Source organism: Talpa europaea (genome assembly GCF_964194135.1).
Source record: "Talpa europaea genome assembly, chromosome: 13".
In the NCBI taxonomy this organism is placed as follows: domain Eukaryota; kingdom Metazoa; phylum Chordata; class Mammalia; order Eulipotyphla; family Talpidae; genus Talpa; species Talpa europaea.
Window position 1 is genome coordinate 7,805,034 of NC_140080.1, and position 266,581 is coordinate 8,071,614.

Genomic DNA, 266,581 nt, shown 5'->3' on the forward strand with positions numbered 1-266,581 from the left:
GACCTATTGATTACTAATTATAACTCATTTAAAGTTTGTAAGAAAAGGCAGAAATCAAGACTCATGTTGACCTCTTCATATATCTGTATGTGAGTAATGATGGATTTTCCAAATGTCTGTATTTCAGGAGAGTTATTAAATCTCTAGGTTGTAATTTACAAGAAAAATGTATTAACATTATGAGCATGAACTAAAAAATCTACATTAATTTTCTGCATTTGAGAAAGGTTTACTGTGTACCCTTTCAAGACATTTAGCAGCACTGGAGAGGGGTGTAGGGTCTGAGATTATAAAGAACAGGCAACATGCAAGAAAGCTGTTGACTAAAGTCATAAGTGGTATGTTCACGAGATTATCAACTACTTCTAAAGCTCCATACAAACAAATTTAGATTGGTTTTTAATTCTAATAACTTTGAGTTTGGTAAACAGTTGGCGTGACCTTAATTTTCTCACCTGCAAAATGACGAGGACCTGAGATCTCTTAGAAGTCTTTCTGTTCGTGTATAATTCACATTATCTGAGATTGTCTATTTCTGTATATGTGACGCAAGTCTTCTTTAATAAGCTTTGCATTTGTAAGCTCTTATCTGGCAGAAGAAGTAATGGAATGAAATAGTTCCTGTTGTGGTACTTAAAATTTTCTCTAAGTTGTTAAAGCAAGATATATAGAAAGTGAAGTAACCCTATGAAGCTGTGTGGTTTTCTTGGTTTTGTATATCAGATGCAGATTTGAGTCATTTCCCCAGAAATTTATTGTGGTTCCCTATTTCCTATTAATTCCTCTCTAGACTGATAACACTAGGACTGATAAACCCACAGAGAATTTACTCATGACATTGTGAGTCATTTTACAAAAATCCACAGGCAGTGATGGGGGCTCTCTTGCATCTGCAGGGAGCAAAGATGAATTCGAGCCTGCAGTACACACTTCAGGAACCCCCTGCATTTGCAAACCCTTCAACTGTGCTGCTCAGTGCAAACCAGACCTCTCCTGGGTTCTTCCAAGAGTAGGAGCACAAACTTCCTCCTCATTTACGGCTCCTGCCTCGAACTGGGCCAGAATGCTTAATTAAACCATGTCACATCCTCAAACCACTGAAAGCAATCAAGTGTAAGTGGAACAGGGAACCTGGAAACAGAAACTGCTTTGAGGATAGAGGTCACATAGGAAAGGAGGTGCTCTTGTTTAGGGGGTCACCTACAAAGCAGGGTCTTCTTAGGGGCAGGCATCAAAGATTGGGTGTAGGTGGGGGAGAAAAAGGCTTCTCTGAAAGCACAAGCTGCCATTATTGGGAGAAGGACCGAGTGAAAAATGCCAACCTTTCTGGACTCATCTGAAGGGCTTTGTGTATATGTGAAACACTCAGACCCGGCTTCAGACAAGAGGCAGACAGTGTCACACGACTTCAAAACTTTGGGCTTTTATACTAGAAAACAGCACTGGAAAGAGATAAGAATTTGTAGTGAACTAATATGAGGATCCTTTGGCCCTCGACGGAAACTTGGTACTGAGTTGTCTATACCTCTTTCATCTCTTCATTGGCCTGCACACATGAACCTTTTGTATTATTCTAGAGTTACTTTTTTTTGAAAACTTACAATTCAGTCACATCCAGTGATCTTTAATATTCTTTATCACTCAATCAAGAAACTGACTTATGCTTTCTAACTGTAATTACATTTTCCACTTAGAGTCACTGAAACCTCTTAGATTATTCTTTTTTTCTTTCTTGTATCAGGTAAAAATATCATGCTTGCCTTCTTATCAATCCCTATTTCCAAAGTGAGTTCAGATTTATGGAACACATATAACGTGAACATTGCAGTTTCTTGGATCAAAGTATTCAATAATATTAATGAAGTGCTGTGAGCTAAATTTTAAATTGAGAGTGATAATGATTTTTAACTGAGTGGAAAAGATATTTTCTCTCTAGCAATATCTCGCAATTTCTCTTCTAAATGGGTGTTTAAGGTCGATGTCAATGAGCAGGAAATGGGAGGACAGTGCTAGATTAGTTGTAATAGCTTTTCAATTTATAGTTTGTGGACTTCAAGCTGGGCCTTGGGAGGAGAACCTGCAGTGGACAGAGTATCTCAGTGCATGGACATGGGAGCTGGTGAACAGCTTGGTATCAGCAGAGTGCCAGGACCCATAGGGGTTGGTGGGGGGTTAAGGATAAATCTGAGTGCACAGGACAATCCTTCAGAGCAAGGAAGAGGCAACTGACTTGGAATTCAGAAACCCTGGAAAACTCTGTGAAGATATAAGATTATGGGGTAGAATTGGAATTAGTGAGTCCACCCAGGAGACTGTTTAATAATAATAATAATAATAATAATAATAATAATAATAATAATCCTACAGAGGAACAGGGCTTGGGTTAAAATAGTTGCCTAGGAAAATCAGTGGGAAGGGAGACAGGATAGATATTAGCACTTAACTAGAATGTGGAACAGAGGCGTGAACAAAAACAACCAGAAAAAGGTAATGTCATTGACAGAAACAAAAATTTCAAGTGCAATTCAGGAAGCAAATTAAAATGTATTACTTTATGAATGGTGAGTTTGAAAGGGTGGAAAAATGATGTTTATACAAAGTCAGAAGGCCAGCAAATAAAAAATGGTATCTCTTTTTCTGTTTTGGTATTAGTGGAGGAGCATGAGATTTTAATTTGGAAATCCCGCTCAGCTCTTCCATATTCTGGTAATCTCTCTGTCTTTTTTATTCCTTCTGTAAATCTTGCTTACTCATGACTAGTGATAATGTGCAGTGTCATCTCTCTTAACATTATGGATAGATTCTAGGAAACTGTGACTTATTGAAAGTATAAATGCAAAATACAATTGTTTGGATTTTTATTAGTTTTAAATGCATTTGGCAGATTCTTACATAAATTAATATTTAAAGAAATGGTCCATGCAATGAGTGTCTGTATAGTAGATCAAAGTTAGAACCAAAATCACCTACATGGTCTTTTCTTCATTATGGCGATATCTTCCAAGCATCGGAAGTTGGGCTTTATGAATCATAGCTCTGCTTTATACTAAATTGTATGCTTTTGACTTAGAAGATGTCATCATTCATGCATTGTTTTCTTATTTTTCCATTTTATTTCTGAACCCTTTTTGAGTAGAATGCAAGTTAGAAGATTGTTTTTTGGGGGAGGGTAATGGGTGGAAATGTGGACGTGTAACATTTGCTCATGATCTTAAATATATGCTATTTCAAATAACATTGGCATTCGTGGAACTTTTTTATGAATCCGTGAAGAAGCCTGTTTCACGTACTGTTTCTGTTCCCGTGGTTAGAACATCCAACTCTCCTTTCCCCCACTTTGGCCGTAAGAATCCACATTTTCTTTTATTTACCATCCTTGATTCTCTCATAATTTTCACAAGCAAACAACTGCTGTCATATGCCGAGAATACTCTCACAACGAAGGAATGTTCTGGTTCTTCCCCAAGTGTTCTTTATTTTCCTTCTGGTGAATGTGGTACAGGATGACCAAACTCCTGTAATCTTCCCTCTGCTTTCTCTGCCTTTAGTAATTCACTTGCCTACCACTGTCTAGCTTGTGTATGTAATGCTGGTTCCATCTGGAAATTAAATTCTCAGTTATAATCAAAGGTACCATGACATTGTACATTGAGCATCTATATTGTTTTAATTAAATTTAGTAATTTATTTTCTTACATTTTTGTTCATTTTTGCACAGTACTTGATTTCTTCTCTCAGGTGTAGTTCTCTCACCTCCATGGCCATCACCATAGACCCTAGGACTCTTCCCTCTCCTGTTTTGACCCCTCTCTCTTCCCCTTCCTTGCCTTTTGCCTCAGATCTGTGGTCAACTTGCAAGTTTTGTCTTTTTCCTGACCCTTTGATTGGTTTCTCTATATTCCACATGAAACCAATCTTTCTTCTGACTTACTTCACTTAACATAATTCCTCCCATCTCCATCCAGGTTGCTACACATAGCATGAGTTTATCTTTTTTGATTGCTGAGTAATATTTGATTGTGTGTACAGACCACATCTTCTTGATCCAGTCATCTGTTTGGGGATATTTAGGTTCCTATTGTAAATAGTGCTGCAGTAAACATAGAAGCGCAAGTTGCCTTTCGAAGTAGCGTTTTTGTGTCCTCTGGGTAGATGCCTAGAAGTAGAATCGATGGATCAGATGTTGGTGTTTTGAGGGCCCTCCACACAACTTTCCATAGTGGGTGGACCAGTTTGCATTCCTACCAGTGGTATTAAGAGGGTTCCTTTTCCTCTACATCCTCACCAGCATTTGTTGTTGCCAGATTCTTTAATATGGGCCACTCTCACCAGTGTGAAGTGGTATCTTATTGTGGCTTCCGTTTGCATTTCTCTGATAACAAGTGATGTTGAACATTTTTTCATATGCCCGTTGGTCATTTTGATCATATATATATATTTTAAAAGATTTATTTATTTATTTATTTATTTATTTATTTATTTATACAAGCACTAGGTACAGTCAGAAGCGCGGGAGGGTGAGAGAATTCACCAGAGCCAGAGCAGGGAACAGAACAGGCAGGCTGACGAAGAAATACACTGCTGAGGGGAGCAGCGGGCGTGGCAGGAGAGGTCTGCGCACCATGTGGGACCCTTGCCTGCTGCCGGGGATCGAACCGGCACTGCAGAGGCTGCGGGCAGCTTTGCAGCCCAGCATGCAACCACTGTGCCACAAGGAGAGGCCCATTGATCATATATTTTTAAACGGCCACCTCTAAAGAACGCAAGCACTAATTGGAGACCCACAAGCCTTCTGTTAGTGGGACATGCATGCTCTATGTGTAGATGAATGTATGGCAGAGTGACAACTAAGTATGTTTGCTAGGGCATCCCAGGTGCTATCCCTAGACCTCTCACTAAAGTTTGAATGAGCAAGACGAGAGCAGTGTCCTGCCTGCAGCAGCCTAATCCTCTTGAGATTTGATCAGCTGACCGTGCCCATTATGGCCACTGATTTTTTCCTAACATATCACCATTGCCTAAGACATAGTAGATACCCTAACAATTCTAAACATCTAGTTAATATTTTTGTACCATAAACTCAAATGTGTCATCCATTAATATTCTGAACCAAACCTCAAAAGAGAAGCTTGTTGATCAAACCAACCATTTGCAGAATGAAACAGAAGTAGAGTTTATAATGTTTTGTGAACAGCCATTCTCAAGAGTATGTATGAACCAGGAAATTAAAGATGCTATGAAGGATGAAACAAATAGTTTTCTGGAGAAATGCTTTGTATCTTCCTTTGTTGCATGATATAAATGTTGATGCACTGTGTCTGCATCTTGAAGTCACACTAATGTTTAAGGACAATTAAAACTGAATTAATATTTTGAAAACTATTAATTTTACTGTTTTCAATATGAAGTTCTTCATCTTTGTAGGACTTGAAACTTTCTACTAGGAGACATGAGGTCTCCCTACTACTATGGACTGGCCACACCCTCTCATAACTCCTATTTATAGTTTCTCCCCTTGACATTGATCTTTGTTCCTATTCACTGCATATTAAAAGGCTAGCTGCCCTAAAGTATCACCATACTCAGTATCTTTCCTGTCCTTTTCCTGCTCTACTTTGATGAATATCACTCGGGCTCCTCTGATGAGGTATATTCAGGCCAGTGACCTAGGCATGTAGGTTCTTAGGTCCATGCTGCAAGACTGAATTCTATCTTCATTCCTTGTGAGACACATCAGGCTTCCAGTGACTTCTTTTGAAGGACCCCTTTTCTGATTTCTGAAAAGGGCTAAAAAGTATGCATGTTATTGTCATGCAAAAGATAAATATGGACTAGAAGTGTGAAACCCATTTAGATTCTAAGGGTTTAGTGATGTTAGCTTGTTAGCATATTTCATAGACTCACAAGAGGGCACAACCTGTAGGAAGAGAATGCCAAAGGCACACTGTTGTTGCCACAAGCAGGACATTGTCACTGAGTTTAAAACCTCCTAACATTCCTGCACAAGAAAGCACAGTGGAGTTCAATGGGATCTTTGTGATTTCATATATCCTGAAGACCCACTTTTCTCTGTGTGAAACCACATGCATTTTCATGGAAGATTCAGGAATAAAAAACACGTCTGGGGAAGATATGAGTGAACTGCATAGACAAAAGATTTTAGGGTTCAAAGGAAGGGTCTTCCCCTTCCTCTTTGAGTTCAATTATCATTTAATACCGTGGAATGGCTAGGTCAAGAATGTGACCTGGCAGAGTAGTAAAGTCGATTAGGAAAATGTCTCTACCATATAAAAAAGGAAAAATAGAAGACTGTTCTGAGATGTCACAGTTCTCAGACCATGAACCCTAATGCAACTTGATTAGAGGTTTTCCCCCTAATTTATTAATTGTGGAGGTTTTTGTTTGAGAAAAATCCACCCTTGGAATTCTGCCCTCTTAAATATGTGTGTGTGTGTGCGTATATGTGCATATGTACATACTATGTATATATTCTAAATATGTGCAGTTCTCAAAAGTTTATTTGCAGTCTTATGTGTTTTAATTATATCTGTCTAGTTATCCTTTCCCCCTGAGTTTTCAGTGTACTGAAGTTCCAGGGTAGCAGTTTTACATTTGTCAAATGGAAAAAGTAGGGTTTAAATTGGAAGGAAGAGTCAAAATTCTGGGCAATTTGTTTCTGCCATTCTGCAACTTACTTTATAATGCCAGAAAGAGCTGTGATGTAGAATATGTCTCATTTTGAACAGCTCCATCCATGTTAGAGACACACAAAATTACAGTTCTAACATTTCAAGGAAAAAAGCACATGGAATGGGGTAACCTCTTAGGAATCATAATGGGATATGTTCTATAACAAGGTCTCTGATAACAAGATTATGGGACAGGTAGACTAACACATCTGATCATGTAGACACCACGGAACCACATCCCACTGGCTTCTGTAGCCATCAAACTCACGTCCACCCCCACAACTAAAGGCTGGGTGTATTCAGCATGAATGTCTTGTAGGAGTGGAGAAGAGATGAGTTAGGATGCACAGACCCAGCATGGCAAGTGCATGGGTACCTTGGAGTCAGTTTTTCCAAGTGTACATGAAGGCAGCTCTGAAATTTTCTTGAAAGTCAGTTTTTCGCTGTAACCACAGAGAGAACCCACAGGCATAAATGCAAGCAAAGTGAAAAGGAAATCACTGAGGTGCTGTTGATGACAAACACAGAAATGCTTGCTGAGCATTGAGGCCTAGGGTCTGTTAGGTCCCTTTATAACACAGGAAGATGGAGCTTGCCTTGTGTAAGTGTGGGTTAATCAAAAACTGAACTAGATCAGATTTCAGAACAAAGACAAGAAAACAGCTTATCAGAGGTGGTTTTTAACATCTGGTCCCAAAAAGCAGTTAAAATAGAATGTTATTAAAACAGAGCATATTTCATCACAATTGGCCTTTTCAAATGTCAGTGGTTACTGGAAGCTGCATTTATAGTTATTGATGATTCTTTTTTTAGGAAGAATTTGGTCTAAAATGAAATTATGATGGCATACTTCTTAGGCAATCAAATAGAACATGACCTATGATTTTTAGTAAAACTGGGCAAAATCTGATTGGAACTTTACCAGTAATCTAATGAGTTATTACAATAGGGAGTCAGAATTAAGTGTTACAACCAATGGTTTGAGAAATTGAAAATTGCTATTTCAACATTAACAGTGTCACATTAAAAAAAGAAGGCAAGACTAAGTTTTTCTGTAGATTGACGCTGGTGGGAAGTGTGTTTGCTTTTCATGAAGGTGCTGTATGCCTTGTTGTCTGCACAAGCTTGGCCTTTGCATGGAAGGGAAGACACATTAGATGTGACAGTACTGTTGAAGAAGTAAAGTGAGACAGTATTGAGAAGGAGAAGGAAGTGAGCATCACAGAGTAGAGGCAATGTAAGGGCAGTGCCTCTGTGTGTAGGGGATGGCTGTGAAGAACATTGGATGTGACAGGAAGGACAGGGGTCTATTGATGAGCTATCAGTGCGAAGAGAATTGAGCTGGTCATAATAAAAGAGCACAGAACAGCTCTGCAGTCTGAAAGAATAGAATGAGAGAGGTTCCCCTCACCTGTGATACCTTAGAGACATGGGACAGCCAAGCTACCAGCCACGTGTGTGCATGTGTATGTGTGTGTGTGTGTGAACATTCATCATGAAAGCACTCTGAGCCTTTAGAGAACAATCATTACCTTTCTCTGGAGTTAGGAGTGATTATTCCCCATAGGTGTTAGGCTTGGCTACAACATCCATGGTGTGTGATCAATAGTCCTGTGTTTACTCAATAAATGCTCTTTTAGCTTGTGGCTACTGTTGCCCTTGGGCCATTAGCATATTCCTTCTTTTCATGCCTCCTAATGTTCAGATGGTATCCAATAGGTTTATTTTTTTATTTGTTCCCCAATTTTCTTTATTGTGGTAAAATACACATAACATAAAACTCATTGTCTTGTCCCTTTTTAAGTGTACATTTTTTTTAATTTTTTTTTTTTTAAAGATTTATTTATTTATTCATACAAGCACTGGGTACAGTCAGAAGCGCGGGAGGGTGAGAGGATTCACCAGAGCCAGAGCGGGGAACAGAACAGGCAGATTGATGAAATACACTGCTGAGGGGAGCAGCGGGTGCGGCAGGAGAGGTCTGTGCGCCATGTGGGACCCTCGCCAGCCGGCCAGGATAGAACTGGCGCTGCAGAGGTGGTGGGCAGTTTCGCAGCCCAGCACTCAACCGCTGTGCCACCAGGGGAGGCCGTTAAGTATACTTTTGATGGTGTTAAGTACATTCATATTGTTATGCAATCATCACCATCATCCATCTACAGATCTCTTTCATCCTACAAAACTCTATACCTAACATTTCTATTAGATAACTCCCCATTCCTCTCTCTCTCTTCAGCCCTGACAACCCCTCTTCTACTTTCTGATTTCATTTTATATATATATATATTTTTTTTCATTGTTGTTACTCTCAGGTGTAGTCCCCATGGAATTCCCACCACCTAGTCATCTGTGAACCATCACTGTAGATACTTGTGCTCTTCCTCCCCCCTGTTCTGTTCCCTCTCCTGCTGAATGTCTCCAATAGGTTTAGTGTCTAGACTGTTTCCCAACAAAATCAAGCATCTGAAAAAATAATCATGTGAGAGCTGACAGAATAGTAATGTGGCCAAAACAAAGGAACGTTTGATGGTAATTGAATAAATCAGGGAAGGTTGCCTCTCTGAGAGATGTATGGAAGCACTTCCGTGTGTGCCTCAGGAGTGTTACACCTTTGCCTCTATGTAAATGTGGTGTTTGGGCCTGGCAAATAGGGCTGAGTAAATATTTATGGGATGAATGAAAAAAGTCTGTAAAAACCAATCCTATTTTAAATGCTCTGGGGGAAATGTTTACTGTGTGCTTATTCGGTGATCAATGGTGAGTGTCTGCTGCATGGGAGGCACTGCCAGGAGTGATAGGGACAAGCAGACCAATAAAATCTGACATCTGTCCACCACGAGCTCCTTGTCCCATGAAGGAGACGAGCATATAAGGTGATGATGACACAGAGTAGCGAGGACTGTCACCGCTCTGTCTTCACCAGTCTTACAAATATCGAGAGACATGTTCTAGACGAAGAACTGGTTCATAAAAGGCAAAGATCAGCTGGGGCAGGAGGGCAGGGGGATCGATCACTCAGGACTCTGTTGTCTGCCACATGAAAGATGTACTTTTTATGGTGGAGATTCCAGGAGGGGGCCTGAATGGGTCTGAGCCTGGGAAAGCTCATGCGGGCCGTGTGTGGAGACTGGCTTGGAACAGAACAAGGCAATAAACAGGAAGCTATCTAGGAGATAATTCTAGTAATACAGTCAGCTAATGGTAGATTCCTGATCTCGAATAGTGGCAAAAGGAGGGAGACAGGTAGATCCTCCACTCTGGGTATGGGAAAGGGAATGTCAAAAGTATCATAATTTGGAGTTGGAGCATTAAAACCTCAGAAAGTCAGTTGAACTGGAGTAGACAGTCCCAGGAGCAAGGTTGGGGAGAACTCTGCTGCAGGGAGAGACTCTTTATTGAAAGACTAGCTCTAAAGAATGGTGAGAAGGGCTGAAAAGCTATTAAAAATAATCTGAAATAACTGCTCTTTGAAGAAAAAAGTCCTAAGTTTTAGAAACATCTGTATTTTCTTATCATCTTTGCTTTCCTTCTTTTATTTCTTCCTTCCCTTCGTCCGTACTTCTATCTTTCTTTAGTGTTCTCCTGCAGAGAAGATAAGTCATGTGCGTGATTTATAAACCTCTGGCTCTAAACATTCACCCACACATGCAGACATTCGCGTAAGAGTCTATTTGCCGTAACTCATTGCCGGACAGACGGGAATACTCAAGTGCAAGATGACAATGTCCTGGCCGATATTTATTCTTTAGCAGCACGTAGGCAGTCTGTAGCTCAGAGGACCGAAGCCCAAATTGATGTCATTTTAGAGGAGATGAACTAAAGATTTTTGATCCTATAATATTTTTATTTTATATTCCTTGGGCTTTTGATTGTAAAATTAACATATCTTCAAAACACAACAGACATAGTTAAAAACTTATTCAGGAAGTTTTCCATTTTATAGGGGAAACAAATGATATGGGATCAGGAAGTCTATCCCAGTATGACCAGTAGGAGAAAGATTATAAATAATTGCTTATACTTTAATTTACTCTCAAGAGATCTTCAAATAGGACCCAAATTAATGATTATTTGGACAATGACATTTAGACTTTTTTTGGACATTCTGACTTTTCACAGTCTTTGAAATAAACTGAATGTAGTCTTTCATTCCATAATTTTCGTTAATTCTTTTTTAAAAAGATTTCTTAAATCTTTTTTAAAATTTATTTATGAGTAGAAGAACTGGGGTACAGGCCAGAGGTGTGGGAGGGGGCGTGAGAGGATTCACCAGAGACAGAGTGGGGAACAGAACAGGCAGACTGACTGAAATACTCTGCTGAGGGGAGCAGCCGGTGAGACAGGAGAGGTCTGCTGCACCATGTGGGTTAGCTCCCTGGCTGGGGATTGAACTCAGGCCTTAGCAGTGATAATGCTGAGACTTAACCCCTAGGCCACCAAGGAGGTCGTGGAGCAGGCTACATAATGCAAGATGATGCTGAAGAGCAAGATCCTGGTCCTTTTATTGACATACATAATTGATTATGAGGAGATTAAGGAGATTAAGGAAAGGTGAAGAGTGTAGAAGATTAGGGATTGAGAGTCTGCCCTCCAGGCACTTCTTATCTACTTGATGACACAACTTAATCCCCCCCACCCATGGTTCTAATTTTATCAACAAGGTGCTCCACAGATCAGCTTCTGGGGTCCCTTGTCATACATCAGTCCTCGGCCCCCCGGGCATTCCTGGTCATACCTCGTGATGTCTAAGTTGGGAGTATGTGTTATGCATCAGTCCTCAGCCCCCTGGACGTTCCGGACATACCTCCTGATGCACAACCTTCCCAGTGTGGTCCAGCTTGGTGCTCTTGTTTGATTTGAAGGGCTGAAGGGTTGGGCTCCTGTTCCTAACTGGCCACACCACTTTGACCTTGCTTAGGTGACAAAATGGCAGCCGAATAGGCTGCCTAGGAGTAGCAGACCCACATGTATGTTTGGAAATTATCATTTCAAAATACTTTGAGGCCAATAGATTAACATTTGAATATATGATTACATTGAACTGGCTCTGTTTTCCAATTGATAAAGTCTTTTAGTGATAACAAATGTATCAGACACTGAAATCTTAACATTATGTCAAAACCCAAAAAGTCGATGAAAAGTTACTTTTCTTTAGAAATTCTAGGGTGAGTGTGCCACTGAGAAAAGAGACGTATGTAGCTTAATGCTTGGGAAGTAGTGTCTGAATGCTAAGTGAACTAACAGTGAAGAAGTATGGAGGAGGGCCTCCCAGTGGTGGAGAGGGTTAAGCACAGCAATATGAAGTTATCTGCAGCCTCTGCAACCCGAGTTCAATCCCTGGCCAGCCAGGGAGCTACCCACATGACATGGCAGACCTCCCCTGTCTTACCTACTGTTCCCCTCAGCAGTGCCTTCAGTCCATCTGCCTGTTCTGCTCCCCACTCTGTCTCTGGTGAATCCTCTTACCCCCTGCACCTCTGGCCTGTACCCCAGTTCTTGTATGCATAAATAAATCTTTTTTAAAAAAAGAAGGATGGGGGACAAGTGGGTTTTTATTTGCAAGTCCCAGTCATGGATAATTGGAGCTCAGTGATGCAGTTTCCTATATGCTTCCTAATAGGACATTATCTGGAGGGGTGGGTTATAAATTCTCATTTCTCTTGTCTAACTGCTCAGACATCATGTTAACTACTGGGTGTATGAGACACCGAGACACCTGTGAGTGATCCCCTGGCAACTGTGACAGTAACATGTAGAGTGGAGCTGTCCGTCTTCTCCTGGCCACCCATGATGAATTACCTCTTCAGAAAGCATTGTTCCTTTGGGCACCACACTTTCCTTATGAACTTATCCACAGTGCAACATTCATTTTTAAATCCCCTTAACGAAGTACTTTTCAGATGACATGTGTCAGCTGTCTCCCTAGTTTACAGATGGAAAACGTACAAGAAATGTCAGGAAACTAAACACAGGCTTAGCTACTCAAGCCAGATGAATGGAGCGTCCTCCTGCTTTTTTGTTTTCATCACTTGTCTGAGTATTATGGACTCACATACTTTTCTTCAGGAAAAGGAGGCGTACACAATAGCTAAATTGTCTTATTTATGTTGTGTCTCAAAACTCAGGCCAGCGTGACAGAGCTGAGAATTAGTGAAATGTCCCTTTAGGCTCATATGGGATATCACACACTTCTTGCCTCGTTGTGTTTTTAATGTCAGTCGACGACATTTATCGAGTGCCCACTCTGTGCTGGGTGTAGCCTTTAGACACCGTCTCGAGCTGTTTGCACTGTTTATTAAAGAATGTCCTCCTTTATCTACCAGAAGTCAAGAGGCAGCGGTCCAGAAAGGGAATAATAGCTGGGAGGAATGTAAAATGAAATTGGTTAATTGATGTTTGCAGGCACATGAATGCTTTGGCAATATTCGTTTTAATGAATTTGTACACAACATCAGCAGTAAACCTCCTTTATCCTGACCTCAATTAGAGAAATTATACCACATGTTAATATAGGGACTCTGGGGCAGATCTATAAATTATGCAACAGTTTTCCTGATTTATCAATTATATAACAGATCCAGTTGGTGAAAATCATTATATGTTTAACTTTTAGCCAAAGAAAATATATTGAATGTGCCCAAACACAGGGGAAAACAGCATGCACTGAATGTTCCAGCTTTATTTCCATGGGTCACTGATTGCCAACGTTAGAATAACTTGTCCTTGGTTTTATGTGATTGGGCACGGAGAATTTTGCACACAATAGTGAAATATTAATCTAATCAGATTAATCCAATTAACCAAAACAACTTAACCAAAATAATTTGAATTATGGCTAGCACAGTTATTAAAAAAAATGAAGTGGGTGGTGTGAGGTGGATTGTAATCTAATAAGCAGATTTTTAAATCCAACAAAGTAACACTGAATTTACATTTTAAGGGACATCTACAAGATAAAGTCAAAGTGTTAACTGAGTATCCTGTTAGAAGTTTATTTTGCAAGTGATAGTTTAGATTGAGATGCTTTTTTGCATTTGTGTGATATTCTTGATTAGTCCTTACAACTTGGAGGAGAGAAAACATATTAAATTCCATGATCTTGAGTGAAACTTCCCAATTTGCCTCTGTAAAGACTTCTGGCAAAATATGTTCCTCAGTATTTTTAATGTGATGGCATTTGTCTTTTAGGAGCAAACGAATCAAAACATTTGAAGGAGAATAAAACCCCTACTAGTTTATGCATTAATATGCAACACTTTCCCATAAAGTCCTATAAAACAATCCTCCATCAGTTTCGGGGACTGAGACCATTTTAAGGTGAAACTTTACAATTGCTAGTTGTGTGTTCACATCTTAGCAAGGGCTGGTTCACTGACTCTAAGAACTGCAACACTGGAAGGGATCTGGCAGTCATCTAGTTGAACCCCCTTCTTTAAATAAGCAGAGTAAATTAAAAGCCAGATGTGGTCAAGGTTACAGCGAAATTCACATAAGGTAAGTTAGTGATAGAACCATAGTCTGAGATTAGTAACTCTGAGCTGCAAGATCTTTTCTCTGCATGGGATCTGTGATCTCTCCGTTTACATTAAATTATAAACACACAGCTCTTTCTCCTCCAAAGTGTTAGTTTTCTGATGATTCTGCAGTGGTTGGTTACTTCTCATTGAACAGGTGAAATTTAGAACTCCAGGGACTGGTTTTCAGACTTGTCCTGGGGGCTTGGATAGCTACTTTCAGATTATAGCTGAGAAGCTCTCCTTTGTTCTCCGTTCTTAATCGCTTTCCTCTTTTTGATGGATTTGAAACCCAGCAGTACAGATGAAATGATAATAGTAAAAGTGTCTGGGAACTTAAGGAGATATTGCAAACATGTCCTATCTTGGGGGCTTGAATTTCGCTTTCTAAATCACTCACCAAATTCAAGTATCCTGCTCACAGTGTGGCCAAACATGCAAATATTTGCTTTCTGAGTAATTTGCCCTGATGACTTTGAAGCATTTTTGCAAAACAGTAGTGATATTGTTCTGCTCTGGCAGAAAGTATATCCCTTGTCAGATGTCCACAGAGATCCCAGCAGCCTGCAGACACATTGTTAAGGCTTGGGCACTGCAGAGTGTTTGCTAACCTTTCGTTCGGGTGGACAGGATGGTAGCTAGATCAGTTGCACATGCACAGGGTTTCACCACACATTTGCCACTCTTAGTCAACCGCTGGGAACTAGAAGCAGACGTGCCTTGGCTTCTGAAGTAACATTCCCTTCTTCAAATACCTCTCACCCCTACTTGGCAGGAAGCATGAGCTCATTGGCAAGGTGTGAAGTGATCAGAAGAAGTTCTGTTTTCATATCTAAGATAGCTTCCAGGTTGATCATGTAAATCTGGTCAGTCAGAAAATGGAAGATTTCAGGGGCCTCCCCTGGTGGCGCAGCGGTTGAGCGCTGGGCTGCGAAGCTGCCCACAGCCTCTGCAGTGCCAGTTCGATCCCTGGCTGCAGGTGAGGGTCCCACATGGCATCGCAGACCTCTCCTGCCACGCCCACTGCTCCCCTCAGCAGTGTACTTCGTCAGTCTGCCTGTTCTATTCCCCCCTCTGGCTCTGGTGAATTCTCTCACCCTCCTGCGCTTCTGACTGTACCCAGTGCTTGTACAAACAAACAAACAAACAAACAAACAAACAAACAAATAAATCTTAAAAAAAAAAAAAAGAAAAAAAAGAAAATGGAAGATTTCAGCTATCACCGGTGCTCCAGCATTTGTCATTTGCCGTTTGTGATTTGGCTGTTCTAGCTTGGGGTTTAAATGTAAGCAGTGGGATTCCAGTGCCGCCATGGAGCTTGTTTTAGGCAACACTGATGCTGGGAGCCTGATGTTATACTCAACAAGTAGAACATTTCTCTACTGGAGAAACGATGGAAGATTTCCCTGGGATTTAAAAAAGAGAGAGGCATAGAAGTCTAATTGCTAGTGATTTAGAAAAAATATAAACTAGGAGCTGTCAACATTCCACTTTTGTGGTTCATAGTCTCAGTGCACTTTAAAAACATTCTCTTCTGGGAAAATTTACTCCAAACAATATTAATTTTTTCTCCAAATTCTAAGAAGGGAGTCTACTGCAAATCTGGAAATGAAATTATTGCTTAGTCGTCCTTAAATTTTTTAAAAAATCATCAAACCTGTTACTGTTTATGCATAAAAAGAAGAAGTATATTCCAGGTAACATTGTTGTGTTCCTATCTTGCCTGCCTTTTAATCCTTCTGTTAAGGAACATTTAACACTACTGGTTTTTTTAGGTCCATGAGAAGATCAGTGAGTGAGACAGGGCATTTTATGGAAAAACAGCAAGAGTTGATAATATTCCCAATCTCAAAAAAATAGAACAAATTAGGGGGTCAACATAGATATAAGTAACACTTTCAGGGCAAAATGAATGTTAAGGTCAGCTTTGAAGGAGAGAGCATACGTGGACTCATGGAGGGAGAGGGCTGTGTGCTTCGATGAAGGGATATTAAAGGGATAGAAGAATGCCAGGGAAGAATTCATGTTGTTAAAACATGCCAAAATCATTCATATAGCACCTAGTGGCTGTTTTCCCTAGCCTGGAGCCGTGAAATATTACTTCTACATGTGTCAGTACAAAGTTTCAGCTCACAGCTCTAGAATGAAGGGAGGTGGATAGAGAAATGTTTACGATCTGCTTCCTATCTTTAAGTTGCATGATTCTTCATGGAAGTCTGTGGGACCTTGAATTTTTCAAGCTTGAACCACTAATTCCAGCAGTGGAGAAAGCGCTTCTTTTTCAACAGCTGGCAAAAGCAGCGATTATATACTGAGTAAGAGTTGGTATATATTGAAGAAGAAGCACCCATTGTAAGATCATATTAGTATCTCAAGGTTCTAAGAATCTTGCAGAAGATAGGAGAGTTAAAAATGCTCCCTTTTAGAGAGTTTGTAAACTCACCATTAAACATCATAGAAACAGTGCATGACTCAAGTATGTGGAATGAAAAGTTACCATATAATGATGTGTCAGTAGGTGTATATAAAATAATTCAGGCAATAGAATAGGAAAGGCATTGCTTGGTACATCTCAGCCCTCAGCCTTCTCTTGTCATTCATGTTGGAACTTCACCTTTATGAATTCTTTCGTGTAAAGCTTACTCTTTGAAAATGTTTAGGCATTCTTTAACCCTGAATGGAGAAATTATGCTCCATCCTATTGCTGTTGTTTTATAATTGGTTTTACCTGAATACTGTTCATGCCTCTGAGAAATTGGGGTGTGATCTTCAGAATAAATCGCAAACGGTGGACCATGAACCCTGGAATACAATTACTCAAATCAGGATTAGTGAAAACAGCATGGAGACTCTTGTGGAAACCCATAACCGCAAATGGCATTTCAGATAGGAGTTTGTGGGACTTTGGAAACAATATAGAGTGACAGGCCTTTTCAGAGATGGTGTTTTCAGGTTTTTAAGAAGTAATACCATTACATTTTTAGTTTTCTTTTAATAGCAAATTGGAAAGGTGAGTTTCAGTTCTAGCTTTCACATCAAATTTCTACCAAATAGGTGCTTAAGTATTTAACATTTCATGTACATTTCATGTGGATGGTGGATCAGAAATCTAAGATTGGACCTTGTCATTGATTAGATTAAAACTTATTTGGAAGAGAAGATATATACATAAAAAAACAAATAGCAAATGAGAAAGGATATCAAAATAATTAGGAGGAGAATATCAAAATAATTATATAATATACATATACAGCCTTAAAGAAACTTGTGGGTAAAGAAAGTCAGATTGAGCCACCAGTGCTGCAGGAGGCAGCAGATGCCCAACCAAGGCTGCCCAAGGCCCCACTAGCACCAGCGACCCTAAATCCCCCACACCCTTGAACACCCAGGGCCAGCATGGGGATGCAGCCATTCCCATCAGAATCTCCACCCACAGCAGCAGCTTGGCCCTGAAAACAAAGAATGGAGAGACCCAAAAGCACTACAAACAGGGGATACACTGCTGCACCAGCAAGAGATCAGAACCCAGTCACAGAGACACGGAAGACATTTCTTCTATCAGGTGCAGGCTTACCATAGCCAAGAAATTCCAAGACCACAGAGAAAACACAGAAAAGCAGATCAAAGATATACAAGAAAATTCAGAAAGACAAATGAATACCCTGAGAAACAAAATCAATGAGCAGAAGATCGAAAGTGATTTCAATAAAGTAAAATCCATGACCGTCTATAACAAAAGCTTCAGTTTTATCATTATTGGCTTCATACATCCACATGTATTTGCTCATCTCCATGCAAACACTTTAAAAAGTCTGTGAAAAGGTTTCATAGATAACATTTTTGGTATGGAAAAGCATTCTTGGTTATTTTTTCTACAGCTGGAAAATTATTTTCAAAATATCAAAAAAGGTTATAAATGAAACAAAATGTTTGCTCTTATGTGGCCCAATCATGAATAATGGAAAACTGTGGGCAATTTAGAAAGTTCAAGAAATCCATACCAGTGTAAAATGAGCCATTTTGATTGATGTGTTTCCAATGAATTTAAAATGTGGAAAGGATGGCTAATTGTCTTCTCTAACTGATCATGAAGAAAATAATGCATGTAAGCTAAGTGGATGCCTCTTGGTTTAAGAAATTGCAAAAATATTTTTTCACCTGCTCTGTTGATAAAACACAGTGATTAACAGATTTAGTTTTCAGTGTGAGTAGCAAGACAGAAATCGTAGACTTCAAAGGCATTCATTGAGTCATGCAAAAATGCTCCAATGCAGAAACATTTTACACAGCAGGAACTTAAGTCCATGTGTCCAGCAGGCTGCTCACATGGTGAAAAACAAAACAACACCGCCCCCCTGCCCTGCTCTCCCCCGGCCTCCTCCCTGCTCCATTGACATGCATAGCTGGCCTGGTAGGTGTAAAAATAGACTGGCAGCGCCTGAATTGGAAGTAGCCACTGAATGCAGCCTGCAGTTGCTGGGGTTTTGAGTTCTCTCTGGCACCAGCAAGTCAGCCAGCAGATGGGGAGAACGGGTAAGGGGCATGGAGGGGAACTGATTGTCCACCTTAGTGTCCCCCTGGGAGTCCCGGACACGGCACAGAGGTCAACAACAGGACCGGGCCATCACCAGCGGGGCCAGGACATCTGAGATGGGCAATGCGGCTCTCTGCCCATCTTGCCATGCGGATAAGAGCGTAAGGGCACAAGGACAGTTGCTGGAATTGGATAAGACCCCGGATTACTATGGCTGTCACTGTGAGGACACCATCGAACCTGACAGGCGGGTGAGTTTGAAGCCACAGGCGTGGAGGGAGGGAGGGTGGTAGCCAAAGAATTAACAGTGGACCTCATTGGTCAAACCTTGAAACTTCCTGGAAGGAAGTTCACGGAATAAAACCAATGTGGCTAAACCACCTGATGCCCCTGATTCGGTGGCTGGTGTTTCTTCCTGGGCCATGCGGTGCCTGGTACTTGTTGCTTCTGAGTTGGTTTTAGCTATGAGCCCACATTTAGGAATAAACAGCGATGCCATCTCTGTAATTTGAAATTCTGTCCGGAGTGTCAAACATATATTGTGAGTGGCTTGCAGCAATATTGGAGAAATTCATTTACATTCAGGCTGTCAAATTCTTTTGCCTATTAATATATTCATTTTCCACTAAGTCACAGAACAGTACTTTTTTTTGTCTTCTTTTTTTTAAGAATATTTTTTATTGCGTTGATACTGGTTTACATCAGCATGTTTCCAAGCATGTGCTAACTTTGAATCCCAGCCTCATCCTGTAAAGGCATTTTACTTCTAACATTTGACTAACTTCATTGCAAAGGCCTTTAAATACTATTCCAAGTATGAGGCTATTTTGTGAAAAAGCTTAAAAGTAGAGCAATCAAATATTTAAGTTGACTTTCAGATCTTAATAATTCAGAGGGCTGGTATGTTACATAAAATGTTACTTAAAATGGTTACAAAGGCTTATTGTGATGAGGGAGCACTAGGAATCTCTTTCCGCAATAGTTTGATTTTCATTTTTACTGGAGAATAAAGTTTACCTTTGATCTGCCAGACCAGGAATTTGACCTTATTGCAAGATCATTATTTTCAAGTGAAACCATGGGAAGGAGATATGGAGGCTTCTAGGGGAAACAGGTTGCAGTTAGCACACGCCTGCTATCTCAGGCGCCAGAATAGCAAGTCCGGGAGGAGAGGGCTGCTATCCTGTTCACTTTGACTTTGCTCTGACCTGGATGAATTTCATAAATCTGGAGCATTGAAATTCTATCAGCCACTGTGAAATGGAACTTACGGAAAATGAAAATAAATTAGTTGCCATGTCAGTCTTTGTAGTGAACAGAAGTGAAGAGAAAGTGTCAGTCAGCATTAAGCAAAAAAGAGGACAGAGCTTCTGGAATGGGTCTGGAAGTCAGCTGAGGCAAGAGAATAAACAGGAAGGTGGGGAGGGAAACCTTCCCCCGGGAGAAGGGGCAGCACCTGCTCTAACAACGAGCACCCAGGCTGGTCCCCAGGAGCACTTGAATTTCTCCTTCTGTGTTAGGGCTTCAATTACCTCCATCTACCGGGAGGCTCACTCATATTTCCAAGCAGACACTTCCAGTGCGATTGGTGCCAAGAAATGCTTTCATAATGCATATACATTTAAATTCCCAACAAATAAAGTAACTGTACATTGTAGCATATCAGTGTATTCCTTGGCAAGTAAACACTTCTTTCAAAAGATAGTCCATGAATATTCTTTTATTCATTTAGAATTTAGACTTTAAGATATGGTTAAGTTACAGTATTTTTAAGTCACACCAGTGTGTTCCATTTTTTCAACTTTTAAAAATCATTAAGACAATGGATTAACATAAGGTAGAGGTCCCTTAAAAACTAAGCCTCAAAAAAAATGTATTTTAAATAGAGACCAGGTTGGTGGTATCTTGAGGCATGGATAGGTTCTTGTAGGGGAACATGATTTTGAGGTGTGAGGGCTGAAATGACAAATTCATTCAAAACTTCAGAGTTCAGAGAATCACTAAAAACTTTTTAAAACCATATTCAACAGCAATATCATTCCCTTGTTAACATCTTTCTGTCCCTGTTAATGTAGCTATTGGCCTTGAAAAAGTAAGTTCATTTTAATAAATATTTTAATACTTAAATATAACATTTACATTAATATATGCTATATTAATATATAATTTTTCTGAATTTAAAAGCATATTTCTAACCTGTTGATCACTGAGTAAACTCTTTTATGACAGAATGAATAGACTGTGAGGATTGTGTTGATGTAAAAGCTATGGTAGAAGAGTTGCCCTATCATTGACCATCTGAGTTAGATTCTACCCAGTGTTTCTCCACTGTGGTCCCAGCATTCACGAGAAGTTCATTTTTGATGCCACGCATAACTTAAGCAAGACAGGTAGTTCTTTCTAGTTTGATTCCCAAACCTAAGAAATCTGCCCTATTTCTTAACTTTTAAATGGATACAAAAAGACTGAAGTCGTTCCCTCCTTAAATCATCTAGAAAAACACATTCCTAAATTAATCACTTTTCGTCACTCATGTGTCACAAGTAATTATAAATAATTAAGAAATTCAGGACTGGGCCTTCCCTGGTGGCGCAGGCAGTTGAGTGCAGCACTGTGAAGCTATCCGCAGCCTCTGCAACACAGGTTCGATCCCGGCCAGCAAGGGTCCCATATGGCGTGCAGACCTCTCCTGTCTTGCCCGCTGCTCCCCTCAGCAGTGTGTTTCATCAGTCTGCCTGTTCTGTTCCCCGCTCTGTCTCTGGTGAATCCTCTCACCCTCCTGCGCATCTGTCCTGTGCCCCGGTTCTTGTATAAATAAATAAATAAAACTTAAAAAAAAAAAGAAATTCAAGACTTATAGTTTTGATAATATTTTTTTAGAAGGGACAGAAAGAAACACTTGCCACTTTCTTCCTTTGGAAATAAACTTAAAATATAAGAATAGTCCATCTTAGAAGATGATGTTGAGACTGGTAGACAATTCTGTAATTTACTTAAATATTTTAGTTATTTGGAAAGCAATCTGAAAATATATCACACAATCTAGTTATAATACCTGGTTTTCATTTTGCTAGTGCAGTGAGGACCCTGGCAGCAGGTTGATATTTGCGTGGAGGAAAGAAGAATAGTTTCCTTCCAACCCAGACACAGATAGGGGGCTGGACTACGCTTTGATTCATGCATCCATTCATCTTCAGGCCTTAAGGGCACAGGGAACCCTCCTACCTCCAGACAGCTTATTCCAGATCCTCAGGGAAATACCTGCCTTTCTACTGAAAACATCAGACTCACAGCTGGTGTTGGGGGCTTTCTCTAAAATGTGGTTGCTTCTCACATTGAGCCTTCCAGGACTCCAAGACCTGCTGTTATCACGATCAACTTGATTGCTCCCAAGAGAGGAAGCATGTGAGGGCAGGAGAGAATCAAGAACAAAATCAGCTGTTTTTACATTCTTATTCAGAATTATTCAAGAGTGGTTCTGATCTTTTCTGTTGACTTTATAAGGGGAAAAAGTCATCTGAGGGCCTCCCTGGTGGCGCAAGGGGTTATGCACCGCATAATGAAGCAATCCACAGCCTCTGCAGCACGAGTTCGATTCCTGGCTGGCCAGGGAGCAACCCACATGGCGAAGCAGATCTCTCCTGTCTGCGCACTGCTCCCCTCAGCAGTGTATTTCAGTCAGACTGCCTGTTTTGTTCCCTACTCTGTCTTTGGTGGATTCTCTCACCCCCCGCATCTCTGGACTGTACCCCAGCTCTTGTATGCATAAAAATAAATAAAATAAATCTTAAAAAAAAGATTTATTTATGCATTCAAGAGCTGGGGTACAGGTCAGCGGTGTGGGGGGTGAAAAGATTTACCAGACACAGAGCGGGGAACAGAACAGGGCGATTGACCGAAATACACAACTGAGGGGAGCAGCTGGCAAGATAGGAGCGGTCTGCTGCGCCACATGGGCAGCTTTCTGGCTGGCCAGGGAATTGAACTCGTGCTGCAGAGGCTGTGGACAGCTTCATAGGTTGCGTCTTAACCCCTTGCACCACCAGAGAGGCCCAAAGAACTTTTTGTTTCTTATATCAGCCTCTTCATTATTCTATATTATTTCCTTGTGATTTTAGAGCATGAGTGGTGCATTCTGGTGTTACTATGGAAAGTCAGCACTTTTGTACTAGACTGAACTGAAAGACAATAAACCAACTAGCAAATATGTATTGAGCTAGGTCCAATTCTAAGTGCTGTGGATATGATGATAAGACAGAGTTTCTGCGGTAGGACAGACACGCTTGAAACCGGCATGGAGCATAGGGAGCACCACCGAGCTGAGGGAGGAACTTGTGAGGTGTGTCCAAGGAGAGCCATCAAGGCTGAAGCATAGTGAATAAACAGTGAAGAGACAGGCATGGGCCACCTTGACAGAAGTTTGGATTTCTTTCTCCGTGTAGTAGGTCTTGGTAAAGAAGTTTGGATTTCATTTAAAGTATAGTACGATCTGGTTTATGCTTTGAAAGATTTCACCCCTCCCTCTCTCTCCTACTCCCTCCCCCTTCTTGGTGTAGGGTAGATTGTGAGTACAGCAGGAACGGAAGAAGGGAGGCCAATTTAAGTTGTTCTAGGAACCCCTGTGGTCAACCATGAGGGATGAGGGAGGATTGGATTAGTGTATTATTGGTGGAAGAGACAAGTGATCGAATTCAAGATGTGATTTTGTAATTTTGTTTTCACTGAAGGACTGAATGGGCATTATAAAAACAGAGAAGGGGTTTGGGGCTTAAGCAATTAGGATCAAAATAATGTTATTTACTGACATGGAGGTGTGTGGGTATGTGAGTGTGTGTGTGTGTGTGTGTGTGTGTGTGTGTGAGTAAGAGAGAGAGAGAGAGAGAGAGAAATGATCCTTATCTATGAAACATGCTGGTATGTCAAGAAAGATAAACTTTCTTCAGTTTTGAGTATTAAGAAGATAGAATCAACGACTTTAAATGTTATACTGAGCATTATTACTAGTAGCTGTTTTATATTTGCTATAAGGAAAATTTATTTATATGATTAGTTTTGATATTAATCTTAAAAAGGACCAACAACATGATAAAAATCACCTTGTTAAAGCATTTCAAAATATGAACTGATCTAGAACTTGAATGATATATTGAAAGATAAATAGTGAAAGAAGATAAGCAAGGTCTATGTCCTCGAGGAACTTAAAATCCTTCTTAGAAATCAGACTATCTACACGTAATTAATTAACTAGAAAAGGTTATAGGCAATTACATGCAATGAGTACCTGTGAAATGCCTAAAAGGGGGGCCAATGTAGGCCATGGTGTTTTGGAGATGCCTCTTGGACAGGCCTGCATTCAGCTACTATAGAACACAACAGCTATGCCAGTTGTTTAGTGGTTCGATATGATCCTGTATGGGCTAACTCAATAGTTGCTTCTATGAGCCCACACAATTACCCCTTCTATGAGGCTCCTTAGACCCTATCCCCAGGATCCTCTAGTCTACTTCCATCCTCCAAAATGAACAAACAAATAAATACTGCCTAGACCAGCAAAGGGCCTTCAGGATCACCATCCTCCAGCGTTACAGCCAGCATCAAGTGTGATTGGTCATTGCCTGAGCTGTACCTTTTGCTAAATATTTTGAATATCCCTGGATTGATGCAAAAGTTGGAGCCTGAAGTCGTTCTTGGAGGCAGAGTACACTCTGGTTCCTATTGGGAAGAGAGTACATTCAGTAAGGATTTATTGAGCATCTGCTAAGTGCCAGGTTCTGAGCCTACGAAGATTAATGACATGCCGTCTTGGCTTGAAGGAGGGTAATCCAGGAATGGAGCAAGCAGAAGTCCCCATATTGTGTTACATCTGCTGATTGCTCACCACGTGTTATTCTGGAATACCTAAGAGTGACCTGCTTTGTTTCAGAGGATCAGTAGTCAATGCTTAAGTAGTAGTCAATGCTTAAGTAGTCAATGCTTAAGTAGTAGTCAGTAGTCAATGCTTAAGTCTCTATGGCAGACTTTACATTTTAGTCTTGGAATTGGCAGTCATTAGAATGATAGAGCATCTGGGTATAAATCCCATAACTGGAACACCTTGTTTCTATGGAACCTATAAAATTTGGTTAATAAGCATGGGACTAGCTTAGCAAGAGCAAGTCAGCTTCATAAACTAATTTGGACTCTTTTGTACTGAAAGATCATTGATCAAATGCTTATTAAAGAGAATGAATTAGATTCTGTTTTGCATATCACATAAGCTCCATTCCCTTTGCAGTACCCAACACAGTGTCTAGCCTTTAATGCATGCACAATAAATATTTGTGAAAAATATGAGTAAGTGATGGGGAAATCACCTGCAGTAGCAAATCTAGCTGTGAGCATTTTGCAGCTGCAGTGGCAAGCCCCAGGATGAAACCACAGACTATGGGAATTGAACAGGCGATAGAGGACAGCAGACAGTTCTAAAAACATTTAAAGAATTTGGTGACTAAGAAGTTTTAATTATAACCTGCTCAAAAAAGGAATGTACTCATTGCAGGAGCCCACACGATACTGCTGGAAAATATTAATTGTGTACATTGTGTACATAATGTATTTTCTTGAATCATTAAGCATTTTCTATATCTAGTTGGGCATAAAAATCTATTCGTTTAAAGGAATTCAATGAAAGGTTTTATTGTGATTAGAGGGATAATTATCAGTCTAATAGAATATTTCTATGTTTTTCTTACAGTGAAGTTTATCCAAACCAAACATCATTATTCACTTGAGATGTGTAATATTTTTAGTAGTTTTCTTTTGCTATATTTAATGAAACTAGTTCCACTGTCAATGCAGTGGCTTTTTCAAGGTCACTTGTCCAATGAGCTTAGATACTGTGGAGAGAGCTCTCTTTAAACCATAGTTGACTTCCTTCCTGCACAGACATCTGCCAGACTTGTTCCCTGTGGGTTCATTTGCTATTTTGACTTTAATGCCCTTCTCATGGGTGAAAGTTAAGATGCATTACCACAAAGAATGTCAACTCATCTTCTCATTCGTTCATTTCATTTGAAGGGTTCTCTTTGAATGTTTACACATTTTATATCACACTTGACTATCACAATATTAAGTGCTTGGCTTTTCAAAGCATGTAATCATATAACATGTGCATGAGTACATGTGACTATAGTAAAACTTTCGTGTCTTAAAATTTTGCTTATAAGAATAAAAGTATGACAACCATCATCTGAAGTGTGATCGTTTCAGTGGTGTCTCTGAGGCAATGCACTGTAGCCAAAGCCTTATAATAGCTGGTAGTTTCACAGTAGAGGTTGGGAGTTGAAACTGTGCTTTTATTGAATCCTGAATGTTGCTGATGTCTCATTTATTTTAAATTTGGGATGTTTTTCTATTTTCTTCCCATATGTCAGTGATGGCAGGCTTGCAATATAACTTTAGGGTCTACCCAGTACTGTAGTAATTTCTATCGTCTAGTATAACAACTTGAAATAAGCATATCATACTTAAAATTTAATCTCTAGGGTTGTTAATTTGTCTACAAAAGAATTCTCACGATCAAGAGAAAACAGAAATCATGTTAAAACTGGAGTTGACTTGTCCCTTTGGTGTCATGTCTTTCTGTATCATTGACCATTAAAAGAAATATTAGTAAGACATCTAGTAAGACATCTGGTAGACCAGAAGCACATAGGAAAATGTGTGACCTTTTTGAAAACCACTGCTTGTGACATCAATTGCCTTTTGTTTTTACTAGAGTCACACAAGCAAGAGACCATTTTTCAGAAATAAGAAACATTCAACAGTGTTCAATTGCAAGTTTCACAAACTTGTCCATATAGCTATAATATATAATTATTTCTTTTTACAAATGGCTTATGTGATTCACCATCTTATGCACTCTTGCCTGATACATTTTGCCAGCTAAGTGACTGATGATGACATAAGGGATAAAGAGTATTTGGGTTGTGTAATCAACACATAGAATGAAAGGTGTAGTTAATCCTTTATGTCAGCAGCAACCAAAATGTGCTCTGCGAAACACCCACATCAGAAGGATCATCTGGGGTGTCTTGAAGTGATGCAGATCTCAGAACCCAACCTCAGACTTCCAAAATTAGAATCTCATAGGTGGGAGTCAAGAATATTTATTTAACAAGATTCTCTATGATCTATAGGGAACTATTAGGTGCACTAATGTCTGATGACCACGACTTCACATTGTACAGGTTGACTTTACTGAGGAGACTTTACTGAGGAGAATATGTGATGTCAGCATATCAGGACTTTGAAAACCCTTTAAATATGATGAACTTTTAATCCAGGATGATTCAACTGATCACCAAACTCTACTTAGTGGCAGTTAAAGAAACCAAGAACACCCAGGCACGTGGGGACAAAGCCTGGTCACCAGCACACAGGCCCTCCTGCACTTGTTATGTGTCCTCTTAAAGTAAGCAAGTGTCCACTCAGCATCACAGTGGAACTTGAAACCACAGCACTTGAAGTTAAGCTCCACTTCCAAAAGCTAATAGTTACTGTAAACCTCTACAGAATCCTTGTTCATTGTTTAACCTTGTAAACTCCCGTCAGAAATTTAGGCACTGAAGTAACCGGAAGACATTACTATGAAAATGTGTCCCCAGATTTTTAAAGAACCAGAATTTCGTTCCACGAATCGGGCAGCCAATTTGAACAGCAGGAGTGTTCTGAATGATCCGATCCTCCCTTGGAATGGAAGTCCAGTACAGTATCCTGGCTGAATCCCAGACTTCTGTCTAAAAAGTCGTGTAGCACATGAGAGATGATTCACAAAGTTTTTCTGGCCTATAATGTCTTGGTACATCAACTAATGTGAAGTGTCAAATGTTCACTTCATTTATTTTCCGTTTTTTACATGATAGATGCATTTCTAAAAGATCTGTAAAATGAAATATTAAATGAGTCTTCCCATGAAAGTAAATAAAGAATTTCTTAAGTCTATAAGTCCTACTTTCCTCCCTTTCTCCCTTCTACTTCCCTCCCTCCTTCCTTTTGTTAAATCTATAAACACAGAAGGAAATTCTGACCTATTCTTTGGTGTTAGAATTTTATTTTTTTTTTAAATGTGATTTTTTAAAAAAAGATTTATTTATTTATTAATACAAGCTCTGGGTACAGTCAGAAGCGCAGGAGGGTGAGCGAATTCACCAGAGCCAGAGTGGAGAGCAGAGCAGGCAGACTGACGAAGAAATATACTGCTGAGGGGAGCAGCGGGTGGCAGGAAAGGTCTGCGCGCCATGTGGGACCCTCACCCAGCGGCCAGGGATCGAACCAGCACTGCAGAGGCTGTGGGCAGCTTTGCAGCCCAGCGCTCGACTGCTGCGCCACCGGGGAGGCCCTGGTGTTAGAATTTTATATAGTGAACAGCTACTTCTTTAAGGAGTTAAGCACTGGTCCAGATGGACATGCCAGCTTCCATCCCTGTAACCCCCTTGCAGTCATTCACAGCTGTGTGTCAGCCACTGTCAGCCAAGGCACTCATTCTGTACTGCTTTCTTTTTTTTTACGATTTATTTATACAAGAACTGGGGTACATGCCAGAGGTGCAGAAAGATGAGGGAATTCACCAGAGACAGAGTGGGGAACAGAACAGGCAGAAGACCAAAAATACTGCTGAGGGGAGCAGCAGTTGAGACAGGAGAGGTCTGCCACGCCATGTGGGTATCTCCCCAGCTAGCCAGGAATCGAACTGGCACTGCAGAGGCTGCAGACAGCTTCACAGTGCTGCGCTCAACCCGCTGCGCCACCATGGAGGCCCTGGACCACTTTCTGATGCATCCTTCAATACCTGGGAATAGAGCTGTTATACCCAGGATCAAAAGACGATGCACATGAGGAGAATATCGGATGAAAAACAAATAAAATAAATATTTCATGTAACTTATTAATAATTACAGCTGTCATTTATTGGGTCCCTTTATTGGCCAGCTTCTGTAAGTGGTGTTCTGCGTTTACTCCTGGTGATAGCTCTGTGAGTCAAGTGATAAAATATACTCTTACCGTCTGGTATCCCCATACACTCTCCTTAGACATTTTATAAATGTTACCTAATTTCATCCATATAATCCTGTACATTTTATAGACTTCTAAACTGAGATTTATTTCAGTTTAGTAATTTGCTCAGGATCACACAGCTTATGATAAGTGGCAAAACCAGGACTGGACAGGTAGTTCTAAGTTCAGTATGTTATTTGTGTGCTACGCCGCCCCACCCCCTGGCCCAGAGAGAGAGCTTCCTCACTTTGTGATTTTGCTGTGTAGGTATCTGGTACTGTAGCAGGGTCTGGAAACTATTCGTGCTTACTTTTTACTCATAAAAGTAGAATTTTTGGTATTGTAACAAACCTGAGTATTTCATCGGTTAGAATGCAAAAGATAAAACCAGAGAGTTCAAACAAACTTTATGCTTGTAAATAACTGGGTTTAGAAGAGCTGTGTTAAAAAAAAAAAAAAGAAGAAGACATTAGAGAAAGTTAAACATAGCTTGAAAGAATTTCAATATTAGTGAAAATAGCCTACATGGAAAATTTCAAGTAAGATAGTGACTTATGTTCTATACCAAAATAAGTTTCAAGTAATTAGGAGTGAAGTGGAAAATGAAGAAAAATGTTTGTTTCTCTTTAAGCTTCTAGCTCAAAGATAGAAGAAAGTGCATTATTTCATTTCTAAGCATTGGAATCATGAAAGCGATAAAATAAAACTCTCTAACAATAGAGGTTTATACTTTTAACTTACAAAATTTAATGCTTCTAAAGGTCAAAAGATAGATTAAAAGGCAAATAATGAACTTGAAAACAATGGTAACAAAAATGACAAAATGTTCTCGCATTTAGAAGACATTTAAAAGGCAACGTACTTGTGAAACTCTGAAAGGGCCAAAAAATACTAACAGACAAATGAAAGAAGACAGAAAATGTAATACAAAATATACAGGTGACTAAATTTTCAAATTCCTCAAAAGTGAAAAAGGCAAATCAATGATCTTAAGCATATCTATCCAACAAAAGCAAATTTGAACTCATGACTGTGTTGAGTTTTTTCTACACAGTTATGGGGGTATTTTCTGACTCGACCACTATCCAGGACCAGTTCACAAGGTACACTAGGAAATAGAAAGCTACAGCTTTTGAAATTGCTGCCCCTTCTGTAGGAATTCAGTGGGCACAGGACAGGCTCAAAGACTTCTGTACAGAACTTTTTGTCATAGGTTGTTGACAGTAATGAAATGGAAAGCATTTGTTGTACAGTTGATGATGGAGAGCCGAAGATGTTGTTAATCTACTTGCGAACTGTTCTGTGAGATTTAATAATATCTTTCTAGACGTCCAAGTGGTGTAGGCAATATTATTTTGTAAGGTTAGCTCTTTCAAAGTTGAAAGGATTGTATCATTATTTCAACATTGTGAAACATCTATGCACACATAGACAGTACATATATAGAAAAATTCTAGAAGATACCTGAAAATGCACAGCCTTAGTTTTGGGTAATGAAATTTTGGCTGCCAACAGATTTTTAATTTATTTATCAAATGCACTACTATGAGAATATGTATGTGTTTTTATAATGACCCCTTTATATTTCTTAAGAGAAGGGAAATTGTAAGAAGGAGTTAAAGACCATGGAATATATTTGGGTTCACACAGATGTTCTCATGGAATATATATTTCTCTATTTGTTTAGGTTTCATTAACAGATTATTACCTTATTTAATATTGTATGTTTATCTAGCTTCCCAATTAATTTGGAGGAAAAACTTTTCCTGGTTACATTTTCACTTTCAATTTTTACTGATGTTGTAAGATGTGCTATTATTATTTCTTATAGGTGTAATCAACATTTTAACAGCAGGTATGGTGAGTAGTTAAGAACAGCTGAGTGAGGTTTCCTCCATCTTGGAGGTGGGCCAGGTTTAAGTCCCACTCAGGGAAATATGTCAGTATGAGCTCGTAAAAGCCTGCGTGCTGCTTTGAAACAGAGGAACAAATGTTGTCTTTGAATCCTATCATGCTGTGGAGCTGGAAAAAAATGTTTCACTGCATGAAAATAGTGACAATTGGGACATACAGACATTGCTCTAGATTTATTCATTGAGTATAATGTGCAATAATATTTTACAGTATTTGTGACCTTAAAGGTCTAACTCTTGGGTTAGCAGTGTTAAAGAAAAGAGTGCTTGGTATTCCAGAGGTGTCAGTGCCTAATGTTTCAAACTTTGGGCCCTGCCCCTCACACAAGCAGGAAATTGGATCTCAAGGAGATTCGAACATGGTCACTGGACCCGGTATGTGACTCTAGAAGTTTCCCTCAGACAGGAAACAGCTGCCGCCCCTATAAATAAGTCAACAGTGAAAGGTATTTGGCACTTTTGGGGGGAACTGGGAAGGTAGTAACACACTGTGGTTATGATTATAGTCGCTGGGGTAAGGTTGACTGGGTGGCTCTCTGAGCTTTGGCATTTGTTACCAAAAATCCATGGACAAGTGGTTTGACCTCAGTAAGCCTCAGTTTCCTAATTTGACTCATTTATGAGGATTAAATCATTTACAAGTGTGTCCAGCATACACCAGGATTGGCTGTTGATATTGCAGTAGGAAGGGTGAGGAAGAAACACGAAAAATCCAATGTATTATTCATTCCTTCAAGTTTAGTCTAGTTGAGTGGCCAGAGGCCATGCACCCAGAAGCAAAGGACATACTGTAGGGTCTCAGTGGTATTGATGCATTGTAAGATAGTGCATGTCAGTGCATGAGCTACAGGAAAATATTCAAAAATTTTTAAGAAGGAATCACTAAAACTGCATAAACATAAATCATGTAGAAATGAATAATGAGCTTGCTAGCTCATTGTGCTTTATAACAATTATTTACCTTAAACCAAAATATCATGGAAAAAATTGCTGTGAACCCAGTCAAAACATATACAATGATAACTCTTCTATAGAAATGCCCTAAGTTTAGTTTTTAAGGAGTTAAAGCTAGAATAACTTCTGTTTATACTACTTGTTGTCAGCTTTGCCAAACACTAAAATCTATGATAAAGTTCTTTGCAAAGTTCCACTGTAATTGTAATAGTCTTTATTGGCTAACATATTTTAGGCACTTGACTAGACTTTGGAAAGTCTCAGATATAAGACATGGTTTCTGCCTTCAAGTAAAAATAGTTTGTTCTGAAGATGGGTGTTCTCTCTCTGTCTCTCTCTGTCTCTGTCTCTCTCTGTCTCTCTCTCTCTCTCTCTCCACACACACATACACACACATCATGCACACATGACCGCTTATATGCCATATTAAGGTAGGTAAGTGTATAAGAACATAGAATTGGAATTAAGTCATTAATTTCCTATGACTGAAGTGAGGAATATTTTATATGCATAATAATTCTCAAAGAAAAGTATCTTCTCTCTATCTTGGTCAAAATAATTGAAACATTTGATAGTCTCTTATTTATTTTAGAAAGGTATTTAGTCTTACTGTAACTAGAAGGGATATTGAAATATATTACTGTATGTTGCTAAGTATCCAGGACTACTGTGTACTCAATAAGTCCCCTCTTCTTTGGATAAGTTTGGATAAGGTTACATTTTTTTTTTTATATATAAAGTCTTTTCTTCCAGAGAAGAATGTTAATATTGTTTCTTATTTACTGGAAACAGGACACTAATAGCTCTATATAGTTAGTATTAGCAAGATACTCTTTCTATATTTGATTTCTTTACTAACTTCACAGTTGCCAGTTTTCTATTAACCAAATTAAAATCAGAGACTATTGGGCACCAGAAACAGATGTCCATTGCTAAGGACAGTGCTTGAAGCACCTCTCAGGGAATAATAATACAACTGGAAGCTGTCCTTATCCATTGCTCTTTATTCATACACCTTTAGGACCAGTTGGACTTTTTTTTTGTTGTTGTTTTATTTTGATGTTTGATAAAATTAAAAAGGAAGCTGTAAAAAAATTGCTTAAATAGGGGCCTCCCCGGTGGCGCAGCGGTTGAGCGCTGGCTTGCGAAGCTGCCCGCGGCCTCTGTGGCGCCGGTTCGATCCCCGGCTGTTCCCCGGCCACCGGAGGAGGGTCCCACATGGCGACCAGACCTCTCCTGCCGCCCGCTGCTCCCCTCAGCAGTGTACTTCGGTCCTTCCGCCTGCTCTGTTCCCTGCTCTGGCTCTGGTGAATTCTCTCACCCTCCCGCGCTTCTGACTGTACCCAGTGCATGTATAAACGAAACAAACAAACAAACAAAACAAAAATAAATAAATAAAAAGCATGCCTCTAAAAAAAAAAAAAAAAAATTGCTTAAATCTTCAGTAATTTCAGTTGAATGAATACAACTGTAAATTTTGCTAAGCAATACTTGAAAAAAGTTTTAAAATATTGTAAGTCTGTAAAAATTTGCTTGCTCCATCAAGTAATACCTATGTACAAATTGAATTCATGTCCACAAAGGCTGTTTCACACCCTTGTTTGGTTTCAATCATATTAACCACTTTAATTCATGTTGACGAAGGTTGTTTCACACTCCTTTTGGGTCAACTTCATTTTGCTGATTGCCTTCCTTTGTTTTGCTTAATTTCCACAGTATTTCTGGATGTCTTCTATGTCAGGTTCTGTGCTGGGACAGTACAGACCCTGCCTACTTTGGAGCTAGGTTAGTTGGGGAGATGAACGTATAGATGGATGAACTGAGAGCTGCAAGACCCAAGTACAACATCTGGTGCAGTATTGTGTCTGGTTTAGTGCTCCATGGTGTTTTTGTGCAATTCAGTGCTCAGTGTGTTACGGGACCCCAGGATAAGGAACTTTTGAAACAGAGGGAAGAGGAACTTAGGAGGCTGTTCTGAATGAGCTATCTCCCAAGTCTCTGGGAAGCACCCCTGAAAACAATTTTTGTATAAGTCAAATGATAAAAGACCATCAGTGTAAACAAAAGTAGAGTATTTTCCATTATCTCATTAAATCTGGCTTGAGACTGACTTCTCTTTTATTTGTTTTGTTTTATTTTCATTGAGTTAACATTGGTTTACAACATTATATGTGACTTAGAGGTATAGGATCCCCCCTTCTGGTGTATGGCATCATACCTCACCACCACCAAGGCACCTGGAGTCCTCCACCAGAGTCTCTTGGGTTTTCTTCCTACTCTGTGGTCTCAATTCTAAAAGGACTGATTTCTCTTTCTAAAGGATCTTGGGTACCTGAAGCAAAGCTTAGTTTTATGAACTAAATTAACCTTGCTTTTGATTTTACTTCTGTTTAAATTAGCAGTATCCTTACTTTTCAAATTTTTCTTAAGAGTTGCTGTCACTGCTCTTATTCTAACAAACTAGGATTTTATTTTTGGAAAACTGTATCCAAAGTCTAGATATTTTTTGAAATACAGTAGTAACTAGAGGGGTTTTTATAGACTGATTTCCAAACATTGCTTATTTGATGCAATAAGCTACAATGTTTTTCTTCAGGCAGTGCAAGATACAGATACTTAATTTGCTAATCTTTTTTTTTCCATGGCCATGTGTTATATGCTATAATCTGTTATACACATTCCCTTTTAAGTCACTTTTCCACTCCATCTTTTATGTTTCATTGTAAAATTACATAAGCCCTATAGATTGCTTAGAATTAGAGCAAACCATTCTTGACAATTGTAGTTCATAGTGCAAGAATAAATTTAGAAAATTACTGCAGAGCACATCCGTTGAGGAGAGTGACTTCTCATTGTACCTCTCTCTTAATGGGAAGCATCAGCAATGTGTTAACAGTATTCTGAGCTCATATATTTATATATTCCTCACTTCATTATAAACTCTTGGCCACTTTATCATAAAGTAGTTGTCCACATATGTGTAATTTTATTTCTGGGCATTCCACCCTTTTCCATTGACCTGTGTGTCTTTTTATTCCAATACCATGCTGCTTAACCACTATTAATTTGTCATATAGTTTGAAGTTGGGGTGTATGACACCTCCATTTTTTGTTCTTTTTCTCAGGATGGATTTTTCTTACATGCACATTTTGCTGTGCACTCTTAGGCTAGCATGATGAGGACCAAAAATGAATGTGAACATGATTTATGTATTACACTTAGCATAATGCTTACTTCTTAGAATTGAAATTTTGCCTTCTGAAGTTTGCTGTTTACACTCTTTGTCTATGTAGATCATCACAAATGTGCAAAAGAGCATGAAAGCTGTGCATGCATGTCCCTTTGGAACCCACACACAGTGCAGAATGGGTAGACAAACAACTTCTCAAAAATCAGATGCACACTAGAAAGACAGAGTCGTGACATCTTACAGATGAGGGTAAACTTAATAGCAGTTTAATGAAAGGGACTAGAGACAAATTATTTCTAACAAACATTATAATTATCATGCTGGAATTCTTGACACCCTGTAATTGTATTAAAAATAATAGACACTCCAAGGGGGACACAGTTTTGGGGTTTATATTCCTAGAAAATTAAAACATTGTTTTGAGACAAGAAAGGATATTGAAAAGTAATAAATTTGAGTTTTTATGTTATTCCAGAGAAGATATTAATATTGCAGGACTTCTATAATCAAAAAATGAAAGAAATGAATTGAGTGACTGATACATTTACTCTAAGTTGGTCTTTTGGTGAAAGAGTGTAAATGAGTTCAGAATTGCTTCAAAGAAATCTCTGGTTGCCATAATGTATGATTGTTAAGCTGTAATTAAGTAATACCTCCTGGCAAAATCAATCCGATTAATCATCCTTGGATGTATACTAGAGGTTGTAACAACCACCATGTGCATCTTAGCTTAGCTCCCCTAAAGTCAACAGTGCAAGAAAATGTATTGTGATAGAAAGATATATGCAAGTTATTTTAAAATAATAGCCATGTAAGCCAGGCTTTGTGAAGATTTCCTTGCAGGAAAGTACATGCATTTTAAGTATTGTTTTCCTATCCTGAATAACTCAGTGCTAAAGAGGCAGCCTTCTTAGTGTGTACAGTGAGGGTGGGGGTGGGGTAGGCATCTCATCTGGGCTGTGTCACGAAACTGCTTCTGAATGAGGGCTGTCTGCTTTAGAGCAGATGGTCTGAAGATAAAGAATTATCAGACCAAGGATGCCATCCCTACCTCGAGGGGGCGATAGTAAATTAACACTGTAGGATGTCTGGCATAACAAAAAATTGATGAAAGATAGTTTCAGTTGGTTGGTTTTGGGTTTTCTTTCATATCCTCATAGTTCTAAAAGCCTTCAAAGGAGGCTCAAACCTTAAGGCTTGGGAGGGAGAATGGGAGCAAAGGGGTTGGGGCCCAGTGGACTACGGAGGAGAATTATTGGGGCTTTGGTGGTGTGTGTGCTGTGATAACATATGTTTGTAGAGGTGTGACCCTTTACCCTCAAAACACAGTAACGTGAACCTATGTTTCCTCATTAAACGTAATTTTAAAAAATAACAAAAAATAAAATACTTAAAAATATAATCAACAACAAAACATCTGAAGCTGCGTTTTGTCCTGATCCTTAAATACAGCAGTGGGATGAACTTGAATATGTTCCCCTCAAAAATCCTACAATTTTGACATGCTGATAAGTTGAGGAATGAAAAGAGTTTTGTCTAGAAATGATTCCTTGCAGAAAGACATAAACTGTCATTACTGAATTATATCAGAAGCTCTCTTGTTTTTTCTCTTGACCCTAATATAATAGTATTATACTTGGTTTTTAGTCCTTCATCAAACCAACTTTTATGACCAGTGAATGTCCAAAGGAGATGACTTTGGAAATTTGTGTACAGTACATAAAGCTAAGATCCCCCATGTTTTGGCCCTTATTTACTTGGGGGATGTTGAGTTTTTGATGCTGGCAGAAGCTTTTACAGAGCTGTCCAGCTTGTTGGAAGTTAAGAGGTAGATTAGGTCTGAGATACAGATTGTATTAAAAATATTTTCCATTATTTTATACATAATTAATATGAGTTGGAGATCCCAAAGCAATAATACAAAACTGTTTAGGAATCAATTATATATATAGATGCATTATGTATTATTAAACTTCCATTGCAGAGCTTTTACTTTTCATTATTATTTCTTGTTGACATGTCAAAGGCAGATTTCCATGATACCTTAGCGACTAAAAATATTAGGGAATATGGTGGAAAAACTGTAATAATCAGTTTAGAATTTGTAGAGTATTTTACTGGTCTTTCCATTGTCATCATTTGAACATAAAGGAAGCAGAACTTTGCAAATATATCAGTTCAAGCATCAGTGCTAGAGTTATATATGGAAACCAACCATAATGGTGTATGATACCAGGCCTCCCTGGTGGCGCAGCGGTTGAGCGCTGGATTGCGAAGCTGCCCGCAGCCTCTGCAGCACCGGTTCAATTCCTGGCTGCTCCCCGGCCACCGGAGGAGGGTCCCACATGGTGTGCAGACATCTCCTGCTGCCCGCTGCTACCCTCAGCAGTGTACTTTGGTCCTTCTGCCTGCTCTGCTCCCTGCTCTGGTTCTGGTAAATTCTCTCACCCTCCCACACTTCTGACTGTACCCAGTGCTTGTATAAATAAATAAATAAATAAATAAATAAATAAATCTTAAAAAAAAAAAAAAGGTATATGATACCACTATACCAAGAAGTACCACTGACAGGAATGGGGGTATCATAACTTTCTAGATAATCTGGAATTATGATAGACTCTGGGAAGAAATATTAACTCTTGTTAAATGCTTTAACAGCTAAAGCAATCATTATGGTACTAAGGGAAACAGTCCTGTTCATGTAACAGCCTCCCCAAATTATTTTATGCTTTGAAAGAATCTGAATCATTTAATTGCAGTTTTCTTTAAGTTATTCAATCTGACATCTGGCATATACCTACAGCAAAATGTTTCCCTTATTATTCTGATGTTCTTAGTACAGCTTTGTAAATGTTATGAAAGAAGTCACAAATATTTCCATCTACAAACTTACCATTTTGCCATTCAAGCAGAGAAAAGCTTGACATGCATTTAGTGATGGAATTTCTCAATTTTGTAGGGTTTGGGAGTCTTAGGCAGAATATCTGCCTAGAATACAAGTAATCAAAACCTGTTAATTTTCTGCCATGTGAGAAGTTAACGAAAATTGTCAGTTCATCATAAAGTTATAGGAAACTGATTGAATTATATGTTCCCATTTTAGAGAAGTTTCAGTGTGTCTCACTGTAATAACATCTTATGGAAACATTTGATGAAGCCAAACTAATGTCAGCAAAACAAAGTCTTTTTTTTCAGAAGATTTCTGTGTGGTGAAATGGTAACTGGGGAACTTATTTTCCTTCTGCTCTGTAATTCTTTTAAAATGAGCAGTTTTTAAAATTTTGAAATCACATGGGGAATTCGAACTATAAACTAGTTATCAGAAATATATCATAACAGTCTTTTTTTGGGGATTAGGGTTTTTATTTCTACTTATTTAGATTTTTTGTGTGTCCCTGTGGTGGTAATTCTAATTCTAATTCTAATTCATTAAAGAAGGATATTGTCACATTCACATTTTGATGCAGTTTTCAGAAAAGTGAGTGTCAAAGATAAATGAGTATATAGAAATTTTTTAAGGTATAAAATTTTCTCTACAACTAATTTTGCTTATGTTTATCCTAGAAAATTTAACGAGCTCTCTGAATTAGATCTGCTATTGAATTTGTAGTAAACATTTTGAATATTGGAGGAAGACTATTTGTGCTGTGTGTTTAAAGGATAGGCATAGTAGACCAGTGCTAAATAAAGTATGTACAATCAAATATAATCATGTAGTTTTTATATTACAAAGCCTCGATAGATTTCAGAACCACTTATGAAAAGATACTCTGGAATTTGACTTAGCTGACCTTTTGAGTTGAAGGACCAAATTGTGGGTTTTTAGTAGTTCATATTTTCTCTGAGACTATGTAGTACTTTCAATATATGAAAATATTATTTTCATTGAAGTTCTTGCATGATATAAATAGTGTGCATTAAAAAATGGCCTCCACGGTGAGGAAAAGACACTGAATTAGAATACTAATGCTCTTTGGTGATTTTGTCACCTTTGCATAAATTAGGAACACATGGCTGACTTCTCAGTGTTACCATCTTTTTAAAGTAAATATTTCATTTAATCATAACATGCATATACAGCAAAATACAATAGATTAGAATGTTCCTCTTGATCTTTCTCTCAAAGTTATACAAATGAACATTTTGAACAACATCCTTAACTAGAAAGTAAAACTTTAACATTCTGGATCTTTCTAGAAACTGCTATTCTGACCTTTATAGATTAGTTCCACTAGTTTTTGAACTTAAGTAAATGGCATTATAAAGATGTCTCTTTGGGTGTCTGACTTATTTTGCTTGACATTATTTTTTGTGAGCTTTCTTGATGCTGCATTTATAGATGGTTTGTTCATGTCTATTCCAGGTGTTATAAAATATTCCAGTTTTACTCCCCTTCCACGAGGAGGGAATTTAGTAACATCTTTGTCATGGAAGACAGACCACACACAGTTCTGGCTCCCTTTTTATTGTTGCTGTTCTGTTTCACCTGCACGCAAATGAATATCTTCAAATAATCTGCTTTGTATTTAAAGCGCCCTTTGTATCTAAAGCTCCCGTGTCTGCATCTATATTTGATTTACTGCTGGTAATTTCTCAGTTACAACAAAGCTGCAATAATAAGCTCATTAAGTGTCCTCTGTGCCTGCCATGGGGCTAAGCACTTCCAGCAACTCTTAAAGTATATTTGCTATTTGATAAAGAAATTGAGATACACGTTATAGAACTTGTCATTTGCTAGGGATGGATTTACCTTATCCAACCTTCCTTGGAAAAAATCCCAAGGAATTGCAGAAATGTTTCTTAGTGATGATATTTAAAATAAGGTTGTCCCCCTCCAGTTATTTTCTTTATTTTGGATTGCTCATCACATTTGACTCTCAGGTTAGGCAGGTAAAAGACTCTGTTATTAGAGTAACTGCGTCCTAGGAAAATAAGTCAGTTCCCCAGATTCCTCACGGATTGTGTGCTTTGCTTAAGGTTAATCAGTCTGCAAATATTTGTGGAGGGAATACTGTCAGCCAGAGGCTGTGAGACTGCCCCAGGCTGATGCTGACTTCCAGTGATTCATAGTACTACACCCCACCCGTGCTTCTCAAACTTGAATGTGTTAATCCCTTGGAAAGTATAAAAGAAATTAATGACCTCTCTGGTGTTATTTTTATTAGTGCTAATTTGTGTAAAGAAAAAAAGCTATATAAAACTCCTTAAATGATAGACCATTACTAAAAAGAAAGCTGTACAAATGAAACATACACACAACTAGTACTAGTCAAATAAACGACACCAATTTAATAGCATGAGCGGCTCTGTCCACAGATAATGGCTGAATAGTAAAAGATTAATCCTGAGATGTGTATAATTTAATATGCTCCCAAATTTGACATCAGTGAAAACAAAGAATACCTTTTTCTCTAGGCATCTTGTACGAATCATTACTAATGAATTTATGGTTTGTTTCCTACTTAGAGCATCAAAATGTCAAGGTCGCAGAGAAATTCGCTAATGCCCATTTGAATGGCTTGCACTTGATAATCATTGAAAACAGTCTTTATTTACTTGGGATGAAATTGGTGTCGTGGTGTAGATGTGTCCCTAAAGCAAAAAAAAAGCTGGAGTCGGGAACTGAAGAAAGCTTTGAGGTGGATTTTCTGATGGCCGGTCCAGATTGGGTCACTCACAGACGACCTCTGCGCTGCGTGCTTATTTGCAGCTTTAATGTGTGCTGATATTCTCAAGTTATTTTGATTCATCCTGTCTGCACCATGCTGCCATGTATGATGTTCTCTGGACACGGCAGAACTTTCTGCAAAGCGTGCCTTTATATGTTGTCTCTACTTGGCCTGTGATACACTGAAATTGCACAGTTGTAGCAGTTAAGGGAAGCCATCTGGTTGACTTGGAACTTGCTTATATTTTCCATATTATGTTTTTATTGTTATATAAGTAGCAGATTTAAAGAAACTATTGTAGCAAACTTATGGACCCCTGTGACTCTGCCCCTAGACCCTTTGGGCAGGCAGTCCTGAGTATATAGTGTGACTCTGTGGGTGCACACACTTCCTTGCCTTTCAGCCCTGCTGGGTGCTTTCTTTCCTATAGAATAAGAAAGTATTCTGTTTTTCTAACACTCAGATGCACAACCGTACAGAACTGTGTCAGGGAGAATTTTGGAGGAATTTTTCTTTCTCAGCTTGAGATGCCACATAGAGGTTACAAAGGGTGCAGGTTTTGATAACATCCATCTGTTGCAGATTAAATAAGTGGGACTCAGCCTTTGACTTCCTCATCTAGCATCAGATTTCACATGCATAAGTACAACTGTTTTTGGACTTTGAGAATCCTAGGCACATAAAACAGCAAAAGAGAAAGAGATTAGTGTGACATTTGTCTGAGATTCTCCACCAAGGGGGACTAATGCCTCATTTTCTTTTTATAGTGTTTTTATTTATTTGTTAGAAGTCGATGAAGATGGTATTCAGTTTATTTTTTATTGTGCTATTTTTTAATTTTCGTAACATTAGTTTACAGTGCTGTTTCAGAGGTATGGGATTTGTGTTTTTAATAGGTGAGATATCCTGGTGTTTTAAAATTCTTACTTTTTATCCAGAGGGAAACATAGGATGGTAAAAATTGCTGCCTCTCTCACCATGAGTCCCGAATCTTCTTTCGACCCTGTATGAATTGAAGGTAACAGGGCCGGCGACTGTTTCTCTTAAGCTCCTGTGTCAAGAGTTTTAATCACGGATTGACCTCATTGTAGTGTAGGGTGTGCGTGAGGTGAGTGTGTGTGGAAGGGGAAGGAGAAATCTATTTTTATGCAGGTGTATACTGTAACTTCAACAGGCTCAGTATGTAGACATAAGCTTTGAAGACTCATTTTAATTTTGTTTGAAACCCACATTCTGGGACCATTTAATAACACTTTTATTTAATGGGTTTTCCCACTTTGGGAAACCTAAATCCCTTAACGGGGTTCTAGAAGAATTCAGCTTGTAAGAAAGCATACTCTGACTCAACTGTCCATAGGTCCCTAGCAGGACAGCTCAGATCTTATCTTTCTACTGGGTTCAGGTCCGCCAGAACACTGGGAAAATTTTTTTTGGAAAAATTCCAGGAATTAGCTGAAAGCTTTTGATCTGCATCCACTTTTTTTTGGAAGCTTAACTCAGAAAACAGAAATGCATTTATGAAAATGGATTATTTAGCAATAAAAACCATCCTCCACAGCAAGCCCAGCCCCCTAGAGAAGGTTCTGAGAGGGTCTACTGGGTCCTCCCCAGTGATCCCCAGAGCCCCTCTCACACCAGCCTTTCTCTTCAAAGCTCTGGGGGTGTCTCTGGATGTTTCCTCATCCCTTCAGCATATGGTCCCCCCTCCTTACTCTACCTGTTCATGACATTGTTCTTTTACAGAAACACTAGAGCAGCCTGATCTTCCTGGGTTTAATCCTATTCGGTATGTATGGAGGATAGTCAATTGGGTCTTTAATGCAGCATGTACTTAGCCACCTCTTCCCTCCTTCCTAATGAAAATATTTAGTAGCTTGTGTCAGGCCAGCTTTTAATATTTTTTTAGGTGCATAGATGGCTGATAGCTAGGAAGCTGGGGGTATCAGCCAAGAATTCCTCTCCAATGGAGGTACTCTGTTTAGCAGCGCCTTTGATTACAGAGTGAATGTGTGATAGCTGTTATAGAGCAACCCCGATATTAAACGGGTTCCTGGCTGTGGGTCCTCACCCGCACGCTTTAAAGGGACTTATGAATACTCTACTACAGACACACACAAAAGGGTTAATAAAAGGTTTATTTACAAGAGAAAAAGAAATAAGGAAAATGTACAACTCAGGGAGAAAATAGGGAAATAAAGTCTTTAATGCGTCCTACCCGATCCGCCGACCTGGAAACCCAAAGTCACTCTCAGAGCTGGCCAGATGCTGCGAGCTGGTGGAGAGCCAAAATGGGGGGAGCCCCAAAGCCCACGTGTCTGCCTTTTGTATCCACCTGGCTGCTTAACCCCACCCTCAGGTCCCAGCCACCTTCCCTTGGGTGGTGATGGGATTTGGAGTTCCCAGTGTCTTTGGCTTTGACCTGGGGTGGGGGTGGAGTCCACAAAGCCTATATGGAATTTGCTTTGGGACATCCTTTTCCCCCTAACATTACCACAAAGGAAATAAGGCCACAGCCAACAGGTTGGGCATCTATAGTAACATCTACTTCTAGAAACATCTACTTCGGTGCTTTGGAGGGGAGAGGCAGAAGGGCATTTAAAAGGACCTTTGAGGGCCTCCCCGGTGGCGCAGCGGTTGAGCGCTGGGTTGCGAAGCTGCCCGCAGCCTCTGCAGCGCCGGTTCGATCCCTGGCTGCTCCCCGGCCACCAGAGGAGGGTCCCACATGGCGCGCAGACCTCTCCTGCCGCCCGCTGCTCCCCTCAGCAGTGTACTTCGGTCCTTCTGCCTGCTCTGCTGCCCGCTCTGGCTCTGGTGAATTCTCTCACCCTCCCGCGCTTCTGACTGTGCCCAGTGCATGTATAAACAAAACAAACAAACAAACAAATAAATAAATAAAATAAAACATGCCTCTATTAAAAAAAAAATAAAAGGACCTTTGAAGCTGGTAAAACCTGCATTAAATCTTCGCTCTGCCAGTAAATAATTGTGTGACCTTGGAAACTTTCTAGACCTCTCTCATTACCTGCTAAATGAGAATAATAGTAATATCTTCCTCGCAGTATTATTGTATTAATATCTTTAAATGAAATTTATTTTCTTACATGGTTGAGCATTAATGATTGAATGCATCTGACTCCTTTTAGCTCAATTCCCGGATCACAACAAACACTCACTAACTCTTACCTATGTTTTTTTTTTTGGACAAGACTTTTTTTATGTAAGACATGCATCCAGAGTACTCTGGACAGTGCCTGCCCATTCAAGTCGCAAATACTTTCTAGGCACAATCTTTAAGGTGATATCTAGCAGAGATTTCTTTTTAAAAGTGCCGTCTGGGGTGGGGTGAGGAAAGGTATCATCATCCTTTCTACCCGTGACCTATGATTACTTACATGTTATCATTTGATAGTAAATCGTCTTCTTGGGAGATGATGACATCACACAGTGCACAGCACTATCTTTCACTTGGTGGTGATGCGGGAACACACCTGAAGGTGGAAAGTCGCCCTGGAATTTAGAATTTGCTGCAAACAGCAAAATACTTGCATAGAATCGGCATTTTAAAATGAGTCACCAGCCAGTCACCGCAGCACTGCAGCTATTCCGCGGGCACCGTGCCAAGGGCACAGCTTTCAGGAAGCAATGAGGGGAGGCCACGCGCTGGGCGGGCAAAGGGAGAACCACGCACAGTCAATCAATCCAGGGAGCCCCAGTCAACCCTCCCCTGTTCCTCTGTGAGCGACCCGATGTGTAAACACAGCACTCCTTTGCTATTTGGGTGAAATGTGAAGTGGTTTAGTCCCTGGTTCCAGTTCCCCTGTGTGGATGATTCTAATAGGGCGCCGCGAATAATTCCAAATCGGAGAATCCCTGAGAAAAACCTGCCCTTGCTGCATCAACATCTGCATCGTGAGCAATAGGTCTGACTGCCAAGTACGTTCTTCCAGGCAGGGAGAGAGGGAGGGAGCCCGTGTCTCCTGCGGAGAGAATCCAGGCAGGGAGCCTCACACCTGGTCTCACTTCCTCTTAGGTCCATGAGGTCCCTTTTCACTCTCAGCTTTCTTTCTAGTCAGATTTTACATCACAAGAGGGATTATAATGTTATGCAAGGGCCTCGAATCCAACACCAGTTTATCATCCTCTTGTGTTAAGATTTGAAAGTCAAGCTGTTTGAGGCAGCCAGGGGGGCAGCAGGAAACCCGGGCCACTCTCCTTAGGACTTTTCCTGGAAAAAAAATCCCCCTCATTGTCCCAGGATCAGATGTGGAAAGGGGTTGGGGGGAAGGTGAGTTGGAAAGCAGACTCCATGGAGGTGAGCCTCTTGATCAAGAGATGTTGGTCTGGTGTTATACCAGCTGCCCTCAATTGAATGTTTTCCCCAAATCCCTAGAGTCACAGAATTTTCACTGGGCACAGCCCAGACTTGCCAACTAGTGCTACCCCCTTTCCTCGAAGCCCCTCATGCATGGATTGCTGCTCTTCCTTCATAATGAGGACAGGTGACTGCCTAGTGGCCCACACTAAGCTTTGTGCCTCACCCAGCTGATAACCAAACAGTAAAAGAGGCAAAAGATTTCTTCCCATTTACTAAGTCCTTTGAGCTTGACATGAGGCTCAGTATAAAGCCATTAGCATCTGCAAGAAGATGTGGTATAAAAACACAATGGAATACTATTCAGTGGTCAAAAAGATAAACTCATGCCATTCGCAGCAACATTGATGGAGCTAGAAGGAATTATATGCTCAGAAGGAAAAAGAAAAATATCGGCTGGTTTCACTTATAGGGGGAATATAGGGGAACCAAATAAGACATGGCGGTGGGGGGGGAATAGTAACAGTACAAAACAAAACACAAAGAAAACAAACAGACAATTATAAATCAGAGACATCCTACAGGGGAGGAGGAGGGAGAGGGGTCAGAGGGAAGGAGGGAGGGAGGAGCACAGGAGACTGAGGTGATGGTGCACAGGTGCATTGGTGGAACAATTCTTTGGGGACTACACCTGAAGGGAAAAAAAAAGCAAACATTGTTTAAAAATGAGCAATGATATAAAATATGTGTGTGTGTGTGTGTATAAATAATTTTTAAAAAAATAAAGTCATTGGCCTCCAAAGCTAAAATGAATCGTGCGACAGCAGATTTGGGGCTAGTAGGGCAAAGTCATCTCCAAATGTGGCCAAAGTCTTAGACAAAATCAGTAACAATTATTTTCATTGTATCGGTTCTTTTGTACTCTTTGGTATAGCAGAGCGTATTAAAGCATGACTTTCACATCCTCAAACCACTCTCTAGAAATACTATGACATGGCTACCTTGTACGCTGAATCATTACCTTATGTTTTAAACTCAGTATTGACATTTTTTGCCAAGCAAACTTTTCTGACTTGCTGCGTAAACGTTCTTGTCTCTCTAGGTTTGATCTGTTTTTATGCCATCCATCATTCACAAAAGGTCTTTCCTTTTTCTCACAGTCTGACAGCAATGCGAGCTTCCTCCGCGCTGCCAGAGCTGGGAACCTGGACAAAGTGGTGGAGTATCTGAAGGGGGGCATCGACATCAATACCTGCAATCAGGTGAGAGCATGCGGCTGGCTCAGTGTTACCCAAGGAAGAAGCTCTCATCGTCTTTGGGGGCAGCTCCAGAGTCCAAGAATAGTTGTTCTTCTTTATTGACTATATAAAAGTGATTCAGACTTAAAGTTCATTTTTATTCCCTTACCAACGTTTGAAGTCTCAGCCATTGCCATTTGGAGTTACTGTTGTTGGCAAAGTAGATAGATTAAAAATAATAGTGTCCATGTTGTATGAAATGATCTGGAATGTTCACCAAGAATGACATGTTACTTCTCATTTACCATCAACTAGTTACCTAGACTCCGGCTTCTTTTCTTGTTTGTGATGTGCCTTTTACTCGTGGGTGACTGATTGTTGCAATGTGAGATAGATAAGTAAGAGGATAAAATCAAATTAATTTCTCCGTTTTGATTTGCTTTAAAATAAACGTTTAGAATGAGAAGAGAATGCTGGTTTAAATGTCGTGTTTGTATTATTCATCCTTCACATTCATTCTGTAAGGACTGAGACAATATTATACATTCTTTTGGATATAAGGATATGGAGATTTTTGTGCAGCTTTTGACTAAGAATTTTATCCCATGAATTAAAGTGGCTACTGGATTGTAGTATACACTGTAGTGTGCTAAATGTTAGCTTTGAGTGTGTGTGTGTGTGTGTGTGTGTGTGTGAGAGAGAGAGAGAGAGAGAGAGAGAGAGAGAGCGCTTGCCAACTAAGAACTAAATAATCATGGCATATTTTAAATTGACTGGATTATTTCCTTGTGGGATTTGAAGCTGTCTGTAGATTCCCTGTTTCTATCCTGGCATGTGTTGAGCCCAGTTATGTCCAATCTACAGTCCCCTGAATTTAGCAGATGTTTCAAATACAGCTTCGGAAAATCTGACCCTGATATTTTGTCCTGCACTTTCCTCAAATTTCCACCCGCTGATATTCTCACCCATAGGTCACTTGCACCTTCCCCTGCACCCAGAACAGACTTGTTCTTCTGTCCTATCCTCTACATCCACATTTGCATTCCCTCTTACCACTTCACGCTGGCTTACCAGGGTTGCCACAGCAACTTTCTTACACAGTTTCTGTCTCAGTCTTGTCCACTCCGCTCTCTCTCTGCATGACGCCTTGTCTTCCTAAATTAAAGTCTCATTATGGCACTCCCCCCACCAAAGACAAGAAAAGCTTCCTGTGGCTCCCAGTGCCTTCACCGGTGACTCGCTTGTATCAGAACCTCCTGGAGACTCATGCAAAGGGTGTAGAATTCCCCTGGCCCTCCTGGAAGTCACCATCCTAACTGCATGACCAGTAATACGTTGTGCTGTACTTTAGAGGAGTGCAACTCTTGGCATCAAAAAATGTTGAGAGCTGCTTGCTGTTGGGAAAGACAGTCTCCTACATGCTGAGCTTTTCTGCATATTCTTTGGGGCATGACAAGAATGCAAGACCCTGATTGCTGTGATCTTGGGGTGGTGCTATAGTGTGCTACCATGAGAGGTTAGGTGACAGCTGCCCCAGACAGGAGATAGACTTGTTTCTGTTTATGAGAGAAGCTGTGAACTCTCCAAGTCAAGGGTCAGGGTGCTTCCTTTTTTTTTTTTTTTTTTTTTTAAAGATTTATTTATTTATGCATACAAGAGCTGGGGCACAGGCCAGAGGTGCAGAAGTGTGAGAGGATCCATCAGAGCCAGAGTGGGGAACAGAACAGACAGAATGACTGAAATACACTGCTGAGGGGAGCAGTGGGCAAGACAGGAGAGGTCTGCTGTGCCATGTGGGTATCTTCCTGGCCAGCTGGGGAGGTTGCAGATTGCTTCATAGTGTGGTGCTTAACCCCTTGCGCCACCAGGGAGGCACTCAGGGTGCTTCTTTAACAAAACCCACTGCATGTACAGATGTCTACCACTGCCCTTTGCTTCACTCCTCTGGGCTTGGGAGGTGGGCATAGGAAACTGGCACACTTGATCATCACTGTTTTTGCTGTGAGTTACAAAGTCCTTTGTCTCTGACCCAGGAGACTTGTATCTTCTACCAGAATAGGTAAGCGAGAATCCCATGTATTACATAGTCCTTGACACAGGCCTATGGAGTATGGCCAAATTCCTTTATCCTAATACACAGGAGCTTTTTATTCTGCACCTGCATTCTTTATCCATCTTAGGTTCCATTATGAATCTTTTTATCTGATGTGTTTTTAGTGCTCTCTTGAACATATAATTTGGATGTAAGTGAGGAAACACTCCCAAATTTCCATATGCGTATGTGAACCTTTTCCACAATACCTGCAAGATTAAATATAATATATAATTTTAGGTTTTTTAAAGTACAAGAAATACATTTCTTTCCCAAATTTTAATATCAGTTCATTATCTTTGTAAATTTGCAATATTCTAAGAAACAAGCAAGGAAACTATTCATTCATTTAGGTAAAGTTATAATAATGTCAAGAAAGGAATTCAAGAAAAATGACATTAATTCAGTCAAACCATGACCATTTCACTTGAAAGTGTAACAAATATGTCAACTTATGAAAGATCTTAGCATGTTTGTCTTTTTAGAAGAATCTCTTACTGGCAAATACTCCATTCTTAGCAACTTTAAAGATAGCATAGCTACTTGAGAAAACTTGAGTAGCCTAATAGATTTGTTCTTGTAGTGGCCAACTACTTGTTAACACATCACTGAAAGGAAGGGCACTTATTTCTGTGAGAAGGCAACTGAATATCATGAAACCACACAGGTGGCCACCTTGGTGGCCTGGGGGTTAAAGTCTCAGAGCTATCACAGTGCTGACCTGAGTTCGATCCCTGGCCAGGAAGCTGACCCACATGGCACAGCAGACCTCTCCTGTCTTGCTTGCTGCTCCCCTCAGCAGTGTATTTTAGACAATCTGCCTGTTCTGCTCGCCACTCTGTCTCTGGGGAATCCTCTCACCCTCTGCAACTCTGTTTTACACCCCAGTTCTTTTATAAAACAATAAATTAAAAAACAAAACAAATAAGTTAAAAAAAAAAACAGAACTAGACCCCAAAAGCTCACCTTTAAGTTCTATCTCCACTGTCATCAAGTCATTTTAATTCAGAAACTCACTTTTTTCTAGTCTCTGCAACAGGATAATAACAACACATTTGAGGCTGACATCACAGGATGAAATGTAAATTAAATTATGGCATATGAAAGGACTTTCTAAGGCACGCGAGTACTACTAGCAATTACTATATATAACTCACTAAGAATCAGAACAATTAACGTGGTCTACACACAAAATAGGATATTGATTCTCCTCAATCACCTGAACTTGTTAGGTATAAAGTAAACGTTTGGTATTGGTTCTTTATTATTATAATCAGGTATGTACATTAAATAGAAATTAAGCGAACATGACTACTGTCAACTAATTAGCTTCTGTGTCTGAGGCTTCATGCCCAGGCTTTCTATGTGACATTTCTTTCATCAGCAGAGACAAAATATTCTGAGATAGGCATTTGCCTGAGTTTGCAAATGCAGAAACTGCACCCACAGTGGCAAAGTGATGTTTCTTCTGGGATCACACATATCTTTGTGTCTCCCAGATCCAAGTGTTATCTCAGGAAGTCTCCCTGAGATGCTTGACTGCCCTTTGAAGTGTATATAGTGGAATCCTTTATATGCAAGCTCAAATCTTATCTTTACTCATCCTTAGATTAGCATGAGAAAGAGTGCCACCACCAGAATTACAATGAAAACCCAAAATATAGAACAGGAAGTAATTTCTGAACACCCAGGAGAGAGAGCTGTTCAGCCCAAGTATTGCTATTTCTAAACACGTCCAAGTTCAAAGCTAATATGGCATATGACAGAGAGAAGAAAAAGTATCCTCTATTTTGCTTGTAAGCCTGAGTTTCTAAGGAGCATTATGACATGCAACACAGAAACCAGGACTGGCTGTTCCCTGTTATATTTCTCAATGAAAGGCAATCTGGCTTCTCCAGCTTTCCAAAAATACAGTGTGTGTTGGCGTGCTAAGATTCCTTAAAATGAAATTTGGACGAAAAAATTTTTCTTTGTAAAATTGGTCTCATAACCACCAAGAGAATTTTGAAACTGAATCCAAAAATATCATTTGGCTTTTAATCATTTAAAGGATATGGGGGAAAAAAATCATACATTTGGCCCATGACAATATTCTTTTTTTAAAAAAGAAACCTTTGTTTTCAGTTTTCTTTCCCGCATCGTTACAAATCTGCTAGCTTTTCTTTAAAAAATGAAACTAGTAATTTATTTATCTTATCATATTTTGTAGGTTCAGAAAACAGAATAAATATTGGCATTTGTTCCCTGTTTTTAAAACTCAAATATCCTTGTGCTCCTCTTACTTATTCATACATTATTCATAATTTAATAATGTTATAGACAAGGTTAACATCCAGGCACTAAAAGTAGACTGTATAATCTTTTCATAAAAAATTTGTAGTCAACAAAAACCTCAGAAGGTCCAGATGCTTTCACCAAACATATAATTCATTCCATTACAATGTCTTCAAAATGAAGGGTTTCACTTGCTATTTATGACCCTGAAGTTGAACATTTCATCACCTGTCCTGATTTTTGGGTTTGACCTTTTAACACTAAGGGGTAAAGGTGGGAAGTTATTAGTTAGGTCCTGTATCTTTTCTCAAAAACAGAAGGCAAGGTCAGGTTCTATTTTCAACATAATATTAACGTTCCTAAAATATCAGGATTTTAGCAACACAAAGGTACACCCAACACTGGCTGTAGCATATGCTCACATAGTTATGACTCACATCAGAAAGCCATTTTTGAAGTCACATTAAAAATGTGGGTGCTGAAATCCAAATTCTCATTGTATCCACTCGTCAACTAAGTGACCTGTGCAACCAACTTCACCAGGGTTCATTTTCCTTACTGTAAAAAGAGAGGTTACGGTGATGCTGAAGTCATAGGGTTGTTGTGATGCTTTAGGACGACGGTTAGCAGGGCAAGCACTCAATAGTTATTAGCAATAATCATCCCATTTTAATATGGTAAACTTTTGCTCTTGATTCTGGACTTAAGCTTTAACAAGCTTAAGTTCTCATGGGCCGGACAGGTCATTAAAGACACTGTTGCAACTGTGTCATCAATAGCAAAGACCCTGATTACTAGTAAAGTGGTAACAGTGACTGATTATCTGGGTTATGTTAAACTAAACTCTTTTTTTCTGGATATGAAATCTTTTTTTTTACAAATGCCATTTGGGTCCATCTGGTCTGGAACTCTCTTTCAAAATGCCAAATGCCAAACACAATTCTCTTAGCCTGGAACTTTATTAAGGCAGCAAAGAGAATAGCAAAGAATTGAATTAATGGATTTATGAAATGCACTATTTAGAGTTTTTTTAATGAGTTAAATGAGGTACAAGTCTATGTATGAATAATAGAGTTCTCTAACTATGTGTTTATGATTGACCCCCCACCCCCCATTTAGAAGCAAAAAGTGGCACATCTGTGCAGTTTCGGATTCTGGATTCTTCTCCCATTGTCTGTCTTCAGTGCATTAATATCAGTCCATGCTCCGAGTGAGCAATGCTGATTCAGATTACATTTGATCAGCATCTGCCTGTAGTTTCAGCACTTATTTTTTCAATTTCAATGTTGCTAGTTTTCCTCTGAAGTTATCCCAGTAGAGGCTTTTCATCAATAACTCGCTCATAGATCTAAAAACTCTGTCTCTGTAACCACACAAAAATATGAAGATGTTTGAAATCCAACTCTTACTTTATTTAAGAAATGCCAGGGTAGATTTATGCAAACTATTTCTGTGACTTTCTTCACCAGCCCTCTGCTCCAGTGGTTTAAGATCAGAACAAGACAATTTATATTCTGGGAATTTTCTCAAATGTTCTCTTCCGGTGACTAAAAGACGTGGATTATAATACGTGACTAACTCCGGGCAGCTCCTCAGTTCCCCCTAACTCTGAGATATTATAATCACGGCGTGCTTTCTGTCCATCTGAACTCAGACTCACCATTCACCCATCCAGCTATTCAAACTTGTGTTCAGTGTTTACAGTGTGCCAGGTGCTGTCCCAGGTGCTAGGAGGGGCAAAGACCCTGTTTTCCTGGACCTCACAGAGTCTAGCCTACAGGAGTGGGAGAAATAGTCACCAAGGAATAAAGTAAAACCTGTGGAACGAGAGATGGCACTAAATGGAAGGGAGGAGAATACAGCAGGAACTCATTCATTTCACTGCAGTATCTTCAAAGTGAACAGCTTCACCCATCATTTCTGGGACATCATCCTAGTTAGGACCCTAAAAGATAGCAGTTCTGCAGCATCCTGGTATTTGGTCTTGGCCTTTGAACACTAAGCAGTAAAGCAAAATTATTAGCCTGATCTTACATCCTTTATTAAAAACAGAAGGGGAGGTCAGAGTAGCATTTTCAAAATTACATTTCTGAAATAGTCATAGTCATGTTAACTGTCACGTTGGTTCTGACATAACTGTGTGAGCATGTGCAGCAGAGGAGGCAAGGAGGCAGCGTGCCATTTGAGGGAGGACCTGGAGGAGTTGGACCAGGAAGCCACACGCTGGCTGGGATGGATTAGAAGGGAGACCTTGTAGAAGATTTGACAAGTGAGAGAGACCCCAAGGAGGAGTGTGCCTGGCATGTTGGAAGTCAGCAAGAAAGCCATTGTGGCTGGAGGAGATTGATGGAGGAGACAAGGGGGCAGTCAGGGAAAGCAGAATGTGGCACCAGATGTGTAAGACTGACAGGCTGTTTTAAGAACTTGGGCTTTAATGCTGAGTGAGAAGTGATTAAAGAGTTTTAGCAGAAAAGTTACATCAGCAGAGGTAAACTTTGATAACGACCCTCAGCCTGAATGGGAGCAAAAGGGGTGATCACTTTTGTAATAATTTAGGTGTGACATTACTTAGGGCAACGGGCAGGAGAGACAGTGAGAAGAGGTTGGATATGGAGATATGTTGAAGATAGAGCTCATAGGTTTTGTCGATGGATTTAGTGTAGGATGAGAGCGAAAGAGAGGAGTTAGGGAGACATTTGCAGTCACTATAAGAGTGAGGAGGGTAGACTTTCCATGAATGTAGATTGTGATGAAATGGTTGGAGGGACTGATCAAGAGGCCACATCTACACGCGTCAGCTTATTTGACCTATTGAATATCCAAGATATTGCGCAGGGAGTTGAATAGATGAATCTGGGCTTCAGAGGAGAGGTGTGGCCAGAAATGTATATTTTGAGCACAGAATCTAGACTATCTAAAAACATGAAACTGAGTAAGTTCACTAAAAGAGGGAAATTTAAAAAGTGAAGAGATACAAGGAGTGAGCCTTAGGGCACTGCCCTTTTAGAGATCAGGGAAATAAGGGGAGGCAGAAAGGAGAATGGAGGAAAGAAACTGGAGAAGCCAAAGGTGGAGAACTTGGTGGAAGTCAAGAGAAAAAAAACTGATTTTCAGATGGAGGACTGATGAGTTTTGTAAAGAACCATCGATGAAAGTAGCCACGGTACTGAGCAGTAGCTTTAATGATGTGGTAACTGGTGATGTGATTGTGTTCAGAGGAACCTGGCGGGAGTTCTCTCAACTGGGGATGGGAAGACCAAAAATTATGTGAGGGACTCTTTCTAAAAAGGAAGACTGTACAGGAGGGAGCTGAAAGGGGGGAGGGATCCAGAGAGGCTTTGTTGAAGCAGGTAGTCAATAATAAAATTTTGTTTCATTGATGGAAAAGAAATCAGCAGATGCCAAAGAGAGAGAAGCGAGAGACCCAGATGCTGCCCTGGAGTAGATGAGAGCAGGGGCCTGTGCACTGCAGGGGGATCATCTGCCTGAACACAGATAGCTCAGGAGCAGGGCAGGTGCATGGACATCCATGCAGGTTTATGGATAAAGTGCCTATGCGGTGCTGGGAACTGGGTGTAGAGTGAGGTGCTCTTGTATTTGCTTCTATTTTTTTTAGTGAAATATGAGTCAAGGTCATCCACTGAGAGTTAAGAGGAGGTAATGGAAATTGAGGAGAGAGGTGTGAAATAATCATCTGGGAGAGAGGGAGCCAGCATGGCTCAGGGTGACAGAGTATCATGGCCAGACAGCTCTAGGGACCAGGGTCACGACCAGCTGGCATGTTTCTGTGTCCTGTGCTCACGTCCAGGGATGGGGACAGAGGGACAGTTTCAAGCAGAAAGGTGGTTTAGCTATGTGTGCACACAATGCTTAGAGAAAGGCAAGCAACACATACCAGGCAGTGAATTCGGTGATTATTGTGTGTGCAATTTAGGCAGGTGAGGGTGAAGTGGGCCGTGTGGAAGACGAACAGACTGGGGGGGGTCAGGGGTGAGGGATGGTTGGAGTTGGCCAACAGCCTGATGGACAGTCATCGGTGGTCAAAGGGCTGTCCCAGGGCAAGTTAGGGTTACTTAGGCATCTTCAGGGACAGCACAGGCAGGGACTTTGGGAGAGATAAAGAGGCTCCTGAGATAAGGACAGTAAATCCTAAGATGTGCTAATCAAAACATACTTCAGAGATGAGCTCAGGAAGTCCAGGAGGACTAAAGAAAGGCTATAAAACTCGAGGGAATAAGACCATGGACAGGGGAGGTAAACTCTTAAGATAAGAGCGGGGAAAATGGGCACGTCTGTCTGGAGGAGTAAAGCCACTAGGAGAAAGAGAGAATCACAAAATAGGATGATGAGGGGTTAGAATAGAGAAAAAAGGGCTTCCATACCCCCTAGACATGGGCCCCTAATGGCATTTTCTGCCACTCCCTGGCATCGCTGCCTTGGAGACTTTGCTTTTGTTCTTTTTCCTCTAAATAAACTTTGCTTTGCTTTCTTGAACAAAGTTGTTTTTCTTTGCTAACTTATTTAAAATGTCTGCGAATTCCTTTTTGTGGCTTCATAGGACAAGAACCTGTGGTGGTTCAAGGGTTAAATGAACAGCCCACACTGGCATCAGCTGGACATTGAGATCCCGGAGGAGAGCGGTGTTTTGGGAACTGAGCAAGTCCTCAGCTTCTCCATGGAACCGAGTGTGTGAAGACAGGACAGACAGATCAAGGGCAGAGAGGACGTGGGGAACCTGAAATCTGAGATTTTTTGAAAAATCCCTAATGTGTATGTCAGAAAAAATGACTATGAACTAAAAGTTAAAATCATCAAGGGATGAGGGATAGGATCTGTAGGCTCAGGCTGATGCCATTGGAGATTTATTAAAAAGGAGGAGAGATAGTAATTTGGAAAAGCAAGGAGGGCAAGAAGCTTAAGTAGAGCTGCTCTTACTCTGGTGATTGGGGTCTGGGGGTAAATATCCACCACTTGGGTATCTTTAGGGAAGCAGTATTTGGGTTTCATTTAGAACCAGGGAATATTCAGAGGCGAGAGGTAGGATGTGGCGATGTTTCTCACGAGTCCATGCACATGTTCTGGGACATAGTGAAAGGGCGTCAGTAAATGGGGGGTAATCAGAGGCATGCGTACGGGGGTGGTGTTTGAAGGGATGAGGGTTGACCTGGTGGCTGGCACAAACAGGGATAAAGAGTATGATGAGTTTAGTTCATAAGACCCAAGAAGCTAGCGGTGGTGAGGTTGCAGGTGATATTTGGAGGATGATAGGAGAGGGTCTAGCCAGCATTACAAAGAGTTCTGGGGTTCCACCTCAATTTCTGCAGCTGGAGATCAACAGAGGAAAGATCACTTCTTTTTTTTTTAATTCAGATTTTATTCATTTTTGTATAGAAGAACTGGGGTGTAGGCCAGAGGTATGGGCGGTGAGAGGATTGACCAGAGACAGTGTGGGCAGCAGAACAATTGGATTAACTGAAATGCACTGCTAAGGGGAGCAGCGGGCAAGTCAGGAGAGGTCTGCTGCGCCCTATGGGTTGCTCCTTGGCTGGGGATCGAACTCAGGCTGCCACAGTGATACTGAGACTTAACCTCCAGGCCACCAGGGAGGCCCAACAGAGGGAAGATCTTAACCTAAATGCATATGTAGAACAGCCTTTCAGGTCACTACGAGCAAACACAGATCATGTGTGAGGCATGTCTGCTGGAATCATTTCTATGCCTGGTTATTTTCTTTGTGCCATTAAAAAATCCTGCAGTCCCTTTGCCATCACTGATGTTCCCCACTCATAGTCTAATATTATTTGGTTTTGTTGATCATTTATTCTAAACAGTATGACTTCCTCGCTTTTGTAGATGTTCCCCAGTCCTTTTCCATCCTCTCTGACCTCATGAATTTCTATCTTTTTTTGGTTTGTGTGTGTGTGCGTGTTGAGGGCAGTCTGTGATCTCTAGTCTTTTCAAAATCTTAGAATCTATTTGAGATGATAATGTCTTTGCACTTAGGAATGAAGAAAATAGATGTGTAGAATTGAATTCGGGTCCAATGCTAAATAGTCACCCATTGCTGGGGCTGCCATCAAGGGCTATCTGGCTATTAATGAACTTGTGTAAAAATAACTTGAGGGCCTCCCTGGTGGTGCCAGGGGAGTGACCCACATGGCGCAGCAGACCTCTCCTGACTGGACCGCTGCTCCCCTCAGCAGTGTATTTCAGAACATCTGCCTGTTCTGCTCCCCACTCTGTCTCAGGTGAATCCTCTCACCCCAGCACCTGTCGCCTGTAGCCCACTTCTTCTTTATGCATAAATAAATAAATCTTAAAAAAAGTAACTTGAAGTGGGCAAATAGTTCTATACTTGGTTTCTATTCAGCATCTTTCCTCAGAAATGAGAGGTCTTCAGGTTAGGATGAACAAGTCCAAAATGCAGATGAACAAAAGCTTCTGAGAACACACCTTGGAGCAGGGTGAGCCCTGGCTATCCCCACCTCTCATGAATAAGGAGAAGAAAATTCCATAATTCATAACTCAAAGAGCTGCTGTATTACTACTGAAACTTTTCCCTCTCCTCACTTCAATGTCAATTTTTGCAAGGCCTCATTTGTTTGGTTAAATTAATTTTTATAAGAAATGATATGTCAATTATTTCTTTAATATTTGAATTACCAAGCATTAAAGCAAAACACTATATGAACTTCAAAGACAGATAATTATTTGAGTTACTTATTATAGTCATCATGATTTAAATGCTAAAATTAAGAATTAGCAGCAAATTACTTAAATATCTGCTAAAACTCATTAAACATTATTAGTATGTGTCAGGCTCAATTCTAAGCTTTTAATTATATTAACTCATATAAGCATGAAGTAACCATTATGAGTTATGAACTACATGGTGATTCTAGGTCAGAAACTATACTTAATTCCCACAGTTGGAAAAAATTATAGACTCTACATTAATCCTATTTCACTTTCCTTAGACCCCCCAATTTCTCATGAATTGTAGTTTGTGTTCTGTGGAATAGGAAATAAGTCAGTCTCTGAGAGGTGCTACTTAAGGAGAAAAATTATTTCCTCTAGACCGCTAGATATATAATATCCAAAATGTGTCAAAGTTAGAAAAGAATTCTGTAATGAATTCTAGAATGTTATAGAATCATACCCATGCCAGGCTTGGCTCATTTCAACTTAAAGTAAAAACAGGAAAGGTTTGAGCTTGGTTGATCCCTTAAGTGTCTTACGGTAATACAATTCTGTGGTTCTGAGATGAGATGACAGATCATAAGAGCATTATTCGAAGAGGTTTTTCAAGAAAATATCCAGAGACTAAGTATTATCTTTTATACTTTTCACTGCCTCATTTATTGTCAGTCAACTCATTTTAAAATGGGGTGTTAAACCTGGATTTTTTCCATCTAACATAGAATTTGTCAACATTGGTATGAAAGGGAAGGAGACTGTGCAGAATTAAGAGGAAGTGCCCCTAGGGGCCAAGGGTGAGACTGGGGTGGGAGGGTCTCCAAGGAGAGGAAGCAAGAAGAGAGAATAGAACCCACCTGAGTTCTGCAGCCAATTCTGGTATCTTTTCCCCCTATTCCATTGAGAGTCCAGTGAGTAGCCAGTTTTGCACAAAATATTAAATTCCGATAGAAACAATGCAGAGTTAACAAAGTAGCATATACCAGAGAATGCCTATTTCATGCAGAATCACTTATCAGTTACTCACTCACATATGAGACTTTTTTTTTAAAAAAGATTTATTTATTTATTTACACAAGCACTGGGTACAGTCAGAAGCGCGGGAGGGTGAGAGAATTCACCAGAGCCAGAGCGGGGAGCAGAGCAGGCAGAAGGACCGAAGTACACTGCTGAGGGGAGCAGCGGGCGAGACAGGAGAGGTCTGCTGAACCATGTGGGTAGCTCCCTGGCTGGCCGGGATCGAACCCGCACTGCAGAGGCTGCAGACACCTTCACAGCACTGCGCTCAACTGCCTGCACTACCAGGGGAGGCCCTCTATGAAAAATTTTATTGGTTGTCTGTACTACCTGTTTTATGTGACCCTAGTTTTATATGGCAGTAGAAGAGCTGTCAGTAGGCAGAATATGTCATTAAATTCAGCAAGAGAAATGGCGAATGGAGCTTATTGTAAAACCTGATTGCAAACAAAATGTTATAATACCGCTTTATAAAAATTTAATAGAAGTGGTAAACAAACAAGAAAACCCATCCTTTAGGCGGGATTCATGTATACATAGTTGTTTCAAAGTAGCATTAAGATCTTTTTTAACTACTTGTAGTATTTCATGTTTTAATGGCTATTGTATAGAAATGGCATTATTCCAAAAGATGTAGAATGACAGGTGATACTAGCTCAGGGACTTACAGATCAACAAGCCCAATAGGTTGCTCCAGTACAAGCTCAGTGACAATTTGTTGATTATTTCCAAAGACTGAAGTTCATATGATTTTATCAATATCTAACTTACATACATAAAGCCATTATCAAGGATGTGTCAATAGTCATCTGCTTTGGTTGGTTTCCATTCATTGTCAGTGACCGTGATATCAGCACAGATGGTGGGCCAGGCCAGGCTGGCCTCAGGGCCATGAGCATGAAGGACATGCAGATGGACATGGCCCCATAAGGGGCAGGAAGTTTCGGGGGCTCCAGACACTGTGGTGCCCACGGACCCCCAAAGCAAAAGTGATGTTGCTCAAGAAGCTCCTGTGACCTACCCCTTGTCCAACATGCAGGGGGTCCAACAAGACCACTGACACCCGGGCCCTGTGGTCAGTCCCAGTGGGCTTTATTCCTGCTGATTGGATTTACGTGGACAGTCCAGGGGCTCGAGAAACCATGTTCTTGCAGGAGACAGCTGTGTGGTCCAGAGGACCCCATGACGTGTCAGGCCTTCATCCCCCTTGGGCTACAGAGTCATTCTGCTCCTTCTTCTTCAGCAGATGGTCCCTGCCCTATGGCCCTGAAGCCCCTCTGCCTGGGCTGTCTGGCCCCCCTGGTTGCCACTTACTGCTCAGGAAGTGCCTTGTTAAACTTGATCAAGGCTCAGAAGTGTGTCACTAATATGTGGACTATAGAGAAACCAAACTATGGGTGAGATCAAGACAAGCTGAAAAACTGACTCTTGAAAGCTGAGTGTGGAACTGCAGCCCAGGGGGTGGGTGGTGGGTGGGGTGGAGGAGTAGGGCAAAGAGGGAAGGAAGCACAGTGAACTGTGGTGGTGGAATGTGGATGACTCAGTGGTGGGTGGGGGGTCCTAATGGTGCCACAATTAAAAAAATAGATTTATAAAACAATTAATATTTAAGTAAAACAAACAACTGCATAGCCAGTGGGCTAAGAACAAAGAGGAAGCACAATGGTGGTGGGGTGTGGGTAACTCAGTGGTGGGTGCACTAAGGTGGTGATACCTGATGGGGGTGTCAGGATATTACATCAATTAAAGATAAAACAAATTAATAATAAAATGATAGTACAATCAAATCTCTACACTGCTTTCCTTCCTTTTCCATCTGAATTAGTTTCTGTTTGTGATGTAGATTATGTCTATTCAAATTAATTACTTCCTGTTTCCAAGGAGACCAGACTTTGAGTAAATGGATCAGAAAGCAACTTTACAAAATAATGTTTTCCTTGGTTTGGGAAAAGCAGTGCAAGTTTGTCTTTGTTGAATCGTTTGTGTACAGTTAACAAAGTTAACACCATTTCTATACTGGTAAAACCCAGAGATCTGAAACTCAAGTTTTTATTATATTGTTGATTCATTTGTGAGAAACCAGGAACCATGTTTTGCAGAGAAAAAAAAAAATATTACTTTATTTTTGAGTGAAATATGAAAACCCCAATGCTTTCATAACAAAGGCATTAAGTATAGTACAATAACCACAAACAGGACATTTGCTATGTAACAGTCGATTTTTTATATGTTGGTAAGATCTGCTCTCAAAGTTCATGTCACCATACTATATTTAGATACCATGTTTTGCAAAATTTTAAATGAATGTCTTCCGTGCTATGCTGGGTGATTTTTTTTTTAGGGATTTGGATATGAAGACCAGAAATTATAGTACTATCAGACATTATAAGATGGATTTTAACTTTTTGAAAAAACCCTCAAGACAAAGTAGGGTCATCTTGTAAAAAAATATCTTTTCAGTATAGTGTTATTGCAGTGATTTTATGAAATTATACTATGGCTTTTTAATCACTTGTTATGAAAAGGGTATTCCTTCTCCATTTGTTAAAAAGTAAGACAATTTCTTTAACAATCTCTGTGTTCCAGAAACTGGACATTTATTTATTTCTGGCTGGCATCAAAAATGGCACATAGGGCTTCCCCTGGTGGTGCAGGCTGTTGAGTGCTGCGCTGTGAAACTGTCTGCAGCCTCTGCAGCGCAGGTTTGATCCTGGCCAGCTGGTGAGAATCCCACATGGCATGGCAGACCTCTCCTGTCTCTCCCTCTGCTTCCCTCAGCAGTGTATTTCATCAGTCTGCCTGTTCTGTTCCCTGCTCTGTCTCTGGTGAATCCTCTTGCCCTCCCGCATATCTGGTCTGTACCCTGGTTCTTGTATAAGTAAATGATTAAATCTTTAAAAAAAAATAGCACATAGTTGCTCTTTACTTTCCTCATTAGAGAAGTTCTTAGATATTTGTTAGTGGGGAAAAAAAAAAACAAAAAACAAAAAACCTGTTGAAAAAGGTCCCAAATCCAGATTTCTAATAAATATTTACCTTTTTTGTCTCTGATTCACAACTGTTGAAAATGGTCTTTCTGACTGTATAAGCTTTGAGTTAATGCAAAAATACATCAGTGAGAGGTGAAGCCACTCTGTTCTGCGGGCTGATTTAGCACATGACATCTACAGTTTTGCTTTCCTCATTATTCCACCTCTTAAACCTTCTTTGTTTCTCCTCGCAGAATGGACTCAACGCTCTCCACCTGGCAGCCAAGGAGGGCCACGTGGGGCTGGTGCAGGAGCTGCTGGGAAGAGGGTCCGCAGTGGATTCCGCTACGAAGGTAAAGTCCATGCTGGTAAAACTTATTTTCCTTAAAAAGAACAAATGATTGAAAACTTCCTTTCCTTGGTTATACATATCAGAGGTTTGCTGCAACACCAGGTTTGTTACTGCAGAACTGAAATTGAAATGCTTTCATTAAAGTTTGTAGTGTTTGATTTGTTTCATTTAAAGAACTATCTGATATGGGACTGAAGAAATCTATAAACCCAGTTTCTAATAATTTATCTTTATTCCTTTGATTCACATAGAAACCAATTAACATTTTCTTGTACACAATAGCACCTTTAAAAAAAAAGGTTTAGGGACTCCTTTGGTGGCGCAGCAGTTGAGCACTGGGCTGTGAAGCTACCTGCAGCCTCTGCAGAGGCAATTCAATCCCTGGCCGCCAGCGAGGGTCCTGCATGGCGTGCAGACCAGTCCTGCCGCCCGCTGCTTCCCTCAGCAGTGTGTTTCGTCAGTCTGCCTGTTTTGTTCCCCGCTCTGGCTCTGGTGAATTCTCTCACCCTCAGGTGCTTCTGACTGTACCCAGTGCTTGTACAAACAAACAAACAAACAAACAAACAAACAAATAAATAAATAAAGCTTTAAAAAAATAAAATAAAAAAAGGCTTCCTCTTAAAAATAAATGGATGTGGTAAACTCAGTGGAAATGGAGTAATTTTCCTCCTTTAATTAAACTTATGTCTTTTAATTATTTAACTTGGCATGCGAATATACAGAGTCCTTTATAGTCTAATGCCATAGGCATTTTGGGTCAGGGATTGAATTGTTAGTGTAAAATTTGATCTTGTCACTCTAGTGTGTATGTGTAAAGAAATTAGACTTCTTTTTTTTAAAAAAAGATTTATTTATTTATTTATACAAGAAACGGGGTACAGGCCAGAGGTGTGGGAGGGTGAGAGGATTCACCAGAGACAGAGTAGGGAACAGAACAAGCAGACTGACAAAATACACTGCTGAGGGGAGCAGCGGGTGAGACAGGAGAGGTCTGCTGTGCCATGTGGGATTCTCGCCAGCTGGCCGGGATTGAACTGGCGCTGCAGAGGCTGTGGACAGCTTCACAGCACTGTGCTCAGCCGCCTGCGCCACCAGGGGAGGCCCTAGACTCCTTTTTAAAGACATAGACAAGGCATACCTGGCACAGTGTTGACGCTACTTTGGCTAAAGTATATTTCAGCCTCATCTTCAGGAATCATTTCAAAAGCAACAGAGATTTTAAAAAATATCAGTGTTGACAGATGTTTGTTTTTAAAGGTGAAATTTTAATTTGGAAAAAATATATAGGAGTCACATTTTAACTTGGAAGAAACGGACCAGGAGGGGATTGTGATAATTAACATGGTTGTGGGACACCAGGGTCTGCAGACAAGGTAGGAGAATCAGCCTCCCTAAGGAAACACAAACCAAAGCGGCAGTGAAGGCGGCCGGGGGCCAGCTAGCTGCCCTCATAGCACCTCACCCATGATTGCTGAGATGCAGGTGGGTCCTGCTCACAGCAGAGCATGCAGACATTCTGTTGCTAATTAAGAAACAAAAGCAAAAGCCACTGGCGGGTCCAAAGAAGTTAAAATGTAAGTTCACTGTATGCTATAAACGCCTTGCTCTGAACATAAACACAGCACAAGCTCATGTACCTGTCAACAACGCTTGTGACCACATCAGGTGAATGTTGAATGAGTCTTTAAAGAGCACTTTAGCTATCATATTATTTGCTTCCCCTGACTTGTTCATATTAATGTAGTATATTCATTTAAAAAGCCATTGATGGTGGCTGAAGGGTGTATTAGTGTCTTTTTCTTTTAAACGCTACTGATATTTTAAAATATTGGTTCACTTTTAATTAAAGATTTAATGGAACAATTTTAGATCCAGAAAAAAATAGTTAAATCTCCTCAGTTAAAGAAAAGGCACTAGAGCCTTTTAGGGTAGCATGTGAATTGCCAAAAGTTCCCATAGTAAGTTGGTGGCAAAAATTAAATGAGTGTCCAGAATGTACACAGCTGAATCCACAGCCTTCAGTGTGCTTCATTTTTTTGTTTTGTTATTCATTTCAATCACATCACAGGCACCTCTTAGTCTCTTAGCCTATATTTTATTTCATGAAAAGATTAAATGACTTTTCATTTGTGCTTGGTGCTATGGGTGTGAATTCTGATGCAGCAAATGGTAGAAATCACTGATAACTCTATGTAAAGTCTCTGATTTCATTCCCAAAATATTTTGAGCAACATCCATGTGCTCTAGTGTCTGAAAATATAGCTGAGTTAAGTTAGTTTTTTAACCACTGAAAATTCCTAGGTTTCTCTGCAAAATGAAATAAACCTAATGGTTCAGTAAATTTTTATTTTAAGCTAGCTTTTCCTTGAAGGAGTAATCTTTAGGTGTTGATTATATCCTACAAATAGTGACATTATTTCCCCTCTCTCTCTCTTTCTCTCTCTCTCTCTCTCTCACACACACACACACTCATCCCAAATTATTTGATTCAGTGAGAACTTAGCCTTCCTATGTTCTAACATGACACCAGAATTATGAACAGAAGAACAGAAAAGAAAGACACGGAATGGGGTGGCAGTAAAATGAACAGTAAAAATAACATCTTTTGGGCCTCTCCTGGTGGCGCAGCGGTTGAGCGCTGGGTAGCGAAGCTGCCCGCAACCTCTGCAGTGCTGGTTCGATCCCCGACTGCCGGCAAGGGTCCCTCATGGCACGCAGACCTCTCCTGCCATGCCACTGCTCCCCTCAGCAGTGTATTTCGTCTGTCTGCCTGTTCTGTTCCCCTCTCTGGCTCTGGTGAATTCTCTCACCCTCCCTCACTTCTGACTGTACCCAGTGCTTGTATACACAAAACAAAACAACAACATCCCTTTCCAATCATCCCTACCTTCATAGAAAGGCAAATTTTAAGCACACTCCTAGGAATCTGTCCAAAGGACACAAAAACACTAATTTGAAAAGAAACCTGCACTCCCACATTTTCTGCAGCTCTATTTACAATAACTAAGATATGGAAACAACCTAAACACCCCAAACAGATGACTAGATGAAGAAGATGTGGTCTTTATACACAATAGAATACTACTCACTGATCAAAAAAGACAAACTCATGCCATTTGTAGCAACATGGCCTGGAAGGGATTATGCTGAGCAAAATAAACCAGACGGAGAAAGATAAACACCGGATGGTCTCACTTATATGTGGAATAAAGAAAAAACAAAGGGTTAGGAAAAGAACAAAACTTGCAAGCTGACCACAGAGCTGAGGCCCACAGCAGCAGAGGGGCAGGAGAGGGGGTCAGAACAGGGGAGGGAAGAGCACTAGGGACTGTGGTGATGGATCATGGGTGCCATGTTGTGGGGGAAACTATGGGGAGGACCCCCGAGGGGGACCATCAAACACTGCTGAGAAATGAAAATGACATAAGAAAATTAATTAATTAAAGAGGAAAGGCTTAAACATATTTATTTCTATGCAGTTTGGAAACTTCTAATAATTCTTCCTTTGTTTGCTCCACACAGAAGGGAAACACTGCTCTGCATATTGCATCCTTGGCGGGACAAGCAGAAGTCGTCAAAGTTCTTGTTAAGGAAGGAGCCAATATTAACGCACAGTCTCAGGTATTACGTCCAGATTTTCTCTAATATAAATGAATTTGAACTGGCACAGTTTTGTGATATTCATTTAAAGGGGTCTGCCAACTGTCATGCACAGAAATTTACTATAAAGACATCTGTTATCTATGTTAGCCAAGTTATTTTATTAACCAATGTTATGATATTTTTTATTTCTGATTTTTTGATGCTACCCCTTTAATGTAACTGAAAATTAGACATATGCAAGTGTATCATTATCTTCAAGGGCATTTAAAAGAATATACAGTGTTTTTTTCCAGAATGACAGTGACATCTGTGAAATTTGAATTATTCATGCAAGTTCTGTGTTGTTCTATAAAAGTATTTTCTCTCCTTAAATTTTAACAATTCTCAAAAGATTAGCATTCCAGTGGGAAATCTGCTGTAAAGTGGGAATCACACTACTTTAGTTACTTCACACCCCAAATGTGGGCTTTACAGAACTCCGAGGGGAATAGGAAAATTCGAGACACGCAGCCTTATGATGCACATACTGTAATAGCAATTGTACAGGGAAGAAAGTGGAGCTGAAATTCTTAAAGTGAAATTGACACAAATTTTTAAGTAATCATCAAAATGCATCCTGCTGTAAAACTGATCTACGATCTCATAGAAAGGGGAGAAAATACTGCTCTACCTAAAGCTTAATTCTTGGTGTTCATTGTACAGTTATGAAGAAGTTGAGGTGCCTATCTTCATCTTTAATCCATTTCTGCTTGCTGATTTTCAAGGTTTTTCTTAATCTTTGTGGTAACACAGGCCATAGAGTCGGGGCTTGGTGTACTCTCATCAGCTTACCCTTCACCCGTGAATAGCAACATCTCTGACCTGTATTATTCATTCATCCATCATGTGGGCCGACTTTGATATAAATATCACAAGTTCTGGGCCCGTAAAATACAAAATGTAAAGTTGGAATATACTCTAATCTGTTTGAATTTTATCATAGGGGAAATCTGTTGTAGTAACAAGAGACAAGACATTGTCCATTTTTATCTCTAATATTAAACTGTTCCAGTTAACCGCGTTTTCCTTTGCAACCCAAACTTTTAGTTAAAATTAATATTTTAACACTTATCAAGACTTTGCTTTTTTCGACAATCCTCACTAAATGGATCATTTTTTAATGGGTATCATCCATCAAGAGTATTTGAATATTCTATAAAATATAATAGCATCTTAGGCTATAAAATCTCCAGCTCCAAAGCAAGGGCACTTTATAGTAAGAGAACACACACATTTTTTTGCTTTCGCACATAGCATCTCAAACTTTTGCTTTTATCATGATCACCCCTGTAGGATTTGTTGAAACATGTTTCTGGGCCCAACCCAGAGTTTCTAACACCTGGGGTTGTCAGAAAAGTCATGCTTGAAAAACAGAAAAAAATATATCGTGACTTTTCCAACAACCCAGTTGTTCTGAGGTAAGACCTGAGGATTTTCATTCCTCATAAATTCTCAGATAATGCTGGTGTTGCTGGCCCAGAGACCACCTTTGAGGACCAGTGCTTTACAGACTGTAAGAAAGCTTGGACATAAGAATGATGCCTAAGATTCACTAAATAAAGATTCAAATGTGTGCCTGGGTCAGAAGTTGTATATTTAAGAAGCATGGACATGAATGTTTACTTTGGGGTCCTTTGCTCACAGGAAGTTTGCTTTGGCGAGGTTCACACATGCATTTTGCTGTTAATATCGATAGAAAGAGCTTGGTTACTTTTTTCAAAATGATGAGCTGAACATAATAGTTTCAAAAACTTGGCAGTTCCATTAGTGTTTACACTGTGATTATTGGAAATTTATGTATTTTGGAGACTTTTCAAGGAGAGCAAGCAGAAACCATGGAGTGGGTCATTTTCTTTCAGAGTCAATGAGCTGTTTGTGATAACCATGATCACATTGGATTCAAACAGTTCTTAGCAGATTTATGTTATCATTAAGAGATTAAAATAATTTTTATTTGTACTGTGTGCATTTAGCTCCGTTTAAGATTTCTGTTGGAGGGTATCTTGTGAGGTAGCGTCAATATAATTTTTATATTGTGAGAAAGTTTTAGGGTGAGAGAAATTAGTAGTTAAAACTGATTGTTTTCAAATACCTAAGACATTTGATAGGGTCTATTACGTTATTTGCTTAAGATTGAATTAAGATAGTCACTACTGATTAAGAGAAGTTACCATGTAGAATACTTTATAGTATAATTAACATGGAGGAACTTACACTAAACAGATTGATTATTTTGGTCCTTTCTATGAGGTTTTAGGGCCATCGAGGGTAGACATTCTTTCTTCTCCATGTGTGTTTCTTGTTGGCCAGGCTCACTTAAGATACAGATTTTGTATGTGATGACAGTGGGATTCAGGTAAATGGTCACTGCATAGTCAGTTCCTTCTGAGAACTTGAGAAAGGGGAGAGAAATCCAAATGCACAACATAAATCCTAAATTTTGAACTCAGATTATATGTTCTCTTGCATCTTCCTAAGAACATAATGGAAAGCAAGAGCAGAATAGTCTGTTATTATGGGTACATTGGTGGCTGTGTAATATTTTACTTTCGGCAAAATGATGAGATTATCTTAACAAGATCTCAGTAAAAGTTGTTTGGATGGAATAACCGGGTAGAAGTCAAATTCACAAGATTTGAGAAATGTTATTTGCCTTGAGAATGGTGTCTTGCTTTCTGAAGATACACAGCCACTTTCAGAAAAGCTTTACGTAGGCATATGAACCTCTACACATTCCTAGGGAGTAAGGAGAGGCTTCCTGGCTATTTTTACAGGTACCTACTTGTCACTTTAACAACCTGTAAGCCTCTTAGGCTCAGAGGTATGTCTTCTTAAAAATTGTGCCAATTCCATCTTGTTATCAAAGAAGTGATACTTTCAAAAGTTTTTTTTTTTTTTTAAGATTTTTTATTTTTCTTTCTTTATGCATACAAGAGCTAGGGTGTAGACCAGAGGTGAGGCGGGTGAGAGGATTCACCAAAGACAGAGTGGGGAGCAGAACAGGCAGATCTACTGAAATACACTGCCGAGGGGAGCAGTGGGCATAGTCAGGAAAGGTCTGCTGTGCCATGTGGATCAGCTCCCTCGCCAGGGATCGGGATCGAAATCAGGCCACAGTGACTGGCGATAGTTTGATACCAGTGCACCACCAGGGAGGCCCTACTTTGAAAAAGTTTTAAAAATATTTAAATCATGAGTTCCTGTAACTTCCTGCAGCACGTTTTTGCTGTTCGTATTTGACCAGGTCAGAGTTTTGTTGTGTTTTTTGAACACATATCTGTGATATCTGCAGGATGGCAAACTTATTGGGAGTAAGTGCTTTTTCTCTTGTTTATACTTGTTTATACTTGCAGGCTGCCTCACACGTGTGGATTGGAGGCTAAGCTTATGCGTGTGTTCTTACCGTGTGTGAGAATTTTTGCTGTGCATTTACATTGATGTTTATAGTAGCACAAAAAGCAGTGTAGGCTGCCAGGCCCTCTCTCCAGGACACTGTGCACCTGATCTCTTTGAACCTTCATTTACCTGCCGTTACTGATCACAGACAGACTCAGAGTGTTCATTTCTCTGCCCCTAATCTTCCTCCCCAGGCAACACCACTTCTTACCAGCTTTGAAACTCCTTTTATTCTGGTCCAAACCCTGTGATGGTCCAAATAAATGATTTCTCTGGGGGTAGATGCCATGCAAAAGAATTAAGGCAGAAAAGTTTCACTTAGTGTTATTGGGTAACCCTAAAGTCTATATAGCTGTGGGGAATGATTAAAATGGGGAAGAGCAGTTGCTGTCCCCGCCAAGAAAATCTGGCCCAAGCAACATCCCTCATTTCCTTATTGAGAGGTCACATTTTATTGCTGTGTAAGAGGAGTTTTTCCTTTACATCTTTATTATATTTTCCATGTATAAACTCACAAGAATCAGAATGACTTATAATAAAGTGCTGTTTTAGAAATCCCCCCCCCCCCCCCCCCGCACAATACTTTCCTTCATGTTGTGTGTATTTTGTGATCATAAGCCAGAGGCATGGCCAGAGGCACGGCCGATGGTGAGCAGACACTGGGTGTGGTGAGATATAGGCAGTTGCTGAGGTGAGAAAACACACTCTGGGGACCTACATGGTGTTGTGAACTCAGGTTATCTCCAATCAAAAGAAAAGGGAAAACAAACAAACTGGATCCCAGAATAGATGATCTCTCTCTAGGCAGAAGCCAAGGTATAGTGTGGGCCTTGGGTACCATAAAACTTTTGGTCAACCGTAGCTTTCCTGCTATTACCCAATGGATCCTCTGGTGTTTGAGCTCTCTGATAGTTATGTTATAGTGAAGAAAGAATGAGCTGGAAGCTCCCACGAGGCTCCTTAAGGAACTGGTATCCAAGGAGCTGAGGTTGCATTGGCAGGGATCCAGATACCACCAATCTAGAACTTCCTAGTAATATTTGCAGTTGACTATGAAAGTGAATGGTCACGTGTGATTTAATCTCATTTGATTTTATAAGATGTGAATCACCAAGGATTTAGTGGCTCAGATGCTGGGGATAAGGGCTTGCGTTCTATGAGAGTTAGGCAGTTAGAAAAGACAGCGGCAATCTACCCTGGTTCGCCCTTGTGGCTTTGTCATTCAACCATCCTTCTTCCTTTTTTTTTTTTTTTTTAAAGATTTATTTATTTATGCATACAAGAACAGGGGTATAGGCCAGAGGTGTGAGGAGGTCAGAGGATTCACCAGAGACAGAGTGGGGAGCAGAACAGGCAGACTGATGAAATACACTGCTGAGGGAAGCAGCAGGCAAGTCAGGAGAGGTCTGCTGTGCAATGTGTATAGTTCCCTGGCTGGGGATTGAACTCGCGCTACAGTGGCTGTGGTTAGCTTCACAGTGCTGTGCTTAAACCCTTGCGCCACCAGGGAGGACTCTCAACCATCCTTCTTCTAATCGTGTTTGTTCTTTTACCAAATGCAACTTTAATACTTCAAAGATATAAATATACCTTCTCAAATATGGTTTGTGATCTCTTGTATGACTCCTCTTGTTGTATGTACTTCCCTTGGAATTTCTTGTGGAATTCCTTTGGTGAAGACTCCAGAAATACAGTTTTGTCTATTCATTTTATTTTTTTTTTTGAAGATTTATTCATCCATGCACACAAGAGCTGGGGTACAGGCCAGAGATGTCAGGGGAGAGAGGATTCACCAGGGACAGAGTGGGGAACAGAACAGGCAGACTGACTGAAATACACTGCTGAGGGGAGCAGCAAGAGAGACAGGAGAGGTCTGCTGCGCCATGTGGGTTTCTCCCTGGCTGTCCAGGGTTGGAACTCGTGCTGCAGAGCCTGTGGATTGCTTCATAGTACGGTACCTAACCCCTTGTGCCACCAGGGAGGCCCTATTCATCTTATTTTAATGGTGAGTTTAACTCAGATCTTCTATTTAAGTATTCTGGTACCCTATTTTACTGACAATTTCTGTTTTTCTTGTATCCTTTTGTCAGTTTTATGCTCACTTCTCTTTGTCCAGTCCTGGACATTTTATTCCAAAAGACTTTCTTCATTGGAACAGAGACGTGATTAGTCTGTTATTTTATTGGCATACACATTTTCAGACCATGACATTTCATGCCAGTTGCAAAATATCATGACCATTGATTACACCCCCAGAATTTTAAGAGTACACACCCCCAATATATGCAAAGAGAGTGTCTTTTCCAGGTGTAGCTTCCAATGCTTTTTCTTCATTGGCCCTCACCATTGTCACAAATAATTTGAATTAGGCGGTAAAGAGGAAGGAAACCTACACAGTTGGCCAGCCTGCCCATCACAGCAAATTGTTTCCATATGGCTGTAGAGCCATCCTTGGCTGTGGAGGCAGAAACTCATAATAATGGAACATTCCGTACACACTCACACACACACACACACACAAACACACGGCATATAAAATGGAAATTGTGATCCAGATTTAAAAAAAAATAGGTTTAGCTTTCAGCTTTTGTTTTGATCCACTTTTAGACATACAGTTCATTCTTTTTTTTTTTTTTTTAATAGAGGCATGTTTTATTTATTTATTTATTTGTTTGTTTGTTCGTTTGTTTTTGTTTATACATGCACTGGGCACAGTCAGGAGCACGGGAGGGTGAGAGAATTCACCAGAGCCAGAGCGGGGAGCAGAGCAGGCAGAAGGACCGAAGTACACTGCTGAGGGGAGCAGCGGGCGGCAGGAGAGGTCTGCGCGCCATGTGGGACCCTCCGCTGGTGGCCGGGGAGCAGCCGGGGATCGAACCGGCGCTGCAGAGGCTGCGGGCAGCTTCGCAACCCAGCGCTCAACCGCTGCACCACCGAGGAGGCCCACAGTTCATTCTTAATATGATTCTAGTCTTTTTTGATTGGGAAAAGTTATTGCTGTAAATCCTGTTCTCTCAAGTGAAGATGAAGGCGTGCACTTGCATTTGACAGGGCTGAGAAAAGTCAGTGCTCTGTGTTGTTGTTTTGACTGAAAATTCACTTTTCACGTGATCTCCACCTTATAAGTACATCTGTGTTCCTCAGCATTCTAAAACAGAGAACGTGTGCTTTCTCCAATGAGCCACTCTCTGAGTTCTTGGGAAAATGATGAGAATTGTTGTCTTTAAATTTTGGCAAAGAATGCAATCACTAGCCTATATTCTAACCCAACTCCATCATTCACACACACACACACACACACACACACACAGCTGCAAAGAAATGATAGTAGTTCATAATAAAATCAAGCACTTTTTTGATTTTTGAAGTAGAATTGATACACCTACATTCTGTCTTTATGCTCATTTATCTGGGAACAGCTGGCATGGAAAGGTTGAATATTGTCATTTTGTCCTGACACTTGAGGCAAATGTGGCATAGATGTCAACACTCTACCTCTTTAGCCAGTGTCCCTTATACTTATCACTTCACCAGCCTATTCAACTCTGGATTGCATTTTAAAAGAACTAAATTTGTAGTAAGTTAAACACAGGGAGAAAAGAAAAACTCAAATTTTGTCTCAATAGAAATAGAACTCCAATTGCACACAGGAGATGCTTCTTTTTCTCGAATTCTTCTGAGTTAAAAGAGAGGGTGAGATACTCTGGCAGCTGGTAGTCAAGAGGGCACTGGGCTCTGGCTCTCCCTTCAGGTCTCACAGCACAGCCCACAGTCAGCCACCAGGAGGACCTCAGAACAGGGATCCTCCCAGCACAACCACAAAACAAAGAAAAATGTAAAATCAAGACCCTGTGTGTCTGCTGCCTGGGGGTGATGCTGTGAGATGGGGGAGGGGCAGGAAGACCCAAGCCAGCAAGGATTGAACCACTCTCTTATTTTTTTAACTTGTAGATAAATTGTTTGATTTATTTTTCAGCTTTATTAAAGTGCAGCTGACAAAATTGTGAGATGTTTGCGGTACACAACTTGATGATTTGGTAAAAGATTGCCCCCATTCAGTTCACGCTTTAACACACCTGTCACCTCACAGATTTCTTAACCCCTTACTCCCTCCCTCTGTCTTTCCCTTCCTCCTTTTAAGTCCCACTCTTTGCAAAATTTTTATATAAAACAAGTTTTGTCAACTTTGGTCTCCATGTCACCACATGAGCTTATTCTTGTTAAAACTGAAAGTTTGTGTCCTTTTGCCCATTGCTCCCTATTTCCTCACTTTCACAGCCCTCTGGCTACCACTTTTTACTCCTTTTCTTTGAATTTGCCTTTTTTTTTTTAGAATTCCACATATAAGTGATTCATGAGGTATTTGTCTTTCTCTGTCTGGCTTCTTTCCCTTAGCATATTGCCCTTCTCCAAGCTGCTCTCTTAAAGAAAGGAATTGATTTGCAAATCAAGGGTAGCAGCAGATGAAGTCTGCTGCAGGGAAAATGAAATGGTACCTGCAGGGGCCTGAAAGGAATCTAGGAGCTGAGGTGTATGAGATGGAGCCTTAGAGAGAAAGTCAGGTCCTCTGGGGACTCTGTGTCCCATGTAAGGATTTTGTTTTAAGATGTTTATGCCCGGCCCAGCTCAGTAAGAGTTGCAGATGGATGGTAGGACAAGGTAATTTTTGGAGATTACCCTGGTGCGATTTGCAGAACAACTTGGAGGCAGGCCAGGGCATGTGAAACAAATTATTTGGAGACCATTGATTGCTGTTGACAGCTCTAGATAATAGGGAATGTTAGCTTGGAATGGGATCCTGCGGGTCAGGTGATGGAGGGAGGTGTAGGACTATTTCAGAGCCCTTTGGTGATGATGGCACAAGGGAAGTAAGGGGGAAGGTGATGACAAGGAAGACTTCTGGACACCCCCTTGTCAACAATGGAGGTGGTGATACAACCGCTGATGTTAAGAATGTGGAATAAGGACAAGATCTTGGACAAGATCTTGTTTGTAGTTTTGCTTTGGTCACGGAGGAAGGTGGAGCTCGTGAGTTGCATTTTAAGTGCTCGTTAGACACTTGAAGAGATTTTTGAGAGAAGTTAGGTCTACAGGTCGATAGCTCAGAGGGGACTTCTGGAATGAAATGAACACATTTAGGGGTCATCTAATGTAAATGGTTATAGAAGCTACAGAGTTGACTGAGACTGTCAGTGCAGTGAGGACAGGGAGAGGTGGGGACATAGGTTTTAGAGAAATAGTTCATATTAGAGAAAATAAAGTGATGAAGAAACTTTGGGATAGTTGGCCAAAAAAAAAAATTAATGATTGAAAAGGTTATAGTAATTATCCAGAGGACTCTGGATCCTTAGCATAAATGAATAGAAAATATCAGACTTATAATCATTACAACAAATGCCAATCAATTCCGGCTAAATAAGCATTTGACTTTAATTTGGGCCGGTTTCAGTTTAGATGATTAAGAGCCAGGAGGTACAGAGTCAGATAACCCAGATTTGAATTCTGCCTCTACTACCACCCACGAGCTCTGTAACCAGGAGCGAGCCACCAATCATCCCTGCGCCTGCATTTAGCTATCCATAAATCAGAACTCATTACAGTACATAAAATTTAGGGATCTTGTGAGGATTGCAGGAAATAACTAGGACAACTTGGCATACAGCCAGTTCTCTGTGTTGATCGCTGTTGTTATTTTTATTATTTTACTGTTAGCTTCAAGGGCGCTGGAAGACCATTAAGCTGTCTCTGTGGGAAGCACAAATTCAGTTGTGATTGATTCCTTAAGCCCTGAGTTCTTTTCCCACCCTCTTTAATACACATTGACTCTTAGGAGTAAGAGGAGAAAATAATCTTTGGCTGCATGAACAAGTCAGGAATATCAAAAAAGAAGCAGTAGCAAGCAGGGTGAGGAGCTCTCAAGCAACTTGGGAATTTAACTGTTGGAAAAGGCCAGGGGACTACCAAGAAGCATGCAACTGTATCAGAGCCTTTGAGCAGATCAGAAACGTTCAGCTCCTACTCATATGCTGTTTGATGACCGACCAGCAAAAAGATGCTGCCGTTAAGGTGCAGGTCACATAGGGGAGCAAATCTAAAGCATTCTGAAGTCATGGATTTGTTTATTGTTCTTTTTCATAACTCACGGACATTTGACAGTGGGAACAACTATGGAGACTTGAGCGGTAGTTTTTGTTTCCTTCTTTCTTCTAAGGTGTTGATTAATTATCAAACTGCTCTATATTTGGGGGCAAGATTCCACATACTATATCACCTTTGATGGATACTTTGGTATTCTTCCTATCTTCTGAAGTTCTTTGGAAAACTTTCACCTTCTAAATTAGTACTGTGCTCTGTGTCTTAAAAAAAAAAAATTTGCAGAGGCAGTAGGATGCGAAGTGCCTCTAGGTAGTTTAAGTCTTTTGAAAATAAGGCTCCCATAAATGAGTTGTTAAATATTCTGCTTCATTTGGGGGTGTGATTCCGTGTACCCTTCACACATTATGCACTTTATGAAATCACTAGTTTGGACTGAAAGGAGGGATGCGTATGCACTAACTCAGTCATCTGTAATCCAGACTCAGGTGTCTTTCCCAAAGTCATGTTGTTGGTCCTGTCTTCAGATACCTGGCTAAATACTTCATAAGTTTTTAATATTGGGTTGTTGGAAAAGTCATGACACATTATTTTGCATTGACTTTTCTGACAATCCAGTATCTGTGTATCAGTCTTTCTTCACTTCATAAGTAGCACAAGATATAGTCTTAGTTAAAATGATTAAAACATCCACCAGCCATGGCCTTTCAGAGACCAGGGGAAGCTGAAATTGAGATAACCAGTTGGTGACCCAAAGTGGTTCTATTATTACCCTAACACTGATTAACTGCTTAATGCCTTTTGAAACATGACAATTGGCATTGGCCAGAATGTGTTAAGTTTTTTAACTTTCATATTTGTTGTAATTCCTCAACATGCTTTTTCAGGGGTTATTTTCACCAAGATCTTGAATATGCATTGCCTTCTTAATTTGAAAGATTTGCAGTGCCCAATATGGGACTGAACTTGGTAAACATAAATTTGTATGCAAATAGGTTACATTGTTTGTATTATAGTGTACATAAATAGCTACTCATTTGTCTGTTAGAACTATAATCTGGTTATTTCCACTTGTTATTTCTACTCTTTTTAAAAAGGATTTATTTATTTATGCAAGCACTGGGTATAGTCAGAAGCGCAGGAGGGTGAGAGAATTCACCAGAGCCAGAGTGGGTTGCTGAACAGGCAGACTGACGAAGTACACTGCTGAGGGGAGCAGCAGGCACAGCAGGTGAGGTCTCCACGCCATGTGGGACCCTCATCGGTGGCCGGGGATCGAATCGGCGGTGCAGAGGCTGTGGGCAGCTTTGCAGATCAGCGCTCAACCACTGCACCACCAGGGAGGGCCTCGTTATTTCTATTCTTAATCCATGATAGAGAACAGAAGCTTTTAAGGTGTTCATATTGTCAGTGACCCCCATCAAACTCTGCTGCTTCCTTCTTTTCTGACTACCTTCAGTGTTTTCTGCTATCCAAGGACATCTCAGTTACTGAGTTGACATTATTTCCAGATTCAGGAAGGGTATGTCCCCGTAAGTTCACTCATTCTGGTAGACAGTGACCACCCAGGGGCACTCCCAACTCCAGACTAATGGAAACAAGAACAAGAATTCCCCTCTCTAAGTTTTATTCTAGATGAAAATCAAAGTATGACTAACAGGATGTAGTCTTAGTCGAATATGATTTTTGAAAATCATTTTTCAAAGGGTCATTCCAAATGTGGAAAATTTTATAAAGATTATCCAAAAAGGTAAAAAATGGGTTTTGCATCTTTATGGCACAATAGTAAAAAGATTCTTGAAGTATTTATAGTATTAACATACCTCCTTTACTTAGAACAAAGTATCAATGAGGCTAAATCCATAGATTGAAGGTGTAGAGAAACCACTTTCAAAAAATCTGTGTTGATTTACATGGATTGGTTTTCTTTAAGTGTAAAGTTTCCTGTTACACCTACTATTTGGGCAAATATGTGTCACTTTTCCAGACTAATTGGTGGTGATTTTGTAGGTCATGTTAATTCTTCACTACACATATTTTTGTACCTAAATTTTCAGTGTCATTTTAAATGGTGCATTTAATATGTGTTTAAAGAATGGATTTAATTTAAATTTTAATAACTACAAAAATCACCCAACTGGGAATATAAGGCTACTTTCAGAGGAAAAATGGCAAAGATCACTGCAAACATTACTCTCTAAATTACATGTATTCTCATGAACACCAGTCACAGGGAAAAAGATTCTTGTTGGTGAGCCTATTTGACATTGGCTTGAGCCCTAGCCAAAGCAATGAAGAGGGAAAAGGAATAGGAATATGAATGAAAAAGAAAAGACAAGAATATTCTTTTATATAGAAGATAGGATTAATTTGATAGTGTAAAAATTTCTACACATCAATTGTGAAAACATTTTTATATTTACAAACCAAGAACACACTGCCTGCAAAATTATACCCCATGCAACACAGAATTACCATTTTCTGGTGTTTGACTAAGATCTTCTTACACTCTGAATGTAATACATAAATGGTTTGGAGTATCAGTTGAGGACACTTTGTGGTATTTTGGCTAATTGTCCCATGGAGCTGGGGTCGTTATTTTCTGGAAGTGGAGACAGAGAAAAGATTATACAGGAATTTCGTTTTTAGGGATTAGCAACACTTAACTTTTTCTTGGCATAATATAGGTGTGGAACAAAGGGCGTGAGGCTGAACTGTTAGAGAATACACATGTTACAAATCGTGGGAAATAAGTGCCTGCATCCCCTGGACACCTACTGGCTGGAGATGCAATGAAACAGTCTCCAGTTCTTTAACCTTTGGTTGTTAAAACAACCAGACTTAAAAACATGACCTTTTCCCTTAAACTATAATAAATTTTTCGTATTTCTATTATTTTAACCTAACATGTATTTAACCCCAGTATTTATTTTTAAAATGTACTTGAATATGATTTAATAAAGAAATTAGCTGTCCTTCTTACACATGTGTAACACATTTTGAAAGCTGAAGATAAAAAGATTGCTTACTTAGAGAAGTCCATATTTTTCTCTTTCAGTGGGTAAACCAGGCTACTCTCCCTACATTTTCTTGGTATGTTTCTACTCTCAGCCTCTGAATCTATTACCTTGAAGTGCAAGCAATTTCTGGCAAAACTATCTCCGCACTAATATTTTTAGACTCTTTCAGTTTATTGAGAAAATGATTAAAACAGTAAATTTCCATAAACGCTTGCCAATTTTTTGTTACCTTCTCATTTTTGTAGCTAAGAACTATTTGGCACCAAACAACAGGAGGCCATCAGCAATCTCAGACAAAAAAAGCTTTCTCATCGCAGTTTATAACATCACAAAGGGGAAGCACTATTTATTGGCAAATCAAATTCTAATTTTAGACCTTTAAAGATACTAACATCTAAGTGTCCTAATTTTGCACTTACCTCAATGACTTAGTAGATATTCACTTATATCGCCAAGAAACATAGGGATCCTGCTCAATGTCAGTGACAATCCTGATAAACATTAACTAGGAGAAGTCCCTTTTGCAATTAGCCATGTAAAGGTTTCATCATCTGACAGCAAAGCAATAATTATCATCTCAGTGGTCATGCCAATTGTTGTTTGTCCAGGTATGCCGCAGGAATACCTGCAAGATCACACATCTGAGAGGGCAGCCTACTTGGTTGTTTATGGGCATGTTCTGAAGTCACCCAGGCAGGACTGTCGGTATATTCCTGTTTAAAAATCTGATTTGTAATGGGAAGATTAGCCATGTTGGAATTATTTATGTCTTTTTAGGAGTGATACTTCAGGGGTAACATCTTCCCTCAAAATTTGTCTTTCCTACTTTGACATCATGAACTTCGTGAATCTAGATTTTAAAGGCAGATCCAACATTCTTTTTGGAGGGAAGTTTTATGACAGGGAGCCGCCAGCCTGGAGGGAGGCGACCTCTGTTCTGGTATAGATGTGTCACACTTTCCAATTTCAGGAGCAGCATCAGCAACCTCACCCATTGCCAGTCAGAGCCTATTTCCCTGGCTGAAAACTCAGCCTACATTTGGCGATGATTTGTTTGTTTATTTGTTTTTGCATAGAAGATATAACTGGGGTACAGACCAGAGATGCAGGGGATGAGAGGATTCACTAGAGACAGAGTGGGGAGCAGAACAGGTGGATCTACTGAAATACATTGCTGAGGGGAACAGCGGGTGAGACAGGAGAGATCTGCTGAGCCATGTGGATAGCTCCCTGGCTGGGGATCGAACTTATACCGCAGTGGTGATAGCGCTGAGATTTAGCCCGTAGGCCAGCAGGGAGGACCCTATTCGGTGATGATTCTTCCTTGACAGAGGTTTATGTGTGAGAAGTCTCCCAAAGAACAGCCTCAGGCATCTATATAGACAACCAACTGCTGTGTCTTTTCCATCCCTTCTATGAAATCAACACCTAGAAGGTACATGGCAGGCTTCCTGTTCTCAGACTGTCCTTCATCTGAGGTTATGTCAAAGCGAATGTGTTAAATGCTGAAAAATACTGAGTATGTCACATGGAGATGATTATTTTAATGGATGTTTTTCCTGACTGATTGCATCATCTTAATTCTGGTCATACTTGAACTGGTCATTGTATCCAAGAGAATGGGATAGGCTTAAATCATCTGATGCCCTGTATGGAGCTAGAATGTGAGGAAAGAAGTTGAGTATCATTGGAACGACATCATCCACACAGGAAAGCAGAGATTCTCTAAGGAAAATCCAGGATGCTTTCAGAAAAAGGAAAGATCCTATATAGGCATCCACAAGTACTGCCTACTGTATTTTGGGCATTCTACTTTATTTTTTTAAAATTTTTTAAAAAAGATTTATTTTATCTATACCAGAACTGGGATACAGGACAGAGGTGCGAGAGTGTGAGAGGATTCACCAGAGACAGAGTGGGGAGCAGAACAGGCAGACGGACCGAAAGCACTGCCGAAGGGAGCAGCGGGCGAGGCAGGAGAGGTCTGTGCACCATGTGGGTATCTCCCTGGCTGGCCAGGAATCAAACTTTTGCTTCAGAGGCTGTGGAGAGTCTCAAAGCACTGTGCTCAACCTGCTATGCCACTAGGGAGGCCCGGGCATTCTTTTTCAAAAATCCACTTGCTTTCTTTACACAAAGCATTTCTTTACCTACACTTATTTAAACATTCCATTCACTTCTCCTTTTTGGTTACAAATTCAAATTTATAAACAGCTTAGTTATTCATTTGTAGCTTAACATCTTAATAAGGCATTTATTCATTTTTGCAAAGTGGCCCATGGTCATAAAGATCTTCAGTGTGTTGGAGTTTTCTATGAGTCAATGAAACATCCCCAGCCACTCAGCTCCATTGCAGAAGGAAGCAGTGGCAAGTCACCTGTTGCATTTAAACTTTAAGCTTGTATAAAGAAGAAAAACTCAAATCCAAGTTAGCTCTAACTGTCAGGAACAGAGTGCACCAGGCTGAGAGTAAACTCTTACCAGGATCTGTTTGCCTGGTGCTTACCATACTCAGCACAGTGCCAATTGCTACAGATGTCCCCAACAGGTATGAGACAGGAAGCTATTTTTAAAAGGTGAACAGGCTGTGCACAAGGCCAAGAGAAACAGCAAGAAACAGGCAAACAACAGAAAACAGTCTGTGATTTAGTCCTCACTCATATGGGGTAGGCTGTATCCTACAGAGGAAACCTGAAAATAGCTCAACTATGTTGATGAAAAATTCACAGGAGCCAAGCACTGAAAAGCAAGAAGGTCTCAGAAGGAAAAATGAAAAGGAAGCTTTCCAGATGAGATTAGTAATAGCTGTGTTAGGACATAGAGTTGACCTTGGTGTGTGTAGAAATACGATGAGACACAGGGATCCAGAACAACATCAGAATGTGTATCAGAGAATTATTCTTGATTTGACAAGTTCTTGGTCTTCAAAAGTCTATGCAAACTGGTCTCTAATAAAGGTAAGAGAGGAAAATAGTTTGTTGAAAATAGTTATGAGGAAGTTTAGTTCAGGTTGATGTACAGGATGCACAGGAGGGAGTAATTTGAACTATATAAAGTAATTTAAATGTTTTCTTGGTAATTTATCCAGGAGATGCTGAAAGCAGGGATAATGGTAGATTGATAAGAATACAATATTTGCAGTGGTGTTTCCGGTTGGTAGCAATAGTCAGACATGATAAAATGCCATCTGTCCAACTTGTGGCTCACACACATGGTAGACTAGGCTAGCAGAAAGAGCATGAACCTGGTGGCGCAGGTGGTTGAGCGCAGTGCTGAGAAAGCTCTCTGCAGCCCCTGCAGTGCTGGTTCGATTCCCGCCGGCCTCGGAGCAACCCACATGGCGAGCAGACCTCTCTTGTCTCGCCCGCTGCTCCCCTCAGCAGTGTATTTCGTCAGTCTGCCTGTTCTGTTCCCCGCTCTATCTCTGGTGAATCCTCTCGCCCTCACACTCATCTGAACTCATCATAGATATATGTGAGCTCAAGTCTCACTTCTATATGTTAAGTAGTGAGTAACTAAAGGGCTGACTGCTTGATCCCTGTGAGAATTAATTTCCTTCAGTCACTTAGGGACATACCAGTTATTTCATTGGGCTTTTAGGCAAAATAGCAAATATAAAGTGTGTATTATTCTCTCTTCTCACTGCCACTGCCCTGACATTTTTGATTAAGAAGGTCACGGCGATTCCAATACTGTCCCTGGCCAGAGCCGTCCTGCTGGTCTCCAGAGAATGGACTTAGGAGAAAATAGAAGGCTAATTGTCCAACTATTAGATAAAAACATCAGTGCTCTCTGAGGAAATTTGATCTCTGTCAACCGGGACAGCTGAGGGCAAAGGAAGGAGCACGATGTGCCCTTCGGGATTCAGATCCCAGCAGCACCTCTTGCTGGGGTGTCCTTGGGTGAATGACAGCCATATTTAGTGTCACCAGTAAAGGGAAGTCAGATCCTAGTTGTGTGGATGAAACATGATGACATAGTAAATACCCAATAAAGTTTAGCCTCCTTAGGCAGCTTTAAAACATTCACCCCACTAGTGTCATTCAATAGTTATCCTTTAAAGAGACCTTTGGAGAGGAGGCAGGTAAAAGAATGCAGCCTCTGCTAACTCTGCTAAAGAATTTTCAAGTTCAGATAACCTGAGACATTTGTATGACACTTTAATTAATAAAATGCCCACTTACCTGCCAAGCGGGCGTATAATCATATCTTCTGTTCTTTTGCCCGAAGTACACCCCCAGAGTACACAAAATTGTCTTTATTTCTGTGACTACAATTAGTACCCCTTGGTTTTTTACATCCTTTGCAGCTGTGTGTTCACGATATATTTGGGGAATAATTTGAATCATCCTGACCTTAAAACTGGGTGATCACTTCAGGATGCTTCCCAACATTCTCTCTCGTAATGCTAATTTAAAGGAAAAAGATGATATTTAATATCTGGAACAGTAACTGGAGTAGTCATTCAAAACTAGTGCCAACTGGTATGTGACAGGGCTGGTCACGGCTGTAGCTGCTGACAAGTCTTGCGCTGAGAAGAAACATAAACCTTGACACTCCTTTCTGCAGAGACAGGAGACTCCACTCAAAGGGAAAGTCTTTACCTTTGCTGAGTACAAACCCAGACCTGGTCTGTAACTGTTCCCACTTTTGCTGGTGGAGTCGGTTATATGATTTGTGGATGAGTTTTCCGGGAGAGATGGAGAACATTAGTAATACTCTTAGGAAATTGGCAGGTGGATTAGGGTATTATAAAGATCCAAATTGTGATTCTCAGACTCTATTTAGACTCTAGAACTGCTGTGTCTAACATACATCAGCTTCACTCACTCCTTGTTAAATAAAGCAAAGAGTCTCATTGTTTTTTGACTGTAAAGCACTGTAAGAAGGGAAGCATGTCAATGCCATATCAGGCTCTGTGTGGTGTTTTTTTTTTTTTTTTTTTTTTTTTTTTGGCTTTTTGTGTTCAAACAGTGAGCACTCTTCAAACTCACCATTCTACTAGAAAGATCCGTGGCATGTGTCCTTGGGACAAACAGGAGAGTTCAGAGGTGTGGTGGGCAAGGTCAGGGTCAGATGGTTTATGGCCTTGTAGGACATTGTGTGTTTTAGTTACCACTTTGTAGCAAAATAGCCCCTAACTTAGTGGCTTGAAACAGCAAGAAGCATCTGTTCTCATAGCAGTTTCTGTGGGTCAGGAATTTATTGGTTGCTTCACTGTGCAGTTTGGCTTAGAGGTTTTTACAAGGTTGTAGTGAAGATGCTAATCAGGGCTAGTGCCATGTAAAGCTTTCCTGGAGCTGGAAATTCCTTCCCAAGGTTATTTCTCACATCTTGGCAAGTTGGTGCTAGGGGTTGGCAAGAGGATCATTCCATTGTCTCAGAAGTCTTTCCACTCTCTCTTGAATGTCATCCTTTCCTCCAGAGCAGATGATCCAAAAGAGAACAGGGCAAGAGGGCAGTGACTTTAAAACCTAGCCTGCAAGGCCCATTAGAAGCATATTGCTAAGTGGGCCCCCACTCAAGGGGAGGAGAACTAAGCTCCACCTTTTAAAGGGGGGAGTGTCAAATGATTTGCAGATATATTTTAAAATCACCCCAGGCATAAGCAAGAGTTTGGATTCTATTCTACTTAATTCATTCATGATTTAACACATATTTATTGAACACCTACTATATGCTAAGCACCGTGATAGGTCTTGAATAAGGCCTCTAAGATAGAGTGACAGTAGTATCAGCCTGAAAGATGAGATGAAAGACTGAGTCTCCAAGATCTCTGTATCTGCTGTGTTCATTTACAGACTCTTCGCTCCTTGACTTCTGCAAATGACCTCTTTGACTGGCCAGTTGACCTGCTGGTCCTCTCAATTGCCCGGTTAAAATGCCCTCGTGTTAAATAATGAGTTCCCTTTGCTATAGCATTTTTATCTATACAAATAGGGCAATTTGTTTTAATCACTGAAATGATTAGCAGCATAGGACTGGAAGTAAGAAAAAACTCAAGTAACAATGAGTTGTTCACAGATATATTAATTTATATGCCGCTGGAAGTTTCCATAGTAACTGTCTACTCTTTAGCTTCTGCTCTTTCATTTTTTTAAAAAAGATTTATTTATTTATGCACACAAGAACTGGGGCACAGGCCAGAAGCGTGGGGGATGGGAGGATCCACCAGAGACAGAGCAGGGAGCAGAACAGGCAGACTTACGAAATGCACTGCTGAGGGGAGCAGCGGGGGAGACAGGAGAGGTCTCCTGCGCTGTGTGGGTTGCGTCATAGGTTGCGTCTTAACCCTTTGCACCACCAGGGAGGCCCTAGCTTCTGCTCTTTCAATGAAGTTACCTAAGGTGTTTATTTAGCTGATTGGTAATATGAAATGCGGTTTTCTATGTTATCAGCCAAAGAGATCTTTTTTTTTTTTTAATGTTTAGAACATAAGAATTCTTTTTAATGAATTCTTGCATTGACTTTTACTCATGTTTGGTAATTTTACTTTTTTTTTTTTTTAACTAATCACTAGACTCATTATTCAGCTTAGAAAACAGAATTCCCCCAGTGAAATATGCGCCCACAGCAAATATACTCAGACTTCCCATATAAACAGCACCTCTCTTGAGAGATGGGGAAAATGAAACAAAAGAGACTAGAGAAGGCCACTGTTTTTCTACATTTGCTATCTGGATTTCATGAAGGCCTTCTCGTTTTCTCAGGTCTGTCTCCTTGGGCAGAGGTACCTTTCTTTGTGGCCTGGGGCACCTGCTCTTAGCTCTCTGAGGGCATTTTATTCTGGCTTGTCTTTTGGCAATAATAGTAGGCATTCTGTGAAGATGGCTCTGTATGTATATATTCTGTAAATTTAGTTATCTTTCTGCTCCTGGGGGCAGGCTCAATGGTATATCTTATTTGCTACTCTCAGAAGGCCTCATCTGAGAGTAGAACTTTTTTAGAACAAAATTTGTGCTGTAAAAAAGAGCCTTCCAGTGTAATAATAACATGAACTCTTGTGTGTAGGTCAGAGGTACAGGGGGTGAGAGGATTCACCAGAGTGGGGAGCAGAACAGGTGGATTGACTGAAACACACTGCTGAGGGGAGCAGCGGGCGAGACAGAAGAGGTCTGCTGCACCATGTGGGTCAGCTCCCTGGTCTGGGATCGAACTCTTGCTGCAGTGGCTATGGATATAGCTCCATAGTGCTGACACTTAACCCCTTGTGCCACCAGGGAGGTGGTTGAGCGCAGTGCTGTGAAGATGTCCACAGCCTCTGCAGCACGGGTTCGATTCCTGGCTGGCCAGAGAGATACCCACATGGCACAGCAGACCCCTCCTGTCTCGCCTGCTGCTCCCCTCAGCAGTGTATTTCATCAGTCTGCCTATTCTGCTCCTCGCTCTGTCTCTGGTGAATCCTCTCACCCTCCCGCACATCTGGCCTGTACTCCAGTTCTTGTATAACTAAAGGAATCCTGTGCTGTTTGCCTATTTATGTGTGAAGATCAAGGCTTTGCTATAAAAAGTTACAACAGGGTCAAAGAGCTACTATACCCCATCCCGATAGCCAGAGGCGTGAGTCTCATTCTCTGGGACTGTGTCCTGTTAAGTAGCATCAGTAGGTTAAGGAAGGATAATTTCCCACCTCCTTAGGGCCTATAATAAATGTTGATTGCCTTTTTCCTTCACACATTTGGTAAGAGCAAAAAACTCTCTCCCTCTTCTAGCTAAGGTGCTGTCTTGGTCTTGTGTTTCCTTAATTTTTAAAGACAGCAGTGCAAATATTGCCAATACCAGTTAATCCTTTACTTCTATTCTGTGTCCTTCTGCCCCAAAGCAGGGCTTCTGTGGTCCCTGGAGTGAATGTTCTGAAAGGTCAAAGGGATTGCAGCACCCCCAACTTCATATTGTCCATTGCTCTGTTCCATGGCTCTGCATCACCTATGAAGAGTCCTGAAGGTCGTTTCAAAAATAGGACTTTTAGGCCTCCCCGGTGGTGGCGCAGCGGTTGAGCGCTGGGTTGCTAAGCTGCCCGCAGCCTCTGCAGTGACGGTTCGATCCCCGGCTGCTCCCCGGCCACCGGAGGAGGGTCCCACATGGCGCGCAGACCTCTCCTGCCGCCCGCTGCTCCCCTCAGCAGTGTACTTCGGTCCTTCTGCCTGCTCTGCTCCCCGCTCTGGCTCTGGTGAATTCTCTCACCCTCCCGTGCTTCTGACTGTACCCAGTGCTTGTATAAACAAAAACAAACAAATGAATGAATAAATAAAACATGCCTCTATTAAAAAAAAATTTAAAAAAAAAAAAAAAAACAAAAAAACAAAAATAGGACTTTTAAAAATAGTGCACGTGCTCTGTCTTTATACCAGGAGACTCAAGTTTCACGGGGGCAGCGCAGGCCCCAGGCATCTTCCTACTCTCCCCAGGAGAGGGTGCCTCACATTCACCCTGAGGACCTCACATCTGCAATGAAGGGGGTTCTTCATGACCTGGCTCCCCTCTGTCAACTCCCGGTCACATATTAGCTGTGAGATGTTGGCCTCACCTGCCTCTGTTCAAACAGGGCTAATCACACCACATTGCAGCACTGTTCTCCATGTTGGAGATCGCATTGGGCCATTTAATGTATTGTCTAAGCCGAAGCATCCAAGCTCCAGGACACTGCATGAATCTCGTCCCAGGTGAACTGAGCTGTGTGGTCAGGTAGTATGAGGCAAATGTGTTCAAAGTGTTTCTCACAGCGAAGAACATATAGCAGATGCTCATAAATCCATTACATCTTTATTGTTCTTTTTCTCTGCATCCCCTCTGTTGGAAGCCTTTGCACAGTGAGGCTGTGGGACAGGCTGTGGTACACACATATGTTCAGGGTGCATTCTAACCAAGGTTCTGCGCATGTGTCTGACACTGAAAGTCCCCCCTCTAGACGCCACATTGTCAGCCTTGATATTTTTTCCCGTCCATTTCGACCACTCTGGCTCACCAGTACCATTTGCAGAGCCCAGTACAAGAGTGCAAAAGGGATTCTCAATTTTTTTTTTAAATGAAAAACTATATCAAACCAACAAGCTATGAAATAAGTATCTCCCATCCTCGTACCTTGGCAAATACATCTCTACAACATCACAATACAAATTTAGACTTCTGAGCATTCTTGTTGTTTCATGCAGGATTGTGGCTCAGGGGAGTGCTTACTTGGGACCCTGGACCACAGCTGGCCCCTCTTTTCTCTGCTCCCCCACCCCGCCCAATCCCTGACTCCAATCTTACCCCGAAGCAGCACCTGCGCAGGTGTGCACACTCCAGACTGCACATTAAAGCTCTGGTCATCCTATACCTCCTGCTGCTGCTGTAACAAATCACCCCAGGTACTGTGGCTTAGAGCAATACATCTTTATTGGTTTAACATTCTAGAAGTCTGAAATCAGTCTCACAGGGTGAAAACCAAGGTTTTCACATTACTGGTTCCTTCTGGAGCTTCTGAGTGAGAATCTGTTTCTCAGTGATCTTGTCTTTGTTTTCTTGCATCTTCAAAGCCAACAAGGTAGCACCTTCTCTTCTCTCTGACCTCCTGCCTCTGATTTATAAAACCTTTGTGATTACATCAAACCTAGATAATCCAGAATAATCTCCCCATTTCAATATTTTAACTTAATGGCATCTGCAAAGTTCCTTTTGCTACATCCAGTAACATTAAAATAATTGCGGGCAATTATTTTAAGAAACACAAATGGACAAACCCCAGAAAGAAGTCTGAGCAGGGAGTAGAACCATATCTGGGGTCACTTAGGAAAGGGTTCTGGGTGGCTGCATGGCTCCTCAGGGAGCAGAGGAACGGCAGGATGCGGGGTTGGGGGGAGCCTGTCCTCTGAAGCCCTGAGCCCCCTGCCATGCTCGGCTAGAGGAGAACACTCTGAACTTCAACACTCAGGGCAGGCACCTGAGGATGGTGCTAGTCCCTTTTCTCTTGCTCTGTGTATAAGATCTGTCAGAGGAAAACATGTTAGCACATAGTTTTACTCTGTTACAAGTTCTTGTTCTCTCTCTTTCTCTTTTTTTTTTTTTTGGCCTTTTCTTGTCATGAAGGAGCCCATTCCACACCCACTCTTGTTTTTAACCATCCTCACTGGCTTTCCCTTCCCCTGAAGCTCTAATTCCATCCTTCCTCCACCTCTTCAGTGTGCTTAAAATACACAAGATTTCACCTGTTTGCTGTGTTTTAAGGAAGATGCTACCCAGCTAGCAAGTTATTCCCAAGTCCTATAAAAATTGCAAAATCATTCCTCTTGTAATTCTTTTTAGTTTTAAATTTTCTCCCACCATTTGAAGCCTCCAGATTTTCTTTTATCGTCAAATTTTAAATTACTTTTCTTGTTCTACTCAGACATTCTATATTCTATTTTGCTGGATCTTGGCCATTAGGAAGAATATTTCCACACTTATACAACATATACAGAATTTTCCCAAAAGCTGTTTTCATTTCCTTTAAAATTTTTGAAAATCCCCAAAGTTTCATCTTTGTTTTCACGTCTTCTCATTAATGCATGGATTTTTTTTTAAGGGAGTCAAATATGTGTAGGACTCTAATGTGGTTTTGAGAGAATTAATTGGGTTTTGAGAGTTTCTGAATTATTTTACAGAATTTTCTCTTTAAGAAAATTATTGGGGGCCTCCCCAGTGGTACAGGCGGTTGAGCGCAGTGCTGTGATGTCCACAGCCTCTGCAGCTCAGGTTCGATTCTCAGCCAGTCAGGGAGATGCACACATGGCACGGCAGACCCCTCCTGTCTTACCCGCTGCTCCCCTCAGCAGTGTATTTCAGTCAGTCTGCCTGTTCTGTTCCCCACTCTGTCTCTGGTGAGTCCTCTCACCTTCCTACATATCTGGCCTGTACCCCGGTTCTTGTATAAATAAAAATAAATCTTTAAAAAAAAGAATAGAAAATTATTGGATGATTTCACTTATAGGAGGAATATAGGTAAAGTGAACAAAGGGTGCAAGAAAAAAAAAAGACAAGACTAGCAGGCAAATTATAGATCTGAGGCATACAGCAGGGAGGGGGATAGAGGGATTAATACAGCGCAGGAGACTATGGTGATGGTCACGGATGCTGTGGTGGTGGGAGATTTAGGGGGACCTCAGCTGAGGGGAGAAATCAAGTATTGTAGAAAAATGAACAATGATGTAAGAAAATAAAAATAATTAAAAAGGGATACATAAAAAAGTAAATTTTAAGGAATGTTATGAGCCAATTAAGAAAAATCATTCAACATTAAATTATGTAAACTTATAATTAAGTAAATTAAGTAAAAACAAAGGAAAAGTTTTTCTTTTTAAAAATATTTTGAGAGTTATTCCTTAATGAGTCATTATATATTACAAAAGACCTAATGAGAGGAAAATTTGCCAATTTAAACTTAGTTTTAGACTTGTTATAGAATCAGTGATTTTTTTTTTCACTGGCTCCATGATGATATTATATTACAGTAATATATGTTTTTTTTTTTTTTTTTTTATAAATTTTATTGTTATATTCCCCATACAATTGCAGCTCCCCATTCTGACCCCAATCCCTCCCCTCCCGCCCCCGCCCCCCTACAAGTGTCTCTGGTTCATAGTTTTTTGTTGATTTTGATTTTCACTTTCTTATAGTTATTCATTTTCCTGGTCCCTTATTTAAGTTTTCTAGATTCCTGCTATGAGTGAGACCATCCGGTATTTTTCTTTTTCTTTTTGGCTTATTTCGCTGAGCATGATCCCTTCCAGTGCCATCCATGTTGCAGCAAATTGCATGTGTTTATCTTTTTTGAATGCTGAGTAATATTCCATGGTATATATGTACCACATCTTCTTGATCCAGTCATCTATTTTTGGGCATTTGGGTTGTTTCCAAAGCTTAGCTATTGTAAACAGTGCTGCTATAAACATAGGGGTGCAGGTGTTCTTTGGAATTGATGTTTCTGTGTCCTTTGGGTAAATACCTAGGAGTGGAATTGCTGGGTCATATGGAAGCTCTATGTTTAGTAGGTCCAGAAATCTCCACACAGCTTTCCACAGTGGTTGGACCAGTTTGCACTCCCACCAACAGTGCAGAAGAGTTCCTTTTTCTCCACACCCTCGCCAACATTTGTTGTTGCTAGTTTTTTTAATATGTGCCATTCTCACTGGTGTAAGATGGTATCTCATGGTAGTTTTGATTTGCATTTCTCTGATGACAAGTGATGTTGAACATTTTTTCATATGCCTGTTGGCCATTCGCATTTCCTCTTCAGAGAAGTTTCTTTTAAGCTCTTCTGCCCATTTTTTGACTGGATTATTTTCTTTGTTGTTGTTGAGTCTCATCAGCTCTTTGCAGATTTTTGTGATCAGTCCTTTATCATTAGTGTTGGGTGCAAAAATGTTCTCCCAGTTGGTGGGGTTTCTCTTTGTTTTTGTTATTGTCTCTTTTGCTGTGCAAAAGCTCTTTAATTTGATATAGTCCCAGCTGTTTATCTTTGCCTTCACTATCACTGCTTTGGGTGATGTGTCTGTAAAGATGTCTTTGATGTGCAAATCACGTAGTGTTTCGCCTATATTTCCTTCTATATATTTTATGGTTTCAGGTCTTATGTCTAGTTCTTTAATCCATTTTGAGTTGATTTTTGTGTATGGTGTGAGGTGGTGGTCAAGCTTCATTCTTTTGCATGTAGCGACCCAGTTTTCCCAGCACCATTTATTGAACAAACTTTCTTTGCTCCAATGCATAGTCTTTGCTCCTTTGTCAAAGATTAGTTGACCATAAATCTGTGGGTTTATTTCTGGATTTTCTATTCGATTCCATTGGTCTGTATGTCTGTTCTTGTTCCAATACCATGCAGTTTTGATGATTATGGCTTTGTAGTATAGTTTGAAGTCTGGGAGTCTGATGCCTCCATTCCCTTCTTTTTTTTTCAGGAGAGCTTTGGCTATTCGGGGTTTTTTGTGATTCCATATGAATTTCATCAATAATTGTTCTATTTCTTTGAAGAATGCCATTGAAATTTTGATTGGAATAGCATTGAATCTGTATATTGCTTTTGGAAGGATGGCCATTTTAATAATGTTTATTCTTCCAATCCATGAGCAGGGGATGTCTCTCCATTTCTTTGTGTCTTCTTCTATTTCTTTTAACAGTGTTTTATAGTTTTCTTTGTATAGGTCCTTTACCTCTTTTGTTAGATTTATTCCCAAATATTTGATTTTTTTTGTTTCAATAACAAAAGGGATGGTCTTTTTGATTTCTTCTTCTTCAGATTTATTGTTTGTGTATAGGAAGGCTACTGACTTTTGCGTGTTGATTTTGTATCCTGCCACTTTACTGAACTGATTGATGAGTTGAATTAGCTTTTCTGTGGAGTTTTTGGGGTTCTCTATGTATAATATCATATCGTCTGCAAATAGTGATAGTTTGACTTCTTCTTTTCCGATTTGGATTCCTTGGATGTCTTTCTCTTGTCTTATTGCCCTGGCTAGGACTTCCAGTATTATATTGAAAAGCAATGGTGAGAGTGGACATCCTTGTCTTGTTCCAGATCTTAATGGAATTGCTTTCAGCTTTTCACCATTGAGAATGATACTGGCTGTTGGCTTGTCATAGATGGCCTTTATGATGTTGAGGTATGTTCCTTGTATCCCAAGAATTTCAAGGGCTTTTATCATGAATGGGTGTTGCACTTTGTCGAAAGCTTTCTCAGCATCTATTGATATTATCATATGGTTTTTATATTTCTTTTTGTTGATGTGTTGGATAACGTTGATTGATTTTCGGATGTTAAACCATCCTTGTGCCCCTGGAATGAATCCAACTTGGTCGTGGTGAATTATCTTATGGATACATTGTTGGATTCTGATGGCTAAAATTTTATTGAGGATTTTTGCATCAGTGTTCATTAGGGAGATTGGCCTGTAGTTTTCCTTTTTTGTGTTGTCCTTGTTCGGTTTTGGTATTAGTGTAATGTTGGCTTCATAGAACGTGTTTGGTATTGTCCCTTCCTTCTCAATTTTTTGGAAGAGTTTGTGAAGGATAGGCACTAATTCGTCTCTGAATGTTTGGTAGAATTCATTTGTAAATCCATCAGGTCCTGGGCTTTTGTTTTTGGGGAGGTTTTTGATTACCATTTCAATTTCGCTAATTGTAATTGGTCTGTTTAGGTGTTCTATTTCTTCTTTATCTAGCTTTGGGTGATTGTAGAGTTGTAGGAATTTGTCCATCTCCTCTAGATTGTTGAACTTGTTTCCATATAACTGTTCATAGTAGTTACTGATTATTCTTTTGATTTCTGCTGTGTCCGTTGTGATTTCTCCTCTTTCATTGATGATCCTGTTTATTTGTGCTTTCTCCCTTTTTTCCTTTGTGAGCCTGGCTAGGGGTTTGTCTATTTTATTGATTTTTTCAAAGAACCAGCTCTTGGTTTCATTGATCTTTTGGATTGTTTTTTTAGTTTCAATTTCATTTATTTCTGCTTTGGTTTTTATTATTTCTTTTCTTCTACTGGTTTTGGGGTTTTTTTGTTGTTCTTTTTCTAGATCTTTGAGCTTCGAGATTAGGTTGTTTCTTTGTGTTCTTTCTTGTTTCTTGATGTGAGCTTCTATTGCTATATATTTTCCTCTTATTACTGCTTTTGCTGCATCCCATACATTTAGGATATTGGTGTCCTCCTTGTCGTTCAATTCAAAAAATTTTTTAATTTCTTCTTTGATCTCCTCATTAGTCCAATGGTCTTCCAGTAGTGTGGTTTTTAATCTCCATGAGGTAGGAAAGTTCCTTGCCTTCTTTTTATGGTTTATTTCTAGTTTGATGCCTTCATGGTCAGAAAAGATGGTTGATATGATTTCAGTCTTGGTGTATCTGTTGATGTTTGTCTTGTGCCCCAGTATGTGATCGATCCTGGAGAATGATCCGTGTGCGCTTGAGAAAAATGTGTACTCCGTTTTTTTGGGGTTTAGTGTTCTATAGATGTCTGTTAAGCCCAATTGCTCTAGGTCTTTATTTAGAGCTTTGGTTTCTTTACTTATTTTTTGTCTTGTTGATCTATCCATTGTTGATAGTGGTGTGTTGAAGTCTCCCACTACGTATGTGTTTTCTCTGATGTCTGTTTTCAGAGAGGACAACAGTTGTCTGATATATTTTGGTGCTCCTTCGTTTGGTGAGTATATGTTAATGAGTGTTATTTCTTCTTGAAGTATTGTCCCCTTGATCATAATGTAGTGACCATTGGGGTCTCTTTTTATCTTTTTGAGTTTGAAATCTGTTTTATCTGATATAAGTATAGCTGTTCCTGCTTTCTTTTTTGGTCCATTTGCTTGTAGGATTGTTTTCCATCCTTTAACTTTGAGCCTATTTTTATCTTTTGTAGCTAAATGTGTTTCCTGGAGACAGCAAAAGGTTGGGTTTTGTTTCTTAATCCAGGCTGCAACTCTGTGTCTTTTTATTGAAGAGTTTAGTCCATTTACATTTAGAGTTAATATTGATATGTTAACATCTGTATTTGCCATTGTGTTTGTCTTTCCTTTGATTTTATTTATTTATTCTTTTAATAACTTTTTTTTTTTTGGCCTTCTTTCATTGTTATTCGTCGCTCTGAGGTTCTGGCTTTAGGACTCCTTGTAGTATTTTTTGGAGTGGGGGTTTAGTTGCAATGAAATTCCGGAGTTTCTGTTTGTCTGGGAAGGTCCATATTCTTTCTTCAAAGAGGAAGGAGAGCTTTGCGGGATAGAGTATTCTTGGTTGGCATCTGTTTTCTTGGAGTCTGTTGACTATGTCCCTCCACTCTCTCCTTGCCCGAAGTGTTTCTTCGGAGAAGTCTGATGTCAGCCTGATTGGTTTTCCTTTGAATGTTATCTGTTTCTTCCCTCTTGCCAGCTTCATTATTTTTTCCTTGTCCTGGATTCTTGGGAGCTTTACTATTATGTGTCTTGCTGTATTTTTCCTTTCGTCGTGGAAGTTTGGTGTTCTTCTTGCTTCTTGTATATCAATTTTCAGCTCCTTCTTCACATTTGGGAAGTTCTCTTCAATTATCTCTTTGAATATTTTCTCTGTTCCTACATCTCTCTCCTCTCCTTCTGGTATTCCTATAACTCTTATATTTCCTTTCCTCATGGAGTCAGATAGTTCCCGAAGTCTTTCTTCGTTCTTTTTCCTTCGTACTTCTCTTTCCTTTTCTGTTTTGGTTCTTTTTATTTCTGTGTCTTCAAGATTACTTATTCGTTCTTCCATTTCATCTATTCTGCTTTCATTGCTTTTCCCAGAATTCTTTAGTTCTTCCATTAATTCTTTGATCTCCTGCATTTCTTTTACTTCCCTCTTTAGGGACTCAATTTCTTTCTTCTGACCATTGTTTTCCCTCTCTAGGGACTCAATTGCATTCTTCTGATCGTTGATTATTTTTCCCTTATCATTGTTTTCCTTTATGACTTCTGTCAGTTTTTTAATCACGGCAATTTTAAATTCTCTTTCTGGAAGGCTCAGAAATTCTTCCAAGTTATTGTCGTTGCAATCTGGGGGCTGGCTTTCTTTTTGTGGTGTGCTTTTTCTCTGGAGAGTTGCTAGGTTGCGTGTGGTTCTTCTCCTCCCTACTGTCTGTTTTCTAATTTGCCGTATGCGTTGGGACACTGTGTTGTTGGGACTGGCCGGCATCTTGGGTGGGCTTCTCTGTTCCCCTCTGGTTCTTCCAGGAGTCATCTGTCAGTTTCAAGCAGCCTTTACTGGAGAAAGGTCCCTGTTCTAAAATGCCGATGTGGGGACACACTCCCCTGTGCGCCTGGTCTGCCCCGGCGGTGGGTTCCTGCTCCCCTCTGGGCTTGGACTGCAGGCCAGAGGGGGTCTGGCGTGGGCGAACTTCCCCCGCTCACCTCTGGCTCCTGAGGAAGCCTTCTGCAGGTAGTCTTTACTGAAGAAATGTCCCTGTTCTAAAATGGTGATGTGGGACACACTCCCTGCGCTTCTGGTCTCAGGCACACTATTCTGCGCGCCTGGTCTGCCCCGGCTGTGGGTGCTCGCTCTCCCTGTGGGCTCAGACTACTTGTTCAGAAGGGGCCCGGTGTGGGCTAACTCCCCAGCTGGCCACTAGCTCCTTCAGTAGCCTGTGCTGGGGTCAAGTCGCTAGGTGGCACCAGAGATCTCTCCTAGAGCCCTTGGGGAGCTGATTTTCCACCCCGTGGGACAGGGAGCAGAGCGGGGATGGTAGGGTACACCTCAACGGCTTTGGGGTGCTGTGTCTGCCTTGTGCCCCACCGTCGTGGGGAACCCACGCCCCTAATTTCGTGCCCCGGGTCTCAGTTCCAAAGCCCTCAGTTCCAGGACGTGGGCTGTAGCCCAGATCAGTGGCGCGGGAATGGCGCCTTTTGAATCCAGCTCCCCTGCCTGGGCGCCTTGTTCCTGCTCACTCAGGGAGGGCCTCCGCCCCGGTCTCAGTTCCAAAGCCCTCAGTTCCAGGACGTGGGCTGTAGCCCAGATCAGTGGCGCGGGAATGGCGCCTTTTGAATCCCGCTCCCCTGCCTGGGCGCCTTGTTCCTGCTCACTCAGGGAGGGCCTCCGCCCGGGTCTCAGTTCCAAAGCCCTCAGTTCCAGGACGCGGTCTGTAGCCCAAATCAGTGGCGCGGGAATGGCGCCTTTTGAATCCCGCTCCCCTGCCTGGGCACCTTGTTCCTGCTCACTCAGGGAGGGCCTCCGCCGTCTCCCTGCAAGCCTAGGTCGCAGGCGCAGGGCCCTGGGCAGCTGCAATCCGAGCGCCGCTTTCGCGCAAGCTTACCGGGCGGCCGGGGCTGTGTGCTGGTGCTGGTCTCCTCCTGGGGGGCGGGGCTCTCTTTAATGGCGCGTGGAGCTCACCTCCGCGGCGGATCCTGCAGGGTTCGCCTCAGCTCCCGTTCACGGGGTGTGGTGGCTGAAATAGTTCCTTTCCACTCACAGTCCCGCCTGCTGCATCCGTTTTTCTTGTTGGGCGTTTTGGTTTGTTGTTTCCCTCGTCTCTGCCGGTCGGAGAGTGCCGCCTCTGTGGGCGGGGGAGGGGAGCAGGGTTCTGCGCTTCCCTCCCTTCTCGTCCTCTTTTATGGCAACTTTCTTCTTCGGGCAGTTTGCTGGAGTCGTCCGTTTATCTTCCGTGTCCCAGTTCTCACTGGGACCTGCCGCTTTTCCTCCCTATTAACTTTTTTTAATGGGAGATCTTACTCGCAGCGTCTCCTCGCCGCCATGTTGCTCCGCCCCCCCAGTAATATATGTTTTTGAGCCCAGATGTTTGTCTTGTTTATAACTGTGTCCTTGTGATGGCCCAGCTCCAGCGGTTGCATTTTAGTAAATAATTGAATACATGAATGTGGTAATGAATGTATGATAGAATTTCGGAATGTATTTTAATAATAATATAAAGGTGTTCAATATAAACCATGGTACCTCAGCCAGAAAGTTGAAATACTAATCTTTGAGAAATAACATAGATACAGAAATTTTTCATGTTTTACCTCTGTATAGTTCTTTTTAGAGTTCTTAATGAACTAAGATACTGATAAGTATAAGTAATTTTTAGTAGTTCATCTGTAATAGCCACTCCCTGATTTGTCACACCAATTAAGTAAAATAAAGAAATGGAAATTTTTAAAAATTTTAACAAGATTTGCAATCTGAGCAGTAATTTACAGAGTTAAGGGTGTTAACTAAAACTGTGTGCATTCAAGATAATGCTGGCTGTTGAAGTTGTTTATGAATTGAGAAGTTTGAATATATTATGTAAACATTACATGGGCTTTTATATTGTCGAATAACATAGCTATTAAGGTACTAAATATCTTTAGTTTTAACGTAGTGTTAAGTGATGAGAAATGTGAATCTCTGGTCCTGAAATAAAGACAGGAAATGAAGGAAACATTTTTCTTCATATCTTTTTTTATTCTTTTAGGAATTGTGTGTGGGAATTGGTTCCTTTGATTTTTTTTTAAATAATAAATTTTATTTTTATATTCCCCATACAATTGCAGACCCCCCATTCTGACCCCAATCCCTCCCCTCCCGCCCCCGCCCCCCTAAAAGTGTCTCTGGTTCATAGTTTTTTGTTGATTTTGATTTTCACTTTCTTATAGTTATTCATTACTCGTAGCAGGAATCTAGAAAACTTAAATAAGGGTCCTTTGATTTTTTTTTAGTGCTATAGTAATTAATTTGTATATGTGAAGGTCTATGTTTCTGCATTTCAAAGATTTTACTTCATTGGTATTTGCTCTTTTCCTGACTTGTATTTTCCCTGGTTTAATCTTCACACTGATGGAGGATAACTTTTTCATTGTTTGCCCTCAGAATGGCTTCACTCCCTTATACATGGCTGCCCAAGAGAACCACATCGATGTTGTGAAATATTTGTTGGAAAATGGAGCTAACCAGAGCACCGCCACTGAGGTAAGACTATCAATCCCAAATGCTCAAAATCTTTAATTGTAATGACCATCTTCTTTAAGCCAGCTGCAAAGGATCTCAGGTACCTCCTATCAAATACGCTGGAAACAATCATGTTGCTACTGAACTCTGCAATCTCAGCCATGAACCCAGTGCTAACAGCTCAATGAGTTGCCTTGATTTGGTACTAATACCAATTTATTCGCACATGCAATTGTGCTTCTGTCATTTTGCCATGTTCTGACTATGGGAGTTTTATATTATTCTGAAATTAGATTAGAGTAAATTCTACCTGTCTCTTTTTAACACTATTTGATCTTTATTAGGATCTATATCAGTCCCTTAAAGGAATCATTTCTGATCACCAGAAATTATCAGAGGTGTCTGTATTTACACACTTTCATGAGGAATGGGTCACTGAAAAGCTGCTCTGTTTGCTAGGCACATAGAATGACATATAGTTGTATGCTCACAGCTGCTAGAACGATGTGGCCACAGCTGCTAGAACCTTCAATCTATGTCGTTTTACTGGCAACTTCTTTCCTCCCCCAAAGTTAGGATTACCAAAGACTAAATGCAAACACTCCCACACACTAAGAGGGGGACCTGGATATGCTGGCCTAGTGCCGGTGTCTTGTTCAGCTCTAATGTCTTTACAATGAACCTGAAGACCAAAATTATTGCCCAGTTGTGAAGACCCAGAGCTGTTCATACAGGGAACATTACTGGCTTTCTGGTTTGGTTTCTCTCTCCTATTTATTTCCGTGCATATCCTGCCCCCAATAAGTGCCCTGGATAAGTAGCCTTTCCCCTGAGTTTTCTCTTTGGACGAGACCTCTTGGACCCAAAGGAAGGATTTAGAGGAAGGTATAGGTCTCCCATTATGTCACCAGCATTGCATTGCTCATTGAGGATAATCATAAAACACCTTTGGGCCCTGTGGAAAGAAGATGCATTTACAGACCTCAATTTATCTCGGTAACACAAAGAGGCTGAATTAGATTTGGTGGTTCTACAACTAAGCATCATACGAAGTAGCTAATTTAAAAAGTAAAATTCTAGAGAGATGAATACATTTTAGTGTAACAGTATGAAAACTTAAATGACTTCAGATTCCACATTATAATTACCCTTTAAGAAACTGTTAAGTTGTCCAGTTTTTGGTGAAAAAAAAAAATTCACAGTTAAAAAAACAACAACAAAGAAGAAATAAAAGTAATCCAACCTGAAAGCATTTGGGTCATCTAGACAGAAGAAGAGGCTGGAATGGACAACTTAGAACACGGCTTTCTCTTTCCTCTGAGTGTTCTCCAGTGAACCGACTTGTTTTCAATTTTCTTCTCATTTTTGCTTAGGCAGCTTGGAGAAGAAGTTCAGCGGTTGTGTAGAACAGTGATTTTTAAGTGATTCTCCAGAAACCCTTGAGCTTGGAGAGAAGGCCTCAGCAGCCATGGAAAGCTTGGGTGTGGGAAACTTTGGGGGGAGAGGAAGGAGGCTCCCCTCAGCTTTTTTTACCCACAGTATGCAGCTTTGTCGTCCCCTGCTTCCCGTTCTGCAGTCCCTCTGATAAATGTGTAAAAATCCTGGCCTCCAGTGAAAGATGGCAGAGAGGTTTGTCCTCCAGAAACTAGCTTGATAACTTTTAATATCTATTTGACTTCCTTTCTTGACAACTAAGTCTTTAGGTGAAATAAATACAAACTCCTTCTACTGTACATTTGGAGGAGAGGTCATAATAATGTTGTAAATGCATTTACACTCCCTTTGGGAGTAAACTGTTTGTGTTTTGTTTTGTTTTGTTTTTTGAGAAAATCTTCTATGGAGCCAGTAACATTCTGATAGTTTATTCTCATTAGTTAACAGAAATAACTACTAATGGGACTACATTTCCTGCTTGTCACTGGAAAATGCATCTGCCAAGGATGAAATGGTTTCAAGTTCTTTATTCTGCGTGCGCTGATTTTTTTTCTCCTACCCCCTGAGATCAGTGTGATTTGTATAACATGGGCCATTTTTTTCTGGACTAATTCTGTCAAAGAGTAGTGTGGATGTCTTTAGGCAAAGCTTGGATAACAATATGAGACTAAATCTCTGCTTCAGCCCTTCTGAGAAATGTGCCAATATAAGAAGGCTGCATTTATTTCATTTTATTTCCTTGAAAGCAGTGTCATGTATTTGATATTATTGTTTTCAACTATCATTTATTTAAAGAATCCTTTGTACTAGAGAGTGATTCTACTCACACAGTAGACTTAACATTTCTAGTGTGTGGTTTGGGAAACTCAGCTCACTGGCATTCCCAGCTGTCTCAAAGCGCCTTCAGTCTGTACCTCTGTAACATTTCATTCTGGATCCCAAAATATACCTTCATGTACACAGAAAATTTAATTCCTCTCTGTTTTCCATACTGAAATGTGACTCTTGCAAGTAAATCAGATGAGGTTTTGAATCCTAATTTAGATAAGTATATATCTGTTATTGGTCCTTTTCCAAAAACATGTTATTTACATGTTTTTAGATGTTATTTACTTGTTTTTAGAAAAGTACATGTTATTTACATATTTTTAGAAAAGTAATATAAGAAAATAATGAAAGAAAAAATGAAAATAAAATATTTTTAGAAAAGAACATGCTATTTACATGGTTTTAGAAAAGTAATAAAAATAATAAAAGAAAAAATAAAATGAAATAATAAAGTAAAATAAATAAAAACATGTAGATAACTAAATAATCAGTTTTTCCTGGTTGAATATTATAAACTCAAGTGGCTAAACCTCCATCTCTGGACCAAATGGAAGCTTCTCCCTTCATCTGTTTTGCAGGATGGTTTTACGCCCCTGGCTGTGGCTCTCCAGCAAGGACACAACCAGGCGGTAGCCATCCTGTTGGAAAATGACACCAAAGGGAAGGTGAGGCTGCCAGCCCTGCACATCGCAGCCAGGAAGGATGACACCAAGTCAGCTGCCCTCCTGCTTCAGAACGACCACAATGCGGATGTGCAGTCCAAGGTAAAAGCTGAGCCTGCGTGCAGGAAGGCGCTGCAGCCCAGCTTCCTCCTGGGGGGGCCACACAGACTTCGTAGGCCCTGGTGATCACGCCAATCACCGCTGGCCACCAGCAGAGATAAATGACCCAAGTGGGTATTTCAGGAAGAAGGGGACGAACTATGGAGCACAGGAACCAAAAAAGTTAAAGATCATTTTCTTTAAACGCTAAGGGCCTGCTTTGTAGAAATCTGCTCTTTTATCTATAGCCAAAAATAATAGAAACGAAGTTGGAGGCTAGTATTTTGTGGCCTGGTTTCAGGCTGGCTTTTCAGTAGGAGGCACTTGGGCAGGTGGGAGCAGTGTATTCGGTTGCATGGAGCAGACGGACTGTTTCCTTGACTTTCACTGTGTAATATTTTCCCTCTTCTTCCCACACCACACTGCTTCAGATGATGGTGAATAGGACAACCGAGGTACGGTATTGTTATACCAAAATATACCTTGTTTTTTTTTAACTTTTTTTTTTTTGCCCATATAGCATAAATACTCACTAATTCATACTAATGATTGGGACTTCCATTATTAGGACATTAATTTGGAAAGTTTTCCCATAAGTAAGACAAATGGATAATGCAAAGTTATTTAACGTAACATGTATATGAAGCATTATTTAATCAGTTAAACTGTTTGCATAGCTATTAGAATATAGCATGAAACGACTTTTTCATATATATTTCACTCACTGAGATTTGCTGTTAATTTTTGCCTGCAGGAGATAGATACCATCTCCATTAAATGACAATTCTCAGATCAGAGTTTTATAAAGCAAAAAGTGAGTGTGGTTTCTTGGACAGCCTTCTGTCCTTTTATTTAGTCATAGTGGTTCTTTATATTTTCTGTATTTTTCTTACCGCATTATATGTAATCAATAATGATATCAGACAGGCTGTAAATAAAGCAGGTGCTTTTGTCTGATTGTTTTATAGTTTTATATTAATTATCATGAAATCTATTTTTCAAACACCAAAGTTAGTGATATCAGTCAACAAAAACGTTCAATTCAGAAGGCTGTCAGTATGGGCTGTGTGGGGTGTATGTGGTGTGTGAGAGCGTGTGAATGTGTAGGGTGTGTGTGGTATGACTGCTGTGTGAGTGTGTGTAGTAAGTAGTCTCTCCTTGGCTGTTGTTGCAGAGAGACTGTCATTAACTCACATATTGTTGAAAGTGTATTATAAAAATTAACCTATATTCAAAAGCAAATAACTATTGATGGAGGGCCATTTTAGCTTTGCTTTTGTGATGACTGGGCTGTGAACCTGTGGATTTCTGGAGCATTCACATTTAGTATTTACTGACAGTAGTACATTTTAAAAATAAATCTCTTGTTTATTAACAAATTGACACCTTGAGAAGTGAACAGATTTGAATTATTTATATCTTTTCTTTGTTACTTATCTCTGCATGGAACCGATTTAGTCAGAAACTAAATTAAATTTTTTTTTAAAGGCCCAGCTGCTTGGCACATTATTCAAGACTGGATCATACAAATTGATATCTTCATGACTGATTTATTTTCTTTGATATTTTAGTGCTTTTTAGTGACTGCTTAAGATACATTTTTGATAGCAATATTGGCTCCAAACATTGCATTGAAAACAGCACTTTTGCAGCTATAGAATTGCAGATTCATGTAAGGTGGAAATATTTCTTGGGGGACACAAACAAGGGAATGTCCTCCATTGTAATCCTGGACAGTGATTAATTAATGTCCTCCATTGTAATCCCGGACAGTCCCCCCATGCTAACCAGGGGGACTTCTGCTGAGGGCTTTGTTTCTCGTCCCTCTGGTTGATCCAATAGCCACAGCCTGAGGCATCTCCATGGATGGCTGTGAGGCTGTGGCAGACAGTGAATTAGTTTATTTTTGCAAATGAGAAAGATAATAATATTACACATGAATAATTGGAAAATGATTCACCAGCAGTCACCCTGCCTTTTTGAAATTAAATTGTAACTTGAATAATAGATGCACACTCAGGATATGTCTCAGTGACAGGAAATACCAAGATAAAAATGAAAAAACATTCAGTCAATTATTTCCCAAAATATAAAAAATTGACATTTTATTAAATCACAGCCGCGTTGTAGATTGATGTTCCCCTCCATTTGACTTGAATATTTGGAAGCACGTAGGCACCAAACAAAAATATTTTCACCACATTTGGGTTTGGAAGGATAGTTACTATTCTGATTTTGTGTCTCACTCTCCACAGTCATAAATTATTTTCAGCTAGTTGTGCTGATAGCACAGAGGAGTTTTTGTTTCCTAAGGCACCTGAATGCTTATTTAGGGCACTTTTAAAAGAAAGTTAACAAAACACATACCAAATGAATTTAAAAAATCGTGGTTGTGATCTAGATACTATTTCTTGAAAACAAAGGTGTGTTTTTTTTTCCCAAATGCAAGAGACCAATGCAAAATAATTTCAAAATTGAAAGATATGGTGGTCACTGAAGAGCCTTTATTGGTTCTATTATCTGATAAATTTTTAAAATTGTGGAAAGCAAAGATAGTACATCTTTGCATATGCTAATAAGAAAAGAGTGGATGATGCTTCTGTTGCGAAAACAACCAAAATTTCTAAATTTTTACCTAAAAGAAAATGAAATATACTTTTCTTTCAATTAAAATTGTTGGAATTCTTAAGCTAAACAAGTTTTGCTGCCCGTATGGTTAACTGCTTGTTTTAATCACATTCTGTTCTATCTATAAAATTATGTTTAGTTAGCATTTAAAATTAGGGGCAGCTGACTTTTTTCCTTTATGTTCACAGTGATGCCAAGTATGTTACTTCATTTTAATTTTTTTTTCATTGTAGTGACAAAGTCTGACGGAATGCACAGAGGATGGAAATATCCTGATTGTATAAACTATGTAAAATAAACTGTACAGCCTGTGCACGAGTCTCTCACAATATTTTCATAGTTCCAAAGACAAAATGCCAGCCAAGTGCTGTTTTACATTAAAAGAAAAAAAAAAAAAAAACAGTGGTTTTGAATCAATCTACAGAGAAAACACTTTTTTTTTCTAATGCTATTAATCCTATGGGTGAAACCTTGTGTTGTTAAATACTATTTCCTTTTTCTCTAAAACTTAACCATTTCTAGAAACATAGTATTGTATAAACAACGGGTCCCCTGAATAGATAAATTGTTGATGACATTAGAAATAATATTACCAAGAAGTATAGGCTATTTAGTTACCTCTTTATATATGTATTTACTACCTTATTGCCATATGATAGATATATAAGGAGTCTTATTTGCAGCATTTATCATCTGAATGGCATTGCTTGTACATTAGCTTGACAATCACCATGTGATTTCTTCACTCATCTAGTGACTGTGGCATGGAGGGAAGGTAATTTACTGACTCCCCTTTTCTTTGCTTCCCATAGAGTGGTTTCACCCCTTTGCACATAGCAGCCCACTATGGAAATGTCAATGTGGCGACGCTTCTTCTAAACCGAGGAGCTGCTGTGGACTTCACAGCCAGGGTATGGATTAAAATTGCTTCTCATTTTAGATGGCAGTACGTGGGCAATTTACTAAAGAACAAGTAAGCTCCAGTAAAGGTTTCCCTTTTTTGCTTACCTAGATCTGTGCTGAAGATAGAGGATTTTCCATTTTTTTTAAAAACGCAGGAAATCATCACTACCCAAGAGAAAATTCAGAATGTTGTAAATTCACACACATAGGAATCATTTACAGTAGTTAAGGAGGCTATTCATTCTGACATAACTATGAGCTGTTATGTGTAATCATGCCATGAATCATGAATGAGCAGCTACAAATCAATAAATAATTAAACTGTTCAAATGTTAAGTATAAAATGTACAAGCACATTTATACAATGTCTCAACAGTGATTATAAGGCATACAATTTGACAGGGAATTTTCTTTTAATGAATTGGGAATTAGTTGGTGAAAAGAAGTCTTGCCAAAATACCTAAAGAAAACATTGAGTTAGATGTTTAATAGTTTGATTTTATTGGAAGAATTCACTTACATGATAATTATAAAACTCAGTATACTTAAAAAGAATCAGTTAATGCAATGCTTGAGTATTTCCAAGATGATGACATTCAAAAAATCACGGACATAGCCTTGCCCTACTGATGATGGCTAATAAAATAAATTGAATCCACATATTTTGATTTTTTTTCTCTGAAGTCTTCTAAACTGCAGCTATGTTATTTCTGTACAGCACTATTCTGAAGACAGTTTCTTTAAGATCATTTTTCCATTTTCCAATGGAAAATGTTTTGTATATATGTATTCTGTTTTTAAGCTTCAGAATGCATGGTGTTGTAGAAAGAAGTAAGAATTTGAACTACAGCCCTAGCTTAGGTAGCATCCGAAGTTCCCTTTCTATGACCCCAAAGTGCTCCCTCTGTCTGTGGACGTACTGTGTACATCACTACCTGTGTTGTAGCTTTGGACTAACTTAGTTATGCAGTTTCATTCCGTTTTCCATTCTCTAACTCTAGTGCTTTGTGGTTCGTGTGCTGTTTTGTTCCTTAAAATTCAAAGGCACTGAAACCATAGAAACCCTGGATGAGGGGACCACATAGGTCTCCACCTCCTTTGTGCCCCTCTGAGCCATCACTGCCATGCCCTGTCATACCCAACTTGCTCTTGTTTGGTCTTTCCATGGTGTAGAATGGAATCACTCCTCTGCATGTGGCTTCCAAAAGGGGAAACACAAACATGGTGAAGCTCTTACTGGATCGTGGTGGTCAGATCGATGCCAAAACTAGGGTGAGTGTCTCTGTTCTTTCAATTTCCTACCATTATTGTTTTTTGTCTTCTTTTAGAAAGCACCTGTTTTAGCAGTCCTTCAACACAGGCCATGCATTTTCAAGGAAATTATTTTCTTGGGTTGGATGTAAACCTCATGCAATATTTAAAGGCTCCATATCATATAGTAGAGATAATATTTGCTCATAAATGCCCAGAGAAACAGAATGGTGGCCCCTCTGTGGCAGGTTTGCAAGTTACCACTGATTGTTTTTCTGGGAGCAAAGATCAAAGACTGGATTTATGCATCTCTGATTTGATTAGTTGTAATTATCAAGAACCCAAACTCAGTAGGATATAGAAAACTATGAAATGGTAACAGAAAATACTTTAATCCATTTGAAAATCTTTTGCTCCTAACTTCTATATTCCTAAACCATCTTCTTAATCGGCTGTGCTGTGCTACATAGCAGGAGAATTGCTGTTGTCTTTTTGAAGAAAAGGACAGTTGTTATGTTGCACTTTTACTCCTGTCATCTTGGGAAGAAGTGGTGCCTTTCATTCATTTCAAACTTGTTGAGCGGAATAGCATACTGAATTTCTATATACTCTAATTTCTGTAATTAGACAGTAAGATGGGCAGAGAGTACAACAGACTCTGAAGGCCCACCGATTTCAAATCCTGCTTCTTCTACTTGCCAGTTAGCTGTATGATATGGGCAGTGTGCTTCTCTGTCTGAACTTACATTAATAATCATACCTATGTCCAGAATTAATTCCTGGGTGTCATTATTTATCCACTTTTAAGTGGGGAAAATTGCTTAGTTACGCTTAACTTTTGATAATTTTACTGAAATAACATATGGTTACTTGGTTAAACATTAAGCTAGTACTTCAATATTGCCATTCTCTGGGTTGATTTGGATGATCATAGATTTCAGCACAACATTAAACATTTCCGTAATATAAAATTTGTTGTATAAGAAGTCCGTGGATGGTAGACAACGTCCTTTGGGGGTATTTTATCTTCTCTCTGTTTAATTCTGGGGTTTTATATTTTTATAGTACAGGAATAAAGATCAAATCTAGTTCCCTTGCAACTCTTGAGGTCAGCAAATGATTTTTCATAAGCTTTATCATCTTTGAGCTTCGAGAAACTATAGCAGTCCCAGACTACACGTTCTGGGTTTTGATGGCCTTAGGAATCCTTGCTTTCTTAATCTTGGTTCTCCAAGATGTTTGGCCTGAGTGCCGTGTCGTTGGGCATGTGGGAGTTCTGGGGTGGCATGCTTTGTCTGTGAGGTCCTTGCTGTGGTGTCTTGCGTCTTTGCATCTGAGTTTCTGTGGGTCCTGACCTCTGCTTTGCAGCATGCCTCTCCCCTCACTGTCCTGTAGGTGTGCATTGTTTGGAACAACTATGTGTGGTACTGCATTCTTTATTTCCATACTTCCTTCTCTAAGTACCTAACTAAAAAAAGTCTCCCTTTACCATAACTGTTTCTGTTGAAACTCTCTAATAATTGAGAGTGCCAGTGGAGAGACGGCACTTTGTAAATGCAAGATGATTTTATCTTGGTCAGTCTCCTAAGGATTCGCATTCGTCTTCTTAATTCTTTGCTGGAGTATTCACTGATCATCAAGGCAATTTATTTTTGTCTTATTGATCATTACAATATCTGCTTCATCATCTAAAGGTGCTCTAATTTGCATGGCCTCTGTACATTTGCACATACAGTATGACGGTCTAACTCCAACTAGGCAGTGCATTTTCATAAAAAGTTCTAAGAAATGAATTCTTCTTGTCCTCCAGCAAGTTAATGAGTGTACCCTACCTTGGTTTCTTCCTCTGTAAAAGAACTATTTGTATTGTATTTCATCCAGGGTAGCCCTTAGAGACAGCAAAAAATGAATTTTTGAATTTCATTTTAGAATTTGGTGAATCCTCTCACCCCCTGCACCTCTGGCCTATATACCCCGGTTCTTGTATGCATAAATAAATAAAAATAAATCTTAAAAAAAAAGCTAGTGCCATGGGCTCCCCCACGAGATAAATGGTCTTTCTGTAATGTTCTTCGAACTTCCCTTATAAGAATTTTATTATAGCTTTTCATTGCATACATTGCAAGGATGTTCTGTTCATAACTTAAACAAAAAGGCTTTGAGTTCCTAGTTGGTATATTGTTCTGTAGAGATAACAATAGTTAAGGAACAGACCAGGTCCCTGCACTGACAGAGAAGTCAGTCTACAGAACCCAAGGATTTAAGTTGTTAGGGTGCTGGCAATAGTTCAGCAATTAGCTCTCAAAAACAAACAAACAGGAAAACTCATTTGTAGTCTTTTCTTTTCCTGGTCTTCAGATGTAAATATCTCCATGCTCCCATCATGTTGAATTTGAGCTATCCGCCTGCTGCTCTCTCTGGACACAGATTTTGGGAGAGATATGCAGAAAATCACCACTCACCAGTTTGTGCATGCTGGCTCCAGCACACCCAGGATTGGGTCCGACATTGAATGGTTTTCCCATAAGTTGAAATACTTCCAGGTTTCTAAAGAGTTGGGCTTTCAAAGCAATTCGTGTCTTTCAATTATGGCTATAACTAAAAGACTATATTCTTCTCACTCAACACAAAATCAAGTGGAAAGCAAATACTGAAATCAAGGACTCTAGTCTGGGAGGCCAATTCTGGAACTATTATTTTTGGTTACTAAACCAAAGGAAAATGGTTTGTTTTTTCTTTTGTCCTTTGAAGATATTTTAAAAGAAAATTTTTTTTAACTTTTTTGAAAGCTAAAATGATAGCGCTTCTATCCATGGCATTTTTAAAAATATAAATATTATTCATTTACTTTTTATCATAGAGATCTCCGTTTCCACTAGCAATTAAATTAGCCCTAAACATTACTAATGTGTATATTTTGTCAAGAAACTTCTCTTGATCTTTTATTACTTTTCTCATCAATGTGGTTTTCATTATCTGAAGAAAAGCAAGATGTATATAGAGGCTTTCGGATAGTTAAAAAAAAATCCTACCCACAGCTTCTCCCCAACTTTCCCCAGCTCTCAGTCAATCCCTGAGGTTGTTCGCACCTCGTGGATATTCTCATTAATTAGGCATTTTATCAACGTTCTGGGTTTTTTTTTTTTTTTTTGGTATCTGAAAGCCTCATTTTAATGTTACAACAGGAACTTTAGAGCTAGTTAAAGTGATATTTATTCAGACTTTATTAAGGACATTATTCTTTCTTATTTTAAAACCTATTTATTTTTTAAATATGGTGAAACTATGTAGGGATTATGGTTAAAATACTGAAATACATACTTCAGTGCAAACATTAAAAGTGCACAAAGGATGATGAAAACAAAACAATATATGAGAAAAAGGGATCACCTCTGCTTGCTCCTTGTTATTAAACATAATAATTAGAGTAATAACAGTAGTGGGTCCCCAATGCCATAGGCAGCAGATGCTCTAGGCACCCTGCTAAGTATTCTAGAAATATCATCCCATTTCATCTTCCTAACTACTTATTAAGTATTATTTTCTTGTGGAGAAAATACGGAGTTGTTTGTTTGAGAAATGAAACAACCAAAGGAAAAGGGAGTTTCAGAGCAGATCTGGCATACACGGGACACACAGGTCAGTAAGGAGACACTGTAGGAATGCAGACTGCAGGGTGCACGGCTGGGAGAAGCCTCAAGCAGAGAGGAGAGGAAAAGCTAAGGAAAGAAATGGTTGTAAAATCTAGTGCTGTGGGGCCTTCCTGGTGGCTCAGGGGTTAAAGTCTTAGTACTATCAAGCTATTGACAGCCAAATGGTATGAGGTATGAGTTCCATCCTGGGCCAGGGAGCAATCCACATGGCACAGCAGACCTCTCCTGGCTTGCGCGCTGCTCCCCTTAGCAGTGTATTTTGGTCAGTCTGCCTGTTCTGCTTCCCACTCTGTCTCTGGTGAATCCTCTCACCCCCTGCACCTCTGGCCTATATGCCCCAGTTCTTGTATGCACAAATAAATAAAAATAAATCTTAAAAAAAAAAGCTAGTGCTATGGGCTCCCCCACGACATAAATGGTCTTTCTATAATGTTCTTTGAACTTCCCTTATAAGAATTTTTCACCCAAGACAAATACCAGATGATTGTACTCATATGTGGAATATAGAGAAAAGAAGGAACAGAGAAAACTCAAACAAAACAAACACTAGAAATATGAATTCTCAAAGTGGGTTGGGGAGGAGGGGGCCCGATGGCCTAGGGTGAAGGACTATGGGTGCTGGTGGTGGGTGTGGTGGGTAACATCCACTGGAGGAGGTGTGAACCTGTTCCCCTAAATCTTTTGCAGTGTTGTAAAGCAAGCCCAGATAAAATAAATAAATACGCATATAGACGTATGTGTACATATATTTAAAAAGACATAAAGAGAACACGGGGAAAGGAACTCTTGAGGTAAAAAAAGTCTTTCAGCTTCAAATGCAGTCTTAAGAATATAAGTAAATTGTCCTGCCCCTCCTGGGTTGGGGGGTTGGGCAATAAAGAGATGCTGGACTCTGTAGGAAGTGTCCAAAGCTTTATTGAGATTGACCATGTCGGGCGATTGAATTTGAGGTGATTCACATTCCTCTAGGCAGTTAGATAAATTGCATCAGTAAATGTAAGATTTAGAGCCGATTTAATTCTTATTGTTCCTTGATATTCTTGTGGGTTTACTGAGTATTCGCCATCATTTTCCTTTTGTGATTCTGAGAGTGTTTTTGGAGGCCTTAACCTGATCACAGAATTTTTATCCCCTCATTGTTCAGTCAGGCTGCAAGTTAGATAAGATGAGAAAAGTCATCCCCACCTGCTGGACGATGGCGTGTGGTGCCTTCACTTGCTCTGTGGATTTCTCAAACTCTAGATGTCAGCAAAACCCCCACCAAGAGGATGTTTGAGAAACCAGCTGTCTCGGATTCTTTTATAACTTATGCGGCAGCTCATGCCCTGTGTTCGCTGCAGGTGCTGTTACCAAGGTGTGCAGAAGCCTAATTCTTTCTGTGGCTTTGCCCGCCCAGTTTCTTTTGAGGCTCCTCTTTGGCAGACTTGAAAATAACCTGGCATCCTACTACATTTTTTTTCTTCTGGAAAAACAACCTTTTAATGCTAATTTCCAGAAACCCATTGCTGTGAGATCTGTTTTGGTTATTTGCCTGTCTGAATGCTGGCTACATAGAGTCACCAAAAAAACTATCATTTGCAGTCAAGGTCCTAGCTCAAAATAGAAGCATACTCCAATTTGATAGATATATATTTTTAAAGATTTATTTATTTATTTATACAAGCACTGGGTATAGTCAGAAGCGTGGGAGGGTGAGAGGATTCACCAAAGCAGGGAACAGAACAGGCAGACTGATGAAATACACTGCTGAGGGGAGCAGCGGGTGAGACAGGAGAGGTCTGCTGAGCCATGTGGGACCCTCGCTGGTGGCCTGGGATTGAACCAGTGCTGCAGAGGCTGCAGGCAGCTTCGCAGCCTAGCGCTCAACCGCTGCGCCACCAGGGGAGGCCCCATACTCCAATTTGATCATTTGAGTAGAGATTGTTAAAGCACCTGTTTATAACAGTGTGGATGGACTGTAGGGAAGACACAGGGGGTGCCAGAGTACCCCTGGGGATAGAAACAGTAGGTAGAGATACTTACCATCCCTGCCCCAGAACGGTGAGAAGTAGAGGAGGTCTCCAGAACTTCAAATGAGAGAATTGTGTGAGAAAGCTGTTTTGGCAGGAGAGATACAACCATACTTAGGACCTTCAGGCAGTTGTCTTCCACATTTTGATGCATTTCTCATTGACTGAGGCCAGCCAGAAGCCAGTGGGCAAGTGAGCCCACTGATACAATCTGGAGAGCTCATCGCACATGGACAGGGAAGGGAAGAGCTTGCAACTGGAAGGCTAAATGGAAAATGTCTAGCATAGAGATTCCAGAATGCTGGATCAGCAGAGTGTTATAAATAGATGAATTACACTTTGAGGAGGAAAGTGTACCCTGGAGATATGGCCCTGGAGGCAGAGACACAGAAGATAGACCATTGGCCTTCTAGATAAGTCAGATGCTCTGGAGTTCTCTTTATCACTCTCTCAACCTCACTTTCTTAACTGCTACCTACCTTCCCAACCTCTTTCTGTGTGACAGTCTTCATTTCCACCCCCCCTTAATCTTGAGACCACCAGTTAATTTATGTAATCAGGACTTCATTTTCTCTCACTTAGTCTTGTTCTTACATTTTGCCTCCTATTTCCCACTCACTGTGTTTCTTGGCCATGTCACCCTCAAGAGAAACAAAACCTAAAAGCCAAAAGGTATTTGTGGATGGGGTGGGGGTCACTCTAGAATCAGAAACTGCCAGAGAACTATCAAGTTTAGAAGGTTCTATAAATAACACAATATCTAGTTGTGCTATAAATTTATTGGATGCTCTTTATTTGTAATAAACTTGGCCTTTGAAAACATAATTATGTAGTTTTAAAATGCTGAAAAATATGCGTGGAAATTATTAGACGAATCTGGAAATGGCCCTTATACAGGGGCCTCAGGGAGCTTTTTAGGAGAAAGTATGAAGTGACAATTCTAGACAGAACATGAATGGACAAATCAGTAAGATGAAAACAGTCTAGCAATATCCTCCCAGGTGTGGTACTGTAAGTGGGTTCTCAAGGTCAGTAAATGGGACATAGTCTGCGTTCCTGTTATCTTGAGTCTACCAACAGCACCAAGTTTCATTACATTGAACCTCCACTTGCAGGATCTCTTGCGTGCTCCCTTTCTCGGTTTTGTCTCAGTCTTTCTCATGCTCTCCATCAAGATTTCTCTGTGTTATTTTCTCTCTTACTCTTCTTCTTCTCTATCAGTTAACTAGTAGCAATTCTGGTTCTGCTCTATAGAGTGGCTAAGGCTGAGTTCAGGAAACCCTCCCTTCCCGGAGGCATTAGATGCAATCTTGGTTTGGGTTTTTTTGTGTGCGTGAAATCAAGCCTAATTTTTGAATTCTCTTGTCAGGATGGGCTGACCCCACTCCACTGCGCTGCACGAAGTGGGCATGACCAAGTGGTAGAGCTTCTGCTGGAGCGGGGTGCCCCCTTGCTGGCAAGGACCAAGGTGAGTTGTGGTGAGCAACACGGGATCCCCAGAACTCTCTTGTCCCCTTCGGTGCTATTCTCTGTTCTTGAATTGAAGCATCAGCCAAGCTAGTTTTTCTAGTTCCTCAGTATTTATGTGCTAGGAATGAGCTATGCATATCAAACTTTCCAAACTCTTTAAAATTAACAAATACATGTGTTAGGATGAATATGTGCCTTGGAGTTCTTTCTACTTTTTTTATCTGTTATTCTTACGGCTGAAGGAATCTTGAATGTGACTCTATTATATATCAACAAGACTATTATATATACATATAAGTGACAATATCACTTACATTCTATGAGTCTACATTTTCATGATTCCACAGGGCTGTGTAAATACCTATAAAATTATCTTTTAAGGCAGCACAATTAGTAATGCAAGATGAATCCTTAAGGTCCCCCATCTTTACTTCTTAGGTAATACTAGTAAAAAAGAATCACTCACCAGTAGCTGGTTGGTTATCATTGGAATTAGCAGGGTTATGTGGGAGGCACTACTTAGGACAAGCCAGCCACGGGCCACCATTTTGCAAGCATATTGTCCAGCAGTGCATTTGGTATTTTCTGTCTCATTTCATCAATATGCTCAACCATGAGCACACACTTATCTATATAAATAAAAACCCAGTGATGAGCTGACTGGTTGGAGGTTTTCATGATGCTGTGTATTACATCCTGAATGGTAATGGGTATCCACAGATGCTGTTGGTGGGATGTTATTAAGTTGTCAAGTCATCAATTACCTTGACAATTAAGGCAGCCAATGCAAGCAAATCGTTTTCAACTTACATTGTATTTTTAAGTGAATGTTTCATTGAAATCATTTACAGCAAAAACCTCCCCACATTTAAAGTAGGTGTAGAATGAACTTGCTCTTTAAAGATGTGCCCCACCAGCCAAGGAAGGGGGACTTCAAATCAGAAACACATGATAAAGAGAAATAAAGCATCTGCATTGTTTGATTCTCATCCTGTACTGTGAGTGTTGTAGACATCTGTCTTTAAAATGCAACCGTTTGATCTGGGTGGTGGCAAAGATAATTATGAAAAAATTTGTTGAGGAAACAGAAATTTAAATGGAAATAACAACATTTCAAATAGGACATGTGAAAACCATTAAAAAGTTCAGAGCAAGCTGAGGATGGTATGTTGTTCTTTAAACTATAAATTAATCTTGTCTACAGAGTTTGCCTGTAATTGTCAGATCACTAATGAAGACCTTGAAGTACTCTATTGTAAATGTTTTAATGATCTTCTTATAAAACAAGTAGCCTTCATATGTTAGGATCCAGCATAAGGCTCCTGTGAGTGTGTGCTTGTGTGCACTTCTCTGCAACCTTCCATCTCTCCTTGTGCCTCAAATCACTAGGCAGTGTCCTGGTCACTAAGGGACTCTTGAGATAAATAATGTGCAGTCTGATTTTGAAAAAGTTCAGAGTTTAAGTGGCTAAAATAGACAAGAAGATAATCACAAAATTAGAGCTGCGTGCAGGGTAAGGAACATGATGGAAATGATCAGCTAAGCTGAAGTGAGGTGATACCAGTAGCTTGGAAATGAAAAGGGACTATTCTCCCATCCCCTCCATGAGACTCCCAGTCTTGAGACATCCATTATTCATCCTTTGAGCAAATATTCATCTATGTAGTTGCCACTCCCTTTAAACTTTAAAAATTCTGGTTCTCAGCAAATTGAGTCTTCTCTGCCACCCCTGTTCTCGTTCCTGATGATTTCTTTGATCTGGGAAGGAACAGTAGCTCCAAGCTGGCCTCTCCCTATAGTGACTGTGAAGCTCTGTGCCTAACCTCCCACTCTCCAACCAGCCCCTTCCATGTTCCAGCAAACTCTCTGCAACCCAGCTCCAGAAATGTGGTTATTCTGCTGTCCCAATTGTGTGGACAATATTAAGAGTCATTGCTTTACTGTACCCCGCCTGGGGGCTCATGCTCTCTGACTCTCCCCTGACTGCTTCCTCCAGGTCCAGTTCATGTCCTAGAATGGGATATGAAGGAGGAATTAAAATTTCAGTACCATGGGTCTAAGAAATGAATAGTCTCCCCTCCCTGACCCACCCACTTCCCCAACTTCATTCTCTTTCCCCATCATTTAGAAGTAAAGAAATTAATGCAGGGCCTCCCTGGTGGTGCAAGGGGTTATGTCTTAGCACTATGGAGCTATCGGCAGCCACTGCAGCACGAGTTCAATCCCCGCCAGGGAGGTGACCCACATGGCACAGCCGACCTCTCTTCTCTTGTGTACTGCTTCCCTTGGTAGTGGATTTCAGTAGATCCGCCTGTTCTGCTCCCCACTCTGTCTCTGATGAATCCTCTCCCTCCCCGCCCTGCACTTCTGGCTGGTACCCCAGTTCTTGTATGCATAAATAAATAAATCTTTAAAAATATTTCATGCAGCAGATTTAATAGATTGCTGTGTGTGCAACTAGGTACAGCTAAATGAAGCATCGGTTCTCGCTTGCTTTCATAATTTAATATCGCCCTCGTCCTGGTAAATCCCCACTGAATTGCCACACGTACTACATGTTCATTCCTGAAAGACATATTAATTTGTGTTTCTGCCAAAGATACTTTGCTTGATTCTGAAATGATTCTCTTAGCTTCCTTCACCACCAGACATCATCTGCTATATATTCACATGTCAAACAGAAGTTATTCTCCTCTTGCTACCTGTTGTGTTGGCGATCAGGAGTTGGCTCTGTTGTGTTTCAGAACCTGGAAGTAATGGCTAACATGTGGCGGGGGTTGCTTTTCTTCTCATGCGCAGAACGGGCTGTCTCCACTGCACATGGCTGCCCAGGGGGACCACGTGGAGTGTGTGAAGCATCTGCTACAGCACAAGGCGCCGGTGGACGATGTCACCCTGGACTACCTGACGGCCCTCCACGTTGCTGCACACTGCGGCCACTACCGTGTCACCAAGCTCCTGCTGGACAAGAGGGCCAACCCCAACGCCAGAGCCCTGGTAAACCTGGCCCAGCCCACATTCACTGAGTACAGGTCGAGACAAGCCGGCCACGCCGGTTGACAGGGGCCGCCACCAACAACACACGGTGCAGACAGATGGGCACTTAGCTCTGCTCGGGCGTCACCTGCACCGCTGCCTGCTCACCTCACAGCTTGCTAGCAAATGCTGGCGCTGAACAAGCACAGATTTAGGAGAACCCCAAGGGAACACCCCTCAAAGTAGCGAGTTGCGGAGAGACAGGAAACCTCTGGAGTGAAAAGCCATTGTCCCTGGAAGGTGGAAGTTGAGAAGTAGGATTTTTTAAAGTAAGTTCTAGAGGCCTCAATATAGAGGGAGGATAAGACTGAGAAAAGTTGAACTCCATTAACCTCTTTTGGCAAGAAAAGTTTTTAACTGGTGGATGGATCTGACCTTGATGAGAGTGGGAGGTGTCAGCCTAGGAAGAATTCACTTGGAGGTCCTCCTTAAAGCCTGCTTACACAGTGCTGGGCTAACAGAACAGAGAGGCAGCAGCTCACTGCTTCTGAAAGTGTTTCATAAAAAGCCTTACAGGCCTCGTGCAAGGGAAACCTGTAAGGCTGCCCTGGAGTAACCTCTGTGTCTCCCCAGGAATCCCGCGTGTTGAATAAATCTTCCTTGCCTCCCTTATCTCCTAACCTTGATCACCAGAAATATTAGGCATGCACTAATTTATACCTGCTGTTTCCTCATTATCAAACTAAAAGCAAATCCTTTCTTCCCTATATGTTTATCTGGTTGATGTCAGTTAAATTGGTCTTCAGACAAGCAACATTTAGAATGAGAGAATGTCAGCAGAAAGATCAAATCTTGAAGCTATTTTTATTAGAAGTTTTCCATTGGAATCATTTCTTTAAAAAATAATTTACCAGGGATACAACTATACTTTTTGGATTATGTGCAATTATGGGAGGGTATTTATTTTCTCATACTGAGAAAAATTCTTATTTTCAATTGTATGGTGGTCAGTAAACTTATGAAGTATCACAATGTAATCGCTGCAGACTTTTAAGCACTGCCTGTATATGTGGTTATTTATGGCTTATTCCATCAATAGAATATAACAGACATTGTGAAAATAATTGTTCATTAGGTTAAGCAACATCTTAGAATGGCCAGTGTAGAAGAATATTGACTGCTAATTAGTCCGCACTAGGACAGGTAAAACTGTTAACAGAACTGGTAGAATAATGCAAGATAGATATGGCTTTCTATATAGGAGATATGATTCAAATAAAAATATGCTTTAGTATAGCCTATAAAGAGTAAGTATGGGGCTGGTTAACCTATTTTTAGATAATTTCCCCCAAATTCAGCACATTAGCCTAGTTTTTGGAAAGTTAGTTTCTTAAAGACTTCTCTACAATCCTTTATCTCTGAGAAGTATCTCCCTCCAGTGATTCCAGAAATTCTCCATACCTTTCTTGAAAAGTATTCGGGCACTGAAATAGTAATTTATCAAATTAATCGTATCTGATTGCAACAGGTTATAAAAAGCTTTAAATATAAGATGTAACATCGGAATAGCAAGTTTTATGGAGATAATGACCTGCTAATACCCAACACCTCATAAAAACATTTAAACATAAGAAATGTAACTCTTAGTAGACATAAAAAAATTGTCAACATAAATAAAGAGTTCGGCTCATTTGCAACACCTCTGCCTTGAAGAAAATGGTAACAGAACCAAAAAAATTATTACAGGGGCAGTCATGTTCGATTTTGGAAGCAAAAGAATTGAAAATTTTTCATGTGCTCAGAAATGACCCTTTGTCAGAAAATAGCATGCTTAACTTTTTGTATTTTCAAGACATTTCCAAATGCAAACCCATCATGGAACTTCCACAGTATGATTGCCCCTCTGTTTTTGCTTCTTTGAAGAGTAGGTCCATGTGCTTTGCTTTCCTTTTGTTTTCTCTGTAACCACACACCCAGAATGACATCCAGGCCACCACATTCTAAGTCAAGCTCAGGGCTTACAGAACACACCACCTCTTTTCTTAGCTCCTAGCAGCACCTGCGGCTTGAAGAAATGGTAACGTTATTGTGACGATGTAACATGATTGCTTGCAATGTGCCAGCATGGAGTTGTGTGAAAATCGTTTCTGCATGTTTCCAACTAACCTGATTGTCTTTTGCACAGAATGGTTTTACTCCACTGCACATTGCCTGCAAGAAAAACCGCATCAAAGTCATGGAACTGCTGGTGAAATATGGGGCTTCAATCCAAGCTATCACAGAGGTAGAACAATGTTTCAGCCTGTCACCAAACATTCCTTCTCTTACTTCTTTCCCCCTTCCTTTCATCCATCTTCTGTCCTCTTCACTCGAGTTTCCATTGATCTGAAGAAGCCCCACAGCCCCCACCGGTGCAGAGGAGTAAAATTTGCTGTTGCTTTGTTTCGCAGTCTGGCCTCACACCAATACATGTGGCTGCCTTCATGGGCCACTTGAACATTGTCCTCCTTCTGCTGCAGAACGGAGCCTCTCCAGATGTCACTAACATTGTGAGTATGGTTTGGGTCAGAATAACCCCAGGGAGAAAGTGCGAAAGGAAAAGGCGCGTGTGGGTGTGTGTAGGGATGCGTGTTGTGTGTGTGTCTTTGAAGCCAGCGGCCCAGCTGGGAGAAGACCCGTGACAACATACCATTAAGGAATGGCTGGAACTTGACGGAGAAGAGTCTCAAAGGAAAAGCAATGAGTTAGACAATGAAATGGGAGCTGTGGCGGATGACCCGTGTCAGCTTCCGGGAGCAGATGGATGAACCATGGCTCTTTTTTACATTGATTCAAACAAAACACATTTTAGAAGCTCCTCTGAATATCCTGAGTGATTGGTTGCAACATGCTTTTCAAGGCTCATTCTAGATGCTTGAGTAAATTGTGCTCTGGATAATTTCAACTAGTCATATGGAAGACTGATCATAGATGCACCATTTAGGGCTTTTGACTTGATAGGAAATTCTTCCTCCAGCAATTACATAGATATTCCAATTTTTCAGCCTGTCTTGATTTGATTTTGTTTGCTGGACTGGTGTCCTTTCTTCCTTGAAAGGAGTTAAATTATTGCAACTTTCCTGTGTCTCCCAAAATGAAAGTTGATCTCCAGACAACTTTCATTTGGCCGGTAAATTTACTGGATACCTCAGAATCGCTCCACCTACTGCGAGTGAGGATTGGCACTTCTCAGTTCTTTATATTTCTCTCGCTTTCTTGGACTGTGCCTCTTTAAATGTTGATCATTCACTGCAAGTTTTCTCCCAAGCAAGAGAACTTGCTGTACACAAGATACAGTTGTGTATTTGAAGCTGACAGGGGCCATGAGAATAGTGAGATTATTTCAAAGTGGGTAACAGAATTAACTCTCCCAAATAAATATTAGTGCTAATTCTTAAAATGAATCATATTCTCCAAGGCCATTGGTTGTCCACTGCTGCCAGTTTTGGGTTTCTCGTCAATTTGAGTTGTGAAACAGAATGTTCCATTCACTTTTTATTTGTATTCCCTCTCACATTCTTATTCCTTTGTAATTTGCACATTGTTTCTGTGCTGAAGTTTCAGATGCATGGGCAAGATCCATGTGAAACAATTTGAATCTGAATGCTATTTATAACATTCATAGTGGAGCATAAAATCAGTTAAGAATTTAAACGTAAAATCTTTGTCTACAAATTTCCCTAGTTATAATCCATTGCTCCTAAAATAATAATATTAAATGCTAACTTTTAATTACTCCAATAAGGGTAAGAGTAATTTCACAACGTGCCAAGCTGAATTTAATTTGAGTCACTTCCTAGAATTTCAAAGAAATCAACATCCTTCTTTTTTTTTATTGTTCAGAAATAACCATCTCCCTTTTTAAAACTGAGATCTATATAAACCAGTAACTTTCAAGAACAAATACTCAATAATTTCCCACTTTACTATTTTTTCCCTGTTTGCATCCTGGTGCCTACAAGATCACAGGCAATGAAGACATAGGCTGAATTAGATTATTGTGTTATAATAATAACATATACATGTATATTCTACATGGTGCTTGATTGAAATCTCCTAAGTTAATCTCTTGAGGAGAGATTTTTGCAAAAGCATCAAGAAAATCTGCGTGGAATGATTGTGTGATTCTGTGGTCATTCTTAATTTATTTCTTACCAGCTCCAAATCATTTCACAGTGATGCTTTTAATCCGTATTGATATGCTCCACTCAGAAAAAAATGTTATGTAGGTTACAAGTAGCTGTACAGATAAAAATTACTAAAAAATTAATTGATAGCCTTTAGATTCTTTAAGTTTCCCAAATTTAGAAATTGCTATATTAAATTTTAGCTTCCAATTGTTGGTCATCATTAGGGTCTTCATTTTATTTCATTTTCTCATGTGTTCATTGCATTCCTTTTCGTCCCTTCAGCCCCATAAAACAAATACTTGAGAGACACCAACCAACATAATCATCTCCTCCACACATTTCTTACTCCTTTTTCTGGTTGTTAATTTCCATTTTTGTGCCATGTGTTCTTCAGGGAGCAAATGCCATATAGACATGGTTGCCAGATAAAATATAGGACTGCCAGTTAAATTTAAATGTCAGATAAACAATGGATAATTATTTTAGTATGTATGTCCCATGCAATGTTTGAAATAATGATGCTAAAATAATCATTCTCTGTTTGTCATTGTTAATGAAAGTTTACTGGCCAATCCTGTATTTTGATTCGCTCATCTGGCAACCCTGCACTGGAGGAATATGACTTTCTCTAGCAGTGGGATGCCTGTGAACTTGCGTGTTCTCACAACGTGGGGTTCTGGCTGCTGGATCGAAAACTCTTTGCAGGTTGATGAAGAGCTCTGTGGTCACTGACTGCCTGCTTGCTCTGTCAGAACCAGTCACCTCCTGAACCCAAAGTCCCTGCCTTTGGAGCCTTTGTGTGTTGCCTGAAATCTTGTTGCATTGTTGAATGCAATGCTGTCTGTTGTGCTTTGATGCTTCCCAACTTGATGCGGCCAACGTGGAAGTCAACTTCGCTGTCAGTGGCATTGGTTCTAACAACTGGAAGAGGGCATGACAGTCACTACCAGCTTTGGATGTGAGCTTATGTTCTCTGGCCAGTCTTGTTTTTGTCTCAGAATCCAGTCCAAGTGTGACGTGTACCAGTAACTCCATCATGCAGCTAGTGTTACTGCAAAGCTCCTTTTCCAGAAAGCTGACAAATAAATGCACTCTAAGACCTAGACAGCTGAACTGCCAGCTATAATACATCCATCATCCGAACTCTTCACTGTCAACCCTGGGTGTAGAAGATACCCGTCCCCCTTGGGAGGAGAAAAGCAAACACTTGTGGGGGGTATGCAGAGCACAGTTCAGAGCGTGGCTAAGTTTTCTCCTCTTCCTATAACCAATAAAGGGATTCCTGGCAAAGGTCACACTTTATATTCTATTGAAGAATTTCCCATAATTCTTAAAGACAATTAGTTTATCTTTATAAAGAAAACAATGGCATTGAATAAGATGAGATGCCCAACAAAAATATGAAGCTGTTGATTAAAACTATGTTTATCCTCTCATTTCTCTATGGATACTTATGTATAAATAAGGGTAATATAAAAATAAAAGGATACAGGTAATTCATAATGAAAGTCAGCTACCTCAGTGTCATTAAATAAGACTTGAACAAGACCATACCCACCTACACCTTTCCTTTGGATATGATGTCTAATAGTTTAGATTAGGTTTTTAATCTAACTCATCAATTTCATATATGGAAACATCATAAAAGTAAGTTATTTTAAGTATAAAATCAGAGTATTAGAAATACTAGGGCTACCATAGGAAACATTTTATAAACCCTTTATTTATAAAGCTTGGCTTGTAATGTACATATGCATTCGTCATTGAGAAGGGCCTCCTAGGGCCTCTGTGACTTTACTTCTTATGAGGAAATTTGTCCTTGTCTTTTCATACCTACTAAAATAAAGTAAAATTGCTATACTTTTATAAGACTTAGAGTAGGGTAAAGATTTGAGGGTTTTTATTTTTGCTAGTTAGAAGATCTTACCTTTGTCTATTTAGGGATAGTAGTAAGTGATATGGAAAGCAAATTAGAAATCATGTTCATCCGAAGAGGAAAAAATCTTACCATCTACCCACAAAGTCTGAAGATGAATTATTACTATTATAAAAATATGTCATTTTATAAAGCAGCACACTCCTGCTACACTCACTTTACAAAAGTCCAAATGTACCATCAGAAAATAAGAGGTTAAACAAATCACGAACAAAAAAGAAAATTCAAGTAGATGTCCAGGTTAGTGCGTTCAAAATCAAATCTTTTAAAATCACTTATGATATTGTAAGGAATGGGCCTCTGAATAAAGGGTAAAACGGAACTGTGAGCTATGACACAAATGGCATATTAGTTCTTGTAGACTTACGGATTTATTGTGCAAGGAATCAGAAAATATTATTCTGTGGATTTTTAAGAAATATCCAATTACCAAAGTCAGTAGCGATTGTTCTTTGGAATAGTCAACTTGACTTGGTTGAAATCATCTTTCGTTGCTAGAATAGTTGCGATGACTACGAGTGAAGACTTGTCTCCCAGCACCCTGTTCCTTTAACACTGCCAGATGGTTTCAGTGAATCAATACCTGCCTTCTTCAGAGCTACCTGTGGTTCGAAAACATTTTGATTTTAAAAGCACCTCTGTCTTTGAGGCAATAATTAACAAGCTTCCCAAAGAGAAAACCCCTGACATCTAACTCCCATCTTTTTTAACACCCTTTCCTGATGAGTGTGTCATGCCTTGATTTGGTGCTGGGGAGACTTGGGGAATGGCCAGTGCTCAGAGTGACTGTCATCACCAGGTAGGACTGTCCCCACTCTGTAGTTCTTTTAAGTACCTGCCTATCATTATGCTCATGGGTGACAAATTAGGGACCTCCTGGGAAAGTCAAATTTGTCTGATCACTTATAGGGCAGTCTCATAACACAAAGACAAATCTGTAGTAAAATAATAGTTCATTTCAGCAATCAATGTGGAATTTTGGAAAGGGACAACTTCTACATGGTACCAGTGGCGTGATTGTTTGCAACACGCTCCCTTCACCTTCAGTATGTAGACGTGCTCATAAAAAGGAGATCAAGTTGTCATCACATAGTGAAGTGCCACGATGACAGATTTGAGGCTCGAAGGGTAAAAGACCACTTCATGTCACCAAAACGATGTAAGTGGCCAGGCTGATGGTGAAGTTTCGACTCAGGGTAGCCTGGACATTGGGGTAAGTTTGCTGCTTTGTCGTAGGCTGAAAAAAAGAATAGGCTTAGGTGTTTGCTTTATCCTCATGAAGATGGAGAACATACAAACCTGTGTTTTTCCAGACTAATTACGAAATCACCATGTCTTTTCAGAGATTGCTTAAACCTTTGGATGTATTGCTGAATTTCACAAAGAGGCACACCTTTATTGTCCTCATCCAGATTGGTCAGTTCACTCATCATTCCATGGTTCTTGTTTCCTGACAGCGGGGGGAGACCGCACTGCACATGGCGGCCCGTGCCGGGCAGGTGGAGGTGGTCCGGTGCCTGCTGAGGAACGGCGCCCTTGTGGATGCCAGAGCCAGGGTAGGTGCGGCCCCCTCTACCTCCTCCCTTCCGTGATATGCCTGAGTCCTGTCTCCAAAGCAGGCTGCTCTTCTCCATTTCCTTGTTTTGAAAATGTTTTAGAAACCTTAATGCCATCTTTGTTTCGGAAAAGGCTTAATTCAGTTGCATGTCTATTCAGGTAATAAAGAAGCTACCGGAAATACATATGCAAAATGCACCCCGATCTCAGAAACATTTGTATTTAAAAAGCACAATTTAGTGTTTCTGGGAAATACAGTATTGTCTTACATGATATTTTTGTTTACCTATGAAAGCAATTTTATTTTTTAAAAATTAAAAAAAAAATTTATTTATACAAGCACTGGTGTACAGGCCAGAGGTGTGGGGGGTGAGAGGGTTCACCAGAGACAGAGCGGGGAGCAGAACAGGCAGATGGACAGAAGATACTGCTGAAGGGAGCAGTTGGGCAAGGTAGGAGAGGTCTGCTGCACCCTGTGGGTAGCTCCCTGGCCAGGGATCAAACTCATACTGCAGTGGCTGCAGACAGCTTCATATGTTGCGTCTTAACCCCTTGTGCCACAGGGAGGCTCAACACAGATGATCTTACCTGATGTGCAGAGTGTCCCTGTGGACCAGGGTGATTCAGGGCCCTAATAGTCAAGATTTTTAGGTCACACACTGGGAAGGATAAGGAAGAGGGTTTCTCCTCTGCTTGTGTATCTTGCTTCTACCTCTTTGCTGAGATCACTTCTCACCCATTTCATATGTAAAGAGAAACTTTTTCTCTTCCAGCACAGACAACCCATTAGATTCTAATTAGGTTCTTTCCTTACCTGAGCTTATCTGGCCCACTCATGAAGGGGGTGAGGCGAGTGGCAGTCCCTCTAGAACTGCATGCAGTCTGGGGTGCCCTCCTCACTCAAAGGAGGGCGGAGCTGTTCCCAAAAGAAGGTTGGAGGGAGTGCCGGGCAGGAAAATGGACACATCTCTGATCTGTTTACCCCTTGGCTTCCTAATACACACACACACACGCACACACACATGTGTGCCTGCACGCGCGTGCCTGCGCACACATGTATATGCCCGTCTGAAAACTCTTACCCTAACTTCATCACTCTACAATTCCCATTATGCTCAGTTTTTACACTAGCTACAAGGTCAGGGGCTCTGTGCTAGGCAGTCTGAATTCTCAATTGAATTTAGAAACAATGCCTTATGATTAAATAATAATAGGTGATAAGGCATATTTTTTGCCTACTCCCAATACACAGCAGGTTTTCCATAAAGTTATTTTGTTCAACTTCATTTCATTATTATGCAGAAGAGAATAAAGACAGTCCATCCCGGTCTATCCCTGGGACCACAGTCAGTGGGGAGCTGGCACGTGTGCCCCACATCTGAGCGGTTTTTCTCCTGGATACCAGTGTTCTCCCAGGCCCCGAAGAAGTGCACGAGAGGATGACTGGCATCTCAGTTGTCCTAGCCGGAGGGAGCATGGTGTGTTGTGCCCTGCAATGGAGGGGTGCCCTCCAGGGTCATGGCCCACTATACTCTGAGCTGCCAGGATCATCTCTGGCTGCCCATGACCCTGAACTGGAATAAGTGGTTGAAAAAGGAGTGAATGAAACAGACAACTGATTGTGTAATACTAGAAATGGGGTCTTTACTTAAAAGACCCCTAGGGTCTTTACTTAAAACTTCCCGATAGAATGACCTGAAATTTGCTGTAGGAATGTAACTCTAGTTTATGTCAATTAGCCTATGGTCAGATTGGTTACCTTTTTTTTCCCTAAAAAATGCAATTCCTAAGAACCTCTTTCCCCTCTGTACATGAGAGAAAGCTGTATCTTCTAAAGAATTATCAGGTTTTTTTACTGGCCATCTTACTTTATCTATTTCTGTAGCCTGTATAGACAAAGAAATGTCTTTAGATTTCAATGCCTGAATTCAAGTCTTATTTTAATAATTAGAAAATCCTACAGGGCCTCCCCTGATGGTGCAGTGGTTAGGCTCTGGGCTGCGAAACTGCCCGTGGCCTCTGCAGCGCTGGTTCGATCCCTGGCTACCAGCGAGGGTCCCACATGGCACGACAGACCTTTCCTGCCACGCCCGCTGCTCCCCTCAGCAGTGTATTTTGTCGGTCTGCCTGTTCTGTTCCCCGCTCTGGCTCTGGTGAATTATCTCACCCTCCCATGCTTCTGACTGTACTCAGTGCTTGTATAAATAAATAAATAAATCTTAAAAAAAAAAAAAAAGAAGAAAATCCTACAGAACTCATTTACCCCTTAATCTCCTATTTGTGAATAATAGTATAATATACATATGTCATCCCTTCCTTTTAGATCTATTATAAGGACAGGAACAAGTATGTATTGTGCAGGAAGAAAGCTTATAAGTTGCACATTTTAAAAAAAAATTCAATACTATTGCCAAAATGATTGTGTTATTATTTCTCTCTATTCTGAAACTCATGCAATGGAATTTCATCTTTCTCTTCCTTCTTCATATGTCTTTTCTTGTAACTGCATTTACTTGAAAAGCCCCTTCCTGCTCTATTATATCTGTTCTCCATTCATTCTTAGCCCTGGAAAGCTGGCCCAGCTTTCCTTCCTCACTTTTGCTATGACATGTCCTTGGGCGGATTGTAAGATATACCTCTTTTCACCACTAAGGTTACACACGCTTTTCTTTTAACAAGAAAATGATTTGACCTGGTTCTCTTAACGCTGAAAAAATTTCTCTGCACACTCAGTCAGGTGGTTTCCTGCCCCTTATACCAGCTATACCGTCGCTCTGCTTTCAAATGAAAAGCACTTGGCAACAGCCGCATTTGGTTCTTGCCAGAGAGTTGCATTTCATCTTTGACACCCCGCAGGCAAATCCCAAACTCATCTGCAACACTTCCAGGAACAACTTTTTAAATCACATCACAATATCTTCTTTATCCACAGTGTCTCCTTGAAGAAAAGAGTCAGCATTTGTGTCCTTGGCTTGCTGAGTGGAGGAAAGAACAAAGTTTTCCAGCAGCCTTGGTTCTTTTTCTCTTGGTGCAGTTCCCAGAGTAAATACTGTCTCTTAGTGAAAGCTTTTGGATGGGACTCCACATCTCAGGACTCCTGAGCTAGATTTCTTTCTTACTCAGAATCATGAGTTGGTTTATGCATAAACCTCAGTGAGGGCTGAAGCCTTCATGAGTGGAGAAACATTCTGATGTGCCCAGAAAACAACATCCAGTTTCCTGGAAGTACCTACATTTTAAAAATCTAAGGAAGGTTTTGTGGTCAAGCAGGTCAGCTCCACAGTGAAAGATAAAATAAGTCGTGGTTGGAATAGTAATCATTTCACTTTGGGTAGGAGCTCTTAGAGAGTCCATGAAGGCCTCAGAAAACATGTGAGTGAAATCAGTTGGCAGTAAAGCTGGGTCTGGCCCGGCACTGACTTTCCACTTGACTTGAGTTGTAGGAGGAACAGACGCCTTTGCACATCGCCTCTCGCCTGGGTAAGACCGAGATCGTGCAGCTGCTCCTGCAGCACATGGCCCATCCCGACGCGGCCACGACCAACGGCTACACGCCACTGCACATCTCCGCCAGGGAGGGCCAGGTGGACGTGGCGTCGGTGCTCTTGGAAGCAGGTGCAGCCCACTCCTTAGCCACCAAGGTAAGGCGGGTGGTTGCCTGATGGTGTGGTTGAGACGTCCCGCAGGTGGTGGTTCTGCTCAGCTACACAGAGTCGGGAAAGGTGGTTCTAAGCCAGGCCTCTGCCTGACTGCTTTCTTTTGGACTATTCTAGATTCCTTTTCTAAGTGACCAGTAGGGATTGTCCACACCGACGCAGTATCTTCAGTAAAGAACGCTGGCTTCCTCCCCTCTGGCTAACATCAGTGTTGTTTCTCATGCAGGTCTTGTTGTTTAAGATGATATCTGTGGAGTAAGGGTTCCTTTTGCTTCCCTTTCTGTTATAAAATGACAATGTCTTCCCAAGAGGATGAAGAATAAGATTTGCAAATATGTTGAGCTTATCTTACTCAGGAGGAAAACACAAACTTGCACTAGGCTGGATACTAGATTTGTTAAGCGCTTTAGTCCTCTCTAGAACCCTGTATCAGCAAGCCTGTTCTTTCATCTTTACCAGCTACTCTGTTGTCTGGGGAAGAACAGTGTCAAAATAAAACTGAGTTGGAGAAACACACTTTTTGAGTTGCTATTATCATCTAAGAAAGAATATACACCAGCCTGAATTTTACGCCAGTTCAAAGTTGCATGTGATGGCAGAATCTTTTTTTCTTAACTTGATACATTCAAGGTGAAATCCAGCATTTGGATGTGTCTTAGGAGAAAGCATGCACACACTAACTGGAGCAAAAGAAATCTAACAGGCACAAGAATAGGAAAATCAAACAAGTGAAGGGCTAAGATGAGTCAGTTGATTGTGGAGCAAAATAATTCCCAGAAATATGAAGTCATTTAGAAGATTTAAAAGACATTTTCAAGCAAAAATACCACATCTGTGGGAAAAGGACACTCACAGGTAGGAACTGCCCTCATCCTGGGGCGATGCCCTCCTTGCCTTCCTGCTGGCTGTGGCTGTAAGCTGTTTTAATGCACTACGCTGGCAATTTATTCAAATGCTGAAATCTAAGGATTCACAAGTATTTTAAGATGCATTTAAAGCACAAACATCTAGTAGTAACAGTAACAAACAATAGTAGTAATAACAATATGTATTAGTAATAACAATAACAATCAAAAAATATATAGCTGTAATAACAAACAAATACTATAATAATTAAGGAGCACTGGCAATCATAGCGCAAGAGAGACTGGGTGATTGTCTCATCAGATGATAAATAAATGAAATTAAGATAAGAACATTTCAGAAAGAGAGAATAAAACCTAGTCCAGTTACTCCCGAAGATTCTGAGGATTTAAGAAATATATCTAAAGCCAGAGTAAAGTAGGGCAGATAAGTGGAAGAAGACATTAAACAGTTCACTTCCACAGTGGAGCAGACTGGACTTCTGCAAGAAGTTGACTCATCATCATTAAAGTTACTTAAGTGTTTATAAATATCAGGGGTAATGAAATCCTGATGAGATTAACATAGTGGAGAAGGGAGTTGTATGACTCAAGAGAAGCTTCCCAACCCCTATTTTGTGATTTTACAGTAAAGATTCTCTGTCGGTTTGTCTAATAATAGCTTCCCAGTTTACAAACGGGCTGGGTCTACTCCAGCAGAACCTTACGGGTAAGAAGTGTATTGTTCCTTCTCGGCTACTTGGCTTGTCTCAAGGAACTCTGTCCAGCCGAGTCACCCCATTCTTCGTGGGCACTGACTGGAGGGTGGAGAGCTTTAACGAGAGTTGGCTTCAGTAGCTTAATGCAGGAATCAGGAAACACTTCCTATATTTGTCCCACACTTGGGAAAAGCAGAAGACTCAAGCTCTTCCAAGGACTTATTAGTACCAAATGTTCAAAAAGAAACAAAAGGAAAAACAACTCCATGAACAATAATTTGTGTGGTGATCCCGTGAAAAGGCCAGAGTGCTTCTCCAGGGATTCTGTATTAGGACGAGGCTGTGAATGGACCCCAGGATAAGCCATAGCACAGACCCCCTAACAGGCAAAATTGCTGTGTGTCTCACAGGCCTGCAGGAGTGGGTAGTCCCCAACTCCCGCGGTAGTGCCAGAAAGCATGTGGCTAGGCTGTCTGGTCTGGAGGATGGGTTTGAGATCATGGCCTAGGAACTGGGCCAGGCTTGAGATCTGAGGCCAGGCACTGGACTGTCTTTGTAACACCCCACAAATTAGAGACTGTGGAATTGGTTAGGTACTGGAGACTCTGAATGTATAAACGTGCAGGAGAGAAGTCTTTTAAAAAAGCCTTAAAGCTGCCATGTGTTTAAAAGTCTGGTGTTAATCAGCACAACATCTTGCCTGAAGTAGAGGGTATTTTACAGACGGAATTGGTGGGGTCAGCTGGGGAAGGGGAGAGCAGATGGGAGGCGCTTTAGGATGGTGACTACCTTTTTGTTCCGTCAACCATTTTATCTTGCTATTTCTGCAAAAAAAAAAAAATACTGAATCACAATGATTTGTGAAATTTTCACCATGGCTGTTGAAATAGCCTAAATTTTAAGTGACGAAAATTTGGATTTCAGGTTTTATGAAAAGGATAGAAAGAGACGGAGTGGAGCAAAGACAGTCCTTGTCTCAGCCCTGTTGATTTTGAGGCAAGAAAAATACAAGCCTTTATTTCACCACTGGCACCTTGGAGCCATTGTACCGACACCAGTGGTTTTTAAGAAGCCCAACGCTGTAAAGTTAAATTTTAGTCTCTAAGGCGTTAATATAAAATTTCTACATTCGTTCGATGCAGCTCAACATTTTTATATTACATTTTCATCTTTTGCCTCCTTCCTCCCTGTTTATGACCAACAGATTGAACAGTCAGTAATTTTCAACAGTTTGTTTCATATATTAACAGGAAACATAGTATTATAGCTAATACTATATTCTACTTCTGTTCTTCCTGTTTCTAGAAAGGCTTCACTCCCCTGCACGTCGCGGCCAAGTACGGAAGCCTGGACGTGGCGAAGCTCCTCCTGCAGCGTCGGGCAGCCGCAGATTCAGCGGGAAAGGTAAGGTGTTCCGGGATGCAGGTCACATGACCCAGTCACGTGGGAAAGCTCTGGGCTTGGATTTCAAGATGGCGGCGTCCATGCTTTTCCATAGGCGCTGGTTAAGCGGGCAGGTGGAGCCGGGCTCCTTGTGTTCTCACAACAGGACCCAGAGCTTCTCTCTTAAGAATCCCCGTGATGTTAATGTAATGTTTCTTATGTAGTATTTTTATTTATTTTATTTGTTTTTATTATTTATTTATTATTTATTTTTAAATATTTTATATTATTCTTACATCATTTTTCATTTTTGCACAATGTATGCATTTTCATTTTGTTTATATTCCCCATATAATTGCACCCACCCTTATTTTGACCCTAATCCTTCCTCTCCCTGTCCCCCCCCCATTTATTATTTATTGAGTTTTTTTTTTAATTTTCTTACATAATGGTTAACTTTTGGACAGTATTTGGTTTTCCCTCAGATGTAGTCCTGTAGCTCTCCCACCACCATAGGACCCGTGATCTTTCACCACAGTACCTTGAGCTCTTCCGGCCCCTGTTCTGCTGTAAGCCTCAGATCTATAGTCAGCTTGCAAATTTTGGCTTTTTCCTGACTCTTTGTTCCGTTTTCCTATGTTCCCTCTATAAGTGAGACCATCCGATATTTTTCTCTTTCTTAGGACTCATTTGCTTAGCATAATCCCTTCCAGCTCCATCCATGTTGCCACAAATGGCATGAGTTTGTCTTTTTTGATCACTGAGTAGTATTCCATTGTGTATATATATACCACATCCTCTTGATCCAGTCGTCTGTTTTGGGGCATTTAGGTTGTCTCCCTATCTTATATACCATTTTTCGACTCTTGTTTATGGTGCATGAAAATGCCGGGTCACTTAACCTATCATTTCCAGTTTTTGTTAAGTTTCTCATGTGAAAATAGGTAGGTATTTGTTCATTTTTATTCTTTCCCCCCACCATTGAATATATTAATTAATTAACATGGAATTAATCGAGATATCCGTTTTCAGGCATCCTAGTAGGTTCAGGGCAGCTAACTCTCATTTATTAATGCTGACACTTAAACACACCCTTTACAGAATGGCCTTACCCCGCTCCATGTTGCTGCTCATTATGACAACCAGAAGGTGGCGCTGCTGTTACTGGAGAAGGGTGCTTCCCCTCACGCCACTGCCAAGGTGAGGACCCCAGAAAGGAGTCGCGACAAAAGGGGTAACTGTGAGCTGAGCTCACAGGTCTGAGTAATAGTAGCTTTTGGTATCAACACTTTTTCAAAATTTATTTTTACCACTTGCTTCCACAAGGCCTTTTCATATTTTTAAGAGCCAGCGATTATTAAGGGTATGTGCTTCTTGAACCCAGAGAGATCATGCTTCCTGCTGACACTCCGTGTCTTGGACACTGAACTATGAATTTGAGAAATAATAATGAATAATAATATAATAAACGTGGTGCAAGTTTTTCCTTCCTCCACCCCCCCCTTTTTTTTTCTTTTGGTTCATTCTGAGTTCAAAAGTTTCCTCATGCTAGACAAGGTTCTCTGTCTTTTCAGTGTTTCATCTGTGTTGACTTGTATGACTCGTACATGCACCCTTTTTGTTTCCTAGGCTAGGAATGCATTTGGGCTGTGTATGGACCCAACTTCTCAAGCACCCCAACATGGACTCCCTAGCCAGGGCATTTCCACCATTTCACTTGCCCCTTGGTTACTCTGACACTATGTGTGGTTGGCAAAACATGCATCCAGCCATCACTCCTGCTTTTGTTGATTCATTCTGGAAACGGCAGTGTTTATTTCAAATAGAGGTATTTCAGTGGGATGCGTTTCTCGCTCTGTCGGTTGACACAGTAGCTGCTCTCTGTGTAGCGGCCGCTGACCTAGCACATTCCATGTGTGTCTCACTTCATCTCATAGTAATTCCATGAAATGGGCATGCTAAAGGTATGCCAAGATTTCTGTTTTACAGATGAGGAAGTGAGATTTTGTTTTTAAGATTTATTTATGTATACAAGAATCGGGGTATAGACCAGAGGTGTGGGGGTGAGAGGATTCACCAGAGACAGAGTAGGGAGCAGAACAGGCAGATCAACTGAAATACACTGCTGAGGGGAGCAGCGGGCGAGTCAGGAGAGGTCTGCTGCACCATGTGGGTCACTTCCCTGGCGGGGGATCGACCTGGTGCTTCAATGGCTGCGGACAGCTTCATAGGTTGTGTCTTAATCCCTTGCGACACCAGGGAGCCCCGGAAGTGAGATTTAAATGATAATTTGTCCAAAGTCACATGACTAGTCAATGCTAGCGCTCAGATTTGACCCAGACCCAGGAAATCTGACTTCAGAACTAATATTCTTAAGCAGGAGTCCACTGTGTCCCAAGGCAGTGGGAAGGGAGCATTCCACTTGTATTATATGAATATGTACCTATCTACACACTCGCATGTCTGTTTAAATTATATATATAGTGAGAGGGTATGCTTTACATAAAACTGTCTTCTGAGTATTTTGTGTATAAACACACTGTACTAATAAAATACATATATGACTTTGTACACATACCTACTTATACATCTATACACATGTGCGTGTACACATACACAGGTTTTATTGACACAAATAAACCAGCTTACCACAACATTTTTATTTATTTATTTATTTTTAAAGATTTATTTATTTATACAAGCACTGGGTACAGTCAGAAGCATGGGAGGGTGAGAGGATTCACCAGAGCCAGAGTGGGGAACAGACCAGGCAGACGGACGAAATACACTGCTGAGGGGAGCAGTGGGCGTAGCAGGAGAGGTCTGTCGTGCCATGTGGGACCCTCGCTGGTGGCCAGAGATTGAACCGGCTCTGCAGAGGCTGTGGGCAGCTTCGCAGCCCAGCGCTCAACCGCTGCTCCACCAGGGAAGGCCCAATGCCACAAAATTTTTAAACTTTCAAAAGAGAAGAGCCAACTTGTATCATTGTACACACTGTTAGGACTCCTTTTACCCTTTTCTCTGTAATCTCCTCAATTCTGCACTTATTTTCTGTCTTTCCTTCTGTGAGGTTATGTTACTTGAAGAGAGTAATCATGTCATTCACTTGCATGTCCCTGTGATGACTCCTCAGTAGGTAGGTTTTCACTTAGTTTGCAGGAAGAAATGCAGAGCAAGTATTTCAAGGAAATAAAAATTACTCCCTGATTAACTTTCCAGGTTGACCATTCCCAACACGGATAGAGAGAGTCTATTAGTACTTGACACAACACTTTATTTGAGCTTTTGCTGTGAAATAGGACTGGGCTGTAGTAAAACTATAAAGCCCATGTCTCCTCCAAAGAGACCTCCCACCTACTTAGGAGGACTTTAATTATGAAATTGTGTATATAGTTTTCCTTGACCTCCTGCTCCACAGCCCCCCTCCCTCTCAGGCACGCCAGAGTCCAGAAGATGAGCTACCCCAGTCCTCTGCTCCACAGCCCACAGTAGGGCCATGTGTAGGTGACTCTGGTGTCCCACTCACTGCCCAGCCTGTCAGTGAGCAGAAGCCCCTCAGCTTGTGTCCACTTCAAGGGGCTTCCACCTCTACCCCCACTTTCCACTTCCTATTCGCTGCAGTTGCCCCCAGCCCACCCCCAAGCTGTCAAACACATAATACCTTGGACACTGGAACCTCTTTGCTGCTTTCTGCCAGGGTCCAGAACCTTCTTTTAGACTTCACTGGGGGTAGTTCCAAAAAGTTTCACTCTTGATGGAATAAGGATTCCCCTCTTCACAGACCTCTCCTATTATCAAAATCGTCACCCTCTTTGATGATCCTGTGTCTTAGCAAAACCTCCTTATCATTCTCCTCATAAGTCTTTTACTTTATCTAAATTTGCGGGTTCACGCTGACACTTTCCTAAGCCCATTATGTCCACCCTGACACTAACTGATCTTGGTATTGAGCCCGTGCTGCAGAAATTGGTGAAATTGGGCTAAGAAAAACACATGGTAGCAAAAGGAAATGCCTAAACTTATGAGCTCCATGGAAATCCATGTGCTTTCTAATCATCAGTGCCCATGGGGCCAAGTGCAGTGTCCTAGAGCACCTGGAGCACGGAGATCTATGTCAGACCTAACCAAAGCTCCCAAGGAGAGTGGCTGAATTTCTCAGCAGAAGGAGAAATATCACTTATCTAAACTGAGATGTCCTTATTTTTGCTTAGTGAAAGGGAATAGAGTAGAGAGATAATGTAGGGCCTTTTGAGGATCAGGGTCTCTTGACAACACATAAGGACATTTAAATTCTTAAAACTCCTTCTTAGTATTTGATACACTTTGCAGTTAGACTTAAGGAAATGACATGACCTAAAGTTGCCTCTTACTGTGGCTTCACAAAGCCTGTTGATTAATACGCTGTCATTCCCTTCAGCATGTCACCATTAATAACAAAGCTCCTGTTTTTGATTTCTCTCACATCTTTTCATGGAAAATTCTACCAGACTTGATGAAAGGAAAGAAAACACTATAGGTTCCAGACTTAGACATGTTCCAGAATTCTGTTTGCCTATTTGATTTTTCTTTCAATATAGGGTTTGGGTTTTGTTCTTTTAAGCAAAGTGAGTTTCTCTTGTCCTCTTCCGAGCTCCCACAGAAAACTGTAGCCTCAGATACTTACTTTGGAGCCAAACAGGCTGTAGAGATGAAGGGCTACCAGGCTGTGCACTGACCATTTGCTTTATGGCTGTGCCGATTATGAACCGCTATGACCATAACATAAACCAGTTTTGTCGTTCACTGCCTTTTCCATCAGAATATGACCTCTGAAAGCCAGGGATCAGCAAGAGTTTAAGTCTGGAGGCTTTTAATGATACCCTGAGTGCCTTGTGACATTGGTCACAAAGATTTGGGTTCTGCTGGTTGGAAACTTGTGATGGGTGAGAGTTTGGACTCACTGTAAAGTCACTTCTGACTTTTCTGTTGACTTGAAACTCTTATTTCCTTCAGTTTTGTATTAGGGTCTTTGCTAAACCTACAGGCATATGGTAAAGCTATACTGCTTGTCTAGATGGCACAGACTTTTTAGATTAATTGATTTGTTGATTTCCAGAATGGTTATACTCCTCTACATATTGCTGCCAAGAAGAATCAAATGCAGATCGCTTCCACACTCCTGAACTATGGAGCAGAGACGAACATCATGACCAAGCAAGGGGTGACCCCACTCCATCTGGCCTCACAGGAGGGCCACGCCGACATGGTCACCCTGCTTCTGGATAAAGGAGCCAACATCCACATGTCCACAAAGGTATTCTTTCTGTGCTTCTTGTTTTCATTTAGTCTAGAGACTTCTGGATGAGTGAGGCAGAAACCAACGGGGATGTATTTAACGAAATGTGTATTTTAGGGAAGTGTCGGACAGCAGTGGAGCCAGGCTAATGAGGGATTGGAACTCCAGGATGCCAGACCCACAGGCTCCCTGCCTGGATGGCTGCATTTTGGCTTTCTCATCCTGGCTTTCCTCTGCCATTAGTTTCATTCACTGATAAGTGGAGATGTGCGGCTTCTCCTTCTCCATGCACATAACTAAGGAAGCTACCTTGTAACTCCCAAGAGTTAGTATGTCTGTAGTTCAAGTAGTCAGCCTGGATCGCCTTAGCGCCTGCTGGCCCTAATTCCAAATTCCAGAGAAAGGCAGTGGAGGAGCCTAAAAGACACTTGTCAGACATAACAATGACTTGTATTTCAATTTTACTCCCTGGAGGCTGCTTGCACACATATTCAGGCTGCCAGACTGTGGCCGGAACTGAACCGACCAGTTCCTCCTCCTTTTTCTGTTCTTTCATGTTTTATTAATTCATAATGCACTTTAATGGCATGTTCAGATAAGCAGAGTAATTACTTGATGTCTGGGTGCCATACATTTTATATCAAATGGGGCAATTTGTGGTGCTACCTAAAAGGTGGGGTTATTTTTTATTTAACATGTAGGGGAAGCCCCCATGCAGTAAACTGTCTCGGAGACAATGACTCTGGCTCAACTCCTGTGACTCTACATTTTTTACTTTGATAGGAGATGGTATTTGTGACAACATAGATGACTGTCGTGGTTATACAGTGGTCAGCCTGCCGTTGGGTAACTAGTTATTCAACAGGAACCCCAGATGGGTTTGGAATGAATGTTGTTTGGAAGCTTCTCAGCTGAGTTTTTTTAAGGACTCCAATATAGAAAATGTGATTTGCTGAATGTGTTGATTATCTGAGAGAAGAGGTCTGGGCTGAAAAGTCAGATGAATTTGTAGTTTGTCTTAGATACCAAAAGGTGCAGTCTCTGCAAGCGAGCCATGAATTTTCCATGTTTTTTTTTTTTTTTAAATAGTATAGCTGATGTGGTGTGTTTTCTTCAAATGCACCCCCTTTGTTACAATTCTCTCTGTAGAGTGGGCTGACACCCCTCCACCTGGCAGCCCAGGAAGACAAGGTGAACGTTGCCGGTATTCTCACCAAGCACAAGGCTGGCCTGGATGCGCATACGAAGGTAAAGCAAGTTGCTGTCAGTGCTGTGATGGCCCCTGGCCTGGACCCCATTCAGGTTGCCCAAGTCCCTCCTCCTCCAGAGTGCATTCTGAATTCATGACGATCTACTCCTTCTCACAAATATAAAATGGCTCCATCTCTGCTGGGGTCAAGTCCAAGTGAGCAGCAAAAAGATTCCAGTTTTGCAGGAAATTTCAGCCATTTCTCTGTTATTGCTTTAGCTCATCAAGATGACTTGCTGTTTCTTCCAGTGCTTACCTCCATGTCCTTGGTCTTGAGAAAGTATTTTCCTCTCTACACCATTCTATTTTTCAAGCCCATCTTTTTTTTTTTTTAAAGATTTATTTTTATTTATACAAGAACTGGGGTACAGGCCAGAGATGCCGGAGGGTAAGAGGATTCACCAGAGACAGAGCGGGGAACAGAACAGGCAGACTGACTGAAATACACTGCTGAGGGGAGCAGCGGGCGAGACAGGAGAGATCTGCCACACTATGAGGGTAGCTCCCTGGCCAGCCCAGAATCGAACTGGCACTGCAGAAGCTGTGGACAGCTCCACAGCGCTGTGCTCAACCACCTGCACCACCAGGGAGGCCCTCAAGCCCATCTAAGCCACATTTTTCATGCCTCTAGATCTTCCTTCCAGACTCAGTTTCTGTTTGGTGTTTTCCAATCATATTACTTGTGCCTTTCTTCTAGCTTCTTGTCACATTAAATCACACGTCTCATCTCCTAGCTGGGGTTAAGTGCCTCGTGATCAGGGTTGTGTTTGTGTCCATGGGCTACATCTATAAGCTGCTAAATAATATTTGTACAATCACATAGAATTTCTGCCCATCCTGTCATAACTGAAATTCTCCTTAACACTTCTCCCTGGAATATTAATCACTAAAGTAGTAATTAACTTGTTCATTTTATTTTTTTAATTACGTATAGCTTGGTTACACTCCTTTAATTGTGGCCTGTCACTATGGAAATGTGAAAATGGTCAACTTTCTTCTGAAGCAGGGAGCAAATGTCAACGCCAAAACCAAGGTAAACTATTTGTACTCATTTTCATTTTCCATAAGCGAAAAGGGTCAGCCAGATGGAACGTCACTAGCTCACCATAGCAGCTGGTGCGGATTTTTCATGAATGAGTAGCTCATTTAAGACTTTTCTTGGCAATAACCTTTGACACCCATGTAAGTCAGCTGCAGAATCACTTCTATTACAATGTTAAAGTAACTAACACAGATTTAACAATTTGCCATAGGGAACCATAGATGCCTTGCAGAACAGCTTGATGTTCTGGCCAATTTCCTTTACATTATTTCAGTTCCTTGGCCCCCTCCCCAATGTCTGTCCCTCTTGGGAGGAAGTACAGACAGGCTCCCAGACCATATGCCTTTCATTCTTAGGGAACTCTCTCACATTCAGAATATCACCTGGCCATGCTCAGAGAGACTATCTTGTGTAAGGCCTGATCGCAAGTTCTCAAGGACAATGCAGAAACAACTGGATTCTGTCTCTTTTCTAGTGGTCCCTGAGGGTCCTATCGAGTGAAGCAAATCAGATAGTTCATGGGGAAGTGTGCACTCCAGCTGTTTCATGGGAAAGAGAAATGCCTAACATAACTCTGCGTAATATAACTTGAAGCTCCAGATTCCTTGATCTAAAGAAATCAGTATCTGCATATTGCTGTTTTCTAACAATATATAAACATATATATATATAAATACTTATGTAGACACACCTATACACATATATGATAGATATTTCAGAAACCTGTAATTAGAGATATAGAACTATGTAGCTAACTCTATACACACACACATATATATTTAATATATATATATGTGTGTATATGATACAGGTATTTCTAACTGCAGTTAAATAGCTATATGACTTGGCTGATATAAATTAATATGAACTCATTCAGGAGTTTTTGGTCTTCGTTCAAGATGCTGCTAATTAGAGACAAAAGAAGTTTTGGAAGCCGTTTTTTTTATATCCTCTTAGAAGCAGAAATAAATCATGTCTCTATATATTTATAAATGAAGTAAAAATAAGGTCATTTAATAATTATAAAGGGGGTATCTGGCCTACTTGGAAGACTGTGGATGCCTTGGTGGTAGATGTGTTCTGTTGACATATACCAGAGGGGGATGATCCTGTACCTCTAAATCATAGCAGTGTTGCAAGCCAATGTTACCTCAGTAAAGAAGAATTAGTTAATTACATCAGTAAAGGGGAATTAATTCAATATGGTACTAATTAGAATTATTAGGCACTAACCTCTAACTGCACTTTTGCTGAGTCATCTCACCATATGCAGGAAAGGTGGTCTCTTTGGGATGCCAGGATCCTCCCGAGAAGCAGAAAGGCAGACGTGGCAGACATGGCAGGAGACTTGGGCTGAACTTGAAAATGTTTACCATATATTTTTTGTTGTGTTTGACAGTTTAAAGGAGTCTACTATTTAGAAGCTACATGTACTGTCTAAATAACTCCAGTGCCTCTCTGGTGTTTGATCTGCATCCAAATGGACATTGGGTTGAGACAAAAATGTCATTTTAACTGTTCAGGTGTTTTCTAAATGAATTGCGTAGGTTTTGGTTGCTTTTTGGAACTCTGTGTTTTAGGGGGTGGGTAGATACAATACCTCCAATTATGTTCTTTTCATAAACACTGCAGAATCCTTTCACATAGAGTGACATTTTTGGAGAAGGAATTATGTTTTCCTCCTCACATCTCATGTGTAACCATAGTGACTTAAAACTTGTTTTGTTGCTATGAAAATGCATTGCCTTTCCTCCTCAATCAGTCATGACTTGGTGTAAAAATATGGAAAAGTGATTTTATATCATGGTACTATTAGTTGCTTAAAATTAGAATGAAACTTTGACATTAGCTTGAGGGAAAATAGGTTTGGCTAATTATATGTTTAATTTGCAAAGAAGGTATAGAACTTCAATGTGAATAAAGTACATTTTAAAATAAAATATAGTACAAAGATCCAAGAGCTCTTTGATGGGGATTAGAAGGCAGGAACCAAAACAATGTTTGCTAGCATTTTTCCTGCAAGTTTTTTTTTTTTAAAGATTGATTGATTGATTGGTTGATTGATTGATTTATACAAGCACTGGGTACAGTCAGAAGCACAGGAGGGTGAGAGAATTCACCAGAGCCAGAGAGGGGAGCAGAACAGGCAGACTGACGAAATACACTGCTGAGGGGAGCAGCGGGCGGCAGGAGAGGTCTGCGTGCCATGTGGGACCCTCACCCGGTGGCTGGGGATAGAACTGGAGCTGCAGATGCTGTGGGCAGCTTCACAGCCCAGTGCTCAACCACTGCGCCACCAGGGAGGCCCTCCTGCAAGTTTTGATAAACTAAGAAGAATTTCTGGAGAACATAGTTCTTCACCACACTTAAAATCTTGGACATTTCCATTTTATAAATGAGAAAAGTAAAGTCTATAGAGGCTTAGGGGTTTGCTAGCAGTTGGTAGAAGAGCTAGTTCTAGCCAGTGGATTAAGCTTCAACCTAGTGTTCTTGTGAAAGTTTGGGGTTGCTCCAGCCTCTATGGTAAATATCCGCATGCCCCAGAAGCTTCAGGTAAATGTCAGATTCGGTCAGGCGTGGGGCATTTTTTTTTGGCCACAGTATCCACTCAGGATTCAGTGTAATGTGAGTAATTAAGGCAAGAGTCTTGCATTGGCATTATTAATTAATGGAAGCATGGCACCTCCTCTTTGGCACAGACAGCGTTATTAGTAAATGCTTACTGAATGTTTTAACTTAGCTGATACCAAAGAACTGAACTACAATAAATGTGGTCGGTACTTGTAAACACCACGGAAAGGAGGAATTTCTAGGAAAAGTAATATCCCTTAATCTCCACTCCTTCAGTGTCCCTTCATTACCTGATGGAGAGCAGAGTCCCTGCAATAGGTCTGACTTTCTCAGAGTCCCTGTAATTGATTCACGTTTGTGGGGATTCCAGGGTCATTTCCTCATTGGGATGTGTAGTGGTCAGGGCAGAGGGGATGCTGTTCCACATCGAGGGATGCTCAGACAGACTGATGGACTCTCACGCATGCTACACCCCCACGGATGGAAAGGCCGCCATGAAAGCCAGAGTGACTCTCGTGGCACCCCCGTGTAGACACAGACACTCCATGTGGACAGGAGATGCAAACAGAGCTGTTTTCTCCATTTTAGCCCATTTCTTTGATCCTGCTGTTAGCATCCTTTTCCCTTTTCCATTTTATTCCTCTTTTTTTTTTTTTTTTTCTTTTTTGGTCTAGTAGTGTGTGAGAAAAGTGAAATTTGCATATGCTAAAGCCACCAAACTCATAGATAAGAATTTTTCCAGTTTATGTGATTTGACCAAAAAGATGCCTTCAGATGTACCAGACCAACAGATTCTCACTTGCGCCTCCAGGTAGATAATAAAAGAAGCAGTCTGACAGCTGGTTTTCACAGGTTTGGAACCTAGGATGACTGTAAAGAAATAACACTTGTCATTTTCAGTTTCATCATCTCTGAAATGGGGGAAAATGCATTCATTTACGCAGTCATTTGTTCCATCACCCGGTCACCCATTATTTTTTGAAGCAGCTACTATATATCAAGGACGCTTATTTTCAAAATGATAGAAAAAATTGAGAGACAAAAGGTGCAGGGTCTGGCACACAATTGCTCACTAATGATGGGCGTGTTCCTGCCTCCACGGGTCCTGTGCCATTTAATTAATGTCACCGTGTCCCTCCAAGTGGACTTCCTTGAGCAAGGCTGGCCTCACACCCACCTCCTCTGCAATTCCTCACAAATCAAGGATCCCAGGGCTTTCATTTGAGTGAAAAGTACAGACCAGAACGTGAAAAAAGAACCTGTTTTGAAAGACCTTATTTACTGAAACTGGGTCACTCAGTTCCAGTGAAATCTCCTTTTGACAAAGAAATTCTCTCTTTTGACCAAGTCTGCTCTCCAGAAGGAGTTGACCAAACATCTCTCAAGCTAACCCTAAGGTTAATTGCTGGCCAAGTCCTGAGGACCCAGCAGTGGTTTGGGGGATCCCAGCAGCTCTGCTTACACCCCTCTTGCGCTTTCCACCCGCCCGGGAATCCCTCCCTGTGATAATGCTTCCCCACTGAAACCTTCTCTCCCCTGTCCCTTTTTTGATGCTAATTGATTAAACACTATTAATCCTTATGGTCTGGCGTCTGATAGCTCCCCCTTTCATAAGCAAGACTCCTGTCTTTGTGTAGCGAAGCAGAAGGTGTGAGGGAGTGTGCGGCCAAGGATTGGGGCCTCGGTGACAGCGCGCTCCCCAGAAACCAAGCCTGCTACCCAGACGATCAAAGTCAAGGCTAACCTAGTTTTCCTTCTCCCTCTGCTCTGGCTGCCGGCGCCCCGCCACGCTCACGCACAGAACGGCTACACGCCCCTGCACCAGGCGGCCCAGCAGGGCCACACGCACATCATCAACGTCCTGCTGCAGCACGGGGCCAAGCCCAACGCCACCACCGCGGTAAGCGCGCCCCGCGCGGCCCCGGCCCGGCCCCACCCAGCGCGCCCCTGCACCGCGCATCTGGGAAGCCCGCGATTTCTGGAAAACCTTTGCAGAAACCAGGGTGACTCCGCCCGCGGTGCTCGCCCAGGAAAGGGGGGGGGGGGCGGAGGCCCGACACGGGAAGTGGGGGCTCTGCATTTGGCGGCTGGGACGCGCGGGGCTTCCAGCTGGCGCTCAGCTGTGAGCGCCTGGCACCCCACCCTCCCGGCCTGCTTAAGGGCGCTTCGTTTCCGACGCTGCTGGCTGGGACCGAGCTCTTTGAGCCGTGGAGCCATTGAGATGTAAACTACCCGGTGCAATTAAGCCCTCCGGGGTCCCCCCCGCGTGGCCGGGGCTGGATGGCGCCCGCAGGCAGGCTGGTGTGGTTTGCAGCACGGCGAGCTTCTGCACAGCTGCAGCGCAGTGTGTTACTGGCCTCCCCGTGGAGACGTTTTACCTGCAGCAGGTGGGCTGACCTCTGCGGAGGGTTAAGTGGTACTTGCTGCTCGCAAAGGAGCTGGTGGAGGCATCCTCATCCACGCAGAGGGACTTCCCCAAGCACAAGCAAGTACTTGTAGAGCTATTTGACAACCTTGGGGTGAAAGCTTCGAGGGCTTCTTATTAGAAAGAGCAGACAGCGGCAAGCTTGTTGTGTTGCCATGGTGACTGGGGCTATAGTCTAAAGAAGTTACAAAGACAGACTCAGATGTCATGGTAAAAACTAGTGATTTTCCTAAGCCATGCCTTGTTTTGGAAGGAAGTGCTGGCTCATGCGGAGCTGCGGGTGAGCTCATTGGCTCCCCCAGCCGCCCTCCCTCCCGGTTCTCACTCTTTTTCTCTTTCCCTCCCTCCTCAGAATGGTAACACTGCCTTGGCGATCGCTAAGCGTCTGGGCTACATCTCCGTGGTCGACACCCTGAAGGTGGTGACCGAGGAGGTCACGACCACCACCACGGTGAGTACAGGAGCCTCTCTGCCTCTGGGCTGTGGAGACACACGCTTCTTCACTTACCAGATGTTTTGCCCTTTTCCTTCTGAACTTCTGGACAGCTGTGCAAGTTGCAGCAGATGTACGTGCCTTCCCACGGGCGCGTGGGGGTTTCGCTTCTTTGGTCAACATGGATCTGTGCAAAAGTGTGAGTGCAGTGCTGGAGTCACTGACTTTTCCTGCCATGGGCTTGTGGTTTGCTGGCTCCTCTGTCCTTTTGCTGGAGTTGGGTGTGACACCTCCTGCTGACTGAGTGCCAGGACGTGCAGGTTCCCATAGCCTGGGGGTCCTGCCAGCCCTGGGAGGGGACCCACACTGCACTGACCCTGGGCCCCGTTATTTCCACCGAGCACAGTCCATCCTCACTTTCTTCTGATTTCTGATTCTTGTTGTTGCTGTTTCTTTATTTACAAAGAAAGTGAAATGTGCTTAGTAGGTAAAAGGACTCTATATTTAAAATGTTTTATTTTTGCTGCTTTGTACATGGCAAAAAAGCCTCATTGGTTGTTGCCAGAAAACTCAGGTGTGAAGAATGGTGATAGTGAGTCTTGGGCCATTTGGTCAGGACAAAATTTAAAGGGGTCTCCAAAGAGGGAGTGTCTTAGGTGAAAACTCAAGAGCAACACTCTGAGTTGTTGACATTTTCCCTAAAGAAGGGACTCTAAGACAACAGCTCTTTAATTTCTCTCTGTGAAGTAGAAAAGGAAAGCAACAGTAGAACTGCAGAAGTTCTTTACAGACAAAAAGATCATAAGTCAACAAATAAATTCTGAATGAGCTTCTAGTAAATGCCCCCGGTGAAGAACGATGCAGACAGTGTTTTAGAACACTGGGTTCTTGTGATAGATGTGAGAAGAAGGAAGGAATTTTGTTCTTGAGGTTGGCAGGAAGTCCCTGTTGACATACTTGGCGGTAAATGGAATACAGTTGATTTGATGTGAAGTTTTAAATAGAATGGGGGATGATTTATTAATGAACTGCAGGACACAGCCCGAGTGTCGATGGGAAAGAATAGAACCGCCTGTTTTAACAAGCAGAATTTGAAAACCATTGACCAGTCCTCAGAATATTTTTGAAGATTGTCAAGTGTGGCTTTAATGAATTACACAGGAGAAAAACCAAGTCTAGTTACTGCCTAGAGCTATACTCCTGAGGAACTCATCTGGATGATCCTAGTGACTTTTTTCGTATTAAGTGATTTCTTCTACCAGGAAAATCCTCACATCAAGGGCATGTACATATATGTCTTCTTGTGGCATCTTTGAAACAGTGTATATCACAGAAAAGTGACTCACTCAGTGGCAGTATTGGCCAAGAACATCTCTCTGTTCTTAGAAATCCTGTTTTCTATCAACTGATTCATTACCTTTCCAAGCCTCAGTAATCAGCATGAGCATTTTGATCAAGTTACCACTAGGTGGCGATCTCGAGTCCCTGGCTTTTTTTTTTTTGTCTTGACCTGTTTTTCTTACTTTCATCTCATTAACTAATTCATTCCTTCACTAGTTATTGGATATTAAATGCATATTGAACCTGCGCAGAGCGCTGATCAATTCGCTGATAAGTTGATCAGTGGTTAAAAGATTACTACTCTCCACCGGCAATTTTTGGACGGTGAGTGTGGAGAGAGAGACGTTTTGTAAGAAAGTCAGTCCTAGAACATCAAAACTTTAGAATTTATGTGTTCAATCTCACAGAGAGCGCAGGCTCATAAATAGTACAAGGAGTAAATGATTTTACAATACAGATCTATGTTTTAAAAGAGGAGCAATTAGCTTTCTTAAACAAGTTCTCAAATTTGTCAGAAATTTTGACTCCGGCACCTCTAGCTCTAGGGGTATAAAAAAGACCCCTTATAATGCTCTGTAAACACCTTTCTTTTCAGATGATGGTTATTCTCTATGCTGTCTAGCTGAGCAGTGGTCTAGCAAAAGCCTCTGAACCTAGAAATGAAGTTTCTAGGTGAGAATCCAGCAAACACATGTACAACATAATCACATTTCTGCTTTCCTTTGGCATACTAAGAAATTTTCACCTCTGTTAGTTAAATAAGTAACCTCTTTTTCTAAGGGGGTAGTTTTCTTAGTTAGATGTTTTCAAGCTGTCCTGGGTTTACTTTTTATGCATCTCTTAGAATTAGAACTTTTTCTTAGAATTGTGAGTTTTGTTGTTTTATGAAATGGAATTTGGGGTGAAGGATGGGAAATATGGGATTATTCCTATCCACAGTGAGTCATCTGGCTTTACACTGTCTCCCTTTGGGGAAAGGACTTTTATTCATTTTTCTCACATGATGATTTTATTAATGACATTTTAAGTAATAACTAATCAGAATTAGTAATCTTTAATTATGATATGCCAGGCACTGTGGACAAATCTGGGATTCAAATTTAGGTTGTCAGATTCCAAAGTGTATGCTTTTCACCACTGATCATGGCTGTGCTTGGAAGTACTTTAACAGAAATTTTATGAAAGAAATGTTTCCTGCTGATTTTTCATTTAAAACGCCCAGTAAAACAGTACCTTTTATTGGTTTTTCAGGGAAGCCTTATATTGCAGTTATATCATTTTCTGGCCTACAGATTCACTAGAGATAATTTGCAGTTACTCACTGAAGGTAGACAAATAGCACAAGAGGTGATTTAAATGTTATGTGAAATGAATAAGATTCATGTTAGTGCCATGGAAAGGTAGTGACATACAAACCGCTTTCCCATCTTTGGCTCCATAGTTGGTACCATGTGAATAGCCATACGACTCTTCCATCAAGAGACTGTTTCCTTTGCTCATCCTCCTTACAGTGGTCTGACAATATGAATAGAATCAGTGTGTAGAGAGAAGAGGAAAGCAGAAGTTTGTAAAGGAAAAGCCACCCCGGCAGAAATTTCTGGGACATTTTGGAATCGCGGTTTGTTTCCTGAGCCCTGGCTTTACTCACTTTATTTTGTAAGACACAGGAGGGACTGAGGCAGTTGAACATTCTCCTGGGATTCTATCCTGATGTGTTTGCCAGAGTGACAGGGACACATTTTTAGCAGCAGAAACCAACGGGCTCCATCTCCTACTGCAGTTCTGAAGACACTGAGATGTTTCAGCCTCCTGCTGAGGAGCACCCGTCATCAATTACTTGTATTATTTGCACCATTTTGGAGTGACGGTGTTGGGTTTTGCCTATCGTCATCGGCATGTAGGAGCATAAATAGCTGAACAGGGTACTAAAGTAAAAATAATAGATTCATACTATCCTCTAAACATTGGGCTGTTCTTTGACAGCAGTTAAAAAAATGTGAACATTCAAGCCCTAAATCTCACCTGATGTCATCGGTGAGTTAAAATGTGAATCATCAATCAGCAAGTCCTTTGATACGTTTTGAAGGGAAGTCAGTAGCTTTTCTTTGACAAAAGGCCCATTCACCAAAAGGTTACATTGTTCTTAAACAAAGAACGTCACTTCTACCTGGTGTAGTGTGTGGGAATCCTATGCACCTCTCTCTCTATAGCATTTTTTTCATCCTGTGTATTATCCTAGAGACATTATACCAAGTATAGAAACTTTTGCATTTTTTATTTTTATTTTTTTGTGTAGAAGAACGGGGGTGCAGGCCAGAGATGCAGGGGGTGAGAAGATTTACCACAGACAGAGTGGGGAGCAGAACAGGCAGATCTACTGAAACACACTGCTGAGGGGAGCAGCGGGGAGTCAGGAGTAGTCTGCTGTGCCATGTGGGTAGCTCCCTGGCCGGGGATGCCATTGCGGTGATAGTGCTGAGACTTAACTCCGAAGCCACCAGCGAGGCCCCCTTTTGACATTTTTGATGGATGTTTTCCATCTGCTGTTCTTGTTCCAACCACACCTAACTAACTGGATAGCAGTTACTTATAGTGACTCATCTGGGTTGACTCTGTACACTCATCTCTGTTTCCAAACTATTTACCTTAATTTTTATAAAAAAGCATATTTATGTAATATTTCCTTTATCCAAAAAATTGTATTAAGAGCATTTGGGTGTAAATAGAACAAGTTTAGCTGTGACTCTGTGGGTCGCTGCTGCTGTGCGTGGGCTCAGGAGGTGGCATCCTGGCCAAGATCAGCCGCTGTGTTAGTGGCGTAGAGAACTTGCCCTACAAAGGCAAGAGCGGGGGCAGAGGCCGCGAGAAGGTGGTGAGGCACCCTTTTTCCTTTGCATTGTATAAACAAGATATTACTATTTATAAAATAGCAGGTTCAAGACCCATTTTCTTTTCTCTTTTACATCCCCCTAAATATTAAAAACGCATTACTCATTATTCAGTTACGTCTGTCATATCCTATTTGCTTTGCCAGATGATCTGATTTAATTACATCCTATTTAACTTGCCCACAGTACACTACTCATTTTTACTTTTAAAGTCAGTTCTAATCTTGACCTTAGAATCTTGCATTCTATAGCAAGGGACGGCCCTGATCATCTAATTATAACCTTGTTTTCTCTGTTCTATGGAGATACAGTAGCATAAGCATATTTATGTTTCAACAACCAAGTTTTCAAAGGACATTCCACTTAAAGGGACAACATGTTTTCAATTCTTACAACATTGCTCATGAGTAGGAAGTCTTATTTATTATCCATTTAACAAATATTTACTGACGATCTTCTAAAGGTCGAGTGCTGGGTCATGTGCCGTGGGTACTATCTTACAACAGTGCATAGTGAGGACATTTTTAACATCCATCCAGAAAAACAGAGATATCTACCTGATGACTGTGTTACTTCTTGTGGGGCTGCACACAGTTGTTGATAGTAACTTTGATCGTATTTGGTGACCAAATTGAAGCACAATTATTTCCTTTTGTATGAGTGCAATGAAAGTACAGACCCATTTTTAGCATCTGAACAAAGAAACTGAGAATGTCAAGCAATAAAAAAGCATCATTTAAAGAATATGGCTGTCAGTTTTCAAATGAAGACATAGCTATTGTGGAAATGTTACGTATAAGGACAAATATTTGAGAATGTTTCTGTAAAAATGATGTGTGATGGGGTTGTCGCTCTTCAGACAAGCCTGGATCATCTACGCAGCAAAACCTAAGCACCTAGACCACCTATTTGTTGTGTCTCAGTGGCTTAAGTTGAACATTTCACTCTTATGTTGATTCATTTTTTTGAGTTCCCATAGAAATACTAAGTGAGGCACTTACTACACTTTTCCGTGCAGAAACTGAAGAGATGGCTTGGAGACTCAGCTGTCCTTTGGTGGTATTTAAAGTCATGAGAGTTGAATATTTGTCAGTTTTTTTTTTTTTTTTTCCCACTGTGGTGTCCTGGTATATAAAACAGTGCCTGGCGCTTACGAGGCATGCACACTGTGCCTGGGTACCTACATCATTCCAAAGTCACAGGCCCTTCATTTTTAAGATTAAATATTCAGTGATGATGATGGTGATGATAGTGTTAGGCCTGGTGATATTTATTGAGTACTAACAGGAGCCAAGCCCTGTTCTTAGAGTTTTTATCTGTTTTATTTCATTTAATCATCATAATTTTATGAAGTAGTTTCAGAACCTCTATTACGGATGAGGAAACTGAGGCCCAGAGAAATAGGGAATTTGCTAAGCCTTCACAACTAGTAAGTGATAGAGAACCCAACCCCAGGCTGGTAGTCAGGCTCCCGGGCTGGGCTCTCAGGCTCACCCAAGCTTCAGGAGCGGAAGGTGACCTCCGACACCTGGGGAACTCTTGGGGAAGGCAGAGAAGCAACAAACCAGCATTGCAGTCCAGTGAAATGCTATCAGGATGATTGAGGGTCTACAGTGGATCATCAGATCCCAAAAGAGATACATTATTTTCTGCCCCAAGAGTTAATGTCTTTCGAATTGCTTACACTTCTCTTCCAAGGCTTTGTTTTTAGTAAGCTGTGTGTGTATAAGTTGTGTGTTTATAAGTTGTGTATATTCATTGCTTCTTTTTAGAACTCTTAAGGAGACATTATGGAGACATTTTATGGAAGCCTTGAAAACGTTAATCCAGTTTCTTACTATGACTAAATTATTGACTAATTATTAGCCATGGCTACAGCGTATGTTTTTCAAATGGGAACTCAAAATAACTGACTTTCTTTTGTGCAACCTCACAGGAGTAAATGCCCATTTTTTTTCAGATGGAACAAGTGAGTTTCATGAAAGAGAGAAAGAGAATAAGCTTCTGGGATACTCCTATGGAAAGGGGTGCTTCCTAGTGGCCTGGCTGCTCCCCTATACTTTTGAGTGGGACCTCCTCAATTCTGATGAGCTTTTGTTTGGTTTTTGTTTCTCACTTTAGTATCCCTGATTTTTGTCTTTTCAGACTATCACCGAAAAACACAAGCTAAATGTTCCTGAGACAATGACTGAGGTTCTTGATGTTTCAGATGAAGAGGGTAAGACTTTCACACAATCTTCCTTGACACATGCAGTGGACCCACCCAGACAAGTCCTTTTTTCGGGGACCAAACTGGCTGTGGATGAGAGCTTCTTAACATTTAAAGTGACTTCTCCACCTTTTTTTTCAATATATTTACTTTTACTGTTAGGGGAAAGAGGATTCTGATTACTTTCTCCTGGTATTAGATTTAATTTCTTATTAGACAACAGGACTGGGAAAAAGGAAAGAAACTGAAAATTGCTGTTAAAATATCTACTGAATTAACAATTATTATTTTTGAAATACAGGATAATATTTTTATAACCTCAGGGTTTCTGAAAATATAAAAATTATAAATCTTAAAAGCCATACTTTTCAATAATGATTGTTAACAGATGTTTTCCTCATGTCAAAACACATTTATTATTTAAAGGCCTTAAAAGACATTAAAGTTGATGCCTTTGCTGGTGTTCTGAGAGAGCTCTCCATTCTGATTGGTTCAAAAGTACAGAATATATTTAAATCCAGAGGAAAATAGACTTAGAGAGGGTGGAAATGTACATATAGCTAGCAGTAAGTCGTGCAAATTCAAAATAAGAATCGGATTGTTCAAGTTGGAAAATGTGCCCTCTAGTTTTTGAGATGATAAAAATTAGCTAAGGCAATGGATCTCCCAGTTCCTTTTAGGGAGCAGTAGGGACCCCCCGTGGGGATGGTATCATGTATAAGGGTCTTGGACAGCAGCCTAGCTCTGCTTCCACTGGAGTAGTTGATTTTTCTTGAATAGAAAAAAATGTACTAGAAACTCAAGAAGCAACACATAAAATGTTTCAATAGTATAGCTACTGGCCAAGTGTACCATTTTAAAACAACGTGCATATACCTCACAAGTGCATTTGTTGGAAAATTGTTGCCATAAGGATCCTCCTGGGCCCGATATTAATTACTTTCTGGAGGCATACTAAAGGTATTTCTTTAGATTCTTCAAGATTAAATCATAAAGGGCAGCTTTATATTGATGTCCTTATTTTGAACCAATTTCTTAACTCACCTATCAAAATAAGACATTGAGTTGTCTCGTTTTTAGAAGAACTTAGAAGAAGAGTGGACAAATGTGGGCTTAATGAATGATTGTATGTGAAGGAAAAGTTATGGCTAAACCCAGAAGTTCCAAGTATTTATTAGAAAAATAGTGTTATCTTCCATTCTAATATTTCTATTCTAATCTTCAGCATCCCTGTATACATTCCATGTTTTGTTTTGTGGGCTCATCTTTCTTACCTTTACTTGTATGTTGAACAGCTCTTAAACAGTTTGGTGACCTGTTTGTTGATGGGGAAGCACTTAGTGATTCAGGTAACTTTGGAGAAAATTGTTGGGGTGAAAGCTCTTCTTTGCTTTTATTTATTTTTTTTTAAACTGGCTAATCTGCTTTTTTTGAAATAGCATGTTTAATATGGATGGAATTTTGTGTGTGTGTGTGAATTTAAGTGTGTGAATTTTTATTAACTTGGAATCTTAAAGCCAAGTGTTGTTTGTACTAATAATGATTTTGCAACTATTATTAAAACCTATCAACATCATTATATTATCAAATGAACTGAAGTCAGCCTGCTCAGAATGAATGTAGTTACTGTAATTCTTCTTGGAAGCAGATTATATTGTGGATGTGGAAAAATAAATTGATAGTTACAGTGTGAAGTTTGTTAGTAGCTAGGAATAGTGATAAAGGAGATAAAAAATTACTTAGGGTGAAATTTTGCAAATAGGTTAAAATATATACTTTGAAATAGTCTATCTAGCCAGGTTTCCAAAGTATATGTGGTACTTCTTTAAGCCAAACTACTACATAAAAGTTTAAATTTATAAATTAGCTAGCGATTGTTATTTAACTTAAGTTCTGCTTTCCAAAATATTTGTTGGATAATTCCAATAGCTAATGCATTCAGAGTATCTGTTGGGTTCACAGAAATCCCATTTCTATCAAAGAGCCTTTTGGACTTAATGTTTAAGGTCTAGCTACAGCCTTTTCTACACTTATTAAAACTGTGTGGTATGAAAGTTATTGGTGCTAAGAACTATTTTTAAAGCTTTATTTATTTATGCATACAAGAACTGGGGTACAGGCCAGAGGCATGGGGGGTGTGGGAGGATCCACCAGAGACAGAGTGGGGAACAGAACAGGCAGACTGACTGAAATACTCTGCTGAGGGGAGCAGCGGGCGAGTCAGGAGAGGTCTGCTGCACCATGTGGCTTTCTCCCTGGCTGGGGATCGAACTCGTGCTGCAGTGGCTGTGGATAGCTTTATAGGTTGTGTCTTAACCCCTTGTGCCACCAGGGAGGCCCCTAAGAACTCTTGATTGGACAGGAATATTGGCTAATGATCAAGAATTTCTTTTTGGTGAGAGAAGCTTTCCCTTTTTATATATAGCCAACAACCTACTAATAGTATTTTTTCCCAGAAAGAAATTCCAAGTGTATAATTTCTATGTATAGGGTATGTTGGAGTATTGTGAAGTAACTTTTTAGTGCAAAGAGTTGGTATAAAGAGATTTGTCTGTTTCACATTACCAACCTTTAATGTTGTGTGTGGTCAAAATATCTTTATGGAAACCGCCATCATTCCCATGGACAGAACTAGCCACGTGTTTGGAAGCTGTTAGCTGTTCCCTGCTGCCTTCACAGCTCTGCTCTCTTAATGGCAGTGCATGAAGCAGTCCACAAGAGCACTCAAGCCACATACGCTGTCCTTTCAAGCTAACTTGCTGTGGTAAAGCAAACATCCCCTCACAGTTTCAGTGCTACTAACTGTGAAGACCTAACTGTGGTTTTAGTGCTGCAATCAGCACTATCCAAACATGATTATCTGATTATCAGATAGTGGAGGTCATGTCATTGTAAAGTCCGGGGTGATCAAAAATGAACCTGAGACATACCTTTAAGAAGCACCTCTGGAGAAATGATGGGTTACTTTCCTGTAATATAACTGAAGGCGCTCTGCCCTCTGCTTTCCATATCTGCCTAGGAAGGTCAAGGGAGACAGAGGGTGCCTGAGCGCATCTTCATGACTTGATGAAAGCTAAGAGACTGGTAGGAGGGTCTCAAGAATTTGGGGAGAGAAGTGCAGTGAGGGGGGCCTGAGTGGGCGAGTGCAGGAGAGAGGGAGCGAGTGGGTGACCCCACAAGCCTCCAGAGATCTTAGCTAAAGTCTGGGAAGTTAAGGTATGTAAAGATCAAAAGAAAATAAGATCAATGCATGATTGAAACAGCTCAGTCTATTTTTACCACAGTTCAACCAGCAGTGGTGAGTGCACTGAAGGAGTGTTATAGGCAGAAATGAGAAGGAAGCAGCTATCTCAGGGCAAGAAAAGTATTAACTTGAGTAAGATTTAAGTGTATTTTCTCCATGGCATTCAGTGAGATAGGTTTGGGATTCCCCCAGGTGAGGAAAGACTTATCTGCAGGCAAAGATCCTGAGGGCTTTATACCCATTACATTCAGTGGCACCCACAGTGAGTGGTAGGTGTGAGGTAGGAAGGTTGTTGCTGTGGAAATAGCTCAGTCGTGATATAAGTAAGTCCTGATGAAGCAACGTGGAGAACTGGAAGGGAACGGCAAGAGCAGTGTCATAGAGAATTGTTCTGAACAGACTAAGCAAAGCTGTGACCGAATTAATAGTCCTCTCCATCTTCCTGAGCTGATCCCTCTCGTTTTGACCCAGCCCCACAGCCGTAAGTCTTGAAGTTAGAAGTCGGGTTCTCAGTCCCAGAAAACCCAAACTGCCTGTGGAAATGTGACACTGTAGCCCTTATCTCTGGAGCGTCTGTAGGAATGACCAGGGAACCCCAGTGCGGCGAGTATGGGGTGGAATTCAGAGGCACAGCTGGCTTCTCCTTGGACACAGCTCTCTCTGTAGTGAGCATGCACTCCTCATGGGCACCTCACCTCAGGTCTCAGCCCTTCCTCGCTACTCAGTGCGAGAACCACTTGCTTGAAAAATAAAGGACTCAGTGACCATTCAGAGAAGCTCCTTCTTGACAGTATTGCACATGATGTCACGATGGAGGCTCCTGGGACCACCCTGTTCATTTTCATTTATCCTACTCTTGAGGTGCAATCCCATAAACCCACCTGTGATGAAGTCTGCCAGTGTCCAGAAGGAATCTGAGAGTTTCCAGATATCAAAGGGTGAACTTTACCTTAAACGCCAACACAAGGCAGTAGGACAGAGTCTGCACGAAATTGTTTGGGGTACTTGGAGAACACAACAAAAAATGACAAGCCCTAGAACCTGGGCATCAGAATTCTATGACGTGAGTAAACAGGAAGTGATGGGAGGTAATTATCCTGGGTATAGGAAACAATAAGGAAATTCATTTTAATTTTGCTATGACGGAAGAGCATAGAGTTTGCTTTCTGTTCTTCAGTTTCACACCAAATAAATAAGGTGATACAAGGAAGTATGACAGAGTCTCACCATTCTTTCACAAGCTCTCTGAGATGCAAATTTCCTTCCCAATCTATTAGAATTCTACTTAAACAAATAAGATGTAACAGTATAAGTCCAAGCTCTTATTTTAAAGCACACCTTCATCCCTCGTCCCCCACTTGGCTTGAGCAGGGATGTATTTGTACTCTCTGCTCATGTAGGGAATTTACTGAGAGAAGCAGATGGGCAGAGGGCGGGGTGGGGAAGAAGATTAGTTCTGTCTTGTATGTGCTAAATCTGAGCTGCTTACAAGAAATTCAGGTGGCAAAGTCCAGGAGGAATTGAAGTGTGACTGTGGAGTTAGTGAGAGAGGTCACGATATGGGATTGTGTACATTTGGGATATTTTGTGTATAGACAACAAAATAAGAGGGAAGAGGACTTCCCCTTGGGCACAACGGGTTGAGCACAGCGCTGTGAAGCTGTCTGCAGCCTCTGCAGTGCGGCTTCGACTCCCAGCCGGCCAGGGAGATACCCAAATGGCACGGCAGACCTCTCCTGCCTTGCCCGCTGCTCACCTCAGCAGTGTATTTCAGTCAGTCTGCCTGTTCTGTTCCCCGCTCTGTCTCTGGTAAATCCTTTCACCCTCCTGCACCTCTGGCCTGTACCCAGGTTTTTGTATAAAAATAAAAAAAAAAAAACTTTAAAAAAATAAACAGGGAAGATTAATGGAGAATTATCAACCTTTTGTGAGCATGGAGGGAGGAGAGACTCACAAAGGGGAAGAAGATGAGGAGAGATTTGTGTCAGAGAAATTCAGGAGGGCAGTTTTCCAAAGAACAGCCAACTTTGTGGACCGATTACTTTGTAAAATTGTGAGAATAAGTTGAATGGATTTGACTGTGAAAGGAAGAGGAATTAGAGTGTGAATTGAAGCAGATCTAAGATTGGGGGAAGAAGTTACTGTATTTCAAAGACAGCAAGAACATGGAAGTTTCACTGTAGAAGGGAAAAGTATGAAGGGCATAGGAGACACGCTGTCTAGGCACATGGGAGGAGGTGAGGAATGAAAGCAAGGATGGATTCTATAGGAGGCCATAAGCACCTCACCTTTCAAGACAGGAAGCGAGGTCTGACTATCTTGTTTTTTGGACACATTGAGAATACTTCAAGCTCTGAGTTATCTGTAGAATTTCCCACTTGTGGATCAGTTATTGACTTGCATATTCTATGAGCTAAAACTGCAACACTGGTCTTCAGACTTGGAGCTTCTCCAGCTAAACTTCCTTCTTTTTTCTTTCTCCTTTCTTCTTTCCTTCACTCTAATAAGCCCTTTTCTGTCTACCAAGAGATGACAAGAAGGGGAGACAGGGGGAATAGGACAGAAACCTATAATGTACTTTATTAATGAGTATCGAGTAATTTTAAGAACGAAGAAACTGAACATTTTGGTTTGTATTTCTCCCCTGTAACCATCTTGGCTGCTAAGAGATTGCAGTCAGAGCTGGCGCTGAGGAGAAGCTAGATGAAATGCAGAAACAAATTGACTCTGAGGATGGGCAGGGTGCCCTAATCTGGGTGGAATTAGGAATGTGGTGCCCCAAAGCACAGCTCAATAATGTGGGATTCTTAATGGGGTAGTGGAGTGGTGTGGGAGAGAGAATATTCAAGCAGTCATTGGATTTTGGATTTTAATCATCTTTGTGGGCTCTTGCTCAAGGGCATCCATCAAATGCAATTTGTATTGCATGAAAAATCCTACATTCAGCCATTCCCTTTGCTGTTCTGTAAACAAGAGTAGACTTAGTCTTCCAAAATCTTAACAGAATTCAAAGTTTTTTCCTGAAAATTAGGCTTCTCTCCAAAAGTTAGGCTTTTATCCAAACCAGACACCACCTTTATTTTGGTAAACCAGTTCTTAGAATTGAGCTTAATTTTTTTCTCCCAGAAATAAGCAAAGGGACTCCAACTTCTTTGACTCATAAAGGTACTCCTCCATAAAGCCTTACCCGATTCTACAGGAGGCAGGAAATAGTGGAGCAAATATAAACAATAATCTGAAAAGGCCGTAATAAAATTCCTAAGCATCCTGATCTTGTCACTCCGTTCAGACACCCAGCCTTCTTTCTGGACTTTCTGTCCTTGCTCAACGACATGGACACTTACTGCTGCCCAGTCACTGCACTTCGTCTTCTCTAAGGAATGCACAGAGCTCTCTCACCCATGCTGCTTTTATTGCCCTCCACCACCCCTTATGCACACTAGCCTCTCAACTGAAGTGCCATTCTGTCTCCCCATCTCCATGCCACCCAACCCTGTGACCAGCTCCAACTCCTTCAAGCTTTCCTTCTGGGATCCTCTAGGATTTTCCTGCCCAAACACATCACCACAAACTTGGTGATTCAGATTTATTCTCTTCCACTTCTGGAGGCCAGAAGTCCACTGGTCATGGCAACCCCGCAGGCTCCAGGGAAGAATTCCTTTCCTCTTGTCAGCAATGCTTGATGGTCCTTGGCTTGTGGACACGTCACTCCAACCCACACCTTCCTGTGACCATGTCCTCTGTGTCTCTGTGTGCCCTTTTCTGGCTCCTCTGAGAACATTCTCATTGGATTTATGCAGCATGATCTCATCTGAATCTTTACTGACTACCTTTACAAAGACGATAGCCAATTAAGGCCATATCCTGAGGCTCCAGGTGGGCATGGAATTTGGGGTGACACTGCTCAACCCAGACCACCAGCCTAAAAGGTTATCTGTCTCCTCTGACCTTTTTGGTTATGAAAATGGCCCAGCATTGTGCATATTGTGTTGGATTATATAGTTATTGATCCTTGGCTTGCAGGTATTCATCGCATCTTGCTGTACATGGAACACTTTGAAGAAGACAATATACCCAAGGGTGGAGGCACACCACTTCAACAAACTAAATTTTTAAAAATGTAGCCCCTTTTCATTTGCACTGTCAGATTGATGAAATATTTAAGGGAAATATAATTGCTTTTCTTTATACTACATGCATTTTTTTTTTTCAAGAAGTGTCTTTGCATGAGTGAAATTTTGCTCAATTTTTTTTTGGCATGTTAGCACTTAGACCATTTCTTATTAAAGAACAATAACTAGCAATTGCAATATTCCCCTGTTCATATTCTTAAGTGTTTCCTTATTCAGTTCATATAAATGCCATATGAAGTAGGTTATTAGTATCACCCCCATTTTCTAGATTTGGAAATTGAGGGGCTGGAAGATTAACTGACCACTAAATAGTAGAATTAAATTTGAACCAGGTCTCTCCAAATTTAAGGCAAAACTTGTAATGAATATTCTCCATTGTCTCTCACTTGAATTGGGTCACTAAAGGAACAACGAAAGAAATTTCAGTGTTGAAACTGGGAACTATCAAATATTAAATGAATTGATTGTAAGTCAAAAATATAATGGAAAATAAATCATGTTTCTATTTACTGAAAGTTTTTGTTTTTTAAAAACTTTCTTTGGCTTTAAGTAATTAAGAGAACTAACAAGGTTTTGATATAGGCCTGTGCTCGTGGGATCCTGGAGAGAAATGTAATGAAGTGGGGAAGACATTTAATCTTTTATAATCCTTTAATACTGTAGCTTCATTTAAAATGTACTGCTGATTAGAGCTATTATTTTTAATGGGGTTAAAATTATTCATCTTTAACTTAATTATCATTGTGAAGTACATTCCTTTCAATTTTTCATATACAAGTTAGCTTTATTAAAGTGTGTGATCGGTGCCTTTAAAGAGTCATCAAAAAACAGATTCACTCAGCTCTGTTATCCTGCCTTCCCAGCACATTAATGATTAATGTACATGTAGCTGTTCTGTTATATATACAGAAAGGTGGTATCATTTACTGAGTGTGAAATCTGTGGTTTTGTAAACATTCTATTCAAGCTCATGAGCAGAGAATGCACCCTTAACCATTCGGGGTTCCAAATGTGAGCTCTGAGATTTAGTCACCTCCTAATTTGATTCTCCCCTTGTACCTTGCCTTTGGGAAGCATCTAGTTTCCAAAACAAAAACAAATCTTTTTCATACTGTGCTTTTAAAATTAAATTCCAGGTTGCTTGTTAAAATGTCACAATCTGCTCGCTTGTTTTCACATTCTTTCCCTGGTGTGCATGTTTTGTTATGGTTATAAATTGTATTATTACCTCGTTTAATATATCTTCTCTGTGTTTTGGAGCAGTAGACTTTCCTTAGCATATTGCCAAATACATGGAGAGACTTGTAATGCTGAACATTATGCATAAAGTTATTAAAACTGTCTAGAATACATATATCTACTTATTGTGCTAGTTCTGGTAACTAATATAAGCTATAAACCACCTATCGCGATAAAGAGCGAGTAAAGAAAATGGACTGACAATAAAAGAAGGGTAATCCAGGTAATTATTTCTTCTTGGTAATTCATAGGGAAGCATGTAATCTATAGTTTCTCTAAGGGCTAGCACCACATGGGTGTTTCTTTGAGTGTGCAGTGCTCCAGTGATGTCAGTGCCATTATGCTGACTTTTTTCCATCATGGCAGCATTTTATAGTTACTACTTGCAGCTAAAAAATTCTTTCCCCACCTTCCTCTGGTTGTTTCCAGGTGATGACACAATGACAGGTGATGGGGGAGAGTACCTGAGACCTGAGGACCTGAAGGAACTTGGTGATGACTCTCTGCCCAGCAGTCAGTTCCTGGATGGCATGAATTACCTGCGATACAGCTTGGAGGGAGGACGCTCGGACAGGTATTCACACAAACCTTACCTGCGACTTCAAGCAGAAATGGTGCAGCACATTTTTATGATAATGACTGATAAAAGGTAGACATGGTCATCAAGCACCCTGTGGTACCTATCCTCTCAGCAGTTAGCATGATCTTGAGTTTGTGAGTAACTTTTAAAAAGTGCCCATTTGAAAGAACAGCTGACTGAGGTCTGAGAGATTAAATAGCTTAGCAAAGTCAAACAACGATTAGAATCAGAGCCTTGATAAATAAAGAGCTCTCCTCTTTAAATATGATGTTTTTGATCCTTCATCATTTTTTCTCTAACTACATAAAAGGACATAAAAAGGTCAGTTTTGCCTGTGCTTGTTTTTACTAAGTGACAACTACAGACCATTCCAGTCCCCTGGGCTTTTTTTTTTTTTTTGTTAGTGCCATATGTTCTGTGCATAGAGGTGTGTTGCGAAAGGAATTGAAAAGAAACAATTCAGAAGGAAACTATGCTTGGCACTGACTTTTTCATAAAAATGAATCAGAACAGATTCCTATAAGAAACTTCATCCAAAAAATCAATCAATCAATCAATCAATTCAGACTAATTCAGGTTAAACATGTGGTTGTCCATATCGTGTAATGTCTTTTGCTGATAGATAATCTCAGGTTTAGAGTTTTAATATTTGCTCTTTTCTCAGCTGCATGCAATATATTGAGAGCCTTCAAAAGAAATACCGTAGCAACCAATCCATTTTAATGGTGAATTCGCCAAATCCAGGATTTTCTTGGGTCCTTTTTCTTGAGACCCATGTCCCATCCCCTACCCTGTTTTTGTTGTAATAACTCATTGTGCATGGAAAGAGTGCCTTTGGGGCTGACTTTGTGGTTTGTGCTGGAGGTTCACACACGACTTGAGGCAGAGTGCTAAATTCATAGTCTACCGGGGTGGGGAGAGACTCAGCTAGTGATGCCACAGAGTGCTGCTGTGGCTCAAGGTCCCCGGAGGAGGGAATCACAAGTGAGACTGAGTGATGAGTAACGATGGCAGAAGAAGAAGGGGAAGGCATTTGCGGCATTAATAAGATCACCAGCAAAGGCTCCATGTGGGTGTGAGAAGCAGAGCAGGGTGGTATTGTGTGTATGTGTGAATGGAGGGGAAGTCCTATTTGCATTTTGGATGGAGCCCTCTGACATTGAGACGGAAGATGAATTTTGGAGGAGAGTTGAGAAATTGTTAAACACGACATTTGGGACTTTCTGATAAACTTATAATAATATTAGTTGAAGTTGTTGAGAAAGGATTTGAATTCTAACCTTGTTAGTAGCACTCCTGAGGAGAATTTGGGAAGTGAAAAATTTGATACATCTACAAGGAAAAACTAACCAGATTTGGTGATGGATTTCATGGAGGGGTGAAAAAGAAAGGAGATTCGATGGATTCCTTGGCTTTGATGATTTAGTAGAAGGTGGTCCTTGGGGTGAGAGTGTAATAGAGGAAGGTCTCAGGGTCAAGTAGGGGAAACTGGTGATGAGGAGAAATTCAAGCTATTGAATTTTCCATACTGAGAGACCTGGATTCTAAGATAGATTTGAATCATTAAAAGACTTCACATTTCAGTAACAGAAAACGTTTATAGCTTTGCACAGATTTGTGATACTCTATGAATAATCATATGACTTTCTCCAAAAAGTGTTTCTTTCACCATGGTGTCTTTGATGATGAATAAGTGTCCAAAAATCATCATTTTCCCCTTTTTCAATGCACTGAGGTTGGGTAAGATTTAGAACAATACTGCCTCTAAAACAGGAGTCAGTTGTTTGTGGATTCTACCTAAACTGAATACTTACAGCATGTCAGGACAGGGACCAGAAAGACACGCCTTCTTCACCTGCATTTCATCATTTCCAGGACGGAAAGACAGGCAGCATTTTCATGGTTTCCCATTTCCATGGTTTTCTTGTTTATTATTATTTTTTTAATTTTGCTTAGACAACTCAGTGTTACCTTTTTTCAGTAACCATGTTCCTTTTCATGATCTCTTTATTTGGTATGCTTTCAATAGTACCATGCCCAGGTAGGTATTAGATAGCATGAAATCATGCCTTCCTGGATACATCCACATTTCTCTGCTCACTGCTCCATCTGTGCGTGTGGTGATATTCTAGAATTATGGATTTATTCTCAAATTAGGATTTTCATGCATAAAATTGAAGAACCATTTGATCTAGAAGAGGTGATGACCCAGGTATAATTTTGTTTTAACCATGACAGCTCCACCTTGTGGTTGATAGTTTACAATCCTGCATCAATTCTACCTGGAGACCAAGCCTATTCTGTGTCTCAGTACTTCATGCACTTTTTGTAATGTTCATTCCTATAAATCTAGCACCATTCAGTGTGTAAAGTCACAACCTAGATCTCTGAACTCCAAAGCCGTAGATAGAGATTATGTCATTAACAAAACAGTGCCCCATAGAACTTGGCAGGGAAAATGGTTGAGCCCATAGACAAGCCAACTCCTTCAGCAGGTTGACCCTGCTACTGATTTTCTCTTATTGACCCAATTCAAGCAAAATAAAGAACAGTATTTAAGTGCAGTTGATGTAGTGCTGCCTATGATAAAACACCAACAAGCAATCTTTGCTGTCTCTGTGGTTTAATGGTGGGGAGAGAGGAGAGGGAATCGGTCAGTTCAATGAGACAAGTTTTTGCTGTGATTAAAGACCCTTCCCCACAATGATTTAATACCTTTATTCAATGCCAAGGTCAGGCCAAGGTTAGTCACAGCAATCTGCAGCCTGTTTATCAAGTGTGCTATCACAAGCTTGCAGCAAAGCTGTAGGACCAGCTGTAATGTAAGCTGCCTCAACCAGCCAGGCCTTACACCCCTTGCAGGATTTCCTAGGACATCAGGGTGCCCTGCCTCCACCTTTTCAGAATCCTTTGTCTTCTCCAGGAGTATGAGTCTCATAAAATAATCCCCAAACTTTATTTAGATCTCGTTATATGATAAATACACAGATTTGTATAGATAGAAACACAAGCATGTCACTTACCCTCTAATATTTGGGTTCCATTTTGGGGCCATAAAACCTACAGTGGAATAGGAGGGAGAAGACATTAAATTGCTATGAATTCCCTACCAACTGATGATTTTCTCAAAGATAATTGGAGTTGGCTATATTGATACTTCATGAAGATAACAGTATGTGACTTACAATGTCAGGTCTGTTTGCAAAACGAGAATGGTTTCTAATAAATTTGCTTAGACATTTAGTCCATAATTCTACATTGTTTCACTGGCCATTTGAATACCTACTAGCTGAAAGCAAGTGAAAATTTGCTTCTATAAACATTGTGAAAGCTTGCTTATCTCTTCCCCCCGACCCCCGATATGGGCTTTGGGCTAATTTAAAAAAAAAAAAAATAAATCATTAATTTTTGGATAAATATATTTGAAGTATATCTTCTTGAAGACATCAGTCTGTCAATTGATTGTGCAGATTGATTAGGAAAGAATAAATGTCCACCTATGTGAACGTCAAGTTTCACCCATTGCACTTGAGTAAATAAATCAGAACCTTGAAATTCAGATGGATCAGAAATGCAAAGCATTGCTTCTCAAGGCCTAAATCCCATTTTGAAGCCAAACCTCATTTTTGGTCGGTGTCCACTGGCAGTTTGTTTTTGTGCTGGCACATGTGTCTGTGTTCCGCGTTGGCGCTTAGAAACTGTTCCTTTTGCTCTCGCAACTCATCGCCACAGCAACCAGCTCTTTCATGCTTCACTCACACACACAGGACATGCAAAGGGAACAGTGCTATCCTTTGAAATAGCATTGTTAGAGACACCAGAGACAAACAAGAGGAACTCCACTTCCCCAGGAAGCATGCATCTGGCCACAGATCATTTCGCTGTCCACCTTCCAGGGGAACGCACCCACGCCAGGTCATCCACCGCCTGGAGAGCAGGGGTGAGAGGCGTGGAGAGAATGACTGAACGAAAATGAAACCTGTGCTTTCCTTTTGTGCTCTCTGCCTCTCCCTCTCCCCCCAGTATTTTTCTTAGTGGCAAGCAGAATGACAGCAAACACAGATTTCAGTCCTCTAGCCTGCAATGAATTTCCTCTGCGAATCTCCTGTCCTGGCAGTAAACAAAATACAGTTGCTGGTTTCAAACATTTCTGGGAAGAAAATGAATCAGATTAAGAGTATCAGATTTTCACTTCTGGATTCCCTTGTGTCCGGGCCATTGAGTGGTAGGAGCCAGTCAAAAGTTGTGTCAGGTTAGCCGTTGGACAGGGAGGTGACACAGAGACCCACCCATGTTTCCTTCTCCCACGGTTGCGATGTATGCCCCCCTGCAAGCTGCACTGGTGGCTAATAGCACGCTTTTTTCACTCTCCTGCTCGGCTCATCATTTCATCCTCCCAACCCTCCTACCGCCGTTGGTATGTGACATGACCTGCCAACCTACCAGCCTCCGATCCTTCAGTTCCGACAGGTCTCACACCCTGAGCCATGCGTCCTACCTCAGAGACAGCGCCATGATGGAGGACGCGCTTGTGATTCCCAGTCACCAGGTATGTTGCCTTTTGCCTTTGAGGCTCTGCTTTCGGGAGAGTTTTGGGTTTTTTTTTTTTTTTTTTTTTTAGCATTACCTGATACTGGAAATATCCAGAAGTGCTTTACTCTTAATCAAGCAAACAAACAAACCAAAAAAAAAAAAAAAAAAAAAAGAAGAAGAAGAAGAAGAAAGCCATCTAATTCAGCTGTCAGGCAAGGATATGAGGATTTTTCTAAAACATGAAAAATGTTCCCTCATTTTTTGTTGAGCAGAGTGTTTCTAAAATAATTCACTGCTTATTTCTTAGCTATCCCGAGTAGTTTTGTGGAGGCTATACAGAAAAAGTTGGTTCCTTTATATCTCTATTAAAGAGAAAAGCAAGGTAAGGTATATTTCAGGTGTAAGATGAACAGTAGAGGGTAAATTACATCTGCCAATGTTAAAATACTAGCTTATTGGAAATATTAAAAATTGTTATCTTTTAGAAAAGTTGTGGCATCTATTCTGGAATATTTTAACTTTAGGTCTGATTTTATCAGTTTGGGCTGCTGATTGTCTATAGGGACATAGATGAATGCCTCTCCTCAAATGTGATCTCATATCAATAATATCATTTAAATGGGAGTACATTATTAGAGATACATTTTAAATGCCTCTGTCCACTAATTTTATTTATTATTTTTTAAAGATTTATTTATTTATGCATACAAAAGCTGGGGTACAGGCCAGAGATACGGGGGTGGGGGAGAGGATTCACCAGAGACAGACTGGGGAACAGAACAGGCAGACTGACTGAAATACACTGCTGAGGGGAGCAGCGGGCGAGGCAGGAGAGGTCTGTCGTGCCATGTGGGTAGCTCCCTGGCTGACCGGGGGCCGAACTTGTGCTGCAGAGGCTTCACATTGCTTCATAGTGCGGTGCTTAACCCCTTGCTCCACCAGGGATGCCCCATCCACTAATTTTAAATGCAAACCTTTTCTATGTAAACTACCTTTTTGTGATAGCACTTTTTGGATATCATCACATTAGACTTTATTTTTTTTTTAATGTTTCAAATAATTTATTAGGATTCACTCAGGAAACTTCAAACGTTAGCCCGAGACTCAGTTTCCCAGTAACATAAAGCCAGTGTGCTGACTGCTCCACTTTATTTTATTTCTTTTAATTGTGTTATTTTTTTCATTTCATTACATTTTATTTTAGTTGAAAGGGAGTATTTTTTTTTTTTAATCTAGTGTTCTTTGTATTTAGGTGTCAACTCTAGCCAAGGAGGCAGAAAGGAATTCTTATCGCCTGAGCTGGGGCACTGAGAATTTAGACAACGTGGCTCTTTCTTCCAGCCCAATTCACTCAGGGTGAGTAAATCAATATTATGCATCCAGATCAAGAGGTAAAAGGAGATGAGAGTGAAAATAACAGCTTTGTCCAGTAGCTGTAGCTGATGACTAGCTAACAGAGGAAATGACCTTTGTTTAAACTTGTAAATAACATGGCTTTATCCAACATGGCCTCTATCCACACAAGCAAGCCAACCCAAAGGCTCTAATTCAGCACAGAACATAGGCCATTGTTTTAAGAAAACTAGTGGAATTGCATCAAACATCTTGCTACTAACCAGAATACACAGGTGTCATCTATTGTTCCCCTTTCTCTTCAAGCCATCTTAAAAAGGGGGGCATTTGCTTTCTAGAATGTTCTATTTACAAAACTTAAGTGGTGGGTTTAGTAAATGTCTTTCCTCACGTATTAACGTGCTTAAAATATTGTTTACAGAAGTTGGAATCATGCAAATAGGTAGAGAAGGCTGTTTGAAGTAGGGGCATTCTGAGAAGGGAAATTTGAACTCACTAGGTCAGGATCTCAGTTACCTTCTAAAAGTCACCCTTAGAATATATATATATATATATATATATATATATATATATATATATATATGGCACTAGTTAAAGAATACTGCCTGTTTATATTGATTGATGAAAAATCAGGAGTGTGACTTAATAATTTTAAAGAGTGTGACTCTATAGTTTTAGGTGTAATAGTTTTAAAAATATTTTTAAAAATTTAAAATAGCTTTGAAGGTGTGATCTCAATGATACAGAATATACAGTTCCTTAAGAGTTTTAACTTGTAATGTTGTACAAGTGGTTTTGCTCTGACATTTTAGTAGTTTCAAATCATAAAGTAATTTCATAATTATATATAAGCTATATATAGTATATATAAATATTTTCAATTTAGTCACTTTTTAAAAGCCCATCCATATTTTCTCTAACTAAATGGAATACTTTGATTTGAATTATTATCCCAAATTCCTTATACATGATTCCCAGAATTATTTTAATAGATTCTCTCGTATTTTTATTTTTCTAAAATATTCTTTTTTCAGGATAGTTAAAAAAAATTGGATCTCAGTTTAATTTCTGAAAGCTTGTAGAATGAAATGTTAAATAGATATTGTAAATATCATAGTATTCTTTTCCTTGTTAGATAAGTAAAACCCATACACCAGGTACAAGAATTATTCAGGGAAATAAGATCCAGTTGAACCCTCATGCAAATTTATTTACATATTTTAAGTGTATAATGAGATCATTAAACCTGACCACTCTGAATTATTCAAAAAGTGTACCACCACATCCTGCTACTAAACTTCTAAACAGTGATGAGTAAAAAGGAAAAGAGACCTCACTTTAAAGTGTTGATAGAAGACAGGTCAGACTCCAGAAAGCATAATAAAGTATTTAAAGTCCCTATCTGACTGAGAAGACTATTTTAGGTAAAACATGGCTAACTATTAGTAGCTGAGTTTGCCAAAAAAACCAAAGAGCTCTGGTAATGCTTCAGCTTTCAAACTCATTTACTTTAAAAAATGTATGCCTCAAAGAAGCCTTTTAATTACTGAAAGGAATTATAATACTCAGCTAAAATACATCGATAGACATGCCAATTGTATATAACTAGATATACATGTGACAAATTATAGTTGATTACTTATGATGAACCAAGAGCTTCCAACGATTAAATATTAATCACTTATTAAGATAAGTATCTTTAAAATCTTGGTCTCCAATAACTCAGTTTTCTGTGGTCTTCAAACATGATTGCTAGTTTAAATAATTTTCTACTCTGATTGCACATTAGAATTATTTGGGAGCTTTAATATATATTTCATCCCAGACCTCAACCCAGACCAGTAACATAGGGATCTCTGTTGTTAGGTCCTAGGCCTGGGTATTTTTGCAGGTTGTTCAAATATATATTTTATATTCACTGTTAGAAAGGAATAACCTTGCATAAAATATAGCTTTGCATATTAGGGAGACCAAGATAATTGACATACTTCTAGTTCTCGCAAATGTTTTGAGTTTTTTCCATTCACTTAGGTATTCATTCTTCTGAGATTGTCCATTGCTACAAAACACCAAACCTGTGTCAGTAAGGAAAAGAGATTAGGTTTAGCCCCTCCCTTTAGGAAACTCACCTCTATGTTCTTAACTGAAGTTGGAAGACGATTGGTGGTAGAGAGATAACACAATGGTTAAGCATGTGTTTTGGAGTCACACTTATCAGAATTCAGATCTTCACCCTGACACCAATATGTTGACAGTACACATGTTTCATAAAACATTTGTTTCAGTTTACTTATCTGTGAGGTAATGGTTACATTATGGATCCTACAGGGGAACTGTAAAGATCAAGTGCTTCTCAAATAATTAGTATTTTGCTAGAATGAATAGTACTCAGTAGAATATAGCCATCAATATTTAGACAATCCTCTACACAGCTTCCAATTCTTTCACAATTAATTACAAATAAGCTAAGCAAAATATATTCCAAATTCTCTAAATGATAGTACCAATGTGGTTGCAGTTCAGAATGGTAATGTTTAACTTGTTATTTTTATAACAAGGTGCTGTATCATCTAAGTGTCTCCACTATAGTGTGGTATAGTATTTGAACACACAAACTTTGATGACTCTAGTATAGGTGATACTGTTGGTGATGCAGCGATTCTGAATGTCACAGCATTTAAAAGTTACCATGATACTAATGTACATGAATAACATTTATCATGTCATATCATGGGATAATGATTACACACCAGGTTGCTATGTAGTAGTTTTATATATTTTTCAAGAAACTGAGGTTTTCCTTAACCAATTAGGTGAATTGATAAGTTACTTCAAAATCTCCTTAAAAGAAAAAAAAAATTTTTTGATAGAGAAGATAATCAAGTTAGCTTTCACAGGCACATGCCACTCATTTTGTGTATAATGTTCTGTTAGCTTTGAGAAAGGAATTTTAGACTAACAGAAGACGCAGCTAATACCAATAAGCAGTATTAGTGCTTGTATTTGATCTCTGTGTTTCCAATGACTAATTTCCGTAACTACAGGAGAAAAGGTATTGGTGATTCAAATGATTGGTTGTGCCCCGTACATGTAGCCAATACCTGGCAAAAGAAAAGGCTGACAGTAATCATTTTGTTGTTGTCTTTTAAGGGCTTTCATCACGGATTCACTATGAATCTACCCACTAGTCATTTCTAGAATCTCAGTCATCCTCATCAGCATAAGCGTGGGCAAGAATTTGAATTTCACAATTCTTCCATTTCATAAGTGCGTAATAGACTAGCAGATGTAAGGTACAGTTCCTCTCACTAGCTAGTCTTGTGACTCATTTTAAATATTGTTATTCCAAAGGTCTTTATATGTTTTTGGTGACACCCAAGTGCCAACAGTTAAACATCAAGTTATGATGTACTACAAGACATTATCATAACTAGAAGCACATAGGAAGGTGATCTTCTAGAGAACTTCATTTTAACAAAAACATGGTAAAGACAATTTTGGTGTGAATCTAAAACTGCTCTAAAAATAAAGCCTATCCTCCCCAACAAAATATCTTGAGGATAGTAGCTCAAATAGTTGAAATGCAAATAATTCAAGACTGTATCTTATTTGGCAACATTCATGTTTATCTAAATGTCAATGGCAGTAAATCTGGTTGTTCATTTATTTTAAATACCCTAGTTTTAATTTTTTTGAGGTCCATGAAGGTAAATTCTTTTGGATGAACATAATTGGGTTTTGTTATAAGGAGCAAAACACGTTGGACTTCTAGTCCATTAATGATATGTCCATTTTTTATAGCATTGCGTATGGAGCACACAGATGAACCCGATGATAAGCAGACTCCGAGAGAAGAGAAGTAAAGGGCAGTGCTACAAAGTGAAATTAGACAATCTGACTAATGAGAAGGGTAGCAATCCCCCAGGCAGGAGATGAAAGTCCTTAAAAAAGAGCACTAAGACTTGTTTTGCGTAGTTTTTTATTCCATACTGGTAGGTAATGAATGTTACCTACTCCACTTTGTAGTTTATGCTACTATTTGTCACTGAAGCTATTCTTCAAATTGTGCCTTCTCTCTTTGCATTTCTTCTGTAGTAGCCCACACGGTCAGTGTTGATACTTTGCAAGTATTAAAAATGTGAATGGAAAGCTTCTGAGTTCAGACTAGGTCCATCAAATCGAAGACTCAGTAACTTTCATTATAACACCACTTAGGTTTTGTAGCTTTCGGACACTTAGACTTGCTTAAGTGTCCCCACAAATGTTCATTAAGGTTACAAAATTCCCCACCAGCAATTTGATAACACCTCCACTTTCCTAAAGTGGGAACCAGTCCTCAATCCCCCAAACTGTGCTCTTCTCTCAGCCTTTGCATAGAGCTTTATCTCATTTGTATTTCCATCTTTTTTTTTCAATGAGTGCTGTATTGGTATAGAAATAAGATATTTCACTTGACGCCACTTCTGATTTCCTTCTTTGTATTTCACTTGATCCAGTCCTCTGTGCTAAAGTATCTATTCTGTTGCAGCCGCACCTCTCCATGTCTTGACCGTGACAACAGCAGGTGAACGACTGTGTAATTCCTTCTCTGAACATGTGCCTACCCCTGTCCCTCCTCCATTCCCCCTGCATATTCCCTGCCTCAGGATGCTTTAGTGTGAAGATACCTAGCCAAACAGCTAGACAGATGCCCTACCAGTCATGGCCATCGCTGAATTCCCCTTTATGATGAAGGGAAAATGGGTGTTTTTCATTTTGTTGGAAATTAGGTGGGTGGGCCTGTGCCAAAATTAATGTTGATTTACTGTGAAAATCTCCTTCTATCGTGGGTCTCCAAATCTCAGCTTCTTTTGTGAGGAAAATAGGACTAGCTGGCAAATGCTATTCCCAACCATTTTCAGTGTCATTTAGGAGGGTTTTTTTAGCCTCCTTCTAGGTGAAACAAAGACCAAAACGTCATTACTAATGCATTTCCTCACTGGTATTACCAACCTTTTGCTATTTTGGAAAGTGTGCTATAGTGTAATTCTACTCAGTGCTCTAAAAATATCCATCATTCTGTGTTGTTTAGATAGAGTTGTTTTTCAAAGGGTCCTTCAGACAACTGGTCATGAATTGTTACGTCCTCTGTAATGACCCCCCCACTGATCAGTCTGCAAATAAGACCAGTATAATTTCCACTTTTGAAAACTTTCATATCCATCCTTTTTCTGAATACACACTAAATATCATGCTTCTATACATGAACATTGCAACTGATAAATAGTCCTTTGGAAAAATTGGAGCACCCCCTTTTCAAAATCATTTTCCTTCAGTTATTCCATTGAAGGAGCTGGGAGGTTAGGGAGAGGATGACAGGCGAGAAGGAACTCATGGTGCGCTGCTTCTCACAGGACCTAAGTCAGACTTCATTGAGGCCCTCTTTGCTAAGTATGTGTCAATCACTGAAGCACCCTGACCTGTGTTTCCATAATCTTTCACGCAATAACTAACTCTGAATGCCGCGAGCTCCTGTCCACCCTCGCCCTACGGTCCTGGATGAATTAGAAGTGAACCTCAGGGTTAGTAACTTCTGGGGTGCAGGATGTAGCCCCCAGCAGCCCAGAGCCGTTGTCTCTGCTATCTCCTCTGAAGCAAAGCATGCTCCTGTCTAGCTAATCAAATGGCGTCTTTTAGGCAAGTCATCCGCATAACAAGGATGGGTTGCTTCTGCTTTTATTCTTTTTAAATTGTGATAACGTTGTATCTCACAATTTAGAAAACCTCAATAAGAAATTTGCATGATTGCTAAATTTCACTGGGAGAGTAAAATATGCAATTAAAGCCCAACATGTCATGTGATATTTTTTGTCTGTGAAGTCGTAAGGCCGTGTTTAGTGCAGTGTGTGTATACATTGTCTGCAGAACTGCTCATTGACCGTTGTAATCATTCAGCAAGAATAATATTTACTTCTTGGCATAGAAGTAGTTTTCCAATTAGGATTTCTTCCAGAGCAGCTGAGAGAAACATTGAAGGAGATTTCCTAACCTGGCTAACAGTAAACAGTAGACAGGCTTTGACACTGAAAGGCACCTTAGACTTTATTTCTTTGAAATCTCTCACTTTATGGATGAGAAAACTGAAACCTGAAGACAGAAAGTGACTTGCCAGACAGAGACAGATCTAGATACAGACCAGACATAGGTCTGGGAAAGAACAGGGTAGTTGCTGCAGTGTTCCTGCTCTTTGATAATGATATTTTTATCTTATTTGAATAGTAAAATTGGTAAACTAATGAAAATCCCATCACCATATTAAACTGCCTTAGCAAAGTTCTGGGTTCATTGTCAACACTTAGTAATTTTCAGCCCCCATCCCTTTTTTTTATTATTAAAAAAATATTGTGGTTACATTGGTTTAAAACACTGTATATGATTCAGGGGTAAAGGGTCACACCTCTTCAGGTATATGTCTCCACATCCATCACCAAGGCCCTCACAGCCCTCCAGCACAGTCTATTCGGCCCCTCCTTACTTAAAGACCCCCCCTCTTATAGCCTCAGTTCCATAGTCAGATTTCTAAGGTTTGTTATTGGTTTGGTTTTTTTCTGATCCTTTATGTTGTTTCTCTATATTTCACCTATAAATATCTTCTTGTAAGTTATATTGTTCTATAAGTTTGAAGACATTCAAAATATATAATCTCATAAGGGTGTAAGGAAAGGGAAATGTGAGAACAATAAAAATGAACCTTTTCATTGATTAAATTCCTTATGCTTTCCCCACACGTGGTAATCCTCACTATTCCTTTTCGTGGTGATGGGATCTCCCCTCCTTGACAGATGAGGCTCAGTTTGAAGGCCTCCCCAAAGGGCGTTTCCATTCTTGTACCACCCCCTCTATCCATATTTAATGATATTTCTAACTAAGTTTCTTTTATCTCCAAATGTTTAAAGCATAATCTTGCCCCTTTTAAAATTTTTTGAACATTTTTATTGAGGTACCAAAACTGTAAAATTAGTTTACAATACTGCTTATGATTCAGAGATTTAATTTTTAATCTCCTGAAACTATGAGAAAACCATGTTTATTTAATCAGCTCTGGTGTGTGAACTGATTCAGCTCATAATCCAAAACATTCAACCTTTCACTTTCACACCTCCTTCTGTGCCCTCTGTCCTCCTTAGGGTATAAAAAATTCTCTCTCACAAAATTGTTTCAAAATTGTTATATCCATCACAGAAAACTATCCAGTAATTCTACTATCTGTCCAAAAAATGACACTTTGGATATTCTTGTATTTTTAATGAAAATACACAAACATTTACCCAATTTTCTGTTCTAAAGTAATTGGGATCAACTGACTAGCATGTTGACTTTTATTTAAAAGACTTTTTATCTGCCCCTAGGTAATAAGCCTCCATCATTGTTTCTCCCATTCCATCTCATTTGAAGAAAAGACTTCTTATAGTACACAATTCTATAAATTCAGCTTTTTTATTTATTCTGTTACACTGAGTCCTATTTACTTTGAGTATTTTCTTTCTAGATTTATAAGCGTTTGTATCTGTTTTGACTATTAACACTATCTCTTTCATGCCTTCCAATTCTTTAGTTTCTATCTCGACATCTTTCTGTTCTCTCTTCTCCTTCTTTCTTGCTAAGGGAAATTCCTTCACTAGAGTTTGTTATTTTTTGTGAATCTGTCCCACTTCTTTTAACTACTTGATAAAGACTTAGAGGCTTGTTTTCTTTGGAACTTTAATTTTAATTTTCTCTGGATTATGCATATTGGCACCTTAATTTTTCCAGTGTGCTTTGTATTTTAATGCAGGACTGAAGTACTATTGTGCAAATCTATAAAGGCCCAAAGACACTGATAATTAAATTTGTCCCTTGTAGTTTCAGTCTTTACGTTCTTTTATTCTGACTTCCCAGTCTTCTTTTCTTATATAATTTTCACTCACTCCAAAATTGCTTATTTTGATAAATTTAAACTCTTCGTTTTTGCTTACACCCATTTCCTAGGGAAATAATCGTATTGGGTGTCTTATTTTGGAGCAGGAAAGTGACTGTAGAAGAATATTTAACATTAAGCCGAATCCTTCCCAATTACTTTGCTATTTTATGAGCTGAAACATCTGAGTGTATTGATTTGGGCCACCAGTTGTCCAGAGACCAAAGACTTAAATTGCTTCCTACTGTGGTCTTTTCCCCTCATTATTAGACACAAATATATGCAGCTTCTTACACTTGCCTTTCTCACGCTTCCATTCATTCACTTACTCAGCAATTATTTATCAGCTGCCTATCATGTCCTCTGTGCACATTATGTTGGACCCTGGGGGTCGCAGGAAGAAGCACGTGGCTCAAGGCCAATTGTTAATGGTACCTACAGGCTCCTGTATGTGGGTGTAATTCATGTCTCAGTGGCCAGGGAATTAAGTAGCCCCATGACAGCAAAACCATCATGGACATCTGAGTTTAGACTCTGAGCTTCATAGCAACAGCCACTGGGTTTTTCCTGGGTTGTTATATCCCCAGTATCCTGGCATCCCACATCCCAGCAGGGCCTCTGACTCTTAATAGGAGAGTAACAAACTCTGCAGGAAAAGGAGCATGGACATGGGAATTATGAAGTAAACGAGAGCAACAAGAATACCAAAAGAATAGTCACTGACACAAAATCAGAGAAAGTCATCAAACATGTAGTTACTTAAACATGATCACAGCCTAGAATGTAGCTACTTCAGTTCACTCTTTAGCAAATGCTCCAGGAGGAGGTACCTGGTTTCCCAGAGGGAGATGTTATACATCACCCCCCACTGGACCAAATGTAGTGGAAATAAAATAGCATGCAACAAGATTATGGAAACTTCTGAAATGCCTTCATCGGGGACCAGCGGTATTAAGGACTGAAAATACCAGGAAGATAGATTATGGTAATTCTGCACAAGTTTGAGTCCCTGTCCTGTCACCAAAGGTGATCACAAAAGATAAAAAGTTAAAATCAGAGAATGTAGTAATCACCAGTAAGTCAGAAATGTTACAATGAGTTTGGAAGCAATACTGGTTGACATTTAAATAGATTTTTTCCTGTTTTTTATAAAAATCAACATAAATAACACATCACATGTAATAATAAATGGAAAGGAATATAAGCCTTTATATTTATGTAGAAGTGGCACCAGTTCCTTCATTCTTTCATCCTTTCAAGTAGCCCATTTTGAAGAGAAAGGTTTAAAGAATTCATACTTAAAGACTAGGAAGAAGAAAAGCAACCATTGTTTTTTATTGTGTTTTTGATAAAGAGCAGAAACATCCACACTGCTGTACTAACTGTTGGTTATGCTCCCCAGTTGGGGCCCTAGACTGAGCACTTAGAGGGCTGGGTGTGAGTAGTAGGTCAACGCTGGCTCCTGCATGTGGAGAGGACCATGAGCCTCTCTTGGTGATCTTCTCCTGCATGACTTGCTTCAGACAGGCCTCCTGGGCTCCTCTGCATCCATTTTTATTACCAGCAACAAGATTTCTGTGTAACTGCAAGCTTAATGACGTTCTGTGTCCTGCTATGACGAAGATGCTAAGCTACTTTCTTTTTCACTTGTCTAAAAATAACATAAATGTATTGTGTTTCTCTCCCATAACTTACCTCGATGGAATTCCTTTCTAATGTTTCAATGTTGTTGTGGAGGCAATATCTAGGTGTGGTGAATCTGGTCTAGTTCTGTGCTGGTTAAGGTACAAGTAGACCCATCATCCACCTACCTGTTTCTGTTTTTGTGCACAGATCTTGCAAATGTAATGAAAATCGGGGAAGAGGGTGATATGATTTGTGTAAGGGTGCACACGCTGTTTGTGTCCTTGAGTATGTGTGAATGACAGTCGGATTGCTTGTTGTAATTTTTGCTCCTTGACAAGGTGACAGCCTCAGAGATTTTAATGAATGTTACAGCTAATAGAATGATTAAACGAACAAACAAATTCAAATTAAGCTGCATCAGAATCTGTTGAGACCATCCCACAGGGAACAGCTTCCAAGTGAAGACACATCTTTTGTCTTGGCACACCGGAAGGAAGTTTTCTGGGATTGTAAAGTTCCCCTTTTTTCATGAATAACTAGCTTGGCAAGAAAAAAGCAAGAACAATAGAGTTGCTTTTACATTTCTAAATTGTTAGCTATGGAGACTCTCCTCCGAATCCGCCTGCACTCATTCTTGAGTGTGTACGCTCACCTACAATAAAGCTTCATTTCTAACTAAAAAAAAAAAAAAAAAATCAGGAATTATGACTTTCTGCATTCAGTTTACTTTAATGTGGAGGGAATCACAGTTGACAGGCACTCTTTATGAACATGAACCCAGGATTCAAAACACAGAGTGTAGGGGACTTCTCTGTAATCTTGTTTCCTGTGCACCCACCTTTGTTTCTATTGCAGTGATAGAGCAGAGAGATTTTTACAAAAGTGAAAAATTGCATTTCCCACCAGTAAATTGGTTCTATCCAAAGAATTTCATTATTTTGTTTTCCTTTAGAATACAGTCAGTTGAAAGTCTATATCCTGGCTAAGATGATTTTGCAGCAGGATGCCTACCCATGGTTTTTCCTTGGGAGAAAGCCTATGGATCTTTTTCTTCTTCTTTTCTTTTTTTTTTTTTAATCATAGAATTATATTAAAATGAGCAGCACAGGTTGTAATTTTGAAAAATTTTCCTTTTCCCTCTCTGCTCTATCCTCATACTATTTTAATATGTGGATTTTTTTAGGACACACATAGAAGGAAGCAGAAGTCATTGCATCTATAACACAAGCAGATTCATCAATTTTCTTTAGATAGTTTTATTTCACTTTCTAAGTCAGTTGAACACAGCTTTAGTTTTTACTCAGTGTCACCCTTGTCAGTAAAAGTTAGCAGAATTGAAAAAAAAATATTAGAATTGTTCTATAATTGGATTCAAAATAACACAACAATTAAAGCAATAACACAAATGGTATAACGACGTTGGTATAAAGTAAAATAACTTTGGGAGACTAATTTTTTGCCACCACATGTACAAATGAAAGATACCTGGAGAATAAAGCATGATGGGGAGAAATTAACTGGGTGAAGCTTGTCTGTCTCTGATATTGCTAAACATGGCTAATCTTCTATTTTGATTTGTAGTTTCCTGGTTAGTTTTATGGTGGATGCCCGAGGGGGCGCGATGCGAGGATGCAGGCACAACGGGCTCCGTATCATTATCCCCCCTCGGAAATGTACAGCCCCGACTCGAGTCACCTGCCGGCTGGTCAAACGCCATAGGCTGGCGACTATGCCTCCGATGGTGGAAGGAGAGGGCCTGGCCAGTCGCCTGATCGAAGTCGGACCTTCTGGGGCTCAGTTCCTTGGGTAAGGGTTTCTGATAAACCTCCCAGTTAGTCACTGATGCGCGTGTGTCCTCCGCATTACTAGGACGGAATGGAAAAAGGTACGTCAACACAGATTTGGGAAGAAGATTTGCCCCTGAGATTTTTCTAGAAATCGGAGGTCAAACCTCAATGCCTGACTCGACTCACATGCCTCTTACTCGAAGGCATTAATGAGAAACAGTCGGGGTCATTATTATTGTTTCCTTTGGCTGTGATAAGAGCTGCTAGACTTTAGTGTGAATAATCACGTTTAAGCCGATGGTAGGTATTTTTTATTTCTCATCTGATTACTGAAGTGGTCAAGTCATACATAAAGAAATACTACTACTTGGTTCCCGACACCATTTTAAATTCTCATGTGGTTGTGAAACAGAGTCATTATCTCCACTTTGGAAAGCAGTATTGCCTTTCTAGAAGATCCAAAAATTTAGTCTATGTGTTTTTTTCTGTTGTCAAAATTGCTACTTTGAGTCTTCAGATGGCACAAGCAGTCTGGTGTTGGTCTAGTCAGAGTTTTCATTGAAATAACAAAATCAAGACTCACCTCCCTCGTGCTCATTGTAGCAATTTTGAGCAGAAATGAGCCTTTCTTCTTTCTTCTGTTTGTTTGTACGGCTGCTATTACATTAAGTGGTAAATATATCGAGAAACGAATAGCTACCGCTGAAAACTGACAAAAGGATGAAGTTTTGGAGGGGGGACAAGTTTCAAAATATTTTGAAACAAATCAATTGTATTTAAGTCTTGTCGTAGCAAGTCTTTGCACTCAAAAACTTGGAGAAATGCCTTTCACTCGTGAACTGTTTGGCTTGCCCGTGTTCTCTCTGGGAGAGAATGCCTCGCTTTAGAACTCAAGAAACATTCTAAAGCCCTGTAATTTGGAGCAATCTGCTGGTCGTTTGCTCCAAATTATGTTCACCCCTGAAAAGGGGGCCTTGTCTGTATTTCTCGATGATAGAAATGCCCTCCCGTGTCCTCCTATCAAACAAGAAATTCACAAGGAGCCCATGAAGTTCTGGGTTGCATCAGAAAATGCTATTCTGGTTGAGTGACGCCCCTCCAATGCCTTCCATGCCCCGTACCCATCTGACGCCGTTCACAGCCGTAGCTTGCCTCCCCCAAGCTCAGGTAGCCTCAGGCGTTCCACTAGTATTCCGATCTGCCGGGGAATATGCATGAAAACACCCGGCCCCTCCAGAGTCAGCGTTTTCATAATATTCCCCACGGCTTTGTGTCTCCAGTGGAACATTTTTTTTTTTTCCTTTTTCGGCTCATGCCCTGGCGGTGAACCTCAGTAGGGAACAGATCTGTCGCCTCCGGGCCCTCCTTCCACGCGCCTCCATTGTACACTCTGGGTCTGGCGTCCTTGCTCTTTGTGACCAATGGAGGGGCAGAACCCAACGCAGTGTGAAAGCAGATGTGACACTGTTGAGCAGCTGGTGACGCTGGGGTTCTGTGGAAACCATTCCTGAAGCTTACTTATGTTCTTTCTTTCACTGCTGCTTTGGATGTACTCAGTAAACTTCACCTGCCAACGGCTCCTCCCCCACTTAATGAGGGAGAAAGTTTGGTCAGCCGCATCCTTCAGCTGGGGCCTCCTGGAACCAAATTCCTTGGGTAGGAGTGACTTAAAACAAATTGATGGCTGCTGGCCCCCATTCTCCTTCTGCAATATGATTTCTCTTTTTGTCATTGTCCCCGTGACATGTCCCTCTGTATGATTTAAACTCTGTATGACCTATCTCTAGTGGACCATTTCTGACCCCTGTGGTTATGTGACTTTTATTTTCGAGTGATGTTTTATATCTTTCCCCTTCAAGTGCTGTGACCTTCATTTTCGTTGACGCATGAGATCTGCCTAGTTGTACTCCGTGCTAGTGATGATGTTGTTACGATAGATTTGGAGTCTGTATCAAAGCAACCTGGACTCAAAAATCAAAAGCCTCTGTTCATTTTGAGAAGGAATGCGACCCAAAAATAGTAGGGCAGTGCATGTTCCAGATCCTGAGTTTAATAGGCATTGGGCACAGTGGGGCTGCCAGCCAAGGGGCTCCATCGGAGGGGCACACTGTGCTCACATGCCTATTGTTTCCTTGAATGAAGAAAATCCAAGCCAGAACATGAGTGCATGACTCTCGTTGACAAGTAGTTGACTTTTCTGACATCTCCTCATTGACAACACATCAAATTCCGCCACCTATGAACCATTTCCCTTCTAACCCACGTCGTCATCTTGCACCTTGTAGAATCAGCACAGATCATAGACATGCATGCCCATTTCTTTTGGTTAAATGTGTCAGACTTAACACTGATCAAAGGAGAAGTTCCAGAATGCCACATGCACTCACAGGGCAAGGTCATTTGGCTTATAGTAGCAGCATGTCCCGAGGACTGGTCCCCCTGGTGAGGTGGAGGGCTACCCAGCGACCACCTGCTAGCCCCCGGGCTCCAGAGAACACCCCACTATGTCCCCATCCCCAGGAAGAGACGCATTCCAGGTCACTTTGCAACAGACAGAGTCACGGTGCTTGTCTTGCTGGTGGTGAGCTCCCACGCACACTAAATGCCCTGCGTTACCATGTCAGGCCTGTGATTGTGGAGATCCCACACTTTGCCGCCCTTCGAGGAAAGGAGAGGGAGCTGGTGGTCCTGCGCAGTGAGAATGGGGACAGCTGGAAAGAGCACTACTGTGAATACACAGAGGAGGAGCTGAACGAAATCCTCAACGGCATGGACGAAGGTACCTCCTGTTCGGGCGGCTTAAAGAGCTCTAAACTTGAAGCGTGGAAGTGATGCCTTTGTGTTAGGAAGTAGGGGTGTGTGTGTGTGTGTGTGTGTGTGTTCCTGGGTTATTACCGCAGCAAGGATTCTGCTGTTTCAGCCGTGAGGAGTTGCAGTGCATTGTGTATTTGCCTCTTCTGACTTCTGTTCCATTTAGGAAAATAAGATCCTTTAAATAGCAAATCTCAATCTCATTTAAATAAGGAGACACATTTCCATTTTTACTGTAAACTTTTCAAACCTAAAACAGGAGATAGAATGGACAGTATCATAGCATAACAAAATGAACTGAATGAAAACTGAATGAAAAAAAACTGAATGAAAACTGAAAACTTAATTTTCAAGTTAAATCACTTTCTAATTGGTGTCTTCAATACCTAATTTTGAAGTTTAGCTCTTTTCAAAATCATGGGATACTAGATAATGCACCCATGATTTTGAAAAGAGCTAAACTTCAAAATTAGGTATTGAAGACACCAATTAGAAAGTGATTTAACTTGAAAATTAAGTTTTACGTTTTCAAGTGTTAAGCTTTTTCTGTCGGAAAATTTACATATCCCCTATCTCCTGCGTTGTAGGCTAATATAATTTTTAAACATTCGATTATTAATTAGGTAGAAAAATTATATTTGCTCTCGCTTCTACACAGAATGGAAACAGAGTTATCCAGGGTTGAGTTTCATGTATAAACACACACATAAAGTTAAGGAACTTAATTCTTCATTAGTGTTTTAACCTCTGTCAATTCCAAATCTGGCTTGGGCCATTTGGGCACAGGTTAAACTGTCTGACTAGAGGGAAGTGGCTCATTTTAGATCCTCCTTACATTACAAAGACAAGAGCTGAGTCTTAATTCCCGCGTTACCACATGAGGTAACTACCCCACTAGGCCAAGTCCTTTGTCTCAATGCCAGGAGCTTGCCAAATTCTGTACAGAGTTGATGAACATTCACGGTATTGTATCCCTGCTAATCTAGTTTCTCAGTCTTCAGAGAATCTGGCAAGGCTTACCCTGTTCAAGAAGTAGGGGAGAGGAAATGAATCTATCTAGATGTAGGATCTGCTAGATATCAGTATTTTCCAAGCAGGATAGGAAGGTCAGAATTGGCTTTGGCGCAGTATTTAGCCGCATCTACCTGGTGGGCCATATACATGTTCAGGTTCAAGACAGTCCCACTGAGCTGCTTACGTGTCCTTGATGCTGCCATGTACATTGGCACAGTGACCTCAGAGATCTTAGATGGGGACCTGCTCCTACAACCTTCCACATATATAAAAAGCTGGTTTTCAGATCAGATTGGTGTGAGTCCATGTTGTGTTTGCAGGCGCCTTCTTCATAAACGTGTGCTCACGCTGGCCAGGGGAGCCATCTTCCATCACATATGAGCAGGCCCTTGGGCGCAGGCTTCTGCTATCTCCTACTCATAGTCAAGGATGTATAGTTATTGCTCCTGTTTTCATGGTGAATTGGAAATGATTCCTCAAAATGAACAACTTTCCATAATCCCCTAAAGACATTTGGTGAGCCCGTTAATCTACACTTTCTACTTTCTAACCCAGTCTGGCTATCGGGCCCTACCTTTCTATGTGCTGTAGTTTACAAGGCACCTGTTCAAACCCCGCCTCCTGCTGCTAGATGATATGTTTGGTGAGAGCCTGGTCTCAGGGCAGTGTGGAAGCCCTGCTTTCCTAATTACTGATTGTCTTTCCTCTGCATGTGACTGACTCATAGCCATCCCACTGGCTGGCCACGCACACACAGACCTTCCCCTCCCAAGACAGATTTTATTTCAGCATGGACAGGGCCAGGTTACTTCTTAAAACCTCAGTAACTGCTTTTTGTGGTAACTGATATTTGCAAAGAAAAGGAGGCTGTAAGCGATTTCCTCTCCATCCCAGGAACCAAGGATAGAACAGGTGATGTCAAGCGCTGCCCCCTCACGCACTCCCATTCAGAGGGGCCCTGCCATACCCCACCTGGAGCTCCATGCTTTCTCCATGCCCGGAGAGGATCTGTCTTCCACCAAGAAAGACCATTTGCAAACTGAATGCTGGCAGGTGTAGAAAGATTACAATTTTTTTTTTTCTGAGGTTGTCAGAATAGTCTCGCTATTTAAGTCTTTCTGATTTTTTTTAAAGATTTATTTATTTATTTATTTATACAAGAACCGGGGTACAGGCCAGATGCGTGGGAGGGTGAGAGGACTCACCAGAGACAGAGCGGGGAACAGAACAGGCAGACTGACAAAATACACTGCTGGGGGGCGCAGGGGGCGAGACAGGAGAGGTCTGCCACACCATGTGGGACCCTTGCTGGCCGGCCGGGATCGAACCTGCACTGCAGAGGCTGTGGACAGCTTCACAGCGTGGCGCTCAACTGCCTGTGCCACCAGGAGGGGCCCAATGTTCCTGCTTTTTTTAAAGAAGTGTGTCTTGCTGTTATGTGTGTTCACTGTTACCTTGCCCGTGAGTTTGCTAGAATGCTCTCAGAAGGAGCTCCTTCCTGTGTGAAGATGGCTTGTTTCTTGTCTCAGTCCTGGATAGCCCCGAGGACCTGGAGAAGAAGCGAATTTGCCGCATCATCACCCGGGACTTCCCCCAGTACTTTGCGGTGGTGTCTCGCATCAAACAGGACAGCAACCTGATCGGTCCCGAGGGCGGGGTGCTGAGCAGCACGGTGGTGCCCCAGGTGCAGGCTGTCTTCCCGGAGGGGGCACTCACCAAGCGGATCCGAGTGGGCCTGCAGGTATGCCCACCATTGGGGTTATCCCAGTCCAATTTTATTCCAGTGATTGACAGGTGTGAAAGGGGAAATAAATGATTCAAGAATCAGATGATTCCTGGGTGAGCAAAAGCTGCCATCAAAAACTGCTAGTACAACTTAAGGCACCACATTGATTTATGAAAATATAAGCAAAGTGCTGACGTAGGACATTGGGTGTGAAATCCCACACTATACTGTTTATTTTAATGTTTTCTCTTCTTTGAAAAGGCTCAGCCTATGCACAGTGAGCTGGTGAAGAAGATTCTAGGCAACAAAGCTACCTTCAGCCCTATAGTTACTTTGGAACCCAGAAGAAGGAAATTCCACAAGCCAATCACCATGACCATCCCTGTCCCCAAAGCTTCCAGTGACGTCATGTTGAATGGTTTTGGGGGAGAGGCGCCCACCTTACGATTACTATGCAGCATCACTGGTGAGTCACGCAACCGTGTTAGTGGGGTGTTCAGAAAGAAACTAAGCACTGTAAGGATGGAATGTTACCTTTCCTATAAGACACCTGCAGGGTTCCATGCATTCATTCAGGCAAACGGCTACTAGGAAGTGACCCGGGACAGGAAGGGAGAAGCATGGGCTAAATTAAACCCATCTCCCAGACGATAGATATTTCCTACACATTTTCATATTCATCTTTATAGTAGCACTGTGAGTAAATTTGAACACCATTTTACTGAAAAGGGAGATCAGTATTTAAAGAAGTTCTATGAATTGCACAGGATGGTACCACAGGTATTTGTCAGAGTTGGGATTCAACCCAATCCCATAAACCCCAAAGCTGAGATTTTTTTTAAGCTTTCACTGAAGACATCTTATAGCTGATGGGAAATAAAGTGCATCGAGAATAATTGCTCAATTATTTGCTCTAGCCCATATTTGCTGTCTATGAATTGGTTGTGTCTATTGAGCTGACTTTGGAAAAACAAAGTAAAGGTATTTCAGCATTAACTGAAATTTTGGTCTTTTCCATTGGAAATTGTAACAGCTTTCAAATAATTACCTAACTCCAGAAAGATATTGCTAGGGCATTGGTTTTCTCTGCCCAATAATGTCATCACAAATGGGGAGAGGTAAAAAATCCATACAAACAACCCGTGTTACAGCTATTGATTTGACTGATTATTTCTTTCATTTAACAATAACTATTGTTAAATAATATTGGCACTCGGTAAATATTTCTACTCTTGTCAGTAGAAATAATCATCCCTGGTTGTTTGGGTATCATTAGAATATATATATATATATATATATATATATATGTATTTTCATTTTACCTTCATATTGGAAGAAATGTTCACTCGTATTTTGTTCTCTTTCTGATCTTCCCTTATTATTAACATTTTTTTCTAAACTTATGATAGTAAATTATTGAGGCCTTACCTTGTAAATTTAATATGACAAAGTAAAGATACTTGATCTAAATGAATGTGGGGGAGTCTCAGGTTTCTGTAATGATCGCTTTTTTCTGGTTATCACTAGCATTTCTGGGTTTCTCTGACATACTTTTTTGTTCCACATATGATTCCTCTAGTGCTCCATATGGCAGGGAAGAGAAACAAGTAAGATGGAAAGATGTCTATGGCCATCCTGCCCTTGGCGATGATCAGTCAAAACACTTTGTGAACCTAGGCACTGTCTAATGTAGTTATTCCATCCTTTTGTCATCAGATGGGCTGTGGACAACAACTTCTTAAGTTTATCTATGAATTTTTAAAAATTCGCTGTGTTACATAATTCTGCTAAGAATTTATATTACAAAGGCCCCACTAGACTGAATTCCCTTTCTTTGGAAACTCATCTCTTCTTTTTTTAAAAAATTTATTTATTTATACAAGAACTGGGGCATAGGCCAGATGTGCGGGAGGGTGACAGGATTCACCAGAGACAGAGCGGGGAACAGACTGACGAAATACACTGCTGAGGGGAGCAGTGGGCGAGACAGGAGAGATCTGCCCCACCATGTGAGACCCTCGCCAGCCAGCTGGGATTGAACTGGCGTTGCAGAGGCTGCGGACAGCTTCACAGCGTGGCGCTCAACTGCCTGCACCACCAGGGGAGGCCCAACTCATCTCTTCTTTAAGAAACTCCCACTCAAGATTTTTCTTCATCTCAAACAAATACCCCTCCTGCAATGCTTTGAGATTATCTGATCTTTATCTCTGCCCACTTATTTTCTCAAATAACTGAAAGTCAGCATCAGGCTCCTTCATGGTGTTTTTCCCATGTCGAGGTCATCCCATAGCATTCAATCATTCATTCATTCATTGACCTGGAATATTAATGTTTTCCAAGTATATTTTCCCCAGTGTTCAATGGTGAGCGGAGATGAAATTTTGTTTCTTGAAAATAAATGATGAAATATAAAGTTAAACAGCAAAACCATATTTGATTCCCCCCCCCTCATTTTTGCAAGCTATTCAGTATGTAGCTGGTCAAAGAATCTTTTAAAATAGTCAACTGTATACATACATTTCAAAATTATTTTCAGAGCCTAACAATTACAATAAGAGCTTCAGAGAGCCAGGCAGAGACTAGGACACCTCGTAATTCAAAAAAGTTATTTAAGTAGCCCTTGGGTGGCCCATTCATGGGGAGGTGATGTCTGCTGTTTCCAGCATGTCATTTTTTTTAAAGATTTATTTATTTATTTTATGCAAGATCTGGGGTACAGACCAAATGCACAGGAGGGTGAGAGGACTCACCAGAGACAGAGCAGGGAACAGAAGAGGCAGACTGAGTGAAATACACTGCTGCAGGGAGCAGCAGGTGAGATAGGAGAGGTCTGCCACGCCATGTGGGTATCTCTCTGGCCAGCTGGCCGGGAATGAACCGGCACTGCAGAGGCTGTGGACAGCTTCACAGTGCAACGCTCAACCGCCTACGCCACCAGGGAGGCCCTCCAGCATGTCATCTTTTAGTCATTTCATTTCCAGTGTGTCATTTCTGAGGGAGTGGGTGGGATTACGGCCAGAACTATAAAGACTTTATTTTATAGTCCAGAACCTGGAGTTTTGCCTAATTTTTTCCACTGTCATATTATTTCAGGTGGAACCACCCCTGCTCAGTGGGAAGATATTACAGGAACTACGCCATTAACATTTGTCAATGAATGTGTTTCCTTTACCACCAATGTGTCTGCCAGGTACGGTGTCATAGCACACAAAAGCTCAAACTTGTTTGCCTTTCATCAAAAATACGTCCTTGGTTTTGGTCCTTCTATTCTTGAAAAGTGATTTTTTTTTTAGTAAGGTTTAAAATATCATGGGCATTTGCAAGCGATTGTATGTCGGTAAGGCCATAACAAAGTACAACCAGACAGATTAAAATCTAAGGAAAATAAATGATTATGGGCTTTGACTGTAGGACTCTGCATCTGCTTTTAGCAGACACCACTGATTTTTCCAGCCCCAAAGATCTTAGGAATGATGCATTTCCTGCTGTCAACAAAATAGCCTGAACTATTTAAAAAAAAAAAGATTTATTTATTTTTGCATAGAAGAATTGGGGTGCAGGCCAGAGGACTGGGGAGGGGGCCAGTGAGAGGATTCACCGAGACAGAGTGGGGAAAAGAATAGGCAGATCTACTGAAATATACTGCTGAGGGAGGCAGCGGGCGAGACAACAGAGGTCTGCTCTGCCATATGTGGGTCAGCTCCCTGGCCGCAGATCGAACTCAGGCCATCATGGTGGTAGCACTAAGACTTAACCCCTAGGCCACCAGGGAGGCCCAACAGCCTCAACTTTTCCCAGCAGAAGAATAATAATGAAAACATAGCCCATTGTGACTTGCTTCAATACCTTAGTGGTTACAGTGATTCTTATGCATCCTAACTATTTAAAAATGACCCATTTACACATCTTTGAAAAGCTGAAGTTGTCATTTTATTTCATATGTATATATTGATTCAATTAATGTATTAATGTTACTGCCCCTTTGTATGGCCCTTAATGGATTGGTATGTATCTTCCCATTCATTATATTGGCTTGCTACAACCACTTTGTGACTTAATTCATGCAAGAGGCATTATGTCCATTTTACACATGAGAAAATTGAGGTTGAGGGTGATTAAAACTTAAATCAGGTAGAAATGCAGGAATAGTACCTGTGCTCAGCAGTAACTGAGTGTGGGGCCAGCTTGGGTTCCACCACCCAAAGGGTTCACTGTGGAGTGTCTGGTTGTGGGTGGCTGTGCCCTGACCCTTGTATCTCGACCCTCTATGCCAGAAAATGAATGAGATGTACACCAGAGGTAGTAAGGGAATTCAGAGGAGAGGATGTCTATGGTGACTCATGAAATATGTAGGAACCTAGTAGGTAAAGGTGGGTAAAGGCAGCTAGCCCAGCAAAGGTGCAAAGTTAGAATGCAGAAGGGCACGGGGAGTTAGCAGCTATAATCCAGGTCATTTGTGATTCAGAAATATTGCTGGGATGTTGGTGGGCAACACTGCCTTATAGAAGGTCTTCTAGGCTAGATCAAGAAGTCAGGAGTAATTGTGTTATTGTATTTGCAATTTGATTCCCAGGAAGTTGATGGAACAGTCAATAAAATGTAGTTGAATCAGTACAAGGAAGTTAATTGTGAGAGCCTGATGGGAGCCATAATGAAAACATTATGTTAATGGAAAGAAGCCGGACACAAAAAGACAAGCTTCATGCAATTCTGCTTAGATGATGTATCTAAACTAGGCAGAGTCATAAAGACTAGACGTAGGAGAGATGTTACCAGAGGCTGGGCTGGACAAGTAGCTGTTATCACTCAATGGATATACTGTTTCTGTTGGGGATGATGAAAAGTTCTGGAAAGATAGGGTAACAAGTTATATAACATCATGAGTGTTCTTTTTTTTTTTAAAGATTTAGTTATGCATATAAGAGCTGGGGTGCAGGCCAGATATGTGGGGGGTGAGAGGATTCACCAGAGACAGAGTGGGGAACAGAACAGGCAGAAGGACTGAAGGCACTGCTGAGGGGAGCAGCAGGTGACACAGGAGAGGTCTGCTGTGCCATGTGGATTGCTCCCTGGCCGACCGGGTATTGAACTCGTGCTGCAGAGGCTGCGATTGCTTCATAGTGCTATGCTTAACTCCTTGCGCCACCAGGGAGGCCCCCCATGTGTGTTCTTAATGCCACTGAATTGTATTCTTAAAACTGCTGAAGTGGTAAATTTTATGTTTTGTATATTTTAATCACAAAAAAGAGATCACTTAGGAACTTGAAGGAGGAAAAGGTTAAGAGGATAAGGAAACCTCATGAATGTTTTAAAGATTATAGGAAATGAGTCAGGGGAAGATGGATCAGTGATCTCAAAGCTAGAAGATATGGAATAAATCTTTGCAAGTGAGAGCACAGGAAATAAGGAAATGGCCATCCTGGGGGGCTCCACTTCCGCAGAGACAATGTCATTTTTGGGCTTTATGTTGAGGGCAGAAACTCAGGGAGTGTGAGGAAGGTGTGGAGCTGTTACCATAGTGAATAAAATGATACCTAAGGACAAAGCTGTCACAGACTTAGCTGACACTAGAAATCACACATTAGTCAATGTCACAAAATCAGTCATACCTTCTCTGAACTATATTCCACAGTACTTAGGAGTTCAGGAATAGAAGCCAAATTGATAAAACATTTGGGTTGATTTAACCTCTGTTCAGTAGTTTGACTGTAAACATTTCCATGCAAACTTTTTTGCCTTGTATTGGCAAAATGGCAGGGAGGCAGTGTTGCTGTAAAACGGAAAAGAACTAACTTGTTAAGAGTTTGGTTTCATTTCTCCACTGGCTGAATAAGAAATCAAGTCCTGGCAACCTGCTATGTCATCATTTTCTAGTATATTAGTGTGTGATCTGGATTCATATTCTCTGAGTTCACACAGCCAGTAACTTTGATCACCAAAAAATACCCCCCAATTTATTTGCAACTATGAATGAACGAAAGACTTGAAAGTCAAGTGTTCAAGAACAGTCCACAAAAGAAAATCATTTTTTTCTGCAGTGTTGCTGTGAATGGACACGCATTTGTAAACATGTTCAAATATTTTGTATTTTGTTACCAATTTTTCGTGTTTCCTGATGTCCCTTTGAGTGTCCTTTTCTTCATTCTTTCCTCTTTTATGGCAAAATAGCCTTATGGCCCATTAATCATGCAGCAAAACTGCCTGGAACCGATTCTACCTTGCTAATGGGAGAGTTCTTTGGAAAACAGTGATGAGATGAGAAAAGGCTAAGCAGATTTTTTTTTTTAAAGATTTATTTATTTATTTTTTTTATTTATACAAGCACTGGGTACAGTCAGAAGCGCGGGAGGGTGAGAGAATTCACCAGAGCCAGAGCGGGGAGCAGAGCAGACAGACTGAAGTACACTGCTGAGGGGAGCAGCGGGCGGCAGGAGAGGTCTGCGCGCCATGTGGGACCCTCACCCGGTGGCCGGGGAGCAGCCGGGGATCGAACCGGTGCCGCAGAGGCTGCGGGCAGCTTCGCAACCCAGCGCTCAACCAACCGCTGAGCCACCGGGGAGGCCCCGGCTAAGCAGATTTTGTTGAAAAGAGTTTCAGGAAATAAAATGAAGAGCAGGAGGGGAAATCTTCAAAACAAACTCATATACAGATGTATATGAGTCGTAATACCCGAAACTGAGCCTGCACCACTAAAGGATTATAAAACACCAAAGATGAATTTCAGACGACTGAATCCAGGAGGAAACTGAAGATGCAGGATCTAATAGTTGGCTTCCAACCTGAGCTCTGCTCGCTGCCCTTCTCCATACTCTCCCCTCTCCTCCCTTCTCTTCCCCTTTCCTTTCCTGTTCCCTGTCTCACTTCCTTCTTCCACCAGGAAGCATTGAATGAGACTGCTCTGGTCATAGTGAAAAAAAATCTTTTTTTCACATGTTGTACTTTAAACTTCAGATAACTGATCTTATTTCATGTTGCAGGTTCTGGCTGATAGATTGTCGGCAAATCCAGGAATCCGTTCCCTTTGCATCCCAAGTATATAGAGAAATCATCTGTGTACCATATATGGCCAAATTCGTAGTGTTTGCCAAATCACACGACCCCATTGAAGCCAGATTGAGATGTTTCTGCATGACTGATGATAAAGTAGATAAGACCCTTGAACAACAAGAAAACTTTGCTGAGGTGGCCAGAAGCAGGGATGTGGAGGTATGATATTGAAAACAAGTGTATGGTGCTGTGTTGTTTATATCTTTTTAAATATATAATTTAAAAATATACCAATAAATAAAACCGTGATTGGTCAGTTGACATCTCAATCAGTCAGAAGGTCAGGATCCAAAATTAGTCATTTTTAGCCAGTCTGGATTTTTCCTACAGGTATAGTTTCAGTGTAGGTAAGAACTCTCTTAAAGATTGTCCTGGAGGGCCTCCCCTGGTGGTGCAGCGGTTGAGCGCTGGACTGCGAGGCTGCCCGCAGCCTCTGCAGCGCCGGTTCCTTCCCCGGCCGCCGGTGAGGGTACCACAAAAAAAAAAAAAATAAGATTGTCCTGGAAAAAAACTAGGAGTTATTGATAAATTTAAAATATATAAGTGACTGTAGCAGTTTGGATGTTTTTAATCTTTCCTTATTGGTCTTCTTATTTTTAACAGAGTAAAGAAGACAGTCTAGCAAGTATATCCTTGTGTAGATGGGAAATTATATTATCTAGGGCTTTTCTCTCTTGCTTTTTCTTATTTCACAATCTTCCATCAGTGGAATCATTTGGATATTGAAATTGGGTGACCTTTATTGTGATGTCAAAAATTGCCCAGCGGGACACTTACATTTAGGACTTAAGTATATATTGATTTTTTGATCTGACTTTGGCACTAAGGACAATGGCCACAGTTAAGACAAAAGTCCATAGTTAGGACTGGTGTATGCATTTTTAAAAAATTCTGAAATTCTAGGTAGTACCACCACTTCCTTGTGTTGATAACAAGTAATAATTGCAGTTGTTCTATTTTGTGTTATTTCTCTTTTCACCAGGTATTAGAAGGGAAACCCATTTATGTTGATTGTTTTGGCAACCTGGTGCCATTAACCAAGAGTGGCCAACATCATATATTCAGTTTTTTTGCCTTCAAAGAAAACAGACTTCCTCTCTTTGTAAAGGTAATATATACATGCATATTTCTGGTACATTTTATTGAAGACTAAGTAAAGACTTGACTTCCTTTAGTTGGGGAGAATATTAGCTTTTCAGTCCTTACCAATTACTTTTTAACCATTATATCTGTATATATCTGTATATATATATATATATATATATATATGTGTGTGTGTGTGTGTGTGTGTGTGTATATATTGTTTTAGATCTGTAAAACTTTAAGAAGAAACTAACCGTTTCACTTTTGAAATTCAAACTCAACCTTAAGTTTTAATTATAAACTACGTTTAGGACAACAAATGACAAGTAGTTAATTCCTTAGTTAGAATTGCTGGCTGTTCTTTTCTAAATTTGAAGGAAAGACTACTTGTATACTCTTCTTTCTTTTAAAATGTTTGTGGTTAATTTTTTCAAATGTGTATTATTTACAAATGCGGAGACCACATGAGTTCTAAGTGACAACTTGTTAAAGTAAAAGCTCTCAAAAGAACAGGGATCTCATGCTAATGAGATTATCCCAGGCAGAGTTGTAGACTCAGACACTTGAATAAATACTGAGCAAACATTTATAGAGACACTTCAATACATGAATTTGTTGTCTCTGTTTGGAAATATGAATCCATACTAGGGATTTGACAATGATATATACAGTTTCATTCTTGATTCTAATTCTAAACAGGGAAAAACCTGTGGGAATAGAGGAGAGATTTTCATAAAATCAAAAGAAAGTAATAATTCTGTTCTGCTCCATTTTTCCAGCCACCCTTCCCCCCCCCCGTTTTTCACAATATATTTCACTAATCTACAAGTCGTAATGCTCCATCCTCAATAGATAGAAGCTGGCCTAGCAGTTTATTTCTTGTGACCATTAATTCACAAACTTTACATCGGCAATAACGTCTTTTATTATTTTAATATCTCAGGATTTTTCCAAGGACATGTATGCAAGCCTCTTTTATTAAGTTTTCCCAGGATCACTACTGTCCCATTTTTGGTTTGATTGTTTTATGATAGATTCTTACATTTAGCAGTAATTGCTGAGAGGTTATGGATCTACTTAACACAGACAGCTGTATAATTAAGCTAATATTTGATAACATTATATGCAAAAGTCATCTTATAAACAACCCAATACTAAAATGGGAAAAGGATAAGTGTTTCTTTTTTTTCTAAAGATTTATTTATTTATTTTATACAAGAACTGGGGTACAGGTCAGAAGCGCGGGAGGGTGAGAGAATTCACCAGAGCCAGAGCGGGAAGCAGAACAGGCAGATGGAGCAAAGACACTGCTCGGGGGAGCAGCGGTTGAAGCAGGAGAGGTCTGCTGCGCCATGTGGGTTTCTCCCTGGCCGCTGGGGAATGGAACCGGCAGAGGCTGTGGACAGTTTCATTGCTGTGCCACTAGGGAGGCCCGATAAGTGTTTCTTATCTTAGGGAAATGCAAATCAGAGAACCCCGCTGAGACAGCCCTTCATACCCATTAGGATGGTTATGATCCAAAGCAAATAAACAAAACGGAAAATAACAAATGTTGGTGAGGATGTGGACAAATTGGAATCTTGATGCATTACTGGTGGGAGTGTAAAATGGTATAAACTCTGTGAAGAGCAGTATGGTGATTCCATAAAAAGTTTAATATAAAATTAGTATGTGATCCAACAATTGCATTTCAAGATACAGACCCAAACGAATTGAAAGCGCTTGCACACCAATGTCCATAGCAGATTTAGTCATAGTAACACAAAGAGAAACAAACCACATGTCCTTCAGTGGATGAATGGATAAATAAAATGTAGTGCATGCATACAATAGACTATGAAATATTACTCAGCCTATAAAAGGAAAGAAATACTGTCACATGATACAACATGGGTAAACGTTAAATAAAACTAGTGAGCTACCAAATGACAAATATTGAAAGGTTCCATTTCTATAAAATAGTCATATAAATAGAGTCATAAAATAGAATTATGGTTGCCAAGGGTAGGGGAAGGAGGAATTGTGAAGTTACTGCTTAATAGACAGAGTTTTAGTAGGAGAAGATAAAAAGTGCTGAAGGTGGTGTCGATGCTTGTTCAACAATGTGAATATACTTTGATATCACTGAACTGTCCACATCACAGTTGTTGAAATGATAAATTTTTCCCTTGTCTATTTAGTCACAATTAAAGAAAAAGAAATTACAACATGAGCAATCCTTGAAAATATTATGCTCAGTGAAATAACCCAAATACTATAAAACTCTACTCATAGGATATACCTAGGATAGGCAAATCCATAGAAACATAAAGCAGTATAGAGGTTTTTATTTTTTTTTAAAGGTTTATTTTATTTATACAAGAACTGGGGCATAGGCCAGAGGCGCTGGGGCGAGAGGATTCACCAGAGGCAGAGCGGGGAGCAGAACAGGCAGATGAACCGAAAACACTGCTGAGGGGAGCAGCGGGAGAGACAGGAGAGGTCTGCGGCGCCATGTGGAAATCTCCCTGGCTGGCCGGGAATCGAACCCATGCTACAGTGGTGGTGGGCAGCTTCATAGCACTGCGCTCAACCCGCTGCACCACCAGGGAGGCCCAGAATAGAGGTTTTTAGATGTTGGGGCCTCCAGGCAGTGGAAAATTTATTGTTTAATGGACACAGAGTTCCTATATGGCATGATGAAAAGTTTGCAGCAGTATCAAGGACAGCACAACTTTAATAATAGGATTAATGCCACTGAATTATGCCCTTAAAATAGTTAAATGGTAAATATTATGAATATTTTACTACAACCTATTAAAAGCAAAAGAATTCTTTTTTTTTTTTTATAAATTTTATTGTTATATTCCCCATACAATTGCAGCCCCCCATTCTGACCCCAATCCCTCCCCTCCCGCACCCGCCCCCCTAAAAGTGTCTCTGGTTCATAGTTTTTTGTTGATTTTGATTTTCACTTTCTTATAGTTATTCATTTTCCTGGTCCCTTATTTAAGTTTTCTAGATTCCTGCTATGAGTGAGACCATCCGGTATTTTTCTTTTTCTAAAAGCAAAAGAATTCTTTAAAAGTCATTCTAAATGGAAATAGGAAAAGGAAAAAAGGAACATATCTAAATTCTTACTTAAATGAATTTTATTTTTCATTGGTTCTTTTGACGGTCATCTAATTACATTAAACAGATGTCAAATAGGGGTGAAGCACGTGTCTTTCTTCTTCAAGGTACGTGACACAACTCAGGAACCTTGCGGACGACTATCATTCATGAAAGAGCCAAAATCCACGAGAGGCCTGGTCCATCAAGCTATCTGCAACTTAAACATCACGCTGCCAGTCTATACAAAGGTATTGTGAAGGCTGCTGTAGTGCCATTGCCATTCAGACAGTATAGAATTTGACTTTCATATCCTTTAAAATAAACAAAAGCAAAGAGACCAAATGCAAGGATTGTAACAGTCGCTTCTGATACCCTGTCGGATGTAGTTTTCCCTCTACGTAAGGAAAAAGCAGCTCTACGTGACTTTGCACGAAATTCATATTGGTGGAAAAATTTCAATGCACACATACTGGATAAGGAAGAACATTAGAATTTAATATTTAACAGTGTGGGCTAATTTTTCAAAATAGTATTGGCTTTGTTTATCGTTTTTTATGTGCTTTTTTTAGAACCACTCTACTGCATTGGGCCCTAGAAAAATATTCTGAGTCCATTAGCCTCTACTACCAACGCCTGGCTGGATCATAGATTGCTGACTTCAGAGCACTCTATTGTTATCTTATTGCTAAAACGATGACCTAGTCATGGTATCGCCTGTAGTAATTTAGGGATATCCAATTAATATTTCAACTGTTTTAACATAACTGGAATGCACAGTACTGCTGTGATAGAAGGAGCAGATCTGAAACATTGTCGAAAGGAAAAATGCAATAGTTCCAAATTCGACCTGCAGGTCCTGCTCCTATTCAAACCTGTCCCCGTTACCGAATCCTTTATTATTCTGATCAAATCAGACAACAGAATGAATTCAATAAATGCTGGAGATAATGTCTTTTTATCATTGAAGAAACTTCTGATCGGTATTCTTTTTAATGGAAACTGTAGCTGGTTGTTCACGTGTGTGGACAGTGACAGGGAGATCTAGCAAACAAAATCTAATTCAAAGCCTCTATCTGAACTCCATGAAACAAAGCATTTCCTATACTAATTTTTACCCACCACAGTATATTTTTCTGAAATTATTATTCTTGTAAAGATATCAGTCCACTAGGGAATAACAGTACCATGCTTAACATTGTAAATTCTTATTAAATGGTAAAAAGAAAATGTGATATTTCCCAGGTAAGTCTCCCAAGAATCGGAATATAGCAACAGGTGCATTGACTCACACTCATGTTGTCTGATTGCACTTGGTTACTGCAGAGTTTACTTTGGCTCTTGTAATGTTGATCTTTTGTCAGTCACCAAATCAGAGGCCAAATAAGAACCACACAAAATCAGGTTCCACTGTGGGCACAACACCTTAGTGAAATACAAAGATGAATGAGCTTTGTCTCGGAGGCCAATGAGCTTTCGATATCAAAGAAAGCATTTAAGTTATTACATTATATTTCTAAGTCAGGAAGTATCAGACTGTTATTAATGCTATGATCCTCAGGACATCTTTCCATTTAGTGAGAAGAAGAAAATGCCAGACATTGCATACTTCAGATCTACTTTACAATTTACTAGTTCTTTATTATAACAGAACTCTTGAATATTGCTTAGGTGTTGAAGTTATTTTCACCATATGCTTATTTGTGGCTTTTAACATTTTTGGCCGGTACTATAGGTAATGGGATATCATCTCTTATTTCGATAGATATATCTCATCAAGTCCATTAAATGTCATACTTTGAGGCAGCTGGAAATCTAGCTTCAGGAATTGGTATAGTCATCATTTTAATTCCTTTATCTAATAAATTATAATTTTTATTCTTTTGTCTTTAAGTCTACAGACTTTCACATTTAGACCAATCCTCCTTTGTGCCTATTTTTAAAAAATGTTAATAGGGAAAAATAAGACAAGGCTGATTGTATGCTTACCTGTGGCTGTTTGTTGGCAGGGTATTTAATCTTTGCTTTTCTTCTAAATACTCTCTACTCTTCCTGCTTTCTTTTTTTTCCGTCTTGCATGGCATCTTGGGGCGCAAGGAATCAGAGTCAGATCAAGAACAGGAGGAAGAGGTAATTTTGTGACAGTGTCACTTGGTAATGACTGTGTCTTTGTTATAACCTCTGATAAGAGCACATGGTTACCCTGTGTTCTAAGAAGGATAAACGACTGTCCTTAGTCACTAAAGGGTCACCATTTTACCTAATCCCTCTAAGTCCCTGTATTCTCATCTTGTGGACTAACTTCAGAAAACAGGAACGTTTCCCTGTAAATCTCCTTTCTCTGTGGATATGTTTTTCTCTCCCAGCTGTGGGGAAGACTAAAACATCTCAGTGAGTCTCAAAGATTGGTCGAGAGATGACTGAAAATCAGAACTTTTCTTTAAATAGCTCTAAGATACAAGCTCGTGTCACTAACTACAGGGGGATGTTTCAGATGCTATATTACATATGATATAACCACTGTGGTTATTAATGGAATGGATTCTAGCATTTTCTCAACTTTAATTTGCAATGTTTATATATTACATATTATAAACATACCACAACTTCTCCAGGCTCCTCAATAATTTTGAGAATGTAAAGGAGTCCTAAACCTAAAAGTGAAAGAGTTTGAGAACCACTAAGGCCAAAAAACTTGAAGGGCATATAATTCATCCTTTAGACTATAGTAACATCTTAATGGAGAACCTTCTTGTAAGATGGGTCCTTTTCCAAGTGCTCCCCATAAATCACCAACACTGATTTCTCTCTCACCCTGTGATCTGTGTGTTGTCTTATCAGAGATGCTATGTCCTAGGTGAAGAAATCAAGGCTTAAAGAGGTGACCTTAAATATTAGTAAACAGCCATTTGCATTACACCTGCTACAGTATTTTAAAGCACGTATGCGTTGTTTCCTTAAAAAGATCATAAAATGCCCAGACATCACCATAGAAATGAAAGCAGTCATTGAAAAGGTCCTTATATTTACCTATCAATATGTCAGTCATTTCCTCCTCCTGAGATAGACAAATGCAATTATTATTAGTTGCAAATACATGTTTTCAAATATACTTTAATTTTTTTTTAAATGTCATGGTGGTGGGTTGGAAATACAAAAATATCAAGAAAAAAAAATAAATACCCTTGCACCCACCGGCTTAAAATGGCAGGTCTTACTTAGTTAAAAAGAATCCCCCTGAAGTCACTTTTTTTTTTCAGATAACCTGGCCATAGAGCTGGACGAGAGAAGCGGTCCTATATAGATTCCTTGTCCTGCTGTGTACGAGCATACACATAATAACCCATGACAAGACAGAGTCATTCTTTCCCTTACCTGTAGCTTTTCTTTGTCTCACCTGTTCAGTTTCCTTCCTGTCCTTGGCGACTCCATCACCAAAGCTATTCTGATTAATAGTTACACGCCCTCTTGAAGGAACAATATGTTTATGAAATCAACTGTATTCAAATAAGACTTTTTTCCCCATTAGGCTTATGATTTTTCAGTTGAAATTTTTTTAATGAAATTTTCTTGATTTACCATTCATTTGTCAACCTGTGTTATTTGGGAAGTACAGCTTCATACCTCCATAAGTGTGTATGCTTTTGAATATTTGGGGGCAACTATTCAAGGCAGTAGATCCAGTTTGTATTCTTGTCGGGATCTGGCATTCTGGCTTGTAATGAGTGATACTGGAGATACTTCTGTCCCTGGCATGCTACTTGTTCTTTCTTTCCTTTTCTCAACTAAATTGACACTGTTTAATACCACCTCATTTTCCTGGCTTTGCCCCTAATGTGTATCTCTAACATCGAACACACCCTCAATCCCGTCTTCCCAGAAGTAACATGTGAGAAAGGACTTTCTACCAGCAGTGTCCAGAAAGGAGATTTGTTTTTTCAAAGTTAATAATCAGAGAGACTCTCAGGAAGAACCGTAGTCAATTACTGTGCGCCTCCCCTACCATGCGGTGTGTCCCCCTGTGTGTATATAGTTATGAGTAGGAGCGTATTGTACACATCGGGGGCTGTGAGACAAGACGCGATTTGTAACCATTCAATTTATGTATGTTTTCTTTCAGATCGATATGACATCAGAAAAAAGTAAGACTTTAAATAAAATTGAGTTTGTTTGAAAGCTGGCTATCGTAAAGAGAAGCATGAATTAAGATGCAAGCTAGTTGCCATTACTAACCACTATAATAATGATATTTTTATATTCTTATTAATCATTAATATATATTGAGAAAAGCAGCTTGGCCAGTTAAATTACAAGGATATCTAATTCGTGAGCTGATTAGCAGTAAATGCGATGATTATTCATCTAAGCATTCACTTTCTTTTGATATCCCTGTTAACCCTGCTATTGCTGTTATGCTTGTTTAGAAACCCACCTTAGCTACCGTTTTTGTCCATTTGTTAGCATAACATTGTCATCTCATTTTTTTTAAGCACTGACCTGACAGTATCACTTTTTATTCGAAGTGGCACTGACTTCCGCAGAGATGGTTCTATTTGTAGGCTCCACCCACAAAAGTGATACTGTCCAGTAGTTCTCAGCTATAGCTTACTCCCCCTGCCCTGCCCGCCCCTTGCATCCCTTACTGTGGTGAAGTGTAACTGGCTTATTCAGGCCTAAGACCTAATGGATTTTGGTGAAAACTCTCTAAAAAAAAAAAAAAAAAAAATAAGTGCCAGGAATGCAGAAGTAGAAGCCTCCTAATGAAATCACTGATCATGGCTGTGTGTAATTGATACGGCTAATTGTAAATAATGCAGAGCCTGGATGTTATCTAGTGCGGAAAAAACTGGGATTTCTAGACCTGCAGAGAGTGCTCTTAGAAGTTAATCCAGGTTTGCAGCATTCATTTAATTCATTAGCTAGTTGGCCTGTTTTTGGGACTCTCTCTGGCTACTTATGTGAAGAAGTGGAATTTTGTAGGTTTCTTTATTGCCTTTAAACCCCAAATGCTTTTCAAATGAAAAAAAAAAGTAATGTTAATTCAACTTAAGATTTAATTTACTGTATTTGAGTGTGGTATTTCTAAAAAGAGAAAACTTAGAACCATGTTTACTGTGGTCGTCTAGCCCCGTAAAAGACTAGAGGACTAGAGGGATTATTTTTTTTTCTTTTTCTTTTTTAATTCTAGCACAGTGAAATTTACTGCTCAGTTATTGGAATGCTTCTAATTGAGAGTCTCCTTACCCTGATTTTAAATCATTATCCATGACTAGAATATTGGAAATTCTGGATGTTTTCCCTGAACTATGTAATTAAAGTAATTGTTCTTTATATAAACTATTTTAATATATTTTTATATGTGCCTATTCACAGAGTATAGCTCCTCAGTAGATAGTGATTCTCTCAATAGATAGTGATTTCTTCTTTGGGACAACTGTGCTTATCTTAAATGGCCCTCTCCTTTATTATTGGAGACAAATTAGTAGGAGTTAAAAATGAATCCATCTACCTGGCTCTATCATTTAAAAAAGAAAAAAAAAATGCACTGTGCAGTAATGCCACAGATTCTACCAAGTGACTCCCAGGCGTTTGTGGAAGTTTTAAAAAATTCAAATAATAGACTCCTGTTTGGCCTTATTTTAGGTTAAAGGCAATCACTGAATAATCTTCCTCTAGGCATAAAATGATCTCTGTTGATTAAGTCCCATGAGTTAATCCTAAGAGTTTGACTGAGTTTTCCTCCTTGCTATGAAGGGGTGCGCCCTCTACTGATGCCCATATCCACTGCGTTCAGCACCCTAGGGACCTCGTTCAAATGTGCAGGGAAATGAATGTGCTTCACCACAGTAATGTTTCTCATATCCATTCTAATTCCTAACCATCCTTCCGCCCATGCGCTCAGCAAAGCTGCCTCTCTCACCGGTTTCCCTCCACCTTTGCTTTGCATGGAAATAACTTGGCTTACATAAACTGTGTGCGTGTCGTGTGACTGTCTGATTTTGGTTGCCATGCATCACATTTTAACTTTGGACTCACACATAAATCTCATCACAATTGTTGTTCTGGTTGTTTTTCTTTCCCTTTCTCTCCTTTCCCTCCTTGGTCTGTCCATTCTGTGTCTCAACAAGGAGGTTGCTCGTGGAAAGGGCCATGCCTCTTAGCACCAGACCGTCTGTTTTACTGTTAGGTGTAAATTTCCCTTAGATGAAACGCCAGTTTGGAGCTGATTCAGATGTATTTTCCATAGTCATCGTGTCTTGGCAGAACTAAACACGTGGGAGCCCAGATTTTTTTTATATGAGTAAAAAGTGATATCTGTGTCCTTCAAAGGTCGTCTGAGTTGGCTACGACTGGCTTTCTCCTAGAGGAAATCGACTTTCTGCGATTTCTAATGCTTTTTTCCTTTTTTTCCCCATGTTCCTTTTTTTTTTTTCAACATTGATCGTAACATCTGAACAATCTTGAGATCCTCTGTGTAATTTCACTGCGTCTGTTCTTGTTTTGATTTGTGATATTTGTGTGTGTGTCGGTTATCTGTTAGAGCTTTGTCGTGGATGCGTGGATGTGCTACACGTGAGAAAATTAAGCAAGTTATTTCCTGCTCATTTTTCCTTTTCAGTTTTATTTATTTATGGATTTTTTTTCCGTTAGCCTTGCTTTGCTTTCGTATCCTGAGAACTTGTGGATCCACCATTCCCAGCCCATTTTGTTCTCCCTCCCACCACGACAGGAAAAAAGACACTGTGTCATTTCAGTCCTGATTACATTTGCCAATATCTTTTTTGATTTCCATTTTACTTTCGATGTTTTTCATTCACATCAAAGATGATGAGACAGAGTCTACAGAAACATCTGTCCTGAAAAGTCACCTGGTTAATGAAGTTCCTGTTCTGGCAAGCCCGGACTTGCTCTCTGAAGTTTCTGAGATGAAGCAAGACTTGATCAAGATGACGGCCATCTTGACCACAGATGGGCCTGGCAGGGCAGGGTCCATGAAAGTGAAGGAGCTGGTGAAGGCAGCCGAGGAGGAGCCGGGAGAACCTTTTGAAATCGTCGAACGCGTCAAAGAGGACTTAGAGAAAGTGAATGAGATTCTGAGAAGTGGGACCTGCAGCCGAGACGAAGGCAGTGTGTCCAGGTCCCAGCTGGAGAGAGAATTAGTGGACGAGGAATGGGTTATTGTCAGTGACGAGGAAATAGAGGAGGCAAAGCAAAAGGCAGCTGTAGAAATCACGGAGTACCCGTGCGTAGAAGTCAGGCTAGAGAAAGAGACCAAAGTGAAGGTAGACAAGGACCCAACTGGGCTCGTGAACTACCTGACTGAGGACCTAAATTCCTTTGCGCCGCCTCACAAAGGGCGAACGGATAGCGTTGGCGACACGGCCGGGGACAGGCGTGAGGCCATGTCTGAGCACCGAGGGAAGGGCGCTCCCCCGGACGAGACAGCAAGCACACAGAAACAGCTCAAACCCAGCCCAGGCATAAAGAAACCGGTGCGGAGGAAACTGAAAGAGAAGCAGAAACCCAAAGAGGATCGTTTGCAAACTGGCGCCGAGAAAACCGAGTTTAAAAAAGGGAGTTCGGAAGAGTCACTGGACGAGGACCCCGGCCTCGCCCCTGAGCCTCTTCCCACCGCCAAGGCCACGTCGCCTCTGATCGAAGAAACTCCCATTGGCTCCATAAAGGACAAAGTGAAGGCGCTTCAGAAACGAGTGGAAGATGAACAGAAGGGTCGAAGCAAGTTGCCCGTCAGGGTCAAAGGCAAAGAGGATGCCCCCAAAAAGCCAGCCCCCAGGACGCCGGCCTCTGCGTCGCCCTCTCTGAGGCACGGGCCCGTGTCCCCCTCCCCGAAAACAGAAAGACATTCCCCCCTCTCCTCCTCTGCCAAAGCCGACAGGCATCCTCCGTCCCCGTCAAACAAAACCGAGAAACACTCACCCGTGTCCCCTTCTGCAAAAACCGAAAGGCACTCACCCATGTCATCCTCCGGGAAGACGGACAAGCACTCCCCCGTGTCCCCCTCAACCAAAAACGAAAGACACTCCCCTGTGTCGTCTTCCACAAAAGCAGAGAGACACCTGCCTGTTTCGCCTTCCGGTAAAACAGACAAACGTCCCCCTGTATCACCCTCCGGGCGGGCGGACAAACACCCACCGGTGTCGCCTGGGAGGACAGAGAAACGCTTGCCCGTGTCGCCCTCTGGCAGAGCGGAGAGGCATCCTCCGGGCACCACCCCGGGGAGAACCGAGAAGCACCTTCCCGTGTCCCCTGCCGGGAAAACGGACAAGCAGCCCCCTGTCTCCCCCACCTCCAAGACGGAGAGGATCGAGGAGACCATGTCTGTCCGGGAGCTGATGAAAGCTTTCCAGTCGGGGCAGGACCCGTCGAAACATAAGACGGGACTCTTTGAGCACAAGTCAGCCAAGCAGAAGCAGCCCCCAGAGAAAGGCAAAGGTCGGCTGGAGAAAGAAAAGGGGCCGACGCCAACACACAAAGAAACCCAGAAATCGGAGAGTCAGACAATCAGGCGAGGCCAGAAGTTCCTGGTGACAGGCGCTTCGGAGTCCAAAAGGGGGCTCCGTGTCTCCTCCTTAGGGTTAAAGAGAGAGGAGGCCGCCGGAGAAAAGGAGAAAACTCTCAGCCACAAGCTGCCTGAGCCTGTTCCGCCAACCCCAGAAGAGGAAAGCCATAAAGAGAGCGAAGTCCCCAAAGACAAGCTGGCTGAGGACCAGGGGGACCTGGATCTCCAGATCAGCCCAGACAGGAAAACCTCCACGGACTTTTCCGCGGTCATCAAGCAGGAGCTGGAAGACAATGACAAATACCAGCAGTTCCGCCTGAGCCAGGAGCCCGAAAAGGCCCAGATTCACTTAGACCAAGTGCTCACCAGTCCTTTCAACACGACATTCCCCCTGGATTACTTGAAGGACGAATTCCCCCCGGCTCTCTCTGCGCAGAGCGGGGCTCTCGACGACGGCAGTTCCGAAAGCCTCAAGCAGGAAGGGGTGGCCGCTTCTCCCTGCGGCAGCCTGATGGAAGGGACCCCCCAGGTCAGTTCAGAGGAAAGCTATAAGCACGAGGGCCTAGCCGAGACCCCTCAGACCAGCCCAGAGAGCCTTTCTTTCTCACCGAAGAAAGATGAGGAGCAAACCGGGCAACCAAACGGAACTACCGAGTTAGAAGCGCCAGCAGAGGCCCACTCTGAAAAAGAACACCCCTCAGACAAAGACATTACCGCGGCTTCTGAGCCAGATGCGGTGCCTGCGGGCCCAGAACCTTCTGCGGAGAGCGTGCTCACAGAAGCCACACCAGACCCCGCCGAGGACGCGCACCCCGAGCAAGAGCGTGATTGTCCTGGCAGCTGTAGCCTGTCGTTAGCAAAAGAAACCCCCCAAGGACTGATGGGGGATGAGTCCTGTGATGAGGGACAACTTACGCACATTAGCTCAGCCCACAAGACACAAACTGAGACTGGCCCTCGGGAATCCACGACCCCAGAGCTCTCAGAGGAGACCAAGGCCTCATCACCACTGCCCGATGCATCTGTAATGTCAGAGGCAGCAACGGGGTCTGAGGCCAAGCCCCAAGGAGCTGTAAGGAGTCCCCAAGGATTAGAACTTGCCCTCCCTTCCCGGGACAGTGAGGTCCTCAGTCCCGGGGCTGATGAATCCTTTGCAGTGAGCCACAAAGACTCGCTGGAGGCCAGCCCGGTGCTGGAGGATAACTCCTCACACAAAACCCCCGACTCTCTGGAGCCCAGCCCTCTCAAAGAATCCCCTTGCCGAGACTCTCTTGAAAGCAGCCCGGTGGAACCAAAGATGAAGGCTGGCGTGCTCCCCAGTCACTTTCCTCTTCCTGCAGCCATGGCGAAGGCAGAACTCTTGGCGGAAGTGGCCTCTGTGCGGTCCAGGCTGCTCCGAGACCCTGACGGCAGTGCCGAGGATGACAGTCTGGAGCAGACGTCACTCATGGAGAGCTCAGGGAAGAGCCCGCTGTCTCCCGACACCCCCAGCTCGGAAGAAGTCAGCTATGAGGTGACCCCCAAAGCCACAGAGGCAAGCGCTCCCAAACCAGCCGTGATTCATGAATGTGCAGAGGAGGATGAGTCAGAGAACGGGGAGAAAAAGAGATTCACACCCGAAGAGGAAATGTTTAAAATGGTAACTAAGATCAAAACGTTTGATGAACTTGAGCAAGAAGCAAAGCAGAAAAGGGACTGCAAAAAAGAAGCCAAGCAAGAGGAGTCTTCGTCAGCCTCTGACCCAGACGCTGACTGTTCAGCAGGCGCCGATGAGGCCACCCCCTTGGAGCGTGCTCGGGGAGAAGGCGATGTCCCCGTGGTGGTAACGTCGGAGAGCAGGAAGACTTCTTCCTCCTCGGAAAGTGAACCTGAGTTGACACAGCTGAAGAAAGGTGCTGACTCTGGCCTCTTACCAGAACCTGTGATTCGAGTACAGCCTCCGTCCCCGCTTCCATCCAGCATGGACTCCAATTCCAGTCCCGAGGAAGTACAATTCCAGCCTATAGTTTCCAAACAATATACTTTCAAGATGAGTGAAGATCTTCAGGGAGACGCAGGTCAACCAGAAGGAACAGACTGTGAATCCCGTAGCCCTGGAGACAGTCATAGTGTTTGTACCAATGGGCCAGACATGTCTTACAATGATCTAAATAAAGATGCTAATCAACCAAAAATCTGCGAGGGCCATGGGTGTGAGGCTGGGAGTCCCAGCTGCTTGGCCATACCCGTTGCTTCGGCTCTCCAGAGTTCCCCTGGTGGTGATGTCACTGACCAGCAAGGTGTCCAGAAGGAATCAGTTCTCCAGGACATTGATGAAAAAGACACAAATAGAGAGGAGATCGATATTTCTAAAGCAGAATCCCCCCAAGTAGATTGCCCCAGTGCAAGTTCTTCATCTTTGGCCTCTTTGCCTCATTGTCCGGCATCCACTGGAAAAGAAATAGGTGTAGACATAGCCTCTGCATCTTCTACTACAAAAATGGAGCTCACAAACACTGAGGAAACTTTGGAGGACCTCGCAAAAGACCATTCCACTCAAGGCTCATCGGTTACGGCTCAGACAGACAGATTGTCTGCAGATGTTCTGGCCTCTGGCCTGGCTGAAACTGATGACATTTATGACCCTGAAATCATAAGTCCTTATGAAAATGTCCCTTCCCAATCCTTTTTCTCTAGTGAAGAAAACAAAACCCAAACAGAGACAGGACACACAACTTTTCACTCTTCTGAAATGTATTCCGTTACCATCACGTCCTCTGGTGAAGACGTAGTGACGAGCTCCTCCAGTAGGACTCTTTTGAGTAGAGAATCTAATTTGCAGAGCGAGAACTCAGAAATAACATCCGAGCAAGAGAGTACCTTGTGGGAAATGCAATCAGACAGAGCCCCCTCATCATCAGAGTCCACTACAACAAATACATCAATAGTTGTTGGTGAGCAAATAAGCAAAGTCATCATCACAAAAACTGACGTGGATTCTGATTCGTGGAGTGAAATCCGTGAGGATGATGAAGCCTTTGAGGCTCGAGTGAAGGAGGAGGAACAAAAGATATTTGGTTTGATGGTAGACAGACAATCACAAGGTACCACTCCTGACACCACTCCTGCCAGGACCCCAACTGAAGAGGGGACCCCAACCAGTGAGCAAAATCCGTTTCTCTTTCAGGAAGGAAAATTGTTTGAGATGACCCGAAGTGGTGCCATTGACATGACCAAAAGGTCCTATGCGGATGAAAGTTTTCACTTTTTCCAAATTGGGCAAGAATCTAGGGACGAGACACTCTCTGAAGACCTGAAGGAAGGGGCTGCTGGGTCTGAGTCCCCGCAACCGGAGACATTGCCTGGGTCCCTAGCACTTTCAGAGTCAAAGGAAACAGTGGATGAAGCAGACTTACTTCCCGATGACCTGAGTGAGGAAATAGAGGAAACTTCTGCTTCAGATGCTCAGCTTGACTCCTCAATGGGGATCTCAGCCTCCACTGAAACATCAACCAAAGAGGCTACTTCTTCAGGGATGGAGGATGTCCTCACCACACACACGAGCGATACACCCCCTCTGTCCAGTGTGAAGCAGACATCTTGCTCTGAATCCCCTGAACAGGTTGTCCAAGTTCAGTTAGATTTTTCTACAGTCACTCGGTCTGTGTATTCAGGGCGGGATGATGAATCACCCGATTCTTCCCCAGAGGAACAGAAATCAGTCATTGAAATCCCTACTGCACCCATGGAGAACGTGCCTTCCACTGAAAGCAAATCCAAAATTCCTGTTAGGTCTCTAGCCATCTCAACCCCAGCACCTCCATGTACAGAGGGCAAGCGTTCCCTTTCGGAAGACTTTGTGTCCAGCCTGGATGAGGAAAGCAAAGATGAAACAAAACCAAAGTCTAAAGTTCCCATCAGAGCATCCATCCAAAGAGTCGAACAGCAGCTTTCGCATCCAGATTCATCTCTCCAGCAGACAGGGGCTCCTCAGGGACAGGACATGACCGGCAGAGTGTCGGACAGTAGGAGCAAATCTGAATCGGATGCCAGTCCTTTGGACTCCAAGAGCAAATGTCCAGTGAAAACTAGAAGTTACACTGAGACAGACACACACAGTGGAGAGCGGGAAGAGGGGCTTGAGTTAGAGTCAGAAGAAGGGGCCGTAAGACCAAAGATGTTTGCATCCCGCCTGCCAGTTAAGAGCAGAAGCGCCAACTCATCCTCCAGAGGGGCTATGAGCCCCACCAAAGAAAGTAAGGAGCATTTCTTTGACATTTACAGGAACTCCATAGAATTCTTTGAGGAGATCAGTGACGAGGCTTCCAAGTTAGTGGATAGACTCACACAGTCAGAAAGGGAGCAGGAATTAGTTTCAGACGATGAAAGTAGTAGTGCCCTCGATGTGTCAGTAATCGAAAATCTGCCACCCGTTGAGACCGAGCACTCAATTCCCGAGGACATCTTTGACACAAGGCCCATTTGGGATGAGTCCATTGAGACTCTGATTGAACGCATCCCTGATGAAAATGGCCATGACTCTGCTGAAGGTATTTGCCAGCCACTGGGATTCCCTGTGCTAAGCATGTCATGAATTTGATATAGTTTCTTTGGTGTGTGTGTGTCTGTTTTATTTGGTGATTTGTGTCTCATTTTCTTTAAGCTTTCTGTAGTGATTACTGTGTTTGTGTAAGCCCTTTGTGTTCTGTGCTTTCTCCATATACTCTTGTCTACAAAAACAATCTCAAGATTGAGTAATGAGAATGCTTATGGAAACATCAACATGACAAGCAGGCAATGGTGAGATTGCCTCTCGCAGCCGCTGCACGGAAGGCCATGCAAGCTTTGAGTTTTGTTGTTCTGAAGTCCCGGCCTGAGCCTCCAAAAAGCTCCTTTGCTTTTGCCCATGAATTGATTGGGTTTTGTTTCATAGTATGAGGATTCGTTACTCTTCCTTGTCACCTTCGTGTACTTTAAAATAATTTGTACTTAACGATTTTGTGATCATTAGGAAGCCATTTGCTCAAGAAGATGTCACATATCACGACATTCCAATTGTTGTGATTCCGAAAGGTTGGATTTCAGATCCCATTGGTAAACACTTTAAGCAAACAAAATGAAGGTAAAAAATATACTTTTCGTTTATGTGGCAGATGAGTGCAGAGTGTGCTCCGATTAGAGGCAGCAAACAACAAAAACTCAAACTTTGCATGATTTAAGTTGACTATGAGGGGAGAATGGCTCTTTGAACTATGAAAAAGGAAGCCATGGACGACTTTGAGAATTGGCCTCTGGTCTTCCAATATCTCTACAATAAAGACTATTATTCTTAAATTTGGGCTATAAAAAAAAATCATGATACTAGGATCAACAATGCTGCCCTTGAATTAATGGAGGTTAAAATGAATAGGAAGATTATAGATTGTGGGAGCAATAGATGGGCCTACCAAGCACTAAGCAGTCAGAAACTGTGGCCAAAAGACATGCACATATGTGTGTACACCAATATAGGAAAGACATACAGATACACACACTTTTATCCCTCCTCCTTCCAAGGTCACTAAGACCCAGGCAAATGTTATTTCTGGCCACACTCAAAAAGTCCAGGATGGTCTGATGAACCCACGATCTAGGGCTGTTGTCAATCTCAGATGTGATTTCCTTCAGACTTGACCTGGAATGATCATGCCACAGGCAACACTAGCAAGGCCTTACAACCTGTCCCTTTCTTCATCCTTATGATTCCTCTGGTGTTGAACAAGAAAGATGATTGTCTTCTGGTGGGTAATATCCTCTCAGATAGTTTGAAAGGAAAGTCCTAAGATGACTACAAATCAGCAACTTTATGTAATTACGTCCAGTGACTAGTCTTGATTCAAGAGATATGGAAGCAGATGGTTTTCATGATTGTACTCGATTTATTCCCCATTCCATTCCAGACATCATACAAACAAACAATTTCATATGACTTAAAATGTAACAGCTACTCTGTGTTATTATGGACTATTTGGACAAGTGACTTCCTTGCTTTGAATGATCAGCCCTGTAGTTCCTCTCCCATCATAGACAACCTTTGGCCATTCTGTTTTTGACCTTCTGTAGATCAACAGGATGAGCAGGAACGGATCGAGGAAAGGCTGGCTTATATTGCTGATCACCTGGGCTTCAGCTGGACAGGTAACATGAGCATGACCCAGTTTTTTCAACAAAACCTCTTTGGTTTAAATGACGTCATGTGCCTCCTGTCATTAACAGGCAAAAAGATCTTTTTTTCCCCCTTTTCTTTGAGAATCCAGGTTCTTCATTAACTCACTGTGCCTACAAGGCCAGGCCTTTGGTCATTTCTGGAATTTAGAATAATGGAACCTCAGATTGGGAGGTTTTGAGACTATCTCAGCCCTTGCCACCCTCCTCTGGCAGTTGTGGCAGTCTAAACCTTGGTGAGACCACTGTGTTTCAGTACTAATGTTAGATGCGATTGTCATAAAATGCAATTTGAGATTTAACCAGGCTCCTCTTCTGAGATTCCTGCCATTGGCTATCTCATCATGAACTGTACAAAAATTGGCTTGGGATGAATGTTGATCTATGTATGGATTGAGACGAGATGGGGCACTGATTTTCTTTAGGTATGGAAATGATAATGCATGTTAAATAATTTATAGAGGGTTATTGAATTCTGAAATTAGCATGGTTTACTCACAAGTCATAATTTGTAGGTTTTCTGTTTACCCTTTCATCTTACCTGTGGCATTGTATTAATGCAAGATTGTCCATCTGATGACTTCCTTTTATGTCACTTGTGACTACTTTGATTATTTTATTCAGACAAACAGTATAAAGTTAATATTCTTTTCCTTGCAGATTTTTAAAGATTTGGTGATGACAAGAAATTCAATATCATCTTAATAAGTCTGATTGATAATGTGGAAGAAATGATTGGAAGCAAGAAAAATAGCCATTTTCTCACTTTTGAACATTTTAAAGCAAGTTAAAGTACTGGTCAGATTTATTGAATTGATGAATTTAGGGGGAGAGCACATCAAAAGACCCCTGATTGACTTACTAAATAGAAAACATTCACAACTATTAATTTTATTTCTTACATATGTCTGTAAGTATATTTACTTATACATATGAAAGTACCATCTGTATTAGGTGAAAGTGAAAATTCAAACCCTAAAACCATTCAGAATGAAAAGTCTGATCCTTGCATCTCCTAGCCCCATGCTTTGAAAGTAACTGCTAACACCTTCTCAAATGTTCAGAAAAAAAAAATTCATGCCTAATATTAAAAAATAAGCAGATTTGTACTTAATATTTCTCATATTCCATCCACACAGATATCTCCATGCTGGAATTAAATAGCTTTTTAATTGCACTGGATAAATATTTAACTGTTTCCTCTTTTTAAAATTTATTTAAATATTTTATTTTATATAATTCTTACATCTTTTTTCATCATTGCACAACGTATGCATTTTCATTTTGGTTATATTCCCCATACAATTGCACCCCCCTTATTTTGACCCTAATCCTTCCTCTCCCTGCCCCCCAAACCCCCATAGTGTGTCTCTGGTTTATAGTTACTTGTTGATTTTGATTTTTACTTTGTATTGATTAGTCTTTTTCCTAGTCTCTTATTTAGGTTTTCTGAATTCCTGCTATGAGTGAGACCATCCGGTATTTTTCTTAACTTGTTTCCTCTTAATGGCAATAAGTGTCATTGTATATTAGTGTATTTTTGTAGGCATGTCTTTAGGGTATGTTCAGTAATTTAGTGGCATTACCTAGTAAAGGATATCTATATTATTATATGTATATTATAACTTTTCAAAGATATCCAAATTGCCCCTCATTCACCCCCCCATATACATTTAAACACCCATATAGAATATTAATGGACTCAAAAAAAAAAAAAAAAACAACTTTGTGATTTCTTCTCTGGATCAGTAAACGCTTCCCAGACCTTTTATTTCCATGTCACCAAATCAAAGAAAGAAGTTTATTTGACTGCCAAAATAGACCCACAGCTAGAATTTATCCAAGTAACCAGAAATAAGATTTATATGACTTTAAATGTCACCAAATGATGATTAAAAGTGAGAAGTGCTCTGTTTCTCCTGTTTGCAGTCATTTACTTTCCATTATCTTAGTTAACAGTGTGCATGTTAATGATCTCTGCTATATTTTGCAATTAAATGGGCCTGAATTATACATATTCTATCACCATTGCCTCAAATGTACTGTTTCCATGATGACAGCGATCGATTCTATACTTGGTTTTGAGGAAAAATTCTGCAGTTAGTTGTAGAATAACACGACCTATGAGATTCACTTCTTCGATGTAGAAAAAAAAAGGGGGACCCCATTATACAGCAATAACAAGAACACATCATTTACAAACCCCCCAGACCAGGGACAGAGACTCAAGCCCTGAAGTTAATGCGCTTACAGAGTGCTGCTTTCTCTTGTAGAACTGGCACGGGAGCTCGATTTCACTGAGGAGCAGATTCATCAGATCCGCATCGAGAACCCTAACTCCCTGCAAGACCAGAGCCACGCGCTGTTGAAGTACTGGCTGGAACGGGACGGGAAGCATGCAACAGGTAGGGTACGAGGTGGCCAGGTGTTTGGCTAAAGGCAGACATGAGTCTTGTTCGACAAATACTTTCTTGCAGAATAAATGACGAATTCCATCAAGCTCAAGTACTACGGTGAGCAGAGAAGCAGCTCTGACATTCCTAAAATGTACCTGCTGCCGGGTCTTGCCCTCTGTTCCTGAGAACAGCTGTAACCAGTGCAAAGCGAAATCTCTTGTGGCTGACAGGAAGGAGCGTGACTAGAGTCCTAAAATTTTCTCGTTATTGCTAGTAGACACTATTGCTTCCTAGCGTTTTATCACTAGCACCTTACCTTCTGCTCCTGCTTCCCTTACCCCAAATTACTTAAATGGTACAAATGTCAAGCAGATAGTTTACGTTATGATTTATATATTTATATTCTCACCACATCAAATGAAAGGGGAAGCAGTGTAGACTAACTTCTTATTCCTCAGCTGTTATAAATTTGTTGCTCCTTTTAATATCTCACTGGAGATCTAGCTAGACACCTCACTTACTTGCATCTATTCTTTTTTTTATTCAAAGATTTATTTATTTATTTATACAAGCACTGGGTACAGTCGGAAGCGCGGGAGGGTGAGAGAATTCTCCAGAGCCAGAGCAGGGAACAGAACAGGCAGAATGATGAAATACACTGCTGAGGGGAGCAGCGGGCGCGGCAGGAGAGCTCTGCGCGCCATGTGGGAACCTCGCCGGCAGCCAGGGATCGAACCGGCACTGCAGAGACTGTGGGCAGCTTCCCAGCCCAGCGCTCAACTGCTGCGCCACCAGGGGAGGCCCTGCTTACATCTATTCTATATTTATCTTTCCTTTTATCATGCCGCTAGGTAGGATTGTCAGAAAGCAAATAAAAATAGAGGATGCCCAGTTATATTTAAATTTCAGCTAGTCCACAAATACTTTCAGTATCAGTGTATCCCATGCAATGCTTGGGATAACTTACACTAAAACACTATTTGCTTTTTAGCAGAAATTCACCTGTACCAGGGGGTCCTTGTATTATCTGACGACCCTGTTCTTAGAGCTTGTGCTGACCTGTACCAACACCCTTTTTCTGTATATCTGTTTGTTTATTTTTACAAAAGTCTTTCATTGGCCTTTGTTGTCTTCTGTACAATTGTCAAAAATTTAGGAAGGCCATGGAATGAAGGCGATGTATAAAAGGCTTTCCCTCAGATGCCATAAATCCTTTCTCTCTTAACATCCCAGATACCAGTCTCATCGAGTGTCTCACCAAGATCAACCGCATGGATATCGTGCACCTCATGGAGACCAGTGCAGAGCCCCTGCAGCAGCGCCTCAGTCACAGCTATGCCGAGATGGAGCAGACCATCGCCCTGGACCACAGCGAAGGTCAGATGTGCGTGTGGTGTGTGCGTGTGTGGACTGTTCCGGGGGTGCATGTGGTGTGTGTGGGATGTGTGTGGGATGTGCGTTTGTGGGTGTGTGTGTTTATGGGGCATGTGTGGTATGTATATGTGGTGTGTGTGTGTTGTGTATGGTGCGTGTGTTGTATTTGTGTGGTATGTGTGAGTGTGTGTGGTCTATGTGATATATGGGTGGTATGTGTGGAGGGTGTGTGTGTGTGTGTGATGTGTGTGGCATGTGGTGTGCGCGGGGTGTGTGTGGTATATATGTGTGGTATGGGGGTGTGTGTGTGTTTGGGGGGGGTGTTTATGGGGGTGTGGTATGGAGAGTGTATATGTAGTATGTGTGAGTGTGTGTGTTGGAAGGTTAACTCAGGTAACTGGACCTACTATCTTTTCTGGAGCATGCACTGTAGCTGCTGGTCCTCATACATACTTCCTGCCACCCCGAGAACTCCCTGCCCATTGTTGAGGCAGCCATCGGCCTCATTCATTGCTCTTTCACCAATGCCCTTGTCAGCTCGGGCTGCTATGACAAAATGCCATACACTGGATGACTTCACAGCGGAAATGTATTTCTCACATTTCTCCCAGAGACTGGGAATCCAAGAGCAGGGCGCCAGCATGCTTGGGTGCTGGTGAGCATCCGCTGCTAGGGTGCAGGCACTGCCTGTCACTGTGTGCTCGCCAGGGGGAAGAGAGCAAGCTCGTTCTTGCCTTTTCTTATGAAGGCATAAATCCCATTCATAAGGGCTCTGCCTCATGGCCTCGTTACGTCCCCAAGGCCCAGCCTCCAGATGTCATCCTCTTGGAATTAGGGTTCAACTGGTGAATTTTAAGAGGACACTAACGTTTAGTTCATGACCATTTGCATTCAGTTCCCTGATGGCACTTCTGCTACTTGTGCTTTTGCTCTGCCTTGGCCGGCCATCTCTGCGTTGACAGGCGAGGCCCTGTCACTAGCGGTAACTATATTCAGGCCCTCGTCTGAAGCATCACAGTTACTTCCTCTTTTGCTTGTTAACCAGCAATTCCCCAAGCCTGCTGGGACCTCCAGCCACGGGCCCTACCTCCTTTTCAGGGCTGATGCTTCTCTAATCCAGTCACATTCATTTGCAGGCCCTGTCTGTCTCTCTTCTCTTTCTGCTCCTATTTCCTCCCTTTCTTCTATCAAGCCTCCAATATTTCTCTACGCCTTGTTGAGTCTAATTTGATGACCAAGCTTCACATTTCCTGGAAGAAATAGAAATGATCATGAGCAAATGTTCCTATTCTTCCATCCTAGAATCCATTACCCTAGGTGCATCTGAATATCTACACTCTGTCTTCCCTGCCATTGCAATGTATAAAATTTCCTGGCTTTGCTAAAATCAGCATTTTCCTTTAATAGTAAGATTTCATTCCCTCTTTTCCAGTTGAGGAATACATTCTGACTTCATAGAGCAGGTTCAACAGCATTTAAACACACTTTGCTAGGAACCCCCCCACCTTTTGAAGACAAGATAAAGCAAAACAAATCCTTTCATCTTGCCTAACCATTGATGATTGCTCAGTTTTTCCACCCACTTCATAGTCAATCTCTTCAAAAAAAGCATCTGAATTTCTTCTACTTCCTTTCTTCCCATTCTCTCTAGAATTCTCTCCCGAGTCTACTCCAGTCAGGCTTTTACCATCATCACTAGACATAAAAAGACTTTTAAAATTTACTAATCATTTCCATAATGCCAAATGCAATGAGTAATTCTGAGTTGTCTTCATCATAACTTTACCCCTTGGTAGCATTTGACATAGTGGAGTCTTTCCTGACATATAGTTGATCTAATATACCAGCCCTATGTAGTATGTACCTTCACCCAGTTTTACTTTTCTCCTAAAGTTTGTCATAAATATTTATCTATAGAAATGCAAGTTCAGAGCCTCCCCGGTGGTGCAGTGGTTGAGCGCTGGGTTGCGAAGCTGCCGGCAGCCTCAGCAGCGCCGGTTTGATCCCTGGCCGCTGGGTGAGGGTCCCACATGGAGCGCAGACTTCTCCTGCTGCCCGCTGCTCCCCTCAGCAGTGTACTTCGTCAGTCTAGCTGTTCTGTTCCCCGCTCTGGCTCTGGTGAATTCTCTCACCTTCCCGCACTTCTGACTGTACCCAGTGCTTGTATAAATAAATAAATAAATAAATCTTAAAAAAAATGCAAGTGCAGTGAAGACAGAAGCAACCTGGTTCACTGCTATGTCTTCAGCATCTACCCAGCTTCTGAACATAGTTGATACGCAGTGTGTACCTGCTCAGTGAATAGGTGATTGTCAGTCATGTTTGTTAAACACCTCGTGTGACCCCTCATTGCTGTGGACAGAATGAAACCCCTTATCCTGGCATGAGATCTTCCTTAAAAAGAGTACTAACTTCAGAGTGTTGTTAATGCAAGTGTTTACTTGCAGATTAGTTTGAATAGTTCCTGACTCGTAATAAATACAATGTATTGATAATATTTTTTATTGTCATTAGCATTGAACTCTCAGTGTTCTTACTTACTACTCAGCCTTCTTACTACCTACTACACTCTACTTAGAGTGTAGATACTCAGATGCACTCAGGGTGATGGATTCTAGGATGGAAGAATAGGAACATTTGCTCTTAGTAGTAACTGGACTATCACAGTTGATGCCTGTTTATCAGCAGGTCTCCTAAAGGTATCACACCCTCTGAGCTTCCTTTCCTACCTCTCCAACCCTCAGTTGTCTCTCAAGTCATTCACTGGCTGGCCCCTGTTGTCAATCCCCTCTGCACTTGTCACCTCGCTTGCCTGACCTCCTGTAAATGACCATCATTTTGAAGACAGAAGTGTCTTATCCCAGGAGATGTCTGTTCCTTTGTTTTGTTCCTTTATATTCCATATAGTGGTGAAGTTATCCTGTATTTGTCTTTCTTTTGACTTATTAAATGCTCATTTAAGTAGACAAGCTTCGATTCAATACTTAACTTACAGTTTGTCCCTGCAGGATTCTCGGTGCTTCCAGAGGAACTCTGCGCTGTGCCACGCAAGCAGAAAGAAGAGCCAGCTGCTTGTAAAGAAAGCGAGTCCTCCGATCACCCTCCCATTGTCTCTGAGGAAGACATTTCTGTCGGCTATTCCACTTTCCAGGATTGCATCCCCAAAACTGAGGGGGACGGTGCAGGCACAGAGCCCTTTCCTCACACTCCCAAGGAGCAAGTGCAACAGGATTTCTCAGGGAAAATGCAAGACCTGCCTGAAGAGTCACCTCCTGAACGTCAGCAGGAATACTTGTGAGTTTCAAAAGAAGGCCTGTCAAAAGTCATTGCAAAGAAACCAGCCCCTATGGTAGGCAAGGATGCCAGGCAGATGCAAGCATAAGTTGTATTCAAGTGACCACACCAATAATAAATGCCAGCGCTACTTTATACCTACCATGATGGCTTCATTTTTTAAAAATGATGTAATAACTTTGGCTTACAACACTGTATAGGATTTGTTGGGGTAGCTTTGCTCCCCTCCAGCTGTATGTGACTGCACCACCAAGGACCTCTAATCCTCTACCACAGTCCCTGGGCCTTTTCCCCACCTGGTTGCCCACCCCCCTCCTCTGTCTGGTCGCCTCAGTTCTGCTGCAAATTTCCAGAGTTTATTTTAGCTTGGTTCTGTCTGTTCTTTTGCTTTATTCCTTTATATTCCACACAGCAGTGAAGTTATCCTGTATTTGTCTTTCTTCATACTTATTTCAAAAAGCAAAATGTTTAAGAGACATCACTGTGACAGCTATGTGTGGCCCAGATTTGCTTGAACCACCTACCAGTTCTGTGACTTTGATCAAGGCCCTGAGCTCTTTTAGTTTTCATTTCCGCATCTAAAAATTATGATGATAGAGTTACATCCTGTGGAGTTCACAGGGTTGAAGATCAACCTTCAATCAAAGCCACATTTATTTATTTATTTAAGATTTATTTTATTTGTACAATGGCTGGGGTACAGGCCAGAGGCACGGGAGGGTGAGAGGATTCACCGAGACAAAGCAGGGAGCAGAATAGGCAGACGGACCAAAAGCTCTGCCACGCCATGTGGGTATCTCCCTGGCCAGCCGGGAATCGAACCTGTGCTGCAGAGTCTGTGGACAGCTTCACAGTGCTGCGCTCAACCCGCTGCGACACTAGGACGGCCCTGGAAAGCCACGTTTAAACTGTAAACTCTCACGTAGACCTGGCAGGGCTCATGTGTTAGACACGTTCCTTCATTTCTCTGTGGCCTTCTGTATGATGCCTGTACGCCCTGGCCCTGGAGCAGGGCCAGTGAGAGCTAGGAGAGCCACCCTGTGTTGTCTAGCAAAGCAATGAGATAGCTAACCATAAAAAAGAAATGCAGAGGCCTCCTTGGTGGTGCAAGGGGTTAAGTCTCACTCAAAACTATCAAGCTATTGTCAACCACTGCAACTTGAGTTCAATCCCCAGCCAGGGGATTGAATCCCCAACTGCTGGTGCAGCAGACCTCTCCTGTCTCAGCTGCTGCTCCCCTCAGCAGTGTATTTCATTCAGTCTGCCTGTTCTGTTCCCCACTCTGTTCCTGGTGAACCCACGCCTGTACCTCTGGCCTGTACCCCAATTATTGTATGCAAAAATAATTACAAATAAATCTTAAAAAAAGAAAGAAATGCTAATAATAGAATCTATAAAATAAAATAGAAGTGCAAACACATTTTTACAGACTGTTGAATGGAAGACTATTGCAGTGGAGTGGGACAAAGAAAGGATGTCCGGGTGCTTCTGGCTGAAGGAAGCTGCACAAGCAGCGCAGGGCATCATTCTGGGCTTTATGGAGAGAATGTCCAGGGACACTTGTCTAGGAAACAGACCTGGAGAAAGGCTGGCATGTCCCTCCCCCTGGAATCTGAGAGCAGGGAGTCAGCAGGTGGCGCCACAGAGTTCCTTTGCTGCTAAGTGAGTTTGTGTTCTGGGAATTGGAGGGGCTTCTTCCACTGATCACCAGCCTGAGGCTTTAGGAGAGAGCAAAGAGAGAAGGAAAAAGGGAAAACTGGGAAGCAAAGAGGGAGCACCATAGAGACATACAGGGCAATTAATTTTCCAGTCTGTGCCAGACAATAGCAGTAATTTTTTTTTTTAAAGGTTTATTTATTTATGCAAGAACCAGGGTACAGGCCAGATGCACGGGAGGGTGAGAGGATTCACCAGAGACAGAGCGGGGAACAGAACAGGTAGACTGATGAAATACACTGCTGAGGGGAACAGCGGGTGAGACAGAGAGGTCTGCTTCACCATGTGGGATTCTCATGGGCCAGCTGGGTTCGAACCTGCGCTGCAGAGGCTTCAGACAGTTTCACAGTATGGCGCTCAATCACTTGCACCACCAGGGAGGCCCAATATTAGTAATTTTTAAAAAAGAGCAGCAAAAGAAGTGTATTTTCTTGTTTTTTATCCAACTGAGTTGATAAAAGATATCACATTCCCCCTATATTTATAATTCTGATAACTATATTAATGTGGCATTTATCTGTTGCTTTTTAAAAACGTTGCCACATTTGGATTTGCTCCAGAAGCCTTACTACCTGCAGATCCTTGTTCTGGTAACCTACCTCAAATCTTCCATATCACCTTCAGTTGTCAAAGAAATGATGACATTAAAATGCATATACCTGTGCAGATTGGGAGCCAGTACTACATTTTAAGATCATTTATGTTTAGATTGTGTCTCTCCCACCCCATGCTAGATCAATGGATATCTATACTATATCTTACAGGCTGATTTTCCTTCAGATTTCATTTCTTGGCTAAATATATAACATCTGTTCAGGCTTTCCTGATCTATGAAGATGAGCTCCAGAGCAAAGTGTGCATGCGCCTTGCTATAACCTGTGTTTCCTTTGCAGCGTGACATCCCCAGGGACAGAGGTGTCAGAACCCCCACGGGCCACGGCAGCCTCGGGCTCCCCCAGCCAGACCCCTGAGGAAGTCAGTACCCCTCCTGACGGGGAAAGGCCCTACCTCCAGACCCCGGCCCCCAGCGAGTGCGGAGACTCCCCCATCATACAAGAACCCGAGGAACCCCCAGAGCTCAAGGAGGAACACTCCCCCCAGAAAACCAGCCTGGTGATCATGGAGTCCACTGATGAGCAGCCCCGGGCCGTGGAACAACTCGATGAAGATGCAGCTTTTGTAAAGGTGAGACTTTCCTTCTCTGATTGATGGCCCGCGAGTCACAAAGTGAATCAGATGACTTCGGTTTTCATGTAGCACCAAAAGCTTTGCAGATAAGTTAACCAGGGCTATGGACAGTCTCAGTGATTGCCTGTCAATCTGAGAACCAGTGAATCTTGGGGAACAAAACGGTACAGAGTTTCAGTTCTTGCTATTTGACCACAATCCCTCACTCTATCTCTGGAAACCTTTTAACTAAGAGAAATGAAGACTGACATCAGAAATAATGTATCTGACTTAGCTTTTCAAAATTAATAAATCTAGGTATGAAGTCTTTGGGAAGGATAACAGAGCCTCCGTGAGCCTCCAGCATGAGGGAGGGTCCCAGCCTCCGGTCTTGTGAGCTCTCTGTGCTGCCCGGTGGTGAACCCACCAACTGTAAATCAAGTGGGGTTCACCTCCCCAGACAGTGTTAGAATTTGAGGAAGGATTATTTCCAAATTTGACTTAGGAGATTTATTTTAACAATGACCTCAAAAAGGACATGATCCCTAAACTTATTGCTGGTTCTAAATGTCCAAATAGTTTATAGTGTGCATTCCAGAGGCAGGGGGTGGGATTCGGGGAGGGTCTGGAGGAAGCTGTCCAGAGGCATAACTAACATCCCATCATAAGGTAAGTAAGAACAGGAATTGAAGGTATGACTGTATGACTATTGCTGTGCTGCTGTATACTAGACAGAAAATTAAGAGACAAAATCCCAAGAGTCCTCATCACAAGGAGGGACATTGTTCCTTTTTTTCCTCTTCTTTCCTTTTATTTTTTTTAAGATTTTTTAAAAATTGTATTTATACAAGAACCGGGGTATAGGCCAGATGCATGGGAGGGTGAGAGGATTCACCAGAGACAGAGTAGGGAACAGAACAGGCAGACTGACGAAATACACTGCTGAGGGGAGCAGCGGGCATGACAGGAGAGGTCTGCCGCGCCATGTGGGTATCTCCCCAGCCGGCCAGGATCAAACCCGCACCGCTGAGGCTGTAGACAGCTTCTCAGCGCTGTGCTCAACTGCCTCCACCACCAGGGAGGCCCATTCTTCTTTCCTTTTTTTCCTATTCTATCTATATGATAAGACCGATGTTAGCTGAAGCTGTTGTGTTCATCATTTCACAGTATATGCAAATTAAACCATCTCCCTGTACACCTGAAAGGTGTATGGTGACATATGTCGATTATTTCTCAATGGAGCTGGAGAAAAACATCTATTTCTTTGGAAGATTTTCAAAACCAGTTAGAAAAGTTCACTTCTAAATTATATGAAAATCATTACATGTGCCACTTATATTTTTTCACAGAATCTTATATGATGTGATATAAAATAGCAATGAAAACATAACGGGAAAAATGTCTGATAATAGTGTGAGATCACATCACAGCGTTTCGCCTTTCACTGACTGCTGACATTGTGAAGAGGCTATCTTGAGAAATTCATTTAAGCCATTTATTTTCATGATGTGCTCTGAATGTTCATTTCCCTCAGCATTGACTGAGGGGTTTGATCCCTCCTCAGAATTCCTGAACTAAAGGAATTGAGTGAGAGCAGGGAGGCCAGCAAGTTGTTTTAAATAATTCAATAGATGATTCTCATAGGGAGAAGCATGAAATCTGTTTGAATTAAACTTCATATAAATTAAATTAGATAGTATTTTTTCCTCTTAAAAACTCAAAAACTGGTAATGCATCAAAAAGTTTTTATTTTTATTTATTTATTTTAAAGATTTATTTATTTATTTATTTATTTATTTATTTATTTATTTATTTATTTATTTATATATACAAGCACTGGGTACAGTCAGAAGTGTGGGAGGGTGAGGGAATTCACCAGAGCCAGAGCGGGGAGCAGAGCAGGCAGAAGGACCGAAGCACACTGCTGAGGGGAGCAGCGGGCGGCAGGAGAGGTCCGTGCGCCATGTGGGACCCTCGCCAGCAGCCGGGAATCGAACTGGTGCTACAGAGGCTGCGGGCGGCTTCGCACCCCAACGCTCAACCGCTGCGCCACCGGGGGAGACCCTCAAAATGTTTTTCAAGCAGGGCCTCCCCGGTGGCGCAGTGGTTGAGCGCTGGGTTGCGAAGCTGCCCGCAGCCTCAGCAGTGCCGGTTCGATCCCGGCTGCTCCCCGGCCACCAGAGGAGGGTCCCACATGGCGCGCAGACCTCTCCTGCCGCCTGCTGTGCCCCTCAGCAGTGTACTTCGGTCCTTCTGCCTGCTCTGCTCCCCGCTCTGGCTCTGGTGAATCCTCTCACCCTCCCGGCTTCAGACTGTACCCAGTGCTTGTATAAATGAATAAATAAATCTTTAAAAAAAAGTTTTTCAAGCATTAGTATCATCTTAGGAGTAAATGTGGTATATAAAAATTAAAGCATTTTGGGGAAAAAGTAATATATCTTTGGCTATAAAAGTCACATTTATTTTTTTCATGTGTTCACTGTGAGTTTTGGGCAGTTATTATAAATAATTAATTCATCCCATGATTGGATTTTCATTCCAACTTTGCTTCTACACAGAGTCATACAAACTTCAACTGAATGAGTTTTTTACTTATTTTTTTCCTTAAATGCATTTTTCCTTAAATAACTTTTTTACTTAAATGAATTCTAGTAAAACATGTACTATAATTGTTGTCTAGGCTTAAAAGTTACCTGATTTAGTTTAAGACTCCATTGGCTAAGTGAAGTATAGACTTGTAACTGTTACCTGGATTATTTATATAAACTACCCTATGCATAAAATAAACGTTGCTGTGTTACTCTGTATTCCAAATACATGATATACATCTATTCCATTTATTTTTGATGGACATCCAATTCTCTCTCTTGTTTCCTGTCTTGACCCCCTCACTACTCATAACCCTAACTTGAGGATCCAATTTTAGTCACTTTTTTTGCTCATCATTTTGCTAGGCAGCTGAATCCTAAATGTATTTAATGTTTAGAATTGACATGTTTTTCTTTAGCAGAAAGAATGTAAGAATATATTGGGCATTTTAAAATATGCCCAAAAAAGTTAGCTGAGTTTTCCTATTTATTTTAAATAGCATTCCTTCAGGACAGAGTGACTTCTCATATGGCTCCCAAGACATATGTTGTCATCTAAAATGGTCTTCCTAGCTCCATCTCTGGAATAGGCCTGTAATTATAATGGGACTGGCCTCTGCCTCTCAACTTCATTGCAGAATGCATCTGTATTATTTATAGCTTACCTTGATGCCAGGGAGATGCACTACTGGCTAGGTGTGCTAGCCACAGGAGATTTTCATTTCTTGCAGAAAAGTTCTGCTATAAGCAGAAGACATGTTCATACCTTCAGGTTCTCCTGGCAAACCTCAGCCCAAGTGTCGATGCTCAAAAGCGTTAATTGTGTTGCTTGGATTCTGTGCTTACATTCCGTTATCAGAAGTTGAAGTTCAAGAAGCCCTGTGGGCAGGCTGCCTATGTTTTCTGGCACATTGTGACAGATGGGTGCCCAGATTGCTGTCAGAATTCCAGAATTATTTTTCATTCACTGAAGAGCATTATATTCTCCCTCAAGTTTGAGGCTAGCCTTCCTGCCAAAGCCTCTGTGAATGAGATGTTCAGAAAACCTAAGCAGAAAGCCATGGCGAAGAAGTTCCTTAGAATGATAAAACCATGCTTCCATGCTTCCACCAGGAGCTAACGCAAGAATTAGGTGAGCTGGAGGTCAGCTCAGATGAGGAAGCGATGGTCACTACCAGGGTGGTTCGCCGGCGAGTGATCATTCAGGTACCAGCTGTCAGATGATGCACGCGCAGGCCAGCTCTGTACCCGTAGCTCCTAGAGAGTGATGGATCTGGAGCCATGCAGGCTTGGCATGCTCCCTGGATAGTGCATGGCCACTCCGGCAGATGCCTTAACTCGCCCCAGTTTTGCTTGGAGCAAATGTGGAGGCAACGCCAGGCGCAGCCTTCCTTCCAGACAGCCCATGGCAATCGCACGACTTACCTCCCACGGGGTCCCACTGCCTCACCTGGCGCTTCTCCGGTTTTGTTTGTTTCAAGTTTACCTAACTCTGGTCAGATTCTCCCAAGCATGTCGTTACCCACTTATTTTTGGTTGTGTGTTTTTCTTTTAAGCATACTACTTGACAGGATTGGCATCTCAGCCATGCTTCTGGGGAGTTCCTTCTCTTGGCTAACAACGCTCACCTGATAACACACGCGGGAGTAATTCCTCAGCATCGGTGCCCATGCTGACGGTCTCTTTCCTCTCCTTGCAGGGAGACGATATGCCTGATATACCCCCGGAAACAGTCACACAGGAAGAATACGTCGATGAGCAGGGACACACGGTGATAAAGAAGGTACTGGCCCCTGTCTGCTTGCGTGGGCTCTCAGCCCCGCTGGCTACCAGGAACCATGCCCTGGCCATGAGAAACAAGATGCATGAATAAACTCTCTTCCAGGTTACCAGGAAGATCATCAGGCGGTATGTCTCCTCGGATGGCACTGAGAAGGAGGAGATCACGATGCAGGGAACGCCCCAGGAACCGGTGAGCCTGGAGGACGGAGACGGTTATTCCAAAGTCATAAAGCGCGTTGTCCTGAAGAGCGACTCGGCACAGTCAGAGGTGAGTCCAGCGCGATCCTGTGGCCCTTCCTACGGCACTGGGGTCTCCACGTACGTGGCCCTCAGGGGCACCAGCATTTGTTGCCTCAGGATCAGGTGGAACCTTGAAAGAACCATCAAGAATGGTCACCGTTCTAGCCATGGTCTTTCTTTGGGTCTTTTCATTTCTGTTTTCTATTTAATTTGTCACAGACCACAGCAGACACCCGAATGACAGATTTTAAGAGCCTTGAAGCCCACTTGCTGGGCACGCGGTGTGTTGGGAAAAGACCCCATCTAAGATGTATTCCAGAACTCCTGGCTGCCCGGCCTGCAGGCGTTCCTGGGGAACTGCAGATTAATATTTGAAATTCCAGCATCTGCATTTCAGTTGCTAAAATCAGGACCCAGGAGCTCCTTGATGGATGGTTTTATTTCTTTCTGTTTGACTTCGATCTTTCGGAAACATGTTTATTCCCTCTGACATGCTGTTTGTGACATTCCCACTGTCTTGCATTCATTCACCACCTCGAAATTGTATTACTCTATCTACAAGGTTCTCTGGAAATGTGCTTTTTAAATTTCTCTTGCCTCTGAGAATTCCTCCTTGGAAGGCTGCTCTCAAATCCACAAACAAGACAAACCATTTAAATGTGGGAGAGAGAGAGGCCACCCACACGTTGTCCTCCCTGCGTGTTGGTCTGAGGAATGGATTCCTTTACTCAGGAAACTTCCTGACAGATTTTCACACAAGTGATGGAGTGGTTGATTTAGTGCCGTCTAGGTAAAGTCATTGTGTAGATGTTACCAATTCATTATAGGCTGTCTTTTTTTTTTATTTTTTTCCCAGACTACTGTATAACATTGTGGGTTTTTGTTTTGATTCATTGCTTCCTTGTTCCATTTTGGCAGGCAGAAATTGCATGTTGTGTGTCCTTCATTCATTAGGTGACTTTGTCTGAGCCCAGCATTTTGTGCAGTACCTCACAGTTTCAGGCTGAACCAGTGGAAGGCCGTAGAGTCAGCAAAGTTGTTAAAACAACTGTGGTTCATGGAGAGAGGATGGAGAAACACCTGGGGGATGCTAGTTTAGCCGCTGATCTTCCTTCAGCCAAAGATGACTTTGAAGAGGTATAGAAGCTTCATCACTTTGTCTTTGTGTGTGTGTGTGTGTGTGTGTGTGTGTGTGAGAGAGAGAGAGAGAGAGAGAGAGAGAGAGAGAGAGAGAGAGATTCATATTTCCCTGGTGTTTGAAAAGCATTTTTCATTGTGTTGTATATGTTATGTACTCATGGAAGGATCCAGAATATTTCAAGACAGTAGGATTCCTATTTGAGTAACTTGTATGGTGAAATCAGTGTTTCTCAACCTGTGGTCCCATCTTAAGAGCTTCTCAAAATCCAGATGACCAGGAGTCACTTCTGCTGACTCAGAATCGGAGCTGGGGTTTGGCTGCGCATCTTACTTAGAAGCCCCAGAAGACACACCACAAGTGCCCTTTACTCCAGCTAATAAGGAAAAGAAAGCATGATGTCAAACAAAAATTGCCTTTCTTAGTTAATATTTTCAAGTATTCCATGAATAGGCAAGAAAAAAAATTCAGACGTATTTTACACCCATAAATTTAAAAAGCATTTATAGTTTACTTAAGTTCTGGTTTCCAACAATTGGAGTGACAGGTCCACAAACCCTTGCCTTGATTCCCAAATCCAAAAATCCTGAAAATCAGAACAAGTTTTTTAAGTTCATAGCAAACTCTTTTGTAGGAAACTGAATATGAAGTGACCTGAGCTACAGTGACTTTATATTCATGCTTTGCTGTTGATCTACCAATGTGTCTGACTGCAGGATGCTGTCCCTACCTCAGTGGGGCTATTAAAGTATCCGTTTGTGCATCTCACTTGTCAGAAATGCAAAAGGAAAAATATCTGAATTCTAAACACATCTGGCCCCAAGGGTTTAAACTAAAAAACTGTGAGCGTGTGCAAACATTTGCAAAAAAGTTCTGTTATGGAAACCTTTTCAAGTTAGATGTTACTTGGGTTTCTCCTCTACACTCCCTGTGTGCATTAAGATTATATATGAATGCACTGGGACATTGAAAGTTTACCTTACTGGGCCTCCCTGGTGTCGGAAGGGGTTAAGTCTCAGCACTATGAAGCTAGCCACAGCCACTGCAGCACCAGTTCAATTCCCGGCTAGGGAGCTGACCCACATAGCAAAGCAGACCTCTCCTGACTAGCCCACTGTTGCCCTCAGCAGTGTATTTCAGTTTGTCTGCCTGTTCTGTTCCCCACTCTGTCTCTGGTGAATCCTCTTACCCCCTGCACCTCTGGCCTGTACCCCAGCTCTTGTATGCATAAATAAATCAATCTTTAAAAAATAATAAAAATTCACCTTATTTTTTTCTTTTATTTTTACATAGAAGAACTGTGGGTATAGGCCAGAGTTGAGGGGGTGAGAGGATTCATCAGAGACAAAGTGGGGAGCAGAACAGGAGGCAGACTGACTGAAATACACTGCTGAGGGGAGCAGCAGGGAGACAGGAGAGGTCTGCTGCGCCATGTGGGTCAGCTCCCCGGACGGGGATAGAACTCAGGCCATAGCAGTGATAGACACTTAACCCCAAGGCCACGAGGGAGGCTCGAAAGCTTAACTTATTTGGGTTTTGCAGTTCTTCTCATTTTGACACCTGGTAACTTTGGATCATCAAAAGACCAATAATCTGAGCCACACACTTTGGGTTTTATTTGCTGCTTGTTTTTGCCTCTACTTCTTGTTAATCATTAAAACCCCCCTGAGGAAGGAACAGGGACTGTCGAGGTGCAAAAAAAAACTAACCTGTATGGATATGAGGTAGCAACATTTGTGAAGTAGAAACCAATGTCCCAGGCAATCGGGAGATGTTTAAACACAACCCAATACTTCGGTCCGCTTCTAAGAATTATTTTTATCCTTTCAAGGTGTGTGTTTATACCGTCAAGCAATCAGGCAAAGCAGAACATTCACAAACCTGTGGTTTACAATGGTTTTGTCTCGCTTGTGTGTTTTCTTCCTTCAGGCTCTGAGTTACACAGGTAGCTGCCTGAAAGTCCACTTGCCCAGTTTAGTAGAGAATGAAATACTGAAAGAGGATGGATCCGTAATTAAGAGGTTTGGGTTAGCATGGGGTGATGGTTTGCCAACTAACACCTTAAAAAAGTTTTCCAGTGTAAAATAAAAACAGAGCCCCCACACAGGCCCTTAATACTTGGGAACAGCTGCCTCTCTTGTACTGTCAAGGGGTGACCCCGTCAGCTTGCAGTGCCTGAGCACCCTCGCGATGCTTTCAGAGTAACACACAGTGGTGGCAAGATGCCAGTTCACAGCGCCCTCCCTGAGTGTAGCAAGTCCAGAGTTTCGTTAAGGGCAGACAGTCCAGTTGTTCCATTGTGTTGATAGATTTGGAGAGCATAGGAGGAGGAGCCCAGGCAATTGTTCACCACTTCATCTTGGGACATTTGCCTTCGGTTCAGTCTTAGAAAATCATTGCTTTCACAGTAACTTGCTTTTTTTTAACATCAGTTTTTTTTTTTGTTTTTTTTTTTAAGATTCATTTATTTATACAAGAGCTGGGGTATGGGCCAGAGATGCAGGGGGTAAGAGGATCCACCAGAGACAGTGCAGGGAACAGAACAGGCAGACTGACTGAGATACACTGCTGAGGGGAGCAGCAGGCACGACAGGAGAGGTCTGCCGCACCATGTGGGTATCTCCCTGGCTGGCCGGGGCTCGAACCCGCGCTGCAGAGACTGCGGACAGCTTCACAGGCTGCATCTTGACCCCTTGTGCCACCAAGGAGAGCCAGTAACATGCTTTTCTTAACACAATATTTTGTGACTCTGCATGTGGATGGCAAATAACATATGCTTGCGTTTGACACCCATGAACCTGAATCTATCCATCGATGCTGAAACCTGGGCCTTTAGTAAGTTAAGAAAATGTCAAGGAAGTGGTGAGCAGCCTCCTTGGCATAGAAAAGGCTCTCTGGTGTGTGAACTCTCCCTGGTCTACCCTCATCTCTCTCTTGGCCTTATTTAGCAGCACTGTAAGTATTCATAAAATGTTCCAGCTGCACTGTGAAAAGAGAGACACAATGGAAATTCAAGTTACTATTGTGCTTTTCACCTCATTGAAAAGAAGAGAAAGATTGTCATTTATAGTACTCTCCAAAGCTAATTTTAGTCCATAAAACATAATAATTAGAACAGTGAAATTAAAGGTTCTGTCAGGATCCCGCCCTCCAGTCACATGTGAAAAACAGCAGTAGCTAGGAATTTAAAAGAGCATAATTGCTCACAGAACTTGAAAAATGCTGCATGAATTAAGGATAAAGTGCTTTTTGTACTCTGAACTTCAAAGTCATTTATTCAGATGAAACCACAGCAACCATGCAGGCCCCGGCATCTTGGTGTCCTAAGCCTGGAGGGATGGAGAGGCCAGTCCATCTGCATTCTCAGCACAGCTGGTGAATGTGAAGCCAGGGATACAGACAGCACAGTCTGGTTCCTCAGAGACACAGTTAAGGGAGTCTGTCTGACGCTTACTAAGGACATGTCTTCACAGCTACTGCTCCCCTGGCCTGCATCTAAACTCAGCCCTGGCTCCTGTCATTTATTGACAGATGCACATTCATAAACACATCCATCATATAAACCTGCACAAATGCCAGGTGATGTCCTGTGACAAAGGGGAATGTTCTGGCCCCCTGACACCAGTGCCATAAAGTTTTCTGCTAGTTCTTGGCAGAAGCAGTCAGATAGCTGCCTTTGGAGCGAAAGAAGAATGCTAAATGTCAGAAAGCATCACTTGAACTAAACCATTGGGTCCACGTGTGACCTTTTTATCAAGAGGAACGAATGGAAGTTTTTTTTCATATACAAAATCATTCAAGTAGTATCAAAGGGAAGGGATGAGTAAGAGAACATGTGAGAAGCAAGGACAAAACCACAGATGTGCAAAAGAAGCTTGAAAGTATTTTGGCTGAAGTAAGCCACAGTTCAAAAATTCACAGTGTTCTGAAATGCAGGGTAACGACAAGGGCAGCCCATCAACAGAGCCTCCAGCCCTGGTCTCTAAGAATCCTTCAGGAAAATGCAGGGCAGAGCTACAAATGGATCATTCCGACAGTGGTTTGAGGTGGAGATGAGCCAGGACGTTGTGGTTTCAGATGCAGACACTGCCTCTTGGCCCCGCTGCATGCTAAATGTGCTGTTTTTTATTTGGAGCATTGATTTAGTTCTCTGAGATGAAGTTTCCTTGTTTGTTATAATAAACATGACTGGTACTTAAAACAGGCTCACTGCATATTTGTGGACTGAGGAATTGTATTTACAAGTAGAGAGCGAGAAGAACTAAGAGTAAACAAAAGACCATGTAATCATTTTCAAGGAGGGCTGTGGGAAAATAATAATACAAAATGTAAAAGTACTGCATAGTCACTGTTCTTAAGGAACCACCAGCCTGAGGAGGGAGCTGCGGACAATCCGATGGCCATAGGTGACATAAAATTGGCAAAGTGCCGAGGATGCTGGGAAGACAGGGGAAGGATTAGTCTTTAGTTTTTTCTTTTTTCTCTGTCTTCTCCACCGTTGCCACATAAAGCTTGAATCTTCATCTATTGTTGGCAGTCCCTTTCCTGTAATATTCCAGGATAATATTCTAGTTTTTAAATATCTGTCAAGGAGCAATTCTCTCAGAACATTTTTGAGACGTTTGCATCAGGATGTGCCTCTAAAGGACTAAGCTGGCAGCTAAGGAATATTAAATAAAATAGATGAATTGAATAAAATCGACTTTAAAGTGGAAAAGATTATTTTTTCCTATCAAAAATGTATTTATGGAATCACTATTTGAGGATAAGCCAAGTTATTTTAAATCAGGGCACCTGCACCAAAATACAAGTGAAGTTATGGTAACTTTTGGAGAGCAGCATCCTAAAGCATGTTTTTATTCTCTGAGCGTATTTCTTTAAGATAAAAGCATGCCTTGTTCCAATCACGTCTTTAAAAAGCTCACCAGTCATTTCAGATGGGAATGCATGTTTAACAAAAAGACCTGAAAAGATGGCTTTGATTGTACTCCTCTCTGGGTGTAGAAACATCTAGAAGTGAGACAGGAAGGACTTTTGCATCGTGGTTATACCCCCATACCAAACACAGAGCATAATTATCTCTTGTCTGCTTTCCTCCAGGACAACAATGAGTAAGGCCAGTACACAGAAGAAGGCTGTGGTGAAGGACCAGCACGGAAAACGCATTTACCTGGAGCACCTGGAGGATGTACCGGAAGCACTAGACCAGGATGACCTCCAGCGCGACCTCCAGCGCCTCCTTCGGCATTTCAGCAAGGAGGACTCCAAGCAAGAGGCCAAATGAGGGGCCGCCCAGTTCTCACCCCAGCAACCACATTCACTCAATATGCAACTTCCCGATTCTCTAGCGGAGCAACCTAGCAGGCCTAATCCACGGGCTACCTGGCAGTTCCACTTTTAGCAAACACACTGCGTTTTATTTCAGTTTCCCCCCCAATCCTCTTTAACTGTAAGCTAATTTGTGACCAAAGATAGCATCCCTCATTCTGGATGCTGTATCCACTTCCCTGTTGGGTCTGTGCTAACCTGGGAACTGGCCACCCATTCGTTCTTGGCTTCTGCACAAGCTCCATGGAAATCCATTATCAGAAGAACTTCACCCGCAGACCTCTTCAAGTGACGGTGTCTCGGAGTCTCTGGGAGGGACATCCGTGTACAATGTATATAGCTAAAATGCTCAGATGAATGACCTGTTAAAATTTAAACCACTGCCTATCATAACTACACTGGGCATCAAGGAATAAAACGCCTCTAGAAATGGCTGGACCGTGGCTAATCAAGATATTGCTAACACAATCGAGTGATAACACAGTTCTACCGCCAAGAAGCACTTCAGACGTACCACGTCCTTAGAACTTCCAGAGTAGCCATGGCTCCTAGTTAAAGATGGGTTGTTAACCTCCAGGAGCTTCCCTAACTACACCCTGGTGCTGGTGCGGCCCAGCCATGGCTTCTCACTCTCCCCCAGCCAGTCTGAGGAGGGCAGGAAGGGAGCAGATGGCAGACATCGAAGCAATGAGGTATCAGCTGCTGGGAGCTACGCGCTGTGGCTTTCTGGCATCTTCAGGTCTTTTCGATTTTGGACACGTTGGCAGGGTATTTTAAAAAGCTATAACTACTGTAGTTTTTCCAGTTTTCATTGCTGCTTTAGCAAACCACGCTGTCTTATTGGTGGCGCCATCTTCAGGCCACTGCACTGTACATAACTCAATTGGAAACGAAATTTACCTACCACACAAAAAGTTCAACTCCTCCCGCCATGTCGGAGCAGTTTCATTTTTTTTTTTTTCCTCCCTGGTTATATCTTCTCTAATACCTGCATGGAGCATTGAAAACATTGGAACCATAGTCACAACCCCTCTTCTGATCTCATTCATGAATGGATTTCATTCTTTTTACCAGGAAGTAAGCACTTTTCAACGTTTCAGCTCAGTCTGTTTTTTAGCTTGCAGACAAGGTTGAGACACCCTGACAAATTTGGTCATGGTTAATAATAACATTTTTTTGGTTTATTTATTTGAAGCCCAAACTCCCTTGGGAACTCTGAAGTGCGTGTGTGCATTTTCTCGTTCGTTTGTTTCCAAGAATGGACCTGAATAATCTGAGTGATTTCCACGTCCGCTTCCTTATTTCTCTAGTGGTTGAAGCTGTGTAGCATTTTAACATATATATATATTCACAAATATATTCATATAAACAGTATACATTTTGAATCAGTTATTTGTTAAAGAAAAGTATATTCAACAAAGATGAAATGAAAAAACAACCAACACCAACCGCCCCAGAGGCTCTCCTCCAGGGCTTGAACGATTTCCAACCCGATCTGGTCTTTTCCTGTTGTGCAAAAGTGACTCGTGGCTCCAAATGTCGAGAACATATGCAACAAACAATGGTTCTTCATCATTTCAAGTAACGTTGCCAAGAGAGAGCATTTCCCAGGAGGGAGGTTTCCCACAAGCCGACTCTTCCTAAGCCTCAGACGCTAGCACTTTCTGGCAGTTGAATGGGAAATCAAGCTTCCCTGGGCGGCCCCATGAGCGAGGCCCAGGGCAAAGCTTCCTGAGACACACCACCACGGCCTGCTTGTCAATCCCTTCACGGGAGCTCCGGAAAAGCATTCTGTCGTGTTCCTTGCAGTGCAGATGATGTCTGTGTAACAACATAATGGTTATTCACCTTCTTTGATTTTGATTTTTGCTGTGTAATCAAAAAACTTGAATACTGTGAGAAGAAGTGAATTTTCAGTTGATGAATCAGCATCTTGTTCCCATGGTGATAACACTAATTGAATATATCTATGAGGGCATGTATTAGTTAATGGAAAAAAAAATACAGCACTAACAATACATAGCTGCAATGTGTACAATGGCTGATTTAACTCAATAAAATGTACAAGTGTTCAGTGTGGCAACCGTGATTTGTTCTTCTTTATCACTGGTCCGTGATTTCAGGAGAGAAGAGAGTTCTAATGGGAAGAGACAGATGAAAAACTTGGAATATTTTAGGAAATGGAAGGGTCGTTTTTCTGCCTGTTATTAAAAATGCAAGGTGTTATCTCTAGCTTAGGGGTGGAAATATTTTCATTGTAAGACGGTAGCCTTTGTATTTACCTGAAAGAGGGAAATAAGGTGAGTGAATTGTTGGAAAAACTCGGGAATGGCTTTAAAATAATCTCATCAACTAAACTCTTTAAATAAAGGATATCCTAAAATTGAGAGCATGCTTGTGCGCGTGCGTGTGTGTGTGTGTGTGTGTGTGTGTGTGTGTGTGAGTGAGAGAGAGAGACAGAGAGAGACAGAGAGAGAGAGATTTTTCAAGCCATAAGAAGACCCAAATAGCTTTTGTCTTGTGTTAATTTAGTATGTTGTATGCCTGACAGTGTATTAAGCACTGGGGCAGTGTGTGTGTGTGTGTGTGTGTGTGTGTGTGTGTGTGTGTGGAATATTTTGTCTCTTTTGCAAAGAAGTTTTATTTAACAATAAAATAACAATCACATGTTACTTAAGGAGGAAGGATTTATTTTCATGTTGGGCTTAGCTAGTCAATGAGAAATAGGAATCTGGGAGGTGGGGGTAGGAAGGGGTAATCTGGTTGGAGGCTGAGTAAAGTGTCCAAGCAGGACTGTGTGGGGTGCCCTAGAAGGTGTGCTGCAAACACTTCCCACCTTTGGCAACTGCGTCTTGCTCTGAGTTTTCTTTCTCTCGTGTAGCCTGAGAAATCGAAATTCCATGACTACATTAATAGAACCACAGCTGGAACATGCAAAACTGAAATCAGTTGTGTTTGGAGAGTTTCTTTGTGTTTTTTTGTGTCATCCCTTTTCTGCCTTTCTAGCAACGTTTGTAAAATCCAAACATAAAGGTTTAGAAATTGAATAGGTTTTATATAAATTTGCTATTGTGTGATGAAGCTTCCTCACTGGATCTGGCTTATCTTTTGTGTTGATTCACAAACTCTTCTGAAATTGCAATTCCAATTGCACTTGAAATATTTCAAAGAAAACTGCGTCAAAGGTAAAAAAAAAAAATCCCAAGTAGGGCTGACTGTGTAAGCTCTCTCTTCTCTCGCCTGCTCTGTTCCCTTCTTGGAGGAGAATTCTTGGACTTCCACTGTCCAGAGAAGATGCAACATCAGAGGTATTGAGTGTCGTCTTCTGTTTCATTATGTGGCGAGCAAACCCCATAGAAAAATGAACAGTGGTTCGTATATTTAAAACGCGGAGTGGGGAACCCATCCACAATGAGGGGAATTGACGTGCCTCTCCTAAATGGTTTGCATTGGACACAAAGAGGCACAGCGGTCATAGGGGCTCCTTGAAACAGGCTTGTGCTGAATTTACGCTCCAGCGGGTGGGGTCTCAGTCTGTCCACAGGGAGACTCAGGGAGAGGCCAGGGAGGCCAGCACAGAGGGAAAACAGATAAAGAAGCAACACAAAGGGTCCTATGAACCAGGATCTCAGAGTGGTTCAAGGTTTTCCCGGACAAAGGAGTGAAGGCGGTTTGCTTGTTTTCTTTTTCCTGTAAAAAAGGCTTCTTTGACAGTCTCTGTTTTCCGTGAAACCTCTCTGCTTTCCAAGCTACACTCTCCTGAAAACACAGAGCTACACTTTCCTTCCTTCAGCTCAAGGAGTTCTGCTTCTGATCTAATTAAAGCTAGACCTGCAATCTCAGAGTGAATCACCCAAGTGAATGTCTGCAAAACATTCCTTCGTTCCCGACTCCTGTGTGCACGTTAAAATATTCTTTTTCTGGTTACACTCAGACTTCCTGGGAAGAACAAAAGCACTCCCTTGTTCTAAATTCGCTCCCCAGGAGGGAGTAAATGCGCACGTGAACATCCTGGGGTAGAGCTGGCTTGTGAGGCCGCAGAGCTGTTGGCTGGTGGTATTTGGGTTCCTCCCGCCTCTGTCTCTGCTCACTGCTGGTGTGACTGGCTCAATCCTCCGATGTCTAGGTGAGGGTGGTGACAAGGCAGGCAACAGGTGACCTTGAAGTGAGACCTGGATTGGAATCCACCCAGCTGTCAAGGTGGCTTGACAGAAGCCTTGCGTGCCCCATGGGTGAGGGACTGGTGTTGGTGACCTTCCCCCTCGGGGGAGGACCCAGCCTCCAAGGAGTGGTGCTTTGGCCTTAACACCCTTGTAGAATGGGCCTGGCGTGTCCACAGAGGTCAGTGCTGTGGATGAAGCCCTCCAGGTCTTCCCCTTCCCAGGCGGGTGTCCTCAGGCCCTCTGTTCTCACTGAGCTCTTCCAGCTCAGCTCTGCTTTCCTTCCTTTTCTAAGTTTCCCTCACAAACTCTGATTTGGGTTTTCTTTTTTCTTCACTCTCAATACTGAATACCTAGCTGGATAAAGCTGCCCCCATTCCCAGAGCAAATCTTCAGGCGACAGGCCCGTCACAGCTGCTACAAAGAAGTCTGGTAGCCCCGGGGCTCGGCAGGAGGTGGGGAGACACCAGCTGTCTCTGCAGATGTGCGGAGCTTCTCAGCACCCAGTCCACACAGGGTGGCATTTGCTGGGTGTGGGCTCGAACTCAGCCGTCCCCTTAACCCTGTCGCCATGATAGAGAATTTTCATGGTCCCACCTGTGGCAAACTTAGGAGAACATGCCACACGTTACGTGTCTTCAGTGTAAATCTTAAAAAATCACTCTACTAGTTAGAACAGAAAAACAGTAAAGCTACAAAATCTATCTCAGAGTCTTGAAACTAAGGGAGGCAGCGGCGCGAAAGGTAAACCAGAGGGAAGAGAGAAAACAGAAAAGTGCAGGAAAGAGAGCGGGAATGGGATACTGATTTGTAACAAGGTGTATCTGTTTGGCCTTGGCCTGGTGCAGGCATAGGGCTCCTTAAACCGCTGCAGTTTCCTAGGACTGGCGGCACCTTTTGTCCAAATACTTGGTGTCTCATCCTTGGTACCTGATAGGGCTTCTGTGCCCCCAAAGTGAACGGTGTGTCTCATTATCCTAAATAAGCCCCAGTCCACACTGAGTCTATGTGAATGCGTTGATTTGGAGGGCGTCTGAGGGAGGACTGGTTGCCAGGGTAATGGCCTGTGACTGGAGTGTGGAAGATTCAGGGCCACCCCCTGATTTCCAGGAGCAGGGGCGGCTGAATGGATCGTGATCGCGAGAGGCTATGGAGCCTGCGAGTGAAGCAGCCTCAGAGCCTGGGGAAGACGAGCTCGAGTGTATTATTAGTGCCCAAACTGGACAAAATGCACCCCAAAATAACAATAGCAGCCAAAATTCGAAGACCAATTTTGCTAAGAACAAGCAATGCAAGAATTGCAAAACAAGAAATACAATTTGCTACACATTTTTAAAAATATTAACTGTGACCAAGGGGCTTCATTTGAAGATACACAAATGGTTCATTACTAAGAACTGTTAGTAAGGAATCACCCACATTTCAAGGCCAAAAGAAAAAAAAAAAAACATTGTATGATTTGTCCTTTGGATGGCCAAGAGGCATTTGGTAAAATGTATTCTTTTTTTAAAAAAAGATTTATTTATGTATACAAGAGCTGGGGTACAGGCCAGAGGTGGGAGGGGTGAGAGATTCACCAGAGACAGAGCGGGGAGCAGAACAGGCAGACTGACAAAATACACTGCTGAGGGGAGCAGCGGGTGAGTCAGGAGAGGTCTGCTGCACCATGTGGGTAGCTTCAAAGGTTGCATCTTAACCCCTTGTGCCACCAGGGAGCCCCTAAAATGTATTTTTTCTTGATTTTTGTCAGAAGAGATGAGTTTTATAAAATGTTAGAATGACATAGGTGTATGCATAGTAGTGCTTCCTTAACAAAGGTGGAAATTGAAGTTGGGCCTCCCCTGGTGGCGCAGCGGTTGAGTGCTGGGCTGCGAAGCTGCCTGCCTCTGCTGTGCCAGTTCGATCCCCGGCAGCAGGCGAGGGTCCCACATGGCGCGCAGACCTCTCCTGCCGCCCGCTGCTCCCCTCAGCAGTGTACTTCGGTCCTTCTGCCTGCTCTGCTCCCCGCTCTGGCTCTGGTGAATTCTCTCACCCTCCCACGCTTCTGACTGTACCCAGGGCTTGTATAAATAAATAAATCTTTCAAAAAAAAAAAAGAAATTGAAGTTATGCTCATGCTAGCATCACTTCATAACAATTTGCAAGAATAGAGAAAATTCTCTGGTATCATGCTCTCCACGACCACTTCGGTCTCAGCCCTGGGCAGCCCACCATCACCAGGTAGACCTTCCTTCTGCATTGTTGGAAGATCTAGCTAGTATATGTAGGTGGTTAAAGCCTAGCAGTTGGTCTGTTCATACATAACCAACCCTTTCAAACCAATGGAGAATGCATGACACAGGGAAACTGCATGCTCAAAAGGAACAGTCCCTTACATGATTTGTGGCTTTTTGCAAATACAAATATTTGCAACTTGTAATAATTTTTACTTTGACTTCATTATTGAGACAGTGTGTAGAGACTTGCTTCAGTGTAAACATCCCCGACTGAGCTATGTTGGTGCCCCCTGTAGAGACTTTCTTACACGCTCTTTGAGCCTCTGCAAAGGAAGTTTCTTTGGGCGACTGTGTTTTCTATTATTGTACATAAGACAATTCCCCCAACTTGCCTCTAGAGGGCAGCAGAGGACCGGCCATTTGCCAGTGGCCCCCCAATTACAGTAAAGGGGAAATCTCCCAGCTCAGGAGCCTGGTCAGAGAAGATGTTGCCGGATTTTTCTAGATTTCCAATTTAGCTGTCAACCGTGAAGGGCATTGTGGACTGGGTAGCTCCTAGACCTTTGCCAGCTCTAACAGGCTGCGGTGCCGCATGGTGACTGTCGAGTTAAAATGTAAGCACGTTAAAGGGGAGTCATTAAGCAGACGAAAGTCTCCCGAAGCCCGGATCTGCTTCGATAATAGTCTTTCTCTTAAAAATAACTGACAGTTACTGAGAACATCTTGTGAGCAGACTGTTCTCAGCACTTGGCTGCCACGGTGTTCCTGTGCAGCTGGAGGCACTTTTGCGGGTGACCCCAGACCTCAGCTGGGAATGGTGGGGCCATCTTGACCTTGTTTCAGTGATTAATTAAAAAACAGCCACTTATATATGAAGACACCGACAGGCAGACTTGCCAGAGGCCGTGCAGGGGCCACTAACTGAAGAGGAACCTGCAGTCCTCATGAGGAGCCTCTAAATGTGTAAAGATAGCACGTCTATGTGTGAGGTCCTTTGCGATGCAAATGGCCTCCCTGAGCCTGTGCTCCTGATATTTCTCTAAGGTTTGGCAAAAGCTGCTGGTGACTCTGGCCCTAGAGGTGCAACCTACACGCCCAGCAGATGGACAGCTGACAAGGTTAGGAACAGAGACCCGTCCACTCTGCCTGGCCAGCTCCCCTACCTTCCCCCAGCTTTTTGATACTGACTGAGCTCTGTGCTTATACTATAGAAATGTGGGCCCCTGTAGGGTCAGGAAAAGTGTCAGGCTTTTCTGCCCTCCCGCCATCAGGATAGATGATGGATCCCTGCGGTCCTGAATGCAGGCCTGATGGCGGGCACCTGGAGTAGGGTGTGGGCATAGGTAGATGGGATTCACCTGGGCTGAGACTGGGCTTTTAAGGGCGGCATCACGGGGACGCCAGGAGAAGCCAAGAAGCTGAAGCAGAAGCAGAGAGAAGGCTGGAGAGCCCAGATAGAATGAAGACTTGCTGGGGGCTGGGAGGCCTGCCAGCCTCCCGGCCCCCCAGCACCCCTGTCTGCTGTGCACCGGGTAAATACCAATAAAAGACCTGCAAAAACTACTGAGGACTCTGACTCCTCCTTTACCCGGTCTGCTGGATCCTAGAAAACTTGCACTGTGTCCATTCCTGACTCTACAGCCCCCCACCCCACAATAAATTCATCTTGTAATTGTAAGCATCCGGCTTTGCAGACGTTGGCCCTCTGGAGCTCCTGAGCCTCGGAAGACAGGCTCCGAGGTCAGAGGCCACAGCTGTCAGGGGCAGTCACCCGTCACCGGGGGAACTAGCCGCATGCCCAGTGCATTGATGATGCCCTCACCTGCCCGGTGATTCAGCTTTATCCATGCCCAACGATGAATAGGCTGTCCTTGTAGAACATGACTTCCTTTGGGACTTTTCTGGGCGTGTCGTCATACAAACGCATCCTTTACGCTGTTACTCAAGCAATATTTGGTTTCCAGGAAAACTGGAATGCAACCCATGACCTTTGTGCTGGCCTCTCCGCCTCCCACTCCTCTGGCTTAGCTGACGCAGTCGCTGGCAGTGCGCCCCCGTGGGTGTGTCCTCGGGGCGCCCTTCTCAGGCCAACTCCAGGTGGGTCTCCTCTCCTGCCCACCTGTCTGGTGCGTTCTTGGTCTGTGCACACCCGGGAGTCCAGCCAGCCCCACGCAGACTGTTCCTTTGTTCATTTAGCACAGACCACGCTGGACTCTGCAGCTTTGACTCGGCCTCGTGTGATCTCCTGCTCTCAGAAAACACCAGCCGACTTTGCAAGCAGCTTGCTTGAATCTCCACCTGCCCAGCGAGGGGACCGACCGAAAGGGAAATTCGCAGCACATCGGCAACTCCACAGAGCGCTCCACACCCCTTTCTTTTAGATTCTTCCAAAGTGAGTGATGAGCTACATGTGCCAAACTGGTTTCACAATCTCAGTCTGTGCTGTGTGAAGGGTGGTGAGGCCCTTATGGATCTTGACCTCTGGGGTTTGCAAAACCTTTCAGCTCTGAGTCAGCAGGAAGTCACTGTTTACCATTGCACACACGCGCACCAGACACACACAGGCCCATGCTCACACAGACACACGCGCACACAAGGCGAAAGGGCTAGATGCACAAAAGTCATCTTTGAGTGTGAGAATTAGCTCGTAGTGTTTTTCTTTGTGGTTGTCTGTGTTTTCCAAGTTTTCTGTCTTGGGAATATATCACAAGTAACACAATAGTCCAATGGTTACTGTTTTAGAAGAAAAGAAAATACAAGCAAAATACATTTTACATGTGTCAGATACTTTCAAGCAAAAGCAAACGCAAGGAAAATAAATTTTACATGTCAATATTTTAAAAGAAGAAAATACAGGCAAATCGGATGTTACAGAATCCATCTCTGGGCTAATTTGTAACTTTATAATTTTGTTTCTTTTCCTTGCAGGATGTTACGAACTGGGGTACAGGCCAGATGCACGGGAGGGTGAGAGGATTCACCAGAGACAGAGCAGGGAACAGAACAGGCAGACTGATGAAATACACTGCTGAGGGGAGCAGTGGGCGACACAGGAGAGGTCTGCTGTGCCATGTGGGTAGCTCCCTGGCTGGCCGGGAATCGAACTCATGCTGCAGAGGCTGTGGGGAGCTTCATAGTGTTGTGCTTAACCCCTTGCGCCACCAGGGAGGCCCCCAGAGTTGTTTTTGCCCAAGTGCTAAATGTGTAGGACTCTGCTGATGGCCATGGACTGGTGGGCTGCGTCTCCCAGTGTCCTGGGTGGTCACTTTAATTGTGCTCGACTTACTAATACATGTCCTCTTGGGGGCTGTATGAGTGGACTGAGTGATCCTCTGAATGGAGACAGTGGATCTTTCTAAAAGAATTCAGTTTGAAGAAGAGACCACACCGCTGAGTCGTCTCCCTGGCTGGCTTGTGAGGGACTGCAGTAAGGGGAATGTTAGGGCAGGCTCTTCTCTGTTGGGGAAGATCTGGGACCCCCGGGATCCCGGAAATAATCTCTCAGTCCTGCAAATGGCAGCTGATGAATAGAGGTGGCCTCTGCTTCTGCCCTGGACTCCTCAGCGGGGGTCCCAAGATCTGCACCATCAAGATGTGGTGTTTCGATTCCAGGGTTTTTTTAGGAGCCATTTTGCATCAAAAGCAGAGAGCAGAGGAGACATCAGAGGCCTTTGACGGTAGGGAGCATGGGAGTGTGATGAGGAACAGGCTCCCATTCCCCTTCACCTTCACCTCCCGCTGTAATGGAGGGGCCCCTAGTCTCCCAAACTGAAATCTCCCAAAACATGAACAGATGTGCGTGGGGAGTGTGTGTGTGTGTGTGTGTGTGTGTGTGTGTGTGTGTGTGAGCAGCAGTAAAGCTCTTCAACGTAAAGGAAAATTAGGAAAGTTTGTCTCAGAAAATAGACATAATGGGGCCTCCCCGGTGGCGCAGCGGTTGAGCGCTGGGTTGCGAAGCTGCCCGCAGCCTCTGCAGCGCCGGTTCGATCCCCGGCTGCTCCCCGGCCACCGGAGGAGGGTCCCACATGGCGCGCAGACCTCTCCTGCCGCCCGCTGCTCCCCTCAGCAGTGTACTTCGGTCCTTCTGCCTGCTCTGCTCCCCGCTCTGGCTCTGGTGAATCCTCTCACCCTCCCGCGCTTCTGACTGTACCCAGTGCTTGTGTAAATAAATCTTAAAAAAAAAAAAAGAAAATGGACATAATGAATGCTGTTCTCCTAAATCAAAATAGCGCAGAAATGGCTCTCTGGGTCATGGAAAGCAACTGCATGATGTTTGAGTAGCAGCACCCGGAAGAGTCCGGTGGATCAAAGATCCTTTCTAAGGAGGCATCACCATGGCCTTGTTGTCCAGTGGCGTCCTCCTGCCATGGCGACCTCGGGTAGCAGACGCCAGCCCCACCTTAAGTGGGAAAGCCAGCCCAGCGGCAGGGGGTGACTAAGGCAGCCTGTAGTGGCAGGAAGGGCCAGAGCAGCATCTCTGTGGTCTGAGCAGCCGGGTGAAGGAGGCGTCCTGGAGCCCTGGGTGGCTTTTATTGGGATTTATCAGGTACACAGCAGGCAGGGTGCCAGGGGGGCTGGGCGCAAGTTTTCACTCTTTCTGGGCTCTCCAGCGTTCTCTGGTGCTCTCTGCTTCTCTGGGGTCCTCATGACACTGCCCTTGTAAGTCCAGCCTTAGCCCAGGTGAATCCCATCTACCTGTGCCCACACCCTGCTCCAGGTGCCGCCATCAGGCCTGCATTCAGGACCGCGAGGATCCACCATCCATCCTGAGGGTGGGAGGGCAGAAAAGCCTGATACTCTTCACTGCCCAGGGGCGCCCAGGAGAGTCGTGATAAATGCGCATTTCGTGCGTGCCACGCTCCCAAGAGACCTGAGCCGTGAGGTCTTTGCTGGGGTACATGAGGTGACCTCAGGGGAGCTCCTCAGGGTGGCATGGGGTGGGGTGGGGTGCTTCATAGTGGCCTGCGAGATGGAATGTTCCAGCCGGGCCCCAGGGGAGGCGGCCAGGAGCCCCCCCCCCTCCCCGCACGGATGGGCTCACGCGTGGCACCTGTGCAGGAGCTGCTGCAAGCCGGGCCCGGGTCCTGGGGGCGTCGCTGATGGCTCATGGGGCTCTGTGTCTGGCCTTTGGAGGGGCCCCGGATCCCGCCAGCCGTGCCCTGTGCACACACGGGGACAGGTAAGTCACAGGCTTCTTCATGTTCTGGGGGCGCCCTCCGCCGAAGAGTGGGCCCCAGGAGGGTTTGCCGGGAGCCCCGGCTGCAGCCAGTGGGGGGGAGAGGTGGGTGGAGGGGCTACCTGGCCTGGAGGTGCGTGGCTGGGCTGTGTGGGGCGGGCTGGGGCTGCCCTCTGGGCCTGAGCCCCTCATCTGCGGGGTCTCACGCCCTCTCTGGGGTGGTTGTGTCTAACTAGGGCACCCCGGGGCGCCCCCTGCTCATTGGGGGCCCAGAGTCTGCTGAGAGAAGGAGACACAGGCAATAAAAGCCAAGAGACAGTCTGCGCTTTGTCCCTAGCGGAGCGATCGAGGGTTCCCAAGCCTGTGCCAAGTTGGGGAGCAGGCCAGGCCCCCACGTCTGCAAACACTTGTTATTCACCCCAGCTTCTGTGTCAACCGTGGGGCCAGTTTTTCCTGCCAAGGAAATTCGCGAAACTTCTCTTTCCTCCTGGGAGATGAGACTAGGGGATCTAATGGGGTGCTGACACCCCACCCCCAACCCCCTGCCCCAGCCTGGGGGCCATAAGCAGCTGGGCAGTGTGGAGAACCTCCCCACCCGGCCCGCAGTAGGGAAACAGAGGGAGCAACAGATGAAGATGCAGGGCGCCCCACAGTGCACCCCCACATAGACACCCGCTCTGTTGTCCGGTCCCCTGGAGCGGGAAGGTGTCCTCCGAGGTTCAGCGGCCCCGGGGCTGCCGCACACATCCTGCTGGTTCCTCTAGTCCCTCTCCTAGCCTTTCGAAGGTCCCGTCAGGCAACACATTGCAAAGGTTCTGTAGCTGGAGCTCAGGGAGGCGGCAGGAGCACGGGCAGACAGCGGGGTACGTGAGGACGCGGAGAGTCGTGCCTAGGGATCCTGGAGGGAAGCCCAGGTCGGCTCCAGAAACTCCCTGGAGCCATCCCGTGACTTCCAGGAGGCCTCGCCAAGGGGGAGCCCCTGGAGCCGCTCCTCAGCCACTGGAAGCCTCCTTGGCTGCTCCCTGCACCTCCCGGCAGGTGGAGCCTGTCAGCAGGTGAGGACACCTGCTCGTTAGCCACCCCCAGCCACCTGGGAGGGCGCCCCCCACGCAGCAGTAAGCGGCTGCCCCCCGTGGCCTGGAGGGTCCTTTAGTGCCCAGTTAGGCTCTCTGGTCACAGAAAGAATGTTTGGTTGCCCCCCACCGCCAACCCCAGCTAGACTCTTCCTGCTCTGTGTGACCACATCTTAAAATCACATCACAATTATTGCAACTGCTTGTTCCAGCTGCACGATGCATTGTATTCAGAGCCACGAGACCGCGCAGGTGGCTGCCAGGCACCTTTTCAGTCACACAAGTCACTTTTTTTTTTAATTCAGTCTTTCTTGATCGCCTACGATGTGGCTGGAACCCTTCAGGCCCTGGGGATAGAGTAAGTAAGAAAAGACGAAGGCCCTGGCTCGCGAGGAAAGGGAAGCCGCCTCGAAATAAGGGAGTGAAACACTTAATGCACCCGGTCAGGCCTCGTGACCCGCACGCTGCAGGACGGGCAGCAGCCCCTGGGGCTTTGGGGCCGGGTGTGATTTTTGAACCCCCGGCCAGGGAAGGCCTCTTTCAAGTCGCACTTGGGTAAACTTGAAAGGAGCGAGAGGGCGGCTTGCAGCTGCCTGCATCCCAGAGACGAGAGACTGTGGGCATGGTCTGTGGCCTGTTCCTTTCCGCCCTGGACGGCCAGCCGAGACAGCGGCCGCGAGTGGCTGCGTGCGTGGAACCCGTTGCAAGGGACTGGAGTCTGTTCATTGACACTCAAGCTCTGTGGGGAGTGCTGTTTGGAGGGGGGGCTGTGGAGGCGGCTGAGGGGTGAGTGGGGTGCTCCTAGAAGAGCAGGGTTAGTGCCCTCATGAGAGGCTAGAGCTGTTCCTCTTTCCCTCCCAAGAGACGCCAGGACTCAGCTGTCTGCAGCCTGCAAAAGGGTCCTCAGCACCCACCCCTGGGCGGATGGCAATGCCAGACTCCAGAACTGTGAGTGCTGAATTTCTGTTTCTAAAACCTCCGGACTGAAATGATAACAGCCAGCATGGCTGAGCCTCCCATAGAGTGAACGGATCTGTTTAAAGAGTGAAACAATTTCGAAGACTCTTGCAAGCTTTGTTCTTCAATGACCATGTTTACACCAACAGATTGAACTCTTGTTGTTGTTGTTGTTGTTGTTGTTTTAACCCTGGTTGAATTCAGACTAAGCAAAAAATTATTTTATAAAATAACTGAGAAAAAGTCACATTTCATGTTGAAGGTGTTGTTTCTATGGCCAGTGACAGAAAAGGTTCTCTGTACAGAGAAAAAACAGGAGGAAGGTAGAAGGCCGTGATGAATGTGTTTAGGGAAAAGTCTTCCCTCAAGGGCAGACTAGTCTGGCTTGATTTTTTTTTTCTAGCCTCTATTTATCAGTCAACTATTTTGCAGTATTTTTAGGATTTGTATCTGACTTTTATGAATTTATGTTAATGACTGGGGATCTCTCTAAATCGGTTTTGTGTGTGAAAGCAAAAAATCTGGTCATTCTGTCTGCTGGTCCGTGACCCCACTGGGAACTCCTGCCATGCCTGCGAAGTTATTGGCTTTTGCCTCAAAGTGAGAGACTCTAAGGCAGGAAAAGGGGTGACAGCAGCTGCTGTACCTTCTTAGATGGTTCTACTCCCTGGTGAGTGTCAGTTGCAGGGAGAGAGCTAAGATCCTTGGTGCCTGTCCATGTCAGAGAGGGGCCCCCACTCTGGCTGTGGACCCATCTCACCCACAGGTATTTTGAAGGTTAGTGCAGGCGCTGCCCACGCCGGGTGCTTAGAAGATGTCTCCATGCAGACATGATGGATGCGTGCTCAGCTCAAAGCTGCTTCTGTGAAATTTTAGTGAGTGTGCAGAGTGGAATAAGAAAAGCAAAGGTTCTCTGGTCACACAGAAGGTTCCAGGCAGAACTGAGCACTCTGGCCTGACCTGGCGGAGGTGGGTTAAATTGTGGGGGGGGCACATTCTAGGTCCCCAAAATGTCCAGAGCCACAGGGCATGCGAACTGCATGAACACGTCGCCGGTGTCTGGAGAGGAGTTGCTCTTCAGCTCCCTGCTCTGTGGAAGCACTTCGAGCGTTTATGATTTGGGAACAGAACATTCAACACCCCCTTTTCTTTGTAGGGACCTCAGGGGTGTGGGCCAGGGCTCTCAGGGACATGATGCTGTCCAGCAGTGGCTGGACACGTTTTGGTTCTGTATGTTTGTTTGCTTTTCACCCAAACTGTATTTCTTTTTTTTTTTTTTTAAACATTACCATACTCTTTCGTTGTTTTGTTGTTTCTTTTTTTAATTTTATTTTTATATTCCCCATACAATTGCAACCCCCTTATTTGGATCCCTAGCTCTCCTTTCCCTGCCCCCCCCATAGAGTGTTTCTGATTCATAGTTGTTTGTTGATTTTGATATTTTCTTTCTTATAGTTATTCATTTTCCTGGTCTCTTATTTAGGTTTTCTAGATTCCTGCTATGAGTGAGACCATCCAGTATTTTTCTTTTTCTTTCTGGCTTATTTCGCTGAGCATGATCCCTTCCAGCTCCATCCATGTTGCTGCAAATTGCATGAGTTTATCTTTTTTGAATGCTGAGTAATATTCCATGGTATATATGGACCACATCTTCTGGATCCAGTCATCTATTTTTGGGCTTTTGGGCTGTTTCCAAAGCTTAGCTATTGTAAACAGTGCTGCTATCAACATAGGGGTGCAGGTGCCCTTTGGAATTAATGTTTCTGTGTCCTTTGGCAAACCGTATTTCTGTGGTTTGTCCACTACAGGGTTATCTCGTCTGGCATGTGGCTCTTAATGATTCTCTGTGGCACCCCTGCCATGTCTACTTCCCAATCGCCCATAGTTAATAACACTGGAACACTAAACAAATGAGCCTCGATTTCCAAGGGACTGTTTCTGCCAGCATTGGATTATTTTGGTGGTGCATGAATTCGTTGCCTAGGAAGCTTTTGTTTTCTGTAACCACAGATTTTGCTTCTTGAATTCCTTCACGGTAAAGAAGCAGTTGTGCATTACCTGGAAGAAATTCATCTTTAAACCCCTGGTTTACAAAGCATATCATTTCCTATACATCGTTCACTGTGAAACACAGACCATCCCAGAGCTTAAGTGTAAAAACTTATGGTGAGGAGGGAGCCTTTGCCGGCCCCCCCAAAAAAAAACTGGGGCCCCTGGAAGGCCGGTGGTGACCTCACTCCATGACCATGAAGCCAGCCTGCTGACAGCTTCCCCGCACTGTGCACTGCCAAGTTTCTAACAACGGACAAAGACTCTTAACCAATGGAGAGGTGGTGGGTTGAACCCGAAGAAATTGCTGCTTTGGGCGGGTCCAACGTGGTGGCATATTGGCCATGTCAAAGGGTCTGATTCCTGAAAGGCTTGAAGCGATACAAGTTTCCTAAGTAGGCAGAGACCTCGGTCCTGGCAAAGGCCTGGGGAAGTGTGGGGGAAGCCACGAGGCTCAGAGACCAGGGCCGAGTCTGAGTCCCAGGCGCTTGCCCCGGTGGGTGCTGCTTCCCGTCCCTCCGCAAAGCCCCCCGGCAGCAGGGGTGGCCACTACCTGCGCACATTACCCGTGTGTCCTCGCTGATCTGCAGGTATTTTTATCCTCATGGTTATGGATGGGGAAGGAGGTTCCAGAGCTGAGAGAACCTTGCCGCAGTCAGACACGGCTGGAGACCAGTCTTGCTCGGAACCGTGAGGGCTTTCGGCTCTGCCAGGGAGAGGAGCCGGCCTGGGTGCTGGGGCTCCTGCAGCTGTTCAGTTCTTTTATTTTTTCCTTTTTCCACCCAAAAAACTAATTATATAGGAAGCTTGATTGTATTTAGTAAATGGTATTTTTTAAAATATTTATTTATTCATGCATACAAGAATCGGGGTACAGGCCAAAGGTGTGGGAGGGTGAGAGGATTCACCAGAGACAGAGCAGGGAGCAGAACAGGCAGATGACAGAAATACACTGCTGAGGGGAGCAGCAGGTGAGACAGGAGAGGTCTGCCGCGCCATGTGGGCATCTCCCCAGCCGGCCGGGATCGAATCCGCACTGCAGAGGCTGTGGACAGCTTCACAGCACTGCACTCAACTGCCTGTGCCAGCGGGGAGGCCCAGCAAGTGGTATTTTAATTTATCATCAGGCCACACTTTCCCCATGGTTATTTTAGAATTGTGTTCATATTGGACAATTGTATCTTCTGCCACAAAAGCTAAAGTTAGATGCCAAAGATCCATTTATCTTCTCTCACTTTCATTGGGCCTTCAATCTCTAAATTATTTTTTTTAAATAATAAATTTTATTTTTATATTCCTCATACAATTGCAACCCCCCCATTCTGACCCCAATCCCTCCCCTCCCGCCCCCCACCCCCCATAGAGTGTCTCTGGTTCATAGTTTTTTGTTGATTTTGATTTTCACTTTCTTATAGTTATTCATTTTCCTGGTCCCTTATTTAGGTTTTCTAGATTCCTGCTATGAGTGAGACCATCCGGTATTTTTCTTTTTCTTTCTGGCTTATTTCGCTGAGCATGATCCCTTCCAGCGCCATCCACGTTGCTGCAAATTGCATGTGTTTATCTTTTTTGAATGCTGGGTAATATTCCATGGTGTATATGGACCACATCTTCTTGATCCAGTCATCTATTTTTGGGCATTTGGGTTGTTTCCAAAGCTTAGCTATTGTAAACAGTGCTGCTATCAACATAGGGGTGCAGGTGCTCTTAGGAATGGATGTTTCTGTGTCCTTTGGGTAGAACTACCATGAGATACCATCTTACACCATGAGAATGGCACATAATAAAAAAACTAGCGGGCCTCCCCGGTGGCGCAGCGGTTGAGCGCTGGGTTGTGAAGCTGCCCGCAGCCTCTGCATTGCCGGTTCGATCCCTGGCTGCTCCCCGGCCACCAGAGGAGGGTCCCACATGGCACGCAGACCTCTCCTGCCGCCCGCTGCTCCCCTCAGCAGTGTGCTTCGGTCCTTCTGCCTGTTCTGCTCCCCGCTCTGGCTCTGGTGAATTCTCTCACCCTCCCGCGCTTCTGACTGTACCCAGTGCTTGTATGCATGTATGTATAAATCAATCAATCAATCAAAATAAATAAATAAATAAATTAAAAAAAAAAAAAAAAAACAAACAAAAACTAGCAACAACAAAATGTTTGTGAGGATACAGAGAGAAACAAACTCTCCAGCACTGCTGGTGGGAGTGCAAACTGGTCCAACCACTGTGGAGAGCTGTGTGGAGATTTCTGGACCTACTAAACATAGAGCTTCCATATGATCCAGCAATTCCATTCCTAGGTATTTACCCAAAAGCTGTTCAGTTCTTTGCAGTCGCAAGAGAACCCACACCCACACCTAGCTCTCCCTTCCTCTTTCTCAGGCGAATTCTTTTTTCTTTACACAGCAGAGCTTTCAACCACCAGGTGTCAGAATTGCTCCTGTGTTACTCTTTTACCAAGCATGCTTCAAAGCTCGAAAATAGCTGTAAGACCGAGGATGGGTAGCAGCGGGGTGTGGGGCGGCCTAGGCCAGGAGATTCTCCCTTCCTCTGCTGCCAGGAGTGGGGAATGCCTGTGTCTCATTCCAGGGTCTGGTGCACAAAGCTCATTTTAGCAAATGGTGAAAGAAACTCTCCCCAAGCCCCCGTCTTTCCTTTCTAACTCTTACCTGATTGCTATTTTAAAAAATACATAAAAATGCAGCTGCAGGGCCTCCCCAGTGGTGCAGTGGTTGAGCGCTGGGTTACAAAGCTGCCTGCAGCCTCTGCAGTGCCGGTTCGATCCCCGGCTGCTCCCCGGCCGCCAGGCGAGGGTCCCACATGGCACGCAGACCTCTCCTGCCGCCCTCTGCTCCCCTCAGCAGTGTGCTTCGGTCCTTCTGCCTGCTCTGCTCCCTGCTCTGGCTCTGGTGAATCCTCTCACCCTCCCACGCTTCCGACTGTACCCAGTGCTTGTATAAATAAATGAATTTTTAAAAATGCAGCTGCATTGTGAAAGGAACAGTGTATGCAAGCAGCGGGGAGAGAAAGGTTTCAAAGTTTTTTGTGAAACCTTGAACAAATCTACATATGTGAATTCACACATGCAGTTGTGAAGGGTTAGCTCCAGAATCTTCAGCTGTGAGGATGCTTTTAACCCTTCAAGCCCTCTTCATGTTCTGCTCTGAGGCGGGGCGTTTAGTTCTTCCTGAGCTATGGTGAGGCAGGCGCAGTGCGGGGCTGAGACCGAGAACTGGATGGGTGCAGAGCCTGGGTCTCCAACCCCTCTGGAAACTAGGAATTTTCCTAGAAGCTTGTGGGAGAGACTTGCTCTCCTTTTCTGGGAGATTAGTTTAGTGATTCATTCATTAGACTATTTTTTCTTTGCCTACTTGAAGTCAGGCCTCTTGCCAAGCGCTGAGGATACAGATGGTTTGGACATAATTCCTGTCCTCAAGGAGAAAGAGAGTGGGTTGCAGACAAGTACACTGTCCATGATCCAGGGCTGCAGGGGGGAGGGAGGCAGGGTACTGGCTGGCACAGAGGGAACCCCACAGTGTGTGGGGGATGCCCAAGCTGCCAGGCTCTTCCCACCGAGAACTTGGCCCTGGTGGGGCGGCATTCCCCGGGGTTCTCGCCTGCCCCTGAACATGTATTTACTTGCGCGCGCGGCTTCTGGTGCTGATGGAGATCTTCACGGGCCAGCGAAACCACCTCCCTCAGCTGGCATCCTACAGAGACTAAGAGGTGACATGCTGATGGGCAACAGAAGGAGAAATCATACTTTTTTGTGTTGTCAACCATAGAGAGAACAGCCATCCGTGTTGTCAGAGGCAATGGATGTAGCAAAAAGGAGTTTTAGTAACTCGTCAAACAATCAGTGGCCATATCTATTACTGAAAGAAAGAAACCAGTCTCTTCCTCTTTCTCACTGGTTTTGGACCTGCGTGAAACTCCATTTCTATGCAAGTGGCTCTATGGGGTGTTGGAGGCTGTTCTCAGTAGCCAACAGCTAGAGCTGGTTAAACACCCACCAGCCTGGGCTGTCCCCATGAATGGTGCACGTGATCCTAAAGGAGTTATCCCCGCCCTTGACGTGTGTTTCCTAAAGGGGCTTCTTAGAGTGTTGCTTTTTAAAATTTTTTTTATTTAAGTTTTTTTTTTTAAGATTTATTTATTTATACAAGCACTGGATACAGTCAGGAGCACAGGAGGGTGAGAGAATTCACCAGAGTGGGGAGCAGAGCAGGCAGACTGATGAAACACACTGCTGAGGGGAGCAGCGGGTGCGGCAGGAGAGGTCTGCGCGCCATGTGGGACCCTCGCCAGCAGCCAGGGATCGAACCGGCTCTGCAGAGGCTGCGGGCAGCTTCACAGCCCAGCACTCAACCGCTGCGCCACCAGGGGAGGCCCTTAGAGTGCTTCTTACAAGCAGATTCTTCGCTCTGTCTTCCAGATCTGCTGAGAGTCTACCCCAACCATAAATTAGTAAAAATCTCTAATGTTACTGCACAGCACTGCTCAGGGCTGCACCTCCCCCTGCAGTGACCTTTAGGGCCGGCTGGGCAACCAGAGCGCAGGTGGAGAACAGCATAACACCCTGAAGCAGAGGAAGTTCAGCAGAAGTTCCCTGAAAAGGCAGAAGCTTATCAAAAGACAAGGACCACCAAGAACCACTACAAGAATGCTAAAAATCTTATCCGGTCTTTCTAGAACTACAAACTTTAATCCCTTATCTGTCTTTCTAAACTTCCTTCTTTCTTCCATAATGGTCATTGTTTGTTATGTAGATCACCTCCCTGATGGTGATAGACTGAGCTCATGAGCAAGCTAATTTCTTTGATATTCATTCCTGTGCTTTTGGAAAACATATATATACTGGTCACAAACTCAAAGAAAATTACACTCAGATTTTCACTCTTGAAGTGTGTCTGTTTGTCATTTCTTTCACCGACGCCCTGACCACCCTGCACGCTTCTCTCAACCCTGAGGTGGCCTCATCGTCTACTGCTGTGCTGGTCCGCGGCAGCTCAGGGCTGTTGCTGTGTCCGGGGAGTATTGCTATGTCTGTTTACAACCTTAGTGTCCGACCTGGAATATTCTGCATGCAAAGTAGATACATTTAACACCTGGCAATAAACTAGCTACATCCTCAGAATACTGCAGTCTCTCCGAAACCATAGAAACACAATTTATGTTGAGTACAAAGTGCACAAGGAAAATAAAATGGTTGCCGTTGTCTCCTTGGACCTACTGGGATTACAATAAAATTATTTTGACTGAACTTTAAGACTCAATCCTGGCCAAAGTCGTTTGATGATAAAGTAGTTCCACCCACGTGCCTTGAAACGTCTAGATGTGTTGCAGGTATCAGTGGCCGAGTCTTGGGTGATGTTTGTCACGTGTGAGGATGGTCACAAGAAGGGGCTGGGAGCAGGGTAAGCACAGGTGCTGCTTCCTGCGTCCCACATGCCTCTAAAAGAAGGACAAAAAGCAATGAGTGTGCTCAGTCCTACCAGCATCAGATGCCTCCTTGATCCTGAGGATGAACCAGTGGCTGCCGGTCTCATCAAAAGTTGTAGGTCAATTTTCTGGTGGGCTTCAGTGGGTCTCGTACTATGTATATCTCAGTGGTTAAGTTCAAGGACCATTGCTTAGGCACTAGTGGTGCCGTGACATACATACCAATGTCAAACCACAGCCAGTTTTATCCCACGATAATAGCCAGGATCTGGGATCAGAGAGCATTCCACCCCAACCAAGAAGTTTCCAGATTTCATCAGCAGCTTTTTTTTTTTTTTAAGATTTATTTATTTATGCAAGCACTGGGTACAGTCAGAAGTGCAGGAGGGTGAGAGAATTCACCAGAGTCAGAGCGGGGAGCAGAACAGGCAGACTGACGAAGCACACTGCTGAGGGGAGCAGCGGGCGCTGCAGGAGAGGTCTGCGCACCATGTGGGAACCTTGCCCAGCGGCCGGGGATCGAACCAGCACTGCAGAGGCTGCGGGCAGCTGCAGCCCAGTGCTCAACCACTGCACCACCAGGGGAGGCCCCTCATCAGCAGATTTTGAACAATTTTCTTAATCTAAGCTTATTAATAGATTAATTACCTGGGTAAATGGATTGTAGATTCCAAATTGCACTTTCCCTGTTTCTTTGGCTGCTGCTTTTCTCATTGGGGATGTGTTCTGTAATTTAATTTGCGAACAGTGCAAGGACTGTGTTTAGGCTAATGGAGACATCACGTTGTTCAGTTATCACTTCATCCAAAAAAAACAAGAAACAAAAACCCATGGTCCACTGATTTTTCTGCTCCTTTGTCAAAGGCCTGTGGACTGTGTTATTTTGTGTCTATATCTTGGGTCTAGTCTGGTCCAGAAGTTGGTATGGGGCTTTCGCCTGTTCATTACACATAGAATCATTTTGTCAGTTATCTGCAAAATAACTTCTGGGACATTTTGGGGATTGCATTGAAATTGTAGACCAAGTTGGAAAGAAATGGCATCTTTGAAATACTGTGTTTTCCAATCCACAAATATGGAAAGTCTCTGTATATCTTTATTGGATTTTTTTCATGCAAATTTGCTTTTTTTTAAAAGATTTATTTATTTTTGAACAGGACCTGGGTACAGGCCAGAGGCGTGGGGGGATGAAAGGATTCACCAGAGACAGAGTGGGGAGCACGACAGGCAGATGGACCGAAGACACTGCTGAGCGGAGCAGCGGGCGAGACAGGAGAGGTCTGCTGCACCATGTGGGACTCTACCTGGCTGGCTGGGAATCGAACCCACACTGTGGACAGCTTTACAGTTCTGCGCTTAGCCCACTGCGCCACCAGGGAGGCCCCAAATTTGCATTTTTTTTTTACAGATTCTGAATATATTTTGTTATTATTTCCATTTCTTATGCTATAGTAAATAGTGGTTTCTTTATAGATTCCTGTTGTTTGTTTCCCACATATAGACAAGCAGTTGGATTTCTTCTTTTAACCTGAGATGCTTACTATGGCTTATTATATGCACTTACTCATTCCAGAAGTCTTGTCAATTGTTTGAGGGTTTTCTGTAGTCTGTGTTGTCATCTGCAGACATCTGTATTTCTTCCTTTCTAGCCGGTATATGTTTTCTTTTGTCTTGTTTTAATGCACTGGCTTGGACTTGCCTTGCATGGCAAAAGGGTTCAATTGTTTCTTTCATTCTTTTCACTATCACCTATTAAGTAAGCTGTTGGCATTTTGTAAATGTTCTTGATCAAGTTGAGGAGGGCCACTTTTTTTTTTTAAAGATTTATTTATTGATTGATTGATTGATTTATACATACAAGCACTGGGTACAGTCAGAAGCGCGGGAGGGTGAGAGAATTCACCAGAGCCAGAGCGGGGAGCAGAGCAGGCAGAAGGACCGAAGTACACTGCTGAGGGGAGCAGCGGGCGGCAGGAGAGGTCTGCGTGCCATGCGGGACCCTCTGGTGGCTGGGGAGCAGCCGAAAATCGAACTGGTGCTGCAGAGGCTGCGGGCAGCTTTGCAACCCAGCGCTCAACGGCTGTGCCACCGGGGAGGCCCCTCACTTTTTTCCAGCTTTGTTGACATGATCAATCTAAGTTGTAGACAATTAGGTTGCATAACTTGGTATTTTGATATCCATTGTGAAGTGGCTACCGAACTGATTGGCCAATCCACCCCCTCACACCTTTCTCTCTGTATGTGGTGCATACACCTGACACATACTCTTAGCAAGCTTCAAGCAGATAACATACTACAGACCACCGTCGTCGTCGTACTGTACCTTAGGTCTCCAGAACTGACTCATTTATAATTGAAAGCTGGTCCCGTGTAATCATGGGACCCTTTTCGTCCTCCTGAGAACCTCCCTCTTCTCATCCCCTTGGAGCCGACAGTCTGTTCTGCACTATGATTTTTGCTATTTCCTCAGATCCCACGTTCGAGTTTGCTTTCTTTCACTTCACACGATGCATCTAGATCCCTCCAGTTTCTCACAAATGGCAGGATTTCTAACTTTGAGGCTGTAAGCGATGCCATCATGTATGTGGATGAACAGGTTGTTGATTACCCTGAACATGCTTCCCTGAATGCGGGTCTGCATCCATCTTTGAGATAATGATTTTGTTTCCTCTGGCTACCCATCCCGAAATGGGATTGTTGGATCATTTGATAGTGCTGTTTGTGAGGTCCCACCATCTGCTTTCAGTAGTAGCTGGGAAACTTGCATCCCCACTCAAGGTTGCCTCATTGTCCACAACCTCACAAGTTGGTCTCTTGGGACTTTTTTATAATGGCCGTCCTAGCAAGCGTGAGGTGACCTCTTCTTACTGTTTCGATATTAATTTCCCTGATAATTAGTGCTGAGCATCTTTTCAAATACCTATTGGTCTTTCATACATTGTTTTGTGAAATGTGTATGTCAAGATACTTTGCCCATCTTAAAATTGGAGGGGTTTTGTTTCATTGCTGAGTTATTCCTTATAGATTTTGAATATTAACCACTTAGCACACACATGGTTTGGAAATATTTTCCCCCATTTGGTAGGTCGCCTTGTCTTTTCGTTGATGGCTTTCTTTGCTGTAATCCAACTTGTTTATTCTTTCATTACCTGTGTTTTGACTCAAAACACAGGGCCTCCCTTGGTGGCGCAGCGGTTGAGCTGCTGGACTGCGAAGCTGCCTGCAGCCTCTGCAGTGTCGGTTTGATCCCCGGCCGCAGGCAAGGGTCCCACATGGTGCACAGACCTCTCCTGCCACGCCCGCTGCTCCCCTCAGCAGTGTATTTCATCAGTCTGCCTGTTCTGCTCCCTGCTCTGGCTCTGGTGAATCCTCTCACCTCCTGCACTTCTGACTGTACCCAGTGCTTGTATAAATAAATAAATAAATGTTAAAAAAAAAACAACAGGTGAAATCAAAATTTTGGGTAAAATCTAAATTTGATGCTAAGACCAATATCAAGAAGATTTTCACCCCATTTTATTCTAGGGGTTTTAGAGTTTCAGGTCTTATATTTAAGTCTTTGATTCACTTTGAATTTTTTTTTTTTTTTGTATAATGTAAAGAGTGGTCCCGTTTCATTTTATTTCTTTTTATTTTTGCCTGTGGCTACACGGTTTTCCCAGGACCATTCATTGAAAAGGCTGTGCTTGGAGTTTTTGTCAAACGGTGGGTTCATTCACCTTGGGCTTATTCCTGAGCTCACTGATCTCCTCTGCTGGCCCATGGGTCTGTTGTTATGCCAGAACCATAATGTTTTGATTGTTTTTATATCTTTGTTTTACTTCAGGGTGTTTTTGACACAGAACTTGTGATTCAATATGAATTTTAGGATTTACAATAACTGGTGAAAAGTGCTATTGGGATTCTGATGGGGATTTCATTGAATCTGTAGATCATTTTGGGTATCAGGAGTATTTTAACAATATTTTTGCAATCCATGAGTGCAGAACATTCATTTCCTTGTGCTGATTTCACTGTTTGTTTATCAGAATATACATGGATCTTTGTATATGTTGGTTGAATGTATTCCTCCTGTCTTACTCTTTTTGATGCCATTATAAATGGGATTGTTTCTTAATCTTCTTTCTCAGATATGATTTTAGTGTATACAAATGCAGCAGATTTGCCAATTTTTTTTTTTGCATTCTAAAATTTTGCAGAGTTTATTAGTTCTGACAGTTGATGGACTCGCTAGGGTTTTCTATATGAAATCATAACCTCTGCAGAGATGATTTGTACTTCCCTTTTTGCAGTTTGCATGCCTTTGGTTCTTTTTCTTGCCTAATTATTGTGACTTCAAGTAGTCTCTGGAATAAAAGTGGTGGGAGAGACCTTGACCATCTTGTTCCTCCTGTGCAGCTTCTCACTATGAAGTCTAATGTGAGCTGTGGTTTATCTAAATTGCTTTTCTTGTGTTGAGGTACACTCCTCCTGTTCCTGATTTATTGCGAGTTCTTATAAATGCATGTTGAAATATATCAGTCTTTTTTCCCCCGTTCATTGAGAAGATCCTATGACGTTTATCCCTTATTTTGTTAAGGTGGAGTGTGACATTTCTTGCATCCTTTTTTTTTTTGAAGATTTATTTATTCATGCATATAAGAGCTGGGGTTCATGTCAGAGGTGCGGGAGGGTGAGAGAATTCACCAGAGACAGAGCGGGGAACAGAACAGGCAGACTGATGAAATACACTGCTGAGGGGGAGCAGTGGGCGAGACAGGAGAGGTCTGCTGTGCCATGTGTGTAACTCTGTGGGCTGGTGGGGATTGAGCAGGCACTGCAAAGGCTGCAGACAGCTCCACAGTGCTTCGCTCAACTGCCTGCACCACCAGGGAGGCCCTAGATTTATTTATTTATTAATTATTTTTAAAAGATTTTCCTTATTTATACAAGCGCTGGGGTACAGGCCAGAGGCACAGGAGGGTGAGCGAATCCACCAGAGCTACAGCAGGGAGCAGAACAGGCAGAAGGGCTGAAATACACTGCTGAGGGGAGCAACAGGCGAGACAGGAGAGGTCTCCTATGCCATGTGGGTTGCTCCCTGGCAGGCCGGGAATCAAACCAGTGCTGTGGAAGCTGCGGACAGCTTTACAGCGCTGGACTCAAACCGCTGCTCCACCCGGGTGGTCTGAGGCCCTAGATTTATAGAATTTTACAACCATGCAGTATTAGAATATTCTGAAGTTGGCTATTTATCTTTACCATTTAGTTTTAGACTTTTGCATGTTTCATGTTATTAACATAGGTTTGTTTCAACTGGAAGCATTTCTTGTAAGGTAGCTCTTGTGCCAATGAACTCCCTCAAGCTTCTGTTTTGGAGAGTTATCTCTCCACTTCAGGACAGATTTTTTTAAATAGTTTTGGTTTGTAGTTTTGTTTGTTTTCAGTACTTGACTATATTATCCTGCTGCCTTCTGGGCTGCACGGTTTCCACTGGAGTCCAGTGATAGCATAAGGGATTCCTTTGTATGTAGAGTTTGTTTTCTGTTGCTTTCACATGCTTTGTACTTGATTTTTGAAATATTTATTATGTGCCTTGGTGACGTCCTCTTTTGAGTTTGCCTGAGAATAAATTAGCCACATGTCCCTGAAAGTCCATATCACTTCCCAGATTTGCCATGTTTTCAGCCTTCATTTCTTCAAATTTTAAATTTCTGCCCATTTCTTTCCTATTTCTTATATGCCAATAATATATTCACTGTGCACTGTACCCCAAATCCCATAGGTTTTCTTCACTTTTTCTTTTTGTTCCCCCTCTAACTAGATAATTTCAAATGTCTGGTGAGTTTGCAGGTTCTTCCTTTTGCTTGATCATATCTTCTGTTGAAGTTGTCCAGTGTAGACCTCACTTCATTCATTGTATCCTTCGGCTCCAGAATTTCTCTTTGGTTCTTTTTAATAATCTTTTTTGAAATTCTTGCTTTACCATTTTCCTGATCTCAATTCCTTTTGTTCATCTTTGCTCCTTTGTAGCTCGCTGTTCAAAACAATTATTATGTATTCTTCATTTCTTTGGGAACAGTTTCTAAAAAAACTTTTGTGTTCCTATAGGGTGAATTTCCCTTGATTTTTTTGTTTTCCTATAGAGTTTCATTACACATATGAATTTAATATTGCAATTACATTCTCCCAGTTACTGGATTAGTTTTGCTAGGAAAAGATCTTCACCGACCAGTGCTGCATGGTCACTGGCTGGTTGTGATGTGGTGGGTCTAACTACAGGGAGCATGCGCAGCAGAGACCCCATGTGGTTTTGTCTTGAAGTCATGGGCCTGGGGTGTGCACACTCTCCTTGCAGAGCTCCCCCTCCTTAGTGCTTGACCCAGGCACTTGGGGAGGGGCTGCTGAGTTGGGATCTGAAACACGGCTGACACAATGTGGCTGCAGCTCAGGACACCAGGGCATGCACGGGGCTGCAGAGAGAGGGGCCCGGTAGCCCAGGTATGGGGGAGATAAAGCAGAGGCTCCAGCAATGCTTTCCTCTCAGGGGCCTAGGCCAGCAGTGGCTGTTGGCTCCCTTTGTTGGGAAAAGGCTGATGTCCTCTGCAGAACAGGCCTGTGGCATCCACGCTGTGCACACGGTGGGCCCTCAGCTGTGAAAACTATGGGGAGTCGCAGCTGTCAGCTGCTACAGACCCACTGGGTCAGGGGGGACACCCAAGTCATGACTGATCCTGATCATCTCCATTGTCCTCCATTGTTCCTGTCCATCGCCAGACATGCAGTTACGCCCATCTCCCAGGGCCCTCTGTGTGTGGTTATCTGGGTGGTGGTTTTGTTGTTGTGCCTCTGTGTTGTAGTTAGTTCTTGGACTGTTGAGCCCACCCAGGGCGATTTTCATTCATGGGTAGCTGTCACATTATTGCTGGGTGGGTGGTGTGGGCAGAGACTTATAGCTCCTTTCCATCACGTTGCTGTCACTTAAGGCCATCTGTGCATGGCTGCTGAGAGTTCTTAGGAATGAGTGTTGAATTTTGTCATGCATCTTTTCTGCAACTGAAGGATTTTTAACATTTTTACCTGTTGACGTGGTAGACTACGTTGGTTTTCCTGTGATGAGCCAGTCTAGCTTATGAGCAATACAATTCCATGTGTCTGTGTGTCTCATTCTTTTTTAGGCATTTGTAGATTGTATTTGCTAATACTTTGTTGAGAATTTTTGCATTCATGTTCATGCATGAAGGCCCTTAGTGTATTCTGTTCTGTTCTCATCATGTCTTAATCTGATCTTGAGAATACTAGTAATCTTTACAGAACATGTTAGAATGTGTGCACCTGCATCTGTTTTCTGGAACAAATTGTGGAAATTTGAATTGCTTTTCTTCCTTAAATATTGGCTAGAATTCACCAATGAAACCATCTGGGCCTGTTACTTGGTTTGTTGGAAAGGTCGTTCAGTTACTGACTTGATTACTCTAGACAGAGGCCCATCCTAAGGATCTGTTTCTCCTCATATGAGTTTCGGCAATTTGTGTCTTTGGGGTGATTGGTTCAGTTAATCTATTTTTCAATTTCTGAGCACACGACTATTCATAGTTTTCCTTTATTATCTTTGCATCTCTATGGGATCAAGAGTAATTAACTCTGTTCCATTAATGATATCAGTAACTGGTAACGTGTGTCCAGGGCAAGGAACATGTGCTACAGGTAGTTTCTAGAATCACATTTTCAAATATGCAGCCGACTAAAATCCCATATAACTGAAGAAGCATTGCAGGTGCAGAACCCTGAGGTAATTAGTTGCCGGGCATGTGTGTGGAAGACTGTATTGTATGAGGTCGTTAGCTTGCACCCCCATTCTCTGCTCGTTACATCATAATGGGTGAATTCCTTCCTGAGAAAGTCTGCCACTACCAGAAACTATGTTTGTACAAATCCCACAATTTCCTACATAAACTTCACTCTCCATTCTCTGTCTTTGTCTCCAAGTAAAGTTAATCATGCCATATGCAAAGGAAAATTTGGTACCTTCTGATAGAAAACACTATACCACTGGCGCTGGATTCACCTCAGACTTCTCTCAATTCCAGTAAATAATGATGTTATTAAGGCGGGGGGAGATGGTAATCAGCTCCAAGAAGTAGACAAATGGCTTGGAACTTAACCCAATAAAATCAAAATGAATAATTGGGAAACATGATTTAAGCTCTCTTAGAGGACAGGACATGTAAAATGTGAAATCATCATACAGTTAATTATAGGACAGTGCCCCGATATCAACACAAATCATCTACCTCTGAAACACAGGTATTAGAGTCATTTAGCAAGTGTGGAAGCAGAGATGCAGTCATAATTCTCCTATCACTCACTTCTTGTAGGCATGTTGCTCAATTCTCTTTAAACCTCAATTTTATCATATAAGATTTTATATAATAAGAGTTGATACAGAAATCAGATCATGGATGCAAAGTTTTCGAGGAGTGCCTGGTGGAGCGCCTATAAATATTAATGATGATAATAATGATGCTGTCAAAGATAATGAAGGTTCTAATCAGTCAGACGGCCTCTGGGGAGAGCAGGAGGTGCATTGGGCTGCCTTATTGCAGTGGCGACCCTTTTAAAAAAACAACTAGCGAGATCTACTTCCTGTGATATAAAATACACAGATGTAAAAGTGTTTTCGGTGGTTTTCATGCATCTCGCATTGTGCATCACCTCCACTGGGGTTGGGAAGACCCCATCACCCCAGAAACTCCATAGCCCTGAGCAGTCATTTCCCATCCCAGCTCTCAAGCAACCACTGCTGTTTTCTGTCGCCATAGATGTGCCTATTCTAGACATTTATATGAAGGAGATACTACATTATATGACCGTTTGAAACTGGCTGCTTCCCCTTAGCTTTGTATTTTCCATGTCCATCATCCCTGGTGTAGCTCTGTCTCTCTCACTCCCTTCTATGGACAAATGGCACCCCTGGGTGGGGGGCACATCTCTCTGTGTTTAACCCCTGGCGAGTGGACACACACTGAGTTGTTTCCACCTTCTGGCTGTTTCTGAGTCATGTTGCTCTAACAAATTACAAGTTTGGTGTGGCTATATGAGGGCTGAGCATTTTTAAAAGAAAATTTAAAAAGTCACCCGTGCTACCCATATGGAAAGTTTGCTCAGATACCCTTCAAAGGAAGGCTTGGCCCTGGCTTGTGGGGAGGGAGGTCATGCAACTTTGAGCTCTCAGCTCCTCCAAGGTCAGCCTTGAATGCCTGGAATCAGCCATCAACTGTGCGCCTTTGGGGGCAGGCCCTGTGGGGGAGGTTGCTGCCCGCCGGGCCAGGGCAGGTAGGTATGAGTGGTAGTTGGCTGCTCCCTGTGCTGTCCTGCCCCTCCCCTTTGCTCCACAGGTGTTGAGTCCTCATACCTGTCTTGTGCCCCTACCTCCCTCCATCTCTAGTGTGACCCAGTGTCCTGCCCAGCTCTGCTCCACTGATTGCTGAATGGCTTTGGAATCTCAGCGCTGAAGTCGCCAGGAAGCTGGCATTTTATGGCCCTTGGTGAAAACTGGTAGCAGTAAGGCCATCCCATAGCCGGTGGAGTGAGATCAAAACAAAATAAAAAACCCCAGAAAGTTCCAAGGACAAATCTGACAATGGCTGGTTTTTCACTCCCACCACTTGCTGTCCTGCAGAACAGTCGTTGAGGAAGCAGAAGTGCACACGCGACTGCCCACACCTCATCTTGGTTCTGCAAACCCCATCCAGCCTACCTGGATAGTTACCAACAGCGAGGACTGCAGAGATCATCCGACCCTGTTTCAGATTCTCTTCACAGCTTCATGCAAGGTTTAGGGTTCAGTTTACGCAGAAGCAAAGTGAGGGTTTTCAGCAAACATTAACCTCGTACCTGAGGATGTAACGTGGAGGAAAAGGATGAGTCTCTTTGATCCTTAAACATGCATCTAAGGTAGACTGTGAAGCCCGTAATATCCCCGAGGAGTTAGATTGTCTATTCTTCTCCGAAACCCAAATTTAAGGCAAAAGAGGGGGAGGGAGAGAGAGGGGCTGAGGGACAAAGTGGGAGGGAGGGAGAACACGGATCAGCCGGGGAGGATTTACTAGGCAGGAGCCACGTCCCAGGAACTCAGCAGAAGCTTGGCCGGCAGCCCTTAACGAGCACACTGCGCTGCGAGCAGATCCCGGGACACAAATCTCTGAAGACAAGGAAATCCCTACAAGTCTTTTGCCCTCAGTCTAGCTTTGTTACTGTGCCCTCATCCTGACAAAGGCCACGCTCTTGTCTACAGAAAAGCATGTGTCCTTCAGACCCAGGCAAAGGCAGACTGCTTTCGGAAACGTGAAATTCAGCTGAAGAGCACAGTGTCAGCTAAACCTCCTGAAATGGATAATCTCTGCTGCTTTATCTCCCTCACTTGCTTAGTGTAAAAGTTGCATTTGGGTGTTTCTCCTGCGTACCCTACTTCATGACAGGTCTCCAAACCTAGATATGTTTTCTTTACTCTATTGGATGTCTTGCAACGCTTTGCTTTGCAAATTATGATGGCGTCTCCTGAAAGTAACTGAGAACACAGTTTCTTTCTTTTTTTTTTTAAGATTTATTTATTCATTTATACAAGCACTGGGTATAGTCAGAAGCGCGGGAGGGTGAGAGAATTCACCAGAGCCAGAGCGGGGAGCAGAGCAGGCAGAAGGACCGAAGTACACTGCTGCGGGGAGCAGCGGGTGGCAGGAGAGGTCTGCACGCCATGTGGCACCCTCACTGGTGGCCGGGGATCAAACCGGTGCTGCAGAGGCTGCGGGCAGCTTCGCAGCCCAGTACTTAACTGCCTGCGCCACCAGGGGAGGCCCCGAGAACACAGTTTCTTTTTTTTTTTTCCTCCTTTTTCTTCATTCTGTTTTCTCCGTTCTTTAAATTACGTAATTTCCCTTGATCTACCTTTGAGTTTGCTAATTTGTTCTTGTGCTAACTCAAATCTACTGTTCAACTGCTCTAGTGAGTTTTTCGTTTCAAGTATTGTGTTTTTCTTTTTTTTTTTTCACTTATTTATTTATTTATTTATTTATTTATTTTATTTTTATAAATTTTATTGTTATATTCCCCATACAATTGCAGCCCCCCCATTCTGACCCCAGTCCCTCCCCTCCCGCCCCCGCCCCCCTAAAAGTGTCTCTGGTTCATAGTTTTTTGTTGATTTTGATTTTCACTTTCTTATAGTTATTCATTTTCCTGGTCCCTTATTTAAGTTTTCTGGATTCCTGCTATGAGTGAGACCATCCGGTATTTTTCTTTTTGGCTTATTTCGCTGAGCATGATCCCTTCCAGCGCCATCCATGTTGCTGCAAATTGCATGTGTTTATCTTTTTTGACTGCTGAGTAATATTCCATGGTATATATGTACCACATCTTCTTGATCCAGTCATCTATTTTTGGGCATTTGGGTTGTTTCCAAAGCTTAGCTATTGTAAACAGTGCTGCTATAAACATAGGGGTGCAGGTGTTCTTTGGAATGGATGTTTCTGTGTCCTTTGGGTAAATACCTAGGAGTGGAATTGCTGGATCATATGGAAGCTCTATGTTTAGTAGGTCCAGAAATCTCCACACAGCTTTCCACAGTGGTTGGACCAGTTTGCACTCCCACCAACAGTGCAGAAGAGTTCCTTTTTCTCCACACCCTCGCCAACATTTGTTGTTGCTAGTTTTTTTAATATGTGCCATTCTCACTGGTGTGAGATGGTATCTCATGGTAGTTTTGATTTGCATTTCCCTGATGACAAGTGATGTTGAACATTTTTTCATATGCCTGTTGGCCATTTGCATTTCCTCTTCAGAGAAGTTTCTTTTTAGCTCTTCTGCCCATTTTTTGACTGGGTTATTTTCTTTGTTGTTGCTGAGTCTCATCAGCTCTTTGCAGATTTTTGTGATCAGTCCTTTATCATTAGTGTTGTGTGCAAAAATGTTCTCCCAGTTGGTGGGGTTTCTCTTTGTTTTTGTTATTGTCTCTTTTGCTGTGCAGAAGCTCTTTAATTTGATGTAGTCCCAGCTGTTTATCTTTGCCTTCACTATCACTGCTTTGGGTGATGTGTCTGTAAAGATGTCTTTGATGTGCAAATCACGTAGTGTTTCGTCTATATTTCCTTCTATATATTTTATGGTTTCAGGTCTTATGTCCAGTTCTTTAATCCATTTTGAGTTGATTTTTGTGTATGGTGTGAGGTGGTGGTCAAGCTTCATTCTTTTGCATGTAGCGACCCAGTTTTCCCAGCACCAGTTATTGAACAAACTTTCTTTGCTCCAATGCGTATTCTTTGCTCCTTTGTCAAAGATTAGTTGACCATAAATCTGTGGGTTTATTTCTGGATTTTCTATTCGATTCCATTGGTCTGTATGTCTGTTCTTGTTCCAATACCATGCAGTTTTGATGATTATGGCTTTGTAGTATAGTTTGAAGTCTGGGAGTGTGATGCCTCCATTCCCTTCTTTTTTTTTCAGGAGAGCTTTGGCTATTCGGGGTTTTAGAACACAGTTTCTTGACCCGTCCCCAGAGTACCTTCTCCCAGGAGGCCCTCAACTGCTGTCCAGTGCATGTGGGGCTGTGCACCTCAGCTCTCAGGGTGTCCTGGAAGGACTCTCTTGCTGTCAGTTTGGCTGTCTTTCTTCCTAAACTGTGCAATGCGTTGTGTTTTCAACAATGAGACCGTGTTCACTGGGCTCTGTAAAGATCCTCCTCACTCTATATAACTCTATGACGCATTGCTGGCCTCTCCTTTCAGCCTGCTGTGAAGTCAGGTGCTTTCCTGTCGCCCCACAAGGTGCTCGCCTCGGGACAGGGAGTCTCAGCTGAGAGGCTGCCCTTGGGAGCACCGCCAGCTCAGCTGTTGTGCTAGAGATTGAAATTTTTGGAGTGTCATTGTTGCCAGAAAAAAAAATGCTTTGTGAAGCTATTCATGCTGAAGGCTTGCCTGTACATTTAGGGAGGGAACACTAAAACATCCTAGTCTGAACGCTGTACTCTGTGTGTGTGTGTGTGTGTGTGTGTGTGTGTAACTGGGGGAAACTTGATCACGAAGCCTTAACATGCTGTCAAAGTTGAGCTGAGCCCTCACTTTGCCTCCTTAGGGTCCAGCTGAATTACTTCCATGTCCCTCCTCCTAGCTAAGTGTGTGTGTGTGTCCCAGAGCCACGGAGTTCCCAGCCGCCCCGCTGGCTCACCCCCACACAGAATCACTCACCCCATGTCAGCAGCAGGGACACAGCATCCGCTCCCTCTGCTTCCAGCAGTGCCCTGCAGAGGCGTCTTCTCTCAGGACTGCTGCTCAGGGCCAGGCCAGGCACCGGCTGGGTCTCCTGGCCCCTGACCAGCCAGTGCTTCTGGCGCTCTTGACAACAGCATTTAAAGGGTGAATGGACTTTTCTTTTTATTCGTTTCATTGGTTTTGGCTTTTTTTGGTTGGCCTCCTCTTCCAAAGCAGAGCTGAGGTTGGGGATGACTGACTAGAACGCTCGCTGGCTGCCGCATGTCTTCAGCCATGTGGTTAGCTGCTCTTTGTTTTTATACAAATCTGGCTGTTTGCAGGCAGAAGGACCACGTGGTGTTAATGGGGCCAAAGCAGTGAGTCATCAGCATCTGAGATGGCTCAGTCTGTCCTCATGGGAGGGGGCGAGACCTTCTTCACAGAGAAGACGGTGGGGCTTTACTGCCGTGCTGTGGATCACGTTACCTTGGGTGGTGGAGCCAGAGGGCCCCTCCGCATCCCGGGAGTCACAGCCGTGGCCAGTGGCTCTCTCTGATCCAGGCGCTCCCGAAACAGTTGAGCTTCTGGTGATGAGTGAGAGCTGCCCTGGGTCAGGCGTGGCGGGAGAACTGTTGCTTTAGCCTCCACTTGTTAGACTCTCACTTGTTAGTGAAGTTCATAAGGATGCGTCTTTCTGGACACCCAGTCCTAAAGAGAACATTAATGAAGTTGCTTGTTGTTGATAGAAGAACATCTTCTAATGCAGACCTGGAAAATCAGCTCCATAAACCCCCAGACCCCCAGGAAATAGACTATTGTATGTGAGAGCTCTTTCATTGTTCTTCTTCTTCTTTTATTTATTCACTTATTTATTTTTTTTAAAATTTATTTATATAAGAACTGGGGTACAGGCCAGATGCATGGGAGGGTGAGAGGATTCACCAGAGACAGAGCAGGGAACAGAACAGGCAGACTGACTGAAATACACTGCTGAGGGGAGCAGCGGGCGTGGCAGGAGAGGTCTGCCGCACCATGTGGGACTCTTGCTGGCTGGCTGGGATTGAACCGGCGCTGCAGAGGCTGTGGACAGCTTCACAGCTCTACTCTCAACCACCTGTGCCACCAGGGGAGGCCCTATTCTTCTTTTAAATTGATGTTTGCTGACCACTTCTTCAACTAGCACTTGGTAATATTGCTTTTCTCTTAGAGAGACACATATCTGATTATGAATAGCTACGTATTTTTACAAAAAAAAATCTAGCAAAAGTCTTTTATATTGTAGAGTGTTTGGAAAATTCAGAAAAGCATAAAGAATAAGACCTGAACAATCAGCTGTATTTATTAAAATGTTGGTGGATATCCTGCCTTGTCCCACTTATACAGATGGTGGTTGTTACAAAACAGACATGATTCCCTATTTATATACTTGTATTCATTTATCAAAGAATATGCCAGATATCTTTATTTGAACTTACGTGTCCTACCTTTTCATCAAATGGTACTGTTGAAGCTTATAGGCTTCACATTGTCTAACAAAGCCCCGTGCGCTCATGAGGACAGGTCTACCCGCTAATGAGACTTACCCCAGTCGCAGCTCACCCTGCCTCCCTAAGTGAAGAGGTGGGAAGCGTGCTGGTGGGTGGGTGACCTGGCACCTGGAGATTGAGGCACCCAATCTCTTTCATGCATGGTTTTGTCACCCCCCAGAGTTCAAAAGCACTGTGTGTTCAGTGCCAGGTAGACAGAGAACAGAGACTGCTCACCTGTCCTGCAGATTCTACCTTTGAAATTGACCTGCCACCATCTCCCCTAAGGCTGTGCCCACATTTTTGGGATCTAGACTCAGGGCTCTACCTTGTCACATCAGATGTTGGGAAGTGTGGTCTCTGGCAGGACACCTGCTTCCAGTGATGATTCTGTAGCTCAGAAGGGAAGTAAAAGACTTTCTTCCTCATTGAGGTGTTTCCTGCATGGTGCACTCATCTGAGCATCCACATTCATGTGCAGATTTGTTGTAAACACAGAACTTACCTACTGCTGCCCGTAGGAACCAGGGTCCCTTCAGTCAAAGCCCCCCACCAAATCTTACCATCACTGGCTGAGGAACAATCCCTTCTATCAGGTCTGGATTCATTTGAGTTCAAAGGCATCCTGGTGCCCCTATTATAGTGGAGGTAGGACAAGATAGCTAGAATTGTGAGAACTGGGAATCTGACTTAGAATGGGACTTAGAACAATATTGTGGACCACAAATTTGTCCTAAGAAAGCGTTGACCTGGAAAGACATAGCTGCACATCAAGACATAACTTGGTTTGGCCTTCGAAAATTCCCACAGATTTTTTTTTTTTTTGAGACAGTGATTGGCTCACCTTGGGCAAATAACTCAGTTATTAGTATTGTCTTCATTATCAAGGTTTTATTTATTACATCTACCAAGCTGCTCTGTCATATACTTTGCTGACGCAGCAATCCCCCACCTGGAATGACTTGTCTTAAACCAACAGACCCCAGGCTCTGACGTTCTGTACTGAGCCTTTGCCAAACCATCATCTCTCTTGCCAAACCATGGCATTCTCTCTTGCTGCTCTGGGTTCTAAGATTTTAAGTTTTGTTTGAACAGAGTATGTAGTAACCCTGGGAAAATTAACAATCAGGGAGGAAATGGGCATCACATGTTTTGAGTCACTAGATCCTGGCAAATTTGAAGTTGTTCTGAGTTTGTGCCATGGCGAGGTCCTTGGGTCTGGGGTGGGGCCCCTTGATCAGGTGCTAACCCAGGTATGTCGTATGGATTCCATCACTAGGAGGGGCTGCGTCTGGAGTGGATGCTGTAGACTGCCCTTTGGTTCTGTTGAATTTCTCTTTGTGCAAGTTTTGGGGCTTAGGGATGATGCCTAAGCAATCAACAGAAGTTTTTTTCAGGATTATGGATTCTTTGGCAACACAATTACCTCTTAAGAGCTTGGTAGGCTTCTGTCTGATTGGCATCTAGGAAGCTCCATGTGCCAGGACATAGAACGAGAGTTTCTCAGGCCTCGTTCTTAGGCCGGTTTTTTAACTCAGCTTTCTGTCCAGGTTTTTCTCTTAACTCACTAATACCTCTCTTATAGCTAAATTAAAACAGTGCATCTAAGTGGAGAGAAAAATACCCTAATTCTCACTTTTGTCCCCCAAACTGAGCTCCTATGTTGATCTGAATAAAACAAAGGACCTCTGATGCAAACCAATTCCATCTTACCAGTGTTTGTGTTTTAGAATTATGCAGATTTTCCAACTGGAGAAACCCAGAGAACTGGATTCTCCGTGTTCCCTTTCACTTTAGCTTTCAATGCAGGTCAGTTCTTGCCTGAGCTCATCTGTCTTCTAATAGTCTGGTAAAAATAGCCAGGAACAAGCTAACTCAATCAGCATTCTAATTTAGAGCTACCAGCTTGGCAGGAACTCAGTTATAGGCAGCTCAGTATTGTCAAGTCTGTTGCTACATGAGTTTTCCTCTTTCCAATTTCCTACATCAACTTCTGTCATCCCCTGAATGATGGCACAGTTTGTTGGATTCTGTTAAAACAATAATCTGGTTGTAGTACAATTGAGATGAAAATAAAACCCAGTGGTGACTTACAACAGCATTGATTTCTTGCTCATCACACAGACCACGTGGGTGTTCCTGGTAGTGCATTCAGCATGGGACCTCCATGTGGGGCTTTGGGGGCCATCTATTGTACTGTGGCCCTGCACCCCTGCTCTCCTGACCCCTAGAGTCTTAGGTGATAGGAAAGAAGCAGGGGCAGAAGACACACCAGCTGCTGCAGGCGTTTGGGCCCAGAAGTGACACAAACTTCATTTGGTTCACATGGGACTAGGCCCATGGCCGTGAGTTTCAAGGGGACTGGGAAATGTAGCCCTCACCAACCAGGAACTTTCCAGCCACTCCATTATACTTTGGAAAGAGATGATTGACTTATGATGATAAATTAATGACCTGTCACATTGTAGAGAAAGTTTCTTTTTGATCTGGATACCAGAACACTGATTTTCTATGGTCTCAACTCTAATAAATGCTCAGTGACTTGATCCTTTCTTCACTACCTGAACTGGTCTCATCTTTGCTCGGGAGTCAGCATCATGGACCTGGGTAACCTCGATTTCCTCACTGAGATATGTATTAGTTTCCTATTGCAGGTGTAACAGATGACCAAAAATTTTAGTGGTTTGAAACACCGAAATTTATTTTCTGATGATTTTGAGAGTCAGAAGTCTCTTCAGGCTAAATCAGTGTGTACCTTCTGGAAGCTGAGAAGATTGGCTTCCAGACCATTTCCACCTTCCGCCGGACACCTGCACACCTTGGCACACAGTCCCTTGCTCCATTTTCCAAGCTAACGGTATGGACTCTTCAGATCTCACCTTATCCCACTCTGGAGGGTGCTTTGATGTTTACATCCCATTCTCTAATTTCCCTGCATTTTCTCCTCTCTTGTGGGCATTTGGGATTATGGTAGGTCCACTCAGATAGTCCAGCACAATCTATGATCCTTAACTTAATCACATCTGCAAAATCTTTTGTTATATAAGGTGACATACTCCCAGGCCCTGGGGATTAGGCTGCGATGTCTTTGGAGGGTTATTGTTTTGCTTCCTGTTGTTTCTGATTCCTGATGTACTGATCATGGATATCCTGATATCCATTCCCAGTAAATTCCATTATTCTTGCCACACATTATATTTCATTTCTTTGCTATCAGTTATTCTTAGATTTACTTGCCAAGAGATAATCTTTTTTTCCTTCCTTGAATTTAATTC

The 266,581-nt window shown here is 42.0% G+C and overlaps 1 protein-coding gene across 2 annotated transcripts; it reads left to right on the plus strand.

Moving 5' to 3' along the window:
* Positions 1–18,853: 18,853 nt before the first annotated feature.
* Positions 18,854–227,455, plus strand: ANK2 (ankyrin 2; the record flags this gene model as incomplete). Of its 2 annotated transcripts, XM_084252160.1 has the most annotated exons (51): positions 18,854–18,988; positions 45,972–46,073; positions 61,352–61,450; positions 64,972–65,070; positions 96,885–96,983; positions 99,803–99,988; positions 100,417–100,440; positions 103,426–103,524; positions 104,690–104,788; positions 111,799–111,897; positions 114,699–114,896; positions 117,061–117,159; positions 117,326–117,424; positions 122,438–122,536; positions 125,981–126,178; positions 129,060–129,158; positions 130,239–130,337; positions 134,233–134,430; positions 135,562–135,660; positions 136,596–136,694; positions 141,076–141,174; positions 142,052–142,150; positions 148,507–148,579; positions 149,866–149,919; positions 157,616–157,760; positions 162,213–162,315; positions 163,552–163,655; positions 168,181–168,216; positions 174,796–175,020; positions 176,559–176,657; positions 177,626–177,780; positions 180,356–180,567; positions 180,814–181,018; positions 183,646–183,742; positions 187,530–187,758; positions 188,582–188,707; positions 191,901–192,023; positions 193,870–193,902; positions 195,893–195,914; positions 198,598–204,822; positions 206,375–206,449; positions 208,750–208,881; positions 210,106–210,249; positions 213,255–213,540; positions 216,150–216,441; positions 220,125–220,217; positions 220,711–220,794; positions 220,897–221,061; positions 221,988–222,170; positions 224,101–224,192; positions 227,272–227,455. In XM_084252160.1, 51 exons carry the CDS (start codon positions 18,854–18,856, stop codon positions 227,453–227,455), a joined length of 12,522 nt encoding a protein of 4,173 aa, XP_084108286.1. The 2 variants fall into 2 exon arrangements, with proteins under 2 accessions (XP_084108286.1, XP_084108287.1); XM_084252161.1 differs by lacking the exon at positions 100,417–100,440.
* Positions 227,456–266,581: the final 39,126 nt, after the last annotated feature.